This window comes from Phocoena sinus, chromosome 20 (genome assembly GCF_008692025.1).
Source record: "Phocoena sinus isolate mPhoSin1 chromosome 20, mPhoSin1.pri, whole genome shotgun sequence".
In the NCBI taxonomy this organism is placed as follows: Eukaryota; Metazoa; Chordata; class Mammalia; order Artiodactyla; family Phocoenidae; genus Phocoena; species Phocoena sinus.
Window position 1 is genome coordinate 37,988,722 of NC_045782.1, and position 277,198 is coordinate 38,265,919.

Here is a 277,198-nt window from a genome sequence, read left to right on the forward strand (position 1 = left end):
ACACATAGTGACATCCTTCCAAAGAGTACAGTATGAAAAAGGAGAGGGCGGAGAGTAACTTTATATTACAGAAACCAGACAAACACTACCTCAGCCAGGTGATCAAGGTAACATCCACAATGATATAAGGCATGCTGATAGTTTGTACCTTGATACAGTGTGGTGAGTATGGCACTTCACCTCTGTAGTTTTCCACCCATAAACCTGTAGCCCCAGTCTAATAATGAAAAAAGAAAAGCAGAAAAAGTCCAATAGACAGGCATTCTGCAAAGTGTCTGACCAGTTAAGGTCAGGTCAATGTCATAAAAACTAACTGTCAAGGTCATCAAAACTAAGAAATGTCTGAGGAACTGTCACAGCCAAGAGGAACCTAAGGAGACTTGACTAAACGTAATGTGGGATCCTGGAGCAGAAAAAGGCCATTAGGTAAAAGCTAAGGAAATCTGAATCAAGTATGGACTTTATTTAGTAAGGTATCAGTATTGGTTCATTAACTGTGGGAAATGTACAATAACTAATGTAAGATGTTAATAGCAAGGAAATAGGTGGGTGTATGTGAGAACTCTTTGTACTATCTTCACAGTTTTCCTTAAATTTAAAACTATTCTAAAAGAGTGGATGGATACTTTGAACAAATTACTACTCACTTCCTTAGGTGTCTTCTCATAGTATTCAAAGTTGATCACACGCGTTTACAAGGATCAATTACTTATAACTGGGAAGGTAATAAAACACTGTGGATTTATAATGTACTTTGACTAAAACTTCCAGGGAATCAGAGATGATGCCTAAATTTGTCTTCATTATCATCACTTTAAGAAGGGTACAGTTGAGACTAAACCATGAATCTAGACACGGTAACTGACATGGGTGGATCTGACTCACCGAATCACATTTCATGGCTTATGCTATGTAGGTAAAATTAACAGTGACTAAAACTGAAATCACTGACAAAGGTTGCTCCCAGACCATCTGAGATAGCCCAAGTACTGACTCGGCTCAAAGGAAATAAAACTGAAAACTCTTGATCTCAGCCCAAATAGTCATTCTGCACCCTGTCTGAACCTTGGGCTCTCTACCCACCAGCCTACTCAAAACCACAACTGAGGGTGTCCCGCTGCTAAGAAACAGACAACACACAGGGCATTCCGGGCCATCAAATTAGGAGCCAAGAAGGAACCATCAAAGACGCTGGCATGGTCCCCTTGGGAGCTCGCTCATCTTGACTTAGCATCCCTCCCCTCAGGAAAAGCATTTGGGGATCTCGCCTTTCAATTGGGCCCTTTCTTTAAAACAGTCTTACTTCACAACCCTGGACACATCTGCAAGTGGGGTCTCTCAATGCCGTGTGATACTCGAAGTTGAAGATGAAGATTAAACGTTCCTCTAGAGTGTGAAGGCCTGGAGATGCCTTATTGGTGCACTAGCGGTTCTTCATTTTGTGGGTAGAACACAGTTGGGTAAAAATCGGGTGTTAAGAGTTTGAAAAAGACTGTGCACACCGTTTCAGACAGTTCATGAGAAGAAAGGCATAGGAAATTACCACGTGGGGCTCTCTGCTTCCTGTGAAGTGTAAATTTTCACAAGCTTCTCCCTCCTCAGGTCCTCATGTAATCGCATTCCTACCCGCCCTGTCCCACTGGGACCACCATGTTCCTCTCGTCGATCTCTTCAGCCCCTAGACTAAGGAAGTGACCGAAACGCGAAGCCTTACGTTCTTTCTTCTTCTACTCTTTTCTTCTCTCAGGGATTGCCCAGAGAAAACCGAGCCACCGACAGCGCGGGGGAACGGCGCCAGACTCGAGGCGCGAAGCATCAGAACCATCCGCATGACGGCAGCCGCGTGCGCGCGAGGGGGCGGGGCGCTCGCTTCCCGCGCACCTGCCCAAGGCCCTGCCCTCTGCCCGCGCCCCGCCCCCAGCCCCGCCCCCAGCCCCGCCCAGGCGCCCAGCTCGGCCCACGCGCGCAAGGCTCCGGTTCACGCGAGCGTTCTCCTGCGCGTCCGCTCCCGCTGTAGCGTCGGACAGTTAGGGGAGTCGACCCCCGTCGGTTTGCTCCTCTCGGTGGAGGAGAGATGGGGAGGCGTTGCGCTGGGGCTGAGGTAGGAAGGAGCCCGCTCCTCGACGCTAGCCCCTGAGCCGTGATGCGAGCGTGGGTCCTGCTCTCCGCGGTGCTCTGGTACCTCACAGGAGGTGGGGATCCTCCCGCCAGGTCCCCTGGCCTCTCCCATCTTCTCCGTCCTGCCTCCTCCGCCCCGCCCCGCCCCACTCTGAGCCCTGGCTTCTCTTCTACGTAAAAAGTCAGTGGTTTCTTTCCTCCGCAGTTGGATGGCAGCGTAATTCCGAGCGCACTGAGAAAGGCTTCATTTATGGCAAGCCGGGACACCCAGGTAATAAGGACCTCTTCACTCCTAGAGTCTGCCCGAAGAGCCGGGGTTCCGTGGCTCTGCTAAGGTTCTTCCCGAGGAGGGAAATGGAACAAACATGTATTGAACGTATACTGTGTGCTCTGCACTTCCCGTAGGTTGTTGCATCGTTTCATCCTTACAGCGACGCCACTACGCGTCAGTTGAATCACCTTACCTAAAGCTGCATAGCTCGGTAGGAGCTAAGATTCCATTCAGATCTCTTTCTCTGATGCCACCTCACTTCCAGGTGTCCCCGCTGCTTTGCAACATGCGAGGCCCCCTCAGAGGAGTGATTTCCGGGGCTGGAAGTCCCTCTGTTTGGAATGCCCTTATCCCTTCCCTTGTTAACTAGAACTCCTACATATCCTTTACGGCTCAGCTCAAATGTCATTTGTCACTGTGATGAAACTTTCTCACACTCGCCAAGGAAAATTAGTCACAAGGCTCATTTTAGATAACTTTGGGCCGGTTCATAGCATTGGTCTGCTTTGGAATCTCTCCGTGTTTGGCGGCCCTCCCCTTCCCTGCCACCACCAAATTGTAGGACACTGTCTTCTTTATATGTTCAGAGCCTGGCATTCAGTAGGCTTTAAAATTAATATCTTGTGGGACTGTATTTGTTCCAAGCACATTGTTGCTGCTTCCATCAAATCCGAAACAGAATAGGTACTGCAGAAAATCTTCCTTGTCTGTCCCATTTAATTATTGTTCCTAACAGAGGAAATTTATAGTTAAATATCATGTTTGCCTTGCGGATGACAACGATCATCTTTAAAATAGTTTTGCAACCAAAAGATCCTTTTCTGATCTTTAATTTGATTCCACTAACCCTTCAAATTTTTTTTATTCTAGTTAGTTCTGAATGCGTACATCAAGATGTATTATGTACATTTTAGCAACTAAGACGTGGCACAGCCAAAATAAATAAATAAATTGATAAATATTAAAAAAATAAAATGTATTATGTACATTTTTATAAACAACACTATAATATCACAGAAAAAAAAATATCGACTCTGTAGCAGTCTAGAGTTTTAAGATCTATGAGAAGCAGAACGGACTTTAGCATTCCAAATGTTATAATGATATGCTGATTTTTAAAATAGTGAAATCCAGAAAGAACTAATCAAAGTAACTTTGGGAAAAAATGGTAGGAAGTGTGTTTCTTAATTTTGCTATATAATGTAGTTATATATTGTTTTATTTTTGTCACAGTGAAATTATATGTAAAATTACATCACAATAGCCCAATCCTTGTCTGTATGGATTTGAAATGTGCTGAAAAAGAAACAGTGGACCCCACCTACTTATGGGTTGGGCCTAATGAAAAGCCATTAACAGGTAAGTTATTCGATTTTAATATCTTCTTTTCTTAATGATGCAAACATTTTTTAAGAAAAGCGCTGTCATTTATTGGAATGAACAAATTGAAATTTAATTTTAACTACAGATTCACTTACTCCATATTTAGACAATCATATTATATCTTGGTCTGTGCCTTATTTTCTCCTTAGGCAAAAACTGAAGCAGTAATTTTTGTACCTTACTTCCCAAAGCTGTATTAGTTCAGAAGTTCTTATAAAACCTAAAATTTATCCTTGCAACACCTGTTATAGGAGATGAGGTAACTAATAATGTAATTTTTCACGATGTTAGGAGGGTGTCTTATAATATGAGCATTGTTAATTTCTGTCTTATGTGAAGAAATTGCATAGAACTATAAGGCAGTGTGATCTCACTTACAGAATTACTGGCATAAATCAATTGAAATTAGATGCCAAGAAATGAATTAAAGAAAACCAAAATATATTTCAAAAGTGTACTTATCTCATGTGGTTTTCCATTGAGTAATATGACAGAGTTACGATTTTGTTGAATTCTTGAAGTTAAAATAGTCCATTAATTTTTAAATTTTTGTATTTATTTGTAACCCCAAGTTTACTAAATACTGTTTGAATTGTTACATGTTAAATACCAAGCAATTTACTCTTTCTGTTTAGGAAATAATAAAATAAATATAACCAAAACAGGAAAGCTGATGGTGAAAGACTTTCTGGAGCCTTTGTCTGGACTTTACACATGCACTCTTTCTTATAAGACTGTCCAAGCAGAAACCCAAGAAGAAAAGGTAGTAAAGCAGAGATATGACTTTATGATCTTTGGTAAGAATATAGGCACATTTTAACTTAAACATTTAATATGGATCAGAATTAAGTATATGGTTTCTTCATTTAGTGAAAATGAGTCTTATATATAATCATTATGACTTATAGAGTATTTTGGGTGTATTTGACTAGGCAAACTCTTAAACTGACATCAAAATAGTGTGTCCTAAATAATCCTTTTTCAGCCTCCCACTTCCCACTGTAGGTATGCAGGCACAATCTACATTATCACAACTTTGCCAGGTAATTTAAAAACTTATGTTTAATTCCATAAAAGCAAATTAATGATCCTTTTCACTGGACTGTGCTGACAGCAACACTTCTGTAAATTAAGACCCTCACCATCAAAATCTTATTTTTTTCTTGATCCTTTTAACTTACATATATAGCCAGCCCACAGAAACCATACAATCTCTTGTACTGAGTGGGTAATATAGCAGATGAAAATAACCTTTTTCATTAAAGTTATTCGTTTTATATCTTTTTGTGAGGACAAACTGTTAAAACATTTTATTAGAAAAAATAAAATACCCCCAAAAAACCCATTTTATTAGATAAATTAAGTTTCTGTGCTGGTTTGCAAGATTGATGGGATTAACTATTACATGTTATTTGGAAATTAATGCTAGGCACAATTGTTTTATTCTCATCTTTTTTAAAGCCTACCGGGAACCTGACTATTCATATCAGATGGCTGTACGTTTTACCACAAAATCTTGTGTAGGGAAGTATAATGATCTGCTTTTTAGACTGCTGAAGAAAATCTTGGATAATTTAATCTCTGATTTGTCATGCCATATCGTAGAACCATCATATAAATGCCATTTTGTTAAAGTCCCAAAACATGGCCTCATTCCTGAGCTATTTATAGCCTTTCAAGGTAAAAAAAGTTTTAATATTTCTTTAATTTTATGTGTTTAATCTTAATTACAAAATTAATTGCCATATTATTATAGAAAGCTTATAAATAGTAGGCCTTAAATGTTTGTTAAGCACTAAAGTATGTTGTTGGTCTTAACCTGGTTGTGGTTTTAAAAATTAACACATTATTTGCCTTCAACTATGATATATTGTTGCCTGTCTTTTAGAACTTAATATCATTTTATAAATATGGGCTTTAATTATGCAGCTAATATTTAACTTATAACTTCTTATAGAATTTTAAATTGTATTTTTGAGAACTTAACAAAAGGGAGAAACCAAACCAAACCAACCCAGAATTATTACTATTCATTTTAAAGCCTTGTAGTTACCTCCATTAGCCCCCAGATGGAGTGAAATCATAATGTATAAATCATTCAAATTGTGCACCTTTACTTTATTACTAGAATTACATAGATTAAACACATGCACACATGCATACTGAATTCAGCATTTGGAGCTTTATTGGAATGTTTGGAACTTTTTGGAATCTTTCTGTGAAAATGTTATTTTTCCCCCTCCAGTTAATCCTTTTGCACCAGGGTGGAAAGGTAAATGCAATGAGTCTGTTGACTGTCAAGATAACACTAACCATAATATCCTCCAGGTGAGAATTTCAGTGTAAGGGGAAAGTATTTGAATAGTATACAAAGCTATTTAAAAACTGAAATATGAAGTATTATTGATTTTTGGTTTCAGTTTAATAAACTGAGATTGTTGCAATCTTGGCTATTTTAAAATGTTTTGTTGTGGAAGAGTACATCTGGAATGTTATATAGCTCCCCAGGTTAATATTATGTATTTTTCCTATGACAGAAGGATGGATCACTGGTCTTTGTTCGCCAAATGTAACTAAGCAGCAGCTTGAAGAACCACCTTACAATCATGTCAACCTAGGTTAAAACAGTGGTTCTTCCAAAATTGTATCTGTACTGATCAAAATAGTTGCTCTCTCCTCTGCCTCCTTAGAGGCTAAGGACATAGTCTAAAAAATCCTTTCACTCTCCCCCTCTATCCCTGAGCGCATACCCTTAATATTGTGCATGGTTTGTGGGTTATTATTAGTTATTATTTAAGCCCCATGCTCAAAAAATAAAACAAAATTTACACCATTAGCCTGTAATGCTGATTAGAGAAAAGTTTTGGTTTCCATTTTGCTTGGCTTTTTTTTTTTTTAATTTTATTTATTTATTTTTGGTTGTGTTGGGTCCTAATTGCTGCGCGTGGTCTTTCTTTAGTTGCGGTGAGCGGGGGCTACTCTTTGTTGTAGTGTGCGGGCTTATCATTGCGGTGGCTTCTCTTGCTGCGGAGCACAGGCTCTAGGTGCGTGGGCTTCAGTAGTTGGGGCACGCGGGCTCTAGAGCACAGGCTCAGTAGACGTGGCACACGGGCTTAGTTGCTCCGCGGCATGTGGGATCTTCCCAGACCAGGGCTCGAACCCGTGTCCCCTGCATTGGCAGGCGGATTCTTAAGCACTGCGCCACCAGGGAAGCCCCTTGCGTGGCTTTTTGGAATTAGAAATAATGAACTCCCGGTTATCTACATATGGAATAGACATGATGCAAATAATTCAAAACAAGTGCTTTTTAACCTCAATTTAGTTTTTCTTAACTGTTGTGCATAAAAATTGACAATAATCGATAAGGTCAAGGCTAAACTAATTTTAGTATTAACATGCAACTTTTCGGGAATTCATCTGTTGTGTAAAGCAATGGCATGTTTGTATTACGTTTCATTGCCTCTGATACAGGAGGAGAAATTTGGTTCATAGTTTAGTAATTGTACTTCTCTCTGGTGTTTTTAAATCTTAGGCAAGAAATCGAATAGAAGAATTTTTCCGGAGCCAAGCATATATTTTCAACCATAATTTTAATAACACTCTACCAGCTATGCATTTTGTGGACCACAGTTTTCAGATAGTACGAATAGATAGCTGTCATCCAGGCTTTGGAAAAAATGAAGGTCTCCACAGCAATTGCGCTACCTGTTGTGGTAATTATAAAATATAAATATCTAATTATTTAGGTTATATAGTCAGAATTCACTTAGCATAATTCAGTTGAATATTTTTAGTGGTTCTCTTTACCAAAAGAATATGTTTAGTTAAAGGGAAGTAAAAATTCAAAGCCCAAATTTCTAAATATACTTATCTTCATGTATATGAATTCTGCTAATGTAATCTTTTGTATTACAAAATATTTCTGTAGTTTTTTTTTTTTTTTTTTTGGCTGCGTTGGGTCTTCGTTGCTGCGTGCAGGCTTTCTCTAGTTGTGGTGCGTGGGGGCTACTCTTTGTTGCGGTGCGCGGACTTCTCATTGCAGTGGCTTCTCTTGTTGTGGAGCACGGGCTCTAGGTGTGGGCTTCAGTAGTTGTGGTGCATGGGCTCAGTAGTTGTGGCTCGCGGGCTCAGTAGTTGTGGCGCACGGACTTAGTTGCTCCGCAGCATGTGGGATCTTCCCAGACCAGGGCTCGAACCCGTGTCCCCTGTATTGGCAGGTGGATTCTTAACCACTGCGCCACCAAGGAAGCCCTTCTGACTTAAGCTACTATACTATGAAAGAAAACAAAATGGTCCTGCCTAGAAATTGTAAATAGGAACTAGAAAACAAGAAATAGGAACTCATAAATGAAGCAATGCAGAAGACACTGTAAAATGCTGATGCTAAAGGAAAAAGATAAGATTCTAACTCTTTTCTGTCTTTAAGATGATCAGATAACAATGTTTAAAACTTATAAATGGGGAGTTCCCTGGCGGTCCTGTGGTTAGGACTCTGCGCTTTCACTTCCGTGAAATCCTGGGTTCAATCCCTGGTTAGGGAACTAAGATCCTGCAACACGCTCAGTGCAGCCAAGGAAAAAACCTCATAATAATCTTCCACACCTTAACTGGCTGAACATTACTCATAGTATAACATAGATATAGAATGTCAATGGTGTGACATTAATGGCAATTTGTATTATTGGTATAAGATACCTCTAACTGAAATTATAATAATCTACTCCATTGTGTTTTCCTCTGCAGTGGTTTGTGGTCCTGGGACTTTTAGTCCTGATGTTGATGTTACATGTCAGACCTGCGTTTCTATCCAAATCTATGGAGCTAAATCTTGCCCATAAAACTTCAAACAAAAACTGCAACGTGAAGACTAGAGGTGAAAGCATTGTTACTTGCTTGTGGAGGTGGCGAACATAAGATGATTTGTTCACATCCCAGAGTGTCATAGATAGTTCCAGTAAGTAAGATCAGTAAGACCAAAACATTGGAAAACATACCTTTTAGAAACCCTAAAAAGATAGTTGACATGGCATTTCTAAGAAGGCATTTAATATCTCCAGTGTGCAAAGGAAAGTGTAAGTATGAGTGGATGAGTTTTATTGAAATATGTTTTGTTGTTTACAAACAATCTGTTTCCGTGTACCTAAGACTATATTAAGGTAAAGAAAAGTAGCAAAGTATAATATAATAAAAACGTTGTACTTTCCATGTATTATTTTGTTTGATATCACTCTTATATAAAGGCATATATATTACCTTTATAATTAGAACCAAAAAAGTTATTTCTTTTGGTGTCTTTGCTTTCAGTTTGTTTTTAGAATAATAGAATTTATTAGTATAGTTTTAGGTTTACAGAATAATTGAGCAGATATTATACAGGATTCCATATACCCACTCCAGCCCACACCCTCATCCCTCCCCAGTTTCCCCTATTAACATCTTGCATTAGTGTGATGCGTTTGTTACAATTAATGAACCAATGTTGATACATTATTATCAACTATAGTTCATAGTTTATATTAAGTTTCATTCTTTGTGTTCTGCAGTTCTATGGGTTTTGACAACTGCATAATGACATGTGTCCACCCTTAAAGTTTCATACAGAATAGTTTCACCACCCTTAAAATGCCCTATGCTTCACCTATTCATCTCTCTCCCTTACCCCAGAGCCATTGACAACCAGTAATCTTTTTACTGCCTCTATAGTTTTGCCTTTTCCAAAGTGTCATAAACTTGGAATTGTACAGTATGTAGACTTTCCAGACTGGCTTCTTTCACTTACCAATATTCATTTAAGGTTCCTCCATGTCTTTTTGTGACTTAATAGATCATTTTTTATTGCTGAATAATATTCCATCATATGGGTGTGTCAAGGACATCTTGGTTGCTTCCAGTTTTTGGTGATTATGAATAAAGTTGCTATAAATATTTGTGTACAGGTTTTTGTATGGGCCTAAGTTTTCAAGTCAATTGCGTAAATACGAAGGAGCATGTCTGCTGGATTGTATAGTAAAATTATGTTTAGTTTTGTAAGAAATTGCCAAACCGTGTCCCCACTTGGTCTCCCATTTTATATTTCCACCAGCAATGGATGTGTTTCTTCTTGTTCCTCATCCTCACCAGCTTTTGGTATTTTCAGTGTTTTTGATTTTGGCCGTTCTAACAGGTATATAGTGATATTTCATTGTCATTTTAGTTTTAAATCCCCTAATGACATCTGGTCTGAGCATCTTTTCATATGTTATTTGTCATGTGTATATCTACTGTTCAGATCTTTCTCCATTTTTTTTATTGGATTAGTCATTCTTATTGTTGAGTTCTAAGAGTTCTCTGTATATTTTAGATACAAGTTCTTTATCGGATATGTGTTTTGCAAATATTTTCTCCCATTTTGTGGCTTGTCTCTTTATTCTTCTCACAATGTCTTTCACTAAGCAGAAGTTTTTAATTTTAGTAAAATTCAATTTACCAATTTTTTCCCCATGGATCATGCTTTTGGTGTCATACCTAAAAACTCATTACCAAGCCCAAGGTCATCTAGGTTTGCTCCTGTTGTATTCTAGAAATTATATAGTTTCGTGTTCTTTGCATATGGATGGTTCCAGCGCCATTTGTTGAAAAGACTATCCTTCCTCCATTGAATTGCCTTTGCTCCTTTGTCAAAAATCAGTTGACCGGGCTCCCCTGGTGGCGCAGTGGTTGAGAGTCCGCCTGTCGATGCAGGGGACGCAGGTTCGTGCCCCGGTCCAGGAAGATCCCACATGCCGCGGAGCAGCTGGGCCTGTGAGCCATGGCCGCTGAGCCTGTACGTCCGGAGCCTGTGCTCCGCAACAGGAGAGGCCACAACAGTGAGAGGCCCGCGTACCGCAAAAAAAAAAAAAAAAGTCCACATCAAAAAAAAAATCTTAAAAAAAAACAATAAATAAAATAAAATTAATAAATCAAGGGACTTCCCTCATGGTCCAGTGGTAAAGATCCACCTTCCAATGCAGGGGACTCAGGTTCCATCCCTGCTCGGGGAACTAAGATCCCACATGCCGTGGGGCAACTAAGCCCGTGTGCCACAACTACAGAGCCCACGTGCCCTGGAGCCCACACACCACAACTAGATAGAGAAAACCTGCACACCACAACTAGAGAGAAGCCCACACGACACAACGAAAGATCCCGCATGCCTCAAGGAAGATCCTGCATGCCGCAACTAAGACCTGATGCAGGGAATTCCCTGATGGTGCAGTGGTTAAGAATCCGCCTGCTAATGCAGGGGACACGGGTTTGATCCCTGGTCCAGGAAGATCTCACATGCCATGGAGCAACTAAGCCCGCGAGCCACAACTACTGAGCCTGCACGCCACAACTACTGGAGCCCGCACGCTGCAACTGCTGAGCCTGCGTGCCACAACTACTGAAGCCCACGCACCTAGAGCCTGTGCTCTGCGACAAGAGAAGCCATGGCAAGGAGAAGCCTGCACACCACAACGAAGAGTAGCCCCCACTCGCTGCAACTAGAGAAAGCCCACGTGCAGCAACAAAGACCCAACACAGCCAAAAAACAAAATTTTTTTTTTACATCTTTATTGGAGTATAATTGCCTTACAATGGTGTGTTAGTTTCTGCTTTACAACAAAATGAATCAGTTATATATATACATATGTTCCCATATCTCTTCCCTCTTGCGTCTCCCTCCCTCCCACCCTCCCTATCCCACCCCTGCAGGGGGTCACAAAGCACCAAGCTGATCTCCCTGTGCTGTGCGGCTGCTTCCCACTAGCTATCTACCTTATGTCAAAAAACAAATTTTAAAAAATTAAAGGGCTTCCCTGGTGGTGCAGTGGTTGAGAGTACGTCTGCCAATGCAGGGGACACGGGTTCACGCCCTGGTCCGGGAAGATCCCACATGCCGCGGAGCGGCTGGGCCCGTGAGCCATGGCCGCTGGGCCTGCGTGTCCGGAGCCTGTGCTTCGCGGCGGGAGGGGCCACAACAGTGAGAGGCCTGCTTACCGCAAAAAATAAAAAAAAAATTAAAAAATAAAAAAAAGACCCAATGCAACCAAAAAAAGAAAAAAAAACCTTTAAAAAATAAATAAAATTAATAAATCAAGAATAAATATAAGAATATCATGTTTAGTTGTAATAAAAACTAAAACTGTTAATATGGGTGTCTCAAGGAAGTGGGACTAGGTTATAGGGTTCAGGGGTTTGAAAGGAAACTTAATTTGTTTATATTCTTCTGTACTGTTCAAATATGTCCTCACATGCATATATTATGTTTTTAAAGTTTTTATTGAGATAAAAACTCACAGTAAAGTGCGCAGATCTTAAGTGTTTAGCTTAATAAAGGTTTACACATGTAAACGTGGTTACACATCCATGTAACCACTATCCAGATCAAGATATAAAATATGTCCAGTGCCCCAGAAAATTCCCTCATGCCCCTTGCCAGGCAATACTGCACCCACTGAGATAACCACTATTTTTTTTTTCTTTTTTTTTGGCTGCACTGGGTCTTAGTTGTGGCAGGCAGGCTCCTTAGTTGCAGCTCGAGGGCTCCTTAGTTACAGCATGTGGACTCCTTATTTGTGGCATGTGAACTCTTGGCTGCAGCATGCATGTGGGATCTAGTTCCCTGACCAGGGATCAAACCCGGGCCCCCAGCATTGAGAGCACAGAGTCTTAACTACTGTGCCACCAGGGAAGCCCCAGAGATAACCACTATTCTGACATCTACCACCATCATGTAGTTTTGCTTGTTTTTCACTTCATTTACATGGAGTTATATACTGTGTGTTTTTTTAAGACTTTTATTGGTGTATTGAATATAATACACTTACAGTAACATATACTGATCTTAAATGTTAGCTCAGTGAATCTTGATATATTTCCAGCACTCCAGAAGATTCCCTCATGCCCCTTCCCAGTCACTACTGTCCCCACTAAGATAACCACTATTGTGACTTCTACCCCTATTGCTTGCTTTTGCCTGTTCTTGAGCCTCATATAAATGGAATCATACAGTATTGTAGTGGCCACGGAGGGTACCACCCGGATTTTCTTTAGGAGAACCTGCTGTGGGAAGCAGAGTTGACCGAGAACCTCTAGCTTACCCCGCTGCAGATCTGTCTTCTGAGCCCCAGCTCCCCGGGGCTACATCCAGCCACAAGCTGAGTATGAGGTACTGGAGCCTGGCCCTTCTGCCTTGATGGGGGGCCCTCCGGCAGACCACCTTTGCTCAGGTTGGCTTGGCTGAGACCCTCAGACTGTGCTGCCACCTGAGACCCTTCCTACTTAGTCTTTCCCTCCTCCTCTCCATTCCCAAGTTTTAGACCTTCGTTGTGATTTGAAGGTTTGCCATGCCGATTCCTGCTCCCTCCCTTTATTCTTCACGGGCTTTCCCCCTATTAAGTCCCTTGCATATCTGATTCCATTTTGGCACCTACTTCTCGGAAGACCCATGTGTTTTTGTGTTGGCTTCACTTGCTCAGCATTCTGTCTGTGAGAACCATCCATGTTGTTATGTGTAGCAGTAATTTGTTCTCTTTTACTGCATAAGTGTACCTCAGTATATGTATCCATACTAATATTATTGGACATTTGAATCGTTTTCAGCTTGGGGCTCTTATTTTAACGTTTCTGTGCATGCAATCTTATGGTGAAAACGTGCATTCATTTCTCTTGGGTATATGCCAAGGAAGTGGAGTTGCTGAGTCATAGGTATATGTTTAGCTTTAGTAGATACTGGTAAACAGTTTTCCAAAGTGGTGGACCAAGCTACACTCCGACAGCACTTATGAGAGTTCCTGTTGCATATAATATTTTTACAAATTTAAATGTGAAAGTGACTAGTTCAAAAGATAGATACAAAACAAATGTATGCTATATCATTCCTAGTTTAATGTTTAAGTTACCATTTTTAAAACTGCTCCATAGAAAAAATGTTCACATACCCCAAAGTGTTAATGGTGGTTATATTAAAGGGAGAAGGGGGATCACAGGGTGCCTTCACCTTGGACTGAGAAATATCTGAAATGCTTTACAACAAATATATATTTCTTTTGCTTTTAATTACATTGTCTTGAAAAATGTTACATAGAACTAAAAGGCTTATGATGAAAACCAGCAGTCTCCTCCTACACTCCTACGCATCCCTCAGTCCCGTGTCTCCTAGCTTACACTCCTATAATTGCTTCCTTGCTTCCAAAGATGTGTTGAAATCCCTTATCTGCTGCCTAATTCTCTTTATTCTGTGGGTTTCTATCTTTTCCATCGCTTTATTTTCATTTAGTGAGATTTCAAGAGGGAGAGGAAATTAATATGATCAATCTGCCACTTTTAATCATACAATCCAGGCTGATTTTTGGACATTATCATGGTAAATGGGATGTATCAAAAAATAGCGGCTTGTTTTAAAGACATCATTCTGGTGATTGGGAATAGGGATGGTGAGAATGGACTGGGGAGGGGAGCACCCAGAGGCTTGTGGGGAGAATGCTTAAAGAGCTGACAGGAGGGACTTCCCTGGTGGCACAGTGGTTAAGAATCCGCCTGCCAATGCAGGGGACACGGGTTCGAGCCCTGGTCTGGAAAGATCCCACATGCCGCGGAGCAACTAAGCCCGTGCGCCACAACTACTGAGCCTGCGCCCTAGAGCCCGCGAGCCACAACTACTGAGCCCGTGTGCCACAACTACTGAAGCCTGCACGTCTAGAGCCCGTGCTTCGCAACAAGAGAAGCCACCACAGTGAGAAGCTCGTGCACCGCAAAGAAGGGTAGCCCCCGCTCGCACCAACTAAAGAAAGCCCGCGCACAGCAACAAAGACCCAACGTAGCCAAAAATAAATAATAAATAAATAAAGTTATTTTTAAAAAAAGAGCTGACATGGTATTAGGAAGACACAGAGGTAGAATTCTCACCCAGCTGCAGCAGGATGGAGACAACAACGTAGAGGGCACGGAGAGTCCATGCCTCAGGGTCACAGCCCACGTCACGGGGCTGCTCACCCTGGTTCTGCTCCAGGATAGGCTCCACCTGGAAGGAAACCCACCAGACTGTAAAATCTAGAAATAAGGAAATATGCCAGAAATGGCAAATATTTGGCTGCACTCCTCAATCCTGAGCCCATGGCAGACGTAGCAATCCACCACGGCACTCTTGCCTGGAGACCCTCAAACTCGCAACATAGTGACAGGCACTGCTGATCAGTCAAGGTGGGGCCAACTGCCCTCCTGGGACTAACAGTTTTCCAACCCCCTTTCTTGCCCATAGGCAAGCAACAGAGCCTAAAAAGCCCATCCTAAGTTGTCCTGGAAACTATATATCTGGGGAATTGCCACAAACCAGCTGCACAGACAGCTGGCAGAGGACTATGAAGTAGGAAGGGACTCGTCACTGGGACTTCTGGATCCTTGAGAGCACAGGCATTCACTTCCACTAGGACCTGGGCCCTCAGCCCAGGCTGTCTTACCTTGTCCTTCAAAAAGGGCAGGGTCCCCTTAACTAGGGCCTCAGCAACAAGCCGCCCCTCCTCAGACAGCTCAGGGGGCAAAAAGGAGGGTGGCTGGTAGAGAGGCGAGGCACATAGTGGGACGGGGCTTCACTGTCTGGTGAGAGCTGGGACAAGCATCAGAAGTTCCAGAGAGCCCCAAGGAGTGCTAGATGGAGGTTCTTCCAAAGGGCTCCTGCTTTCCTCTTAGCCTGCAGGAGGTCGTAGGGGAAGAGGAGGCTGTCCCTCAATCCCTGGCCTGGGAAAGATGGCCAGTGTCTGAAGTGTGAAGTTCTATGCCTCACAAAATGTAAAAGGCAGCGTATACCCTCTTCCTCCCAAGATTTGATTCCCCACAGGCCCCTCTGCTCAGCATTTCCTCCACACCAGCTTACATCCAAACCCCTCCTCACCCATCAAGTCATCCAAGAAATCCGAAACGGCTTCTGTGTGCTCCTCTATCAAGATCCCAGCAGCGTATATACAATGGAATATTACTCAGCCATAAAAAGGAACGAAATTGGGTCATTTGTAGAGACGTGGATGGACCTAGAGACTGTCATACAGAGTGAAGTAAGTCAGAAAGAGAAAAACAAATATCGTATATTAACGCATAAATGTGGAATCTAGAAAAATGGTACAGATGAACCTGTTTGCAAGGCAGAAATCAAGACACAGACGTAGAGAACAAACATATGGACACCAAGAGGGGAAAGTGGGGGTGGGGGGGTGGGGGGATGAATTGGGAGATCGGGATTGACATGTATACACTAATATGTATAAAGTAGATAACCAATAAGAAACCGCTGTATAAAAAAAATAAAATTCATTGTTTCAAAAAAAAAAAAGATCCCAGCAGCGTTAAAAAGGCTGCATGACAGAACCTGCTGGGCCTTCCATCTGTAGCTCCCCGGAGCGCCGGACCTCAGACACCTAGGACCAGGAGATGGGGGAGATAAGCCCACTCCCATTATAGCAGGTTGTCTCCGCACTGGCTCCTCCCTCTCTCTGCCCCAGTTCTTCCTTGGGCCTCTTACTCTTCGCTCTAGATCCTGCAGCTCTTCATCCTTGCTGAGGCACTTGGTGAAGCAGCTTAGCACCTCTTTTCGCTCCTCAGTCGGATTCTGGAGGACTCGCACCATGTCCTGCATCCTCTCCTTCACGCTTGGGAAATCCTCCAAACTCAAGGACTTCCCAGTAGAGGCAGAAATTAAGAACCCCACCCACCTAGCCTAGCAATCTCCATTACCAAGGCCCCCCAGACGCCATTCTTTATCTATCTTTCTTCTGGAGACCACCTCTCTGTATATTCCCTTCTTCTAGTCTTTCCCTGTTAAAACATCCTTCTTCCCAGAGGCCCACCAGCATTGCCTCCCGCTGACCCCACTTCCACCTCCCCAACTCACCCTCAGTCTTATACCAACCCCCAATTCTTCTCCATCTGCAGGAAATCAAAGCTTATGCTGTCCTTTCCATTCAAAGTGCAAGCTTTGGGCCCCAGCAGGAGTAGTGAGGATTTAGAGGAAGTTAGAGCAGTGGTTCTCAGCCTCGACTGTGCATGAGAATCCCCTGGGGAGTGCCCAGACCCGATGCCCAGACCAGGCCACACCCCCAGATCACTTAAGTCAGAATTTCTAGAGGTGGGACTCAGGTATCACTACTTTTAAAGTTCCCCCCAGGTATTGTCTACAACCCATGAGAGTCACTGTGTTTAGAGGAGACAGATGCACTCTCCAGACTGAAGTTGAAACCTGCTTTGGGCACTGTCCTACCCTTCTCCTCCCAATGAGCTCCACTGCCACTCACACGGACTCAGCTGCCCCACCTGAGCTGCACTTCTTGAGGCCAGAGGGCTCAAGAGTGAGGAGTGCAGCTACCCTGAACACAGCTGGCTTCCATCCTTACCTAACCAAGATGAACCGCCATCTTTCTCTGCAGAGAGGAAGAATAATCTCAGAGAGTCTTCAGGTCACCTCCACCCACCTGTGGACCTTCTTGTCCCAGTGGTGGAAGTTTTCAATTCTGGACTCTGAGCCCTCACTGCCCATGCCAGGGAGCCTGCATCCTCATCGTGTGTAAATGACAAAGCACTGTATTTACAGACCCCTTCCTACACCCTCAGAGACAGCAGGCGTAGGATTACGCCTAGATGATTGAAGGAGAAATGGAAGCCCAGAGAGGGCCGCTCAGCAAGTTTGGATCAGGGCAGGAACTGGAATCTATCCCCTGACTCCTCTGTTATGGCACTTTAGTCTCTTTTGAGCTAGCAAGACCTTGCCAGGACTGAAACTGCAACTTCCAGAAAATTTTTCTTGAATTTTCTGCTCCATCTAGACTTCTCTCTACTCCTTCACAAGGCCTTTTAGGCAGTAACAACCCTTACTGGATTCAGGGAAAGACTCTGAAATTCCAGAGGAAGCCACGCGGTACGTGGGCCTCTCACTGCTGCGGCCTCTCCCACCGCAGAGCACAGGCTCCGGACGCGCAGGCTCAGCGGCCACGGCTCACGGGCCCAGCCGCTCCGCGGCATGTGGGACCTTCCCAGACCAGGGCACGAACCCGTGTCCCCTGCATCGGCAGGCGGACTCTCAACCACTGCGCCACCAGGGAAGCCCCCTAGTTCATTTTAACGTCAGCATAACCGTGGCTCAGGAGGCTGTAGAGCTAGTGAGTGGCAGAGCCAGGACTAGGCCCTGAGACCGTCTGACTCCTAGTCCAGTGCTCCTTTCAGTGCTAGTGCTATTGTGTGAGAACTGGCCAGGCAATTCAAGTGTGCTTCCTAGGCCAGTAACCCTTCAGTAAGGGCTGTGAGCCCAGGATCCAGCACACTGACCTGCACAGAGCAAGTCAAAGTTGGCGGAGCCTGGAAACCCTAGGTCAACATGCAATCCAACCTACTTCTCCAACAGGCAGATTTTTCTCCTGCCCTTACCACAGTTCCCACCTGGGTGCATCCTATTACATTCTTAGCACTAAGAACTCTATAATCCCAGGCCATTTGTTATCCTCTTTGTAAAAATAGTATCCTTGCCCATTCTGGAATGATGAACAGGAGGCCCAGAAGCTCACTCACCTTCTGGAAAGGATTTTTCTTTTCTGCCTGAGAAAACCTAATACCTAAACCAGTTTGTAAAAAGAGAAAGAGAGAAAGACCAGTTATCAAAAAGCTCCGTTCTGGGACTTCCCCGGTGGCACAGTGGTTAAGAATCCACCTGCCAATGCAGGGGACACAGGTTCGTAACACTGGTCTGGGAGGATCCCACCTGCCGCAGAGCAACTAAGCCCCATGCACCACAACTACTGAGCCTGCGCTCTAGAGCCACGAGCCACAACTACTGGGGGCCCCATGCCTAGAGCCTGTGATCTGTAATAAGAAGCTCACGCACCGCAACGAAGAGCAGCCCCCGCTCTCAGCGACTAGAGAGGGCCCGCGTGCAGCAATGAAGACCCAATGCAGCCAAAAATAATTTAAAAAATTAAATTAAAAAATAAAAAATTGTTTTTAAAAAAGAAAGCTCAGTTCTCTTTCTGTAAGGTCCTCTTTCTCCCCAACCTTCCCACCCTGCCCTCCAACAGAAAAAAAAAATACTGGGAGAGAGATGGGAGTTAACACTTCTAGGGAAGAATTAGTGTCATGCTGGGGCAAACCCTGGGTCAGTGGTGTCTGAGCAAGGACCCTTCATCACCCTTCTTCTCATTCCCTGGAACTTCCCCCCACCTTCCAGCTCACCAGGGCCCCTCCAGGCTGACATAGACCCCAGCTGAATCAACCCCCACCCTACTCATGTGTTCAGGCTCCCCCATCCACCCCGCCCCACTAGGCCTTGCTTACCCATAATCTCTGCGTTGGGGAAGACTAGCTGCTTTACTTGATAGCCCAGGACCTTCTCAGGGGTGATGGTCACTTCCGTTTGGTGCTAGGAAAAACGAGCTCAGGTTGATTGATCCGTAAGTGCTTGACATAGTTATCCTGCCTGATCTCCCAAACAATCCTGGGAGGCAGACATTTTTATCCTCATTTTACAGATGAGAGAACCGAGGCTCTGAGAGGGTCAGCAGATGAGCCCGTTTCACAGCCAGTATAGCTGAAATTTGAACCCGCATCTGACCCCAAAACTCATGTTGTTTCCACTTCATTCAACAAATATTTATGGGGAATTCCCTGGCCATCCAGTGGTTAGGACCTGGCGCTTTCACTGCCAGGGGCCCGGGTTCGATCCCTGGTCAGAGAACTAAGATCCTGCAAGCTGCGTGGCGTGGCCAAAAAAAAAAAAAACTTATAGAGGACAAAACATGCCCGTTTTGTTCCAGGCATCGTGGCTCCTTCCCTCCTGCCTCCCGGAAAGCGAGGAAGACAATGAACAAGCAAAAAACACCCGAGTAACTATGAACCGTGGGAAGCGCTATGAAGCAAATGAAGACAGAGCACCACTAGAGAGTAACAGGGGAGAGGCTGAGTGATGCCACACAGACTTTGTTGGGGCAAGAAGAGAAGTCGTAAGAAGGCCAAGGAGCAGGCAAGACTGCTCAGAGAGGTCTAAAGGAAGAGCTGAAGAGTGTGGCGGCTGGAAGGCAGCCCCTGACCTGCAGTGGGTGAGCCGAGCTGGCTCTCCCACAGTCCCCACCTCCCAGGACCCTAACCTCGTGTTCATATCGGGGGCCAAAACATTTCACGGGGTCCCAAAAAATATATTGCTTTTCACTTTTCAGGATTACAGTCTTTGTCGCCTTCAGAGTTTCCATCACTAGATAAAGGTCTTCTCTCATCGCCTGGACTGATTGGAACGTAGGGGGCTCTTTACTCCTCTTCAGCTTTCTGGAGGGAGTAGAGGGGCAATGAGAGGGGCCCCACCTCCCAGGGACATTTCTCCCTCTCCAGCAGCTCGTTTCTATTTGAGATTAAGTGCCTCTGAGGCCGGAAGACCACAGCACCCCCGTCCCAGTTCACTTTACCCACTGTGGGCGGGAACGGGGTGCAAAGTGGGAAGGGAACCCGCTAGCATTTCTGGAAGGTTACAGCGTACCAGCACTGTGAGATACTTCACGCGTCATTTCATTTAACCCTCACCGCCCCGCTATGATGTAGGCAGGATTGCATCCGTTTTTCATATGACGAAATTGAGGCTTAGAGACAGGTCGTGAATGGTCCAAGTTCACACAGCTAATAAGTGTATAACTGGGATACAAACCCCAGTCTGTATGAGTCCAAAGCTTGTGCCCTTCCCATGGCACTGAGATAGGTATCTGCCCAGTCCACAATACCCCCTTCTCTGAGAAGGGGCTCCAGCTCCCTGCACTGGTCTCTGGGGCCTGGTTGAATTGTCTACCCTTGGGGGTCCATGAGGCATCTCTGATTCCACAAAGAAATTCATTTGGTGACTTAAAACAGCCTGATGGAGGACTTCCCTGGTGGTCCAGCAGTTAAGACTCCACGCTCCCAATGCAGGGGGCCCAGGTTCAATCCCTGGTCAGGGAACTAGATCCCGCATGCATGCCGCAACTAGACCCCAAGCGGCCAAATATAAATGTATGTATAAACCTCCCTCCCTCCCTACCTGATGGAACTTCTGGTATTCGCAACCAAAAGACCCCCAAGAAAGTCCTACATCCTTGCCTGAGCAGATCTTCCTCTACCTACCCTCCCCCCCACAACTCTATTTACACATTCCACATAGCTTCACTCTAGAAACAACAGGCTTGCTAGAAAAATTGAGTTCCCTCAGAAAAACTGCAGAAGCCCCCTCCCTAGCAATACCGTGATGGGTAGGGGTAGATCAAAGGACCAGTACAATTTCACTGCAAGGCTTTCAGTTTTTAATTAAAGAGGAAAAACAAAAGGCATCCACCGTGCTCAGGGAGGGCTAGCCCAGGAGAGCGGTGGGGCCCCTTCCCCCGACCCATCCACACTTTCCAACAATTGCAGCTAGGGAAGAAGACACCGATACCGACCACAACATGACTGCTGAGGAGGAAGGCTGGTGATATCCCTCTAAGTCTCTTGGAAGGACCATGCCCTCAGCTATCAGAACTTCTGTGGCACTTGATTGGTGCCACCCTGGTGGGGTGGGCCGGTGGCACTTCCTGTGCAGGAAATGTTCAACGGGGGTGCTTTGATTTCACTGGGCTTCACTTCAGCTCTCTTACCAAGTACTTACCATGTGCTGGGGATAAACAGAGAGGTTAGTAAAGTCAGTCCCTGGTCACAAGTTGTTCTGAGTGCAGTGAGGGGAGGGAACATGGAAACCACGGGCTTGCCGCAAGGCAGAGTGAAACAGGAACAAAACACAGATTTGAGCAGCACAGTATAGGAAAACAGAGGACAGTGGCCTCTTGAAAGCAGCCAGTTTTGGTCCAAGCCCAAGAAATCAATCACCCTGGAGGACAGCAGGGAAGTAAGTGAATTGAGGACCTCAGAAGAAGGGCTCCTGGAGGCTGATCCTGGAAGAATGAGAAGGCTTCCTGAGGGTGGAGAAGAGGAGGGCATGCTTGAGTGAAGGAGTGGGATGGGGAGAGCTGGGAGTAGGGAGTGGGAGGCTGCACCAGCCAGGGGCCCCCCACCTCAGATGCTCTTGGTGCCCAAAATGGGCTTCTCCCTCCCTCCCTCCCCCTTGCTGCCCGCATCCAGCCTCACTTGTTCTTAATGGAATCCAGGAATTTCTGGAGTATCCGGGTCTTTGATAACTCGATGCCCTGCTCCAGGGACCTGGAGAATGTTATTCCCACGTCAAGTGTTTTTTCTTTGGGTAATTTCACTGTCAAACTTCCCTTTGAGTCTACGCTGTCCATAACTTGGGACTTAACCTCTTGACCTGGAAAGAGAAAGGTAAACGTCACACTGAGGCTGACCCCAAAAGATCTCTCTCTAGAAAATCCTCCCTGGTGCATCCCGTCCTGGGCTCCCCTCCACGATCCCCTTCCCTTCTGAGGAATTCTTCCAGCTGTGGCTCTCCAGCCAATGCTGTTCTCACCAGAAGTCATCATGCCTGGAGCCCACTCTGCCACCTTCTTACCAAATGACCTTGGATAAGTCACATCACCTCTGAATCTGTTTCCTCATCTATAGAAGGAGAATTTTTTTTTTTTTTTGGCTACGGCCTGCGGCATGTGGGACCTTAGTTCCCCAACCAGGGATCGAACCCGTGCCCCCTGCAATGGAAGCTCGTTGTCTTAACCACTGGACCACCAGGGAAGTCTCTATAGAAGGAGAAATATTAATAGTACCTACTTCCCGTGCTTGAGGAAATTAATAAACTAATGCAGTTAAGCACTTAACAAAGTGCCTGGCACACATACTAAATGTTCAGTAAATGTGAGCTAGTCCTATATAACTATTTGAGAGGCTGAAATGAGACAAGGAAAAGTAAAGTGAAAGAATTAGGAGGCCCTGACCTTTGGGAAATAAAAGTTAAGCAGAGTTCAGTCTCTGTGTTTGTGTGCACTGTGCAGGTGTGAAGTGAGGCAAGTCTGGAAAGTTGCCCACCCAGGTGGACTCTGCCCAGCCTTGCATAAGGCCTTGCATAAGGCCTTGCATAAGGGCGTGGACTCCAAGTCAGTTGCTGCCCTGGAGCTAGTGGAGCATATGTGGAGATGCTGCCAGGCTGCGTGTCCTTCTCTCAGACCTCCCAGTTCTGAGCCTACAGAGCAGGGAGAACTTCTACTGCTGGATTTGGGGGGCAGGGCCAGATTTACAGAGAAGAAATGCATTTTGAAACTGGTGGAACTATGACAGACCTAGAAATAGTGCCTGAAATCAGTCCTGTGTGTGGGACGCTAATGTCTCAGGGCCCAATTGCTTCTTGAGTAACGTAAAAGTTTGTGGGTACTTTATCAGAGAGAAAGAAAAATCAAACCTTATGCACACAAAGAATACAGTATGGGGGAATTCCCTGGCGGTCCAGTTGTTAGGACTCTAGGCTTCCACTGCAGGGGGCAGGGGTTCAATCCTTGGGTCAGGGAACTAAGATCCTGCAAGCCACACGGTGCAGCAATCAATCAACCAATCAATGAAACAGTATGGAGGAGGAGCAGGGGGAAAGAGTAACTTGACAGTGGAGAAACCTGACAGGCAGTACCTCGGCCAGCTGACCAAGGTCAACATCAACAGTGAGAAGTCATGTTGATAGTACATAACCCTGATAAGATGTGATGGGGACAGCACTTTACCTCTGCAGTCTTCCTCCCCCAAACCCATTACCTAGGTCTATCCATAAGAAAAAAATCAGACAAATTCCAATCAGAGGGGTGTCCTACAATATGCCTGACCACTACTGCTCAAAACTGTCAAGGCGGCTTCCCTGGTGGCGCAGTGGTTGAGAGTCTGCCTGCCGATGCAGGGGACGCGGGTTCGCGCCCCGGTCCGGGAAGATCCCACATGCCGTGGAGCGGCTGGGCCCGTGAGCCATGGCCGCTGAGCCTGCGCGTCCGCAGCCTGTGCTCCACAACGGGAGAGGCCACAACAGTGAGAGGCCTGCGTACCGCAAAAAAAAAAAAAACTGTCAAGGCCATCCAAAACAAGGCAAGTCAAAGAGGAGCCAAAGGAGACGTGACAACTACATGTAACATGATGTCCTGGATGGGATCCTGGAACAGAAAAGGAACACAACATAAAAACCAAGGAAATCTGAATAAAGTATGGACTTTAGTTAATTAAAAACAACAACGATGTACACCATCTACACCATCTAGTTAAAAAAATAATAATCTGTTTGAAAAGGGAGCAGGCCAAGTTGCTGAAAATCAATTTAAATGACCAGTTCATCTGATTCTTAAGGACTTTTTTAGTTTGGTTTCATCTCTCCCTCTGAATTTTTTTATGCAAACAGACAGACTTTCCCTTAAAGCAAGTTAACTGACTTAGTCAAAATTTTTTTTCCATAATTAAACTTGCCCCTGCCCCCTGGGGAGTAAGATGATCATTGCAAAACATTCTAGTCCTGCTTTAAAGTTTTCTTCTGTTTCCAGTGAACTTGTCTTTTTTTTTTTTTTTTTTTTTGAGAATTAGCTTTTAGTAAATTGACTCTTGGCAATTCTCGTTTCAGAGATTTGACTCAGAGTCTTTGAAAAATACTAATCTGAAAATTTCCTAAAGTCCCTTGCTTACTTAAACCCCACTTGTGGAAAAGCCCACCACCTCAGAGTATTCTGTGCACTGCTCTTGGTCACATAACAGCAGTACCAGGCACGTGGCAGGTGCTCTAAAACTATACACTGGTGTCGTTAGAATTCTTTTCCATCTCTTGGTGAGATCCAAATGGGCTTTGGCAGAGATGTCTGAGCTGTAAAACTCCTCACCATGAGGCGTGAGATGCTGCAATAAGTCTCCAAGTGAGGGTTCATCAACACCTATCCTGGGGCTTCTGAAACCCAAGAAACCCCAGGAGTCGCTGAGCTTGGAAGCAGGGGGATGGAACAGACTTCTCTACTAAGGCCTTTGAGCCCTTAAGGGAGTTCTGCTCACCAGCAACTTCCCATTCAGCCATGATCTCCAGGAACAGGAAGGGATAATAATAATAACCGCCACCAGTAGAATGATTGAGGCGAACTTTTATTGAATGCTCCTTCTTGCATGCACTGTGGTAAATGATTTATGTAATTTATCTCTTTTGATTCTTGCAACAGTCTTCTTGAGTTGATAGACGAGGAAACAAACTTAGATAAAACCACTTGTCCAGAGGTCACCCAGCTGGTAAGTGTGGCAGAGCCAGGTTTCGAAGGCAGATGCCCCCAATTCTAAAGCCTGAGTCCTTTCCTAACCACTAAGCTAACTGCCTCCATTTAATTATCCGTTTAAATGATAAACATTATAAACACACAAGAAGACCTCGGCTAATTTAAAAGCGAATTATTTACAAAGGAAAAAAATAGGAAAGACGACTATTAAAGAAGAGTTTCCAATAAAAATAAATTTCCATTTCCCCTATTCCCTTCTCCCCATGCAGCTCTCCCGTACATTTCTTTAATTGAGGTGTATGGACGTGTACATACAAATACCACGGTTCCTTTTTTGACTGGCTGACCTCATTGATAGCAATGGGGTGTTGACAGTGGGGTAGCGTAGGCGTAGACAAAGTCTCTCACCCACCTCATACGGACCTTGGAGCCCAGGAACCAGCTTATCAAACAGCCCTTCACCCTTGTCCATCTCCAGGATGTCCTACAGGGTGAGGTCTCTCTTATATTGGTATCCAAAGAAACGTCTCCTCTCCTTCACCAGATAGAAGCAGTGGAATCTGTCAGCATCAATGAGGCTTCTGACAGCGATCATATCCCCACCAGTGTCCATGTGTTTGACCACAGCTCTTGCGATTTTCTCAAATACCACGAGCATGGTACCTGGACCAACTGGGAAAAGGAAGCCCATTGCAGTTTGGGGGAAGGAAATATTGGTTCAGGTTTTTAAATCTTCTACCTTTGGCAGCTTGGGGTCAAGAAAGATCCAAAAGTTCTAGGCCAACCAGAACGGTTTGCCTTCCCTGTTTCCAGAAGGTGTGGTGGTCACTACACACTAAGGTGGGATGGCCATCACAAATGCTGGATTCTCCTCTGCCCCTTGTGGAAACTTTCTGGAGGAAAGCTGGAGTGGTGATTGCCCAGAAGGAAAGCGAGATCTGTTTTCTGCATCTCCCACAGCAGAGTTGCCCCTTGTTCAGAGGGGCCTGATGGGTGGGAAGGTAGGCTCACCATCCCCAGCCAGACCCTCACCAGTGCTGATGAAGAGGACCCAGGAAGAGATGAGGGGCATGACTGCCAGACCTCACATTACCAACCGCAACAGATGACTCGCTTCGCTCTGACCCCTGGGCCACCCCCACTTTCCTGTTCTGCAAGGCAGTTGGATGGTTGCCCCTACCAACCATTTCCCAGTGAGATGGTCATAAACTGGCCTCAGAAGGAAACAAAAGAGAAAAGGTAGTACTCTACCTTTGTACTCAAGAGTGGCTTGGAGCTAGGTGCTCTGGACAGCCCCCCACCCCCAAGTCCTGTCTCCTCAGTTTCTGGTCAACTTCTGAAGGGTCCCCTTATACTTGGTAAAATAAAATGAATCCCAAAACCCCACCTGGGGCATCTCCCTCCACCCACTCTCCCCTTCACCCTCTCCTGGTCTACTTTTGTCTCCATCTTGCCTGCCCTGCGGGACCCTCCACGGGCCCACCACAGGGCCAGCCTGACACAGCTGCTCCTCCCCCATTTCAGTTCAGCAGCAGCTCTTGTGTCCCCACCACATTGGACCCTTCGGGCTCTCTTTCCTCCAAATCCTTCTTACTCTTTCCCCTTCCATCAATCATTCCGCATCTCCTTCCCTTTCTTCAGGCTCCTCTGTCACCCTCCTGAGGCCAGATCACCCCTCACAGTCTTCCTGGCCACCTTCCCCTAAGTCCCTTCTGGCTAGCCCAGGCACCTACTCACCCATGCTCCCTTCTCTGCCCCTGCCCCCATCATGGTGGCCAACTCTCCACTCACTCCCCACCTAGGAATTCATCTGGTTATATGGAAAGGCTGTGCCCAAGGCCCACAGTCCATCTCAGGGGCCACCCACCTCTTTTTTTGTCCTCAGCTACTCACCAAAAATGGAGGTTGAAAGAGTCCCCTCTGTGTAAGATCTCTGCACGGTTCCTGGCCACTGTGTCTCAGGAAATTATAATACAGGAATTGAAAAAAAAAACAAAAAACCCCAAAAAAACTGGAAAGCTAAGTGCCCCACCTCTCAGGCTTTTAGATAAGCCACATTATAGCTAGGGTGGAGGCAGACAGGCCAAAGGTAAGAAACCAACCCTTCCCTCCTCCTGGACCCAGGGAGCAGGTGGGAGATAGATGACAGACATACACAGATGATAGATATACACAGATGACAGATACACAGATGACAGATATACACAGATGATTGACAGATATACACAGATGACAGATATACAGATGACACTGCACTGAATGTGCTGTAAAGACTCCTCCCTCTCCTGGTCATGTGAGCCTCAGTAAGTCCTATTCCCTCCCACTCATGCTTATGGTGGGGAGAAGGAAGCAGGAAGATTCCTCTGAAGACACAAAGGCCAGGAGGAGATGCAGCCCTCCAAGGCAAGGAAGAGAAGTGAAACAGGGCAGGAATTCAGAGGAAAGGACTGGGCACCCCTTGGGGCTCTGCCTTCTACATGAAGCCATTGCTGAACTGACCTCCTCCCTGGCTGTGTCACAAGCTAAGCCCAGAGGTGTAAGTTCTGTCTGAGGACCAGCCAGGCGAAGTCCCAGAGCAAAATGCTGCTCTCTGGCCGGCTTACTGCCTCTGCCAGTTCCCCGCCAGCCCCTCCAGCTTGCTCTGCTGGAGGCAGCAGGAAAAGCAGAGGTCCCAGGGGCCCTCCCACCATCCAGGCAGAGGGTCAGACTGATGCTCCACACTGGCCCGTCTCCGCCCCCTCCAGGAAGCAGAGGCCAAACTCAGGGGAAATAGGAACACACTGTCCTTTATTTGTGTTTCTCAGAATACTGTACAAAGGGAGTAAAAATCCTATTCACACACTTTGCTTAGAAAGATTTTGAGGTCAAAGTTCCTTATGATACGTGGGGCGGGGGTTGGGGGGACCAGGATGCAGAAAACAGGGCCAGTGACGCCACCACCGCCGCTGCCACCGCTCCCTCAGCGCCCTGGCACCCACACCTTCTCAGAAGTAACACGGACCCCAGTCAGGCTGGGGAGGGGAGAAGGCGGCTCCTTCCCGCCCCTGCAGGTCACTCCCTGCGCCTGCCGCTGTCCCGCTTGAGAGGGACCATGCGGGACTCTGCAGCCCACCAAACCCCTTTGGAGGTGGCCTGATGGCCCCAAAGGTGCATGCCACACGAGAGGCCCCGCCCCAGCACAGTCTGCACAAGGAGGTTACCGGGTGAAGGGCTGCAGAAGGGCCCCACCATTCATCATGTCTGTCCCACGTCCCCGCGGCCCTCACACCACCGCAGAGACGGCCGTCAAACTGGACCTGTGCTTACAATGACGCACAGGCCCCTTCCACCCATCTCCACCCCCTCATGCCAACGCAGGAGCTTCAAACCCATAGCAGCCTCCCTTCCCGTTACCCCCACCACGCTGTGGGTAAGTGACCCTCCAAGACTGCCCCCTTCCCTGACCACTTCCCAAAGAATGAGGTTGGGTCTGTTCCCCCCCACCACCCCACCTCGCATCTTACACGAATCCCCGCTGCTCTGCGGCCCCGTTGTTTTCAGTCTCAATTCACCCTCCCCACCCCTGCCCCCAGCCCCCTCCCCAACTCCACCAGGGCCAGAAGGCTGCAGCCCTGGCCCCCCACCTCTGGGACCAGGCCATGCACACTCAGCCCCGTCCCCCCACATCTCCTTACCCTCCCCACCCGCACCTAGTACCCCGGGGGGCGCTGCACGGGAGCTGTCTGACTTGAATTAGACAATTCTCTACCCAGAGGGACGAGGCACTCTCACACAACTGTTTCGTGTGTGTAAGCACACACTAAGCGTCATCCTAAAGACTCAAGAATTAAAGTGAAACAAACTAGAAGCTGTACCGTTCCCTCTGCCCTGCTCACGGGGGTTAAAGTGCTTTAGCAGGTCAAGGATGCGCAAGCGAGCAGGGGGCTTCCCTGGCCTCTTGTCCCAACCTCATAGGTCTGTGTTCAGCCCAGGAGCCCAGCCCATTCCAGGAGCACCCCCATGAGGCAAAAGGAAAAGATCAAAAGAATCAGGAGGGGTCAGAGCCCCGGAGGGGGGGCCCACCCCAAACTACTTCAAGTCTGCTACTGTGGGAAGTGAGGGGGAAACTAGGGCCCAGAGGCTCAACCCCCAGCTCTGGAGGTACCCGGCGGCTCCTTCTGTCTTCAGCGTCACAGCACAGGCTTCTACCCCTCCCCTGCCATCCCACGCAGGGGAAGGGGCTGCACCCTCAGTACTTATTGATTCCAAAAATCCGGACTCCATGGAGCTGCGGCAGCTTGGGGATGAGCACGCTCATCAAGGACACAGTGTTGAGGATGAAATGGATCTGGTCGTACTTCGTGTAGAAGCTGGTGAGGAAGTACCTGGGTGGGGAAGGTTGGGGGCAGGTATAAGACGCTGTTTGGAAGATGCCTTTCTCCCTCACTCCCTGGTCGGGGGAGGCAGATTCCTGACAGCCAAGGAGTTATGGGAAAGACCCCCCCCCGAACAGAAGTAGGGTGGCAAGATCCGCACAGCTGAAGAAGCCCCTGCTGACCCAGTCCCCTTGCTCTACCCCAAGCCCATGGGCCAAACTCACTGGCAGGAAGAAAGCCCCAACCGAGGAAAGACAGGACCAGGGAGGCAAACCTGAGCCCAGTGTGAGACCCAGGCACACCCCAACCTTCCTTCCTTTGCTCATTCCTATGCCAAGAGCCACAGCTGGCGAGGGGTTTAAGCCTTGCAGGGCCCCAGGGTCCCCCAGGCCTTGGCCTTCCTGCTGGCGTCCCCCTCTCCCTAAGGCACTCACAGCACGATGGGTGTGATGGTCAGGAATTTCCGAGATGCCGTGAACTGGACTCCATAGTCCATCTGCTCCCAGTGGGTTAGCAGCCTCGCCTTGCCCTGGTCTGGGGTCTCAAAGGGGGTCCCCTTCACCGTGTGCAGGAAGATGTACATGCCCTGGAGGGAGGGGCCTTTGTTAGAGGATGCAAAAGGCCAAAGGCCCTCCAGCTCAGCTCCTCCGCCCCAGTCACAGACGTGGGCTCCTGGTGATCTGGAACCCCCTCCGCTGGGCAGGGGGATGCGGGCTGGAGGTCAGGTGGGAGGAGCTGGGAGCCTGGCCAGAAAATAAGGGGACCCACCAGATGAGAGGGCAAGCCTGGCATGAGGAGAACTCCCGGGGAGGTGTCAGCCACAGAACCAGCATGGAGACGCCACCCCTCCAGCCCAGGGCTAGGCTCCCTGTGCCTGCCAGCTGGAAGGGGGCAAGCAGATGAGAAGGAACGAGGCCCCTGCTTGCCCACCGGATACCAGGGAGCAAGCAGGTAGCGAGGGAGCAGAGAGGGGCAAGAGGAAAAGATGCTCTGAGATCCTAACTCGGGAAAGAGGCATTTCTGCCCCAGACTAGGACCTGGGTCCCCTGGACTCTTTAGGGCCCTTAGTTCAGCTCTCCGTGGCCCATCTTCCAGGTCCACAAGTCACCACATCCTAGAAGAGTGGACATATCTGCAGATTTTATTCCAATAAAGAGGAGTGGGGCAGAAAGAAGAGGGTGGGCGTCTGGGCTCTGGTGACACGTGCCGTCAGCACGTCACCCTGACGTCTGGCCCATGTCTGGCGGGCTCCCATCCTCCCCAGCCCCACCAAAGGCAGGCAGCAACAGGTCCTCACCATGTTGTGGATGAGGTTGGTGAGGGTCCAGACGACGGGGACGCTCACAAAGGGAATGCTGAGCAGCACGACGTGGAGGAGCCCGATGGCCAGCACGTAGGAGAGCCAGATGCCGCGGCTGTTCATCACCCGCGTGTTGGGGTTCACCTCGCTGTGTGCTGTTCCCACATTCATCCTGCTGCCCCTCTCCTGCCACTGTTCTGCAAACAAGCAGCACAGGTAAGACAGGTCACACCACTTTCCCTGCCCTCTCACACCCTCCAAATCCTGCAGGGAAGGAGGCTCTGCTGTCCCCAAGAACTCCAAGCAGGTCTACCATTCTGATTCTCAAGCGAGAAGGCCAGAGAAAGTCCATGCAGACTTAACTCTATTCATTTCTCACTGCTGGGCTGGGATAAACGCCAGGCTGCTCCGCACACAGTCCAATCAGGACAGTGCCCTTCCAGGCACTGGGACTGCCTGGGTGGATAGGTCACCAAGAGGCATGGAGCCCCAGAGTAAAGAAACCACTGCCCATCCCGCAATCTCACCCTCCAGAGGGTCCTCTTTCCACGAAGCCCAGGGGAGGGGAGAAGAGGCCTGTGCCCTAAGAATCACTCAGCATAACCCCTGCTGGACTCCGTCTTGCTGAGGGTCTGATATAAGACACCTCCACCCCTGAGCCCCCCGCCCTCCCGTTACAAGGAATAAAAGGAGATGAGAACAGTCAGTAGTGGATAAAATGTTTGGGGGTCATTGCTTCTACCCATCTCCCCTAATTCTCCAATCCTGGGTATGACTGGCAGGGTAGAAAGAGAGGGAAAGGGAAGAAAAGAGAAAACAGACTAGAGACAAACTTTGCCCAGACCTGGAAGCTGCCTTCTTGGTGACACAGAACAACCCATCCAGATGTTTTATCCATTTGGCAGCCACTCAGGCTAACCCTCGTGATGCCACCCATTTTGCTGCCAAACTACCAGGGCCCTTTTCCCCACCAGAGGAGAGGCAAGGATAGAGAACATAGCCAACATCTACAGCTCCCACGGGTGGCTGGAGCCCACATCAACATACCTCTCCCAGGGATACAAAACCACACCTGTGGCCTCTCTCCTACCCCCCCCCCTTTTCTCTCTGCCCACCCATCGTCACCTGGGCCTCCTTTCCCAGCACCTGTTTCCAGGTGTAAGTTAGCACCATGCCTTCCCCTGCCCAGCTCTAAGGGCAGAAGCCCTGCAGCAGGAGGAACCAGGAGGGCTGCCCTTGATGCTCATGAAACAATGCAGCCCAGCTGCATTCCTGGATGCAGGTAAGGAGGGGAACGAGCAGCCCCATGTCCAGAGCTGAGCTGTCCCCAGATCCCTGAGGGCCCTGTGACCAGCAGGAGGTGGGGACAGATGGCACCTTTGTACTGGCTCTCCTCCCTAGCTGAGGGAAGATCCTGCCTGATAAAGACCCTAAGGTCATCACCATGATAACAGCCCCATCTTTCCTGGGGATACAGATGAGGGCATCCTGGAAGTGCCCAGAAGGTCACCTCCCTCACCCTGCTGCAACAAACCCCCTCAGAATCGGTTGCCCTCTATCTCTGGCTAGGATCACAGAGTCTGCAAAGGAGCCGATTCTCAAGAATCAGTTCCCTACTTCCAGGATAATGGGAACAAGTTTCCTCCTTTCAGATGGCTCCAAGCTTAAAGACCTCAGGGGAAATGTGACCCACAACACACTTTCCCAACATACAAACACACGAGATGGCCCAGGGTGCATCCAAAAGTAGCGATGCTCCTGGGGCCCACCAGCTCAACCCATTAGGCTGGATCACTGGACCTAAGAGAAACCCAAGGAACTAGAAAACCAGGAGTGGCTCAGGTGTTTACCTTCCCAGGGCCTTAGGGCTTCAGTTACCCTAACAGAGCTCCTGGGACACCTACTGCACAAAAGCCTCCACCTGGTGGACAGGGTGGTCGGGGAGACTTGGCTAGGAAGTGAGGGCTCTGAAGAACTTCATTACTGACGAAGGAGAGAGAAAGAATTCCCCAAGTTGACCAGAAACTGCTAACCCCTCCCCACTTCTCCCTAACCTAGACCCTCAAGGGTGTAGCAGTAGCTAGACCTCTAGCCCTCCCTAGTGTTTTGTCCAGGAGTGCTAAGAGCCTTGCTGAGTTCCAGATCATCCTACACTCCTTTCTGGCTGTATCAGGGCATCCAACGAAGCCTGATGAGTCTAGGAGGGGCCCAGACCTATGACTTAAATGACACCCTGGGAAGCTTCTTCCTGCCTGAACACTAAGTGCCCTGAGAACAAAACATCTCAGGAGCCCACCCCCCCAAAAGAGGCCCCCCCAAAAAAAGAAAAAAACAGAAGAGGTCAATAAACTAAGAAAAAGACTGGAAGCAAGAAGCACTCTTGAGACTTTTGTGTGACTAAGGGTACATATCACCACCGCTAGTGAAATAACCAACTGCCCCTGGCCCAGAAGGGGAGAAATGGAGACAAGAAGCTGTTGGAGATAGAGTAGGCGCACAGCCGCTGAGCCTGAAAAGTTCTGCTGCCACCGCTGGCAGCTGGCAGGTGGCTGCCTGTGTCAGTCCCTGATGTGGTTTCACAACCTGCCTCAAACCAGAGCCTGCAGCAACTTTGTTCTGTTAACTACTTTCTTGCTGGTAACTCTTTCCTACTAATTCCCTCCCTTCCCCTCTGGCTCCGCATACAAATATCTCTGCCTAGCCAGTCTGTCAGACACCTAAGCCGAGACCACAGTGCCAGCAGCCAGGTGAGCGCTTCCTAATCTCTCCCCCAAGTAAGGGCAGCAAATCTTTCGCCTTCTGGGTTGAGGAGCACAAAGCCTGCAACCTGGACGCCAACGGGGAGTCCCTGGCAGCACGCCACAATACCATTTTCATTCCGCCCAGCCCGCAACCCGCAGGGCCACAGTCGTTCACCTCGCAGCTCCGGCTCTGCCTCCCGGACTCGGGGTGGCGGTGGGAATGGAAAACCGGCGAGTACAGGAGGGAACCCACACTAGCACGGGGAGAGGGTGAAGCGAGGAGGCGGAGTTTTCACTATTGTTGGGGTTTTCTGAGTGGGATTTCAAGCCGAAGTGGGGAGCCTCCGCTCCGTTCCCCAGCCTGGGACCTTGCACTCGGAGCCTGGCCCGGTCCGGAGCCCCACCCCCACCCCCACGCGTTCACCCAGCCCTGGAAGCGAACAAACCTTTATCCCCGAAGCCCAGCCTCTCCCCGCCCCCCACCCCCAGACCGAGCACTCCTCCTCTACGCCCCATCCCGGGCCTCCGCCCGCACTTTCCCCTTTGGGCATCCCTTCGACTGATGCACGCCCCCCCACGCCCCCCGCTCGGCTGACGCACCCCCTCCACCTCCGCTCACCCTGTCCCGGTCCCCTCCAGCCACGGGCGCCTCCCCAGCAGCCCCCACCTCCTTTCCCGTCCCGCCTCTAGCCCCAGGAGGTTCCCGGTTTGGCCACTCCGAAGCCGCCCGTCCGAACTCACCGTGCGCGGCCGGAGCTCGAGGCCCGGGAGGGGTGCCCGGGGGCGAGGGCCGCTGCTGCTCCAGCAGCTGTAATAAGCCGCGGCGGCAGCCACCCCGCTGGCAGCTCCGGCCGAATCAGCGAACCGCGCCGGCCCCCATTACGTCACCGCCCAGCGCCGGCCCGCCCGCCGCCTCCTGGGAGTTGTAGTTTTTTTTTAACCCCTGCTCCAGCCCAGGCCTCGCTGGGGCCGCACGGAGCTTTCAATAGCAAGAGAAACAAAGATCAGATGGTATCGCTTTGGCGCATAGCAATACCTGTTTCGGCGTCTGCGCGCTGCTTGTGGGGTTTACTCTTGCCGGTTTTGCTGGCGAGGAAACTTGGAGTTTTAAGTAGCTTGCCACAACCCCCGGCTGGGTCCCCCCAAGAAATAATGACCTCAAGTCAGAGTTTTTCATCTACACCTCGCTGCCTCTGCCCTGGCCCTCCAGAAATCGACTGGTTCAGCCGGTGCTGGGCCCTCCTGGAAGCGGGTTTTTCACAACGTTGCTTAGGATGAGAGTCTGGAGGGCAGAGAATGCAGTCCACAGCCTGTCTGCTCCTCAGTTACACCTGACCCAGGCTGGCCTGGGCCAGGTCACATCCTCGGCCTCCCCACATTAGAAGTTGGAAGAGGACTTGGGAAGGCGACCTGATGAATAGCCAAGACCCTGAGTCCAGCCCCTGGTCAGCTGTTTGGCTTTGGGTGGGAGGCTCTCGGATCTGCACTCTTCACCTCTGCAGGCTCTAAAGGCAAGGGCACAGATTTTCCTGTCAGGTAGACTTAGCAGGCACTGCTTCACCAGCAGTGTCACCCTGGGCAAATAACTTGTCTTAATCTCCAATTCCATACCTGTGAAAACCTACCTCCGAGGTTGTGGGAATTCAGAAGAATGTATGTATAGCAACTGTTGCGTGGTAGGAAGCTGTTGCTGTAGGAGGTTGAACTAAACGACTCTTGAGGTCTCCTGGGTCACTCCCACTCTCCGTGTCACCAAAAGTGCCTTGTTTGAGGAGTTTCCAATTCCCCGACCCAGGTTCTAAGTCCACTCTATGCACAACAGGGCTGGAATAGCAGCGGGTCAGGTGATGTCATGACACGCCAATCTGACTGGCTGTAAACACACACTGAAGGTGAGAGGACAAAAAGGAGAATGCTGGCCCAGCGAACCTGGGGAGCACTCCTCTGCGACCTCACCCACCCCTCCCCAAGGGAGCTTCCAGGGAACAGCTGTCACAAAGCAGGAGTGGGGCCCCCAGAGGCACCTAGTGGGCACAAAGCAGGTGGGTATCTGAACCACTCAGAGCAGAACAGGCAGCTTCTCGAATATTTCCAGGGCCAGTAGCCCAAGAGCACTCAGCCCAAGACCTAAATGGTCACCCCAGAGTCTGAAAAATTTTTGCTGTGTCTTACAGAAGTTCCTACTGGTAGGGAGAGGCCCCTTTCCTTACAGTCAGCCTTGTGAAGAAATAAGCAAAAACTGAGTTGTCCTTTCCTTAGAAGCCTCCCCGGTATTGAGGCAAAAAAAAAAATCTCTTGGGCTTCCCTGGTGGCGCAATGGTTGAGAGTTTGCCTGCCGATGTAGGGGACACGGGATTGTGCCCCGGTCCGGGAAGATCCCACATGCCACGGAGCAGCTGGGCCTGTGAGCCATGGCCGCTGAGCCTGCGTGTCCAGAGCCTGTGCATCGCAACGGCAGAGGCCACAATAGTGAGGCCCGCGTACAGCGAAAAAAAAAAAAAAAAAGTCTCTTATTTTTCCCAAAGTGAGCCTACTTGTCTCCTTCGACTTTTCTCTGGGATTCTTCCGTCTTCCCCGAAGTTGATCAAGCTCTCTGATCTTTGCCAGTTTCCTCACTCTCTGTGAAGTTCAGTGACCCAGACTGGATCCATGTCTCAAATAAGGGTCTGACTAATGCATAGTCTTAACAGAAAGATTATTGGACATGCCATGCCCTATTAATAGCTCCTGTTATCAAGGGTTTGTTGTTTTTTATTTTTCACAACAGGAATGAACAGAGTACTGACTCACTCTAGGTTTGTGGTAAATTGTAGATCACTTTCTGTTTGATTTAGCCTGAGTCCCTGTCATCATCTTTCTCCTCTAGCTCTCTGCCTTCTTAATTATCATGTCTTCACCAAACATCCTTCAGCCTTGAATAGGCCTAAGTACTTAGAATGAGTGACAGCACTCTTGTGTGGTGCTGGGGATGCATAACCCCTTGGACAAACACTTGGCGATCTGTGCCAAGAGGCTGAACGATTGTTCAGGCCTCAGAGCCATGATTCCATTTCTGGTAGCATATCCTAAGGAAGTACGTACCATGCACTATGCGTGAAGATCTTTAGTCCAACGTTAGTTATAACAATGGAAAACTGAAAGCAGCCCGAATGCCCAAGAAAAAAATAATCGTACTATATCCATTGGGTGACATAGTAGGAAGCCATATAATAAGCAGTATAGGAAAATGTTTGCTAAGTTAGATGAAAAGATCAGGATACAAAATAGCATGAGCTGGGAGTTCCCTGGCGGCCCAGTGTTTAGGACTTGGGGCTGTCACTGCCGTGGGCCCGGGTTCAATCCCTGGTCAGGGAACCAAGATCCCACAAGCCCTGCCCCACAGCACGGCCAAAAAAATATATATGTATATAACCTGAGCATTCTCCAGGGGTGCAGTCAGCAAAACAAACACAATTCCCTCATTAACAAATAAATTGGAAGAAAAAAAGGAAAGGGAGAGACTTACACTTAAAAGAAATTAAGAAATCTGTCAACCAAAAGCCTTATCTGGGTCCTCATTCAAGCAAACCAACTTTTAAAAATATATATATTTTATTAAATTATTGAGGAAATTTGAATACTAACTATTCAAATTGATGATCTTAATGAAATATACATTTTAAGGCATGATATGGTACTGTGGTAATTTTTTCCATAAAAAACCTCGGGCTTCCCTGGTGGCGTAGTGGTTAAGAGTCCGCCTGCCAGTGCAGGGGACACGGGTTTTAGCCCTGGTCCGGGAAGATCCCACATGCCGCAGAGCAACTAAGCCCGTGAGCCACAGCTACTGAGCCCGCGTGCCACACTGCTGAAGCCCCCGTGCTTAGAGCCCGTGCTCCGCAACAAGGGAAGCCACCACGATGAGCAGCCTGCACACCACAACAAAGAGCGGCGCCCGCTCGCCACAACTGGAGAGAGCCTGCGCACAGCAGCAGAGACCCAATGCAGTCAAAAATAAAATAAATACATTAAAAAATAATAATAATAAAATAAATAAATAACCTCCTTATCTTTTGGAGATAAATACTAAAATATGTGTGGATGAAATGATATGATGACTGGATTTGCTTCAAAATCATCCGGGCTGGGGATGGGGGAAGGGAATAAAAGAAACAAGTTGGGCCATGAGGTGATAATTATTGAAACTGGGGGAGGGGAACATGAGATTCTGTTTGAAATTGTCCATAATAAGTTTTTATAAACCTGCATATGCATTAACAATTATGATGAGACAAAATAGAGTAACACTGGTAAGATCCTGGCCCCAGACTGCCAGGGTTCAACTCCCATCTCCTGTAGTTACCACCTGTGTGACCTTAGGCAAGTCACCGAACCTCTCTGTGCTGCAGTTCCTAAAAATGAAGGATGTTGATGATCATGGTGATACCCACCTCATGTTGTTGTGAAGATCAAATGGGTCATTAAGTGTGAAGCATTTAGAACAATTCCTGGCACATAGTGAGTACTCTATATATGTATCAACTTTTGTTAATCCGTTCCACATTTGAGTGATATTTGAGCATCTACTTTACTAGGCTGTGGAAATTCAATAAAATAAAAACAGATCTTGTGTTAGGATGGAGGGTTTGGGGGTGATCTTTTTCATTCTCTAGTTTCAAACTTTGTGTAATGTGAGATTATTCGTTTTAAATTTTTTATGAAAACTGTTTGTGTTTTTAAAACAGAGTGAGTCACCTTTGCAGGCTCTCCCTGTCCTCTGGGAGCTCCTTAGTCTGCTCAAGTAGACGTGTTCCCAGCCTTGGGGTATTTCCATCTGGCAGGGTGGTGTGGCCTCTGCTTGCCACAGATACACTGTGTGGGCCAAGATAGCAAACACGGGCAGGGTAATAAGCTGGGAGTACATTCCTGGGGTGATGGTAGTGGTGGGAAGTGAGGAGGTGGGGCATCAAGAAACAGAGCCCCTTCTTCTGACTCCTGGGGGAATGAATGGCACCCCTCCATTCTTACCACCTCCTACTCCGCTCCAATTCATTCCTGCTACCCTCCGGCTCCCCCCACCTCACCTCCCCACTTCCCGAAGGGGAGGTTTTGAGGTCACACCCAGAGCAAGTGCGACGAAGCAAGGAGCTGTTTATTTCATTGGCAGTTGTTTTTCTTTGGGTGGGGGTACCATGGGCGTGTAGTGGCGGCGGAAGGGAGGGGGCAGTGATGCTGAGCAGACAGAGCACTGAGAGTTACCAAGCTGATGAGAAACAGGAGGAGGTGCCGGGACGGGCAGCATTGCCAGTGGGCACTCCGCTCTCCTCCCCTCGCCCAGCCCTGTGGTTAGCTATTTTGGGCTGCAGAGGGAAAGAGTCAAGCCTGCCAGGGCCTCCAGGGCCAGAGCCAAGGCCAGAGAACCAGAACCTCCCTCTGGGAACCAAGAGCGGCCTGTTCTTTAGGAACCCCTCAATCTGCATATTCTCTGATACAGACAATTGAGATTTTCTCTCATGAAATAAAACCAGTTTAGAAAACTGTAAATATTACAGATCAAAAGGGCAATGGATATAAAAACAGTAGCTTCAGGAAAAGCTCCCCTCACATCCTTCCAATCGCATTTCCACCTTTAGCAGGCCTCACCTCTTTAGAAATTCTGGGCGGTCACTGCCCCAGATCAGCTTCCTCCTCTTCCTAACACAGCTCCTCCTTCAGTGACAATCACAGCCAACATTATGAGCGTTTGCTGTGTTCCAGGCACTGGGCAAAGGCTTTTACGTACATAAGCTCTCTTAATCTTTAAAACGGCCCTGCAAAGTAAGTATTTTTATTGTCTCCACTTTACAAATGAGGAAACTGCCGCACAGTGAGTTTAAATATTTTGCCGAGGGTCACACAAAAAGCAGTGGCATTTCTCCCCAAAGTCAATCCTGGACACAAACACTCCTCCAACCATGAGTCCCTCATGTTTCCACAGGTGCCTCGTAAAGACTTCTCTCCTGGGCTTCCCTGGTGGCGCAGTGGTTGAGAATCTGCCTGCTAATGCGGGGGACACGGGTTCGAGCCCTGGTCTGGGAGGAGCCCACATGCCGCGGAGCAACTGGGCCCATGAGCCGCCACTAGTGAGCCTGCGCGTCTGGAACCTGGGCTCCGCAACAAGAGAGGCCGCGATAGTGAGAGGCCCGTGCACCGCGATGAAGAGTGGCCCCCACTCGCCCCAACTAGAGAAAGCCCTCGCGCAGAATCGAAGACCCAACACAGTCAAAAATTTAAAAAAATAAGTAAATAAATAAATAATATTTTTTTAAAAAGACTTCTCTCCTACACTGAGGGTGCTGTATTCAAGTTACCTGTTACACATCCGCTTCCCCTGGAGGCTGCCTGCTTCATATTTCTTACTCATATTTGCATTTCCTGCATATACTGAGTCCTCAGTGAACATTAGCTGAGGGAGGTAATAAACCCATACATCCCAAACTACAGTCACACCAAGCCCCTAACCATTCTCAGAACACACCTTACCCTTTCTTGCTTGTGTCTCAGCCTACAATGCCTTTGTCCATCTGGTAGACTCCTACTTGTCCCGCAAGGCCACCCCTCACTTGTCACCTTCTCTGTGAAGCCTTCTCCAACTGTCCAAACAGAATCCACTGCTTCTCCTCTAGGCTCCTCTGACGCCTGCAAACACCTCAACTAGGACCCACCCTAGGCTATCAGGGGGCTGTGTTTGTGCTCACATCCATCTTCACCATTGTCTGGGGGCTGTTCTACTTCTCTCGGCATCCCCAATGCCTAAGAAGCCCAGGAGGTGTGTGTTGAACAAATGAGAGAGTACATTAGAGGATGGGAGCAGGAGGTGTATACAGCTTTGTCAGTTTCCACAAGGAACACGAATGGCAGAGGCCTTTGCTGCCCCTCCAGTCCACACTGCCTAGGACACTGGCGTTAGATGGGTCCCTGGCTGACATGATGGGTAAAGTAGCCAGCCCTCCTGCTTTCCTTTTGACACCCCTCTACCCATGCTGGATCTGGGAGCTTCCAACATCAGGCAGATAGGGTCCTAGAAGCCTGCTGAACTTCCTTCCAAGGTCACATCTTTGGGGCATGGAGTTACTCCCCTTGGAGGAAGGAGTTGTGACTCAGTCGCCCCAGGGTGGGGGCCTGAAGGACCTACTTTCTGGGACCCTGAACTTGGGAGCCAGGCCCTGACGGTGCCTCAGCCTCTTCCCTGTCCCACCATCATAGACACATTGAACATCAGGCTGGCAGGGATCTCAGAGGCCATGAGGTCCAGAGAATCGAAGGCCCAAGGGAATTGGGAAGGGATGTGCCCAGTGGCACAAATGTCTGATGATCTTGGGCTCCACCAGGCATAGCTCCTTCAGTCCCACGTTCTGGCGTCCACCCAGGCCCTCATCACCTCCCACCTGGACTGTTGCAGTAACTGGTCTCTCTTCCACCAATACATCCCTCACACAGCCAGCAACGCGATCCAAGTGTCAAAGGTAATTTTAAAAGCCTTCAATCGGGCTTCCCTGGTGGCGCAGAGCCCATGCTCTGCAGCGGGAGAAGCCACCGCAGTGAGAAGCCTGCACGCAGCAACAAAGACCCAATGCAGTCAAAAATAAATAAATAAATTTATTTAAAAAAAATAGCTGTCAATCCATCAGCCATAGAACCAAGTCCTAAATCTTACATGGTGTATAAGGCCACAAGGACCTGGTCCCTTCCCACTCTAACTGCAGCCTTTGACACCACCCCTTCTGCTCTACTGTCTAGGAGAAGCCAAGCCTTCTCACGCTCCCTTGACCCTGCACATACTCTGCTGCTTCATCTGATGAACTGAGCCTTAAAGACCCAGCTCAAATGCTACTCCTTGGTAAAGCCGTCCCTAACATCCTGGAAAAGTTAGTGTATCAGGTAGGAATGCTCTCAGTTAAAAGCAACAGAAAACCCAAGCAAAGGAATTTTTGTGACCCTAGGTTGCCATCAGAATCTCTTAAGGATCTTTAAAAAGTCCCATCACTGTACACATGCCACATCAAATTAATCAGAATCTCTGAGGTGGACCCAGGCATCCGTAATTTTCAAAACCTCCCGTATTCGAATGTGCAGCCAAGTTGAGAAGCACTGAAAGAAGCAGGAGATTGTTTTTCTCACATAGTGAGTCCAGAGGTGGGCAGCTGCCTGTGTCGGTTGAGCAGCCCAGCAATATCCAGGCCAATGTCTCAGTGATACGCTTCACCTTTCCTTTCGGCTTTGCTGCCTCAAGGTCACAAAAGACTGTAGCTGACCCTTCATGTTCAAAGCCTGAAGAAAGCTGTACGGAGAAGGGGAGGGCCCAAACCACCCTCTTTTATGAGCCAATCAAAGACTGTCCTAGAAACCCCTTTAACAGACTTCTGTTTAGACGTCATTGATCACAGTGGACCATGCCCAGCTGCCAAGGTGTCTGGGAAAGTGGACGAGATTTCTGACAAACTGAGAGGACCAATCAATCAGCTCTGTCATGAGGGACGGAGCACATTGCTACTCCCCAAACAGTGTGTGTTATCAAGGAAGGAGCTTGAGAATGGATACTGAAGGGTGGCAGAATACACCACCCCAGGGGCTTCCCTGGCAGTGCAGTGGTTAAGAAGCCGCCTGCCAATGCAGGGGACACGGGTTCGAGCCGTGGTCGGGGAAGATCCCATACCCCGCGGAGCAACTAAACCCGTGCGCTACAACTACTGCAAGCCCACGCACCTAGAGCCCGTGCTCCACAACAAGAGAAGCCACTGCAGTGAGAAGCCCACGCGCAGCAACAAAGAGTAGCCCCCGATCGCCGTAACTAGAGAAAAGCCCACGTGCAGCAATGAAGACCCAACACAGCCAAAAATAAAATAAATTTATAAAAAAAAAATACACCACCTCAAAATATGCCACTTGGGCTTAAGGATTATTTTGAGCAGATGCAAGAAGAGCATTCTAATCTCCCCTTTTCTTCCAGAAAACAGGAGACCAAACCCCCATGTGAAAGATGCCCTCCCCGTATGGGGAGAAAAGAAACATTTTTCAATGGAGAATCAAAGCCAAGAGAATTCTGTACAAACAGGTCTTGTTAAAATAGTTTTTCCCTTCCTTTAAGCTCCCTGTATATTTTAGTCACTTCGCTATAATCACTGCTCTTTATTCAACCTAGTATAAAAGTATTAATGTTTTACCACTTCCCTAGGTCTTCATTTCCTTATGAGGGCTCCCGTGTCATTAATATAAATTTTTTTTAAATGTTTTAATTGAAGTATAGTTGATTTATTTTGGGGGGGGGGTGCCGCGCCACACACCTTGCAGGATCTTAGTTCCCCGACCAGGGATCGAACCCGGGCCCCCCTGCAGTGGAAACACAGAGTCCTAACCACTGGACCGCCAGGGAAGTCCCATTGAAGTCAAGTTGATTTACAGTGTTCCAGGTGCACAGCAAAGTGAATCAGTTACACACACAGTAGGACTTTACAGTAGGACCTTGTTGTTTATCTTTTTTGTATATAGTAATGTATATCTGTTAATCCCAAATCCCCAATTTATCCCTCCCCCTCCAAGACATATAAATGTGTACACTTTTCTACTGTTCACCTATTTTATGATACTTTAATTCCCAAGCCCACCTGAAAAGCCCTAATTGGGTAGAGGTTAAAATGTCGCCCCCCCCTCCCCCGACAACACCAGCAGATTCTGCCACAGTGACTTAACCTCTCTCTGGGCTTCACAGCTCTGGGCTTCACACATTGGTTCTGGCAGACATCACATTAAAGGCACTGTGCAGACGTGTGTCCACACGTCCATGTCTCCCTCTAGACTGGCAGTTCTTTTTTTTTTATTCTTTCAAAATGGCACCACACTGTTTTATTTCAGCCCTCAAACAACATAAAGAGGTAACAACTTCTGATGCCATGCAACTAACAAAAAAATATTTTATTTTTTTATTGGAGTATAATTGCTTTACAATGTTGTGTTAGATTCTGCTGTAGAACAAAGTGAATCAGCTATATATATATCCCCTCCCTCTTGGACCTCCCTCCTCCCATCCCACACCTCTAGGTCATTGCAGAGCACCAAGCTGAGCTCCCTGTGCTATACAGCAGTTTCCCACTAGCTATCTATTTTACACATGGTAGTGTACATATGTCAATGCTACTCCCTCAATTCGTCCCACCCTCACCATCACCCCCTGTGTCCACAAGTCCGTTCTCTACATCTGCATCTCTTTTCCTGCCCCGCAAATAGGTTCATTGGTACCATTTTTCTAGGTTCCACATCTATGCGTTAATAGACGATATTTGTTTTTCTCTTTCTGACTTACTGCACTCTGTATGACAGACTCTAGATTCATCCACATCGCTACAAATGACCCAACTTCGTTCCTTTCTATGGCTGAGTAGTAAGGGAACGAAAAACATATTAACAACAAAAACACAGTCTTTGAAAGGCTGCTCACAGCAGTAGGTTGGCAGCAGTGGCAAGTATTCCTGGCCAATGGCTTCCAACAAGAGGGGTCTGAACGAACCCCCTCATCTCAGCAAAAGAGCTCCCACATTTTCCCTCGATAGTTTACATACTCTGCGTCACGAGTGCCACGCCACTACACTCACCAGACTTTTGGAATTCACATCTTAAAACATGTTGTGTGTAATCGCAACAAAAACTGAAAACAGAAGTGTGGCAGAAAAGTAAACAAATCCAGTGTTTCCAGTAAGGCATCAGGGAATCACTGCTGGCTGCGCCCTTCATTTCACCAGTTTAAAGAAAAGTTTGATTTACATGTCTCAGCAAACCCAGTATTCAGAAGCTTAACCAGTAGCCTCAAGTTAAAAGTTTAAAAGACAGTCCTCCTTTCTTTTGGTAAATGGTCCATATACAACATGAAATCAAGTTCTACTTTATAAAAAAACTGAGTATTTTTAACAGCAAAAATATATATGTTTGTATTTCTCTTTTTAAAAAAGACATTTAATAACAATAACTCAGAGGACAGGATTTAACCCTCAACCCCCCACCCTGCCAAGCTGTCTACATGGCACAGATACTTTAAGGCAAAGGCTCCTGGAGAGGCATGTCCGCCTCGGCGGTGGCCTGGGGACGTGAGGGGAACACACTCCGCTCTTGCAGGGCCACTTTAGAAAGGCTTCTCCCTCATGTTCACCGAGCCGTCCTGTTTCCCAAAGTAGACTCTCTCCGCCATGCTGATGAACAGGCCCGTGTCCACCACACCTGGGATCATTTTGATAGCTGTGTTCCCTTCACTCCACTTGTGGACCCCGTCAAACTTCCAGTCCAGGATAAAATTCCCATTACTGTAAGTGCCCTACATACGAACCTTCAAGTTGCGAACTTTCAAAGATGCGAACGTGCGTTCACGTGTCCAGTCACACAAGCTGGTTCACGTGTCTGGCGCACATTGTCACGTGCGTGCATCCTCTGTGCTTTTGCGTACTTTACTGTACAGCACTGTTGCTATGCAACATGAGGAGCTCACTCACGAAGACCTGGTGGAATTGGAGGCCCAGAGAAAGGACAAAGAGAGACAAGAGGAAGAAGTACCTAAAGAACCGAAGAGAGTCGGGATGCAAGAAATGGCAAGGGGTTTTTTTTTTATTTGAGGAGGCACTGTTAGTTTTGAAGCACGGGACCCTAACGTAGGAAGGTTCACGAAGGTTGCAGCTGCCGTTCAGGATGCAATCCAGTGCTACCATGTCATCTATGATGAGAGAAAAAGAGCTACTACCCAGACATCACTGGATCATTTTTTCAAGAGGGTAGATAGAATTGAATCCAGCAAGGAATCAGAACCTGTGCCATCGACATCAGGCATGAGTGGAATTGCAGCTTGCCCTCCGTCTCCTATTGTTGACGATCCTTCAGCTCTACCGTCTCCCACCTCCTCTCCCTCCTCCAGTCAGTAACTCTCCTTGCCTGTTCACTCGATGCAGCCCCTGTATGCCAGCTGTTGTGCTGTACCGCTGTACTTTTCAAGGTCCTGTACTGTAAGATTAAAAACGTTTTAATTTTTGTGTTTGTTTCTTATGTATTATTTGTATGAAAGTACTATAAACCTATTACAGTACAGTACTATATAGCCGATTGTGTTAACTGGTACCTAGGCTAACTTTGTTGGACTTATGAACAAATTGGACATATGAATGCGTTCTCAGAACGGAACTCATCCATATGAGTTCTGTTCCTATGGATAACAGGGGACTCACTGTTATCCATCACCAAGGGATCTGCCTTGTTGATGGCCATTCGAAGTTCAATCACGCCCCCAAACTTCTGGGTCACAGCTCGGCTCACTGGGACATAGGCCATCGGGATGACCTTGATGGGGGTTCCCCTTGTGCTACTGATTCCCTGAGGTTCTTTGAATCTTTCCTGAAATTGGTGATCACGATGAAGCAACTGGCATTGCCAGCCACAATTTTCTCCTGAGTCAGGCAGCCTCTACTGCCCTTGATGAGATTGAGATCAACATCTACTTCATCAGCACCATCCATGGTGAGGTCAGTCTCTGGGTGTCGGTCCAGGTCACCGAGAGTTCAGCCATACTGCAGGATGAGCTGACGGGCCTGGAAGGAAGTGGGAATACAGACGGGGTTCAGATTCTCTTGTTTCACCCTTCCAGCTATGTACTGCACAGCGTGGACAACAGTAGAACCATTCCCAATTCCCAGCACTTGGTTATTCCTCACGTGGTTCTCCACCGCTGCACGGCCTGCCAGCTTCTCGGCCTCCTCAGCCTTGGACGTGACAGAGGGGGCCAGGCAGATGCTGTTAGTGTCCCCGCCAACAGTACTTGTCTAGACCGGCAGTTCTTAACGTAGGCTGCACGTTAGAAATACCTGGGGAGCTTTTTAAAATGCACCAGGGCCTAGACCCCACCCACAGAGATTTTAACTAAGTTGGTCCAGGTAAACCCAAGCATAACTAATTTCAGAAGCTCCCCCAAGTGATTCTCATGTGCAGACTGGGTGAACCACTGGGTTAACCACAGCCATCTGAGACCCTCAGAACAGGGGCTGAATCTTGAGCACGGTACTACTTATAACATGGGGCTCACAGGAAACCCTCACTGAACGAATGGATGAATGAATGAATGGCAGGGAAGAACTTCTGCTCCGACCTTGTCAACCCCCAGTCTGCACTGTGCACCGTCCTGAGTGTGGTTCCTCCCTCCTCTCTGTTCTCCCTTCTCTACTGAGCACTGCACTGAACCACCCTCAGTGTACCACGTCCATGAGCCAGCTGGACCTTCCTAGGTGAGCAGACTTCCTACTTCTCCAGCAGCTGCTGTGCTGGAAACCCCAGTCCCACCCTTTCCTCGTAGCTGGCCTAGTCGGAGAAGGAGATAACTCACCTCTTGTGCCTTAGTTAAAGCCCCTGCCCAGTGTGACACGAGAGCAGTGGGAGGGGTAGGCTTCCGTGTGCTTCCTCTTCTGCTTTCAGGCCCAATTCCAAAATGGACTCCCAAGTATTTAGTGGCAGAGTCCCTGGCCTAACTAACAAGAAACCACAGACAAAATGTTCACTTCTGCCCAGATGTAAAAAGTGTGTCTTATCTGATTCCTTGGACAAATGGGAGTCTGAGAAGTGACCCTGTTGATGTCACCAGAATGAGTCAGTGGTAAATACATGCCCACAGATAACATCATCTAGTATCCTACCCTCTGATTCTGGCTTCCATCACGCGTCTGAAATTGCTCGTCCAAAGGTCACCTACAGGGCCAGCTTCAGCGGCCTGCGACCTGTGCAGTCCCACAGGGCCTCACGCCCTGCATTCAGAAGGGCCCTGCACCCGGTTTTACGATGTGCTGTTGTTGCTGTCTTGAAATTCTTAACAGTTCTGAATAAAGGAGCCCCACATTTTCATTTTGCACTGGGCCCTCACTTCTGTTGTCGGATCCTGGTCACCCATAGTCTCTTACAAAATCCAGCAAGGTTTTCCTTCTCAGAAAGGTCTCCACAGCGTATGACCTCAGTCTCCTTTGTGCAAATCTCTGTGACACCCAGTTTTCTGTTCCCTTCCCTTACATTAGAAAAGGGTGGTGTGATGGGGTGGCATGGATGCACGTGATGGTAGGGATCAAAAGACCCTGGGGAATAAGTCGTACAAGCCCTCCTTGGCTCCCGGGCCTGAAGGAGAGTTAACAGTACCAACTTGGGAGCTCAAGGCCCCAGCAAACTAAGAGAATCTGAGTCAGCTCCAATCCAGAACAGAAAATCAGCATGAAAACTTGTAGATGACTGTACTGGACTTCAGAAACCTTGAAGAACCCCTTCCAACTCCTTGAGGGGCAGTCTACCAACAGTGCAGAGAACTAACGCAGTGCCCCCTGCCAGGCAAGGAGGTCGGGTACCCTGCGAGGAGCCAGGAGATGAGGTCCTCTGCAGAGAGAGAGACAAGTTTTCCAAGGAAAAGGCTGAGGAAAGTTTGTTCACCATGGGAGACGGTGCACTGTAGGAGGGCAGAAGGGAGGTATGGAGCTGAAGGGAGATGAGTTCAGGAGACAGTGGATGTGAGAGGGGGCCCACCCCAGTTCTGCCCCCCAAGCCTGCCAAGCAGGGATCCCTCTGCTCAGCCAGGCTCTGGGCAGAGGGCAGAGGTTCTAAGAGGCAGAGTTTTAGCCCCGGCTGGGAGAGGAAGGATGGAGGATAGCATGTCAAGGCCTTGGAAGGGGAGCCTGAGGCAGGGAATGGAATTGGGGCCCAGTCTTCCCAAGGCAGAGCTCATCAGGGTCCGGGATCTGCCCTCTCTTGGCATCGCCTGGCCAGGCCATGGCTCAGGTATCCGACACCTGGGGCCTGGAGTCATATGCCAGGAAACCCAACACTCTTGGGCCCCAGCCCCCAACTTCCAGCAGCTACAAGCGAGCGAGCAAGGCTTCTGGAGGAGGAACCGGGTCTCCAGAGCTGAGCAGCAGGGAGGCTACTTCCGGGGAGACGGCAGCGCAGGAGAAGGCTCTCCCACCAACAGGGGTGAGAGGCTGGGAGGAGGAAGGAGAGGACAGGGAGGAAGAGTGGGGCGGAGAGGACAAAGCCGGGACGGGCAGAGGGGCAGACGTTCCAGGAGAAAGGGTGAACGGGTATGGAAGCTGGGGCCTGAATCACCTAGCCTAGCTGGATGCTGCAAAGCCCTGTTGCTGATCGGGCTCTCTGGGGCCTACCTGGCCCATCTGGCAGCCATCCAGGTAGGCTGGCAGGAAAAGCCTGTATTCCAATGAAGGAAATCAATACATGAGCAGAAGCAGACACTGAGAAGCCCCCAGACCCAGAATGACCAGTAGGGCTTTGGACCAAGAGACTTCATAGATTAGCCTTCCAGAATCAAAGAGACCCTAGAAGAGTCTCAGGCCCAGGGGACCCTCTACCCAAAGGGCTCAATAAGGAGTCTTGGACCCCAAAGAAGCAAAAAAGCCACCCAGGCCTGAGAGAGCTCCCAAAGGAGAGGCCTCGGCCCAAAAGGAATCCACAGGGGGACTTCAGGAAGAGAATGCTGGCCGTGGGAATGGAATTCTCTGGATTCATTCTTCATTTACGGGGCTTTTTCTTCCCCAGATCCTACTTCACTCCAGGACTATGCCAATCTGTGGCCATGCTCCCACCAGCTGGTCACCTCCTGTCCCTGCTGCTGGTGATAGGCACAGGGGGGACTGTGCCCAGCCCCCAGCTGGCTCCCCAGGGCTGCTACGTGGCAGAAGAAGCTGGGGAGCGGACATTCCGCTGCAGCCAGGCAGACCTGAGGGCTGTGCCCACCGGCATCCCTAACGACACCCGCAAGCTCTACCTGGATGCCAACCAGCTGGCATCCGTGCCGGCTGGGGCCTTCCAGCACCTGCCTGTCCTGGAGGAGCTGGATCTATCCCATAATGTCCTTGCCCATGTCTCAGGGGCCGCTTTCCAGGGCCTGGCGGGCACGCTGCGCCACCTCGACCTCTCTGCCAACCAGCTGGCCTCGGTGCCCGTGGAGGCCTTTGTGGGGCTGCAGATCCAAGTGAATCTGTCTGCCAACCCGTGGCGCTGCGACTGTGCCCTGCGGGAGGTGCTTCAGCGGGTGAGGCTGGCACCAGGCACTGAGACGGGCATCGTCTGTGGCCCGGGAGCCCGATCAGACCTCGTGGGGCAGGAGTTCCTGCCGCTGGTCGAGGAGGAAGAGCTGTGTGGGACGGGGCGGGGCGGGGCCCGGCACAGCACCGACGTGGCCCTGCTGGTCACCATGGGGGGCTGGCTGGTGCTGGTGGTGGCTTATCTGGCCCAGTACGTGTGGGAGAACCGGGATGGGACCCGACGTCCCCTCAAGCGGGCCCCCGCGCTGCCTGTGCACTCTGAGGACTCCTCTACCCTCAGCACCATGGTCTGATGACCAGGGCTACTCTTCCGACCCTGCACCCCACACGCCTGCTCCTATGCCCTCTCCTCTCCTCCCACCCCTTCTGCCTCCTCTGCAGCCCCTTCCCACCCCCCAATTCCACCTCCTTCCTCCTCTGTCTCCCCGAAACACCTGATCTCTCTCACTCCACCAGCACCATCTTTGGTGCCTGGGAGTTTTGATGCCGACTCTGGGTCTGGGTTATGCTAGACTCAGACTCAGAGCTTCTGAGTCTACAGTTATGGGGGGACCCCAGAACAGAGAACGATGGTAGATGGTCACGTATGCCAACTTGGAGGTAGGAGCAGGCAGCTTGAGAGCGTGGTGGAGGTGATCTCAAAGCCTGCGCTATGGATGTTTGAAATGACTCTGCAAGAATGAGGGGGGTTTTGGGCAGAAGAGGGAGGCCCCAGCTGAAAGATGGTGGACCAAGACGAAGAAGATGTAAAACAACTTCGAATGTCTGAGCAGCGGCAGGACATATCTGGGGGCTGGAGAAGAGGACGCATAGAGGGGCAAGGGGATGGCGGGACCAAGCTGGCAGTGAGGTCAGAAAGGACCCCGTGGGCTCTTCCTCTCTTCTCCCGCAGCCTCTGCCGAAAAGCTCCCCTCCCCGCCCCCTGCCCCATGCTTCTTGCCTCTCTCACGGCCCCAGGCTCTTCTCCCTGTACCTTCTATTGTGACCCCCTGGCTTAGAGTTCCCTGCTTCCTTTTCCAGAGATTCCCTATCTCTCTGCTCTCTCCTTTTTACCCAGAAGGGCTTCCTGAACCATTTCCCTTGGGGGAGAAGAACTTTCTGCGCTGCCTGAGCTGGGGATGGGTCACTAGAGAGCTGGAAGGGAGGTGGGGAGGTTTCCCATCCCCAGAACATCACTGGACAATACAATAAAGCCCCTTTATTAATGCCCCGATCTTTTTCTTATCATTCAGTTTGTTGAACACATGTGGCCCCGCAGTGAAGAGTGGGAGGGTGTTGAGACCTTCTCTGCTACCTCCACCACCCCTTTGGTGCGGGTGCTCCCACTGGGCTGGGTGCCAGCTCCTTTCTCCCATGCTACCTCCCAGCTCCTGACACCAGAGCCTGTCTGCCAGGCATGCCAGGGCCTATGCATTAATGATGATGGAATGGAAGAAGGATGGGGAATGGAAGGGGACATGGAGGGAGGACAACAAGGGAGGAGGGAAGGGGGCCAAAGCCCAGGCATCAGTCTCCAGCCTGCTCGGGGTGCACAGGAAGCAAAGGAAGAGGGAGCCGGTACTCTCTTAACTGTCTGTCCCTTCTCTCAGCAGGAGTCTGAGCAAGGGGTAGGGAGAAACTAGATGTGCCCAACGTTAGTAAAAGAATTCCTGGGCAGAGGGGGAGGGCAGAGACCAGGTTGGCTGAAGGAGGGGGCCATATGAGACATCCCTATCACCAAATAGGCTTTTCAAGGGACCCAAAGGGGCCAACACTCCCGGTCCCTTGCCCACTTTGGGAAAGCTCTTGGAACCCGTAGTAGAAACTGAAGATAAGAACCACTGAACCAGGGTTCCACCCAACTTACGGCAGAGCCTGGGGCAGACTAGGAGGCCACTCAAGGAGTGGCAAAGAGGAATCCAGTCACCTCCCCTCGTCCCTCTGACTTCCCTGTCTCCTTTCCAGCCCTGCCCCCTCCTCTCTCGATCCCTGAGGCTCTTCCCACCACTCCAACGCTGAGCCTCCTCACCTCATCCAGGAAACCTCAACTTGACTCATCTCAGAAGAACATGGGACAGCCCCCCATCTTCTTTTCTCATGGGCCTCCCTCTTCATTTCCAGAGGTGCTCAGGGATGGAGGAAAGAATTTGGATGTGGGAAGTTTCAGGCTGTACCTTTGACCGTCCACCCAGCCACATCCTGGCCTGGGCCTTAGAATCCTGGCCCCATCCCTATCAAACCCTCCGTCACTCCCTCCCCTGCCACTCTCAGAATCTGTCCCACTCTGCTCATCCACCCCCTTCTGGAATCGGGCTGGGACTCATCTCCCTAGGTTCTGGGAAATAGATTGTGGAGACCCACGGGGGTGGGAGAGTGGGGGTCGGGTGGGGCACCGTGTCCCTATCGTTGATGCCCATTCCTGGAGGCTCATTCAACTTCCTGTCATCCTGAGCAGCGGAGATAGCATCTTTAAGGTCTGCAGAGAGTGGGTTCCCCTACCGTCACCCCTAACCCCAATGCTCAGAGGTAAGTTCAGGATGGGAAAGGATCCAGGGAGGGAAGCTTTGCTTGGAGCCCAGATCAGGAGGGGTCCTGGAGCCCTGGATAATAAACGTCCCACCAGTTATCATTATGGCTCCCCTCTGGCTCAAATTTCTTTCCCTCTCTGGAGCTAGGACAGGAGGGAAAGGAGAGGGAGGACAAGTGGGGCAGAATATGGGGGGTCAGGGTAGGGAGGTGGCAGACAGGTGCTTCACCGGCTCTCCTCCCCAGGGAGAGACCTCTTCACCCGAGCCAGTTGGGGTCTCTGAGTCAGAACTTGGTGTGAGGGGGGTGTCCAACGCAGTAACTTCAGCTCAGCCCATCACAGGAGACTGGGCAAAGTGGGGCCCCCACAGCCTCAGAGAAGCTCCTGCTAGGACAACAGTTACTGAACTGTAACTGTTCAGGGTTCCCTACCATCAGCACCCTGACCTCTGGGTTGTGCTTGTCCTCTGGGCAGGCAGGAAGGGGTGGCATAAGTGGTTTCAGCCCCATCCTTATCTCTGCCGGAGACCAGTGATCATAGAACCAGTGTTCCGAGACGCCACGTGGGCCCTGGCAAGGCAGCTGGATGGCCTCGTTTTGGTTGCCTGCTTCTGGACATTCTGCCTGGTACAGAGGAAAGGGGGGTACATTAGGTCAAGACCAACCTCTCCCATCGGGATGTGCTGGAGCCAGGAACAAAGCTGCTTCCCTGGTGGAGCAGTGGGTAAGAATCCGCCTGCCGATGCAGGAGACACGGGTTCAAGCCCTGGTCCAGGAAGATCCCACATGCCGCGGAGCAGCTAAGCCCGTGCGCCACAACTACTGAGCCTGTGCTCTAGAGCCTGTGAGCCACAACTACTGAGCCCGCGTGCTACAATTACTGAAGCCCGTGCGCCTAGAGCCCGTGCTCCGCCACGAGAGAAGCCACTGCAATGAGAAGCCCGCGCACCGCAACGAAGCCCCCGCTCGCCACAACTAGAGAAAGCCCGTGCGCAGCAACGAAGACCCAACACAGCCAAAAAAAAAAACAAAAACAGGCTGCCAGCTACCAAGAGAGCCCAGCTACATGCCTGGTCCAGCTCTGATGCAAGAACCCAGGAAGGCAGATCCCAGCTTGTCATCCATGGGCAGCACCCTGGAGCCGGTGGTCTGCGGGTGGAGGTGGGAGGAGAGGAGAGTCCCTCACTCAGCCCTTCCACCACCAGCTTCTGGAGCAGCAGAGAAAGCAGATGCTGCCCTCAGGGAGCCCCAGTCTGAGGAGGAGAGCTATGACCCTATCTCTCAGGGAACCCCCAGACTAATGGAAGAAATAGGGTCCTTTCTCTTTGGGGAGCTCTGATGCTGGTGAGACCAAGACATCCCCCAGACACAGAGACTGAAGCACGTACAAAGCCTAGTTATCTACTAAAGGAAGTGGAGAGAGAACAAACCGAGTACAAGGGAGCTAAGGGAGGCCGTTAGTGCCCCACCCTTCTTGTCCTGGGCTCCTGTGCAGACATTCCGAGTGCAACCCTGAATGAGGGGTGTCAGTATCAAAACCAGGACAACCCAGGCAGCTTCTTCCAAGTACCTCCCCCATTAGATTATGGGGAGTTCCAACCAGAAACAGTTTCCCCTCGTTTCTCTGGGGTCCTGTTATCAGCAACCTCGGTTGCCTGTAAGGCATGATTTCCCAAACCAGGAAGGCAGAAAACCAAGCAGACAGAGCAAGGCATCTTAGCTGCCAAAGCACATGCCACCAGAAGTCCACTGGCTCGTTCAACAAACATTTATTGAGTTACTACTACATACCAGGTGCTGCAGATTCAAAGATAAGGAAATTGTGGTGCCCATCCTTGGAAGACCTGACAGTTAGTGATGACAGCCCGGGCGACAGAGGTGGGCGCAGGGGCCACGTGAGCCCAGAAGGGGCATCTAAAGCAAAGGTTCAGATACTTTGTTCACAGGAGCACTCACTCAGAACCCATTTATTTTGCCTATGTTTTAAAATCTTATTTTACATAGAGTTCTAATAATTTTAGAACTATGGCTTCCTTGATACAACAGGTTAGAAGCAGTATATTTGAAGTAGGAAAAAAGTTCTCTACAGATAGAATAATAGCAGGGAGTATCAACAGCCTAACAGCAGGGAGAGACCTTACTAAAGGTATTTTTAAGAACTCAAAAAGCAATGCAGTAGGGCCCTGTAATGTCTTCTTTTTTAAATTTTATTTTATTGAAGTAGAGTTGACCTACAATGTTTTGACAGTTTCTGGTGTACAGCAAAGTGATTCAGTTATACATGTATATACATTCTTTTTGGTTTTTTAATATTTATTTATTTGGCTGTGCCGGGTCTTAGTTGCGGCACGTGGGATCTTTTTAGTTGCAGCATGCAGTATCTTTAGTTGTGGCATGCAAACTCTTAGTTGCGGCATGTAGGATCTAGTTCGCTGACCAGGGATCAAAGCCGGGCCCCCTGCAATGGGAGCATGGAGTCTTAGCCACTGGACCACCAAGGAAGTACCTACATTGTTTTCCATATTCTTGGCCATTATGGTTTATCACAGGATATTGAATACAGTTTCCTGTGCTATACTGTAAGACCTTGTTGTTTATCTATTTTATATATAATAGTCTGCATCTGCTAATCCCAAACTCCTGATGCATCTCTCCCCCACCCCTCCTCCTCCTTGGCAACCACAAGTCTGTTCTCTATGTCTGTGAGTCTGTTTTTATTTTGGAGATAAGTTCATTTGTGTCATATTTTAGATTCCACATATAAGTGATATCATATGATATTTGTCTTTCTCTTTCTGACTTAGTACAATAATCTCTAGGTCCATCCATGTTGCTGCAAATGGCATTATTTCATTTCATTCTTTTTTATGGCTGAGTAGTATTCCACGGTATATATGTACCACATCTTCTTTATCCATTCATCTATTGATGGACATTGAGGTTGTTTCCATGTCTTGGCTATTGTAAATAGTGCTGCAATAAACATGGGGGTTCATGTATCTCTTCAAATTACAGTTTTCTTCAGGTATATGCCCAGGAGTGGGATTGCTGGATCATATGGCAACTCTATTTTTAGTTTTTTGATGAACTCCGTACTGTTTTCCATAGTGGCTGCACCAATTTACGTGTAGTGTCTTCTAAATGACCCTGTGTGGACAAATTATCCTCCCCGCCCCTAAGGGGCCTATGGATGTTGGCAAAATGCATACTATTAATCTCACTGACTTTGAGTTACCTGCAAAAAAGGTCAAATCTTGGAGTGTCCACTTTCAGGGACAGGGAGCCCGTGATGCATTTGAGAAAGTTTCCCTCCTATGAGGGCAGAAGTAAATAATGCAGAAAGACTATTGGAAAAATGCTTGTTCTACCAGGGCTGCCTCCTTGTTCCTTCCTCCACGGGACCAAGATCTGCCCTGAGGCTGTGCAGAGCAGCCCAGTCTCTCCCAGAAACGACAGCCCTTTGAATGGGTGAAGATGGCTCTCCAGCACCTGATTCAGCACATCATGGCCCTTCTCTGTTCTTGTCTCTCTGTCCCCGATTAATGTCCCACAATCATCACCACACCCACACACCTGCCTCAGGTCCCTGGAAAATCCAGCTTATCTCCTCCCAGTCACAACACTCATTTCTGCACTTATGACGATTACGCTCTTCCTCCTTCAGAAGTTTTAAAAAAAAAACAAAAGGGCTTCCCTGGTGGCGCAGTGGTTGAGAGTCCGCCTGCCGATGCAGGGGACGCGGGTTCGTGCCCCGGTCCGGGAGGATCCCACGTGCCGCGGAGCGGCTGGGCCCGTGAGCCGTGGCCGCTGAGCCTGCGGGTCCGGAGCCTGTGCTCCACAACGGGAGAGGCCACGACAGTGAGAGGTCCGCGTACCGCAAAACAAACAAACAAACAAACAAAAAACTCAAGTCCCCACACTAAAACTAATGTCTGAAGTCAGCACTCAATTTTCATTCATTTTAGGGGTCGGGGCAATTTATCATGCAGAGTCAAGCCATCAGGGAAGGTTCTCTCAAAGGATGTATGGGAACAAGCACCATGGCATGGTGTCTGTCCTGGAGAACCAAGAAAAGACTCCAAGATCACCAAGACTGCAGTCGTAGGGCTCCTGGTGAATATCTCTGTCACAGTCAGCAGCAAATGTCAAAATTCCATGGACATCCAAAACCTCAGCATTGTGAATGATCTGGAAAACCTAAGAAGGGGTGAGCTGCTGAGTGAGGTGGGGAGGCAGGTTGAGGATGCCAGGGCAGCCAAGGGGGCTGGCACCAAGGGGCATGCCCGCACCCAGAGGGGTTCAGGCTATCAGAGATGGCAGGGGTCTTCACTTTACAAAAAGGCCCAGAGAGGGATGGTGAGTTGTCCAAGGTCACACAGGGAGTCAGGGAAGAAGCAAGACTAGAACCCACAGGTCCCCTGTCCCTCTGAGACACACACACACACACACACACACACACACACACACACACACACGCTTCCTTCCAAGGGAATGGGCTGAGGGAAGGGTAGACCTAGGGGTGCCACTAAGGGAGCTGGACATGGATCGGAAGAGAGCCCCACCCACTCAGAGCCAGCTCCACCCCCGCAGCACAAGAAGCTAAGAAGCTTCAGGAGCATGGGGAAAACCTGTCTGTACATGGTGACCGAGGCTGTGAGATGCTGAGGGAAGCCACCCTGGAGGAGGGGAGCGAGACTGGAGGGGCCATTCCATCCCCCTCCTCACTGCTGCTGGATTCAGAGTTGGGAACCTCCAAGATGCTTTCCATGCCCCACCCCATCCATACACACGCTTGCCCCCACTCCTTCCCTCCCACAGCCCTTGAATCTCCCCTGCATCCTTGCCCATCATTAGGGCATCCTAATGTACCTCTCTCCCGTCCATACCTGCCTCTCATCCATTTCCCCTAATAATGGCGTCTTCATCTTTTATAATACCGCTCTTCTCTTTTCTAAGGATTTTTCCATCTATTATTTCACATGAGATAGGTAGGCTACTTGCTATTGCAATCCCCATCTCACATGTTTAGGAAACTACCTCAGAAAAGTCCATTGGCTCACCAGCTACTCAGTGGGCAATCTGTGAGCAAATCCCAGGCTTTGAGACTCCAGCCGGTGCTTTTCCCTCACAGCTCCAGCCCCTGCCAGAGTTCTCACCTCCCTCTGCCAAGTTCCCCCTCTTCATTTCTCTTCCATCTTCCCCACCACCACCTGCCCCTTGACGACCTGTCTTTCCCCAGGGCTCTCTCAGTCCCAACACCACCATCAGCCTACCCCAAGCAGTAGTCACTGGGTAGAGCAGGGGGGTGCCCTGGATGGAAGCCGGGTGAATGTGAAGGAGAGGAGGGGAGGCAGACAGCCCAGGGTTGGTCCCCCAGTCTCAGGGCTGAAATCTGGGCGGTGGGGGTCTTCCATTCCTCTTTAGGCTCTGTTCCCCAAACCAACTGATGACCCCAGCCCCTGCCTCAGGCCCTTCCAACACTTTCTGTGCAGCTCCCTAAAGCATACACCTCTCACCACTCCTCCCCTCTCGGAGATCACACTATGTGGGTATGTGTGGTGAGGCGAGCTGGCCAGGAAAGGCAAAGAGGAGTAGGGAGTCAGTGACAGCCAGTGCCCCATTTCTGAGCCCTCACAGACATCCTCCCGTTCAAGGACCAGAACCTGAAGCTGTTCCCCTCCAAAGGTGAGAGAAGCTGAAGGACTCTTCTTCCCTCCACATCCCATAATGTGATGGGGGCTGGGGAAGGGGGGACAAAGTCTCAGAAGGCGAGAGGGACACAAAGATCCCCCTTCTCCAGCAAAGGAAAGAAACCGGTCAAGTGAGGAATTCAAGCCCAGAACCCTTTCTCAAAACCCTGGGGTGGTGGTGGGTGGGATGCAGAGGGGTCTCTCAGGATGCAGTGATGACAGGCATCCCAGCCACGGGTTTCCTGGGCCTTTAAGTGCATCCTCCCCCTGCCCCAGGCTCTTCTAGGCAGGATGAGGCTGAACCCACCCGGGGCTGCACCAGCGGTCAGGAGGACGCCTCTTCCTTTAGGGCTCTCAGTCCTCCTTCTTTGGTCACAGTCACCAGTGGAGTTCCTTTCCCCTCTGCAGGGTCCTCAACGTCCATCAGAAAATACTGTAAGGAGCTGAGCTCCCCCGTCACCCTACTCCAGACCCTGCCCCGATCCTCTTTCCCTGGGGAGGGGTACTTGAGGGAGACACAGGACACCAAGCCTCAGAAGGGGGCCTCTGTGCCTGGGGGTGGGGGGACCCTCTGGGTGAAGTTATGTGAAGGCAGACGGAGCAAAGTAGGGTCTTAGTCACCACTGTCCTGTCCTCATAGCTCTGTCTGGGCCTGAGCCGGTCCCCCGGGAGCCCAAGAGGTTTCGGGAGCTACTGGCTTAGGTGGAGGAGGAGCTGCTGGTGCTGAAGGGCCTGACCCGGAACAGCAGACCGCCGGGCTGAGGGAAGGATCGGCGCTGCTGGGCCAGGGGCGGAGGCTGCAGGAGCTGTGGGACACGGCGGGGGCGGGGCTGGGGCTCCTGGGGGCGGGGCCGGGGCTCCTGGGGGCGGGGCCGGGACGGAGTGGGCGAGATTGCGGGAGGCTGGGGGCGGGGTGATGAGGGAGTTCCGGAGCACGCTGGAGTGGTGACTGCAGGACTAAGGGGGCGAGAGGCGGGGCTTAAACGGCTGGCGGGGGTCCCTGGGAGCGGGGCTAAACTGGTGATGGCCAGACTGTCCGCCGCGGGGGCGGGGCCGGATGGTGAAGGCGGGGCTACGGGAGCGAGGGGAGGGGCTTAACATGGCTGGGGGCGAGAGTGGGCGGCCTGGGGCGGGGCTACGGGTTGCAGGGGCCAGATGCAGGTTGGATGGAGCGTGACTGGCCTCCTCCAGGGAGATCTCAGCCAGCACGTCCACTCGAGGGAGGATTCTTTATGCTAAGGGAGAGACTAGGCTCCTGCCCTGAGGGAATCCTCACTCTGAGTGGGGAGACCTGCTCCCTCTCCGTCGGGGAGCTTTCTGTCTCACTAACTGCAAGAGTATCTAGCTGATCACTTCCCATCTCTCTGCCAGGTGGATGGGGCCCTGGATTTTTAACAAGCCAGAGGTTCTGAGAGTCCGAGGGGCGGGCCTGGTTACTCAGTCCTCGAATGACTACAGGAGACTTCTATAGCAAACTCAGTTCCATACTGGCTGGATACATCCTCTGCGTGCTGGAAGTTCTGAGTGATGAGGGTCGGGAGTGGGGATGGGGTCAGTCTCCGTTGTGACTGATGGGCCTACTGGGTTGGGCCCAATTGTACCAAGAAGGATGTGCAACGTAATTTACGAGTCCCATTGCAAAATGAAAAATACAGGGCTCCTTGTTAAAAATTTATTAAGAAATATTCAAGATGACAACAGCAGAGCGCTTAAACCAAGCATGGGACCCAGTGCAACTGCATAGGTTGCATGCCCATCAAGCCAGCTGTGGTACCAGCTACAAAGCAGAGTGTCTCAGGGTCCAAACCCACGTGTCACCTCCGAGGAAAAGGCAAGAAGTGCAAGCCTTTCTACTCCACCCACCCACCCATTTTTCCTAAAAGAAAGGGGAATGTATCCTCTTAGGAATCTTCTCTTATCCTCTCCTGGAGGGAATTGAATCTGCTGCCCCCAACACACACACACACACACACACACACAACACACACACACCAACTACCAGAGCTGCCTTACAATCTGCTGCCCACTAGAGGGAGAGAGTGTGCCCCTGTCCCTCACGTGGTCTCCACTCCTTTACCCTCCGCAGAGCTGAGCAAGGAGCAACAGCAGCTACTAGCCATGTTCATGGAGAAAGTGCTCCTTCCCCAACAGACAGAGCTGATGAGGATCTGAGGGTCACAAGATGGGTGTCAGGGATGACAACTAGGGTAAAATTGAACACTAGAAACGATGTGGGAGCGCATCCAGCTCCACGCCCTCTCTCACTGATGAGCACTCAGGACCAGAGAGCAGAAGATACTTCTCCAGGGCCACACAGCAGGCTCTTGGCAGAGCTCTCTACAGAACTCAGGTTTCCAAATTCTTAACCCATGCCTATTTTTTCCTCTGCTCTAGCACTAATGGGTAGAAGGGGTCAAGGATGGGGGCAGGGGCTGAAATTTAAAATTTTACTGCAGGGACTTCCCTGGTGGTCCAGTGGGTAAGACTCCATGCTCCCATTGCAGGGCACCTGTGTTCCATCCCTGGTTGGGGAACTATATCCCACATGCACGCCACAACTAAGAAGCCCACATGCAGCAACAAAGATCCCACGTGGGGGCTTCCCTGGTGGCGCAGTGGTTGAGAATCTGCCTGCCAGTGCAGGGGACACGGGTTCGAGTCCTGGTCTGGGAAGATCCCACATGCCGCGGAGCGACTGGGCCCGTGAGCCACAACTACTGAGTCTACGCGTCTGGAGCCTGTGCTCCGCAACAAGAGAGGCTGCGACAGTGAGAGGCCCGCGCACCGCAATGAAGAATGGCCCCTGCTCTCTGCAACTGGAGAAAGCCCTCGCACAGAAATGAAGACCCAACACAGCCAAAAATAAATAAATAAATAAATAAAACTAAAACAAAAACAAAAAAAGATCCCACGTGCCACAACTAAGACCTGGCACGGCCTAAATAAATAATTTAAAAATAAAATAAAATTTTACTGCAGACCACCTCTGAAGTTGGTAGCTCCCCAAATGCAAAGCATCTTGTGATGTTTATTCTCTACTGTGCAGGTGGTGATCATCCTGGACCAAGTTTTCCAGGGGGATGCAGTGCTCTTCTGTCTTCACTTCAAGCTACTCAGGGGCTTTTAGGGTGAGGAGCTGAAGGTCACCCAGCCCTAGTCGGACTCTGCAGCCTTGACATACAAGGGGATGGACACCATTATACCCGGGACCCCAATGCCTTGTCACCATTCTGCGCCCTCCATGCCATCCTCGCCGTATTTCAGGTGTAGCCAACAACACCTGGCTTTCCCCAACCAGAACTGGGGAAAACAGAGTGGGGCTTGGCGCAGGCCTGGGGGAGCTGGTGAAATGGAGAGGAGCTTCGACTCCAAGTTCTCCTGGAAGCAGAGCTTCAAAGGCTCCATCTGGGACCCAGTCTCTTCAACAAGGATCTGGGACCTCTGTCCCATCACGAGGGCCTAGCAGTCACAGCTGAGAAGGAAAGCTTCTCTTTCGTCAGCTGTGAGTGGACAGGAGCTCCAGCACCTGGCGCAGCTGCTTCTTCAGCCTAACTAGGGGTAGGGGGCCTGGCAGCAGAGGGCTAGGGGCAGCGAGGGCACCTTGTAGTTTGACCTTGAGTTTGACGTACTTCTTCAGTGATTCAGCATACTTTGAATAAGTGTCACAAGCCACTGACCAGTGTCTGCTCAGCCAGGATTTTGGAGATGTCTTAGGCTCTAAAGCAGATTTGAGAATTTGGGAAGAACATTTTTTTAGGGGATAAGAAAAGAGTCTGGGGGTTTTACTCCATTCAGAAAAGAAGTATAGTTTATTTATGGAAGTATAGCTCACAATCGGCAATCCACACCCCAAAACTTCCAACCTCCCATGAGAGATATAATTTTTTTTTTTGGCCTCGCATGGAGGATCTTAGTTCCCCGACCAGGGATCGAACCCGCTCCCCATGCTGTGGAAGCACAGAATCTTAACTACTGGGCCGCCAGGGAAGTCCCCATGAGAAATATAAAATGCAACGTCCTCACAGCACATTCTTCCTGCTTCTCCACCACTCCAGCCTGTCTTCATCACTAGCTAGTCCACATCCTTTTACTCAGCAAAGGTCTGGGAGTATGTCTGTGCAGGGGGTCCCGTCCCCCAAGTACTCCAGGCTTCCCACACCCTACAAATTGGCTCTGTCTGCTACAGGCACGTTCTTTAAGCTCCTTCCTGCCCTCATAACTCCCAGGGTGTCAGCTTCTTCCCATTCTTGCCAGGATCAGTGCCTTCCACCCTCCTGAACCTTCCTTCCTCTTTGGCCCCTTCCTGAGGAGAAAATTAAGAATAATAAAGAAGGACTTCCCCGGCGGTCCAGTGGTTAAGAACCCACACTTCAAATGCAGGGGGCACAGGTTCGATCCCTGGTCGGGGAACTAGGATAACACATGCCACGCAGCGTGGTCAAAAAATAAAATAAAATAAAATCTACAACAGAAGGAAACCCCATCCCACCCCTCAAAAGAAGAAAAAAAACTGTAAAAAAAAAAAAAAAAGGAGAATAAAAAAGAAAATGGGTAAGTAAATAATGCCCCGTCCCAATGTCTGTGTCTGTCTTCAGGGTATGCAGTGTACTCTGTGGGTCAGGGTCTTAGAGAACAGGTGGCTGGGGCTTCCTCCCCTAAGTCGATTCCCTTGCCTGACCCCCATCTCCTAGCAACCACACACAAATCACGAGATTGGAGCAAAACTCGGGGATGATTATCGCCCATTACCTCCCTTAACTGACCACCAGAGGGAGATACAGAACAAAGCCTGTTGCCTGCATCAGCGCCATGCCCTACCCAGGCTCCTGTTTCAATAAATCACTATTAATTGACCTGAAGAGTACTTACACGTTAATCCAACTTAAATTTCCTCCAACACAATTTGAATTGTGTCCCAGATTCCCCTGAACATAAACAAGGACTCTGAGGAAAAGAAGTCGCTGGACCCTAAAGTGATTCTGTGGCCTGTCCCTAAGGACTTTACTGGAGGTTTTCTTGAGGAGCTGGTGCTGAATGGGGTAGAGGGTGACAAAAAGACAGGATATGCTGGGTGGGAGGAACAGCACTGGGACAAGCCTGGCATGGAGGTTTTTATTCCAAAAGCACAAGACCTTCCAACCTGACTGACCTCACAAGCCCTTATTTCTTCTCTGTGCCTCGAACCCTCAAAGGCTCCTGCTTGGAACACCATCATGCAGTTGGGGGGATGGTGCGAGGGGGTGAAGGTGGGGTGGGAGCAGGACAAGGAGAATAAGGACAGGCCTGGTAGAGTTCAGAGGGAATGAAGGAGGGCAAGAGAAATAAAGGAGCAAGATTTCTAGGTCAGAGGAGAGAAAGCTGGCTTGGTGGGCTTTCTGGGTCCTCAGGAAGAGCAGAAACAGGTGTGACTTTTTTTTTTAATATTTATTTATTTATTCTTGGCTGTGTTGGGTCTTTTTTTTAAATAAATAATTTTTTTTTTTGGCTGCGTTGGGTCTTTGTTGCTGCACGCGGGCTTTCTCTAATTTCAGCGAGCGGGGGCTATTCTTCGTTGCAGTGTGCGGGCTTCTCATTGCGGTGGCTTCTCTTGTTGTGGAGCACGGGCTCTGGGCACGTGGGCTCTAGAGATCAGGCTCAGTAGTTGTGGTGCACGGGCTTAGTTGCTCCGCGGCACGTGGGATCTTCCCGGACCAGGGCTCGAACCCATGTCCGGGCAGACTCTTAACCACTGCGCCATCAGGGAAGCCCCTGTGTCGTGTCTTAGTTGTGGAACACAGGATCTTTTTGTTGCGGCACTCGGGCTCTCTCGTTGAGGCTCGTGAACTCAGTAGTTGTGGCACTCAGGCTTAGTTGCCCTGTGGCATGTGGGATCTTATGTCCCTGACCAGGGATGAAGCCCTCATCCCCTGTGTTGGAAGGCGGATTCTTAACCAGTGGACCACCAGGGAAGTCCCAGGTGTGACTTCTTGAAATCACTATTCTCCAAGTCTTTGGAGGATGAGCTGAACTGGAAACCTTGGCTTGCAGTCAGTGGGAGGAAGACAGACACTAGGAAGAAACTCCCAAAAGTCTAGCTGAGGCAATGGTGGGCTGGGAAGAGGGTGGGGAGTGGAGCCTCCCTCTCTGGAGCTGATTAAAGGATGGGAGACTGCACAGCCCAGGACCACATGCTGGATTGCTGTCGTATCACATCAATGTGCTGAATAAGAGATACAGAGAGGAAGAGATGGGAATCCAGGAAGAACCAGGAAAAGAGAGATGGAAAGGTTATTACACAGACACACATTTCTGCATACATGTGCAATTGTGACAGGAACCGCGTGACTAATGGCAGCCTTCCGCCACGCCCAATCTCCCATCCCACCGCCTAAGGAGAAGGGATGTTTGTTGAGGGTAATGGTTAGAGCTGTCGAAGGAGGAGGTATTAGATAGCTGCACAAGACGAGCCCAGGGTGGATGGGAAGGGAAGTGAACCAAAAGATGGGGGCAGGGACCAGAGGCCCAGCAGGGGCAAAGTCTTGTTTTGTTTCAAGACAGGGGAGAGAGATTTGGGAGCAGCTGTCATACTGAATGAGACTTTGGGGACAGAGGAGGAACAGTCAAGTCTTTAGGACTTTTGCTGTGTGTTATGTGGTCTAATCTCCCCCATTCACCACCAGCCCCTCAAGAAAACCTCCAGTAAAGACCTTGGGACTTCCCTGGCGGTCCAGTTGTTGAGTCCGCGCTTCCAATGCAGGGGGCGTGGTTTTGATCCCCGGTCAGGGAACTAAGATCCCGCATGCTGCGCGGTGTAGTCCTAACTTACTGTTCATAGCCTTCAAGGTCACATTTCATTTTTGATGGGTGATACTGAGGAGACCCTAAAGGTGAGTGTATGAAGCCTCAGTGGTATTCAGGTTATACATACGGATGCGCAGACACATATCCCAACACCACAGGAGCCTTGCTTGTAAATGTCTTGGTTTGTCATCTAGAGATCTGCCATGTGTGTAAAGTCCCCTTTAAAATTCCTTCCAGGCAGGGATTTAAGATAAGAGCAAGACCTTGGTAGGGAGGGATAAATTAGGAGTTTGGGATTAGCAGATACAAACTACTATATATAAAATATATAAACAACAAGGTCTTACTGTATAGCACGGGGAACTATATTCAATATCCTGTAATAAACCATAATGGAAACGAATATGAAAAAGAATATGTACATATATGTATAACTGAATCACTTTGCTGTACACCTGAAACCAACACAACATTGTACTGGGTTGGCCAAAAAGATCATTTGGTTTTTTCTGTAAGATGGCTCTAGTAGTGCTTAGTTGTCTTTAACTTCATTCAAAACAACTTTGTTAGATTGTATTGTGACAGCCGTCATATCAGCGTGCATTTAAAAAAAAATCAAAATTGGTGAATTTTTAGAATTATTTATTTATGGCTGCGTTGGGTCTTCATTGTTGCGCGCGGGCTTTCTCTAGTCGTGGCGAGTGGGGGCTTCTCTTGTAGTGGAGCACGGGCTCTAGGCACCCGGGCTTCAGTAGTTGTGGCACTTGGGCTCAGTAGTTGTGGCTTGCAGGCTCTAGAGCGCAGGTTCAGTAGTTGTGGCGCACGGGCTTAGTTGCTCCGCGGCATGTGGGATCTTCCCAGATCAGGGCTCAAACCTGTGTCCCCTACACTGGCAGGCGGATTCTTAATCACTGCGCCATCAGGGAAGTCCAAAATTGGTGAATTTTTGTGTAGCCATTTTAATATTGAAGATGGAAGAAAAAAAGCAACATTTTCTGAATATTATGCTTTATTATTTCAAGAAAGGTAAAAACGCAACTGAAATGCAAAAACAGATTTGTGCAGTGTATGGAGGAGGTGCTGTGACTGATCGAACGTGTCAAAAGTGGTTTGCGGGGGCTTCCCTGGTGGCGCAGTGGTTGAGAGTCCGCCTGCCGATGCAGGGGACACGGGTTCGTGCCCCGGTCTGGGAAGATCCCACATGCCGTGGAGCGGCTGGGCCCGTGAGCCATGGCCGCTGAGCCTGCGCGTCCGGAGCCTGTGCTCCGCAACGGGAGAGGCCACAACAGTGAGAGACCCGCGTACAGAAAACAAAAAAAAAAACAAACAAAAAAAAAAACGAGAGAGACCCTGGAAGTGGAGATGCTGAGCCCAGAAGGGAAGAGCTCCCTGCTCAGCTCCCTCAGCAAACTCTTAGGGAAGAAAAAGGAGCTAGAAGACCTGGAGCTCATGGAGAGGACCCAAGGGAAGGGTAGGAGATGCAGAAGAAGGAAGGCTTTTGGTGGAGCTGTGTGTGGCTATCTGACGGATCTGGCAGAAGGTGGGCAGTAGCTAGAGGAATCGACAGTGGATGCCTTCCCCAAGGCTGGTCAAGTGTTCCCCAGGCTGCCAGGGTTGCCACTGCTCCCTGTGTCCCTCTGGAGAAGGGCAAACAGTGCAGATTCCCCCGAAGCACCTGCTCCCTCCTCATGGACAGAGGGTAGGCTCCCCCTCCGTTGGAAGGGGGCTGGACCTTTCCTTTCCAGAGTCCAGGGCTCAGACACCAAGGAACCCAGGAGTCCAACACTTTTCAGGGCTTGATACCTTGAAAAAGAAACAAGGAAATGGAGATAGTTAGCACATCTCAAGGGAGTGCTATGTGCCAGGCACTATGCCCTTTAACTGTGTTATCTTAAATAATCACCCAACTTTCCCCACAGCTTGAAGGAGCTCTAGACAAAGGACATGAAGTAACCCTGGAGGCACTCCCAAAAGATGTCCTACTCTCAAAGGAGGCTATGGGTGCTGTCCTCTATTTCCTTGGAGCTCTAACAGGTAAGTGGGGAGTGAGGTCTTCATTTATATACCTATTCAGTGGTAGGAATGAGTCACTAAATGAATTTCCAGATGAATAAATGAATGAATGAATGAGTAAATAAGTAAATGTCAGGCAAATTATACTACAGTTAAGTAGTTTATATCTACCTTTTTAAAAGTTGGTTTCATTCCTAAGGATTCACTTGGTCATCATAGCCTAGTCTTGCTAACAGAGGTTGGGAAATAACCCTAGTTTTATCAGCCATATATTTAAAACTTCTACATATAGCTAAGCTCACCACGTTTATATCGATATCTGTTAGTTTTAATTCGAGGATAACATCTTCTGATCTTGCCCCTGAATTCTCTTCTTCCCTCTGCAAGAAACATTCCGCCACCTTGAAAAACTCTCTGGACCTTCACGTGTAAGCTGAGGTGTTTGTTCCTTCACCAAGCCTGCCCTCAAACACCAAGACCAAAGTAGACCCTCAGCTATGGCTCCCGTAACAGGCTGATTATAATTGCACGTTACTTTGTCTTCTCCACTAGACTGCAAGTTCCTTGAGTGAAGAGAGGATGATTTTTACCTAACACATCCAGCAAAGGTGCCTGGCCTAGAGCAGGTATTCAACCATGGATGAATGTATGAATCAATGGATGCCGACATTCTGGAAATACACCCACTGGGAGCCTGTAGTCCCCTTTGCACCCACACATCTCTTTCTCTGCTTTTCTTCTCCAGAGCTCAGTGAAGCCCAACAGAAGCTGCTGGTACAATCCATGGAGAAAAAGATCTTACCTTTGCAGCTAAAGCTGGTGAGAAAAAATGGCAGATGTTGGGGAGAGTTTGCGAGGGAGTCAGCTAGAACCAGTGGAAAGACACAATTTCGCCTAATGACAGAACCATCCTCCAGGGCCTCTGTCTTATCCCAGGAGCTCATGCCCATTTTCATTTCTCTCCATGTTTCTTCCTGTTTGCTATTTCACAACTAGAGGGAAAAGAGTGCCCTTCTGGGCAACTATCTGGGTTTTTCAACCTGATCCTAGTAGAAGAGACAGAAAACTCTGACTTGGTTTATTCCTAGCCAAGGGATGTGAGCAAGTCTTAATGTCTCTGAGTCTGCCTCAATTCACTCCTCTGTCAAACGGGGCTAAAAACAAATTGCCGCTCATCATTCAGGGTTATTAAAAGGCCCAGACAGAGTCGTCATGTAATGTAACAAAAGGGGTTATAGTAAAAGAACGGTAGCCCTCTTCATGGTTTTTTTGAGTTAGGAAAAAGGAAGAGAGGTTTCTAGTTCTTCCTTTTCATACTACTTTGGTTCCTTCCAGGTGGAGAGCACAATGGAACAGAATTTCCTCCAGGATAAAGAGGGTGTTTTCCCCCTGTAGCCTTAGCTGCTTTCCTCTCTTGGGGAAGAGGAACTGACCCTCACAGAGGCCCTAGTGGGGCTGAGTGGCCTGGAAGTGCAGAGATCGGGCCCCCAGTACACATGGGACGCAGACACCCTTCCCCGCCTCTGTGCCCCGTTACGCTGGCCTCTCCCTCCTGCAGCTACTGACCAAGGCGTCCTAACTTGCCTTTTCCATTGGCTTCCTGCTCTCCTAAGGCCTTCCCTACTTTATTGTGCCCTGTCCTGACATGCAAGGGCATTTGGGAGCCAGCAGGCTGAGGATGATGGAAACCTTAGCTGATTACCCAAGAAAATCAATTTCCACTTGTCCAACTCTGTATGTCCCCCTGCCCCATGGCTCCACAACCCATCTGCTGATGCTTAAGTCCTCTAAAAGTGGAAACACTCAGACTTTTAAAACTATGACCCATTTCAGCAAAACCAAAATTAAACAGTTTCCTAGCCCAACCCTTACCCCTTTAGAACCCCCTATCTAATCAAATATCTGAAGTCCTCTTTTTCTTTATACATTTTAGGTGTTCATCCATTTGTTTCACTGTTCCACTGTGCTAAATATTTAGCAATGATTATAATCTATGGAGTGTGGCTATGGACGTGTTCCGCCCATATGATCCAAAACATAAGACTGAAAATGTTCTCTCAGTTCAGGAAATGCTTTATCCAGTTGTAGATCTTCCAGCGCATCATCTGGGTAAAACCCCTACCGCTTATGATTCCAAAAAATCAAGCTTTACGGGGATTGATGAAAAAAAGATTATTTCACCTTGGGTGAGATGTCTTTTGGAGTTTTTCTTTGAAGAACGTATCCTAAGGAAATTCTTAGTTTGTGCCAGGAAAAAATAAATAAACATTATCATACTATGTATAGATTATATGTACATGAATTCTATCATGTGGTCCTCAGACCACCTGGAAAACGTTCAGAGAAGAACTGTGAGGGTGTGGAATATGGAGTCTAGATTCTAAAGTCAGAAGATGGGACTTCCCTGGTGGTCCAGTGGGTAAGACTCCACGCTCCCAATGCTGGGGTCCCGGGTTCGATCTAAGATCCTGCAGGCTGTGCGGCACGGCCAAAAAAAAATAAAATAAAATTTCTTTAAAAATGCAGATAATAAAAAAAGAAATGCAGATAAGTAAAACTAAATAAATAAACGGTACCCAAGAATTAGACTGATGCAAAACTTTAAAAAGAAAGTGTGATATTATCTTCTCATTTCACCTTTCCTTCTTCTGCCCCCAATTAGCGTGGTTGTCATATGGGTAGGTTTGGCATGCGGAAGGGCTAATACAGACATTCAGTCTCATAAAACTGTTGGGTTCATACCAGCCTCCTCTGCCTAAAGCTGGGTTTTAACATCTTCCACCAATCTCTTTTAAAATAGTTTTATGGGTGGAATAATCTCTGCAAGGTTTTTGGCCCCAGGACTCAGACTCTCCCCATTCTTAGCCACCCCCTACCCAGGCTGCTTCCCTCACTCACCAAGAATTCATGACCCACTGACAAAAGCTTTGCGTTAAGCCATCCTCCCCCATTCCGGGGCATCTTCCAAGGCCTCGCTATTTTGCTCAAGGACATACTGGGTAGTTACCTGCTCACTTGATTGTTTTTCCCTTGTGATGTAAACTTAACAATGAAGTGAGCTAACACCGTAACTATCCAGAAGGGTAACCTCATGAAGATGAACAACAAAACCTGTCGGTTTTCTTCCTTTACCATTCTCATGCCCACCTTCAGTTACAGATATGGTGTTACAAAGAAGAGATTTTCATGAGTTTATTCCAGTGATGATTCAAAAGTCCTGTTATCCTTCTCCCAGTCCTAGGGGGCAGGGGAACAGTTAGGGAGGAATTGGCCAAGGCATTTTTCCCCTAAAACTGGAACACACACTTTTCCATTGAGTGGCTGTTCAGTGCAAGGAGCCATTCGCTGCAATAGTGCAAAAGGAGGAATACAGAGAATACCCTCTCTCTGTATAAATATAAAGGAGAATATAGTCGAAACATATTCTCTGCCCTTTAGGACCTTACAACAGGGCTAGGTTGTCTTGCAGGGTCTGACCTGGTCTAAAACTTAAAACTTCCATTTATGGAAGAGATAAAAGTTCCAAGATAGGAAGGGAGTTTTTGTTTTGTGTCTTAAGAAATTGGAACCTGTATCCTCCTCCTGCAGAATCGCTGGAGGATTCCTTTGAAAGATAAGTGGCCAGGGTTTCAGGTCCAATTTCTTTCCCTTGGAGGATTCTTAGGTGCTCCTTAGGTGTACTATTATTCTGTTCCCCCATTTCACTACAGTGTCTGTCTGGATGCATAAAGGCGCCCCAACGTACTCCCTGAAGCCTCTCTCTTTCCTCCGGCCTCACAATACACAGCAGCCCAGAGCAAAGCTTCCAGCAGACTACATTCTGGCGCTGTTTTTTTACCACCCCTCCCCCTGAATGTGTTAGCCCTGGGCCTCACAGAGTGGACCCCTAAATTTTATTAAACTTAAGTAATCACACACAAATGCACTCTGCCCCCATCCGCACTCCCAGGCTGCAGAGATTTTATGCCTTATTTTCAGCACGAGCTAAACTCGGACAAGGAAGTCTGAATCCCATAAGGTTCTTCCTTGTCTCCAGTTTGGTTTTATTTTAAGTCGTCCAACAACCTAGTTCCACATCCCTTCGGGCGGCGGTTGAAGACCAGCCTCCTGGATATCAAAACGGACCTCTTGCCAGGCGCAAATTGAGCGAGTTTAGGCATGAAACCCGCCCAGCAACTCGTGGCGTCATCACGCCCTACGTTCCGATAGGCCCTACCCACTCCACGCGGGGTGGGGTGCTCTTAGAGTCCGCGGTAACCCAGTTGGAGCCTGAGGTGACCTCTTGTGGACATATACGGAAATGCACTCGAGAGGCGCAAGAAAAAAAATCAACACACAGGAGCAGTCCAAAGCAAGCCCCGCAAACTCATAAAGGCTCCTCCCCGCTCTTTCTGCGAATATCCGCCTCCATCCTGCATCTCGGCGGTTGACTTTTTTCCCCCTTTGATGACTCGGCCATCGGCCAGCCCGGCCTGGCGTTTCCCAGAAGGCCCAGCGCCGGGAAGGGGTTTGCGGGTGCTCCGTCATCGTGCGGCCCGACGCGAGTCCGCGCTCGTGTGCAGGCCCGGCTCGGTTCCTGGTCTCCGGTGCGAGGGTTCACGCGAGGCCCCGGCCTCGGTCCCCGGACTAGGCCGCGACCCCGGGCGCCATGAAGCAGGAGGGCTCGGCGCGGCGCCGCGGCGCGGATAAGGCGAAGCCGCCGCCCGGCGGAGGGGAACAAGAACCACCGCCGCCCCCGGCGCCCCAGGATGTGGAGATGAAAGAGGAGGCGGCGGCGGGTGGCGGATCAACTGGCGAGACCGATGGCAAGGCGGCGGCTGCGGCGGCTGAGCACTCCCAGCGAGAGCTGGACACCGTCACCTTGGAGGGTAAGAGAGCCCGGGCCGGGGACGTGCCATTATCACGGGTGACAGCGCAGCGGTGATTCACTCTCTCCTTGGGATCCCAGCGAAGCCTCTACCACCTTGACTTGAGGGTTTCTTGGGATTACCCCGAAATGCCTGCCCCCACTACCCTGACACTCCCGACCCCAACCCGGATAACTGAACATTTTCTCTAGGCTCAGGACTCCTCCCTTCGCACACACCACCCCCCACCAGGGATTGCATCTAGAAGTAGGTCTCACTGAGCCCACAGACTCTTCTGAGTTTTCTCCTCTGACCTTATTACTCCATTTACATCCCACCGGACTGATTCTAGTGACCCCAGTGCACGATTGATCTCTCTAAAAACCAGTGTCTGTATTTACGTTTGAAGGGGGTCAGAATGACGCCAAATACTAGCCCCTGCATTTTAAGAATGGTTTCTGTTGTCTTAACTACCTTTAGCAAACTTCCCTAAAAGAGCCCTTTCTACCTAGTATCTTGCTTCCTTGTTGCTGTAATTGAGGTGCCCAAACGATCCCATTGCTCTTTTTCTTTTCCTGCAAGCCCTTACTCTTACTCTGTTTCTAAAGAGTTTAAACACATTACACGCTTCAACTTTTTAGGTGTCGGATGTGTGAGTTCCTAATCTTCACCTTCCACCTAAACTATATACCAATACCATTTCTTTTCTCCTAGGTGCCTGTTCCCTGTTTCCTATCATCCTCTTGTTCCTCCAAGTTCATATTTCACTTTTCCTACTTAGAGCATCCTGTCCGCATTTGGAGTGGGTAGAGTGAGAGCTTCCCACTGTGACCCTGGTGCTTATTTCTGGTTCTGGATCAAGTAGGACCGGAGTATTTATCGGGTTTTCTCTGTACTTAACTGCACGAGAAACTAGCTCGAAAACATTGAAATAAGCAAAGTTAGGCTCCTGGGTGGTGATTGGAGGATGTGGTAGTGCTGACTGCATCAGCTTCTACTCTGAAGTTGGATAGCAGGCTCAGTATCTAATAAAGATCATTTTACATGAAATAACAATAGTCAACCAGTGGCAAAGGTGCCATTCAGCATTACCTACTGGGTCTATACATATGTTTCTTATAAACATTTTAATATGAGAGGTCTAAAGTAGGGGGGGAAAAAAAACCCACCATGGTTAACATTATTTCCTATGAATTTTTGAGCTGCTCTCTCATAATTGAGATCAAGTTTATATATACAGTTTGGAACAAGGCATAACTAAATACAGATGATTTTGTGTGCCTTCATGTAACATATCCATAAACAATACATTCAATGTATTCCAGAAACATTTATTGAATAATTGATATGATGGCTAAGAATATACGCTCTGGGATTAGTTTCCTCATCTCTATAAGTGAAAGTAATAGTACCTACTTAATTGGGTTGTTGTGAAGATTAAAATGTTTACAACTGTGCCTAATATGTGATGAAAACATAGTAAAATCCTCCATAAATATTAGCTGTTATTATTATTATATCGTTAATGTGACTCCGGCACCCTATGCTAAAAATACAAAGGTAACTAAGAAACGACCAATTGATTGCATTCCCTTATTTCTGGATATTTAAGTTGTGTCTATTTTTCTCTGTTACAAATAACTTTGCAGCCGTCATCTCTGTGCCCAAGTGTCTGGTCTACCTCTATAACTATTTCTTCATTAGAGATCCCTGAATTGAACGGGTATTTACGTTTGTTTTTAAGGTTTTTGGTAGTTACTGTCCAGAAAAACTGTACTGATATACATTATATGAGCAGAAATGTCTTGCTCACCCCTGTACTCTATATGTTATCATTTTTTAAACACCACTAGAATGGTAATTGAAAAATGTTTTCCCTTGTGATTATTTGAATACTAGTGAAATACACTTTTCACGTCTGTTATTTGTCATTCCTCTTTTTGTATTGTCCATTCATGTTCATTTTTATTTATTGTAATCCTTTATATGAGCTCCTTGTAGAAAAACAATATGAATCTCTGGTCACATGTGTTGCAGATATTTTTCTTTTGTTTACAGTTCTCAGAAGAATTTTAGAAGTCTTTTCCTATTTGACGATACGCTAAATCTCCACATGTTTTTGTTTTTCATTGTTTTTTTCTTTTTTCTGTCACCCTTTACTGCTTCCCCCACCCCAGCTTTATTTTTCTTTGTCTCTTGGTTATGTCTTAAAATCAATGTATGGCATCCATAACTATTGCTCTTAGGGCAAAAGCGGTGATTGGCCACATCCTGCCATTTGTAAGAGGCTCACTAGGACTACTTGGCTGGAGTGGCGGGGGGTGGGGGGAGTAGGAGTTGGAATTAACATTTTTCTCCCCTCGTCCTCCACAGACATCAAGGAGCACGTGAAACAGCTGGAGAAGGCAGTCTCAGGCAAGGAGCCCCGGTTCGTGCTGCGGGCCCTGCGGATGCTACCTTCCACATCACGCCGCCTCAACCACTACGTTCTGTACAAGGCTGTGCATGGCTTTTTCACCTCCAACAGTGCCACTCGAGACTTCTTGCTACCCTTCCTGGAAGAGGTAAGTGAGTCAGGCCAACGTGAAGGGTGCAGGCTTGGCTTGACACACACATTCCACCCTGTGTAACTGTTTTCTGTCCTGGAGACCTGTCTTGTTACCTGCCATAGCAGAGACATGAAGCAAGACAGCCCTTCTTAATACTCATTTGCCCTCTAACAAGGCGACCATCCTTCTGCCCTGTAGAGTCATTCTTCTGAGTCAGGAAGAAGAGCCAGGAATCAGGACCCTTCCAGCCACACTCATTTCCCACCACCCCCAACAGGGGGCCTGTTCCACTGCCTTTTTGCCTCCGAAGCTTCACCATGAAGGATGTATAGAACAGTGGTTAAGGGACTTCCCTGGCGGTCCAGTGGTTAAGATTCCTCGCTTCCACCACTGATTGGGGAACTAAGATCCCACAGATCCCACATGCCACATGGTGCAGCCAAAAAAAAAAAGCAACAAAAAAAGGAACAAAAGAACAGTGGTTAAGAGCACAGGTTTTGGAGGGGGTGTTGAATTTGAATCCAAACTCTACCGTTTGGTATCTGTGGGACTTGGGCAAATGACCTAACCTCCTTGTGCCTCATTTTCTTCATTTGGTAAATGTGATGAACAGATTTGGGGGGGCGAGGAGGAGGGGGAAAGCTCTTAGAACAGGGTGTGGTACAGAGTGCATGTTGATGAAGTTAGTTTGCTGGTGGCAGTGGTCTCCATGCCAGGAGAAACCTCTCCTTTTCCTTTCTGGCTGTAAAACTCCCCTTATCATCCATGATACAGTTCGGATCCTGCCCCTTCTCAAACCTCACTGGCCCTTCAGCCACCTTCATCTCCCTAAAATCCTGTATGCTTACAGTCTGTTTCATAGATGTAAAAACTCAGAAAATCCTTGAGGTGGACAGTGAAGACTTTACTGTCTGGGAAAAAGGAAAAGCGCCCCCTCTCCCAGCCCCACCTGGAATGTTTTTAACCTTTACATCTCTAAAGTAACCCACCATGATCGTCTTTTGATCTATTACACATTATTCCAGTTTTGGTGACTAGATCTGAAGGTAAGTACTATGTATATGTCAATTTCCCCCCAAATTCCTTTGTTCCCACCAAAAAAAAAATTTTTTTTTGTTTCATTATTCTTTTTTTTTTTTTTTTAATTTTGGCAAACCGCACGATTTGCAGGACTCAGTTCCCCAACCAGGGACTGAACCCAGGCCATGGCAGTGAAAGCCCAGAATCCCAACCACTAGACCACCAGGGAACTCCCTGACTCATTATTCTTGATCTCATCTCTAGAATTATATCCCTTTATTAACCCTGCCTGGTAGAATTTGCAGTGGTTCCAAGTATGGTGGTTTAATTTCTACTTAGATTGTAGGCTCTCTGAGGGGTCCTTACATCATCCTTTCTGTCCACATTATATTCTGTAAGGATGTTATACTCCTGTAACCCTTTTCTGTATTTATTGTATTGCCAGCCTCCTTGACTCCCTTCAGAAAGAGACTGTGTCATCTTTATTTCTGTACCCCCAGCACCTAGAAAAATCTTGGCGTGTAGTAGACACTTATTAAATATTTGTTGAAATACATAGTGAGTGCTTAATAAATTCTTGGTTGATTGATCTGACTGAGCTCTTCCACAGTAACTCATGTCCTCTCTAGCCCATGGACACAGAAGCCGATTTGCAGTTCCGTCCCCGAACAGGAAAAGCTGCGTCGGCTCCCCTCCTGCCTGAAGTGGAAGCCTACCTCCAGCTCCTCGTGGTCATCTTCCTGATGAACAGCAAGAGCTACAAAGAGGTAGCCGGGGCCCGTGCAAGTGACGGACGCGCCCCAGGCGGGGTGCGGGCTTAGTGGGGGTGGGTGCCTCTAGTGAAGAAATAGACAATCGCTGGGTTATTAACTGTCCCCCAGGCTCTTCCCCCGTGTGGGAATGCACCCAGCCCCACATCCGGGGAAGACCCCTCAGCTCCTGCTCAGGCTCTGGGAAAGGGCTGGCAGTGGCCACTCTGTACCCGTCTGTGGTGCGATCCCAGTATAGTGGATGCTTTCGAGAAGAGTAGGTCTGGAGACAGAAATACCTGGGTTCAAATCCCGTTTGTACCTTAGGCAAATTAATTTCTCCCAGCTGTGTGTAAAATGAGACAAACTGCCCACCTTACAAGATTATTGTTAGTATTAAATAAAATAATATATTTTAAAAATACTTAGCACAACGATCTGCACGTAGTAAGCATTCACAACGTTTTAATAAACGGTAGCTATTATTATGAAACTGAAAGACTCCATTTTGGATAGCACTCTTCTACCACGCCTTCCAGCCAGGGCCAGTTCCTTTGTCAGGCTTAGCTGCTGTCCCAAGAGCATGCCCCAAAAATGACAGGTCTCCTCAGTCCTCTGTTTTGTTTTTTCCTTGCTCTGCCACTGGTTGGCTTTTGTTTGGTTGGTTTTTAGGAATAATTCACTCCCTTGAAAGTGTACAACTCAGTAGTCTTTGCTATATTCACAAGGTTGTACAACCGCCCTCACTATCTAATTCCACACCAGTTTAATCACTGCCCCCCCCCCCGAAAAGCGCCATACCTATCTGTAGTCACTCCTTGTTCTGCCCTCACCCCCGCCCAGTAATCTATTAATATTTTGTGTCCCATGGATTTTCCTATTCTGGGCGTTTTATCTAAATGGAATTATATGATATGTGCCTTTTGTGTCTGGCTTTTTTTTGTAGCATGATGTTTTCTAAGTTCATCCATGTTGTGGCATATACCTGTACTCTGTTCATTTTTAAGGCTGCGTAAAATTCCATCCTATAGATATACCACATCTTGTTTATCCATTCATTGGGTGATAGGCACGTGGGTTGTCTCCACGTTTTGGTTGTTGTGAATGATGCTGATACGAATGTCCGTGTGCAAGTTTTTACGTGAACGTATGTTTCCAGTTCTCCTGGACGTTTGCCTAGGAGGGGAATTGCTGGCTCCGTGTTTAACAGTTCTCCTGGACGTATGCCTAGGAGGGGAATTGCTGGCTCCGTGTTTAACGTTTTGAAACACTGACGCTTGATTCTCTTTTGGCTGCCTCCCCAGGCACAGAAGATCTCTGATGACCTGATGCAGAAGATCAGCACTCAGAACCGCCGGGCCCTGGACCTTGTGGCTGCAAAGTGTTACTATTACCACGCTCGGGTCTATGAGTTCCTGGACAAGCTGGATGTGGTGCGCAGGTACCGTGGCCAGCGGTCTGGCTCGTGGCCCATGGGGTCAGAGACATGGTCAGGCACTACCACAGAGCTGTGGACTTGCAGGGGGCTGTGGGCTGGTAGATGTAACGTGCCCAGCAGGAAGTGGGGGTAATGGGTGTGCGAGGGTTTGAGAGCGAGGGTTTGAGGGCGAGGCTGAGACTAGATGAGGAAATGGAGACGACCACTGGCCTGTTCAGTCCTGTTTCCCAGGCTCTTCCCTTCACCACACGTCAGGGGAGGACTCATTAGTGGGTCAGAGGTGCAAGCAAGTTCAGGCTGGAAAGCCTTTCGCTCCTCTGCTTGAAACCTGCAGCGGCTCCCCGTTTCTCTCAGGGAAAAGCCAGAGCCCTCATGATGTAAGCTTATAAGGCCCCACGGGGCCTGGCCCCCGTTACTGCCTCCTTGACTTTATTTCCACTGCTCCCCCGACGCTGGCCGCCTCGCTCTATCGCGGGCATGCCAGCGCACTGTTCCCTCGGCCGAGAACGCTCTCCTCCCTGCCTCTTTCAAGCCTCTGCTTAACTGTTACCTTCTCAGCGAGTCCTACGCTGACTGGGCTGTTTAAAGTTGCAGCCCCATCCTCCTCTCCTTCTGCGGTTCCCGTCGTACTTACCCTGCTTCGACGTCACCCCACCACCTTTTGTTGAGCTGCATGGTACGCTTATTCATCGTGATGGCTGTCTGTCTCCCCCCACTAGAATGCAGGTCCCCTGAGCAGAGTTCTGTCCTTCTGTACACCTGGACTAGTGCTTCATTTGTTGAGTATTCAGTGAATAACCAGAAAAGTAGTTTGAGTCACTTTTTTAGGAATTGAGAGAGAATGGAGAGGTCAGAGGCAGCTTGAAGAGTTGTTACGTGAAGGCTTTGACCTCCCGGTTCTTTCCTTCTTGAAGCTTCTTGCACGCTCGGCTCCGGACCGCCACCCTGCGGCATGACGCGGACGGGCAGGCCACACTGCTGAACCTCCTGCTGCGGAACTACCTACACTACAGCTTGTATGACCAGGCCGAGAAGCTGGTGTCCAAGTCTGTGTTCCCCGAGCAGGCCAACAACAATGAGTGGGCAAGGTACCTCTACTATACAGGTGAGCAGGGCCCGGCCCCCAGCCGGAAGGTGTCTCGGGCTCACTCGGGTCAATTTGCTAAGAAAGTGGTGTCCTTGGTGCATAAGAGTGCGCATTTGGCACTCTGGTTTGCGGGGGGCCGGAGTTTGGATCACACCATCCTCTTGATCAGTTCTCTTCTTCTCCACACCCAGGGCGCATCAAAGCCATCCAGCTGGAGTACTCAGAGGCCCGGAGGACGATGACCAATGCCCTTCGCAAGGCCCCTCAGCACACAGCTGTCGGCTTCAAACAGACGGTGAGCGGCAGTTCTCACCCCTTTGACCCCCTTACTTGTCTCATACCATGTTAGTGCCGCTTCCGAATCTGAGGAGCCCAGGAGGTCCTTAATCTTCTTACCCTGAAGGTGGCATCACGTGTCTGTTTGCACGTGGCAGACGCTACCTGCGCCTCTGGCCGTTTCTGTCTCCAGTATTCTCCCCGGTGCGCAGGTTTAGAATATTCCTGATTCCCCAGAACCCCCTGTAGTCGTTCCAGGTGAGGGCCTGGATTGTGTTGATAAACCCCAGGCCCTTTCCTGGTCCCTCACATGCCCCTTCGGGAGCAGTGTTGTCTGTGGCCAGGGAACCCAGAGCTCTCCCTAAGGCTGTCTGACTCAGGTGGAGGTAAACCTTGGCCGTGGCAAAGCTGTCAGTCACCAGGTAGTTTTTTGAGTGCTGACCTTCACGTTGGGCACTATGAGGGATAGAAAAGACGAATAAGAAATGGTACTTGCCCTCGAAGAGATAGATAAAGAACATTGACTCAGAAAGGCTTGATGGCCTGGGTAAAGGCACAGAGACTGGTAGCCAGAATTAGGACCCAGCTTTCCCAGCTACAAACCTCTGCTCTCACATTAACACATCCACCTCCTAGTGCCCTTGAAAGAGAGCGGGGTGAGCACGTGCAGTGATTAGCTCAGTGTGGTGGGAGGTTTGTTTAGTTTCAGTTCAGACGTTCAGAGAACGGCAGGTTCAGTTGTGGTCAAAGTAATCTTAAATAGTTAAATTTGATCTGGGTTTTGAAAGATGGGTAGAATTTTCATAGAAAGGAATGGCTTTTCAGACACATGGGGTACATTGCACAATGAGAGATTGCTTTTACAACGTAGCACACAAAGTCTTCTTCAAAAATTCACTAAAGGGCTTCCCTGGTGGCGCAGTGGTTGAGAGTCCGCCTGCCGATGCAGGGGACACGGGTTCGTGCCCCGGTCTGGGAGGATCCCACATGCCGCGGAGCGGCTGGGCCCGTGAGCCATGGCCGCTGAGCCTGCGCGTCCGGAGCCTGTCCTCCGCAACGGGAGAGGCCACAACAGTGAGAGGCCCGCGTAACGCATAAAAAAAAAAAAAAAAAAAATTCACTAAAAATACAGGTAATTAACATATAGGCTGTGTTGTGCACCAGGGAGAGGTCTCGTGGGGTAAAGCGGTGTTTTCAGACCAGGTTTTACTATGGATGGATAAGGTTTCACAGTTTTCTGTGGTGGAGCCAGGTCGCCGGAAGAAGGAGCAGAGGGCGCTGGAGTACGGTCTTTGACCTGTAGACTGTTGGCCAGGGAGCCAGGAAGGAGGTGGGAGGGTTGCCTGAGAGGGGAAGGGGCAGAGTTGGGGAACTTGCCACCCAGAGAGACTTAAGCAAATAGGCGATGGGCCAAGGCCTTGAACAAGGTAGGAGGAATGGGATAGAGAGCCCACATGGAGAAGCCAGCTTTAAGTAAAAACAGGGAGAGAGAGAATGGGTAAAGAGAGACATCAAATTTAACTTGGAGTCCACAACAGAGCATGTTGAAAGTATCCATCTGTAGAAAATGCACATTCTCGCCTTGGGTGATTGCATTTGCCTTCATGGCTCAGCTGTGACCTCCATGACGCCTCACCAAAGTCCGTTATGAACTGTCTTAATATGCTGGGTTGCTGCCACAAGGCTGGGCGCGGCCTAAACAATAGGAATTTACCTCATCACAGCTTTGGAGGCAAGAAGTCCAAGGTCCGGGTGTCAGCATGGCCGGTTCTTTCCAGGGCTTCTCTTTTGCTTGTAGTTGGCCATCTTCTGACGTCTTCAAATGGTCTCCCCTCTGTGCACGTCTGTATCCTAATCCTTCTTATAAGAACCCCAGTCGTATTGAATTAGGGCCCACTCATATGACCTCATTTTACCTTAATTACCTCTTTAACGGCTCTATCTCCAAATCCAGTCACGTTCTGAGGTACTAGGGGGTTAGGGCTTCAGCATATGAATTTGGGGGTTCACAGTTCAGCCCATAATACAAATTCTGACCCCTTTCATGAAGCCAGACCTGCAAATCCGACTTCCCACCACGCATCTCTGTGTAGAGACTGCCTGACTCCTCACCCTCAGCTTGTCCAGACAGGCCCTTCTGGGCACCCCTCACCAGTCCTTCCTCCTGCCCTCCTGATCCAGACAGGAGCCTCCGGGCCATCTTGGATTCCTCTGCCCACCCCCTTCACCATCGCTGAGTCGTCTGTTGATTTGCCTCCATGGCTTTTGTATTCATCTCCTCTCTGATGTTACCAGTGCCCTTGTTCAAGCCGCTGACCCTGCTGGTCGCCATCCTCCCCTCCACCAGCCCAGCTTCCGCACAGCTGCCTGACTCAGCGGAGCTCCAGGCCCGTCTGCGTGGCCCAGGAAGCTCGCATTTCTCCCCATTGTCTGCCCAGTAGAGTGTTGTAAGTCTTGTGAAGTAGGCAAGCCAGGTATTGTTGTTGTTATGCCCATTTTAGGGAGGTGGAAACCAAAGGCTCAGTTGCTCTGTGTTTCCTAGCTAGCAAGTACAGCCTAGCTAGTTCTGTCTCCAAACTCAGAACTCAGACTGGCATTCAAAACCGCACGTCCCCGGACGGGCCCCCGCTCATCTCTCCAGGTGGCCCCACACACACACCCTCCAGTATGCCGGCCTCTTCACCAGCCTCTTCCCTTGGCTGAAACGTCCTCCCTCCTTTTCTGCTTCATCAGAATCCTTAAGGCATGTGTTAACTTCTGCCGTCGGCATGGCTTTCCCCTCACTCGGGGGGTACGCCGAGGGCCAAGGGACAGGGCAGCCTCGTGGGTGTGGGTGGAGGAGCAAAGGAAGGGTCCTTGCCCAGGGGTGGACACCATCGGCCACCACCCATTTTAACCCCTTACCTCCCTCGTGACAGTTGCTGTCACGTGGTTTAGCTGTCTGTGCTCCTGTCCCTCCTGCTTGGTGGGAGGCTCCGTAACTGCTGGGCATCGTCCCCTCCACCGTAGCCGTCCTTGCATGGTGCTGAATCCACGGGAGCCGCCGTTGAGAAACACCCACAGTGGTATTTGGAGGAGGAGGGGCCCGATTTTCCAGCCAGCCGGCTCACTCGCTGAGGTGCTGCAGGCCCTTCCCTGAGCTTCTGCCTCTACCCAGATGACTAATTTTACACATAGTTCACCTCCCTACCAGCATCTTTGGCTGACTCACATTCCATTGCCTAGGCCTCTCGGCCCTGCTTCCTCACCATTTCTGAGCCATAGAACCTACCCATCTGCCTGTACTTTAGAACTTTGCCATTTCAGGGTGCTGTGCACCGATTGGCCAGATGAAATGCAGCTGAGGGCCTGGTGTGGCCAAAGGGTCAGAAGCTCACAAGGCCTGTCTCCCAAGGCAGAACTTCAATTCCACGCCCGGCACAGCTTGAGGATTTTTTTCCTCTCTGTGGGCCTAGTCCCAGTGCCACGTTCCCTCTTTCCCTGTGTGTCTGACTGAATTGAAGCCCCATTTCATTCTCCTCTCCCACCCGGTGGGGCTCCCTGCCCACTGTGTTCCTGTGTCGCACTCTGCCAGGTGCACAAGCTTCTGATTGTGGTGGAGCTGTTGCTGGGGGAGATCCCGGACCGGCTGCAGTTCCGTCAACCGTCCCTCAAGCGCTCGCTCATGCCTTACTTCCTTCTGACCCAGGGTAAGGGCTGGTCCCCTCCCAGAGCTTGCCGGACCCCTGGCGCCGTGGCCCCTTTTCTGTGCGCACCCTGTGCAGCATCTGATCCACTCCTCTCCCCACTGCAGCTGTCAGGACGGGAAACCTGGCCAAGTTCAACCAGGTCCTGGATCAGTTTGGGGAGAAGTTTCAAGCAGATGGGACCTACACCCTCATCATCCGACTGCGACACAACGTCATCAAGACAGGTGTGGAGCAGCGTCTGAGGGGCCCCTGGCGGAGCAGGACCCGGACTAGGCTTCTCCAGGGGCAGGGGCAACCCTGTGGGCGCCTGGGCGGGTGAAGGGTCTGTGCCCGCCCCATCTTCCCCACCGCTCCTTCCTCTCCCAGGTGTGCGCATGATCAGCCTCTCCTATTCCCGAATCTCCCTGGCGGACATCGCCCAGAAGCTGCAGCTGGATAGCCCAGAGGATGCAGAGTTCATTGTTGCCAAGGTGGGCCTGGCTCAGGGACCGCGGTTGTCACCTTCCTGCCTTACTTCAGAGATGGGGGTGGGAGGAGGTTGACCAAGGAGGGGAATGGGTAAAGCAGTGGCATAGTCTTTTCAGGGAGTGCCCCTCTTGCAGTGAAGCCAGGAAGTTGCCACAGAAAGAGAGAGGGTGTGTGCGTGCAAGTGAGTGTGTGAGAGATCAAGGAGGACAAAGAGATGGGACAAGATGTTCTAGGACTTAGAAGATGGACTTTCTGGTGACTCTTCCTACCTTTGGGGCCTGCAGGCCATCCGGGATGGCGTCATAGAGGCCAGCATCAACCACGAGAAGGGCTACGTCCAGTCCAAGGAGATGATTGACATCTATTCCACCCGTGAGCCCCAGCTAGCCTTCCACCAGCGCATCTCCTTCTGCCTGGATATTCACAACATGTCTGTCAAGGTGCGGAGCCCTGGGCTGCAGAGGCGATGCTTGGCAGCAGCATGCCCCCCTCCACACCCACGGGTTCCTCAGGGAAGACTGGCTTGGTTTGGGGCGCACTTCCCAGATGATCTCTGTAAAATCACTGGGTGTCCAGAAGGGGCAAAGGACTTTGCTTGTGGGACCACAGCACCTTCCCTTTGCTCTTCAGGGGTCTGGTTGCCAGGGAGGATCAGACAGGGATTCAGAGTGCAGTGTTCTGGATTTGGTTCCAAGTTTGAGTCATTTACCTTCTCTGAGCCTGTTTCTCCTGTGAAGCTGATAATGAGGTGTTACCTGCCCTGCCTGCTTCGCAGGGTTGACAGGATTACATGAAATCACTGTCTTGGGGCACTTAGCGAAGTCTGAATTGTGTAAAAGGTAGGGCTGCCATCTCGTTCCACAAAAGGCTCTTAAGCTTTTACCCTGTGTCAGGCGCTGGGTTAGGTGCTGGTACTGTTGGGCTGCCGATTTTTTTCCTGCTCTCTTCCCCCAGGAAACCAGGGATATAGCTTCACTTAAAACCAGGCAAATGCTGTGCTCTGCTAGACAGGAAAGGCCCTTCGTGATCTGGTCCCCGGCGTCCCTGGCCTCCCCCCTACCCAGGACCTCTCCGCCGACCCCTTTCCTCCACCCCAGTTGGCCCCAATGAACTCAGGCCGGGCCTGCTCACACCCTGAGTCCTCTGCCTGCAACGCCTTTCCTCCACTCCCACAGCCCGTCCATTCTTCGTCTTCCTTCTTGCTGCCAGTCCCTCTCCTGGCCCGATCAAGAGGGTTAATCAGTTATACCTCTGGCTTCTTCTAATTCTCCATCTTCAGCACTTATTCTGTGGTGTCGCAGTAATGAATTAGTCTCTATGCCTGGCTCCCCTACTGGACTGAACTAGGGAGTGACCACCTACCCCGCGCGTACCCTGGCGCCTGGCACGCAGGAGTACGACGAGTGGGTGTTACGTTGTTGCCTCCTCTTCACCTTGCTCTCCTCTCTGTTGTGCTTCAGGCCATGAGGTTTCCTCCCAAATCGTACAACAAGGACTTGGAGTCTGCGGAGGTAAGCTGCCTTCTGCTTCGGGTAAGACTGAAAGATCAAACTTCCCTCTAGAAAGGGGAGAGGGGAGCTTTTTGCAAGGGCTGGGGCAACTCCGAAGCTTGGGCAGTCTCTGGCCCTGGGTGGAGACGGAGTGAGAGAGCCCGACCTGTCCTCAGCAGCCTGGCCCTCGCCCCCTCTGTCCCCAGGAGCGGCGGGAGCGGGAGCAGCAGGACTTGGAGTTTGCCAAGGAGATGGCGGAAGACGACGATGACAGCTTTCCTTGAGCTGGGGGGCTGGGGAGGGGTGGGTGAGTGGGGACTGGCTCTTTATCCTTCCCCGTTGGGGGTCCCTGCCCAGGGAACCGGCCCCTTTTCCCACACGCTGCACACAGACTGCATATGTGCAGGGGCTGAGGGGTGCAGGGAGCCAGTCACCCCCACCTCATCCCAGGGCCCCTCCCCAGCCGGTGATGTAGCACACGTGGGCAGGAGGGCGAGCAGGCAGCCTCCCCAGGGCGGGGTCCTGGCTAGCAGTGTGGGCAGCAGGATGGGAGGGACTAGCCCTGTGCTCTCCTCCAGGGAGGAGGGCACTGGAACTGGGACATGTGTTAGGTTGTATGTTTTTTGAAGCTTCAGTTGTGATTTTTAAACAATAAAAAGTTCTCCAGGACCCTTTGTGCATCAGTTAATTACTCTTATTTCACTCTCACATGTGCAGCGTTAACAGGCCCAGATTTTTTTTCTGGCCTGGGAGGGAACGCAGCTAGGAGAGGCAGAAACCCACGAGGCATCGTTCTGATAGCAGAGCTCGCTCAGCAGGAACGAAGAGTACGTGTACGGCAACGCCCCAGGTGCCAACCAGAGAGCATCAATGATGCAAAGGACCCAGTGTGGGGAGCATGACCCGAGGACCCGAAGCAGCTGTAGATGAAGAGGAGGCCGAGGGCTGGGTGGAGAGACTCTGATCTGGGATCAGAGGGCCTGGGTTTACTCTTTCATATCGAACTGGCTCTCAAATAACTGGCAGCTCTCCGAACTTCTCAGGCTCCTTTCCCATATCTACCAGATAAATGATTAGACTCAGTGACCTCCTGGCTCTAAAACTGGGAATCTGGGCTTCCAGTGGATCAAACACAAGGTGCGAGTCTGACCCTCAGGTGAGGTTCACAGAGGAGAGAAGGGTCTCCTGCAAGGCTGCAGCGGGTTGAGAGCAGGGTTCTGCCCGGTGGTCCTTATGGATAGGCTGCTCTCTGAGAGCAGAGCGGGGGTCAGGCGAGAGGGGGCTCCCTGTGGACCTCCAGCTGCATGTGGTGGGAAAATGCACCTGCCAGGGTCTCTGTAAGTCTCCCAGTCGCTGGCAGCGGTGCTCCCCACACTGGGTCCTTCGCATCATTGATGTTCTCTGGTTGGCACCTGGGGCGTTGCCGTACATGTACCCTTCGTTCCTGCCGCGCGAGCTCTGCTACCAGAACGATGCCTTGTGGGTCTCTGCCTCTCCTAGCTGCGTTCCCTCTCCTGTCCAGCTCTCGCTCTGCACCTTGCTGATTGCTACACATCTTCCAGGCATCGTGCCTCGCAGTGATTCAACTCCCTGGCGTCTGAGCCACTCACTGGATAATCAGATTCTCTTAGGAGGTTGTGGCTGTGAAAGCCTTATCCTCCCAACTAGATTGTAACTTCTTAAAGAGCATGAGGCACTTCTGTCCCCCCAGGGCCTTGCCCAGTACCTGGCATACGAGCTGGTTAACGTCTTGTTTGTTAGGAAGGGTACATGATGTGTTCATCACCAACTGCTGATTTTGATAGCCCGAACTTCCATCAAAGGCATGTTTTAGACTGGCCTTGCTTTGGTTTCTGATCCCACCCCAGCCTCGGTGTGATTTGGTATTGCCCACTTCCTTTAAGCTTTTGTGAAACCCAGGTAGTGAAACTTTTTTTTTTTTTTTTTGTCTGCATTGGGTCTTCGTTGCGGCACGAGCTTTCTCTAGTTGTGGCGAGCAGGGGCTACTTTTCGTTGTGGTGCGTGGGCTTCTCGTTGTGGAGCACGGGCTCTAGGTGCGCGGGCTTCAGTAGCTGTGGCACACGGGCTCAATAGTTGTGGCTCGCGGGCTCTAGAGCGCAGGCTCAGTAGTTGCGGCACACGGGCTTAGTTGCTCTGCGGCATGTGGGACCTTCCCGGACCAGGGCTCGAACCCTTGTCCTCTGCATTGGCAGGCGGATTCTAAACCACTGCACCACCAGGGAAGTACCTAGTGAAACTTTTTAAAGTTTGCTTTGTGAAACGGCACTTTTTTTTCCCAAGCTCCCCCCTTGATCTTTGTGGAAGATGTTATTATTCCAGCATCCAAACTTTCCTTTTTTTTTTTTTTTTAAGGATTCAATCTTTTCCCTATTTTACAGGCCAATTCGAAAATCTAATAGGAGATCTTTTAATTAATTTATTTATTTTTGACTGTGTTGGGTCTTCGTTTCTGTGCGAGGGCTTTCTCTATTTGCGGCAAGCGGGGGCCTCTCACTATCGCGGCCTCTCTTGTTGCGGAGCGCAGGCTCAGTAGTTGTGGCTCACGGGCCTAGTTGCTCCACGGCATGTGGGATCTTCCCAGACCAGGACTCGAACCCGTGTCCCCTCCGTTGGCAGGCAGATTCTCAACCACTGCGCCACCAGGGAAGCCCTTAATAGGAGATCTTTAATTCCCTTCCAGGAAGGATGGGGACTAACGGTGAGCACCCCTCCGTGCCCCTTCCAGGCTTGTGAGGACAGGCTTAGGTGGGACTTGAACACTGGCCTACGTGATACCAAGTTCAGGTCACATTCTGTAGGCTGTGCAGCCTTCTCCCAGCCTCAGTCTGTGGCTCTGTTATCTGGTTGGTTGGTTGGTTGGTTTTTGTCCCTACATGGCTGTCCTTCTGGCCCATGACCACTTTACCTGACCTCTAAAATGACTTTCTGACTGTGTGATAATTAGTTGTAATTACTATTATTCCCAATGACAAATCTTAAAGTCAGCACCCAGCCCAAAGTGCCCCATACCCTTTCCTTGTTGGTAATGGATTGGAGAGTCTGTCATCCTGTTACACAGAGTTGGGGTCATTTGTCATGATTTCCTGGTTCTCAACCACCTTGAGTCTATAGACCATTCTTCTGCCTGCTCACGGTCTGGAAGTTTCTTATAATTCATTGCCACTGGCTTAGCTTTCTTTTCCTGGAGAAGTTCAGTGTTATTTTTATACTTGGAGAGTTCACTGTGTTCTCTACCTTCCGGTTTTGTTTTTTAATTAGAAAACTACAGAGAAGTACAAAGAATAACATAAGAAATACCCATGTACTTTCCACCCAATTTTAATAAATACCAACCTTTTGTTATCATGTCAAGCTTTTTCATGCAGATAAAACATGACAGATGTTAAAAGCCCATCTTCCTTCCCCAGGCCTCCTCCCTCCTTCCCTAAAGGCAGCCACTCTGATGAATTCAGTGGGTATCCTTCCAGTTTATGTTTTTATACTTTTACTACAAAATATAGTATTGTCTTGAGTTTTTAAATCTTTGTTAATGATGTGTCACATGAAAGTAAGTTCCTTTCACTCAGTGGGTTTTGAGATCTAATCATGTTTAAACCCGTGCCCAGCACTGTTCTAGGGACTAAGAAAAGAACTGAATGAAACAAACTGCTTTCCTCGTGGGTCTTCTGTTGTGGAAGGGTGGAGAGGCACATGTGGTATGAATGTGCCACAGTTTATTTGTTCATTAATTTATTGGTGGCCATTGGTTTACTGTTACGAACAACACTGCAGAGGACATATCTGTGTGTCCCCTTGTACGTATGTCCTGTGTACTCGTTTGCGAACTTTTCTTAAAGGGCCAGATGGTACGTTTTGGGGCTTGTGTACACAGCCACGTGCTCTTCCACAACTGCTCACTTCTGCCCTTCTCGAAAGGGGCCTTACATAAACGATACGTAAACAACTTATTTATGAACACTGGCTTCTCATGATATTTACCTGTGATAAAATACTCTTTTGGGACTTCCCTGGCAATCTAGTGGTTAAGACCCTGTGCTTCCACTGCAGGGAGCGAGGTCCCTGGTCAGGGACCTAAGGTCTCGCATGCTGCACAATGCAGCCAAAGAAAAAGAATCTTTTGATGTTTTTCCAACCACTTAAAACATGTAAAACCGATTCTTAACTCAGGGTGTACGTATCTTGGCCCACAGGCCAAGTCTGCAACAAAGGCATTACGCTGGAGCCTTCATAAGGACACTCCAAGCCCAGTTCCAGATGAAAACAGGAAGTGTGACTGGAAGCCACTCACCCACTCTGGCCATTGAGAAATAACTGGGAAAGCCTTTAGGAAGCTGGAAGGATGAATAACAGCTAGTGGGGGGTCTCTGGAGCCAGGACCTTTGCCAGATCATTTCAGTCTGGCTCAGCCCGCATGTGTCAGGACTAGTAACCGGGCTTTCTCTCTGCCTGGTCTTTATTCTCTCATGGGTGGGGCTGAGATCTGGATTGAGCCATCATCCAAGAAGTACATACAGCTCTCTGAACAGGAAGATAGTGTAATAGGAATGACGGGGGTCTTGGGAAGGCTGATCACAGATCCTGCCTCGCTCTGCCCCCGACTTGTTCTGTGATCTTGGGCCTTTCGGTTCTCTGAGGCTGTCCCTTGTCTCTAATGGGAATAGTCCACACTTGGTTGATAGGATGAAAGACAGAAGTGTAATGGAAGGTGCCTGGCATATAAGAGGTGTCCAATAACTCCCAGCCAGCATTCGGATTTTCCCTCTATGGCATGGAGGCCAGAACACCTCCCCGGTCAGGCAGTTCACTTGGAAGTAGCCCACCCCATCCTCCAGCACCTCTGGCGGTTAGAAAGCTCTTTCCTTGAGCTGAATGCTGGCTAGCTGGGCTTCCACTCCCTGTCCCACTTCTAGCCCTTGAGACCACGCAACAACCTCTCCTCTTGACCAGACAAAATGGCGTGTTTTCTTCAAATCATGATCGCAAGTCCTTTCACCATTCTGGCCACCCTTGTTAGAAGTAGCATTTTCTGAGCCAAACCTCTGACACACTTGGACTGTAAGTGAAAATTAAAGTTTGGGTCTAGAGCTGGCCTGGTTATGGTTGAGGAAGGCCAAACATTGGTCAAGAGATTCAATGGTGGGCACTTCCCTGGTGGTCCAGTGGTTAAGAATCTGCCTTCCAATGCAGGGGACGGGGGTTTGATCCCTGGTCAGGGAACTAAGATCCTACATGCTGTGGGGCAACTCAGCCCTGTCCCTCTAGAGCCTGCACACTGCACCGAAATACCCTGCATGCCACAAGGAGGATCTCGCGTGCCACAACTAAGACCCGACGCAGCCAAATAAATAAATTTTATATAAATAATGAATGAATGAATGAAAGATTCAATGGTTAAGAGTTTAAGACTGGCACAGTGCAGACCTTGGGTCTGCTAGTTTGGGGCAAGCCAACCTCTCCAAGGTCAGATTCATCTTCTGTAAAAGGGGAAATGGTTCTGATACATTCCTCATGGGCTTATTGAAAACAATGCATTTGCCAATGTACAGGGCATGCTCTGCACAACATCTGGGGCGGGCTGGGTCCTGTGGAGGTTCTTAGTGGGAAGGAGAGGAGGCATGTTTGTGAGAACCTCTGTCATCCCCCCACAGCTCTGTTAAACCCACCCCTCTCCTCCCATGGAGGTGGGCGCAGAACTGGGCTTAATAGGGGCATGGTGGCCAGTTGCCTGGCCTAAGGTGGAGCTGGGGGCCAGGGCTGCCCGGCAGGACCGGGGACCAGAGGCAGGACGTGAATTGATTAGCAGGTGAAGGCCCTGCCAGCTGTGGCCACCAGGGGGCACCCCCGCCCCGGAGATGGCCTGGCCCAGTCAGACACACCCCACTCCTCATCCGAAGAGACTGTTCTGGCCCGTCCTGGGGTAGAACAACGTTCTGTTGGGACAGAACATGACAGTCTTGCGTGCAGTTGGTCAGACTTCCCCAGGCAGGCCCCATGGCCTGTGGAAAACTCTCAGGCCCAAGGCAGAGGTCTGGATTATAACTCTGACTCTGCTACCCATGACCTTGGGCAAGCCTCTTCCCTCACTGGCCCGGTTCACAGGGTTGGAACAGACTCCAAAGTCCCTTCCAGCGCTAAGAGTACGTGGTTCTCGGGTTTGAAGCCGGGTGGTTTCTTTTTTCTCACCCTAGCGCTTCTCCACTCAGGGCAGCACACACATGCCCGCTGGCAGTGAACCTGGCCAGGGAAGCCACCTGTCCCAGACCCTCAACTCCAAAGCACTGCGACACTAGGGGGGAGGGGTAGTGCGGGCGGGGTGGGGGGGGGTGCGGGGAGGAGGAAGGGCAAGGTCAGGTGAACCTGAACCGAGAGCCTCAATGGGTCTTGCTTCATTCGGGACAGACATCCGGTTTCCTCTGGTCTCTGCCAGGATTCCGGGGGCTTAAAGGAATGAGTCATGGGGGGGATTGGGGAGTTCCCAGCTAACCAGTTCGGGACAGGAACCAGGGTGATGCCTCTCAACATGTGCGGTGGGGACAGGAGGCAAGACCCCAATGTTCCTATCTCAGGCCCCTGGCCCCTCAAAGAGGGCACTCAGAGAGGCAGCCTCTGGGAATTGGGGGGGATAGAAATAGGGCAACTGGTTTCTTCCTTCTCAGAATTGGGGGCCTAGGGAGCAGGTGGCTTGAGAATCCCAAGGGAGAGTGGCAAATGGGGCTGACCCAGGAGATGTCTCAGGGGAGAGCGGGAGGGAGGGCCCGTGGCCTAGGCCTGCCTCTTCCCCGGGGTCGACCTGACTCCAGCCTCCCAGGCTTTTATCATTGGCTCAGCTTTGGTTCAGCGGTTCAGTTCAAACACTCTGGGGCAATTCAGACTTGGGTGGGGCTGAGGGGAGGAAGGGAGTTTGAGGGGGGCAAGACGTCAAAGAAGAATCAGAGATTCCACAATTTCACAAAACTTTCGCAAACACTTTTTTTTGTCCCAACCCCCCTGCATTGTCCTGGACACCAAATTTGCATAAATCTTGGGAAGTTATTACTAAGCCTTAGTCGCAGCACCAGGTAATTTCCTCCCAGGCCTCCATGGGCTTGTGTATAAAGGCCCCTGGACCTGGTCCCTGACAGAACCCAGAACCTACAGACCCATCCAGACCCCCGGCTGAACCTGCTGCCCAGAGCCCCATGAAGCTGATGGGTGAGTGTCCGGGCCCCAGGAGGGAAGAGCTGCGGGGCCCGGAGCGGCAGAGGGCAGGGTCCCTGGGCTCACCAGAAAGGTCTGCACGTCTCCTGAGCCCCCGTCTGCTCCCAGCCCTGCAGCTGCTGCTCTGGCACAGTGCGCTCTTGACGGTGCAAGAAGCCACACCCCTCGGCCCTGCCAGCTCCCTGCCCCAGAGCTTCCTGCTTAAGTGCTTAGAGCAAGTGAGGAAAATCCAGGCTGATGGCGCTGAGCTGCAGGAGAGGCTGGTGAGTGAGGGCAGCCTGCGGAGGGACAGGGAGGGGACAGAGATACTGCAGCAGCGGGCAGGGAGGAAAGAAGGTGTGCGGGGCAGAGCTGAGGGGAGAGAGAGAAGCAGAGGGAAGCAAAGGGAACCATGGGGAAGGGACATGGGATGGGAGAGGAGAGACTCAGGGGAAATGGGAGGAAATTAGGAGAGGCAGAGCCCCGGCGGCTGGTGGGGAACTGGGGGAAGAACCTCTAGGGGACAGTGCTGGGAGGAGCTGGCTGGGGGCTTGGACGGAGGAACAGGGCTGAGAAGCCTGGCGGGACGTGGAGGGAGGGGAAGATGTGGATGTGGAGAGATGGGGGCACTCGGGAAGGAGGAGCCGCCCGGCTCTGCCAGTCCCCCTCACTCAGCATCCTTCCCATCCCCAGTGCACCACCCACAAGCTGTGCCACCCCGAGGAGCTGGTGCTGCTTGGGCACTCTCTGGGCATCCCCCAGGCTTCCCTGAGTAGCTGCTCCAGCCAGACCCTGCAGCTGGTGAGTGTCCAGAGGGGAGAAGGGAGATGAGGGGACGGGCGGGAAAGGATGACCTGGAAGGCTCCCCAGTCCTCCAGGCTCCATGCTGGGGCCCTGAGGGGAGCAGCCCAGGCAGCGTCCCCTGACTTTCCTATCCCATCTCCCAGACAGCCTGCCTGAGCCAACTGCACGGCGGCCTCTTCCTCTACCAGGGCCTCCTGCAGGCCCTGGCGGGGATCTCCCCAGAGTTGGCCCCCACCTTGGACATACTGCAGCTGGACGTCACCGACTTTGCCACCAACATCTGGCTGCAGGTGAGTCTCTTCGGGAGCAGCAAGCATTAGGGCCCCGGACCGAGCTGGTCCTCAAAGGTGGTGCTGCCAGCCTGGGGACCCCGGAGTTCTCTAGGGCTGGGGCAGAAACATTCTCGGTGGGCTGGATGTAGGGAGCTACCACCTCATCCCAGGACCCTACCCCATCCCCCCTAGTTGAGGGCACTGGACCTTAAAGAGACCTGGGTTCGGTCCTGGCTCCACCATGAACCCTGGATCGTCTACAGCCCATCAGCCCTTTGCCTTTCCTCCCTGTGCTAACTACCCACTCAGCAGGGCCTGATTGCTGACCTCACCTTCCCCCACAGATGGAAGACCTGGGGGTGGCCCCTGCCGTGCAGCCCACCCAGGGCCCCATGCCGACCTTCACCTCAGCCTTCCAGCGCCGGGCAGGAGGGGTCCTGGTTGCTTCCAAGCTGCAGAGCTTCCTGGAGCTCGCGTACCGTGTCCTGCGCTACCTGGCCGAGCCCTGAGCAAAGCCCTCCCCATCCAGTGTATTTATCTCTATTTAATATTTATGCTTATTTAAACCTAATATTTAAAGACGGGGAAGACAGAAAGGAGCCCCAGACTCCTGGATCCTTCCCTCCACCTCCAAGTTTCATTCTCCCACCTGTAGCAGGGAGAAAAACTCCCGTCTTCCCGTCCCCTGGACTGGGAGGGAGTTGGTAAATACCAAGTATTACTTCCTGTGACTCCTCCTTGCCTGGCTCCGTGGTGGGCTCTGGGGAGAGCCACAGCGAACCCCTACCCTGAGGGTGCCTACCTCGGGGCCCTTGGAATCATCGGGAAGTCTCCCACGTGGGAGATGAGACAGCCCTGTTTAATATTTAAACAGCAGTGTTCCCCAACTGGGTCCTTGCACCCCTGGCTCTGGCCTGACGTGGCTGCTTCCCTCGAGTCCCCTTTGCCTCGGGCACGGAGCCCATCAGAGGCAGCCGAAGCCGGGACGCTTGACCCTGGGGTCCCACGAATTTGCTGGGGAATCGTTTTAAGATTTTTTTCGGGCACGTTTTGACTCCTTGTGTGGGGAGCCCAGGCATCCATCAGCGACGTCTCGTTTTTCTGGACGCGCTACAGACACCATCAGTTTAGTGGCGCCTGCCCCACCCCGCCGGGGTCAGGGTCGGGATTCTGACCCCTTTTCAGGCTGGGCAGTCGTGTCTCTGCCTTGCTGGGTGGGACTGGGAATGTGGGAGGGAAAAGATGAGGGGGCTCGTGTGACGGGGTGTGAGAGGGACGCTCGACTGTTCACCTTCCCCCTCGGCCCGCACTTTCTCATTGTAGCCAAACTTCACGATAATAAAGTGTTTGTCTCCAGTAAATGTCCTTCCTCCTTCTTGAGTCCAGCTGGTGCCTGGCCAGGGGTCGCGGACAGGGAGTTGAATGGAGGGCGAGGCCCGAAGGAGGGGAAGAGGAGGTGCACCCACTGGGTGCAGACACTGGGCCGGGTGCTAGGACACGGCAGTGAACGAGGCAGGCGTGGTCCCTGGCCCCGTGGAGCCACCGCCTAGCAGGGAGGACAGAAGGTAGATGGGTCACCCGTACCGGGGGAGGAGAGAGTAGGGTTGGGAGAGGGGGACTGGGGGGCTCAACAGTCCAGACACAGATGGACACGGGCCCAAAGTGAGGGAGGATTTAACATGTGCACAGGGCTTCAGTTTACCACCTTCCATAAACCTTCACCCACAAAGACAGAATTATGAAGGGCCTTTTACAGATTAGGAAGCTGAGGTCAAGGTGACAGCTTGGGTTGGACCCCACATTCCAGGCTCTGCACTTCTGTCCTTCGTCAAGCACTGCCTCTGATCTGGCGGGGAGCCCGCAGCCTTCCTACCTGTCTCGGGGCTAATGGGCTGAAGAGGCCTGAGCTAACACCTGGGGAGACCGGAGGGGCCGCTTCACAGCACAGATTCAAGAGAAACCTCTCTGTGCTCTCAGGTGAAGACGCACGTGTGCTTCCAGGCTGCCACCACCAGACCAAGGACGTCCAGACGGCCAACCAGTCCCCAGGTCCCCTCCCAAGACTTCCCCATCCTCAGCTCCTGAGTCACTTCCCACTTCCCTTCCCCATCTGGTTCCTTAGAAGCAGGGTCGGGCTGAGTGGGGCTAGAACCCCCAGCTGCACGGCTCAGGGTCCCCGCTCTCCAGTTGGTCCTGAAGAACCGGGGCTTGGAGATGACCAGGCAAAGAAGGGTTAAACAGAGTTCCTGCCTCCATCCCCCCTCATGCCTCAGCCCCTCACCCCTCATACACCCAAGTCCTTACTGGAGAGGAAAGATCCAACTCCGGGCCAGTCAGACTCTGGGTGGGGCTTGGCCGGGCTGGGGAACATCAGAACAGGACACCCTACCCCAGCACCAGCGGGGCCTTTAGCCAAAACCTCTCCCTTTTCAGAGTAAGTCTGACTTTGCGAGGTGGGGGGAAGTGGCAGGCGGGAATGAGGAAGGCAAGCTGCTCCCGCTGCCCTGCCCCGCCCCTACTGAGCGCACTAACAGGAACCCTGAGCCCAGCCCTCCTCTGCGCCCTCCTGCTTCCTCCAGCAGGGCCTGCAGGGGTCCAAGGCGGAGCCAGCCGTTCCCCACCCCCATCGGACACAGGCACCAACAGCACCAACAGGCACAGAGGGATCCACGAGGTCTTTATTTACAAGCCAGCCGAGGTGAACACACCCATGTAAAAAGAGATTTTATATATATATATATACACACACACACACACATATACACACATACCCTGCACCTGTAAAGTTCCCCGGAGGTAAATCCACTCTTGGAAGCAGGAGGCTCGCACAGGGGTCGGGCGGGAGGGCTGCAGTGAGACCGCCCGGAGTCAAGGAACCAGGCTGCTCACACGCACCAGGTGCTGGCAGTGGGAAAGGAAATTATGAAAGAAACTGGGAGCCGTCTTAGAGGTCAGAAGTCAGGAGCAGGGGAAAGATCTGGAAACCGACTGAGGGCAGTTACATCATGTGGATATGAGCAATGATGTCTCATCTTTCCACACGTCCTTTTCTGAGGCGCCCGGGGCTGGGACCCTGCCTGCCAGCCCCTGTGGTCACTCCAAGTCCCTCAGAGGGCGGCAATGGCTTTGGCGGCCACCTGACGGCCCAGGGGCAGGCTGAGGTCCGTGATGGCCAGAACCACCTTGGGGCTGGACATGGCTGACACCTTCACCAGTTCCGATACCTGTCAGACAGACAGACAGTTGCTCAGCAAGGTAATGGTGGGTGTGACGTCCAGGAGGAAGGAGCCCTCCCTCCTGGCTGCCGGACCCCAAGCTCTCCTGCGACGTGCTGACCCGCTCTGAGCTGGAGGGTGGGCCAGCGGCCTGGGGGCACAGCACTCACGGTGGTAAAGGGCATGAACTGCAGGATGCTGCCTCGGCCGCCCTGTTCCAGGCAGTCCACGCAGCCCTCCATGAACCACTGCGCAAACTGCGTGTGGGGGCCGGCGGTCCGAGAGCCCAGGATGGAGGAGATGAGCAGGAACAGGTTGGCTGTGAGGAAAGGGTGGCGGGGGGAAGCAGAACTCCATGAGAAGGGTTTGGGAAGAGGTCAGATTCTGGGAGAAGAAAGAAGTGCTAAGGGTGTCCCCCCAAATGGGGACGTCAAAAAGAGAAAGCACAGGGCTTCCCTGGTGGTGCAGTGGTTGAGAGTCAGCCTGCTGATGCAGGGGACACGGGTTCATGCCCCGGTCCAGGAAGATCCCACATGCCGAGAAGCGGCTGGGCCCGTGAGCCATGGCCGCTGAGCCTGCACGTCCGGAGCCTGTGCTCCGCAACGGGAGACGCCACAGCAGTGAGATGCCCGCGTACCGCAAAAAAAAAAAAAAAAAAAAAAAGAGAAAGCACAAAGGAAAGCTGGGGGCGAGCCATAGAGGGACGCGACGGGGGCCTGGGGGAGACAGGAGAGCTTGCAATCAGGGGGGACGGAGGGCAGAGGGGAGGAGGGTGGGGAGCGGGGCTGGGAGGCCTCACCCAGGACTCGGTTCAGCGGGTCTCTCATGTTAACCGTGTGAAGCTGGGAGGCTGACAGGTTGCTGCTCATGGACCGGTCCGCTGTGGGGCAAGAGAGGGGCACTGAGCCAATGGCCTCCCACGGGAGCCCTCACCTGTCGGGGGTGGAGGGCCCGGCCGGAGAAGATGCTTGGGTCCAGTCACACGGGCCCCAAATACAGGCTTCCCCACAAGCAGGTAAGAGAGAACTACCATCTGGTCACGCCAGGTGCCAATCTGTGGGCTGCATACAGCTGAAACCGCTAATCCTCACGTCTCCATTTTACAGACAAGGAAGCTGAGGCTAAGATTTGCTAAGTAACTAGCCAAAGGTCATGGCATCTTTCCTCTGTTCAAGTGCACAACTGGTCCCCTAGTCCCTAAAAGACCTCAGAGAAACTTCTAGGCTCGGGAGAAATCTCTGGAAACAGGAAAAATTAAACACCACGGAAGAGCCCTTAGCAGGGAGAGGCGATGACATCTAGGGAAGCAGGTGGAGTTGGGGTGCTCTCCACGCAGGAAGAGTGGGGAGCAGTCCCAAGTACCAGCCCAGGCCTGCTCCAGGTCTCGGGGCCTGCTTCAGGGGAAGGAAGGTCAGAGCTGTGAGTCAGTGGCACAGCCTGTGACCAAGGCAGTGAACTCACTGCCGTGAGGAGTGAGGCAGGGTCAACTATGCACCCCGGGCTGGGACGGGATCTGGGCAGAAGAGCTTCAGCCCTTAGGGAGTGATCCACAGCAAGCTGTGGTCGCTCGAGGATAGGAAACATAGCATCTGCAGGGGACGGAATGCGGCAGACTCCTACCACAGCCTCTCTGACCAGCCAGCGAGCTGCACAGCGGCTCTCGGGAGTGAGTTCCCGGGAAAGGAAACAGCCCGCCCGGCCCGTCCACACACTCACTGGGACTCGAAAGGATGTTTGCATCTTCCTCATTGGAGCTCAGCAGTCGCATCAACTTCGAGGGCTGCATGTCATCCAAGGGGAAGAGGCTGATGTAATCCTGGGGGGCAGGAGAGCCACTGTTACCCACAGCTGCATCCCCAAATCTTCCAGGACTGGAGCTCAGTTTGGAGTCAAGCCCCCGTAGGCCGCAGGCAGCATCTCCAGGGGGTCAGCTTCCCTCGCCTCGCCTCTCCCACTACCCTAGGGAGAGACCCTCCCACACAGTCACCCCTGACACAGTGGCCCAGAGGCAGGGACCGTGCCTGGCTGCCTGTGCCGGGAAGGCGCCTCTCACCAGCAGAGGCTCGGTGAACATCTGCTGAGCACGCACCAGGGCGATGAACGGGGGAAGGGCCCCATCCTACCTCGATGTCTTCGCGCTGTCTCTTCTTTTGGCGGGAGGACGCCTGCCCCTTGTGGGAAGAGTAGGAACTCAGGGCACACCAGACGGCCAGCCTGGCAAAGGGGTCCAGGAAAAGGGGGTAAAATCAAAGAGGCCCCAACGCGGTTTCTGTGCCCATGCTGATCAGGCCCCACCCGACAGGGCTTCCCCACAGCCCAGCTTCCTGGGTGGCCCAGGCAGGGTGCCCCACTCCAGGCTGGGGGGACTTAAGGCTCTCCACAAAATCCTACTTGGCGAGAGCGGTGCCAGGGGGGTCCATGAGGCTGTGCCACTTGGAGGAGTCGGTGAGCAGACCAGGCAGGATGTGGCCCAGCAGGACCAGGGTCACTTGCTGCATGTCCAGACAGAAGATGGAGTACAGCAGCTCCACCGCCCGCAGCGTGTGCTCCTTCCGCGTCTCCTTCAACAGCTCCTGGAAGGACGGGGCAGAGGAGGACCGAGGAGCTGAGGGCCCTCAACGTGGGCAGTGACGTCCTGCAACTCCCTTCAGACCCCAGGAGCTCCCGAGGCGAGGACCGGCCTCTGGAGTCCAAGGAATCTTCTCTGCATTCAGTGGGCCTCGCAGAGAAGCCCGGCCGACTGGGCTGGGGGTTGAGAAGCCAGAGGACCAGACCACGCTTGGTCCCGTCAGGCGTTTTCTCAGCTGTCTCCGGCGGTCTGAGGACGCCTGTTCCCCCCAGCCCACCCCCACCCCCGACCCCAGTACCTTAATCAGGTTGTTGCAGAGCCAGTAGACGCCTCCCATGTGCAGCAGGGTGTCAAAGATGTGGATGGAGCGACTGTCCACCCATCCCTTCTCCAGCACCTTAGCAAATATGTCCGTCAGCACCTCCTTGATGGGTCGCTTGGGGGGCAGCAGGTTCCAGTAGGGCATGGTGTCCATGCCCGTGGACGGGAACTTGATCTGTGTGGCCGTCTGCTGCAGCACGTCCGCACACATGTGCTCCAGGATGGAGCTCATGATCACCACCCTGGTGGGGGAAGGGAGGCGGGAGGGCCTGTGGTTCAGGCAGCAGCAGCTTCAATAGCTGGGGTGGGGGCAGGAACGGGCAGGCCCGACTCTTCCCAGGACTTGGGGTACGGAATTAACCCCATTCTATGCTGAGGGAGGAGACAAGGGGAAGTCGCAAACCCCTAGGAGACCTGACCCCACGAGTCCGGCTCCGGCACCAGCCTATGGGGGGCCGGGGCACTTGCCTCCCCCAGGTCATTCTAGCAATACATTCATTCATACTTTCTCTCACTCTCTCTCTCCAACTTCCTCCATCCCCCAGGCCTGGGCCCTGACAATCCTCTGGCATAAATAGATACAATCACTTCCCTCTAGGCTGAGTGCTTGCGGGGGTTCCCCACCCAGCCTTGGCCTCCTCCCAAAGTAGCTGTTACTTCCAGGACAGGGGCCCAAGGACTGCCCCACAAGACTTTTCCCGGCCGTTGGTAGCTGGGCAAATATAAATGTATATCCAGGAATTTTCTCATGAAGAGTCTTCGACAAGAAATGCAGGCCTGGGCCTGAGCGCGAACCGTTCGGGGAACACTGGGCGGCTCTGGGAAAGTCACTATGACTTTCACGGCCACTATTTCCACCTGCATGGTGGAGCCACAGATTTCCCAGACAGGAGTCAGGGTGCTTTGAATGGATTACGTCACAGAAAACAGTCCATGACTTTTGCGGGGAGGACGCTGAGGGAGGGGAGGAATAAAGAGGAGACGGGATTTTACAGATCCTCCCAACCTCATTTCAGCTCAGTGTTTCCACTTCTCTTAAAAGACATCCTGATGGCTACCTTGTGGGTCATCACTCGTAACTCATTGCTTGGTGCTTGCCCACGTTCACAGCAGCACTATTTACAAAAGCCGAGAAGTGAAAGAAACCCACGTGTCCATCAACCAAGGGATGGATAAGCAAAATGTAGTATATACATACGATCCAGCCTTAAAAAGGAAGGAAATTCTGACACGTGCAATGACATGGTTGAACCTTGGGGACATTACACAAAGTGAGATATGCCCGCCACAAAAAGACAAACACTACATGACTCCACTTACACGGGGTACCTAAAGAAATCAAATTCATAGAAACAGAAAGTAGGACGGTGGTTGCCAGGGGCTGGGGGAAGGACAGGAAGGGGTGTTGTTTAACGCGTCCAGGTTCAGATTTACAAGATGAAAAAGTTCTGGATATCTGTTCCACAACAGTGTGAATATACTTAACACACTACTGAACTGTGCCCTTAAAAATGGTTAAGGTGGCAAACTTTATGTTATGTATTTTTCACCACAGTTTTTTTAAAAAGCTTATTGGATGGGCAAATGAACCAACACCACTGAACCCAACACAGCTGAAGTCGCTAGGGAGGTCCTCCAAGTCCCTGAAAAGCCCAGGCAGGAAAATGGCACAGAAGATAGCTGGGCCTGGAGGGGCAGGGTAGGGAGGGGGTGGACAGACCCAAGGCCTATAAGATCTACAGATGGGCTCACAGTTCCCTAAGAGTGACAGAGCTACGATAACCATTCCATTCTGGCAAGCCAGCTCCCCAGGACTCGAGCCCTCTGAGGGCAGGAATCATAGCCATGTGGGGTCTGTAGCTCTGGCGCACACGCAGCGGGTGCTGGATAATAACACTCCCGGCACGGAGACACACACTAAGCGTTGCTGAGTCAGTGAGTGAAGACGTGATTGAGAACGTGAGTGAGTGAGGAAGAGACTGAGCAGGGGAGCGGCATGTCTGGGAAGGTAAGAGAAGAGGAAGAGAGTGGTTTCCGGAGGCGCTGGCTCTCAGGACAGACCTGCAGAGTTCCAGAAGGGAGGGGATGGGCCGCTGACCTCTCGTTGTAGAACTGCAGGGTGTTCTCGCTGTACAGCGGCCCTGCCAGCTGGCGGATCATCTGCAGCGACTTCTCACGCTCGTCCAGCCCCAGCATCCGCACGTGGGCCACAAGCCAGGCCACAGCACACACTGCCAGGCTGCACACCTTCCCCTTGATGTTATCGGTGATTTTCTGGGGGGGGGGGTGGGGGGGGGAAGGGTGACGGGTCCACCCTCTCCCCTTCCCTGGCCACCACCCGCCCCGGCCTCCGTGGGCAGTTCAGCGCGGCAGTGGGATCCAGGGCCATGTTCCACGCCTCTTTTCACCACAGGTCTGATTTTCCCCAAGTTCCCTGCGGGGGACAGAGCACCTAACACTATGTCTGCGAGAAAGATCAAGAGCCACACACAGGCTCCTGGATTAAGGGCCTCTTCGTTCTTACGAAATCCTACAAGCTATCGAAGACTGCCTCTGTGTCTCAGGGAAGAGAGAAGGCCGCTGGAAAGGTGGGGCTACCTGGATGGACTCAAAGGCCAGCACCCCATTCTCCCAGGCATTGAGGATTTCCAAGATGGCCGCCGAAATGTTGAGACAGGCTTCATGCCACTTCATCTGCCTACAAGAGGGTGGGAATGGGAGAAGAATCACCACTGGGGGGCGTGGGATGGGCTGAGGGAGAGGGTCTGGGCCCCACCCGCACTACCACCCTTGGAGTGGGCGCCCAGGCCACTGACACCAGCTTTATCTCCGAGGAATTGTTGAGCAGCGCCACCAGGGACTCCACTTTGGTGGAGTCGGGCCGGAAGCAGGGGTGGTCAGGGTTCAGGATTTTTCCCTCCTCGGGCATGCAGGTCTGCATCCAGGTCTCAAAGAAGAACACCTCTCCTCCCGTGTTTGACTCGGACAGGATCACCTGAGAAAGGAGGGGGTGGGGAGGTGCAGCACGCTGCACCTCTCTTCCTGCCCAGTGGCTTCCCCGCTCCCAGCCTGAAGAACTGGGGACAAATTCGTCTGAGGGGGCAAGACAGGGGGCTATGCTGCCACCTAGTGGTGGGTGTGGAACTGAAGGATTCAGGACATGACAAGGGGGCATCTATTGACTTGGGGCGGGGGCATCTGATTTCTGCAGCCAGGAGAACTAACTGGCTTGGGACGTTGACGGGGGTGGGGTAGGGGTGCGAGGTGGGGAGAGTCATTGGCTGTTACCTTCCCCTTTGTCCCAAGTGCCCCAATCCTGACTGCTCCCCGTCACACTCACCTCTGAGCCATAGGTCTGGGCCACGTGGCACAGCATGAGAAAGGAGATGTCAAAGAGCAAGGCTCGAACTGAGGCCGCCTTGGCTGTGAAGGATGAAAAGGCTGACCCCCAGCCTAGGGCAGGGGCCCAAAGGCCTTGTCTGGGTCGGGAGGGGCTCAGGATCTGCCGCAAGGAAGCTCAGGGACCGAGTGGCTCCTTCAAAGCTCTGAGGCTCAGAACCCTTTTCTTGAGTCTCAGTTGGAACATCATCCCTTCCTTGGAACCAAAGACTCCTGAACCCTCCTTTCCCCCAACACCTGACCAAATCGTAACGGGGCATGGAGAGAGACAAAGGGTGGTTTGGGGAAGAATGCTTTTCCCAGCATGACCCTCTTTCAAGGCTCCCCAAAAGCTTCAGTCGGTCATCCCTAGGGGAGAACACAGCCTCCCCAGGATGAGCAAAAGTGTCCTCTTCCCTCCCCTGTTCTCTCCCTCCACACCCCTCCTTCAGCACCACTGGGCCCGGGGGTGTGTGGAGCTGACTTACTGCTTTCTTCACTGCGGTGTGTCGTGAATTCATTCAAACTGCAGAAGGAATGGAGACAGGTTGCATCAACCAGGGCAAGGGCTGGGCAGCGGCTGGGGTCAGGGGCTCTGCCCACTCAGAGAGGCGGCCACTAGAGTCTGAATTATGGGTTCAACTTAAAAGGAACACCATTGCTACAGAAACAAGAACTCTTTCTATTTTTAAAAGATTTCCAAGGCCTAGAGAATGGCTCGCTGAATGGAACAACATTCTACACATCAAATTCCAGGTCAATCCAAAAAGTCAGCAGAATTTGAGAGTCCCTTATTAATAAGTGGGTATGAACACCATCCCCCCACACCTGCTGTCCAACACCTCGTCACCTTGCCAAACACCTGCACTCCATCCTCAGCTGAAGGGAAAACAGCACTTCAGGTCCAGAGAACGGGCCCTTCCCCCAGGTCTCCAGCTGGGACGCTCTGCCTTGGCATCTCTGGGGAGACTCAGACCCCAGTGCCTCGCCCTTATTCTGCCACCTCCTCCTTTGTTTTTTGCTTTCTTCCTTTTTAATATTTATTTATTTATATTTGGCTGTGCCGGGTCTTAGTCGCGGCACACGGGATCTTCACTGCAGCATGTGGGATCTTTCAGTTGCGGCATGTGAACTTAGTTGTGGCATGTGAACTCTTAGTTGCAGCATGTGGGATCTAGTTCCCTGACAAGGGATCGAACCCGGGCCCCCTGCATTGGGAGCACAGAGTCTTAGCCACTGGGCCACCGGGGAAGTCCCCACCTCCTCCTTCACACATGCCTCCCAGACCCTGGTCAGGGGCTCAGGCTTCCTTACTTGATGAATTTCCGGGCAAAGGACTTAAGCTTCCCAGTGGCCGCAGCAGCAGCCAGCAGCAAGTCCAGGCTCTTCCCAGACAGCATGTGGCCCAGGACCCCCAGCAGCCCCTCCGGGGACTTGGAGTGGTCTGCATCCATTGTCTGGGGACAAGACAGGAAACCAAGTCCTGAAGAACACTGAAGACCCCCCCAGATACAGCCTAGCCACAGTTTCTCTCTCTGCATGTCTCCATTAAACGGGATACCAGGACCTGCCATTTAATCGACATCTGACTCCAATCTGGAAATCCGTTCCTTAAATTCTTTGCTCTCCGATCCATTCCTCTCGACTAAACTGGGACGACGGCGCTGGAGTCAGGATGGGCGAGGTCTCTGCTATGCGATTCAGCGCTGTTTCCACACCCACCACAGCGCCTGGCTGACCAGTGAAGCTCAACAAACACTTGTTTCCAGGGGCGCTTCCCTCACCTTCCCCCTTTCTCTACTTCCAAAGTAACCAGAAGAGAGAGAGGTCCGTGGCCTATTTACTTATCTGGAAGAAGAGGGAAACTGGAAAGAGGGAAGGTATGCCCCTGGTGGCAAGGGAACAGCGCACTCACTTTGAGGATGTTGGTGACGGTGGGCTCCGCGCGGAGGATCAGCCCGGGGTTGGGCTGGATGTTGGCATTTTCATCTGATTTCAGCTGGGGTGCGTGCTCCCGGTCTGCTTTGCTGTGGCCACAAGAGAAGGTAAGGGAACAGAGATGAATTCCTGACACGCTCCTTAGTCCAGGCCCAGGAGCAGAGGCACAGAGAAGGCACGAAGCACATAACCACCACGGGCTCGGGTGATGCCTATGAAAGTGCGTCCAGTATCGCAACTGCTTCAAATCGTCTCTAGTCATTACATCTGTTTTGAAAGTTCATTTAAGACTGAAGGAAGTCTTACAATTTCTACTTGGATCACAAAGGAGGGCAAGAGTTAAAGCCCTAACAGTGCAAAACCCTGGTCTGCAGAAATCAGTGTCTCCTGTCCCTGGTAACCCTAGGTGTGGTTCCCATCACCCACACTCAAACCCTCGACAGGAGGGAAAAGGCACCCAGCAGCCCAGTCTGGACATGAGGCGGGTGGTCAAGGGGCCCTTGGGCCAGCCCGGGAGTTCATACTTACCGCTTGGCCATGAGGTTGTTCGTACTGGCTTCAGACAGAAGCCCCTGCTTGCTACATTCTTGGAGTAGGAAATTTGTACAGTCACAGCTGTGAGGGAAAAAGATGATGGGGGGCCTAGGCATACTGCAGGGATTATGGAGGGCGAGCCATGAGGCCCTGCCCAACATCCTCCCTCCTTTAGGGTGAAGAACATTTAGAGTGCCTGCGGGGAGGCAGAGGGGCTTGGGCACTCAGCAACCATGAGGCTGCTGCCTCCTGCCCCTGCCGAGAGGAGGAACACGGAGCCGGTCCCCAGTGCTGATCTGGCACAAAGAGCAGGGGAAGAGCCGGAACTCCTTCCAGTACAGCGAGGTGAGCAGGGGACCTCATACTTGCAGCGCTGGTCGGCTTTGTCCAGCAAGGGTGTGAGCTTCAGCAGGAACTCAAAAGCAGAACTGACATCCTCGGTAAAGTCCTGCAAAGAGACAGAAACTGCTATCTGGCTTCCAGGTCCTCCGCCCACCCGTGGCCCGTGATGCAGGCTCACAATGACACCCTGTTGGGTACAGCAGCCTACAGGTCGGCCGTGCCCACTGCTGGCTTCCAGCGACTGGACGGGGACAGCATGGGGCATCACTGCTCCCTGCCATCTCGGCCCTGGTCATCCCGGGCACCCTCGCCTCCGGAGCAGCCTGGCTGCCTTCTGTGCGTGGATGCCCGCGGATGCTCGGGGGATACCCCCGCTTCCAGCCCTCCCCAGCACAAGAACACACTACCGCCCAGGTAGGGCCAAGTGACCCTTCCCTTGCCCTTGTTTCTCCAGAGCTGTAACAAGGATTCACCTGTTCCCATGCCAACTCCCCATCTCATTTCTTTAACTTACCTTGTCCCCATGGGAGTATTTCTTCAACTTCACCAAAACCTGTGGAATCTACAGGGTGAGGCAGGGGGAAAAACAGGAAGCTCAATTTCTTCTCTCTTTCACCCAGAACAAAAGGCATCCCTTCCGCCCCCTGCTCTGGGTTGAGACAGGAACACTCCTGCCCTGGAAGTGAAAGCGCTCAAAGAGCCAAATGCAAAAGCTGACGTCTAGCCAAGCGCCCGCTAGCCCTCAGCCCACAGGGCCCAGGAACCCCGGACTTCCATGGCTCAACAAGGAAATGCTCTAAGTGAAAGTGGGCTCCTGGAGCTGCCCCGTGCCAACATGGCTGATGACCAAGCTCCCAGCACCTGTGGGCCAAGACATGGCAGAGGCCTGCCAAGCAGGCTGAACAGCCCTGGGACCTTCAGGGAAAATCAGGGCAACTTGTGCTGGGGGACCTGGCAAGCTGAGCATGAAGTCAGCGGGGAGAAATGCGGGGCAAAGGTCCAGGGTGTCTCCGCTCTTCCTGAGAACCATTCTGAGACTGGCTCTCCATGGCTCCCACGTCCCAGGTACCTTGAGGAAAGTGAAAGCTGTCCACTTGAGCTCCCCCGTGCCCTCAGGAGACTCGATGAGGCCCACGAAGCAGGCTTTCCAGATCTCCAGGACAAAGAGCGGGGTGGGGATATGCTGTGGGAGACCCAAGGGAGAGCATAAGAGGGCACCCACCCCCCTCCCGTCTCCTGACCCCCGGGGGTCAGTGGGTCACAGGAGGGCAGCACAGGCACCTCCCCGACTCTTGTGCAAGAACCAGGGACAGCAGGTGACGTGGCAGAACCATTCCACCTGACAGAACCATGCACGTTCCACCACGAATTAGGAGAAACCCTATTTCTCCCTTGAAAGACCAGAAGAATCCTCCCTCCCGCCCCCGCACAGCCGGCCCGCCCCGGGGACAGAGAAGCAGCCCTGGCCTCCCACCTGCATGCGTTTCACCATCATCAGCTGCTCCACCAGGGGCTGTGTCTCGCCGGTCAGGTTCATGGTGCCCTCAAGCAGGACCACCGCGTGGACTGTGGGGAAGCCAGTCTTGTGCAGCTGCTCAGAGTGCACGGACAGCATGGTGGGGATGCTGAGGGGACACAGAGGGGACAGTGTGCGGGCAGTAAGGGAGAGTCAGGGAGGAGGTGAGAGCAGAGGGGTCAGGGCCAGAGGCCACACCTTCCCCCCATACCCGGGCCTTTCCTCTCTCCCTTCACCGGATCCCCCTGCGGGCAGGTACCTCGTAATGAGCGTGCCACACTGCTCAGCCTGGCTCCGGAGCTGGGGGCTGCTGAGATTGGCCAGGATCTCCCCAAGCTTCAAGAGACAATGCTCGATGGCAGTCCAGGAGGCTGGCAGAGAAAAGAGAATGCAGAGAGTCATGGGGAGCAGAGGGGAGAGAGAGACTGGCCCCAAACTCCTTGACTCGGCACCCCCTGGGCCCGCAAGAACCACGCAGGGAGGCTTCCCCCGAGGATGGCATGGAAGCTAGGGGCCTGAGGGCGGCATGCACTGTTTCCAGAAGGGGGGTGAGCACCAATGATGAAGCCACTAGAAACAATCCCCAGAAGCCCGATTCCTTAGGGGTCGCCCACAGCTGACTTCAGAAACTAGGTACGGCAGAAGACAGGCAGTGACAGAGAGAGGCCCAGGGGGCTTGCAGTCCAGTGGCCAGAACAGGAAGGTGACCACAAATCATTTCGAGTGGGCCAGCTTTGCAAGCGGCCACCGCTCTCCACCGCAGTCAAGCTGGATTCCTAAACAGCCTTCTGTGTTCACCTGCTCCCTGTCTGGGCCTTTGCTCTCGCTGTTCTCCCCTCTGAAAAGGCCCTCCTACTCACCTTCTCCCCTCACACTCTCACTACCCTGCGAGTCTATGTTCAAGCCCCAGCTCCTTTAACAACTTACCCAACTGGTCCAACCCACTGACCTCTTACTCCTAAATGCCTGAACTCATGGTCTATACCACATAGTTTGGCACTTATAAGTCACTTATCCTAGTTACACTTCCAGAGGGTCAAATGATGAATAATGGCACCAACTAGCCCATTAACCTCCATGTAGCATAGGGGAAAAAAAACAAAAAGATAAGACCTGAGATCCAATAAAATTAAGTTAAAAGTTCATTCACTTTTCAGCCAATAAACATTTGTCAAGCGCTCAAAATAGACAAACTGTCAACATAGCCCACTTTTACATAGTGATCATCTTCCTGGACTTTTCATAGCCAATAGCCATATTTTGAGAAGTAATGAATATACCAGTCCTGTAACAAGTTCTTCAACCAGGTCCTAGAGACCTGGGGGTAACCCACCCCAGCATTCTCGTTACTGGAGAACAAGCGATCCTTACGTGGCCCCGAGCCTCATTAGCAAGACCGTGGCCTTCAGGCCCCACGTCCAGAAATACCCATCTTCCCTCCCACCAGGTGATCTGTCTGATCCCGGGCTCTGGAGGGTTCCAACGTTTAGTATCTGCACTTGAGTAGAGAGGCGTATGGCTCAACAGGCCTGGCAGCAGGCAGGCACTGCATTTAAAGGGATGTTTTAGGCAGTACTCAAACACAAAAGTTATTTGCTTTCAGATGAGTAACATGGAGACAAACACAGCGATGGATGGCGTGCTTGTCTTGACCTCTCGTTTTTTCCATGTATATTATGTACTAGCCTTGCTCCCCACTAGCACGTACACTTGTTGAGGGCAGGGACCCTGCCACATGCCCCTTCGGTAGCCCCCCGCCCCCAACCCCAGCACCTGGCACAGTGCTGGGCATACAATAATGCTCAGTAAATACCTGTTGGTTGATTGGCTCGGGTGCCACCCTGCCCAAGTCCCTGGGATGTATGCAATGCTTATGGGGAGAAAAAAAAGGAAGTGGGATGATTTCAGATCCTCCTGGAAAAAAGTGGGATGGCATCCTGCCTCTCCCCTCTCAATTAAAGAACCGGCTATGGAGCAGTGACGGGTGGGGCTCGGGGAACCAGGGGACATACAGGCCTCCTCTAGTTTGGCGATGTGGAGCAGGGCCCGGTTCTTGGTGCTGCTGAGGGTCTTCTCCAGGCGCTGCAGGCACATGGCAAGCTGCTTCTCACCAGCCGCTGGGGTGCCGGCCTCCAGCCCCTCCCGGAGCCGCTCTGCAGAGGCTGCAGTGCAGCGCAGCAGCCAGTGGAGGGCACTGAGAAGGGCCCGGCACAGCCCGATGCACTCCTCTGCTTTGCCGTGACAGCTACCGGGAAAGGATGCAAAATCTGTCTTTGATCCAAAGGCTGAAATCCGACCCACACCCATGTTCCCCAGGGTGCCTGGCACTCCCTTACTAGGGAAGAAAGTTGGGAAGCTTGCAAAGTCCTGGGGAAGACTGCCCTGTTGGCTTTCACTGGATAAGATTTCAAATGAGTTACTCCAAATAGAGAAGAGGCACTTTAGTCCGAAGGCAGTAAGTAGAAAAAGACGTGGATGGGTGGGTGCAGACGAGCAGGTGGGAAGAAGTGTGGGAACCAACAGAGGTGGTCTGAGCCTATATGCCGGGAGCTTCTCCTTTACACTAAGATAATGCTGGAAGGTGGTGAGCTCCTCATCCCTGCCATTACCTCAGTCGGTCACAAAACATGTCCATGATATCCAGCAAAGCCTGGACACACAGGTCCCGGGAAAAGTCATCGAACTGTGGAGAGAACAGTGGCGATGCGACGGGGTGTCCCAGTCACCCCCCAGTCTCAAACATGAGGCAGCTGGCGCATTCAGGAGTCCTGCTCATCTTTCCTCCAACCCCAGGTTTCAGACTCGGCAGCCTTTCAACATTGGAAATCGGCTCCTAATTGCCGGTGCCCACTTCCGAGGATCCCCCTCCCTCTAATGGGAGGCAGCCATGCCAGCCAGAGGCATGCTGTGCCACCTGCCCAGCCACAGAGGCCACTCTATCAGAGCAGTCAAGGAGGTGGGGCCCCATCTGTCACTACCATATCTCTGTCCCCCCATCCCCCATCTAGCTTGTAAGTATCTATGGTCATACCTTACTGATAGCTGTGAGGACGGAGGAGTAGGACACCATCTGGAGGGAAAGAAGAAAGATAAAGTTCAGAAAACTGGTGTCTGAGAGGAACAACACAGTTGAGAGGAACAAAACACAGACACTTAAAGTTGCTCCTAAAATCTCAACCCCTTCAAGAGGCCTTCCACAAGCCCAGAGGCAGTAACACCAGGCACTGTGCCCATCCCTGCTTCCATCAAACTCACTATGATTGACAGCACCAGCATAAACCCACTAAGAAGATGATTTGGGAGTATTCAAAAGGGCCATGTTTCATGTTCACCTGCCACACACTGTCCACCGTATAGTACAAGGTTTGACTGCCGGTGGGCAGAAGAATGGACACGAGTGAGGTCAGTTACTCTACTCCTGCAACTCCTACCAAGGGTGATCTTATCTGGACAAGAACTGGAGACATACGAACTGCTCTTGCAATGAACAGGTAGTAACTCCACTTTGAAGTAGGAAGTGAATTTCAATACATACTCGTTCTCTAGGATACCTCCAGGACACCACCCAAAGCTGAAATCCTTTCTCGGTGCTCCAAGTAATCCCCTTAGACCCATCATTACACAGTGGGTACCTGCTGCCCCCACCAAACTAGGAGCTCCTTGAAGACCAGGGTGCTTAGGGAGGGTGGGAGGGAGACGCAAGAGGGAGGAGATACGGGGATATATGTGTACATATAGCTGATTCACTTTGTTATACAGCAGAAACTAACACAACGTTGTAAAGCAATTATACTCCAATAAAGATGTTAAAAAAAAAAAAGACAAGGGTGATTTTACTCAGTGACCACCATCAACTTGTTGATGTTTGTAGAATGAATAAGTAAAACACACCTTTAGATCAATATTTCTCAAAGTAGCTTCCAAAGCTGCACTGTCCAATAGGGAAGCCACTAGCCACATATGGCTGCTTATGTTTAAATTAAAGTTAAATAACATTAAAAATTCAGTTCCTTAGTCGTAGTAACCACATTTCACGTGCTCAACAGCCACATGGGGCTAGTGGCTGCTGTACTGGACAGCGCAGATACAGAACATTTTTATCACTGTAGAAAGTTCTATTGGGTGATGCTGTTCCAAAGGGTCCTCAAGATGTTAAAAACTTTTACACATGCACACATACACAGAGCTTCTGTGTGATATGAATTTGAGAAACCCTGAAATAAACATATACAGAGAGCTTTTCTTAAGGGTTCTTTTAGTAAAGAGCTTTCTTTACTGTAGGACTGCTCTTACCCATAATAATATACTTGTATACAATGAGACTCTCTAAGATCACTGGAGATGAAGCAAGCAATATTTTTCCAATTTACTTGACCAAGGAATCTCATTTAACTAGTACCTGCAAAACACATTTCGCAAAATGCCATCTGAACAGCAAGATCCCTGAGAACAGAAATAGTGTTAAATTTATATGTTTCCCTAGAACCTAGTCTGGGGCCTACCACATAGTGGGACTGCTTTGGTTTGATGAATTCTAGTAACTAGCATTCTGAAAAAAATTTTACCATAACACAAATTTCTATTAGTAAAACCTATTATCACCATTATAAGATTGGAGATGTAGTTCAAAAGAAATAATCTGTCCTGAATGAAATCAAACCTAACAGAGAGCTTTTAAGTTGTCATATTTTTAAAAAATAATTAAAGCGGGCTTCCCTGGTGGCACAGTGGTTGAGAGTCCACCTGCCGATGCAGGGGACACGGGTTCGTGCCCCAGTCCGGGAAGATCCCACATGCCGCAGAGCGGCTGGGCCCGTGAGCCATGGCCGCTGAGCCTGCGCATCCGGAGCCTGTGCTCCGCAACGGGAGAGGCCACAACAGTGAGAGGCCCGCGTACTGCAAAAAAAAAAAAAAAAAAATTATAGCATGCTGATCAAATATGAATAATACTATAGAAAATAGTTACAACTCTATACTCAAAATCAGTGGCAAAATATACCAAAATAAAAAGCAGAATACAATGCCAGAAACTGTCAGGATAACCACCTGCCTCATAGGTTGTCTTCACTAAAGGAAAAGAAATTTCCAAAGATTTAAGAAGAAAGCTAGGGCTTCCCTGGTGGCGCAGTGGTTAAGAATCCGCCTGTCAATGCAGGGGACATGGGTTCGAGCCCTGGTCTGGGAAGATCCCACATGCCGCGGAGCAACTAAGCCCGTGCACCACAACAACTGAGCCTACGCTCTAGAGCCTGCGAGCCACAACTACTGAAGCCCGCGAGCCGCAACTACTGAAGCCTGTGCACCTAGAGCCCGTGCTCCGCGGCAAGAGAAGCCACTGCAATGAGAAGCCCGTGCACCGCAATGAAGAGTAGCCCCCGCTCGCCGCAACTAGAGAAAGCCCGCGCGCAGCAACACAGACCGGATGCAGCCAAAAATAATAAATAATTTTTTTTAAAAAAAGAAGAAAGCTAAGTCACTCTCAATGACTCAGTATGGCAAATTTTACATGCTTGGCAATGCCTTCCATGTATAATTTCTCCCTCACATGAACAGGCTGCTCTCTGTTCAGACATTTTTTAACCAGTATTCTTGGATAAAGAGGAGCAAAACACACAGAGGACTTAAATACACAATTAGTGTTTAGTGCCACTCTCAGTGGGTCATGCTGTGAAGCACTAGCTGGTGTCTGACAGGGACCAGAAAGTTGGGAGCCTGCCTGGCAGGATGACCATAGCATTCCAGGCGAGTGTTTGTTTATTAATAACTGAAGTCCCCATAGCAAGAGCTTGGAAGTGAACTGAACCTTGTTGGATACCAACCTGAAGGGGGAGCTGGATGTTTCCACTAGAAACTGACCCCAAACTACCACAAGAGAAAGTCCCAATTCTGTATGTTCTAAGGGATGTTGTTAGTTACTATGAATTTATTGTCTCCAAATTCAGAATTGTGTTCAGTGAATTTCTGCTAACAGTATCGATAAAGCCCTCTACTCTAAAGACCTAAAAATACTTTCCACGTGGTGAACTGTTTTTCACAGCAGGACTTATAACTTATCTCAGTCCTACTATATCTATCAACGTAGAAGCTCTGAACTACCACCAGCCCCCGAGGCTGGAGCCCACTGATGCAGCCCAGTGCACCCCTGGCCAGCCCAGGGAGACCCTGCAGCTGCTCTCTAATCCCCCCTCCCTTCTTCATATTCTATGCCTTCAGCTACTCCTAAGGGCCCTCTACACGCACAGCACTGGACCAAAGGGCCTCCTGACTCCGAAGCAAGAATGAATTACTAATTTTGATAGCACTCTACAAGTCACGGAGGTCTTGCACATATATTTATTTCTCACTCACTGGTACTTCAGCCTCTTCCTCTCTCTTGCCTTTGCCACCAGTTTACACATCTCAAGATTCTTCTCTTTTTAAAAGAAACTCCCGCAGACGCTATACTTCCAATTAACCACCATGCTCTCTTCACAGTCATAGGAGTTCTCTACACTCTACCTCCCCACCTTCCATTCACAATGCGACCCACTCCAATCATTTGTCCTTCCCACCACATGAAATCTCTCATTAAGCTCATCAACAAACTTGTTAAACCCCGTGGATACTTCTCAGTTCTGATCTCGCTGACCTCTCAGCAGCATCTCACACCAGGAAACACCTCCTCATCCTTCGGTCCTCTCCTCCGTGGGCTTTTCTTTTTTTTTGGCCACGCCTTGAGGCATGCTGAATCTTAGTTCCCCAACCAGGGATCGAACCCCCGGCCCCTGCATTGGAAGCACGGAGTCTTAACCACTGGACCGCCAGGGAAGTCCCCCCTGGGTTTTTCTTGATACCACACTCCCTTGTTTTCCTTCTCCCCTCACTGGCCCCTTCTTTTCAGACTCCTATGAGGAATTCTTTTCCTATGTGTGTTCCTTAAATGTGACTGGTTCCTTAGAAACATGGTTTGGGTCACTTCCTTGCTCCCTCTGCATGCTCTCTCTGGGTAAATCTCATCCATGCCCATAGCTTCAATTACCACCTGCGGCTGACAACTCCTAAACCGTAGCTCCAGCCCTGACCTCTCCTCCTGAGTCCCAGACATCGATGTTCTACTGCCTACTGAGTGTCTTCTCTTTGACAGCCCACACAGGCGCTTTCCATGAAACAAGGCCAGAATCAAACAAGGCATCTCCACCCCTCATCTGCAATGCTAACAACAGTCCTGCTCTTCTCCCACCATCTCCTTACGATCCCATCAGCCATCCGGATGTCCAAACCAGACACCTAGACACTGGCCTTGACTTCTTCCTCTCCCTCACACCTTTCATCCAGCTAATCACCAAGTCCTCGCAAGGCCACTTCCTAATTTGTTCTTGAATTCACCTTTTTTTTTTCTGCTGCCACTTCTCAAGTTTATGCTAGTATCATCTCTTACCTGAATCACTGCAACAGCCGACATCAGGGGCAAGAAAACAACAGTTCGCAAGCCGAATCCGGCTCATCACCTTTTTCGTAAATAAAGCTGCATCAGGACACAGCCATGTCCACTTACTTCTGTATCGCCTACATGTTATAGGGCTGCTAACAGAGACCATACAGCCTGCTAAGCTGAAAGCATGTACTATCTGGTCCTTTACAGAAAAATTGTCTCCCTGCTTTCTGTCTTACCTCCCTCCAACTCATTCTTCAAACTGCAATCAGAGTGATCTTTCTAAAATTGATCCACAAATCCCCCAAATCCACAAAGTCAAGGAAACCCCAATCAAAATGCAAAAGGCCTTTTTAAGGAACTTAAGTCTAAAATCTGTCTGGAAAAGAAAATGCCTGAAAATAGCCAAGAAAATTTTTGAAAACTAAAACAACTAAGGGAACACTTCCCTAACAACATATCAAACATACTATAAAGGTATAGTAATTAAAACAGTAAAGTACTGGTACAAGAAAAGACAAATATGTCAATGAAATATACTAGAATGTCAAGAAATAGACCCTAGTCTATAAGAGAATTTAAGATATGACAAAGAATGGCCTATTCAATAAAGGCAGTTGAGCCAATTGTCCATCTATTTGGAAAAATAAATAAATTTGGATCTCTTCCTCACACCAGAATAAGTTTTAAACGGATTAAACAAAGTGAAGTGTTGGCAGAAATTAAAGACTATATTCTGATCCTTGGAGCAGGGAAGCCCTTATGCAAGACAAAAGCCATATAGAGGAAAAAATAGTTAAACCTGACAACAAATACATATTTAAAATTCTTGGGAGGGACCTCCCTGGTGGTCCAATGGTCAAGAATCCGCCTTCCGATGCAGGGGACGCAGGTTCAATCCCTGGTTGGGGAACTAAGATCCCAAATACCACGGGGCAACTAAGGCCGTGCGCTCTAGAGCCCGTGAGCCTGAACTAGAGAGAAGTCCACGCCCACAACGAAGATCCTGTGTGCTGCAACTAAGACCCGATGCAGCCAAATAAATAAATATTTTAAAAATTAATAATAAAATAAAATTCTGGGGAATTCCCTGGTAGTCCAGTGGTTAGGACTCCACGCTTTCACTGCCGAGGGCCTGGGTCCAATGCCCGGTTGGGGAACTAAGATCCTGCAAGGCACACTGTGCAGCCAAAATAAATAGAATTCTGCTAAAAAAATAAGATGATAAAGTAAAAAAGTGACAGAAAATTTAAAACATAAAAATCAGACAATGATTACAAGACAGAATATACTAAAAGACTGAAAAATCAGTAAGAATTCTTGGAGTGATGAAAATGTTCTAAATGACTGTGGTGATGGTTGCACAATTCTAGATACACTAAAAACCAGTGAATTGTACACCTTAAGTGGGTAAACTGTACGGTATGTGATTTATATCTCAAATAAAGCTGTTATTAAAACATTTAAGAAAACAAACTAATGACAGAAAAATGGGCAAATGATATTCATAAGTAATTCACACAATATACACAGAGAGCCAATAAACATGAAAAAATATGCTCAATATCACAATCATGGAAATACATCTTATAACATGGTGTCATTTTCTGCCTCTCTAGAAAACAATCTTAAAAGATTCAACCTTGGCAAAGGTGTGGGGAAATACTATCAAGCACTATGGGGCAGGTGTAAACTGATACAATCCTTTTTTTGAGGGCAGTCTGCAGGATCTACTATAATTTAGTATGTGTGCACTCTTCAAATCAGCAATTCCATTTCTAGGTATCTATCCTAGGGAAACAGTCCCAGATATGCAGAGGCAAGTACAAGAATGTTCAGTAAAACATTGACTGTAACAGTAAAGAATTTAAAACAACTTAAATTATACTACATATGGAACACTAGGCAGCAGTAAAAAAGAAAAAGGTAGGGACTTCCCTGGTGGCACAGGGGTTAAGAATCTGCCTGCCAATGCAGGGGACATGGGTTTGATCCCTGGTCCAGGAAGATTCCACATGCCACAGAGCAACTAAGCCCATGTGCCACAACTACTGAGCCTGTGCTCTAGAGCCCGCGCACCACAACTACTGAAGCCTGTGCACCTAGAGCCCGTGCTCCACAACGAGAAGCCACCACAGTTGAGAAGCCCGTGCACCGCAACGAAGAGTAGCCCCACTCGCCACAACTAGAGAAAGCCCGCACACAGCAATGAAGACCCAACGCAGCCAAAACTAAATAAATAAAAAATAAATTTATTAAAAAAAAAGAACAAGGTAGATGAATACGTGCCAACACAGAAAGCAGACTTGATGCCAAGAGGAAAAAGGAAGCATAAGAGCCATGAGCCAGCTGAGGAATACTACTCAGCTACTTTTTTTTTTAAGATTTATTATTTATTTATTTATATTTATTTTTGGCTGCGTCGGGTCTTAGTTGCGGCACACGGGATCCTTGTTGAGGCATGCAAGATCTTTTGCTGCGGGTGTGCGTGCTTCTCTCTAGTTGCGGCGTGCAGGTTTTCTCTTTGGTTGTGGCGCACAGGCTCCAGGGCGCGTGGGCTCTGTAGTAGTTGTGGCATGCAGGTTCCAGAGAGCGTGGACTCTGTAGTTTGCGGCACACAGGCTCTCTAGTTGAGGCATGCGAGCTCAGTAGTTGTGGCATGCGGGCTTAGTTGCCCTGCAGCTTGTGGGATCTTAGTTCCCTGACCAGGGATCAAACCCGTGTCCCCTGCATTGGAAGGTGGATTCTTTACTGCTGGACCACCAGGGAAGTCCCTACTCAGCAATTTAAAAAAAGAATGAAGGGCTTCCCTGGTGGCACAGTGGTTAAGAATCCGCCTACCAATGCAGGGGACAAGGGTTTGAGCCCTGGTCTGGGAAGATCCCACATGCCACGGAGCAACTAAGCCTGTGTGCCACAACTACTGAGCCTGTGCTCTAGAGCCTGCAAGCCACAACTACTGAGCCCACGTGCCACAACTACTGAAGCCCGTGCACCCAGAGCCCATGCTCCACAACAAGAGAGGCCACCACACCACAACCAAGAGTAGTTCCCACTCGCCCCAACTAAAGAAAGCCCACGTGCAGCAACGAAGACCCAATACAGCCAAAAATAAATAAATAAATTAATTAATTAAAAAAAAAAGAATGAACTACTGACATACACAACAACATAAAGCTCAGCAACATTTATGTTAAATAAAAAAAGACAGCATTAAGAGTTTATACTATATGAGTCCATTTCTATGAAATCCAAATATAGGCAATAGTAATCTATGGTGATAGAAAACACTTAGTGGACTAGAGAAGGAAAGATGGACTAGAAAAGGGTACAAGGAAACTTTCTGGGAGAATGGAAACATTCTGTATCTTATTTTGGAAGTTAGTGACATGGGTATACACAATTACTAAAACTCAATGAATTAATCTTAAGAGTTGTACGTTAAATAGTATACATATGTGTATATATATATATATACACACATATATATATATATATATATATATATAAATCCTATCACACTATTCCTCCACTTAAAACCCTTTAAATGATTATTCGTCACCCTAAGATAAAGTCCAAACTCCTTAGCATCACCCACAGGTCACTTATGACCTAACCTCTGTCTTTCTCTCTAAACCATTCTCCTCCTTGAAGTGCTAACCCAGCAGTTATCAAAATATGGTCCAGGAGCCCCTGGGGATCTGTGAGGTCAAAACTGTTCTTAAAATACTAAGATGTCATTTGCCTTTTTTACTCTTTTTTTTTTTTTAAAGCAATGGGATGCTTTGTGTGTGTGTGTTTATAAAACTTTATTTATGTATTTATTTATTTTTGGCTGTGTTGGGTCTTTGTAGCTGTGTTCAGGCTTTCTCTAGTTGCAGCGAGTGGGGGTTACTCTTCATTGAGGTGTGCGGGCTTCTCATTGCAGTGGCTTCTCTTGTTGCGGAGCACGGGCTCTAGGCGCGCGAGCTTCAGTAGTTGTGGCACACAGGCTCAGCAGTTGTGGCTCGCGGGCTCTAGGGCACAGGCTCAGTAGTTGTGGCTCACGGGCTTCGTTGCTCCATGGCATGTGGGATCTTCCTGGACCAGGGCTTGAAGCCGTGTCCTCTGCACTGGCAGGTGGATTCTTAACCACTGTACCACCAGGGAAGCCCCCGTTTTTTACTCTTATTCTCTCACAATTGTACAGTGGAATGTCCCAGAGGCTCCATGACATGTGATGACACTATGTAATTAAATGTGTCAACAATTAGAATATCTATATAACTTAGTAATGGATATTTACCAAATGACCAATTCACAATTTATAAAATCAGGCATGGGTAAAAGATCTATTCAAAGCGCAAGAGACCAATGGATTTTAATGTAACAGAGTATTAAAAGTTCATTGATGTGATTTCACATCACCTATTGAACTTTAGTGTAATGTCAAAGAATATCTACAATTATCTGAAAGGCTTATTAAAATGTTCTTCCCTTTTCAAACTAAATACCTGATGTGTGAGGCCATGTTTCCTTCATATACTTCAGCTGAAACAGCCTACTGCAACAACTGAATGCAGAAGCAGCTATGAGAATTCAGCTGTATTCTATTAAGTCAAAGTTAAAGAGATTTGCAAAAATGTAAAACAATGCCACCTTCCTCACTAATTTTGTTTGTTTGTTTTGTAAAATATGGTTATTTTTCATTAAAATTTTACTTATATTAATATATAATGGGTTTACTTTTTATTATTTTTAAATACATAGTTTTTACATTTCTCAGCTTTCATTTTTAAAGTAGTAAATATGAATAGATATAATACATCTAAACAAAAGCTCTGTAAGAGGCTCAATTTTTAAGAATACAAAATGTCCTGAGACCAAAACTGCTACTCTAGCCATACCACATTATTTTCAGTTCCTAAACATCATGTGATGTTTGTCTCCCAGCCGTTGCATATGCTTTTCTCTCTGCTTTGTACACACTCATCAATCTGCCTGGCTAACTCCCACTCAACACTCACATCTTGGTTTAAACATCACTTCCTACCTGGTTGCTCAGACTGGAGTAGGTATCCCTCCTATGTACTCCCATAGTACTCTGTCCGAGCCTACATAATAGTCCCATCCTGTGACTGACTGCTTATTTACAAGACTGTATTACCCACTATATTCCTTGAGTGCTTGGATTAGACCTTGTTCACAGCTAAATCCCCAGAGCCTATGGCACCGTCTGGCACATACAAGCACCTGTGAATATTTACTGATAGAATAAGTTAATGTAATATTCATCATAACCAATGAAGTATTATTATTTTCACAAGAAAACAGGCTCAGAGAAATGATGTGTTCAAACAAATTCACCTAGAAAGTATGAGCTGACAACTGTATTTCAAGTCTTTTACCTTCAAACCCTCCTTCTCTGGCATAGGTAGAAGAGTTTACCTGGGAACTAATGGCATACTTCAGGTAGGACAGGATGAGAGGATTGGGGGAAGGTCCAATCATGGCCTGCTCCAGTAGTGCTTCTGCAAGGGGAATAACAAAGGAAGACTGAGTGGTTACAACAATTCTGGGTTTAGCCCTCCCATCCTTCCTTCCTACTTCACTTGAGACCTGCTAGGTTGAGAATGTCCCAGGTGGCTCCTTTGGGAAAGAATTTCTTCATGTTGATTGCCCACTGGTAGTCACTCCATCGCTCCTTCCAAGCTTGCAGAATGGCTTGCTTCAGGTTCACCACCTTCATGATTTTACTCTGAGGAGGCGGGGCCAGTGGCGGTCAGCCTTGAGGTGGGAGAAGTCGAGCTAGAGAAGGGGCTAGGGGATTCTGAGGAAAAGAACGGCGGGCGGGGGGAAGGGGTGCAGCACAGAGTTGAATGGAATGGAGAAGATACAGGAAGATTAAAGGGAGGCAGAACTAGAATGAGGAAAAGGAGAAAGGGGCAAAGTAGGGATCCTGTCAGGTTTTTCCCTCCTGAATCAACTTTCTCTAAACTGGAGCACTAAGAAGAGGGTGTCAAACGGGCTTAATACGAAGAATAAATGGGTACCAAGGGGTTAAGCCAGTTCCGGTTGCCTAAATACGCCCTTAGCTCTGGCTGCGTCCCTCAACCACTACCACCCCAAATCCAGATTCCCCCCACCCCCCCGCATTCCCTCCACCTTCCCCAACCCTAAAACTATAATTCCCTCTTTCCTTTTCATCCACCACCTCCCCAAATTTAAGCCTACCGGATAATCCAGTCCTAGATCCTAGGTACCACCATTTTGGCACTTATCAAAGAGCTAATTTTCTATTGGCTGGGAGTAACAAACATGAACCAGTAGGAATGCAGCAAGAGACCGCTCGTGCCACGATGTCTTCTGGGAGTTGTAGTTCCTTGGACTCCGCTAGCGAGGACGCTAAGCAAGGAACCCAAGAGACGAAGCTGGTCAGCTCGCATTGTTTCTCTCCTTTAGGAAAAGACTACTAGGAGCTGAGGCATCCCAAAGACTCGGGGGGCTTAGGGAGAAAGGCTCTCGAAAGGTCTCCCGCTTATCAGGCATCGTCCAGTGATGTCACTATCGCCCGAGCATTTAAATCACTTTCCGACACCCTTCCATTACCCGTAGTTAGTAGGCACACCAAAGGTGTGGCATACGTTCAGCAATAGGTTTTCTCTTTCCTGGCCTCCTTTTGTTCTCCTAAACCCCTGGATCTACCTGAGTTCTTCTCATTTCCACACCTGTATTCCAGAAGTGACACTGAGTCTCTGTCAGTTGTACACACCTCACCCACTACTTCACCCCCAAATCTGGAAGTCCTCTCAGTATCTCTTGGCCCAGAATACTGCTTGACTACAGGGAGACGTAAGGAGGAAACTGAGGTTTAGGATATAGAAAATAAGGAAAGTTTGAGAAACTGTTACAGTCAAGAGGACCTAAGGAGACACAATGACTAAATGTAACTTGGTATCCTGAATGTGATCCTGAAACAGAAGAACATTAGGTGAAAACTAAGCAATCTGAATAAAGCATGGACTTTCGTTAATAAAAATGTATCAATATTGGTTCATTAATTGTAACATGAACCATACTAATAAGGCGGGGGGTTGGGTGTGGGGTACATAAGGACCCTCTACTATCTTCAAATTTTTTCCTATAAATCTAAAACTATTCTTTAAAGAAATGTTTATTAAAACCAATATAATGTCTCGCTTTATCCTATGGAACCATATCGTAGATAATTATGTCCAGTGTTTGGGGTATTAGCCCTTCTTCCTCCCCTCCCTGCAGTGAGAAGCCAAAAGCAAATGCTACCCACCTCTGACTCCAACATCTGGGCCTCATCTGAGCTTCCCTATACACAGGCCTCATCCCTGTCCTGTCCCGTGGACAGGTCATCGCTAACATTTACAACCAGAACAACATGGAAGCCTCCAGCCAGTGTCCTGCTACCCCTATTTTCAGCCCCCCATCCCATACTGTAAGGAGCCTCATATCCCCATCCATGAGTCCAAGCTCCATCCATATCTCCCAATAACCATTCTTTGGTCATACTTTCAGTGGCAAAATCAGTTCTCAGAGGGATGACTCTGGAAGAGCAGTCCACTAAGGCCCTGGAAGCAAACATGAGGCCCTCAGGGCAGAGAATCAGAGGATCCTGGGTATCTGGAGCATAGTCGAAACAGGGAGACAAGAACTCCTGTTCTGAAGAGGAGAGTGTACCTGGAGGAGAGCCAGATCACATCCCTCTAAGGTCATGACTGCCTATGGCCTTCCTCCATCCCCATAGCCCACCCACAACCCCTTCCATTCTGCTCCCTTTAGTGCCTGCCCAAGCGACACCACGGGGAAACTATGTTTATACAAAACAGCTGCCAAATATGTGTAGCCAAAGCTTCCAAAGCAGGAAGGAGGGAGAACCCAGACTCCTCACACTTAACCTCCAAACTCCCCCCCACCCCACACACACACATATACTGGAGACAGCCACAGACCCTTTTTCTCAGCAGTCCCTCACATATCTGGCTCCCCTTCTTCTCCCAGGCCCCTCACTCTACCTTTGCCTCTTCCCTCCTCTCATCTCTTTGCTGTTACTGCAGCTTAGGGCTCCCCACCTTGACCCATCCCTGGATCCTGCAGCTCCTTTCCCATCCCTCAGAGCCCAAACTGCCCTCTTGGAGAAAAACTGTCAACTTTGTTACTGCTCCTGACTTAGTAGGTATTTGGTCCAGTCCACATGGGAGTGGAGAATGTTTGGGCCCTGAGGATAGTGATAGCCTGAACTCAAATCATCCCCTTCTGGGCTTCCCTGGTGGCACAGTGGTTGAGAGTCTGCCTGCCGATGCAGGGGACACGGGTTCATGCCCCGGTCCGGGAGGATCCCACATGCCGCGGAGCGGCTGGGCCCGTGAGCCATGGCCGCTGAGCCTGCGCGTCCGGAGCCTGTGCTCCGCAACGGGAGAGGCCACAACAGTGAGAGGCCCGCGTACCGCAAAAAAAAAAAAAAAAAAAATCATCCCCTTCTTTCAGGAAGCTGGCAGATCTCTGGGGGGCGCCTCCTCCCCACTTTACAGTGGCAGGGAGGTGGCTTCTGTGGTGAGACAGTCTGCCTTCCCTATCCCCCACCTGTCACCAGCAGCCCTTTCTCTTGGCTTGGTAGGATTTCCCCAAGGACTGGACTCCTAAGGGTGTAAAAGGACTCCCTTATTATTTTTTTTATTATTATTTTTTTTTTAGCCATGCCGCATGGCTTGTGGGATCTTAGTTCCCCAACTAGGGATTGAACCTGGGCCCTTGGCAGTGAAAGCGTGGAGTCCTAACCACTGGACCACCAGGGAATTCCCTAAAAGGGCTTCCTTAGTTCTGGGCAAGGGCTATTTCCAATTTCTCTACTTTGGCCTGACTCTCTAGTCTGTCAATTTCAGAGACAGCCTTTCTGTACACCACTGCTTCCCTTCAGACCAGAATAGCTTCCTAGGACTCACAAGCTCTTGGCTTGCCCTCCACAAGGACAGGACTCCATGATAATACTCCCGTGGATGAGAGCAGAGATGCCAACATCCCCTTTGTGTGTAGAAGGAAACCCACCCCACACACAGCCCCTCTTACATATTCCACTTTCCTTGGCTATCCTTTCCTTCTCCCTCAGCACTGATACAGACTGGGCTCCCACTTCTGCTGTCTTAGCCCTGAGCCCCAAGCTCTTCATCTTGTTGCCTGGTCTGGCTGGGGAAGGAGTCTGGCTGGAGAAGAGGGGCAGATAGGAGCCAGCCAGGCAGAGTGACATGGCGACACTGGGGCAGTAGCAGAAAAGGAACTAGGTCAGAGTGAGGACTCGGGGTGGGGTAAGAGGCTGTGAGGAATTGGGGTTTTGGTAACCAAGGACATGGAAACATTCCTCACCTAGGCTGTAAAGAAGTATAAGGAAAAGTGGCAAGTCTAGACCCAGAAACACTGAAATACTTGGTAAGCACAAAGGGTTTCATCTTCCCTTCTCTCTATAGGGTAACTGACTCGTTTCCCCTCCTCTAACTGGAACATTTTCCTTTGGATGCTTGCCTGGGTCCCCCCACTAAGGGGAGTTAATTGGCAGCAGGTGGGTGGGAAAGAAAGAGAGTTGTTCCCACACACTCATACACAGCTGGCTCCAAACCAGTTCCCTCCCCCCACCAGTCCCCACCTCAGAATCCCTGCTCTCTGTCTATCTGGGGAAGAGGAAGATGGGGGAGAAGGCTACGAGGTAGTTCCAGGGACAGCTCCTGGATGCCCACAGTTCCATCTCTGTCTTCCCACTGCCCCCAGGAAAGGTCCAGAAAGAGACAAGCCAGGACAGTGAAAGGCAGAATTTGAACCAATCCTTGGAGTTGTTTCCTCCCTAACACCCTGAAGGATGCCTTCCCTCTCCACACCCTCCAGCGCGGAGAAAAGAGTGCTGTGATCCTGAATCCTGGACAGGCCAGCTGCTCCTTCCTCCGGGCCCTGAGAGCCACTCTGTACTCTTGGCCTCCACATCAACCTGTCCCATCTCTCCTTTAACTGAAGGGGGAGGGCTGCAGTATGGTAGGTAAAGGAGACTGCCCCATACCCCTCCCCTCCTCTCTCCTCCTGGCAAAGCAGGACGAAGGGGATCCACACGGCAGAGAAACCAGAAGCTGGGCACGTTTAGGGGATCCAATACCTGGCATGTATTAAATGTTCAAAAAAAGTGTCAAATGAATGAATAAAAGTAGGAGAAACTCTGAAAGACAACCTGGAGAAGGTGTCAACTTGGTTTTCCATTTCCATCCTCAGATACCAAACGCAAGGCTCAGCCAGGCCCGAGTCCCTTCGCTGATCCTTTTTTGTGACCCATAACCAGGGCACGTGATGGGACAAATGTGGTCGATAGGGGGGCATTAAGTGGCCACTTTACTCTTAGCAGGACAATTGTTTGCTAATTTCCCAGTCTCTCATCTCTGCCAGCCACTTAATCCCCAATTCCCATAAACTGACCCCCCTTTCTTTCCTCCATGTCCACCATCTTTTCTTGATTAAAAAATTGGCAAGAGGGAGAAATACCTGGGTTTTAAGTTCTCTTAGTTGGTGATACCTCAGCTTCCTCTGCTTTCCAGAGTCTTTCCAGAACTCCCCAATAAGTGGGGCTGTGTCTGCAGAGTCAAGGGGTGTCTGCTGGACACCTCATCACTTGCTGACATCACCCAGAGCCCAGGAGGTCAAGATGAGATGGGGAGAGGAATTACTGAGGCCCAGGCCACTGCGCTAGTTCCAGGACAGGCTGGCAGAGGGCTTGTCCCCTGTTCCCCCAAACTGTTTGGGGCTTCTTGGCAGGGGTGGAGAATGCTCTGTGGGGTCTTGGCTTCCAGGCTTTTGGGGAAGCTATTCAGAAAGCAATCTGGATCCCCTGGCTTCTAGGGGTGGGACCCTTGAGAAATCTTGGGGTGCTTCCTAGCAACAGTCTGGGAGGGAGAGAAGGAAAGGGAAGGAAGAGAGGGAGGGGCCTGGGCATAGCTGTTCCAATGGGAGCCCAGAGAACAGGCTGTTCTTGCTGCCTCCTTGGCAACCAAAGTCTAAGAGGGAGGGGGCCGTCAGATGTATCCCCTTGCGGGGTCTCTATCCATCCTCACTCATGCCCCACCATTCTGTTCTCCCCTTGGACTCAGCGCTGAAGCAGGGGTGGCAGGGATGGTAGGAGCATCCCGGTAGAGGTTTCATGGCAAGGAGGGAACATGAGTTGGGGATGAAATGACCATGAGGCAAGCTATAAGCTTCAAGAAATGGGGGTAGGCAGGGTGAGTGCGGTGGGAACGGGAGTGATGCAACACAGGGCCAGGGGCTATAAGCACAGACTTGGGCTGGATCCTGGCATCTGGCAAGATGCCTGCTTTGGAGGCAGTATGCCCTTCACTTTGTCCTTGCCCAGGTCTGTTACCAGCCCACATCTGGAGCCAAGGAAAGGGAGAGAGGTAAGGAGAAGATAAGAATGGTGAACTTTCATCTTTGAATTCAAGGTGCTCACTCTGGCCCTGGGGAAAAGAGATGGATCAGGAGACACTTCATTTTCTATGGCTCTGGGTCTAGGATTTCAAAAAGTCTCCCTCATCCAATAACTTTAGGGCCTTTCATCAAAAAGATGTGGTGGAAAAAAAAAAAAAAAAAAAAAAAAGATGTGGTGGGGGGCTTCCCTGATGGCGCAGTGGTTGAGAGTCTGCCTGCCGACGCAGGGGACACGGGTTCGTGCCCCGGTCCGGGAAGATCCCACATGCCGCGGAGCGGCTGCGCCCGTGAGCCATGGCCGCTGAGCCTGCGCGTCGGGAGCCTGTGCTCCACAATGGGAGAGGCCATAACAGTGGGAGGCCCGCATACCACAAAAAAAAAAAAAAAAAAAAGATGTGGTGGGGAAGCCAGAATGGAGGGGAGACAAAAACCATAGCACTTTCACCTTCTCGCTCTGGACTCCATCCAGATTGCTGCTAGACCTCTCCACTGCCTCCTGCTTCTGGCTGATGGATGCAGAGGACACAGCACCTCATCTCATAAATGTATCTTATGTACTGAGATTGTGTACTGCCTAACTCCTTGGGCAGCCCACTCCCAGGGGACTATCTCCATACATGGTACAGCCTGCACCCTAAGTACTGCACACCGCAGCCCTGCCCTGCGCCCCCCCCATCAGCCAAACCCGATCACTGAGGAGGTGGCATTGATTGGCAGACAGCCACCCTCACTGCACCTCCCCCTGCATGCTGCCCTGACCCTGCGTGATCAGCTTCCTGCCCCATATTGCAGCTGTTGCATGTCCACCGTGAGCCCAGGCTGAACCCACAGGTTCATTTACTGCATGCTGACACTGCACACCCAATTCCCCACTGCAGGCTCCCTTCCCCCACTGCAAACCCCTAATCACCACCACTCCACTCTGCATCCCATGCATTTCTCCTCCCCTTGATTCCAGGGGGTCCAAGAGAGTCACTCTCCCCTCTCCCATGCATTGCAAACCCCAATACCCCCTAAAAGAAGTGGCTCCAACAGAGCTGAGGTTGCAGGTGGCTGAGACTAAGAAGACCAAGGGCAGCCCAATTCAGATAGGCTGTTGGTCAGAACCCCACATTTGACAAGTGATTCAGTACAAACTGGGCAACTGGTAGAACAGCTCCCCTTAACACACACACACATACACACACACACACACACACCCCTCTCCAAGAGCAGACAGTGGAGACAGGGCCCCGCCCTGGGAGCCGTGGGAAGGCTATGGCCCCCACTGGTAAAAACTGAGCTAATGACAGCAGGTGAACCGGAGGGGTGGGGGAGGGTGCTGGGGTAATTAGGGCTCTGCCTGGCGCTGGGAGATCCTGAGATGAAAGGATCTGGCGTCACTGGGTTGGTTTTATGTCCATGAATGCAGGTGTGTGTGTGTGTGTGTGTGTGTGCATGAGGCTGGCATGATGGAGACCTCTCCTTTGGGGAAGGGGATCCATTTTTACACAGCCCACCCTCCTCCTTAGACTGGCCCTGTACATTTGGATTGGGGGGGGGCAAACATGGGAGGAAAAACCACCTCTGTGAAGCTGAGAGTTGATGGGGTAGGGCAAGCCTTACCCCCTCCCCAGCTCAGCAAGAGGACCAGATTGTTGAGGAAATGACTGGTGACAGTGAATAGAAAAAGCCTATACTGGAGGAGGGTGACATTTGAAAGAGGAGGCAGTGGATCAGGTAATGATGTTAGAAATGAGCCTGCAAGGGAGGTAATGGGGAAGCATACCTCCAAAAGGATTAAAAACACAGGATGACTGAAGTTAAAAGGACCTCAGGGGTAACCGTGCACAATCCTCAAATTTTAAGGTTGAGGAAGCTCTGCCACCTAGAGCGGTGGTGATTTGTTCAAGGTCACACAGTGAGTTACTGGCAGAGAAGGGACCCGAACTCAAAACAAACTCTAAACCTCCTGGGGTTTGGTATTTAGACTTTCCCCCCGACTTCTAAGGTGCAGGCGGCTCGCCGATAAGCCCTTCTCCATCCCCGTGGTGCATCTCCCCCAACCCTGCAATTCTTCCAGCAAGGGAAGGCTATTTTCTAAATGACATCTCTTCCAAAATATGTCACCAAGTACCACTCCCGCCGGAGACGCCTGGAGTGGGGCGGGCAAGTGCGGGCGGGGCGGGGGCAGAGGCGGCCGAGGGGCGGCTGGCCGGGGTCCCGGGGCGCGGCGGGGGGGCGGGGGGCGGGGGGCGGGAGGCGGGGGCCGGCGGCGGCGGCGGCGTCTAGGCGGCCTGCAGGGAGCAGCCGAGAGCCGGCCGGGCGCGCAGAGCCCGAGCCCCAGCCAGAGTGGGGCGGGGGAGGGAGGAGCTAAGAGCGGCCGCCGCCTCTGCCGGAGGAGCCGCGGGGCCGCCACACTCGCCCCCCGCCCCCCCGCGCTCACTCGCACTCACACCCGGGCGCAGGAGGCGGGCGGCCCGGGCCCCACCGGCCCCCCATGGACGCCCCCGGCACGGGGCGCTGAGACCCCCGCGTCGCTGCCCAGCCCGGTCCAGCGCGCCACGCCGAGGTAAGGGGGAGGGAGCGAGGGGGCATTAATATGCAAATGCATCGCGATTGATTATGCAAAGCCGCGGGGCTCTCTGGCCAGCTCCCAGGTGGGCTGGGGGCGCCCGAGGGGTACCCGCTGCCAGCCTCAGCTTTCCCGGACGCCCCGGTGACCCTGTCACTGGCCGGGAGCTTGCAACTTACGCCCTGGGGAAGAGAGGCGTTGCTGGGAGGTCGGTGGGCCCCGGGGTTCGCCGGCGGAGATGGCGTCCGGGCCTCCCCCTCGAGGGCCCGCCCGGCCTCTGTCCGGCCCGTCCGCTGCGCATTCCCGGGCCCGGCCCCGCTGCCGGCCGCCGGAGCTCCCCCGCCCGCCGCGCCGCGGTTTGTTTACGGTGCGCCGGAGGCCTGCCCCCCCAGCTCCCACCCCTAGCCTCCCAGGCCGAGGCCGAGTGGCCTTTGCAAAGCTGCCTCCAGCTGCGGAGGGCGGTAGGAGTGGGGTGGGGGGTGGGCTTGCACTGGCCCCGGGAGGAGGAAGTCCCCCCCCTTCACCCGCCTCCCCAATTGAACATGGCTCTCTGGTTGCAACACTCCTAATTGCAAAAACGCGACTGGTTGGGGGGGTGTGTGTTCGGGGCGGGGGGGGGGGGGTGTATCTGAGGGTTCCTAGATGATTAAGGGAGTTGCAAGCTAGGGCGGTTAGGGAAGAGAGGGAGGAATGGACCCGTGTTGTGTGTGCCACCCGTTTCCCTCCCCTTGCAACGTGTCTCTGGTGCCCCTTCTCTGCCTGGGGCCTTCCCTAGTCCAGTGTGAAGGAAAAAGCCTGCGGGGTGGGGGATGATAGGGGCAATGGAGAGAGCCACGCGTTTCCAGGGGTGGAGGTTGCAGAAGGAAAGTCAGTGAGATGGGAGCCCACCTCTCAGTGCTGGCTCTGGCCCCAGGAGGAGGAAGGGATGAAGGGGGCTGTTGTCCAAGATGAGGGGGGAAGCAAACGTGACATGCAGACACACAGATGTGCCCACATAGACAGCCACATGCACACCCAGGGACACCCAGGCGGATTCAAGGACAGGAGCTGCTGGACACACCCACATGGGGACAAGGGAAGAGGCTGGCAGCCACTGCACAGGGGAGCTCAGAGGGGTGAGACACACCCACAGGAGACCAAGAGCAGGGAGACCAACCCATGCACATACCCATGCACAGGGTCACATGGAGATGCTGTCACACACAGCAAGGAGGAGTCGCTGTCACCCACACAGAAAAAGTCACTATCGCACGCTTGCATGAACACAGAGCAATTGCACACAGCCGTACATTACAAAAGACCCTGTCACTCACAGGCACACACGTGCTCGCGTGAGCCCAGTCACACAGGCATCATCTCCTTGCCGTATCAGTCGCTGTCACTCAAACGCAAATGCATTTACACATCAACACACGGATACACAACTTAGCAACAAGTATTTTCCTGGACTCTTACTGTGGCTCTCTGAGGTTCTGTATACCACAAAACCCCTGCTCCCATAATGGTGTAAGGCATGCATTCACGATAACATTTTCTGCCTCTTTCGCTTGTCTTCCCCCCCGCCCTCCCCCAGATGGTGAGCTCCTTGAGACCTGGGAGAATCTCTGGAATTGCTCTGGATCCCACCCAGAGCCTAGCATAGGAAGTGCTCTGTAAATACTCGTTAATTGATTGACTGTGGGAACTCCGGACACAGGTACACTCATTTGCACACAGTCCCAGGGCCTCAGGTGCAGAAGGCACTTACAAGGCTCAGGCCCACACAGTCACAGGTCTACAACTCTGGATGCGCACGGTGTAGCTGTGCAGTCAGGCACACCCCTAGATGGACATACAGTCATAGACTTTTCCCCTCAAGCTTCCTCCTGTCTTCTTTTTTGAAGTTCTTTTTTTTTTGAGGGACAGAGATATTAGAGCAAAGAGAGTAGGGGGTAGGGGAGTTCTAGAGGGCCGAGTCATGGACCTGAAGCAGTGCTCAGTGACTTCAGGGGCTGAGGTGATCCTGGCTGCTGGGGGGAGGGGGGTCTTGGGGAAGCCTGGCTCCTAGGAAGCAGCCTCTATGCCCACCCCAAAAGCAAATAAGGAACCTAGCCGCCCCTGCTGGGGTTGTTTGAGCCATTCCTGGGGATGCTCGTGGGCCCCCAGCTGAGTTCCTGCCTCCCACCGTGAGTCTGGCCCCTTTACCCACCTCTGCCCTCCTGTCTAAACTTGGAAGCCTGCCGTAGGAGGCAGTATGTTGGTGAGTGTCTGGGTGAGTGATGTGTATTTTTGACTTGGAATTTCGCTCCAACGCTCTGTCTCCGCTGTGTCTCCTCCCTCCTCGCTTCTCTGCTAGTCTGTAACTCTCACCTGTCCCTGACCCCGTCGACCCCTGTTCTGATCTCCGTTTCTGCCGCAGCCTCCTTGCTCAGAGCTGGGAACTGGTGGTGAGGTTCTTCATTCTTCTCCAGTTGTTCATACTCAAACCCCGCCCCTCGGCCCGCCTGCCCTGCCTCTGGGGTCAGCGGGAGGTTGGGGTGGGGGGCAGGGGGCTCAGCTGGCTGCTCAGGACATCCTGCGCTTCCTCAGTACTGCAGCTGCGGCCAGCGAGTTTGGGGGGCTGGGAGTGGGGGGGAGAAGGAAAGGGGGTCGGCCACTGCCCATGCTGATCTCTCAGGCTGGCAGGCTCAGCCAGGGGACACCAGCTGGGTGGAAGGCCTGGGTGTGCAGGCCATGGCTAGCTAGCTCCCAAATAGGCCGGTGAGGGGGCTCCCTCCACACTGACCTGCTGGAAAATAATTGCCCCCAGGGGCAGTGGCAGGAGTTGGCAGGACCCGGCTGAGCTGGGTCTTTGGCAGGACTCACAGTGGCCTTTCTCCACACCCCTGGCAGCTGAGACCTACCTCAGAGATGCCCAACAGCTGTGTCTGCTTTGCCCAGCCTCAGAGCCTGGTTCTGAGGGTACAGCTGCCCAGACTTCGTGAGGCCCTCTCCCATGCGCTGGCCCTCCAGCCCAGAGTGGCAAGTCTTCCAGAGAGGGAGTTTGAGCAGGGGACATCTACCATTTCTGGCCATGCTCCCCTCTAGCTGTGGCCCAGACCATGGATGAGGAGGCACTGGTAGGGATTCTACCATAGAGAATCCATGGCTGCTACTGAAAGGGAAACTGAGGCTGGGTCACAGGGAACACATAGCTGGATGAAAGAACAAGATATTGTTCCTCTAGCAGGTGATATGCTGTAATGGTTAAAAGCAGGGATATATATATATATATATACATATATATATTGGAACTAGATTGCCTGGGTTTGAATCCCAGCCCTGCCACTTGTGCATTGTATACTCCTGGGCAAGCGATTTAACCTCTCACTTGCCTTGTCTGTGAATTGAGGATCATAATACCTACCTCATTCAGCTTTTTGAGGATTAGAGGAGTCAGAATACATAAAATGCTTTAACAAGCGCCTGGCGCATAACAAGCGCTGTATGTGTTAGCTGTTACAACAAGGAAGTCTGTAGGTCACTTCTTGGAGAAGCTCGGTGGAGAATTGGATCTCCTAGACATCACAGGAATGGGATGGGGATGGGGCGTGGTAGGGATAGTGGGTCCCTAATCGCCAGCCTCCTCAGCCTCCACGTCCCCTCTCCCTCCCGCATGAGTTTGTGCAGCCTGGAGCCCCTCTGCCTTGCCCTCCTCTGATCACCTTTTAGCTGCTTCTTAAAAGGAGCTCTTGACATCTCAGCCTGGACACACCTCTCCAGTTAGGGGCAAATGCATGAATGTGTGGGCATCACTGCATCTCTGGTTAGGACAAGTCTGAGCACTGGGAACGGGGGAGAGAAAACACAAGGAAAGCAGGCTCTCTCCATACCCCCGCTCCTTTCTTATGAGTAGAGAGTACGGCACCCTTCCTCTCTCCTGGGGACCCAGCATCTCAGCTGCCTGCCATTGATCAATCAACCAGGACCCAGCCCGGGCTGACAGACTCCCCAGCCCTGCATGGAGGGGGCATTAGTGTGGAGGACGGTGGCAGTGAATAAGGAGGGTGTTAGGCGTGGCACCTCGAGATCCAGGGTCTGTCCTGGGTTGCCACCTTTCCTCTGCGTCTGGTGATAAGACTCCTCTCTCCCCCCAAATCCCTTTTACGCAGCTCCCCCAGGACAGTGGTGGGGATATGCCTTGTGGTGGGCCACTGGGGAGCCTCTGGAGTAGGGAGCTCATCTCAACCCTGGTTCTCATGGCTCTAAAGGTGCTTGGGGGACTTTTGTGCCTCTTGGGGAGGGAGGCGAGCGTGACCATGGCGGGAAGAGCGCAGGCTGAGAGTTGGAGTCTGGGTTTTCACCATTTGCCAGTTTCTGACGCTGGGCCTAGGTTTTCATAATCTGGAGACAATGATGCCCACCTCACGCAGAGTGAGGGTAAATAACATAACGTGGGGTGACACCTGTGGTCAGTCGGTATTGCATCCTGGCACTGGCACGGCAAACAACGCCTGTGGATTCTCCTCTCTTCCCAAGGCCTGGAACGCTCCAGGGTGCGGATACACACGCTGCTTGGAACCAGAGACAGTTCTCCGTCTCTCACAGAGGCATCTGGGGCTGCTGGAGGGAGGGGAGCATATGGTGTCGCCTGCCTTCCTGGCAGGCCAGGGCTGGGGCACCAAAGGGGACCTCCCGCTTGCATGCCATTGTGTGAGGTGGTCCAGAGGGAGGGGTCAGAAGTTCTCCGGGTAGACAAGGGGAGCAAGATGGAACTTATTGGTGCCCAGAAAATGCTATCCTTGGTCCCCTGCTTTGGAGGTGGGCACCCAGCGCTGGGGACTGGGGTTAAAGGTTAGGGCCAAAGGCACAGCCACACCTCCAGCAGTAGCAGAGCAACGTGATTGGCCCCAGCTCCCAGCCCTCTTCCTCCTCTCTTACTCTTGTAAGGAAGAGATGAGCTCTTGGCTCCTAGAGCCTTAGCTGCCTGTTTCATTTTCTCTTTTACCCAGGCGCGTGGGGCGTGGGCGAGGGAAGGGGAACGGGACCTGAGGCTTTGGTGGCTATCAGCGTCTTTGTACACATCAGTGAGTGGGTGTGTTGTGCGTGCAATCCATGTATGCGTGTTTTGGGCATGTGTGGGCTGGGGAGGGCTCTGAATATCTGCTGGAATGGGGTACCCAGAGCCCGAGGCTCTGCGCATGCGGGGTGAGTGTGTGTGTCTGCACGTGTCCGTGTGTGTGCGGGAGACTCAGCTGCATTTACTTGCTCGCTCTCGCCTGCTCTCCCTCCCTCGTATGCGCTCCCCTCCCTCCCTTCTCCCTCTCTCCCTCTCTCCCTCTCTGCCTCTCTCCCTCTCTCCCTCTCTGCCTCTCTCCCTCTCTGCCTCTCTCCCTCTCTCCCTCTCTCCCTCTCTCCCTCTCTCCCTCTCTCCCTCTCTCCCTCTCTCCCTCTCTCCCTCCCTCCCTTCTCCCTCCCTCCCTTCTCCCTCTCTCCCTCTCTCCCTCCCTCCTCCCTCCTCCCTCCCTCCCTCCCTCTCTCTCTCTCTCTCTCTCTCTCTCTCTCTCTCTCTCTCTCTCTCACACACACACACACACACACACACACACACACACACACACAATTTTCAATCTCTCTCTCTCCCCATTCCCTCCCTCCCTCTCCTGGCTTCTCTCTCCCCGCTTCTCTCTTCGTCCCTCTCTCCCGCCTCCCCTCCTCGGCCAGTTCTGCTTGGGTGGGGGCTATCTCCCGCCTCTCTGGGGTGCCTGGGAGAACATCCCTGCTTTTCTTTTCCCGTCCACCATTCCCTTCCCTCCTGGGTGTGCTCCCCAGGGCTTGCAGACTCCTTTCTGCAGCCTCCTCCTTGGAAGAGGGGAGTGGGGAAGGGAGGACCCCAAGCCCTGTGCCCCTGATGCCATCTGCACTGAGCGCCTTGGCCCTGTGACATTCATGCCTCCGGCCTTCAGCTGCCCCACCTCCCAGCTCCGATTACCCGCTGGCTGCTGGGGGGAGGGCAGGGAGAGTATGCCCAGCTTGTGGGTGCTCCTAACTCTGCCTTCTTGGCTCTTTGGATCTCCCCCTCCATTTCTGGGGGGAACTGGGGCAGGGGGCACGAAGTTCTGTGGGTTGACAGGGAAGGGGCTGAGCTCTTGAGCATGGATGTGGGCACAACCATCGTCAGTAGGCGTGGGGGGGATGGAGGTGAGCCCTAGACTTGGGCGCCCACCTTAATGCCTGACTGGAGCTGGCCTGGGGTGGGAGGAGGGACAGGAGAGCAGCAGGTGGGTGAGGTTATGGTGGGGCTGGGCGGGAAGCACAGTCTTTGATGTTAATACTGGACATCTGGCCCAAGTCAAGGCTACTGTTTATGTCTTTCTGTCTGTGACCTGCAGGGGGGAATTTCCTGTTATATTCTTTTGGAGGAGAGGATCCTTCTGTTTAAGTAACCCATCTCCCCCTTATATTATATCCCCCAACCCCATCTCCCATTCCCTAGCCTCCAAGGCCCCACAGTGGCTAGGAGATCAGACTTAAGGGTCACTGCCCTTAAGCTCCAGAATGCCATCTCATGGGGGCCCAGCGAGAGCCCACCAAAGAGTGCTGCCTCAGCCCCTGCCCACCCACGCCCCCCCCCGCCCGCCACGCTTGCCAAGCTGGTGCCTCTGTCTGTGTACTCCACTGCCATGTCACACCTGCCAAATAGTACCTCCCTTCCCGCCTTCACGCCTCCTCTCTCTGCTGGCACTAGGATAACAGCGGGGTGGGTGGGGCAGTCCCCTTCAGTCCATACCTGAGAATAGAACGGGGGGGGGGGGGGGGGGGGGGGCGGATCTGGGAGAGGAGGAAGAGGTCCCAGCCCTGAGAGGCATCTACTCCTCAACCTGCGTGCCTGTGTTGCTGCCACAGCCTCCACCGTCTCCAGACTCCCGGGGCTGTTGTGTTTGTGGCTGTCCATGGGAGCCCACGCTGGCACAGGCGGCAGTGTCTGCACACAGATGCCTGTGTTTGCCTGTGCCTGCCCGTGTGTGTGTGTTTGGGCTACAGTGGCCACCTGGCCACCCTTCTTGGCCCCCATGGTGTGGAGTCAGGGCGTCAGTGCCAGATAATTGGGAGTGGGGGAGAAGTACCTCCCCCCACCCTAGCAGCAGGCAAAGGGGAAGGGGAGAGGGAGGTGTGAATCTCCCCACAGCACTATTAATAGCCCACATGCCAGGCCACCAAGAACCAGCTGTCACCGTGGAAACCATTTCTCTTCTCCCCTCCCCCCAGCCTCCATGAGGTGGGACTTAGGCGGGGCATGAAGCACCCCCCACCCATCTTTCTTTGTTACCTTTCTGCCTTTGTCTCCCCTTCCCTTCTCTGTCCTCTTTTCTCCCTCACCCTCCTCTCTCCACTCCCATCTCCTTGCTGCCTTTCTTCCTCTCCCTTGGCTTCATTGTCATCCCTGCCTCTGCCCCCACCCCTGCCCATCTCTTTGTTCTTGCCTCTCCTCATCCTTCTCCCCCTCTTCCCCCATCGTCCCTTTCACCCCTCTGCTTCTTCTCTTTCTCCCATTTTCTCAGCCCCCCTCTCTCTATGTGAGTCTTTCCCTCTGTGGTTGGCAAGGAGGAGGGCTGGGCTTTCCGTAGAGCATTAAGGACAAAGTTCATGGGCCCTGACAGGTGGGGCCAAAGCCAAGAGCAGACACTCAGGAGAGTGGTGGGTACAGAACTGGGGGCTGGATTCTGGGGCAGAGAGTCCCCTCTGGCAGCCCTAGGAGTCCTTCCGGGGAGTCCCTTGGGTCCACAGGACTGCGGAGTGGGACAGTCCAGCAGCAGGAACATGGCATGGTGCCCATGGATGCCGCATTGGCCTCTTGTCTCAGTCCCCCCATTGCAGAAGCACTTAAGCTTAATGAAATGCTTCCCCGTCCGCAGGCACCTTGCCCACACTGCCACCAGGCATCTCTTATCTGACAAAGAGGGAGTGGGTGGCCAGGCCAGCCAACAGGTGGGCCTTGCCTGCCGGCTGTCCGGCCTAGTCTCAGAGCCCCATAGCTCCAGCCCTCTGCCTCTTGGGGGGATGCTGATCCTCTTCCTCTGCAGGGGATGTGCCAGGCTGGCACTGGGGGAATTGAGGAGGACTCCAGGAGGAGGGGAGAGAGGCTGCCCTTCAGCATGGGTATCTCTGCCCCGCCCCCCTGCCCCACTGACTTTTTTCTGCCCACAGCTAACACAGGCTCATGTGCTATGTGCCTCCCCGCATGCTGGGCCCTCTGCCTGCCCTGTCGCCTCAGAGGCCCAGGTATGTCCCCAGAGAGATGACAAGGACTCCCCAGGGGTTCCAGCCTCCTGCTAGGTGCCAGGCAAGGGTGCCCTAAGCAGTGAGGGCAGGACCTTGCTTCCCTGCCCACTACCAGGGGCTCAGTGGAGCCTGGGTGGCATCAGGCACCGTTCGGCTCAGCATAGAGGTGAGGCAGAGTGGGGGCCTCCTCCCTCCACCCCCTGTAGCAGGCACGTGCAAGCCCTTGGCAGTGCCCAGCCACATTTGGAGTTAAGGCCAGGCTGGGTCGGGGGAAGGGAAAATAAACATGGTGGCTTAGGTTGGCACTGCCCCAGGTGTGCCCTGTAGCAACTGGCGGTAGCAGAAGTCAGGGCGAGGGGTCTTCCAGAGCTGTGGCCTGGGGCAGGAGCTGCCCATGCCATGCACTGCCACTAGTGCTCCCTGCCTGGTCTGGCCCGTAGCCGCTGATACCCATTCCCACACACCCCGGTTCCCTTCACCTGCCTCCAGGGCCTGCTCGCAGGGCTGCCCCTCTCTCAGCATGCCCACTCCTGTGCCTGCCTCCTCCCCTCCCCGGGGGCACTCGGGCCTCAGGCTGGCGAGTGGATTTTTCCAGCTTCTGTAAACAAGTGGTGGCAGTATGCCAGGTGGGCAGGAGACGGGCGGGGGCAGCACCGCAGCCAGGGTGTGCCAAGCACCGAGGCACAGTCTTGGGGGGAGGGGGAGACAGGGAGACACCCAGACCCAGAGAGAGAGAGAGAGAGAGAGAGAGACATTCAGATGCAGACAGACAGACCAAAGGAAGCTTCACTGGGCACAGATAGAAGTGGAAACAGAGGCGACAGAAAATAGCCCTCTATTGTCCAGCCCAAGGCCCACGCCTGCCTCGGCCCCCAGCTCCTCACTGCTCTGGATGAGAGCAGCAGGCCCCTATGCCCAGGCTCTGGGCATCCCCACCCACTCCTTCTCCCCCCATCTCCACCCCTTAGGGCTGGCTACGCCATTATAAATTTATAACAGGAATTTCTCCGCAAGCCAAGAAAAACTTGACCTACTTTCTTGACGGCTCCCTGGGCTAAGGCTCCCTGCTCGCACCCCTCCATCCCATGTCTCCTGTCCAGCCCCCAGTGCCCAGCTCTGGTCTGCAGGGGCATCGAAAGCAGAGTAGGCCACCCTTCTGTACTGCTGCCCTGCTCCCCAGGATGGGGACTTGTCTGAGTGCAGAGGCCCTGTCCCATGGTCCAGCCGGGTCCTACCCTGCCCAATGGCCTGACTTATCTCTCCTTTCCCCTCCCACCCTGGCTCCTTATCAGTTCCTAGGGGTGGGGCCAGGGGGGCCCAGGGGCAACAACTCTGGTGCAGCAGCCACTCGATGGAGGCTGTGTGCGGAGAGCCCCACCTTTTGTCCCCTCTCACGTGCCCACACCTGCCTTTTGTGTGCAGACACGGAGCCTCGGGTCTGCAGGCTGGGGTCAGCGGAGCAGCATGGGGGGAATGGTTGGCCCAGGTTGGCACTGCCCTGGACCCCAGGTAGCAGGACAAGACAAGCATTGGAGGCAGGCTGCTCACTAGCTGTGCCAACTCGAGTGAACGGTCGGGCTTTCTGAGGCTTTATTTCCTCACCTGTGCAGCTCTGATACCAGAGGGCCTATATTCTCTATTCCATTAACGCGGGTTAGTTTCCTTTCCCCTCCTCTTGCCATCCTGGTGGGTGGCAGCTCAGCTAAACCAACTGGGAAGTCTGGTCCTCAGACTGGGAAGTGTGATTCGGGACCTTGTATGGGAAGCTCCTTGGGGGGCCGCGATTGGGGAGTCGTAACTGAGCCAGCAGCCGGGGAGGTCGTCTCCCTACTATTTGCAGTGTCCCTCTCCGTGAAGGCACCCATGTGGGCATTCAGGATCCCTGCATGCAGCCCCCACAAACCACACTTCCTTCACCAGTACCCCCCATGCCTGGGCTGAAGCAGCTCATCTCTGGTGGCCTCTTGCCCTGTAATACTGATGAGTTTTAGGGAAACTGGGGGGTGGTAACAATAGCTGATGTTTAACAGACACATATTAAGGGCCAGACACTTGACTGAATGTGAGGACTGAGACGAGGTACATGGGTGACCTCATTCTTTCCCTCCATCCCTTTCCATGTCTGGGGAGCAGGATGTGGATCTCCAGTCTTGCCTGCTGTCTGTTAATCTGAAGCGTTGTCCTGGTGCCTGCCCTCCATGACTACCACCATCTCGTTACGAGCCCCCAAATGTTGGCACCAAAGGAATCCTATTCACCTAGCCCCACCATGGCGCCACCTCATCCCTGCCTCTTTCCTCTCTCTGCAGGGACCTCCGGACAGGACAAGATTCCGAAGCTACTCCCCCAGCCCAGGACCCCCCCACAGACCCGGCTTCCCCCACAACCCCACTATCTGCCACTCCCTGGCCCCTCTCACCGCCCGCCCCCCTTGGGGCGCAGGGCATGGTGTGAAAGGCCAAGTGCTGAGGCGGGCACCATGGGTGCTGGGCCCTAGGGCCTGGGTGGCGGGGGGTGGGCGGCCTGTGGGCGTGCCGGGGGGGCCAGTGTGCCCACCCCAGTCTCTTGGCGTGCTGGAGGGCATCCTGGATGGAATTAAAGTGAATGGAACAGAAGCCAAGCAAGGTGGAGTGTGGGTCAGACCCAGAGGAGAACAGGTAATGGGTCTGGCAACTAGGTCGTGCCAACTCCTAGGCAACAGGAAGGGTCACCTGGCTGGGCCCGAGAGAGTGGAGCTTGGGCCTTTTAAGCACCTCTGGGGGGATGGGCATGAGGCCAACAAGCCTGCTGCCTACCTTTGCCCAGGAGATGAGGTCATGTTCCCATGCGGCAGGGAATTAGGCACCTCAATGGAAAGATGCCCATTTTGAAAGGGGGAGGTGATGCAGAGCCGAGTAATTACAGGCAGCAGGCACGTGGCCCCTCCCTTGACAGTGCTGGGAGTCTCAAATGCCCCCCAGTGTCCCCTCAGCCACCCTCACCTGAGCATGTGGAATCCAAGCCTTGCCATTCCCCTCCTCTCCCTACCAGGTTGTTCACTTCTGACCACCAGCGTGTTGTCCAGAAGCCATGGTGCATGTGACATGACATTTCAGGGCACATGCACCAGTAGCTGGTGGTCACAGCTCACGCTTATATTTGGAACCTATTGGGAGCCTCACAAGCTCTTCCTTGTTCATGGGCAAGGGCGGGCATTGCCATGGGGCTCCTCCCAGGAAGTGAAAGTGAATGCCAGCTATGAAGGTTTTGCTCCCACGTGGAGGAGGCATCAGCCCTGCACACGCAACTAGGGATGGGTTACCTACTATCTGCATTGTGCTTCAGGAGCCCAGAGGGTCTCTGCCTCTCCCATCAGCTCCAAGTGGCACAGAGCTCAGTCTCAGTTGGCGTGGTGCCCTGGGAGCTGGGTACAGCCTGTGCCTATGGCCAGGGAGAGGGTGGGGGAGGGGGTGCTCTGGGGAGTAGTGTGGCCGTTGCCTAGGAGACCAGATCCTGAGCCAGGAGGCCGGAGGCCTGGCCCAGCAAAGCCCTGGGGCCCAAGACTGGGTCCCTGGAGGGGTAGAGGAAGTGGATGGGGCTGGCAGCGGGGTAGGGCAATGGGGGTATCCCCCCAACCCAATCCCCACCCCAGGGGGCTCTGAAAAAGATTTAGCCTGTCATTGCGTAGCTCTCACTTACAGCCTCTGTACCTCCCTGCCCAGACTTCTGTGGATCTGGGAAAGTCTGCTGCTAACTCTGAGAAAGGCGGGAATGCCAGTTCCTGGTCCCCCAGGACTGCAGCCCCTCCCCTGTCTGCCTCCCCTCCCCCATGTCCCTGCGCCACCTTGTGGCTGTCCCTGGGACTGCACCCAGAGGCTGTGAGTCTAGTTAATTGCTGAAGACTGCCAGCTCGACTGGGGCCTAGGTGGCCGGGGAGTTCCCCCCGCCCCCACCCCTCCAGAGGCAGGAGGGAGATCCGACCCTCGGACTGTTGTAGACATCAGACAGGGGTAATCCCCAGGGCGTGTGGAACACAGAGTTGTCTGTGGCTGTGACCCTGGCCAAGGTCACTGTGTCAGTGTGTTGGGAGCCGCATCAGGCCCCAGGCGGGTGGAGGGAGGGGGGAGGACCCTGCAACATGCCACACACAGGGTGGGTGTGGGAGGTTATACAATCCGTGCATACATGTAGAAAGCTTATGTAACCTGTGTGTGCCGAGGTTATGTAACATGTATGTGGAGAGGCTGGCAACATATGTGTGCAGTGGCTGAGGGTTGCTAATACCTTACTTGGAGGGGCCCAGCGTCCTTGTCCTGGCTCTGACTCCAGCCACAGTGTCACCAGGCACAAGTGGGGCCTAGGTTTGCTGCTCTGTTAAAGGGAGGCCATGGACTGGGTGGCTCTGGGAGTCCCATCCTTTTCTCATATTCTTGGGTCTAGGTTCTAGTGGTCCTCTGTGGTTATTTAATTTACTTTTATTTTAATTTTTGCCTGTGTTGGGTCTTCCTTGCTGCGCGCGGGCTTTCTCTAGTCGTGGCGAGCGGGGGCTACTCTTCGTTGCTGTGCGTGGACTTCTCATTGCGGTGGCTTCTCTTGTTGCAGAGCACGGGCTCTAGGTGCGCGGGCTTCAGTAGTTGTAGCACGCGGGCTCAGTAGTTGCGGCATGTGGGCTCCGCAGCTGTGGCAGACACGCGGGCTTCCGTAGTTGTGGCTCGCGGGCTGTAGAGCGCAGGCTCAGCAGTTGTGGCGCACGGGCTTAGTTGCTCCGCGGCATGTGGGATCTTCCCGGACCAGGGCTCGAACCCATGTCCCCTGCGCTGGCAGGCAGACTCCTAACCACTGCGCCACCAGGGAAGCCCCACTGTGGTTATTTAGCGTGTGTGCATGACCTGGAAATCAAGTCACATGTTCACTGGGGGGAGGGGCATGGTATTATTAGGTGCCCGTCTAGAGGGTTGTGTAACACGTGGGCATATCCTAGAGGTCATATAACACATTTGAGAAAGCCTTGAAAGTTGCATAGATATAGATGGTAGAGCCTGCTGCTTGTTTACCGTGCCTGGGTTTATACTGAAGGCAGCGTAGTTATTCGTGTGTGCTGGTCTTACGTTGCACACATTTGTGTGTATTCTAAAGGTTATATAGCTTTAAGCATGTCCTGAAGATTCTTTCTGCATATGTGTCATGTACTGAAGGCTGTCTTATAGATTATGGGCGTGCTCGTGTGTGTGTGTGTGTGTGTGTGTGTGTATGTTGGGGCCCTAGAACATGCTTGTGCCCCAGCCAAGCCCTTTATCTCTCTCCCCAAAGCTTCCAGATAGCTGGACCCTTCTCAGTTTTGTCAGTTGACCTGGGGATGGGAGGTAGGATGAGGACACAAGAAGGAGGGAGTCAGGCGTGGGGGATGACTTCAGCCTATGGGATGAGAAGGGGGGCTGCCCAAGGACTGCTCTCTGATTCGGCCCACTTTGCCCCCATCCAGTGCCAGGTCACCAGATGGAAAGCGAAAAAGAAAGAACGGCCAATGTTCCCTGAAAACCAGCATGTCAGGTGAGCCTGGTTGCGTGTGCCCTTCCTTCCCACCCTCAACCCGACAGAACCAGGCCGGGACAATTCCAGGGCCTGGGCCTATACCAGCGGTTCCTGTGTCCCACGGGGAGAGCCTCCTGGAGAGCGTGGGATGGACTTGTCTGGGGTGAGAGGGATGATGCGGGGCACGCTCCAGCCTTTGAGGATGGATTAGGTCAGGAAGGGCCTCTTCCCTTCCCCCATAACTCCCTTGCCCGAGGTCCCCAAGTTGAGCTGCTCTGACATTTGCTTCTCCTTCTCCCATATCCCCTGCCCCTGGCATGCAGCAAGAGAAAAGCCCTGAATGGGGCAGTCAGAAGAACTGGATTCTCCATATTCTTAGAGAAGGGGATGGACAAGGTGACCTCTGATGTGTCTCCAGGATTATACCTGGAGACAGAGAACCCTTCAGGGAGGTTGGGCTAGGGGATGGGCCAGGAAGGAAAAGCTGGGGGATGGAGAAAGTGTAGGAGCCTCTCTGCTGGGGACCCAAGCCATGCCTGCCTGCCTGCCTCCCTTCCTCCCTCCCAGGGTATATCCCTAGTTACCTGGACAAAGACGAGCAGTGTGTCGTGTGTGGGGACAAGGCAACCGGTTATCACTACCGCTGCATCACTTGTGAGGGCTGCAAGGTATGGACCAGCCAGCTCCTGCCCCTCCCCCACCACCTGAGCGCCACCCTCCCCCCCTGCCATCACATTCCCTTTAAGTCCCTCAGCACCTGGCACAACAGACAGCTCTATAAACATGTAAGCTAAAGCCCACCTGTTATATCCTCATTCCTCTTCTCTTATTCATTCATTCATTCATTTGTTCATTCATAATCCCTGCTCTGCCACTCATAGGTAAGATGCCTGATCTCTCTGAGCCTCAGTCTCTTCATCTATAAAATGGGGATAAACATACTACCTGCTTCATAGAGTTGCTAGAAGAATAAAATGAGATAACGCACATAGAGTACTTAAAACAGTGCCAAGTACAAAAGAAGCACTCAATAAATGTCTGCTTTCATCCATCCATTCAGTGTATTAAGTGTGAGATGTGCAGTATATGTGCTTCCCTCAAGTTGCTCACAGCCTACCAGAGAAAGACTGACGTCAGTTAAACAGCATCAGTGTTTCTCAAAATGTAGTTCCTGGACCACCTGCAGTACTTGTTAAGTGCAGATCCCAAGGCCTCATCCCAACCCTACTCAATCAGAATGTTTTGTGGTGGAATCTGCCTTGGATTGCTTCCACTGCACCTGAAAGGGTGAGAACCAGTGCTGGGGGGCATGGCGGAGGCCAGAGAAGAGGATGGCAGAGTCTCCCTGGGCAGAGCGGGTCTATGACTTGGAGAGGCTTAATTAGATCTCACTTTGGACATTTCAGCCTACATGGTTTTCCCAGGATCATCACTTCCTGACAATGTAAGACCTTTCAAGAAACAGAAAGCTTTAAGAATGTGTCAAGGCTTCAAGTTCCTCTCTTTCCTGGTGTCAATCAGACCAGGACCACCAGGGATATAGAGTCCCCTAGCAGTGTTCCTGCAAGCAATGCCAGCAGTGTAACATAGAACAAGGAACCTCACCCTCAAGGACATCTGAGTCCCAGCGGGGCATCCCGAAAGGACAGAGATGCCTTCTCACTCCTAGAGAGCCTGATGTTGCAGGTCTAGCGTGAGGCCCAAGAGTCTGTATTTTTGATGGCTACCCAAGGTGATTTTAATTGCACCCCAAAATCTGAGAGCTCAGACCTTGTGTCTTATACCTCAGGTCCAGTTCTGAGTCTCTGCTGCCCATTTAGACGTATGACTTTGAGCAAAGTGCTTAATCTCTCCAAGCTGCAGTTTCTTAGTTGGCAAAATGGAGATAATAACAGTTCCTACCTCACGGGGTTGACATGAGCGTTAAATGTGATGATACAGGAAAGAAAAGGCTTATAAGTGCCCGACACATAGTAAGTATGCAACAGACATTAGCTCTTCATATTATCACTGCCATCTTGAGTCTTGAGGTTTTTCCTTTAAAGCAAAGACTAAACTCTGTATATAAAATTGAAAATATTCTCTTCATGCTAGTAGAGTTCATACCCAATGCCTTTTCTTAACTTTTTGACCCCCCGCCCCCCATTTCATGAATTCCACCTGCATGGGCAACAGGCAGCATGTATGAGAATGGTTTTGGGGCCAGTGTTGTTTTTAGAGTCGTTTAACAAGATGGAAAATCAGGTATTAATTGGTGTCCAAAGCGGCTATTCCTTCAGGCCTCTAAGCACCTCACACCATCCCAGGCTCAAATCTCCTAACTGCGGTCACCATCCTTAACTCTGCCACCACCACTACCCATGTTCCCCGGCCCCTAGGCAGCTGGGGGGCTGAGGATGTGTATTTCTAAGTCCTGGCAGAACCCAGTGATGCTGGGCTTGCTGCATCGGGAGGATGCCAGGTTCCCTCACTAGTTCCCCAGCCCACCGCCCCCCCCCCGCCAACCCCAGAGAACTGCACGGTTGATTCAGGAAGGGAGGGTTGTGATCACAACATGCTAAGTCTCCCTGCCTTCCCCCAACTCCAGGGCTTCTTTCGCCGCACAATCCAGAAGAACCTCCACCCCACCTACTCGTGCAAATATGACAGCTGTTGTGTCATTGACAAGATCACCCGCAATCAGTGCCAGCTGTGCCGCTTCAAGAAGTGCATCGCTGTGGGCATGGCCATGGACTGTAAGGGGATGGGTGGGGGAAGCGGGCCAGGCAGCTGTGGGGGGGGGGGGTGCGTTCAGACACGGCAGCTCCCTTCCAGGTACCCACAGAGCAGAGGGACAGTCTGGGTCAGGCTGGTGGCAGAATGAATGTTCAGAATCTTGGTCCCTGCTGCCCTCATCCCTGAAGAAAAGGAAACAGGATCCCTCTCTGGGCTCTGGACATGGGCCCCAGTGCCTGCCTGCCTTTCCCCACTCCAGGGCCTTAGAGTTGTTGGGTAGAAATAAGTCCTGAGTAACCCCCCCCAAGAGCACAGTGTCTCTGACTACTAGAGAAGGCACCCCACTTCTGGGTGAGAGAGGGCATTTTTCATTAGCTAGGGATTGGATGGCACAGTCTTCTAGTAACCACTGTCACCATAACCCTTTAGATCAGAACATGGTCTTCCTCTGGGTCAGCCCGGATTGGAGTTGATGTGGTCTCAGTGATCATTCAGGATCCAGGTTGTGCCACCCGACTGCTAGGTGTTTGGGAAGTCACTTAGCCTCTCTTGGCCTACTGGGAAGCATAGTTTCTGAGTGGGTTACGGAGTGTGCCATGCAAAGGGCATCGTATCTGTCTGTTGTTGACAGTGGTTCTAGATGATTCGAAGCGGGTGGCCAAACGCAAGCTGATTGAGCAGAACCGGGAGCGGCGGCGGAAGGAGGAGATGATCCGATCACTGCAGCAGCGACCAGAGCCCACTCCCGAAGAGTGGGACCTGATCCACGTTGCCACGGAGGCCCATCGCAGCACAAATGCCCAGGGCAGCCATTGGAAACAGAGGCGGAAATTCCTGGTAAGGAGAGAGGGAGCACAGGGGAGCGGCAGCCAGGTAGCCAGGAGAGGAGAGTGAACTCAGAGTCTTGCCTCCTCTAGAAAGCCGCCTTAGTCTAGTCTGACCCAAGGCTGATAGTCTCCACAACTTGACACTGCTGATTCGCACGCCTGTGTATGTGTCACCGCTATCAGGGTCCTGCCTTTTCCATCTGACTGGGAGCTCCATGAGGGCAGGGCCTTGCCCTCCTCATCGAATTTCCAGTGAACGGAGGTGAGCTCTCCTCTTTTTCCCGCCCACAGTGACTGGGAGGAAGGGTGAGGACACAGTCATGTAACAGTATCTTGGGGTACCTCTTGGTTGCTGGGCATTGTTTTAGGCCCCGGCAAAACTGAGTGCCAAGAAAATGGCCAGCTTGGGAGGAGATGGATAGTTGGTTGTGTATGGTGGGGAGGGCAGAAAACTCCTGGTGGAGTGTGTCCGCGTGTGGAACAGTACGCTGTTAGGAGCATTGACTCTGCTACCAAGCACGTGTGTGCGTAACTTGTCGGGGATCAGACTGCCCGGGTTCAAATCCTGGTTCTACCACTTACTAGCCACATGACCTTGGGCTTATTACTTAGCTGCAGTCTGTCTCAGTTTCCTCATCTGTGAAATGATGACAAGTATAACATCAACTAATGGTGATAAGTCGTGGTGAGGATTAGATGAGATAGTATGTGTAAAACACGCGGCTTAATGCCTAGTTACATGTTAAATATTCAGTAAATCTAGCTTCTATTGTTATGACATTACCTCTACTGCTATTATGATCCTTGTGATTATTAGCCAACTTGGAGCTCTGATGCTGGTGTATTCTCTGCCCCAAGATGGGAGAAGCCTTAGACCTGGGTTGGGACACAGCTGTCCCCAGGTGCTAGTGGCCCCGCCTCCCCAAGCTGCCTTGGAGCTCCCCCTGGTGGGCAGGGAGCCTCTGTGAGAAGTTGAAAGGGGTCTGCAGCCCCAGCTGACCCCCATCTCTCCCTCTAGCCGGATGACATTGGCCAGTCACCCATCGTCTCCATGCCGGACGGAGACAAGGTGGACCTTGAGGCCTTCAGCGAGTTTACCAAGATCATCACCCCGGCCATCACCCGCGTGGTGGACTTTGCCAAAAAACTGCCCATGTTCTCTGAGGTGAGTGGCAGATGGGAGGAGAGACACGGTGCCACGCTGGAGGGAGACCTCGGGCTGCTCCCCAGGTCACCCAGTCCCAGCTCGTGCTTATCTGAAGCTCTCTGGATGGGGAGCAATTCCTGTAGGTCAACACACCCAACACACACGCACGCACACACGCGCGCACACACACACACACGCACAGGGTGAGCTGATCCCTAAAGAACCAGCAGGCTCCACGGGCCCAGCCTCCCCAGCCCGTCCCTTCCTGTCTCCCCTGAAGTCTACGCAGCCATCCTGACTCTGGAAGTTCTCCTTACTTTAAAGAGCACTAACTCTGGGAACAGGCTGCCCTACTGGCTTGTGACCTTGGCCACGTGGCCTAACTCCCTATACCTCCCTTTGCTCATCTGCGGTGGGCATGGAGGTACTGACGGGACCTAACTCAGAGGCACAGTTGGGAGAGTTAATGAAACAGGGCAGATCCATCGCTCATTGCAAGGGAGCTGTTCAGAGCACACGTTCCTGGCCCGTGGTGGCCTTGCGGCTCCCAGGGGGCCCCCCGCGGGGGATGCTTACGGGGAGGGGCCTGCTGAGTGTCCCTGTGGTTCTGCAGCTGCCTTGCGAAGACCAGATCATCCTCCTGAAGGGGTGCTGCATGGAGATCATGTCCCTGCGGGCGGCTGTCCGCTATGACCCCGAGAGCGACACCCTGACACTGAGCGGGGAGATGGCTGTCAAGCGGGAGCAGCTCAAGAATGGCGGCCTGGGTGTCGTCTCCGATGCCATCTTTGAACTGGGCAAGTCACTGTCTGCCTTTAACTTGGATGACACGGAAGTGGCTCTGCTACAGGCTGTGCTGCTAATGTCAACAGGTACCGAGGCCTGGCTGGGAGGGCTCGGGAGCTCCCAGGGGCCCAGAGTTCGGATGGGCCCTGGGCCTGTCACGCTCCTTCTTTAACCCCGTGGTCTCTCTGCTCCACAAAGCTACCTCTCTGTCCCCTGCTCTTTCACCCACCCCCACTCCGTTCTGATATCCAGGCCCATCTCTTACCTCCCAGTCCCTCCTCTACTCCTATCCTGGCTTCATTCGTTCTCTCTGCCCCCACCTGCTCTCTGTCTCCCCCAGACCCCTTTGTTCCCCATCCCCAACTCTGTTCACCTTCTCTCCCCCATCCCTCCTCTGTCCTCAGTCCCCCTTTCTTGCCCCTAACTCCCTCTGTATTGCTCTCCCCACCCCATCTCTCTGTCCGCTAGTCCTGCCCTGTCTCCAGGTCTCCTCTCTTTCCAGGCCTACCTCTTGCCCTCTGTCCTCTTTACCTTCCCCTCCACCCCCCGGTCCCCTCCCTCTGCCCTGCGGTTGCCCCTCCACTTGCCCAGAACGTGTTTTTCTTCCCTCTCCCCCAGCCTCTCCGCCTCTGCCCCCCCTCCGCCCGCTCACCCGCCTGCCCCTCCTTCCCCGCAGACCGCTCGGGCCTGCTGTGCGTGGACAAGATTGAGAAGAGTCAGGAGGCGTACCTGCTGGCGTTCGAGCACTACGTCAACCACCGCAAACACAACATTCCGCACTTCTGGCCCAAGCTGCTGATGAAGGTGACTGACCTGCGCATGATCGGGGCCTGCCACGCCAGCCGCTTCCTCCACATGAAAGTCGAGTGCCCCACCGAACTCTTCCCCCCACTCTTCCTCGAGGTCTTTGAGGATCAGGAAGTCTAAAGCCTCAGGCGGCCAGAGGGTGTGCGGAGCGGGTGGGGAGGAGCCTGGGGAGAAGGGGCAGAGCTGGGGGCTGAGGGAGACCCCCACACCTCTTCTCTCCTCCCTCTTATCCTCGGATAGATTCAGCTCCCCACACACACACACACACACACACACCCACCCCGCATTGCCCCGTCCCTCCTCAGAACCTCCAGCCCTGGGGCAGGGCAAACAAATGAACTTGCTATGAAAAGGACAGTGTGGGAGGCGGGGGGCGGGGGGCAGGGGGGACCGTGTCCTGCAGTTCCCAGGACCCCATCCTCCGAGAAGGTAGGAGAAGGGAGGGAGAGCTAAGAGGGGACAAGCCATCTTGACCGTAGGGGATGGAGGGATGGGGGAAGATGCCCTCAACTCACCCCCTACACACATGCAAGAGAGAGTCCCCCGCCCAGTCTCTTGGCCTAGGTTCCCTCTCCAGGCTAAGGGCCTCTCTGCTTCCCCAGATGCCTGGGTGCAAAGAAAGGCTTGGCTTGGCCCCTCCCCTGGAGGTTAAAAATTACAGTCATTCTAACTGCACTTTGGAAACGAGGCACGGAGAGAAGATAAATGAAGAAGTACTAGACAGAAGAAAAAAAAGAGAAAAAAGAGAGAGCGAGCGATTGATAGAGAGATGATATTAAGTTATTAACTGAGGCTGGCCAGAGGGGAGGACCCCCCCCACCCCCAAGCACTTTGAGAGCTGCCCCTCCTCCCCCCAAATCAGAGAGAACTGCCCCCCGCACCAGGTCCCCAGGGGGTAGGGCTGCCGATCAGAGCTGTGAGTTAATACAACAGGGTCCTGGCCACCCCCCCTTGCCTTGCCCCTCCCTCTGTGCCCCTTTGGCACCCCCGCGCCAGTACTCCCTCTGCTCTCTGCCACTCGTGCCCGCTGAGTTCCATCTACCTCTCACGCTGGATGCCAACTGGCCCCTCACCAGCCTGCCCTGCTGCCCGCACAGCTCCCCTTTCAAGTGCCCAGCCCCAGGGGCCTCTCCCTGTGTCCCCCACCAGCTCCTTCCGCATCGTGGCACCCACACAGGAAAAACTGTGGCTCAAGGTCCCGCCCTCCTCACATCCTGCAGTATTAGCTACGATCCAGATGCTGCTGCCCTGGGGGGTGGGGGGGGTGTGCGTGAGCTTCTCTGAGAGCCTGCACCCCCTTAGGCCCCTGTTTCCGTCTGTCTGCTGGGCTCTCTCTAACCCCTGCCCTCCTCCTTTCCACTCCCACTCGATGCACTATCCCAGACTCTGGGCAGGCAGGCACCGGAATGGGGGTGCTTAGAGAAATGGCACTTAGTCGAAGCCCCGGGGGAGGGGGTGGTTGGTGCTCCTCCTTTTTTCTTTGAAGCTCTTTAGGCCAGCCGCCCCTGTGCCCCTGGAACCCCTTTCCCCTCTTCTTTTCTCTAATTCAGGGACTTTGGCTTGAGCCACCTCCCACCCTCCTGGTGAGGAGTGCTCTGTTGGTCTGCACTTGGGTGAGCTGCCCTTCTCCTCCCTTTGGCTATGGCCCACTCCGCAGGGGAGAGAGGGAGGGAGGAGGTAGCCCTCTGAGGGTGGGGGGAGGGGAGGGTGGGGGAGGGACGGAGCAGACCAGAGGGCCCTGGGCTCAGGGCTGCATGTCGGCAGGGATGGATGGGTGGACACAGATGCCCCCGGAAGCCATGGGGAATGGGGCAGGGGGCGGGGGGAGGGGTGCCAGGGCTTCCTGCGCTTTGCACTATTGGGGCAAAAATGTCTTAAGCAGTGGGGAACCTGCCACCCCACCCTGACCCTCAGCCTGCCACAGCCCCCTTCACACACACACACACACACACACACACACACACACACACACACACACACACACGGGAAGGCAATGCTATGATGCCCATCGGGGCATGTCCTTCCCCCACTGTTCAGGTGTTCCGACAGGGCTGGAGGGCCTAGAAGAGCATCTGCTATCACCTGTGCATGTGCCTGCCCAGCCTCCCTTGGGCTCGTGGGCTGCCCGTGCTGTCCTTGTCCGTCTCTACCCTCTCTCTCTCCTGGGGTACTGATTCCTGTATTACTCCAGTCCCATGGATAAGCCCTCTTGTACCTTCCTCCCACCCCCTGGGGGCCCAGTGGAATTCCTGACCTGTCTGCAGTCTCTCTATCCCTCCATCCCCACGTCCACCCCTCCGTTCCCATTCTCAGCCATGCCCATGGTGGAGAAAAGGCCTTCAAGAGGCCTGGCCTCTTACAGGCACTTGGGAATCCCCCCCTCCCCCTCCCATCATATGAGCGGTGATCCCCCACTCCTCCCCGTAACCCCCGACCCCTCCGCCCACTCTCAGTGACGTGGGGTGTATGTGTGCGTTTTCTCTGTGTGAATGTGTGAGCAAGTACACGTGGTGGGGGAGGAGCCGGGGGGACTCAGGAGCGCCACGCACCTGCTCTAGAGAGGCAGCTGTCCCAGTCCCTGCTTTGGAAGTGAGGGACAGGGCCCTCTCCTGGGGGCCATTGGTGCTAATGAGGGGGATGGCCTTGACGTGGGTGCTCAGCATGCCTCCCCCAGTACTGGCCCGGGGCACTAGGGCAGGCAGAGTGGGGCAGCAGGTGCAGCGTCGGTGGGAGGAGGGTGCCAGGCCAGGACAAGGGGGTGCCAGAGCCATGACCACTACCCCACCCCCACCACCCGCCTCTCCATCTCAGTATTCCCCCTCCCATCACTCATAACACACATACCTCATCCAGCCTCCTCCCTGCTCAGACTTGGGGAGGGTGGGGGTGGAGGAGCCCCTACCCCTTCCCCTGGTGGCGGGTCTACAGGGCTGGGAGAGGGCAGGGCGTGTGACACGGACACCGTCCATAAGGGGGACAGTAATTCCTGCCCTGGGAGCTCCTGGGTGGGAGGAGGGGGACACTTCCTTGCAGGCGCTACTGAATGTATGAGAAGCTGGTGCTGGGGTGGGGGGAGGGGGGGCTGTGGCCAGAAACAGGGAAGGAGGTAGGTCCCTTCCCCAGGGAGGGGTGGGGCCAGTAGGGGTGACTTGGGGGCTCCTACTCCTGCCCCACATTGACAATCAGTATGTCTGTTTTGTGCGATTTTTCACCCCGTTGTGTTCTGGGTCAGGATTTTAAAGAAAGATATTTTTATGGTAATTGTTGCTCGTCTATTTTACTATATATTTATGTAATAAATATATGATGAAAATAATCCCCTTGGGCACCCCCCCCCCTTAGACTTGTGTGCTGTTTCCCTGTATCCTCCCATCTGCTGGCCAGAGGACCCACCCCACAAACTGACCAGGTGGAGAGGTGTGCCCCCAGCCTTGGCCACGTTTCCGCCCCGCCCCCCAGAACGAGCACACACCACAGCAGCCAGCTCAGCCGTGAACTACTGGATTTGAGACAGGAATAGAACAAATCGGGGGGCTAGAGAGTAAGAGGGGGCAGAGAGTGGTTTAAATAGGGGAGGCAGGGGAGGTTCAGTGATGGGGGAGGGAGGCAGGTATTTACAAGAAGGCTCGGGGGGCCGGAGGCTCATCTTGGAATATTTTATAACAATATAAATAAGATTCTGGTTTGCTTTTCCTTTTCGTCTCGTAAAGGAGAGAGAAGTGCAGAGTTCGATTCTGTACAAGGGGGCAGCGGCAGAAGGCCGGCCGGGCGGGTCACTGGGCGTCCACCCGGAAGGACAGCAGCTTCTCGGAATGCATGTTGTTCAGGGTCCGCAGGTCCGGCAGCTTGAGCAGCAGCTTGGTGAAGCGGGAAGTCTCCGAGGGCCGGTTCTTCAGCACCAGAGCCCGAAGAGCCCGCAGCAGCGTCTCCTGGAGCTGCTCCACCGAAGCGGAATTCTCCATGCCCGAGCGGTCTGTGGGGAAGACGACGGCAGTGAGGCAGGCTCCCTGAGCTCCTCTGACGAGGAGGACCCGGAGGCCTGCGAGGACGCGGCGGCGGCCATGCAGCCTCTCCCCGAAGCCCCTCAGAGGGCCGATGGGGAAGGAGGAGGAGGGGGAACATGACTCCCTCTCCTAGGCCTCTGACCCAAGAGCAGGAGGTGCCTGCGACCTCGGAGCCCAGGCTCAGCAGGGCTGGCCCCCTCCCACCCCGCCAGGCCGCTCTCCTTCCCTGAACAGGCCAATCACGCCCAGGCTCCCTTGCTTTTTGTTCTGTAGTTCCCTCTGCCTGGGATGCCCTTCCCCCTCTCTCTGCCTGGCAGTATCTTTACTTGTCCTTTGAGGCCCCACTCAAGTGTCACCTCCTTCCCCAGCTCCCCAGGCAGAAATAGTTGTGTGTGCTTCCAGAGCCCTTGGTTCATGCTTCTACTGTGACACTTATCTCACTGTTTTATAATTAGTCGGGCATGAGTCTGTCTCCTGAGCTAGACTGTGTCTGAATCATGTCTGTATCCCCAGTGCCCGGGTGCAGGGCCTGGCCTAGAGTAGGTACTCCATAAAAGGTGTGTTGAATCGAACTGCGTCCGCCTCCTCCCGGGGTCAGGCTCAGGCGAGAGCCTGACCTACCTGCAGAGACGAGCACCACCGCGGTGAAGAGGCCCAGCTCCTCCTCGGTAAGCGCCAGGGAGTTGAGCTTCTCGCTGAAATCGAACATGGCATTGAGCAGGTCTCCCATGCCCATAGCGCCGAGCTCCTGCAGGCTGTAGGTGGTACGGCTCAGAAACATCACTGTCTGGTCCTTCACGTTGAACAGCGACGCAAAGCGCACCATCAGCACCTAAAGCGGGGACAGTCATCCTGGGTGGAGTGGGAGGAGCAATTGCCAAGTTGCCCCTAAAGTTTTTTTTTGTTTTTTCTTTTTTGTTTTTTTGCGGTACGCGGGCCTCTCACTGTTGTGGCCTCTCCCGTCGCGGAGCACAGGCTCCAGACGCGCAGGCTCAGCGGCCGTGGCTCACGGGCCCAGCCGCTCCGCGGCATGTGGGATCTTCCCGGACCGGGGCACGAACCCATGTCCCCTGCATCGGCAGGCGGACTCTCAACCACTGCGCCACCAGGGAAGCCCTCCCCTAAAGTTTTGTGAAAGGGTTACTGGTGCTGCCTTAGATTTCTCAGTCAAGACTGGGGCTAGTTTCTGAGTAAGCAATGAGGGGCGTGCGGTGCCAGGTGTTAGGATGGGGAACATCCCACTGGCTTTGGAATCCAGCCTGAATCTGGGTCTCAACCTTGTCGCTCCCTGTGACCTTGGGCAAGGCACTTCACCAAAGTGAATGTGCTCATGCCTAGAACGGGAATAGCGCTGTACCCTAAAGTGTTATTTTAGGGTAATAGGATGTAATTAGACCCCAGCTGAGATGACAGAAGTCCCAGCCATCCATAGGCAGGACTGGGAGGGATTCTGCCCCTTCCTTCATCCGTCAAGAGTAAGGTTTCAGAGCCCCTGCCCACCCCAGACACCCTTTCTGCTGGATCCTTCCCAAGGTCAAGAGCAGAGAGCACAAAGGGTCACTCACCTCAAAGGTGCCAGCCTTAAGCAGGGTGACCTGGTCGTGCTGAGAAAGGTCACGGAAGCCAGGGATGTGCTTGGCAAACTCTACCACCTCCCTCACAGCGGGCGTGAAGCTCATGGAGAAATCCTCCCAGATCTCCTGCACAGTTCGCCCACTGCGTCCGTGCGGGTACATGTTCATGGGACATGCCTGGAAGAGGAAAGAATTTGGGGAGGGGAGCATCAGTCAGGCTGCCTCAGATAGGCTGCCCCAGCAGTGCTGGGCCCCAGATTCTGCTTGGGTTAGAGTTGTGGCGTTGGAGGATGGGTCTTTCAGGTAAAGTAGCAATCAGGTGCCAGTTGGAGATCAGGGATTCCCAGGCAGAGCCCTTCCTGCAGGGCTGAGCATCCTCCCTGCACCTAGCCTTCAGGCACACCCAGCGGCCCTGTGCTCAATCCAGTCTCCCCAGTCCCCTGCCCACTTCACCCCCAGTGCCCTCACCAGCAGAACGTTCTTGGAGTTGCCCTGCCGCAGACTGTTGGCAGGTGCTTCGCCTTCTGGGGCTGGGTACACGTGGGTGGGGCACAGATGGTGCCCATTGCTGTTTGGCTGGTGGCAGCTGTGATGGGCAGGGCCAGGGGGCCAGGTGGGAGGGTAAGAGGAGGGAGCCTGGCGTAAACTGTTCAGGGCCTCATTATGACGCTGGGCGGCCATGATGTTGTTGTCATTGGGGGCAGGCGGGCAGCCCTGACTTTCCCAGTGATGTGGGGTGGTGGCTGGAGGGTTGCCCGAGGCATGGTTGGCATTTAAGTTGCCAGGTGAGGTGCCCAGCTTGTCATGGGCGTAGGTGAAGATCTCTCGGTGGGCCCGGGCTACCTGGGATATTACATCCTCCACTGTGGGCTCAGGACTTGGGGATCGGGGAGGCGTCAGCTGCTGTGGGAACTGGGAGAAGCCCACCAAGGGTGAGGGGGCAGGGGCTGGGGGTGGTGAGGGGCCCATGGGGCTTGGGGTGGGGTGCTGGGTGGGCGGGGTCTCCAGCGGGCACTGGCTGCTTAGCTGGTTGTTGGCCAGGTTCATGGCACTCTGCATCTCAGCCAGCATCCGCTGCTTCTCTCGTTTGGGGATGCGCCCAAAACGCACAGCTGTGACAGGATGAGAGCAGTGTCAGGAAGTTCTAATACACACTCACGTGCTTCTCTTCCTTCCTCCTGAAAGGGCAAGCCCCTTAGAGCTTGGGGTTCCACATAAAACCCACAAGGCCACACCCATCGAGGGGGTTTTCCAAGTAGGCGTTACGGTAAGAGGTGACCAGAGAGACTAATGGGGAAGATGTGTGTGTTTACCTGAGACCCGATGAAATGTGGGCATCCCCTATGCAAATGAGATGCCTAGTACTGGGCCTTCGTAAGGGAGGGATTAATTCAGAAACCTCCGAGGGGAAGAAAGGGGGAGGGAGAGGGGAGCTCGTGGGCACGGCGCTGCCTCACCATCCCGAGACATGCCCACGGAGAGGCACTTCTTGAAGCGGCACTGCTGGCAGCGGTTCCGATTGATGCGGACGATGGAGCAGTTCTCGTTTTTCAGACACCTTTTGTACTGGATGTTCTGCTGGATGCTCCGACGGAAAAAGCCCTGTGGAGCCGGGGCAGCTAGTGAGCATCTCCGTCTAGGCCGGGCCTATGTGTCCTGTGGGAGAGGGTCACCTGCCCTTACCCCCACCCTGCCTCACCTTGCAGCCCTCACAGGCATGCACGCCATAGTGGAAGCCAGAGGCCACGTCCCCACACACCTTACACAGTAGCACCATGCCATTCAGCTCTGTGGGAAGAGAGGGGCAGTGGGTGAACAGGGCAGGTTTCTGAGTGGCCAGAGAGCTGGAGGTTTTCTGAGCTGGAGATTGGGCGGGGGTGGGGGGGGTGGGAAACTGAGGAGGAGCTTCAGTATCTAGGGGGCACCCGAATGAGCAGACAGGGCTGACAGCAGTTGGTGCAACTCTAGGAGAAATCCCTGAGGCCAGCGTAGGTCCTGGGAATAACTGTGTCACATGAATGTCAACTCCCCACCTCAGCCTGGACACCTTCCCTTGCCCCCAGATCGGCTGGAAATTTACTCACTGGTGATGTTGCTGGTGCTCTTGCTGGGGGACACTCGGTTGCTGTCTTCCAGGGCCACCTGTAGACCCCTGGGGGGGCTCCCGTTATAGAAGGAGGAGGATGACGACAACGAGGAAGATGAAGGGGAACCATCGTCACCCAAGCTGGGTGGAGTGCTCCCAAAGGAGCGAGCTGGGTCCTGGGTGAGGGAGCCAGTGGGTGATGGTGGGAAGTAGGTGGGACAGCCTTGGGTCAGGGACTGGAAGCTGCCATTCGAGCTGTCACTGTAGAGGGACTCGGGGCTGGTGCGGTTTGGGGAGGAGCCGCTGGAGCCGATGTAGGTGATGACGCCACCTGGCAGGAGAACCCAAGGGAAAGGCGTGTCAACCGCCATATATCTTTGGTCCTAGGTCAGCACTCTGCCCATCTCTCACCTGCCTCCCAAAACACTATTGGATACTCAGAAGTTAACCACGTGAAACACCTAATCCTGGAGTCCCCAGAAGAGCCACAATAAGCAACTCCCCAACACATACCAGACATGGCCAACCAACCACTGCAACTCTTGGCAGGTACACTCAGCTTCTGCCTGGCGTGTGAGTTACCTCTCTAGAGGCATGACCTCTGTGATGCTCTGCGAGTATCTCACATATGCACCAACCCCCCCCCACCCCCGCCCTGGATGCCTTCCTTTAGAATATCAACCGCAGCTAATGACTTAATTGTCAGCAGCTGACCTCGGGATAGGATGAGCAGCTGAAAACCATTCATAATGCCCAGGCTTCAAAAAAAAAAGAACAAAAACCAGCTGCTGATTTTAATATCAAGACCATTCCAGTGATGAGACCATGGAGGGGCAGCTAGCCAACAGTGAGGAGAGTGGGGGTCTTACAAGAGCAAAACAATCACATTCCCTCAAAACTGGAAGATGTATTCTCCAAAGGTACTGTTCCCCTGGCCTCCAAGATCAAGAGTCAGAGTGGACTCTATCCCTGAACCCAGGAAGGGCTTAACAGTATGAGTTGCAGGAGTTGGAAGTGAAGGACAAACTGTCCAGCCTAAGGCTTTGGAATTCCCCCTTCTAGATCTCTCTGCCTGGTGACAATGACCTTGGCTCTCTGGCCATTCAGGGACTTTGGCCCTCTAGTTATATTGCCAACCAGGTGGCTGTGTTCCCATTGCATTAGCAGGAGAAGAAGGTGACCTGCCTGCCACACCTTTGCCAAGTACCTCGCATGGCCTGCCATGGATGGGGTGGGAGGAGGGAGGATCCCAGGACACGTGTGAGCTGACACAGGGCATGCCACCGTGTCTACAGAGGCACATGTCTTGCTCACCCACTGACACACACTAAGCTGGGCAGAGCAACCCTAAAATAGCTCAAGGTTGGTCAGGGTGAACCGAGTTCCCTGTAAAATAATTGCACAATAGATCAGCTCCTACAGTTTCAGGGCTGAGGTGGGGGAATGGGATATTTATTTGGTGGTAAATGAACCTGACCCAGTTCAGCCATCCCCCAAAGAGAAGTAAGACTCATCCGAAGAGACTTCCACCTGGAAGTGTGGGGCACACTCAAAAGAGTCTAGTTTTAGATCTGGATCTATCACCACCAACTTGATTTGTGACCCAGAGGAAATCAACTCCCCTCTCTGGGTCCCAGTTTTCCTTTCTGTGGAGAAAAAAAAAAAAAAAAGATGAAAGAGACTTAATATCCTTTCAGCTATGTTTCTGGGATGTAGTTGTTCTGCGGGAAGCCCTTAGGAGACAAACTGCTCCTTGTTTGGTGGGAGTAGGCGTAAGACAGTGTTTGCAGGACTAAGAAACGAGATGCTTGGGGAACAGAAAGAATTTGTAACGTGGAGAAGCTGAGTCTAAAGGCAGTACGGTGAGGCAGGTGCAAAGAGAATAAAGAGGAAAAGAGTGAGGAGAAGGGTGGCTAGATGTGAGGTCCCCTTGAGGAGTGTAAACATGAGGCCACGAGAGGTCAGGGATGGCTCTGTCTTACTCTGCATCGGTTATGGGGAAGGAGGAGGGGGCCGGGCAGGAGGACAGGAAAAGGAGGCAGGCGGGGGCGGTGAGTCAGCCCAGCTTCACCCAGATCTCGGCGGGGCGGGGCGGGAGCCGGGCCCTCAGCCGGCCTCACGTCCCGGCTCCACGTGTGCCTCTTGCACGTGGCTCCCCAACGAGGAACCCCAGAACCCGAAGTTCCGCCCTCTCCGCTTCCCGTCAATCGGGAGCAGCAGCCCCGCCCCCAGCCCCGCCCCTCCTCGGCGTCCGGGGTCCCAGTCTAGGGCTGGGTCCCTCACGCCAGCTGGGTCAGGACTACTAAGGGGAGGAGAGAAGGGTACACGCGTTGCCGGGGCAACGGGGGGCGGAGCTCATTATGTAATGGGGCCGGGAGGCAACCGCCAATGGGGTGGCGGCGACGGCTTCTGCAGAATGAAAACAAACGCAGCACGTGGGCCCGGCTCCGCAGCCATGTGAGCGCTCCGGGCTGCTGGGGCGCTCTGGGTGTCCTTCCTGGGGCAGAGCACCACTCGTGGGGCTCCTCAAGTGCCGCTCCCTACTGAGGATTCACCAGTGAGATCCGACCCATCCCCCCAGCCCCTCCTGCCTGGAACCCAGGTCGCCCCACTGCTTCTCGAGTTCCCTCGAGCCTGCAGGAACTAAGGGAAGAGGAAGATGGGAAGGAGGGGGTCCTCCTTCCGAGAAGTCCAGGCATGCCACAGCTGCAGGGGGTGGACAGATGGGGGCGTTTCGGGGCACTGCTCCAAAACTCCCAGTTCTTGTAAACTGTTCATCTCACCACACGTACCCGCTCTCCATTTCCTCCTTCCCCGCGATCCGAGTCCTTCAGGCTAAAGAGAGGGGCTCTGAGGGGTGATGGTGGGGTGCCTCCGGGCGCATTCCCAGGCCGAACAACCCACTCCGGAAATCCCAGCCTACGGCCCCCAATCACGCTAGCAAATCCCCAGGCCGAGGGAGTCTCCAGTCCCTTACAAAGTTCCTTACAAAGGCGTACGTAGATGGAGGAGAGGAGACAGTGACAGAGAAAGAATGATGGTAGCAAAGGAATCTTAGTACCTGTGTTGTTGTTGGAGTCCAGGGTCGTCATGTCTTCACCAGCTGACAGCGGTCATTCAAACTGGACCTTGACACAAACTGGAGATTACAATTGCCGCTGTCGCCCCCTGGGAACTGACCGAGAACGGGGAGTGGACCCCGCGGCTCACGATAAGGATCCTAGGCACCCTGCAGCAAGGTCTTGGGGTGGCCGACTGCAGCCCTGCAGAAGGGTAGGACGCTGAGGCAACGGAGGTCGGCTTTGCATGGGAAAAGCAAGAGAGTGAGGGGGAAGGGGGCGGAGGGAATCAGCCTGCAGTAGTTCTGGCTAGAAGGTAGCAAGGAGGGTCGGGTCTCTGCAGTGCCCGGGGTGCCACTGCCTGAAGGCTCCGCAGCGCTGCAGGGTAGGGAATCTGGAGCTCCCGGTGCAAAAGTCCCAGAGGGAGAGAGGTTGCAGTCAGGAAGTAAGTACGTGATGGGAGAAACGGGGCACCCAGGCGCAAAGAAGCGAGACGTGTGCCCTGCTACGTTCCCTCGGCAGCAGTATTTCACTCTGCCAATCTCAACGGCCTTTTGCCCCAGCCTTTTTCTCTGGGACAGAGGGCTCTGCGCAGGCGCCAGCAACCCAGGGTTCCCGGGCCGCACGCGGCACTGGAGCAGGTACCATGTGATCCCAGGGAGCGCCTCGTGCCCCAGTGACACACTTTTCCAGCAGCAGGCACGTTGAGTTCCGTGCGCCTGCGTAAAGCCAAGGCTGTCGGGATATGTAGTCCATTGGCAAAGTGGGCGGACTGCGTATATTTCCCCGTTTCTGCCTCGCAAAAGCTCTTGCTGGAACCGGGGAGGAGCTGAGAGCCTTGTGGGGTGGAGTGCGCTGAGAGTCAGGGTGGCGTGTTTGGAAAGCCTGTATGGCAGAGGCATGTGAATTCCTGGGGAGCGGCTGGCAAGCTTGGCCGCTCCCTGGGAGATCAAAGCTAACAGCCCCTTTCTGCAAACCTTGCAAACGTGAGGGCTTCACGTGATTGCAGGACTGACTTCGCCTTGAAGTTACTGGTGACACGAGAGAGATGACAAGTAGGAATATCCCCTCGGTCAGGAGCTTAAGCTGAACTTCTGCTGCAGAGCCAAGTCCTGAGATGGAAAGGAAATGTGGCCCCTGTTCCATTCTACTCCCCTAGGGAAACGAGTTGCCATGGTGCGGGGGGCGTGGTGAGGATGTCCCTGGGGATTCCCTGTTTGCGTGTATGACACCACCCCACCCACTGAAGGTGACTTCGGGGTGAGTCATTTCCCTTTGTCTAGGAAATAAAAAGGACAAGGGAGGAGAACTTTGTGGTGAAAGTGCTTTGAAGTCCTAAAGGGGCCAGAGGTGAGGCAGGGCTTGGGGGCAGAGTGACAGCCCCCTCCCCACCCTCAGTGCTTCAGGGTAGCGTGGATTCCACGGAAGGGAACACAAAGACCATCTTAACCCTCCCTCCTTTACTGACGAGGAAAATGAGTCTTAGAAGAAGTGATTGGCCCAAGGTCAGGCATCCATGGCTAGTTTCATTTGACCACCATCAAGGAGGTGGGCAGACATGGAAGTGAAACGCTGAATAGGGGTTAGAAACAGCCCGCATCTCCCTTCAGAGGAGCAACTCTGCCCCATTGGCGAAAAAGCGTCTCCAGTCAAGGTCTATCCTGTTTTGGGGTTTTGGCCTCGCCGTGTGGCTTGTGGGATTCCCCAACCAGGGATTGAACCCGGGCCTTCAGCAGTGAGAGCTGGGAGTCCTAACCACTGGGATGCCAGGTATTTCCCGAGGTCTATCCTGTTTGAGGACTTGGCTTGCGGGGAGAGCTGCGAGCCTCTTCTTGAAGCAGCCAAGTGAACCTGGGCCACCTGCTGCTTCCTGCTAGTCCCTCCTCAGTCCCACTGCTCCTAGGGAGGGTGTTTTTTTTTGTCTTTTTTTTTTCCCACACAGGAAGCCCTTCTCCACTTGTTCACAGATAGGTCCTGGGACAGCATTGATGGATGCCTGGAAACAGCTACCGAAAAAGTAAAGAAAAGGAGGCGTGTGGACACCAAGGAAGGAGTAAGCTGGGTGGTGAGGAAGTAAGCAGAGAGGACTGTGAAGATGACTGAAGGGGAGGCGGCTGGGCAGCTGGCCTGACCACTCGCTGGCCCTCTGACTCCCAGGGGAAGACAGATGGGCTCCCTAGAACGGCCTGGGCTTTAGCTTTGTTCCCTTGCCCCCAAGAACAGTGGGAGAGAGAGGGCAGTGGGCTCTTCCCTGGCCTGCCCTGGCCCCTTGGCCCAGAGCTGGGAAGCTGCAGCAGAGGGTGGGAGGACCTGGGAGGGGCTAGGACAGACAAGGAAAGAGGCTTTTCAGGAAAACTTGGTTCTGAACTCAGCCTCCACCCCCTCTCCCTCCTCCTGCTGGGCTCTGGAGGGAAAACTGGGAGGTGAGCTGTCATGTCCGGCACTGCATGCTCTCTGCGCCCTTCCTGAGTCTCCATCAGAGCCAGGGCCAGGGCCAGAGCCCAGGGACCTGCCAGGGCTAGACTCAAAATCAGGGACCTTGGTATGACGGCTAGCTCCCCACCAGCCCAGCACCCCCGTCAGCACACTCCCTTTCGTTGCCCTGTTAGGCAGCTACAGTTCTGCTTGCTGTTGCAGTCACCCTGCCCACCCCTTGTTCTACTTGCTGGTGTTTATCCCTGTTCGGGGAGGGCAGGGGTCAAGACTCCCTCCCTGAGTTTACAGCCAGTGAGAGGGAGGAGGAAGCAGAGGCAGCCAGAGCTGAAATGCAGTCAGCCTGACTCTTGGCAAGAAGCTGGGTTGTTTTGCAGTCTGTGTGAGGTACGAAGGCGGAGGCTGGGAGGGAGGAGGCAAAGGAGGGGGGTTGCTTCTGCGCCCTCCTTCCTCTGCACTTCTTATAGGGCCCCTCCTTTGCTCCCTGACAAAGAAGTAACTTTGGGATCTTCCTTCTACAACTGGAGAGAAGGATACAGAATAATGACGAGGCAGGACTCTCCCTTGGCTCCAGAAGCTTCTGTCTATCCATCCTGCTCCTCTCTCTGTCAACAGCTGCTGGGAGAAGGACAGAGACTATGGGACTAAGAGCCACCAAATGGAGGGAGAAAAGGCTGGGTTGTCTGGCCTTTGGGGACCCGGAATAGAATCTAGCTTTGGCCTCTCTATGACCTCAACCTTGACCTAAGACAACAGGTGTATCTCAACACGGCCTCCCACCCCTCCTGCCAGCTGGACATTCCAGTTCACTTCTATACACACACACACACACACACACACACACACCTGTGCGTGCTCACGTACCATATCTCCCATAGCGAAATTCAGCCCAAGAACAACTTGGACCCTTAATAAACAGTGCCCAGATAGAACCATGGGGAATGGATGCATATCCAAGACCCAGCACAGCAAAGCACACCTGGCTCCATGTGGCCCACACTTCTGCTCAGATTCCTCAGAGTCTGGGATTCTAGACTGACCTCACCATTTAGGGGCAGGGTGGAATCCCGTGTCTGTGTATATGTTTCCAACTATGTGTTAACTTCTCTTGAATTTCTTTGGTCTGGGGAGGACAGCAGAGATAGGGTAGAGGAAGAGAGGAGAGTGAGAGCTCCAAGCTCTGGCCAGAGTGTGATCCTAGGATTATGAACGAGAGACTGCATGTGTGAGTGTGTGAGTGTGAATGGCAAGAATGTGTGTGGATGTGTGTGTTTGATCCAAGACCTATTTTCCTCATCGGTAGGATGCTCTGGGTAACAAGGCAACACCCTGTGCAAATCCTGGGTGGCCTAAATCTTGGGCTGACTGCTTGACTGACTGACTGACCGGGCTGGGTCCTTGCTGGAAACCAGGTCAGCCTTCAGTAGGAAGGAAGTGCCTTCCTTCCCCGCTCCTTTCTCACGGAACGAACCACTGCCCCAGGAAAATAACCTGCCTGCCCAGGTGATGCAAACCCAGGACAGAAACCCAGGCAATGGGTTTGCCTGGGAATGCCCCAGACCCAGGCAGCAAGCCCTGGGCCTGGGAGAGACTCATTCCCAGCCCTCCTAGATCCTTTTTCTGTTCTCTGAAAGACCAGCCAGCTTTCCCTAACCCACCAAAAGCTTTGATGTCTTGGGGAGAATTTCAGGAGAATTAAGTAGGAAGGGTTAAAGTCCGAATTAATTTTTTCTCTGGGGGTGATAGAAAAAGGGAGGGTGAGGTATGCTCCAAGCCTGGGTTCCATGGATGTGTTTTGTCTCAGATTCTATCTTTACCTCACTACTCCTTTTTCCAAGGAAAGGAAGTAATAAATATGTATTAAGTACCAACTTTATGCCAGGTACCGGGCTAAGTGCGTTACACACATCATTTCATTGAACGTCCACGACAGCCCTATGCTGTAGGTCTCATTCTTAGTTTATTTATTTTTTAAATTTATTTATTTATTTTTGGCTGCGTTGGGTCTTTGTTGCTGCACGCGGGTTTTCTCTAATTGCGGCGAGCGGGGGCTACTCTTCGTTGCAGTGCGCGGGCTTCTCATTGTGGCGGCTTCTCTTGTTGCGGAGCACGAGCTCTAGGCGCGCGGGCTTCAGTAGTTGTGGCTTGCGGGCTCTAGAGTGCAGGCTCAGTAGTTGTGGCGCACAGGCTTAGTTGCTCCGCGGCATGTGGGATCTTCCCGGGCCAGGGCTCGAACCCGTGTCCCCTGCATTGGCGGGCGGATTCTTAATCACTTGTGCCACCAGGAAAATCCTCATTCTTAATTTAGGGATGGGGAATCTGAGACTTAGAAACATTTATTAACTTGCCCAGGACGCTCCAGAGACAAGGCAACTTGTCTTGAAGCTGTATTTGAAGTGAAGCGCTTAAGATTGAGAAGGTGTCACATTAAAGAATGGTGGAGTTAATGGACACTTATGGAGGAGCTAAAGCTCCCCCAGCTGTCTCTTGGAACTACTACTATCAATGGCACAATGAAGATGGCGATGTTGGGAATTCAACCCCAGGCCTGAGGGTAAAACTCTTCCCACTAGCAAGACTGCCCTTCCTTGAGAGAATGATTACTCTGGGTGGAATGTCTGAGCTGCAAGCTCATCCTGGTGTTTCCTAAGCAACGATGGTGCTGGAAATGAGGTGTGTCACCAAGAAGGGGAAGCCCGAAGTACCCCTTGCTCCTGTCTCCACAAGTACCTTAGTTTCCCAGAACCTCTAACTCCACCCTCATTTCTTCTTCCCTTAAACTCCTCCCTCTCTCACTCCTACATTCCCCTCCTCTGGTTAGGTAGAAGGGGGCCAGATTAGGGTGCAAACAAACACACAAAAAAAACGAACTTCCACATACATTGCTACAGAAGTGAGTAACTTAAGCAGGCATACGAATTCTCTTCTCTGACCCCATGACTCTGGGATATGCAGCTGGTGATAAAGGGAGAGGGACACATAGGTCTGGGCCCCTTAAAGGGCCATGGTGTAGGGCTTCCCTGGTGGCGCAGTGGTTGAGAGTCTGCCTGCTGACGCAGGGGACACGGGTTCGTGCCCCGGTCCAGGAAGATCCCACATGCTGCAGAGCGGCTGGGCCCATGAGCCGTGGCCAGTGAGCCTGTGCGTCTGGAGCCTGTGCTCTGCAACGGGAGAGGCCACAACAGTGAGAGGCCCGCGTACCACCAAAAAAAAAAAAAAAAAAAAAAAACAAAACTAAAACAAATAAAGGGCCATGGTGTATCAGGAGTGGATTGACTGGGGAAAAAAAATGGAAATTCCCTGGCGGTCCAGTGGTTAGGACTTGGCGCTTTCACTGCCAGGGCCCTGGTCGGGGAAGTAAGATCCCACAAGCTGCGCGGTGCAGCCAAAAAAAAAAAAAAAGGATTGGTTGCATGGTGTGGTCTCTATCTTGCTGGAAGGCACCCTCGGTGGGGCCACATGAATGGGGGTTGCGTGGATGCCCCCCTCCCGTGGGAGCCTTGTGCATGCAGACCCTTTGGTGAGAACCATATCTACATGTACCCCTTGGTAGGAACCAATCAATATGGGCCCATTGCCAGTAATGACCTGTTACATACTTGCTTACCTTTATAATTCATTTAGTCGATTGACTTTTCCAGTGAACCAAAGTTCTCCTTCCTTGTTAACACTTCAAATACAAGTTTCAATTAAAAATAAAAAAGAATGGATTGGTTAAATGAGAGTACGGAAGACCACCAAGAACAGACACAAGTTGTATAAAAAGCCATAAGGAGGGACTTCCCTGGTGGCGCAGTGGTTAAGAATCCGCCTGCCAATGCAGGGGACACGGGTTCGAGCCCTGGTCCAGGAAGATCCCACATGCCGCGGATCAACTAAACCCGTGTGCCACAACTACTGAGCCTGTGCTCTAGAGCCCGCGCGCCTAGACCCCGTGCTCCGCAACAAGAGAAGCCACCGCAATGAGAAGCACGCACACCACAACGAAGTCCAGCCCCCGCTCTCTGCAACTAGAGAAAGCCAGCATGCAGCAACGAAGACCCAATGCAGCCAAAAATAAATAATAAAGTAAATTTATAAAAAAAAAAAAAAAGCCATAAGGAAACAACATCCTTCTTCCCCATTTACCTGCTTGAGAGATGAGCATTTTTGAAAACAGCCCTCTGAAAGCCACCCACCATCCTGGGTCAGTGCTTCTTCAGCAGATGCTTTGGGGAATCCTCCTTTGGGTTCCCCTCTCTGAGCCCAGGATCCCAGCAAAATTACAGGATCAAGGAGGTGACATGGACTGCCCTTGGCAGGAGAAAACTAAGCCCCAGAGTGCCCACTTTCTGGCACGGGGTTCCTCCTCCCGGATTGGGGGGCAGTGACATCCAGCACATGCTATGGCAAGGCCATCCTGTCCAACCTTTGCTTTGCTGCTGCTGGAGCCCACGGGTGGTGTCACCTTCCAGGTCCCTGCACCTGCCCCTTGGCTGTCCTTGAGCCTCTGTAGGACTAAGATGCAGGGGAATGTATGGGGAGTGGTGAGGCTGGCATACCTGTGTGCCTGTCCCCATCGCCATCCCTTACCCCAAGCTCCATCTCAAACCCCCTCTGTGTCCAACATCTCCTCATTCCTTGGGCCTCTGCAGATCTCCATGCAGCTGCCTGGGGAGGCCGGAGGCTCATGACAGTCCTCGTGAGCAGGACGGACCTTGGAGGAGCTGCGGCCTGGGCAGGCATTAGGGGCTGTGTGTAGCTTCTGGGAGGCTTACATAAACACTGGCTGGGATGCGGAGGGAAAGAGGGATGCAACGGGTTGCCCAGGAAAAAAGCAACCCCGCCCCCCGCCAGCTCAGTCTGAGTGGAAAGGAGGAACAAGGCTGATTTTTCCCACCTCCCGTCCCTCTCCCCTGGTCTGCAGCTGTTAGTTGGGCTGGAAAGACTGCAGTATGTTGGGGGAGGGGAGCAGGGGAAGGAGAAAGGGAGGATGCGACTTCACAAATTTGGGATCCCTCCTCCTTTTCTAAATTGGGGGTGGGGGTGGGGAGAAGCAATTTGCCAGAGATTTTCAATGCCGCGGGAAGGAGCTTTGGCTCATTAGAATGCGCAGTTTGCACCCTGAAAAAAAAATCTGTACTGGTTGCAAAAATGCAGACGCGTGTAGGGGCCCAGTGGAGAATTAAAAAAAAAAAAAAAAGCGCTAGCTCTGCAATGCAGGATCTGCGAAGTTTTGGTGCGGTGAGGAAATGTGGGTCGTGCTCCTTTCATTTGCTTGTTCCTGCTAACCTACTGTCCGCCTGACTCCAGCACAGTCTCACATCCCAGCAAGAGGCACTGCTGCTCAGAAACAGGGTCACGGGTGGGGGGCCGGAGCAGAGGGCTGGAAGCAGGGATCTGGGGTTAGAGTGCTGACAGAGGTCTCTAAGGGGCTGGGAGGGCCAGATGGATGAGAGGGGACACTTCCATGAGGGATGGAGGCTGAGCTTGTCTCTCGCGTCACAAGGAAGAGTTTGTTCTCCAGCTGGACAGAGTTTGTGTTCTTCCAGATCTCACCCCCCATCCCCACCCCATCCCTCAGCTCTTCCCTATCCCCAGTTGGCAGAGGGATTTTGCCCTTCCTGTCCACTAACCCCACAGACCACTCACTGCTGCAGAAAGAATCCTTGCTTCCAGTCCCTGACCCCACAAATCCCTGAACACTCCTGGTTCTAATTCTGGACTGGGCACTCACTGCATCTCTGTGCAGCATCCTCCTTCCTAGAAAGAGGGGACCAGGCGGCCCGATTTGGGGAGCCCAGGCTGCAGGGAAACCAAGTCTTGGCTCTGGGCTGCCATTAGCACATCAGCTGGAGGACTGGGGCTGGCATTCTGTGCTCTTGGCTTGGGGAGGTCCTTTGTTCATTTGGGGCTTAGGGCTCTGGGTTGTGTAAATGCCAAGGGGCTGCCTGGGAGGAGAATATGCCTGGGGAAACCATGTTCCTTTCCTGGGTGTTTCCTCTCCTGGTGGCTTGGGAGAGACAGAGGAGACAGAAGCAGAATAAAGAGCCAGGAGACAGGGGGAAGGGAGCCCAGTGCCCTTTCACTCCTTCCCCATCTTTCCTCCTGTTTCTCCAGCCGGTGGAGGACAGGGCCGAGTGTGTGTGTCTGTGCCGACTCGAGGCTCACGCGGGCTGCTGGGGTCACATGGCCCGGGCATGTGCAGCCTGCTCCATTTCTACCACAACAACTCGCTCATAAACAGCCCGGCTGCTGCGGCGGTGGCGGTGCAGACATGTGCAAGCGAGGGGGTGGGGCACGTGGCCCTGCCCGAGCCAAGGGAAGGCGCTCGCTCAGCAAGGCCTCTCCCCTCCCCATGCTGGCGCTGCCTCGCCACAGGAAATTCCTAGTGCTCTGTTGCTGCTGCAAAACATGTTTTGGGAAGTGACTTTAAAAAAGGATGGAGTCGATGGACTATTTAAAAAGAGAACGTCTAATCAATCGGAGACCGACTTCTGCTCACCCTTGCCGTATCTTTCTGGGATCCCTGTAGGTGTTGGCGTGGAGGACTGAGCAGGAGTCACGTGTTCCCAATTCTCACCTGTTCCTTCCTCCTAAACTATATGACATTGGGACGAACCAGGTCCCCATGGTGAGCACTGGGGTGAGGGGCTGTGGTTCCCTAAGACAGTGATTCTCAGGATTAGTGGAGGGGTCAGCATCACCCAGGCACCTGTTAGAAATGCAAATTTTCAGGCTCCATCCCGGCCCATTGAATGAGAAACTCTGGCGGTAGAGCCCGGCGATCTGAGTTTCACCCAGCTCTGCCGGTGATTCTGATGCAGGAGAACCACTGCTCTGGGTCTCTGTTCCCTAGCAATCAGTCCTGTAGGAGAATCTAGCCCAGGATCTGGAGAGGGTCTACCTTCTCCTTTTGTGCTTTTTCATCTCAAAGTTTAGCCAGAGAGCATAAGCGGATTCAGTTTGACTCGGTGTAAAAAGCATTTATTGAGTGCCTACTGTGTGCAGGGATTCTGGGAATGAGAGCAAACGAGTAGTAGGAGGATAAGTAGCTGAGACGCAAAAGGGGAGGGTCAGGGTTTGAGGGGAAGAATGAGGGGAAGAGAATGCTAAGACTGATTATTTATCCTTTCTCCATCTTCCCTACTTTTCTTCCTGTCCTGAGACTCCTGCAGAACAATTGATTGTGGTTTAAATTGTTTTGAGTCTAGAGGTAGAAATTGGTCCCTTGTCTATTTTTCCTGGCCATGAGGACCCCAAGCTCATTACAGCCATAGGTCCTTGACACCCCATGCAAAACCAAGACAGTATGGGCACCATGCATGTACACAAAAACACACACTCCTTGGGATCTTGGCGGGTAGGGAGAGCCAAGAAAAGAAATGAGGCCCCAGAGGGTTGGAAGTACCCTGGGCAAAATGAGTTTAACAGATAACAAGCAGGAAGAGTCTTTCAATGGGGCGGGTGGGGACAACCCTGGCCTACTCTAGCTTCCTGAGACACAGAAACTGTGACCAGAGGAAGCAGAGGGTCTCTGAGGCAAGTCACAAAGGCTCCAGAGAATGAAATCTAAGCCTTGAAAGCAAGGCGACTGGAGAATGGGGGATGGACAGTAGATCAGAAGGGTTCCCTTACACAGGCAAAGAGAGCAAGGGTGGGGCATGGGAGGCAAAGCCAGGGAGGGGGCCATGCTCAGCCCCTCTCCTCTCCCTTTTCCTCCTCCATCACATGCAGCCTCTTAGGAGCAGAGCTCCCATCACTGTCTCAGGTGCGACCAGTTGACTCCTGGCCTCTCCATGCTTCATTTTTTGAGGAATGCTTTCCTCTGTTACAGAGCGCTTTCTCTCACTTCTCTGCAAGGTTTCCTCTCTGTGCCTGAAAGGCTCTGCGCTCAAGGAGCAAACAGCCCCGCAGGCTCAGCTGCAGTGACCTACATCGGCTCTCCTCTAGGCCCTGGGTGTAGGGGGCTGAGATTTCAAGATAGGAACTTGGGAATCTGGCACAGGTCTACAGATGATGACTTCAGGTAGACAGTCTGCAAAATCTGCACCGAGGGACCGCGAGGCAGGGGATGCCACAGGACTGAGTTCTCACTTTGTCACTTGTGGACAATATCAGAAGATTCTCCAACCCCCTCAATGCAAAAACATTTCTGAGCAGTGACCCCTTGGAGAGGAGGCAGAGGCCTCTGACAGGCCTGGTCTCTATTCATTAGATTTGGGAGTAGTTTCTACCTGTTCCCCATTCTCGCTGAACCCATCCCAGTCGGCTGGGTGGAAAGATTTCCTTGGCCTTGATGTAGACCAGCAAGTTCAGATTTCAGCTGATTTATTTCAGGAACATGGAGAGTGAGCAGAGGTAGTCAGATATGCAGAAATTCACTCCCAAGCTTTACTACAGAGAGACGTACTTCCTTAGACCCAGTGGTCTTGAGGAGGATCCAGAAGGAGCCCCAGGGCCAAATGACCGCTTACAAAACCCTTACCTTCAGGACCTGGCAGCTGAACCACTCCTTCCAGCTACATGCCTTCTGCAACAGGGAAGGCAGGTTCTGTAATAGGTTTTTTCCGCCTCTCTCACTATAAACCAGTGTTTAGGATGCCCACCGTCTCCATATTGTGGATGTTTTGCCCTGGCAAGGAAATCCTATTGTGGGGGTAGGAAATTAGGTGATGGTGACAGAGAATGATAGATGAGCCTTTTGCTTGGGGCCGGGGGGCGGGGTGGGGGGGGGAGGGCGGAGGGAGAGAGAGACACGGAGAGAGCGCGCGAAAGCAGGCTATGCAGGATTGGGTGGCTCTCCTGTCCAAAGGGCTTCCCCTTGGCCAAGCCCCACCCCAAAGCCCAGGAAGTCCAGAGCTTGGCACCCAGCCAGGGTGAGAGCATTCCTCAGGACTCTGACAGGCTGTGGGGGATGGCGGTGGTGTTCCTACCACAAGGATGGGGGAGGGGAAGGAAACGCGCAGGGGAGGAAATGACCTCGGAGGGTAAGAGGTGGGGAACTAGTCCCAGTCCCACGAGAGAAGGGCTGAGGCTGGATGTCTTCCCAATGGCCATGCGAAGGGTCTGCAGCTTCAGAGCAAATGTCCCCTAAGTCACCTCTCTGCTCAGGGTCACCACTGACGTCCCAAACTGTCCTCTGAAGGCTCTCTCTCTCTCTCCCCGCCCCCTCCCCCTTCCCCGTCCCCATCCCCATCCCCGTCCCCGTCCCTAACTCTGGGACTGTGGTTGAGCTCGGGAGCCCCCGAGTGGCGAGAATCTAGAACTGCAGCTGGGCTGGGGGAGGAGCCCATCGGGTCTCCCTCTGTCTCTCCACCAGGGCCCCTCCCTTTTCCTCCACTAGACCCAGGACTCTGGAAATAGCACCTGGTAATGAGAGCGCTGACAGATGCTGAGTTATAGGAGAGCAAGTGTCCCTAGTCCTTAACGTTCTAGCTTGATTGCTTTGGAGCTGTTTCCCTTGAAAATAGGTGCCTTAGGACTCCTCCCATTCCCTTTGACACATCTCTCTTTAACATGCCCCTGGGTGGTGTGCTTCTTGGCTACAATGGAAGTCCCCTTGTTTGTGCCCCAAGATTTGTAGTTCTTGGGCTATCTACTATTCATGACCTCTGTGACTTTGGAGGGACAAATGGCACCCAACTATTCTGATTTTAAATTTACCCTTCCCTACCCTTCCTTCTCTGATCACTACCTGATGTACAACCCTTTCTCCTAGTCAGCCTCCAACCACATAACTTCCGTCACCCCAATTTCCTACCGCATCTCTCAACACCACATCTCATGTGGGGAAAGGGAGTGGGGCGGAAAATGGACAAAGACCCGGTCAGAATTTGTCCCAACGAAAACAGTTCCTCTGTTTAGCTTCACTTAACCTATTTTCTAGCTTTTCCTCTTTAGTCCCCTTGCTCTGCATCAAGCCTTCCCGCTGGACTAATTTTTGCTGTCCTGCCCTCTCCCCCTTCCTTCATCATGATCTCCCAGGGCTCTTCCCATCCAGGACAAATGTTCCCAACGTTGAGAGAGGAGTATTCTCCATTCTGGAAGTAATTTGCAGCTTGAGGAAACTGAGCCCAGAGAGGAAGAACTGTTTCCAGTGTCGTTGGGGAAGAGGAGGTGACGGAGGAGGCAAGAAGCAGAACGCTCACCCTAGGAGAGGCCACGTTCCCATCATCCCGCCCGTAACTGAAGAACTCGGGTGGTATTTGGGGATCTCAGAGAGCTCTGCCAGCATCATGAAGAAGTCTAGGGGAAATGGAGTAGAGGTAACCAACTTTGCAGCTAGGGATTAAAACTCTACCCAACTCCACCTCCAAAGCAGTTTTCTTTTTTTTTCTAATTAATTAATTTATTTATTTTTGGGTGTGTTGGGTCTTCGTTGCTGCGCGGGGGCTTTCTCTAGTTGGGGTGAGCGGGGGCTACTCTTTGTTGCAGTGCGCGGGCTTCTCACCGCGGTGGCTTCTCTTTTTGCAGAGCACGGGCTCTAGGCACACGGGCTTCAGTAGTTGTGGCACGCAGGCTCACGCAGGCTCAGTGGTTGTGGCGCATGGGCTTAGTTGCTCTGCGGCATGTGGGATCTTCCTGGACCAGGGCTCAAACCCGTGTCCCCTGCATTGGCAGGCGGATTCTTAACCACTGAGCCACCAGGGAAGCCCCCAAAGCAGTTTCTTAAAATGATATCCTTCCTCTTGAATTTGCCTCATCTTTTTTTTTTTTTTTCTGCAAAACAGCATGTTTATGAAAACTCATTTGATCCATTTGGTGACGACCCTTGAAATAGATTTACTAATTAAGACAACCAACACTCTTTTACTTTTATTTGCATTTAATTTTTGCAGCATTTATTCCCGGGCCATAAGTTTTTGTTTCTTCAGTTTCTTCTGGGCAACCTCCTCGTCCGGTTTAGGAGCAATCTGTTCTTTTCCAGTAAGGATCATCTCAATGTGGCAGGGAGAGCTCATGTATGGGTCGATCTGACCATGAGCTCTGTAAGTCCTGCGCCGCGTCTTGGGGGCTTTGTTCGCCTGGATATGCTCAATGACCAGGGAATCTACATCTAAGCCCTTAAGTTCAGCATTACTCTCTGCATTTTTGAGTTACGTGCAGTAAAAATTCAGCACTCTTTTTGGGCTACAGACCCTGCGTCCAGCCCCACTGTTTGGCCTGGTCACACCTACCAACTCCAACATTGTAACGACGGAATGGCACACGTTGCTTCTTTAAAGTGACATCCTTCAGATACTTGGTGGCTTTTCGGATATGCATACCCTTAATGGCCTGGGCAGTTTCACGAGTGTTCTTAAAGCGAACACGAAGATTTGAACCTCTTGACTTGCATGATTTTGTGGAGTTTTCTGGGTCAAGTGAATAGCGAACCATTTTTAGAGGTCACCTCAGGCCGCTTACCGGAAAAGCTGCCTCATCTTTTAATTGTATGATCCTTAAAGTTATTAACCAGGGAGTTATGGTTTTGAAATCATTTTAAGCAGAGGCAGTCACGTTCCCCTATTGTACTCCAGTCCTCAGTCAACTTTCCTCTTCTCCCCAGGCTGCTGCTCCACATTCACCCTGAAGGGGGCACTTTTGTTCAGTCGTTAGTTGGTGCCAGCGAAAAAGGACCCCAAGAAGGAAATATAACAATTGGTCACGTGTTGGGGGTGGGGTCCTCGCAGAGCTTGCTGGGCCAGGGAAGGGAGGTCCACGTGGAGTGGGCGGAACTCGCTGAAAGTTTTGGCGGGGCTGGCAAAACGAGAAAAATAGCCGAATTTGAGTTGTAATTTTATTAAAAAAAAAAAAAAAAAAGAAAGGCAGCAGGGAGGGTGTGTCCTGCGGAGAGGCCCCCGCGGAGGGGAGAAGGGGAGCGGCAAACGAGCATCCTGCTCGCGGAGGCCTGGAACGCAGGGCAGGGTTTTTGCCAGAAAGCTCTGAGCCGGGGCAGGGCTTCAGAGCCGGAAACCTTTGTGGCTCCATGCTGGTTCCCCATCCCCCATCCTCCCAAAAAAGGGAAAGGTGGCCTCTCCACCCGTGGTCTCATTTCAGTGCCATGTGGAGCTGGGTTAATGCCAGCCACGCAACCCGTCTTCATTTACCTTTCCAAGAGCCTCAGGAAGCCGCCAAGATGAGTACTCTGTCTCCGGGAAGAAGCCAAAACAAGTCTCTTTTTACTATACCTAGTTCGGCCCCACTCTTAGTAGGAAAACACAGCTTCATACGGTCTTAAAGATGATCTATTTCAATTTTCTTTTTGGTCTGGGGAAACCAAGACCCAGACTGTTAAAAGGGCTTGCTACATGCTCTTTCCACACTATAGGCATTCCCTTCAAAGAATGTAGGTCATAGAAACGGAATTCTGTCATTCCAAAAAGTCTTAGAGGAATGGTGAAAGTGTTGCTCCAGCCATACACTTAGCCAGAGGGCAAATGGGAATGGTCATTATCCCATTAGGGATGAAACAGAGATTTGTTTAGGGACTTGATTTATGGGTCCTATGGTTTTCCTAAGGCTCCTCAGCCAGTAGGTCCACTTTCTCCCTCTTGTCCTTTACTCTTTGATATCTCACGTCCTTATATATGTCCTAGTTCAGGGATTATCACAGTTTAGAACCTAATGGTTTGGCAGCAAGAATTCTCTTCCCTTTTTAGAGAGCTTCTCTTCCCAGGTTTCAGTTTCCTGGTGGTCTATCCACCTCATCCTGTGAATTGAGATCAAGAAGATCAGACCTCAAATCCAAAATTCCAGCCTTTTCGCTTTGGGAGAGAAAAGCATGTTTACTTAGTCTGGAGCAGTGAAATCCTAGACTTTGGATTTCAGAGCTGTAAAGTTTTCAGGAAAAAAAATTGTGGGGGACTGATGTAAGCTTTTTATTTTGCCAAGTAAGGACATTAAAAAACTACCCACCACCGATTGCTGTGTACTATCACTATCATTTCACGAAAGTACATTTTAACATACACAAAATAGGAAGTATGTGATCTCTGAGTAAATGACAGTATTCAGCCACCCTGCATAAATTTACATGAGTGCATTTATTTGTAGACTTTTAAATGATGGCCATTCTGACTGGTGTGAGGTGGTACCTCATTGTAGTTTGATTTGCATTTCTCTAATAATTAAGCTAAGTTTGTGTGTGTGTGTGTGTGTGTGTTGTTATTTATTTATTTTTGGCCACACCCAGAGGCATGAGGGATCTTAGTTCCCTGACCAGGGATTGAATCCTTCTCCCTCTGCATTGGAAGCATGGAGTCTTAACCATTGGACCGCCAGGGAAGTCCCACTAAGTATTTTTAAATAGTTGAAAATCTAAAATAATATTTCATGAAACATGAAAACATATGAAATTTAAACTTCAGTGTTCCTAAATAAAATTTTATAAAATGGTGGGAATGTAATCGCTGGTTGCAGCCTCACCCCAGAGCCTTTGCTTTCAAACAATGAGTCTGCCACCTGTCATTCCCTCTAAATCCCCGTACCACTGGTACCTTAGATTAACCACTCATCATCAGCCACCACTCATTCATTTACACATTGTCTTTTGTGCTACGGTGGCAGAGTTGAATAGTGCAAGAGACTCCACAGCTGTCAAAGCCTGAAATACTTACTATGTGGCTCTTGAAGAATAGGTCCTGGTATAGACTCCAAAGCAGTGTTTTTCAAATTTGAGGTGCATCAGAATCACCTGGAGGGCTTGTTAAAACACAAGACTGCTTGAGTCCCACTGCAGAGTTTCTGATTCATTAGGTCTAGAGTGGGGCCTGAGAATTTGCATTTCTAACAAGTTCCATCAGCTGATGCTGATGATGCCAGTCCAGGACCACACTTTGTCTAGTGAGGAAGAAAACATATGCAATTTGTTCATGGAACTGCCATCTGCCTGACCTTAGAAATCTTGACCACAAAGTCCTCCTTCTCCCTCACCCCCTCCTCACACTTTCTATCGATCAAGAAATTCTGCAAATTACTAATCATGTGATAACTATACTCTCAAGCCTGAGATTAACGATTCATCATCTCTCACCTGGACTAACAGCCTGCAAGCTGGCCTCCTGCCTTCCGTGCAAAGGTATATTGAAGTTAGCTTTCAAACACAAATCTGATCATTCCACACTTTGGTGGAAATCCTTCGATGTTTCACCTTGGCTGATAAATTAGTTGTCCCTCAGTATCCGAGGGAGATTGGTTCCAAGACCCTGCTCAGGATACCAAAATCCTCGAATGCTCAAGTCCCTTATATAAAATGGCGTATATTTGCATATAGCTGATGCACATCCTCTAAATCATCTCTAGGTTACTTACAGTAACTAACACAATGTAAATGCTATGTAAATCATTGTCGGGCTTGCGGCAAATTCAAGTTTTCCTTCTTGGAACTTTCTGGAATTTTTTTTCCTGAATATTTTCTTTTTTTTTTAACGGTCAGCTTTTTAAATTAAATTTATTTACTTATTTATTTTTGGCTGCGTTGGGTTTTCGTTGCTGCGTGCAGGCTTTCTCTAGTTGCAGCAAGCAGGGGCTACTCTTTGTTGCAGTGTGCAGTCTCATTGCGGTGGCTTCTCTTGTGGCAGAGCATGGGCTCTAGGCGCACGGGCTTCAGTAGTTGTGGCACACGGGCTCAGTAGTTGTGGCTCGTGGGCTTAGTTGCTCCCCGGCGTGTGGGATCTTCCCAGACCAGGGCTCGAACCTGTGTCCCCTGCATTGGCGGGCAGACTCTTAACCGCCGCGCCACCAGGGAAGTCCCTTTCTAAATATTTTCAATTTGCAGTTGGTTGCATCTGCAGATGTGGAACCTGTGCATATGGAGGGTCGGCTGTATCTATTTCTTTTTTTTTTTTTTTTTTTTTTTTTTTGCGGTACGCGGGCCTCTCACTGTTGTGGTCTCTCCTGTTGCGGAGCACAGGCTCCGGATGCGCAGGCTCAGTGGCCATGGCTCATGGGCTCAGCCGCTCTGCGGCATGTGGGATCTTCCTGGACTGGGGCACGAACCCGTGTCCCCTGCATCGGCAGGTGGACTCTCAACCACTGCGCCACCAGGGAAGCCCTGTATCCATTTCTTAACTGGGCCTTCAGACCTTAACAATCTGGTCTTAACACACCTTGCTTGCTTTACCCCCTGTACTCCCCAGTATCCAAGCTAAAGTCCAGCCAACTTCTCCTATTTACTCCAACACATCCTTTTATCCCATGCCTAGGCAATGTTCTCACCTCTGTCTGAAATGTCCTCCTATGGCCTCAAACTTTAAGACCCACTTCAGTTGTCACTTCCTCAATTCCCTCCAGATAATATGTTCTATCTTCTCTGTGCTTCTAGACAACTTTATTCTTCCCTAGGTTTCACTAATTTTTACACTCTATTAATGTTACAAGACTGTCACTCTCAACCAAGCTAAAGGTCAAGGGTACATGCTTTCTCTTAATATAAACAGCTCATTTACTCATTCAATGAATATTTATTAACTGCCTACTTTGTGCCAGGTATGGTTCTAGGGGCTAAGGATACAGCAGTGAACAAAACACAAAGCTCACATTCTAGTGTGAGAGGACAATAAACAAGGTCAATTACATCTTAGATGGTAATAAGTATATGAAAAATATAAAGCAGGAAAGGCAAGGGAGGGTATTTGGAAGAGGTTGTGTGTTTACACAGGGTAGCCAGAGAGGAAGGCATGATGAATAGATGATATTTAGCAAAGAGCTGAAGGAGATGAGAGAGGAAGGTATGTGACTCTCTGAAGAAAGAGTGACCCAGGTGGAGGGAACAGCAAGTGAAAGGACCTGAGCAGACACATGTTGGGTGTGTTTGAAGGACAGCAAAGAGGCAAGTGTGGCAGGAGGGGGGTGAGTAAGGGGGAGAGTAGTAGGAGCCAAAGTCAGAGAGCAGTCCCGGGGACCAGATCCTGCAAGCCACAATGATGATTTTGTTTTTACTTCAAGTAAGATGGTAGGTAAGTCATGAGAGGGTTCTGAGCAGAGAAAGAACATGCTCTGCCTCATATCTTATCAGAATCACGATGGCTGCTGTGTTGAGAACAGACTTAAGTGGGGGAAGGCAAAGCTTGAAACTGAGGGACTAATTACAAGGTTACTGCAATAAGTGAAATACGATTATGGCACAGATTATGACTCAAGGTGCAAGTTGTGGAGATGCTGCAAAGGTGTGTGATTCTGGATATATATATATTGAAGGGCAATGGGATTGAAGACTGATTGGATGTGGAGTGAGAGAGAAAGAGAGGAAGGCTGTAGAAGAAGCAGGATTTGGGTGAGGGAAATTCAGGAGTGTGATTTTAGATGTACATTTGAAATGCCTGTTACACATCCAAGTGGATATGTCTCCTAGGCAGCTGAATATATGATTTTGGAGTGAGAGGATGATCCCAGAAGAAGATATAAATTTAGGAGTTGCCAGCGTAGAGATGGTATTGAAAGTCTCGACACTGAAAAAGATCACCACTATTCTATATGCCTCCTGCCACACACCTCCTTCACTGGTATCCCTAACTCCAGTACTCCCCTTGCAGATCTGAGGCCACACAGTCTGGTAGAAGAGGGCTGGGGCTCCCTTGGCTTAGCATATTCGCACCCATTTATTTAAAATTTCCAGTGCCCTGTGTTTTGGGGAGGTTTTCACATTAGACCAAAAATGTTAACTCATCTCCATCTTCATATAGACTGGAAAAAAAAAAAAAATCCCACCTCAACACAAAACAATCAATTAAAACTACTTAAAAGTTTTTCCAGGAGAAATTCTGTGAGGACTTGTTGGCTAAAGTTGCCTTTAAGTTAAGACAGACAGACAGACACACAAAATGAACACTGAAGAGAGAGGACAAAGTGCTCAGCATAGGAGAATACCCTAAAGTATTCCTATTCCCGGTAAAGGTAAAGGTCCCTTCCGAGACCTCCTTTGCCTCAATCCTTCATGAACCCCCAGAAGATGCTAGAAGTGACTTAAGAAGGCTGGGGAGATGGCCGTTGGGAAAGAACTGTCGGTAGTTGGCAATACTTCATTCCAGGGAGGTGGTGGCAACAACTCCCTAGACAGCAGACATCATGGATTTTCCTCCCTCGGGGAACCAGAGGTCCCCTCCGTTTCTGGCCTGGATCCCTTAGAGACAAAGAACTTCATTCTCTCCCATACCAGTGTGGGGCTGCTGGGGAGTGCTGGGGGTGGAGGGTTAGAATTCTATGCCCAGGAAACACCCATAGGCTCAAACAGGAGCCTGCATCCTGACTGGTCCAGGACGCGTGCGGGGCCGCTGGGCCCCTCCGGCGAGGGCCAGGCCGGTTGCCAAGGTGCCCGGGGAAGGGGTAATCCAGCGCAGGCCGGGTACGTGGACCGCTCGGTACACTTCCACGGAGGGCGCATCTGCCTCCCGAAGACCCCTTCCTTCCTCTCAACTCCATTCTCTCACGCTCCTCTCTCCCGAGGAGCCTCCGCATTCGCCTTCTACCCGTCCTGGCCCCAGCCCTTTCTTCACTCCTCCTGACCCTCCCCCGGCTCGCCCCTCCCCCGGCAGCCCACCTTCACCCCGCCGCTCCGCGGGCTCCTCGGTCCTCGCCCCTCATCCCCGGCCTCCCCTCGCCGGCCCCCCGCGCCCGGGGCCCCCGTGGCCCCTTGCCCGCCTTCCTCGAGGTGGCGGCGGCCCCTTTCACAATAGCGCGGCCCGCCTCCCTCCTCTCAGCTCCCGGTTCGCTCCCGCCCGCTTCCCTCCCGGCGCATGCGCCCTCCGGTCGTCGGCGGCTGCGGTTGTGGCGGCTCCGAGCGGCTCCGTTTTTTTTAAAGGGAAACGCTGAGGCGCCGGGGGTGACTGTGGGGGAGGGGGACCCCGAGCCCGGAGACCCGCGGGGGAGGCGACAGACCCCCCTCCCGGAGTAGGAGGGCTTTGGGCGGACCCATCCCTCCCACCCCCTCCTGAGGAGGAGGGGGGGGAAAATGGAGGCTCGGGGCGGCTGAGGCGAGCTCCGGGGCGGGGGGCCGGGGCGGGGAAGGGGGTGTGTGGGGTGGGGAGACGAGGCGGGCCCGGCCGGGCCAGGGGGGGGCCGAAGCGAGCTCCGGGGATGAGCTCGGGGGCGGCTGGGTGCGAGCTCCTGCCTCTGAGGCGAAGGCGGCGGCGGCGGCAGCAGAGGCGGCGGCGAGGCCCCCATGGGCCGGCGGCGGGCCTCAGCCGCGGCCTCCACTTCTCCGCACGCCGGCGGGATGGCGCCCGGGCCCCGGAGGAGCCGCGCTAGCCAAGGCCTGCTGCCGCGCTGCTGAGGCGAGCCCGCCAAACTCCCCTCCCCCTCCTCCGTCCTCGACCCCCCGCACCTCACCCCTTCCCCACCCCCTCCTCCGTTTCGGTCCCCGGCGCTGCTCCGGACCACTATGACCATGAGATCCGCAGTGTTCAAGGCGGCCGCGGCCCCTGCCGGCGGCAACCCTGAGCAGCGACTGGACTACGAGCGAGCTGCGGCGCTGGGCGGGCCCGAGGACGAGCCCGGGGCGGCCGAAGCCCACTTCCTCCCCCGGCACCGTAAGCTCAAGGAGCCGGGGCCTCCGCTGGCCTCCTCCCAGGGCGGGAGCCCTGCGCCCTCCCCGGCCGGCTGCGGCGGCAAGGGCCGGGGCTTGTTACTCCCGGCCGGGGCGGCCCCCGGGCAGCAGGAAGAGAGCTGGGGCGGCTCGGTGCCCTTGCCCTGTCCGCCCCCGGCCACCAAACAAGCTGGCATTGGGGGGGAGCCAGCGGCGGCCGGAGCCGGCTGCAGTCCCCGACCCAAGTATCAGGCGGTGCTGCCCATTCAGACGGGCTCTCTCGTGGCGGCGGCCAAAGAGCCTACGCCCTGGGCTGGGGACAAGGGTGGGGCGGCTCCCCCAGGTGCCACCGCCTCGGACCCGGCGGGACCCCCACCACTACCTCTGCCCGGGCCGCCACCCCTCGCGCCCACCGCCGCCGCCGGGACCCTGGCGGCCAGCGAGGGCCGATGGAAGAGTACGAGGAAGAGCCCTCTCGGGGGTGGCGGCGGCTCGGGAGCCTCCAGTCAGGCCGCCTGCCTCAAACAGATCCTTCTGCTGCAATTGGACCTCATCGAACAGCAGCAGCAGCAGCTGCAGGCCAAGGAGAAGGAGATCGAGGAGCTGAAGTCAGAGAGAGACACGGTACGGGAGGGGTTAATCTGCGTTCGGGACGAGGAGCGAGTTGTGCGCATGCTCGGGGGAAGGGGGCTGTAGGAGGTTAAGGTATCCCTGGGTTAGGGGTAAGGAGGTTGGCCACCGGCGTAGGAGTCTTCTTAGTTAACGGGTCCTTGGGAGCCAGGCCCACAGACACGTTGGGTTGGAGGGAGGGGTTAAAGGGCAACCTCCCAGGGGGAGGGGGAGGGGAAGTTTCAGGTGCCAAAGGGTTAATTTAAAATGACAGCCCCAGACGTGTGGGAAAGACGTTTAGAGTGGGAAAAGACCTGATTTGTGAGGGGTTGAAAAATGAAAAGGTGGGATACATATGTGGTGGCTTTATGGAAGGGGTTAACTTAAAGAGCTTTGCGTTATAAATGTATTCTGGAGGAGAGGGCCATAGCAGCTGTTGCTCTAAGCACTGCTGTAGCATCTTTAGACACAGTAGTAGGCCTTTTAATTGGCAGAGGGGTCGAGGTGATTCACAGTGGAACCCTATTACAGCTTTTTAAAATGATATTAAGAGAATCATCACCTTTGATTTCAGACAGTTTTTCATAGGAATCTGAGTTATAAAACATGACCTGCTAACCAGCTCCCTTGTATGAGCATGGTGTTTAGAGGCTGGAAGGTTTTTAAGGCATCAGGGGAAATTAAGCTTATTAAATGTATTAAGTAGACCAAAATTTTTTCCCCTATATTAGAATCTTAAGGTAGTAGAGAAGTCATTTATTATTTCTTTGTACTTCTGAGGAGCACGACTATATAGGGTTATTTTTACTGCAGCAGTAGTTAAGGGCACCTTATGTGTTAAAACATATTCCTCCAGATATCAGGAAAGCTGTGGTGGTGGGATATTACCGTGCTAGCCTACCTTACAGCTGCCTAAAAATAAACATGGTTTCTACAATTGTTGTGTTCAGGCTGCAGCAGTCTCTCTCTCTCCCTCCCTCTCCCTCTCCCTCTCCCTCTCCCTCTCCCTCTCCCTCTCCCTCTCTCTCTCTCTCTCTCTTTCTCTCTCTCTCTCTCTCTCTCTCTCTCTCTCTCTCCCCCTCTCCCCCCCCCCCCTGGCGTTGTGTGCGCCAAGGGCTGAGCAGGAGAGCAGAGGGCTGTTCATTTTGTTTGCTTTCCAAATGAATCTCTCCAGGCAGCGACTGTTTTATTGGAGAATGCATTCTGCAAGGTGGAATGGGAGCTGGGGCCGGTCTCATTAAAATATCTCATGGTGTTGATTTGTGGAAGTTACTCAACATGGAGGTGGCACTGCTCAGCTACTGTACTGCAGTCTAGGGGTGTGATGGTACTGTAATTACAACACATCGTGTCCTTATTTGGGGGGGGGAGGCGGGAAGAGAACGACCAGTGAAGGAGAAGAAATCAAGGAAATGTCACCCATAAACCGTGTTTAAGTAATGTTAAGGCTGTGAATCAAAACAGAAGATGAAATGAGAATGTGGCTGACAGGGGGGGCTCTCTGCTGATTGTGGAGGTTTCTGTTCAGTACCTCAGGTAATGGCCCCTTTGCAGACTTTCCTAGGCAGGAAAAGCGGGGTGAGTTAAGGATAGAGTGTCAGTCTGAACTTGGCATTCATTGCCTCTGTTGTGTATTGCAGTCTTAGCGATGCTTAAGCTTGTTTCTCTTATTCCAGTTGTTGTTTGGCCTCTCATGAAATCTGTGCAGCTAAGTGGATGTAATGAAGTCAACATTAATATCACAGTCTAACCCAAATAAAATTCTTATTATAGGGTGTAAGTAGCACATTTGGCATCTTTTCTCAGAACATTTTAATGTGAACTTTTCAATGATAATAGACTTCCATTTTCTGTTTGATTATGTGGTCCTCCCTTTAACTAGAATTAAAAGACTTTGTTTTCAATATTCAGACAAATAGGTATAATTTTTTTGTTATCTCAAATGCAAAGCAATATGTATATTTGATGATTGATGGGATTTATGGGTACTGGTTCTTTTATAATTCTTCCAAATTGAGTGTTCATTATTTAGGTGGCACCTCCCCACCCCCACCCCACCCGCCTTCAAATAACACTGCAATCCCTAGTGGCACTGTGATTGTGTGAGCTTTTAATTCCTTCTCAATGTACTGTCTGGACTTTGTCCTTGTGTATAGTGTTTTAGAGTGGAAGTAGAGAGGATAGTGTTTGGAGAACCTTAGGGCCTCCTAAAAGAACATTAAGGTTAATTCTGGAAACTCCCAAACTGACTTGGAGCCACATGGTTAGCAGTAGCAGAGACCATGCCATTTAAAAGGCATGTTGTGGCCCCTCCCAGTGAAGAGGATTTTCTTTCAGAAGAATGAAGTACAAATTCCCCCATGCCCCTCCCCAACTAGTTTAGCCCCTAAAATCAAGCAGTGTACCTTGTCTTCTCTATTGTGTTTAAGAAAATCTATTCAGATTAATGTCTGCCTGTTAAAAATAAGTTGAATTGCTATGGTTCATGGAAAGAGGCAGAAGACCATACTGATTCGCAAATAGGGCTAAGCACCTGTGTTTAATTTTTTTGTTTTTTAAGTCTGCATTTTGCCATTCTCTCTTTTAGCTCCTTGCTCGGATTGAACGTATGGAAAGGCGGATGCAGCTGGTAAAGAAGGATAACGAGAAGGAAAGGCACAAGCTGTTTCAGGGCTATGAAACTGAAGAGAGAGAGGAAACGGAGATATCCGAGAAAATTAAACTGGAGTGCCAGCCGGAGCTTTCCGAGACATCCCAGACTCTGCCTCCCAAGCCTTTCTCCTGTGGGCGGAGTGGAAAGGGACACAAAAGGTGTGCTGATAACTTTGTTACACTGTCTGGACATGAGGTCACCTGTTTCCAGTGACTGAGAGTAAGGGATTAGGACTTATGAATTTGTTTTAATAGAACTATATCTTGAATCATGAGGTCTTCTGTGCTGAGAAACTGTCTTGAAACATTCTTGCACAGACTATGTACGTCTGTTAGGAACATTTTGGTCACCGTAGTAACTACAGAATGCAGAGTACATCATAAAGAGAATGGGCAACAAATGTGACAGCTGAGTTTCTTAAAGAAAACTATAGCCCTTCATTTCAAGTTAGGAAGTGTTAAATTCCTTCATTGCATCAGGCACTGGTAGACATTAAAATGTAAGCTCTAAGTGTCCTTGGACTCAAAGAGATTAGTCTAGCTATAAGGATGGCATAAGTTTTGAAAACTCAGAATTCAACTGCAATAAAATATGCAGATAGACAACAGCGATACAAACTATTCAGAGATTAAAGATGATTGTGCGTTAAAATAGTGAAACTTTAAGGAGGAGATGGATCTTGAAAAAGAAGTATAGAATTTAGATTGGTAAAAAGGAGAGGAGATGGCATTCTAGAAGTGTGTGTGTGTGTGTGTGTGTGTGTGTGTGTGTGTGTGTGTAGACTGGTGGGAGAAAGAGAGCCAGAAGATAGCAAGAAAAAAGAAACAGATTGTAATTAACGTGTAGGTTTGGAGGGGTAGAATAAGAGACTGGTCTCTGGTTGACGGAATGAAACAGGCCACAAAGTAGAGGCCTCTAATGTTAGCTAAAGGGTCTTTTTTTTTTTTTTTTTTTTTTTTTTTTTTTGCAGTACGCGGGCCTCTCACTGTTGTGGCCTCTCCCGTTGCGGGGCACAGGCTCCGGACGCGCAGGCTCAGCGGCCATGGCTCACGGGCCCAGCCGCTTCGCGGCATGTGGGATCTTCCCAGACCGGGGCACGAACCCGTGTCCCCTGCATCGGCAGGCAGACTCTCAACCACTGCGCCACCAGGGAAGCCCCAGCTAAAAGATCTTGAATAGAATAGGGACCTTTTTAGATTTAGTAGGCAGTAGGATACTAGTAGAGGTTCTTAAGCATGGAAACTCACTTGTTCAACAAACATTTACTAAGGGCCTGTTATATATACTGTTAAGCGTGAGCCTGTTCCTGCGCGTGACAGCCAAATGAACACAGACATTTAGATACTTGAATACTGGTTATTTTGAAGCAAGCTAGTTCTCTTGCCCCAAAATGTAATCAAATTAGATTTTATTCAAGAGTCAGTAAATTCTATAATGTTTTCTTCCCTATCTAATAGGAAATCCCCATTTGGAAGTACAGAAAGAAAGATTCCTGTTAAAAAGCTGGCTCCTGAATTTTCAAAAGTCAAAACAAAAACTCCTAAGCACTCTCCTGTTAAAGAGGAACCCTGTGGTTCCTTATCTGAAACTGTTTGTAAACGTGAATTGAGGAGCCAGGAAACTCCAGAAAAGCCCCGGTCTTCAGTGGACACCCCGCCAAGACTCTCGACTCCCCAGAAGGGACCCAGCACCCATCCCAAGGAGAAAGCCTTCTCAAGTGAGATAGAAGATTTGCCGTACCTTTCCACCACAGAAATGTATTTGTGTCGTTGGCACCAGCCTCCCCCATCACCGTTACCATTACGGGAATCCTCTCCAAAGAAGGAGGAGACTGTAGCAAGTAAGGCATAGAGAACACTTGCTCTTATACCCTAGTGGTGGCGGTCAAGCTAACAAGTGTGAAAATGCCTTTGGCATTTTTAAAAAAGTGCAATCAATAAAGCAGAGTTCTGTCAAGAATGAGTAAGTTAACAGCCAGAGACAGACACTGTGCAGGCATTGCAAATAGGTGGAATTACAGCAAAATGTGCTCAATGTATTTGCCTGCTTACAACACTGGGAGATGTGTTTGCCAGTAAGTTGCTCATCACAAGAGCACCAGACTTGGGGGTGTAATCTCCGGCAACTTGCATGCCCTCTGAAAGAAGGGTTTTCTGTGCTGTGAAATGCATAGAACTTACACTTTGCCATGCACGACTGTTCCTGCAATTGATATTGTGTGAAACCTGGGAGGGTGGTCTTTGGGTGTTCTCAGGGGCCAATGGTAATTTTTGGGTTGGGGAGCCAGTTTGGGGTGGGGAATTTCACCTGGGCCTCCGCTCTTTAACTATATAAACATTTATCTGTATCTCTATGTCCCGGTCTGGGGGGCAGGAGGAATCTGCCAAAGACCAACAGTCTTACTTTATCTTACGATACTTCACAAAGGTTCTAAATGTGAAGAGTTTACTTGGATTGCAGTAGCCCATTGGTTGTTCATATATTTAAATAAAATGGTCTACAAACTATTTTTCAAACAATAAGGACTATCTTGGGATATCTGAGCTGCTTGGGATGGGTGTGGGGTATGGGACCTTGGTCTTCATTCCCTTTTTTTTCTTCATGGCTTCCACACAGAGATGCTCCCCTATCTCCTACATCAACCAGTAACTGGAATGTGCCTTCAATCGTGTAATGTTAGTCTGTGACAGTCACAGCGGGTGCTCCGGGGTGACGGTGGGGAAGCCTTGGATAGAGTCACAGCCCTGAGTTTCTGATGCTGTGTCTTGCCCTAGTAGGGATGGGGATGGGAATCCATTCCAGTAAGACAAGAGCATTCTCCAGGCTTTGTTTGGCTGTTCTGGTGACAAAATTAAGTGGGGAAGATAGATTACTCTTCTTAATTATCTAAAATTCATTAGGCCTTACACTTGAGTACATGCGATAGACCAGGACCCTGATCTAGGCTCAGGTTTTTTGTTGGTTCAGTTAGTTGAACAGGTTCATCCTTAATGGTTAACCTTCTTGCTGCCATGGCAATGCTGTGTAACAAGAGAAACCGTGAAGCAATTTCCCATCCGGGATTGGGAAATGGCTTAGTCCGGAGCTGTTCTGTGTGACTGGCTATTTTTGAAAACCCTTTCTGCCCTAGTACAGAAAATTCCAAACACCTCTAATATTGTGGGCCTAGCAGTACAGAAAGAGTCTGATTGGGGGGAATCCCAGTCCTTTGAGGACCCTGAGTTGTGAATAAACGTGTGAATCCTTATTCTTGACGCCCCTATCTCAAGAGGAAGTCTCAATGGCTTGTTCTAAGGAAGCCAAAGTCTTTGTGCATGTTGTTCAGGCTGGACCAGCAAGGTAGTTTGTTTGGAGGGAGGAGGGAGCTGTTTAAGAAGACTACATATGTAAGTTTTGAGAACACTGATCTTTTATTTGAAAAATAGGGTCAACTTTTACTCACCTGCCATGTTCTGAGTTTAAGGTTTGATATCCTTGGCCATCAACTGTTGCAGGGAAACCACCCTAAATAATGAAGAAAAGAAGTCGTCTCAGTGTAAAAAAAAAAGTGGTGGGCTTATTTTCTTTTCTTTTGTCTGTTGTTCCCTCTTCCCCTCCCCCAGAGAGAAATTCTCAAAAGAACAACTCAAAAAACCAAAATGGCTTCCTAGTGAGAACTTCAGTGATGATCCTTTCCTCCATTTTGGGTATGGGCTTTTTTTCTTTTTACACTGAGGTGATTCTTCTTTCCTGCATTATTTAGGGTGTCTGATGCCATCAAGTGTTGCAGGAGAAACTTCAGTCTTGGCTGGTGAGTAGAATAGGAATTGTGCTGGCTGGGCCTGGGGTGGGGGTTGGTGGGATGGTGGATGGTTGGGAGCTGCATTCCCCATCAGTTGGATGGGGGAGAGTGAGATTCCTTGGTGTATGATTACACTATAGACTTCAAAATGACTACAAATTTCAGTTGTTTTTCAGGAACTGCAATAGCATCCATTATGTGAATTGTCAGGTATTGGTTTAGGGTTTTTTGTGATCCTGTGTTTGGCAGACTGCAATGGCATTTTAGGTTCTTTTAATACCGTAGCAAGGACACTGAATATGGCTTCAGGTGAGGCCATAGAATGGATTCCTATCACTTGGTAACTTTGTCTTATCTGGGAGAGATCTCTTGTCCTAGTGAATAGCAGGTTGTGTGACCTTGGATTTAAGGGTGGTTCCACCCCTCCTCCCTTTCTTTCTCTCTTTCTTTTTTCTTTCCAGTTCCTTCTTGGAGGGACCACTCAGTAGAGCCTCTAAGGGACCCAAATCCTTCAGACCTTTTGGAGGTAGGTACCTAAGACCTGTCAGTAGAAGGGAGTGAGAGACAGAAATGGGGCTGTTACTTGAATCTGTCATTGTAACTGTATGGATGGGTTAAATAGAACTTTGAAGCAAGAAGGTAACTTGAGAGATTATCTAGTCCAACTCCTTTGTTGTATAGATGAGAAAACTGAGGTCCAGAGTGGCTAAGTGATTTATTAAAAAATAAATAACTAGGGAATGTTCAAAACAAAGCTAGATGTCATGCTAAGTAGAAAAGTTAGCGTGTACCACTCAGCAACAGAACTATATATTCCAACCTCATTTGACTCTTAGAAGTTTGATACTTACTTTAAACTCAGACTCTTATAAAGTATAGAGGTAGGGAGGGTTTGTGGCAGTCTCGAGGGTTGTTTCAGTTTGATGTGACTTTCATCTTGGAAAATTATACAAATGATTTTGGAATATGGAGATTCTACAGGGTAGGGGTGGGGAAAGGAGTATGTGTTTTGTTGATTTTGTTACCAGGAAGTTCCTATGATATCCATAGAACTCACAGACTCAGGTGGGACCTGAAGGTGAAAGATTTTACATTCCTGGAAGCTGGAAATGAGAATACATGTGTCACACGGTGATAAGTAGCTTATCAGCTGCTATTCTTTACACAGAACCTGGATGACAGTGTGTTTTCGAAGCGGCATGCAAAACTGGAGCTGGATGAGAAGAGAAGGAAAAGGTGAGGCTGGAGATGTCCATTCTGGAGACAACTGAGCCCTATAGGACCCTAACCTCTCTTATCTATGCTGAGGGGAGCCCTGGAGCTCTTAATACTTTTCAATTACTCAATTGGTTGAGTATCAGAGTGTGAAGTGGTTGTTGTTATACACGTTTGGCCTCTTTTTCTTCTGGGGAACACCAACACATGATCTAGACTGCCAGACCTATACAGCTCTTCCCTAACCAAGCAGGCGGTTCTCTTTACCCCCCTCCCCCTCCCCACCCCCCATCCCCCATCTAGAAGACTCAGCAGAGATCTCCCTAGCATCTGGATTGTGTGAGTTGCCTTTATAGAGCTGGTTTTCAGTAATGTTGGGTTTGTTTGTTTTGTTTGTCTGGTTTGTTTTTCCCAGATGGGATATTCAGAGGATCAGGGAACAAAGAATTTTACAGCGACTGCAGCTCAGAATGTATAAAAAGAAAGGAATTCAGGAATCTGAGCCCGAGGTTACCTCATTTTTCCCTGAGCCAGATGATGGTAAGTTTTGTTTATCTAAAAGAGTACAGGGCTCCAGGATACAACTTGCTCTGAATGAATGCGGTATTTTGGAACAGGTATAGTTGCTAGACATTTTCCATCTGTGTCACTAACAAGGTCCCGTTTGGCTTTCTTCCGTAGTTGAAAGTTTGATGATTACCCCCTTCTTGCCTGTTGTAGCATTTGGACGACCATTACCAAAACTAACTCCACAGTAAGTATAAAGTTTTTTTCCCCTCCTCTCTCAGGTAGTTTGTGCTTCACCTCCCTTCCAGACTTCATGAAAGCCTAGATATAAGGTGGAATAGCTGGCTTAGGGATAGCCATGGCTCTTTGACAGAAGTGAGGCTGCCTGGGCCACTAGTTTTTGCAGTGATAAGATTCCCAAGCCAGGAATTAGGAGGATTGCTTTTTGAATTAGGAATAGATTATTCAGTCACTTTAATAGCACACCATTGCTCTGGCTTTGAGGCAGGCAAGACACTCTAAACCTGGGACTTGGGAGTCAGGGCTAGGAGTGGTAAAGGGCATAGTGTCTTTTTCTGAGTTAGTCTCATGTCCATACTGAGTTTCTTCTAGTCTTGCAGGTTGATTTCCGTATCCTTTTTTGCCAGGAATTTTGAGCTGCCCTGGTTGGATGAGCGTAGCCGATGCAGGTTGGAGATCCAGAAGAAGCAAACACCTCATCGGACATGTAGGAAATAGCTGTGCTGGCAAGAACCTTCTGTCTTCAGATAGTTGTAGCATGCCATTCCCAGAGAGTGGCAGAGACCTGTATATGTGACCGATGTCCTCATGTATGTTATCATTCGCTGGTAATGCCCTTCCATACTCCCCTGATCTTGGTTTTGTTTTCATCACTCTGATTTCACAAATACTCTTTCACTGGGCTAATTGTGAATTATGGAGGGTGATTGGGATTTCTTTTCCCTTTTTGGGGAAATGAACTCTCAAGCTAAATCTGTAGGATGGCAGATTTGGAAGCTTCAGGGGTCTGCTTCTCTACATTTGCCTATGTTAAAAGGGTGAAAGGGCTCTCTTCATTAGACTTTTGGAAGATGAAGCAACCCCTGCCTTTAGAGCTGTGCCTGCATGGCACTCTTCTTGCCCTGGTATACCCTTCCTTATAGTGTGAGTATAGTGGTTTTTACCCCAAAACAAAACAAAACTAAAAACCTCACCATGAGCTTAAGGACCAGATGAGGAATAACAAGTGACGTGATAAAGCAAGTCATCTTCACAGGGTAGAAAAGAGGTTGGAGTTGGTAGATAAATATCTGAAAAGACAGTTCTCTTAAAACTATCCTGTGATATAGCCACGTGGGAGGGGATGTTTGGCTGTGATTATTTTCTTAGTTAATGGGTAACTGAATTTCTTCCCCCACCCCTCAAAGAATAAAATCTTCTGAAAAGAGAATGAGGATGGTAAGTTTGGGACCAGTTATGGCTCTAAACAAAAGCCGTTGGTGTTTGGGGATGGCATGCCAGATCCTGTATAGATGTCTTTGTGTCACATCACTTCTCCAGTATTCCTTAGTTGGGTTTTATCCTTTTAGCTGAGCTCTTGGTGGTGGGATAGAGATTTAGGGAGGGTGGGGGTGTGTGTGGAAATATGTGCTTCCTTTGGCTGGCAAATGTCTACATCTTGAAACAAACAGATGTACCTAATGAGCTTCTCCGTTCATTTTGTAAAAATAGATTTGTATGTGTACCATCTTAGTTCCCCCCTCCCACCCACCTCCCACCCCACCCCCATTTTGTTAAAAGAATTTCAGGACAGCACTCCAGGCCACTTTGGTCTCAGTGTAAGATCCCTGTAACTATCTGGAAGGAAAATAGAGCCAAGACCTCTGGTCTTAAATATATAGGAATTGCCTTTCTTTAGTCTTCAGGACTATTGTATGAAAACAAGTAGGGGTCTAATCTCCTAGAAGGTAGGGGCTTTTATCCTTGAAGAGAATATGTCCCCAGATTATTAGCACTTTTAGAGGAGAAGCCAAGGTATGTAGGATGTGTGGCCGGCCCATCAGTGGAGCATGAGAGAATGGGATACCATTGTGGGAAGGGAAGAAAAAAGTTCCTCAGGGGCCTCCCACTGCTAAAGCTTTTTGTGAGATGTTGATCTGTGCTCCCTGAGTTTGACTCTTAAAGGAATTACTCTGGCAGCACATGTAGTATTCCTGGATGACCTTGCTGCTCTTATTTCTCCTGTGTGTGTGTGTGTGTGTGTGTGTGTGTGTGGCTATGGGTTTTCATTTGTAACTCGATCTGCTTAGGAGAGTGGGCTCTCCACAAGGGAACCTGCTGTGAACTTCACTGCAGCAAGAATGTAGAGAGAAATAGGACTTATTCCACTAGGGGCTCTCATCTCACACCTTAAGGAGAGGAAGGAGATTTCTAGAAAAACTGGGCCAGATTTTCTTTGTTCTCCATCATTTTAATATGGCAAGCTGTTTGGCTTTCCTACTCTGACCTATGTTATGTTCCTTTATAATGTGCCCAAGAAGAAAAAGACCAGTCAGTGTCTCTTTTATTCCTTGATTCCTCTCAGTTTCTTCTTGATTTTCAGCATTTGTCAGACTCCTAATTTGGGTATGCATTAGCAAACTTAGCCTTTATGTTTGTGCCTATCCAGCAGACTCCCCAGATTTTGAACTTGAGTTAGACTAAGAGGAATCCATGGGTGCTATCTGGCCAGTCTTAAGTGGATTCTATTTCCTTGGTTCTCCCTCTACCTAGGACCTCTTATTTTATTGTCCCCTCTTCTAGATCAATTCTCCTTTGATTTGCATATGTTGAAGTTTTGTTGAGAAGGAGGTTGGAGAGTAGATTAGCAAAGTTCCAAGAGCAAAATTACAGTGTGTTGAAGTGTGGGGGGAAATTAGCCTTATTTTTTCCCTACATGGGATACAACACTGAAATTCAATCTTCAACTGAAGGACCTGCAGTTCTCCTAAAACACAGTTCTTTGTTTCTTTCCTTAACAAAGTTTAAGCTAGTGTTAATAAATTAAAAAGAGAAATTGCTTGTCTGTCCACTTCAGCTTTGTTTTATGCCCGTTTCATATTGTTGTCTGTGTTGTAATTCATACTTTTGATACCATTTCTGATGTGTAAAATTGGTTGTCTTGTAAATATCTTATAAAGAGTTCAATTGTAAATAAACTATTGTGGCTGTTAATTTTGAACTTCTGCTTCAATTTATTAGATTTATTGGGAAGCATTAAACAATTCTGCTTGTATATTTTAAAAGACTAGAAAAAGAAATTCATTTTCACAAAATAGAAAAACACCATTTTCCCTTTTATATGAGATATTAACTTCCATTTGTGTATGAACACAATGTATGTTTCATCCCTCTTTGTCCTGTGTTCTTCCTTACACATAATTGGCAACTTTAAAAACAAGAGATGATAGGATACTTGGTGCCTGGTGTCTAAATTAGTAAAACCTCAGTTGGAAAGACCTTAGAGGTTATCTAGTCTGACTCCAATACATGATTTCCCTTTGACAACATTCCAGACAAATGAAGTCCAGCTTCTCCTTTAACACTTTGTTTTCTCTTATACATTTTTTTCTAAATGTTAGAAAATTCTTCCTCGTTGACAAAATCTAACTTCTTGTAACTCGAGCCCACTGGTTCTTGCTTTGCCTTCCAGGGTGATGAAAAAATATCAACTCCTCCTTTCCTCATAGTCCCTCAAATAGTTAAAGTTTGCTGTGGCAATCCCAATCTTCATGGTTAACATTCAGAGATTTTACAATTGTTCCTCAAAAGAAAGGATCTTGAATGTTTCAGTTCTCTGGATGAGTGAACGACTTGCTCGTGTCCATTTAAAAATTGAATCCAGGGGCTTCCCTGGTGGTGCAGTGGTTAAGAATCCACCTGCCAACGCAGGGGACTCAGGTTTGAGCCCTGGTCCGGGAAGATCCCACATGCTGCGGAGCAACTAAGCCCCGTGCGCCACAGCTACTGAGCCTGCGCCCTAGAGCTGGCGAGCCACAACTACTGAGCCCGCGCACCTAGAGCCCGTGCTCCACAAACAAGAGAAACCACCGCAATGAGAGGCCCGCAAACCGCAATGAAGAGTAGCCCCCGCTCGCCGCAACTAGAGAAAGCCCACGCGCAGCAACAAAGACCCAACGCAGCCAAAAATAAATAAATAAATTTATAAAAAAAAAAAAATTGAATCCAGACCAAACAACTGAAAGGCAAAGTGGCAGACTATCACTTTCCTTATTTAGACACTAAACTTGGCAGCTTTACTATATCAATTTACTTTGAGATAGATAGGATCCTCTGGGTCTTTTTTTTTTTTTCTGTCTGTTAACACTTATTAGATCACACATCCTCCATTTTGAACTCAGGCAGTTGGTTTCTGGAGCTGTATTTACAAGTTGACACATTTGACCACTTGTTTAACCAGCTGAGATCTGTTTGGATCCTGATTATATCTCTGAAGGCATTCAGAATACCTTCTGGTTTCATATTGTCTATAAATTTGATAAACATCAGTATCCTTAACCATAGCATTTGTAAAAGCATTACACCGGACAGAATCCTGTGCTATGATAGTGACCTTTCTCTGGTGTGTATTATTAAAATGTGTACTCCCGTAGGTGCACTGATAGCTTACGCTTCTTATATGTTTTTATTATGGCACAAAACAAATATACCGATATTTTTCATTGCTGAAAAATGTGTTGCCAAAATCTCAGCATTCCCTCATCTACCCGTCTGGCGTGCCCTTAACAAGAAGGAAATCATGTCAGGATATTGAACCAAATGCCCATTCCTATGATTATCTTTTTTAAAATCGGTTCTAAAATCTTGGTAAGATTACCATCATACCAGCCTGCGCTTTGGGAGAGGTGATGGCTGGGGTGGGAAGACACTTGAAGAGGGAAGAGTAAATGAGAATGCAAGGGAAAACACTGTAGTGCTGCAACACTAAATCCTCGGGCTTCACTACGGACAACTGGTTTCTCCTCCGCCCTTTAGCTTAAAATGGGCTGGTGTAACAAATCTGATGCAGCACAACGGCTTCAGGGGTTTCCCTTGATTTGTGATTTTACCAAGCAAACGAATTCAGTCAAACGATCTGCTTCAAACGTAGGCAGAAACGAAAAAGAAAATCATGAAACAACTCCAATGCCGCAGTGAAGCTGTGACAGGTCAACGATATCCACTCGGAAAGCCCAAGATGGCCGGGCGTGGAGCCGAAGGAGGCTGCCCTAGTGCAACTCCCCCCTTGCCCGGTGCCCTACCGGGGGAAGTCAGGGGCCGCGTCACGCCCCCTCACGTCACCGACTTACGCAATCCCGCTCGCCGGCAAACTTGTCGCAGCGCGCCAGCTCCGCCCCCAGCCCCTCCCTCTGAAGAGCCGGGCGAGCCTCGCCGCAAGTGAAGCATGCTGGGACCAGGTCTCGAGCTTCCCGGCAGCCCCTGCGACGGGCGGGGTACGTCAGGAGCTGGCCGGCGGCGGCTGTTCTCCGTAAGATGGCGGACCGGCGGCGGCAGCGCGCTTCGCAGGACACCGAGGACGAAGAATCTGGTGCTTCCGGCTCAGACAGCGGCGGTTCCCCGGCGCGGGGCGGCGGGAGCTGTAGTGGTAGCGCTGGAGGCGGCGGCAGTGGCTCTCTCCTTTCCCAGCGCGGAGGCCGAGCCGGGGCCCTTCATCTGCGGCGGTTGGAGAGCGGGGGCGCCAAGAGCGCTGAGGAGTCGGAGTGTGTGAGTGCGCGCGGGCGGGGCGGGCCGGCGGGCGGGCGGGCGGGCGGGGCGGGCCGGGGGGCGGGCGGGGTGTAGGTGAAGATGGGAGGCTGGGAGTTGACGGTAGATGCTGAGGCGTAACGTGTTCGAGAAGAGAGCTATCCCAGTGCGGTTTGCCTCCGGAGCCCCAAGCGGGGAGGAGCGGTTTGTGGGGGGAGGGCAGAGCTTCTGCGGATGGGTAGTGGATGTTTATTCAGAAATTGGGACTGGAGGTGAATAGACGGGACCTCCCGCGGATGCTGCTTGTTAAAGATGTACCTTTCCTCGTGCCCCTTTCCAACCATTTTGTGTTCAGTTTTCAGCTCTCACCCTCTGGAAATCACAGAACTAACCCATGTCTTTTCCTTTCTTTTAGGAGAGTGAAGATGGCATCGAGGGCGATGGTGAGTAGCATCCTGACAGTTGTTTGCCCATAAACTCAGGTCAGCTGTTTCCAGCAATTGACAGACTGTAAGGATTTGGGGGAGGGTGCCGCAAAGTGGCTCTTTGTAGCATAGAGCTTAAAAGCGTACGTTTTAGCAGTATGATCTTGGGAAAGTCAAAGTCACTCTTTGAACCTGTTTTCAGTCTGGATATGGGGACTGTAATTTTATCTCCCTCATAGGTTGAAGTCAGAATTAAATTAGAACTTTAGCTTGATCCACAACAGGCAGTCAGGAGATGTAATTATAATAACTTGTGTTGAAATTTTTTTCTTTCCATGTTTCTGTTTCCTTTCAGCTGTTCTCTCGGATTATGAAAGTGCAGAAGACTCAGAAGTGAGTGTGATAGTTTCTTTCTCCTATGGTGTAGGTTGGAAAGTGTATTTTAAAAACTGCACACACCTGTGGTTCAAAAGTACCATCACCTACTTGTTACTCCTCTTGTGCGTTCTTCATTTGTGCTTCTGAAAACTATTATAAAGGGTCTTGTTCAGTTATATAGGGAGGGAAGCTTGGTGTGAGCCTCTTCAGGCCACATGTGTTATACTGTTAATAGCTGGCTTTTCACCCTATCTAAAGGAAATAAGGTTCTAAATGAGAGAATGAGAACATTCTGAAGCCCTTTACAGGTTGTTTGACACTCCATTTCATGATGCCTAGGTAGTGAAGCCAGCCAGTTGGATATTTTTTCTGAGTATATCTGAAGACCTTAAAAGGGTAGGATTCTGAGTGGTTTGTGTCAGAAGCATTTCTCAGTTTATGGATAAGGTTTTCTGTCTTTAGCAGAAAGCTTCCCTAAGCCAAACGTTTGTGAACTTACTTGTTTTGATTGGATAAACTACTAGAGACGCTATCAGAATGGCTATTTGTTTACTGGAGTTGTTGAACAGAGCCCTGAGATACAAGGAGGAATTGGATTGTGGATCAAAGGTTTATTCTATAAATTTTATAGAACTGTTGCTACATATTAGACTTTCCATTAAGCCCTGGAGATGCAACAGATACAACAAAGTTCCTATCTTTAGGAATCTTACAACTTAATAAGGAAGTCAGACAAACATTGAGGCAATCGTAGGACTTGGTGACAACTGCTAGGGGATAGGGTTAAGTAGGGTGTTAATGGCCGGGTACTGAATCCATCCATCTTAGGCAGTCAGAGGAGAATGAATTGGAGTTAGCCAGGCAAGCCATGTTCTAGACAGAGGGAACAACCGCTACAAAAGCCCAGAGACGGGAGAGAAGATTAAATATTTGGAAACTTGAAAGTAGTTTGGTGTGGCTGGAACATTGTCGGGACAGGATGGATACAAGAAATAAGGGCATATTAGTGAGTAGGGGCCAGATCATGCAGGGATTACTTGTTCCTTCTGTTTATTAAGTGCCTGCTCAGAGCCAGGAGCTGTGCTAGGCACTGGAATAAAAGACAGGCATGGTTCTGCCCTCATGGAACTTAGCAGTACATTCCAGGTCAGAGGGGGAAAATATAGACAGTTAACTAAGTAATTACAATAATGTTTGGTAAATGCCATGTTATTGGAAGCATATGGTGCTTTGGGAGCACATAGCAGGGACAACTAACTGGGTTTAGGGTGTTTGGAAATGTTTACAGGAGCGAATGTTCAAATAGAGACCTGGAGGGTGAGTAGGAGTTAGCCAGGTAGAATTTTCTAAGCAGAGGGAACAGTGTGGAAAGAAGGTCTAGAAGGGATGGACTCCATGGTGAGTTGGAGGATATGAAAGGTTTAGTATGACTGGTGGTAAGGATGAATCTCAGTCCAAATTTTAAAGTACTTTATAAGCCAGGTTGAAAACTATTTGGATTTTATTCTAAGGAAGTAAAAAAGTGTACCAGGGTTTTAAACAAGAGTGTGATACAGGTTATGAATTAGACTTAAATTTTAAAGCAGTGTTTGTCAGATCCAGGGAACACCTACATGAAAAAATCCTACTGAAACAATCTTGCAGAGGGAGGGAAGACTCAGACATTTGTATGTTAACAAGATCCCAGGCTGAGGCACAGTAATATTTTAGAATTATTATTTTTGTAACCGTTATTTTGTGTGCAGTGGGGAGAGTTGATCTGAAGGGAGCAAGATTAGAGACAGCAAAGCTAGTTAAGAAAGCTACTGTGGAAGTCTAGGAAAGTAGTAAGTGTGGCATGGAGTGGAGTGGTGGCAGTGAAAATAGAAGTGGACAGCACTGACAGTTATTTAGGCTATGGAATTGACAGAATGTGGTGATTGATGAGATGATTTATTTTCTTTGAAGTCAATGGTAAAGTTATCTGCAAAGAGTAAAAAGGAGATAAGAGGTTTTGGAGTGAGGAATGTTTGCAGTAGTCACTAGAGAACAGAAACATCAGAAAGACTGCCAGGCAGTATGGAGTGTTCAGTGAGGTTTGGTGCTTGTGACTTTATAGGAGTTTACCATTCTGTGTATAAATGAGTTTGGATGTTACTCTTAACAGCAAAGAAAGAAAGGCTGTTGGAGGCTTAAGTGTGGAGGATGCATTGTGGATGAGGCAAGACTGGAGACAGAGCTGTTAAAAGGTTATTAGGATAGTCCAAGGAGCATGATGGTGCCCTAACGAAGGGACATGGCAGTGGCACTAGCAAGACATAGATTTGAGAGATATTTCGGTGATACTAACAGAACTTCTTGACTGATTGAATGTGGAGCCTGAATTAAGGAGGAGTCAAAGGGATGCCCAGGTTGATGAATGGTGTTATTCACTAAGAAACGGACCACAGTGGGAGGAGATTTCAGGAAGGACAGTGTTGGGTTAAGTTTTGAGATTGAGGAACATGTGGGACTTTGATGTGGCAATATCTAGTATATATTGTCTGAAATTTAAGAGAGAGGTGTAGTTCTGTTCTGTCTGATAGGGTAGTCACCAGCCAAATGGGGCTATTTAAATTAATTAAACTGAAAAGTTCAGCTCCTCAGTTGCAGTAGCTACATTTTAAGTACTCAGTAGCCACATGTGCATAAATAAAAACATTTCCATCATCCCAGAAAGATCTGTTGGACAGCACTTGTCTAGATTAGAGAAGTAGACTTGGTATCTTGCCTTTCATTGTAATCTGTTACTTGCTTGAATTTCTTGTTGATTACTAACTGTATATACCTAGATGCTACACTTTAGTCTTGCCTATTTTTTAAATCTTGATCTATCTCTTAGTCTGCAGTTTAGTTTTTCATCCCTTTCTTTTCTTTACAGTGTGTCCATTGAAAAGATTTTGATGGTCACTCATTCATAGTACAACTCAGCATGCTCCCTCTGTCCTTTGTATTTCTTGCAAATTGTCTTTCCATGATATCCTTGGAAAAATACCAGTGTGACCCAGAGCTTTTATCTTGCACCGGACTGACTGGTGAACACCTGATTTTCTTTCCCTTATAAGTCACTTGCTATTTTTGTCTAGATATTCCCAGTCTATTTTCTTTAAGGTCCAATAAATTTATTAGAATTTGTCCTGGAGTTGGTCATTCTGGATCAGTGTTCATAGGTATGAGATGTGCTCTACAGTATGTCATGGAACTTCTATCCCAATATTCTTTTCCTGTCTTCAGTGTTTGACCCTTCTTCTGTAATCCTTTATATCTGTTTCTTCATTTTCTGTTGATTTTTAAATATTTTCTTCCTTTTCACTTTTAATTTCTCATAAAGCATTATTGTTGTGTTTGTGTTGTTTGTGTTCCTTCTAGTTTTAGACTTTGTATTTGAAATGAATTTTTTTTTTCATTTCTAATATCTCCCTTTGAATGAATGAGTTCTTTCATTTCATTTTTGGATTTTTCTAATTCTGACTGATGTTCTTTCATGCCTTATATAATATTAATGTCTTTTTTGCTCATTTTGAAATAGAAGTTACAATTTTGATATGATATGCATGTCTTTTGGGCATGCTTTCATTGTAGGAATGCTATTCTACGTTCTTTTTTTTTCTCATAGCAAGTTTATGTGGGACTTGATCTCTGTATTTTTCCTTTGTTGATTTTAAAAATTAGTTTTCCTGATCTTTTCGAAGGAAGTACAGCTCAGAGTAACTTCTTCTAACTTCATAGAGCTCCCTCTTCAGTTGTTTTTCTGTAGTGTTAAAAAATATATATATGATGGCTTGCTTTCTGAGATTTTCTGCTTTTGTTCCCTTCTCTAACTTGTTTTGGACCTTCTCTTTCCTTCATTCCTTTTATCCCTCTTCTGCTGAGTTTGATTCCCTTCTCAACAGTTTTATCTTCAGTGTGTTACTCTCCTAGAGGGGAGCCCTGGCAGCCAGATTGGTTTTAAGATTTCAGAAGGGTTACACTGCTCTAACCCTTTCAGACCTTCTTACTGCAGGACCCTTAAACACACATTCTATTGGAGACAGTAAAACCCCTTCTGGTTTCAACTGTTATTCTCAGTTTTGCTTTCTATTGACTAGTTCAGGGTTCTTCTGTTTTCAGGTCCATTTAGTGCTCTCTGCTTTTTCCAGCACTGATACCAATCTGATGCATGTCTTCTGGCTGTTGATGCTTTGCTCTTATGTGCTTATATTTTGGGTCCTGGGGGATAGCTTGTAACCTAGTTTTGTTGTAAATGTTATCCAGAGGGTTTTGATCTTGCTCCCATTTCATGTGGAGATTTGAAGAGATCAAAAACTATGCTGCTGCCATTTTCACAGAATCTTCCAAGAAAATTTTTTAAAGAAATTAGCCTATGAAGGGGAGGCTAGAGAGCTGGTAGCTGGAAAGAAGGCTGTAACGTCAAGAGAGGGTTTGGTGTTGTTTTTTAAGTTGGAGAATAAAGTATGGCTAAAGGTTGAAGAAATCAGTAGAAAGGGAGAGAAAAGGGAGGGGATAGGTAATGCGTGTATTGGTGTCCTTGACTGAGTACATGAGAAGAAATAGGAAACAGACAACAACAATAGGAAACATCTTCCATTGTAATTATAGAGAAGTGGGAAGCAAAGGTATATGGGGAGGAAGCTGGTGCGCCCTTTGTTTTGTTTTCCTTGTGAAGTAGAAGGAAAAACGTAAAGAACGGTTGTTGGTGGAAGGGCAGTGTAGGAATTGTGAGACTAAAGGAAGTTTGAGTAGTTGAGGTTGGAGGTGGCACTGGTGGGTGAAGTTGTATGTTTTTTTTTTTTTTTTTAACTCCCTTTAGTGATGATCAGAAGTCTGGTTGTAAGCTTAGAAAAAGATAGTTGATCCAGTCTTGGGTACATGGGAGTAGGGGACTTGAGGGAATTACTAGTAGTGATAGAAATGAAAGGGTCACAGAGTTGAGAGAGGAAAGTGAATGTGGGAAAGGACTGATCGGTAGGGAAAAGGTAGAAATGTCAAGGGAGTGGATGACGTAAGAAATTGGAGACTAGAGAGTAAAGGAGTAACTGGGGAAGAACAGGAATAACAGGCGGGTTTTCGTTTTTTTTTTTTTAACAGCTTTATTGAAATATAATTTATGTGCCATTCAACTTACCCCTTTCAAGTGTACAGTTCTATTGTTTTTAGTATATACAGGTATGCGTGACCATTACCACAGTCAGTTTCAGAACATTTTCATCACTTCAAAAGGAAATTCTGGGGACTTCCCTAGTGGTGCAGTGGTTAAGAATCCGTCTACCAATGCAGGGGACATGGGTTTGATCCCTGGTCCGGGAAGATCCCACATGCCACGGAACAGCTAAGCCCGTGTGCCACAACTACTGAGCCTGCGCTCTAGAGCCCGCGAGCCACAACTACTGAGCCTGCGTGCCTCAACTACTGAAGCCCATGCACCTAGAGCCTGTGCTGACCAAGAGAAGCCACCACAATGAGAAGCCTGCACACTGCAATGAAGAGTAGCCCCTGCTCGCCACAAACAGAGAAAGCCCGCGTGCAGCAACAAAGACCCAACGCAGCCAAAAAATAAATTAATTTTAAAAATATATATATGGTCCACATCAAAAAAATCTTTAAAAAAAAAAAAGAAATTCTGTACCCTTTAGCTGTCACTTGCCCCCCACAGTTGCTCCATCCTTATTCGCTCCAGCCCTAAGCAACCACAAATCTACTTTCTGTGTCTAGAGATCTCCCTATTCTGGCCTTCTATATGAATGGAATCATGTATTATATGGCAACATAATATAATATACTGGCTTCTTTCACTTAGCATAATGTTTCCAAGGTTTTCATCCAAGCTGTTAGTTGCGGCATGCAGGGTCTCCGTTGAGGCATGTGGGATTTTTCTTTGCAGTGTGCGGGCTTCTCTCTAGTTGTGGTGTGCAGATTCTCTCTCTAGTTGTGGCATGTGGGCTCCGTAGTTTGTGGCACACAGGCACTCTTGTTGAGGCGCGTGAGCTCAGTAGTTGTGGCGCGCCGGCTTAGTTGCCCTGTGGTATGTGGGATCTTAGTTCCCTGACCAGGGATCAAACCCATGTCCCCTGCATTAGAAGGCAGATTTTTTACCACTGGACCACCAGGGAAGTCCCCTGTACTTCATTTCTTTTTATGGCTGAATAATACTACGTTGTATGCATACACCACATTTTGTTTATCCATTCATCCATTGATGGACACTTGAGTTTCTGTTTTTTTGTTATTATGAATAATGCTGCTGTAAACATTAGTGTACAAGTTTTTGTGTGGTTGTATGTTTGCATTTCTCTTGGTTATGTACCTAGGAGTGGAGTTGCTGAGTCATGTGGTAACTGTTTAATTGTTTGAGGAATTGTCAAACTGTTTTCCAGAGCAGCTGCACCATTTTACATTCTCAGCAGCAGTGTATGGGAATTCCAGTTTCTCCACATTCTCAACAGCACTTATTATTGTCTTGATTTTTTGATTCCAGCCATCCTAGTAGGTATGAAACGGTATCTCATTTTGATTTGTATTTCCCTGATGAGTAATGATGTTGAGCATTTTTTCTTGTGTTTATTGGCTATTCGTGTATCTTCCTAGAAGAAGTGGCTATTCAGATACCTTGTCCTTTTTTTAATTGGGTGTTTTTTTTATCATTGAGTTGTAAGAGTTCTTTATATATTCTAGATATAAGTTTCTTATCAGATATATGATTTACAAATACTTTTTCCCATTCTGTGTGTTGTCTTTTCACTTTCTTGATGGTGTAAGGTTTCAGTGTTGATGAAGTCCAATGTATCTGTTTTTTCTTTTGTTGCTTGTGTGTTTGGTGTCATATCAAAGAAGCTTTTGCTGAACCCATGCCAAATGCAAAGTCATGTTTTCTTCTTCTAAGAATTTTATAGTTTTGGCTCTTATATTTTAGGTCTTTGATCCATTTTGAATTAATTTTTGTATAAGGGGTGAGGTAAGAGTCTAACTTCATTCTTTTCCATGTGGCTTTTTTTTTTTAAATAAATTTATTTATATATATATATATTTTTGGCTGCGTTGGGTCTTTGTTGCTGCACGCGGGCCTAGTTGCGGCGAGTGCAGGCTGCTCTTTGTTGCGGTGCGCGGGCTTCTCATTGTGGTGGCTTCTCTTGTTGCGGAGCACGGGCTCTAGGCGCACGGGCTTCAGTAGTTGTTGCTCGTGGGCTCAGTGGTTGTGGCTCGTGGGCTCTAGAGTGCAGGCTCAGTAGTTGTGGCACACGGGCTTAGTTGCTCCAGGGCATGTGGGATCTTCCCGGACCAGGGCTCGAACCCCTGCCCCCTGCATTGGCAGGCAGATGCTTAACCACTGCGCCACCAAGGAAGTCCCCCATGTGGCAGTTTTGATCAAAGTCTGAGGTGTTTAAATTTAAGATTTTTAAAAGTAGATCAGGTTTACTTAAAAAAAAAAGAAAATGTATATAGCAGTTCCAGGTAAGACTGAAGTGTGTACGTGGAAGTGGATGACCAAAGTGGAGGTGAAAACTGAGCTCCTTGCCATTGTCTTCAAATTAATGACAAGGTGGACCCAGGCAGAGGCATAGAGGTACAGGTTTCCCCCTTGGTCTGATAGAGCATCCCTGTGAGCTGAAATGGCTTAAAGCAAAGAAGCAGTTACCTTAGGACACATCTTGCCAAGGGATGCACAGAGTAAATCGACATAAAGCACGGATGCTCACAGACACAGTTCAAAGCTGTGGTAGCTTGATGCTGAGAGGCTGAGTGTAGTTCCCAGGGCAGGAGCTTGGTGGTGCCACTATTTCTGCTTGGGGTGTGGAGCTGCCAGTATGACAGCTCACTGCAAAACAAAACACTGAGTACAATTTTCACTTTTGCCTTTCTTCTTAAAACAAAAATTATCTTCAAGTTTCTTTCAGTTTGTGAAAACAAGTGCTACTGTAGGTCTTTCATAAAAGTGAAGTGGTGTAATCCGAACTTTTGAGAAGCAGGGTATAGCTAGGTGATAGGAGCCTCAGAGAAACAGCAGTTTAAAATGAGGTGGAGTTGGGATTAGCACATACTAACTGGTATATATAGAATGGATAAACAACAAGATCTTACTGTGTAGCACAGGGAACTATATTCAGGATCCTGTGATAAACCACAATGGAAAAGGATAGGAAAAAGAATGTTTATATATGTATAACTGAGTCACTTTGCTGTGCAGCAGTAATTAGCACATTATAATTCAACTATTCTTCAATAAGTAATAAATTAAAAATAATAAAAATTAAAAAAATTTAAAATGAGGCAGAGGAGTAGATCTGGAAGAGACGTTGAGAATGAGGAAGGTACCAGGTCGACCTCTTACTCTGAAATATGTGGGGAATGGAAACATGAGCTAAAACCTTTGCATGAGAATTCTGCCAGGGAAGCAGTTGCTTCAGTAGAGAGCTAGGCTTTAGGGTTGGGAAGGGTGTTCACTGAATGGGACAGTCAAAAGTAGGGGAAAGGGTTTTGATGTCAGCCCATAGCTGAAGAAGCTTGACTCTAGGGTAGCACCTTGGCTTCCATTACACCAGACTTTGATGCTAATTTGGAGTCTCCTCAGCGCTGTGCTATTTGTATCTTTCTGTCCTGCCCTGGAAACAAAATTAGTTTCTCATTTGAAATAAAAGAGTTGCCTCATTTGACATTCCACCACAGACTAAGAGGGGATAGAGCGTAAAACAAAGTTCTCTCATTAATCATGCTGATACTATTTTAAGGTGTTTGAATTCAGTCAGTGTTGGGGCGGGGGTGGGGGGAGTAGTGAATTAAGGTCACATACACACCAAGGAAGACATTTTTTTTTTAAAGATGAAATCTTTATTATTTTTTTAATATTTATTTATTTGCTGCGCCAGGTCTTAGTTGTGGCATGTGGGATCTAGTTCCCTGACCAGGACTCGAACCTGGGCCCCCTGCATTGGGAATGTGGAGTCTTAGCCACTAGACCACCAGGGAGGTCCCCCAAGCAAGATTCTTGCAATTTCTGCTACAGAACCTGCAGGGAACATAGGACCAAGGAAAGAACTGAATGATTACCACCCACCTATTCCCAACTCAAGAGGAGAGAAAACTTCTTGTGATTGAGGAGAAATGGGAAGAATCAAGGGTACTTGGTTGTTAAAAAGCTGTAGGTAAAGGTGTGGTTCTCATAGTGTGGGTGTGGTCAAGCAGTCTCCCTGAACTCTGTGGTTTCATAGCAGTGTCACCTTCCTGGGACTCCTAACCCAAAACACTTAGAGGCCGAAATGCCCTGATGCTGAGCAGGGAATAAAGGGGAAGGGGAATTAACTGACTTGTCTGGGCCAGTCAGCAATCTTAGCCCTATTTGAAAAAAGGTCAAAAACTTAGAACTTAAGAGCTTCTTGTTTCATCAGGAGTCTCAGTGAGTATCTTTGATCAGATTCCTGAGGCCATCCTGGACCTGGAGTCAGGAGAGGGTCTGGTACAGATTGAGTGTCAGACCCAGTAGGAGAATAAGAGACCAGTGTACATGAATATACCAGGGGGGCAGAGGTATATTGATACCCTTACATGTTAACCCAGCAGTGGGGACTAAACTACCTTCCCTTGAATCCATTTCTTTGTGTCCTCATAGGTCTCTAAACCTACCTCCCCTGGCCTATAGCCCTGCCTCCTTAGGTCCAAATCTTGGAATGACAAGGATATGAGAGTAACTTTAGTCTAAAGCCAGCCCCCTTAGCAGGAGCCTTAGCTGCTCCCTTTACCTACCTAGAATTAGCTACACCTCTATCGCCTAACCCTTTCTAGTGGCCCCTATTTAAAGGATGGCCTAAGGGACCCTTCTTTGTATGGGCAGACCTAACACTTCTATGTCACAAGCAGGATTATCCAGTTGTTTTTTTGGTTGGTTGTTTTTTGCAGTATGCGGGCCTCTCACTGTTGCGGCCTCTCCCAGCCACGTGGCTCAGCGGCCATGGCTCATGGGCCCAGCCGCTCCGCGGCATGTGGGATCTTCCCGGACCGGGGCACGAACCCGTGTCCCCTGCATCGGCAGGCGGACTCTCAACCACTGCGCCACCAGGGAAGCCCCTGTTTGTTTGTTTGTTTTTTTAATTGAAGTATAATTGATTGGATTATCCAATCTTGCTGTGCTAAGAGAGGGAAGAAAGTGGAGAGGAGAGAGAGCATTTGGGCTTTAATTTTTTTCATTTCTCAGGTGCAGTGATTGTACAAGTCCTTCTAATGTTTTCCAAGTCGTAATTTTATAATTTTATTCTGGACAGAGTTTTTGGCTAAGGGGCTCTCACGCTACAGAAAATTTAGTATTTATATCACAGACATAAAAAATGTAAGCCACTATTTCCCAACTTGAGAGTAATAGTGCCTTGGGAAATCATGGAGTTATTGTAAAGGGTTGCAAATTCACTAGCTGTGTTCTCATTATCTGTAGACCAAATCGACATCTCCCACCTTTATGTACTACTATTATTGAATATATATATGAATTAATAAAATATAAATGTATTTAAAAGTATTATTGAATGTATAGCAGTTGTTTGTCATTACATGTTTTCTCAATTTGTGGATACTATACTAAGCTATTGTCTCATGGGGATCCATGAAAATTTTAGATCCTAAAAAGGGGTTCATATAATCTAAAAGGTTGGGAATCTCTGTTCTAAGCCATTTTGAGATGAGAGAATTAACAGCTTGAGTTAGAGTGTAGTTATTAGGCACTGCATGTTTAAAGAGACGATTCATTGAGAGGGAGAGAAATTATCAACAAAGATATAGCTCCTTCTGTATGCTAGACACTTAAAGCCTCCCATCCATATCCCCTGGGCTTCTTCCCCAGAGGCTGCCACTGTTTTTGGTTTTTGGGTTTTTTTTCTCCCAGTTTTATTAAGGTATAATTGACATATAGCACTGTGTAAGTTGAAGGTGTACAGCATGATTTGACATCATGAATGATTATCACAGTAAGCTTAGTGAATGAAAGAGGCTGCTGCTGTTAACAGACCCTTGCATTTCTTCCTGGAAAACTTACAGGAATCTATATAAACATATATATATTTTTGGCCACACTGCACGGCTTGTGGGATCTCAGTTCCCTGACCAGGGATTGAACCCAGGCCCTTGGCAGTGAAAGCATGAGCATGGAGTCCTAACCACTGGACCGCCGGGGAATTCCCTGTATATATATATTTTTAATGTGCTTTTAATTTTTTTAACAATGTTTCTGTCCTCTAGAAATTTTAGTAAGAATATTGATGTGTTTGCTTTTAATTCGTTAGAAAATGTTTTCCTAAAGAATGGAAAATTTTTTTTAAAAATGGAAAATTTTAAAATACACCATTCAGATCTTATCTCCACAGCTGACAGGGAAACTTTTTTCAGGGTGATGAAGGGGAGTACAGTGAAGAGGAAAACTCCAAAGTGGAGCTGAAATCAGAAGCCAATGATGCTGCTAATTCTTCAGCAAAAGACGAGAAGGGGGAAGAAAAGCCTGATACCAAAGGCACTGTGACTGGAGAGAGGCAAAGTGGGGATGGACAGGTTAGTACCCACCAAAGGCCTCCGTTTGGGTTCTGGAATAGGAGGTCTTAACTTTGGAGTGAGTAAGGAGTCCTTTATCTGTCCGATAGGAGAGCACAGAGCCTGTGGAGAACAAAGTTGGTAAAAATGGCCCTAAGCATTTGGATGATGATGAAGATCGGAAGAACCCAGCATACATACCCCGGAAAGGGCTCTTTTTTGAGCATGATCTTCGAGGGCAGACTCAGGAGGAGGAAGTCAGGTAACAGCCACTTGCCACTGCTCTGTAGTATGTTAGTATGTATTTAGTGCTTACTATTGAAATATATGCCAGGCACTTTGCTGAGTATTTTACTTGTATTATCTCATTTACCGTTCACAACATTTTAAGGTAAGTACTGTGATTGTACAAGAGGGATCCTCTTGTACAAATGAGGAAAGTAAGGCTTAGAATATTTAGTAACTCTTGGTGGAGGAGCTGGGATCCAGAGCCACACATCCACTGCCTTCTTTAATCTGAGGCTCAAAACCTCTGGGATTTGAAATACTTGCATATGTGGCCTTATAGGAGAGAGATGTTTCCAGAGTGCTGAGTAGTTTGAAGTGAAGTCTCTCCTCATTTCCATTCCTGTTACATTTGAGCCCAGCAGGCCCTGAGGTGCTGTGATTCACTCTTGCTTTTGGAAGGCCTGTTTTGTATGGCCTGTCGGGAAAAATGGAGAGAATACCCGAGTTCCTACTGTTTCCCTGCCCAACGCTGTTTATTTCATGAACATCTTTTTTTTTTTTTTTTTTTGCGGTATGCGGGCCTGTCACTGTTGTGGCCTCTCCCGTTGCGGAGCACAGGGTCCGGACGCGCAGGCTCAGCGGCCATGGCTCACGGGCCCAGCCGCTCCGCGGCATGTGGGATCTTCCCGGACAGGGGCACGAACCCGTGTCCCCTGCATCGGCAGGCAGACTCTCAACCACTGTGCCGCCAGGGAAGCCCCATGAACATCTTTACTTGGCAGAATCTGCCAACCTAAGACACGTTTCCCTGGTTTCAACCAGACCCAAGGGACGTCAACGAAAGCTGTGGAAGGATGAGGGTCGCTGGGAGCATGACAAGTTTCGGGAAGATGAACAGGCTCCAAAGTCCCGACAGGAGCTCATTGCTCTTTATGGCTATGATATCCGCTCAGCTCACAATCCTGATGACATCAAACCCCGAAGAATTCGGAAACCCAGGTGAGGAAATTTTGGAGCCCACACTATTGATATTTACAGGAGAAAAGCTCTGCTTTTTTTTTTTTTTCTTTTTTTTTTTCGCGGTACGTGGGCCTCTCACTGTTGTGGCCTCTCCCATTGCGGAGCACACGCTCCGGAAGCGCAGGCTCAGCGGCCATGGCTCACGGGCCCAGCCGTTTCACGGCATGTGGGATCTTCCCGGACTGGGGCACGAACTTGTGTCCCCTGCATCGGCAGGCGGACTCTCAACCACTGTGCCACCAGGGAAGCCCAGATCTCTGCTTTTTAAAACGCTATTCTGGGGGCTTCCCTGGTGGCGCAGTGGTTAAGAATCTGCCTGCCAGTGCAGGGGACACGGGTTCGCAGCCCTGGTCTGGGAAGATCCCACATGCTGTGGAGCAACTGGGCCCGTGAGCCACAGTTACTGAGCCTGCGCGTCTGGAGCCTGTGCTCTGCAACAAGAGAGACCGCGATAGTGAGAGGCCTGCGCACCGCGATGAAGAGTGGCCCCCACTTGCCACAACTAGAGAAAGCCCTCGCACAGAAACGAAGACCCAACACAGCCATAAATAAAGCAAACTGTCAACAAGTAAACATAAATAAACACTATTATAAAAAAAAAAAAAAAACATGCTATTCTGGCCCATAATTGGGTGAGGAATATCGGAAGTCTCCCTGACCCTCAGTTTATGTCTCTAGTGGTCCCTTTTGTTATTTCTCTGTTCCATTTGTTCAGGTTTGGGAGTCCTCCACAAAGAGATCCAAACTGGATTGGGGAGCGGCCAAATAAGTCCCATCGCCACCAGGGTCCTGGGGGCACCTTACCACCAAGGACATTTATCAACAGGAATGCTGTAGGTACTGGCCGCATGTCTGCTGCCAGGAATTACTCTCGATCTGGAGGCTTCAAGGAAGGTTGTGCTGGTTTTAGGCCTGTGGAAGCTGGCGGGCAGCATGCTGGCAGGTCTGGTGAGACTGTTAAACACGAGACCAGTTACCGGTCACGGCGCCTGGAGCAGACTCCAGTAAGGGATCCATCTCCAGAAGCAGATGCTCAAGTGCTTGGCAGTCCTGAGAAGGAAGAGGCAGCCCCAGAGATACCAAATCCTGCTCCTGACACTGCACCACCAGCTCCTGACAGACCTATTGAGAAGAAATCCTATTCCCGGGCAAGAAGAACCAGGGTCAAAGCTGGAGATGCAGTCAAGGTTGCAGAGGAGGTGCCCCCTCCACCTGAAGGGCTGACCCCAGCACCTCCAGTCCCAGAAACTACGCCTCCTCCGCCTGCTAAGACTGGGAACTGGGAGGCTCCAGTGGATTCTACTACAGGTGGACTTGAACAAGATGTGGCACAACTAAATATAACAGAACAGAATTGGAGCCCAGGGCAGCCTTCATTCCTGCAACCACGTGAGCTTCGGGGTAGGTACCTTAGGGATAGTGACTCGCTTTTTCCCCTTTGTATCATTGGACTTAGGCGCATGGGACTTACGTCTCTCAGGGATGTGGTGTCTGACAGTATCTTCATTAACTGCAAGAAACAGATGGATTCATAGGTATATTCATTCAGAAACCTCAGAGCAGTTTTATCTACTGCACAAGACTACCCCACTGCTTTGCTGACTATTAACTGTTCAGTCATCAATACTGAGCTCCTGAGTACAGAATCCGTTACCAGTCGCTGTAGAAAAAGTGGAAGAAGGCAGTGTTCTTATTATTTGAACTAATGGTTAAATGTTTCAAGGCAGAAACTGCATTTGAATTTGGATGAGTATCTCCTAATCTTTTTGAAAGGAAAGCCTCTAATTTCCTCAGTCTTCTAGAGCCAGGCTGCCCAGTAGAACTTTCTGTACTGATGGTGCTTTTGAATACTTGTAATATGGCTAGAGTGACTGAGAAACTGAAGTTTTAATTAATTGAAATTTAAATAACCACATGTGGCTAGTGGATATCCTGTTGGACAACATAGTGCTAGTGACTAGGACCTATCTACCACCCCTCTCCCCAATCCTATTTTTCTTCCTCCAGTCAGATAGATTAGAGGATCTTTTCCTTAGTTTCTGAAATCTAAATCGAACTCAAAGATTGGAAATCCTCATTTGGACTGGCAATTTCTGCATTCTTATCTGGTGTGCGTAATTTTTGAACACCGAAAACCAGGGTAGCCTAAACTGGACCTGGAGTTGATCTTTGGATAGAGGAGTACACTCTCCTACCAATGCCTTATTACCATTGGAAGACAGTCTCTAGAACATTCCCTTTTGTCCTGAGTCATCTTCTGCCAGAGGGGAATCTCTTCCTATACTTCTAGCCCAGACCTCTGTGGCCAGGAATAATCAGGTAGATTTAGAACATCCTCCCCTCTCTAGTTGTTGCTCAGAGACTTCAGGGCTGAGATTTATCAAGATGTTTGATAATGTAATATGCTAATTATAACCTCCCAGGGATTCTGTTCAGGGAAATACTTGATGGGAAAATTTTGAACTTGCATTTTCTGAATTGCATTACTGAAGTAATTTTTTTTTCATGTTCAGAGGTTTTATTGCTGTATTAAGGTGGCAGGCAATGGGGGCAAATTTCCAAATGCTGGAGTTGACAGGAAGCAGAGATAGTTTAAAAGGAATTTTGTTAGTTTAAAGGAAGAAAGCCATTCCCCATGTTGGGATTCTTCAGCCTGTCACTTTCTTGATGGTATCTTGAGTCCCGTTCACATCTGTCTGCTCTGCAGCAGTGACTTTTTTGGTGTATTACAGGTATGCCCAACCACATACACATGGGAGCAGGACCTCCACCTCAGTTTAACCGGATGGAAGAAATGGTACAGAAGGGGGAAAGGGGCACATGTAGGGGGTTGCATGTCACAGCTCATTCACTGTTTAAACTAAGTCAGTTTTCGCATGTTTCCCTTTTAATTTGGGTCTCCCGAAATGTAGGGTACAGGGTTTGGGTTTAGATCTTGATGCTTTTTCATTGGTTTTTCAATTCTTTTTGCAAATACTTTTTTTTAACACTGCCATGTACCAAGTAAGTGTTTTGCAGTACCTAAAGGAGGGTGGGACATGATACGAGAGTCAGCCTTTTGGAAGTCTTCTTGCTCAGACCTCTTTCTTTATTTCAGGGTGTCCAGGGTGGGCGAGCCAAACGCTATTCATCTCAACGGCAAAGACCTGTGCCGGAGCCGCCTGCCCCTCCTGTGCACATCAGTATCATGGAGGGACATTACTATGATCCATGTGAGTTTATTTTTATTGTTGGAGTATCTTTCTTGGCAGGGTGAAGTGAACTAAGAGACCAGCCTCCTGCCTCCTGAATTTCCCTTCTGACCTCTCCTTGTGGTTAACACATTCTCTGGTTGCTCTTTTCTTCACATGGAAATGAGAACATCTTTTCAAAGGGCTTGGGGGTCAAGGAGACTTGTCCATGTGATGTGAAGAGTGAGGGTTTATGAGAGTCCCAATGTGATATCTTACAGTGCAGTTCCAGGGACCAATCTATACCCATGGTGACAGCCCTGCCCCACTGCCTCCTCAGGGCATGATTGTGCAGCCAGAAATGCACCTTCCCCACCCAGGTAAGCTTTGCGCCTCTGCTTGTATGCTTCCAGTACGTGAGGATATGTGTTGGGGGCTTCACAAACCCCATCCTCTTGAGCTCTGTGCTGCTTGCTAATGAAGCTGGCCACTTCGGCTGCTTGGGCAACAAACTCCTCTTGGGTCCATCCTGAGGACTTCCATCCTGAGCAGTTTGTGGTGAGCAGTTCAGCCAGGCCATCCCATGGAAATGGTGTTACCTTTTATTTCAGTTTTTGTTTTCTTATTGTCCAGGTTTACATCCCCACCAGACACCGGCACCTCTGCCCAATCCAGGCCTCTATCCCCCACCAGTGTCCATGGCTCCAGGACAGCCACCACCTCAGCAGTTGCTTGCTCCTACCTACTTTTCTGCTCCAGGCGTCATGAACTTTGGTAATCCCAGTTACCCTTATGCTCCAGGGGCACTGCCTCCCCCCCCACCGCCTCATCTATATCCTAACACACAGGTGAGATGGCTAATGAGATTTTCCTAAGTACACATCCTTTAAATCAGACAGGAATATAGTATGAGGAGAATGCTCAAGGAATTGGAGAGAACATTTCAATGCCACTGATTTGCATGTGGTGTCAGGACGCCTCTTGGTGGTCAGGAGCTAGAAATGCAGCTTATGTGATGCCCATCATCTGTTTATTCTCTTCCGTTTCTTCAGTGGTGTTTCATTCAAGTATTTTAGTATGTCTTAGGTGCGCATGTCTGCTGTTTATTCAGCTGCATAATGAAGTTGTATTCTACTTACGAGCCCTACCACTCCCTGTACTGTTTAACTCCCAGAAGGTTGACACCATGTGGTATCTGGAGTGTCACCACTGAGCTCAGTTTCTTCCATTTGTCAGCTGATGGTAGGAATTAGAGAAAGCTGGGTAGTACTTTGAAGAAGTAAGAACCCTATTAGGACATATTAAGGCAGAAATGAATAATTATTTTAAAGGGGGGCAGCTTAGAGATTTAAAAAATTATAAATTCCTCAATGCTCTTATTTTTGTGCCTGAATAATGTTTCCTGTTTATCATAGTTTGGATGAATTAATTCCTTTTTCTTCTCCTTGCTTATTGGGGTCCCAGGCCCCATCGCAGGTATATGGAGGAGTGACCTACTATAACCCCGCCCAGCAGCAGGTGCAGCCAAAGCCCTCCCCACCCCGGAGGACTCCCCAGCCAGTCACCATCAAGCCCCCACCACCTGAGGTATGAGAGCTCCTAGGGAAGGAGCTCTAAACAAGGGATGTTTAGGGCACATCCGACCTCAGTGGGCTTTCCTTTTCTTCAGATTTCCCTCCTTTTCTGGGTGTGTTTCTATGGAAAATGGTCTTTTTTTTTTTTTTTTTTTTTTTTTTTTTTTTTTTTTTTAATAATAATGACCTGATAACAAATTCCAACTTTATTTCAGGTTGTAAGCAGGGGTTCCAGTTAATATGAATTTCTGAATATTTTAAATCTAACATCGTATAAAAAGTAAGTGTACAACTTACTATGACTCAGAACATTCTTAAAACTAATGCTTACTTGCTTAACAGTCACCTAATTAGTGCTCCAAGTTGTAATCATGGGATATCTCAGGGGGAGGCTTAGAGGAGTCCCAGAATTTGCCAGTTTCTTTGTTTTATGAATGCACTGAGCAGGGTTGAGTAAAAACCACTGTTAATTTGGTAGCATTTTATTTGGGAAGCTGGAAGGAAAAAATGCAGGAGGGCATTCCTTATTAAGGAAAAGGGAAATCTAAATTTGAGGTGTTACAGCAGAGCTAATTCTAAAGGTCGTGGAGGAGAAAGACCATGGGGGTTTTGTTGTTTTGTTTTGTTTTAGGGATATTACTTTAATATACATTATTTAGAAATGTGGCTTTTTGGAAATAGCTTATAAATATCCAAAAGGTCCACTAACACTTTGGTGGTTCTTCCCTTTTTCTTACCCCTGTCAGGACAGCAGAGGTGAGAACCCAGGATAGAAAACAACTGGCTGTCTACTACCAGGAGGGCTTCGAAGATATAGGATGGCTCCTACCAGCAAGCAGCTGAATGGGGGGAACCCCTGCCTGCCTCTGAGGATAGGCTCTGTTGGAGAAAGGGAGAAGCAAGTGGACTTCCTCCCGTTTTCAGTCTTTCTTTGAGTTGGCTGTGCTCAGAGGAGCAGAGATCCAGACAGCCCAGGCTTCTGAGTCTACATCTAGGAGCCCACATCTTTTGCTCTTCTTCACTTTCTCCTGGGAAATTCAAGCATCTGCTGCTCCCAGGGAAGCTCCATCCTGTTTTGTTTTCTAAGATGTTCGTTTTTAAAGCCTGGCTTGCTATTCTTAAATTAATATTCCTTTAACACCCCCCCCCCCCCGCCCCCTTCTCTCTCTCTGCCTTTAAATGAAACAAGTTCATTCTCTGGTTTGCTAGCTTCTCTGGGTTCCCTTTTGGCTCTTCCCTGCATCCCAGATAATTGAGACCTTACCAGCCAGTCTTCCCCCACCAAGTCTACAAAGAGCTGGCCTTTCATTTTTGGTTGGCCTTTGTTATTGTATACTTGGACTCTCTTAACTCTTCTAACTCTATGGAAACATAGCTGTCTGCACAGAGTGTCCCATTGTGGAGAAGATCTCAAAGTGTGTGGTAGGAGTCCTTCTTCTTGACTTCGATTTTTAGAATTCTGGGCCTTCATCAGTCTCTGTACTCTGGTAGACTTCACTTCTCTACTAAGGGCAAAGTCTCAACAGTGGAGAGAGATGGCAAACTAGATGCTTTAGTGAGAAAGGGAGGGTGGAGTGAGACCCTTTGCACCTTAGGGGTTTGTATTCACACAGTCCTCAGGGCTCAGTCTTTGAGGTAAGTGGAATTAGAGGGCTCTGCTTTTCTTTACATCCTTTCTACCACACCCCTTCCAGTTGCTATGGACCAATGCATCTCTCTAGAGGCAGATATTACCCAGCCAGCGGTCTTCCCTGTCCTTTGCAATTGCTCTTCTCCGTGTCTTTCCTGCTACAAGTGTTTTAGATGTTACTACCTTGTTTTCCCTAAGTTTTATTACTCCTGTCCTTGCAGACAGAGGGTACCACACCTGGGCCTAAAGCCTAAGGACGCCAGTCACTTTTCAGGGCAAGGGCTCCTCCCTCCTTTCCTTCTTATCTACGGCGCTGAACCACTCCCCTGCTGCCTCTTTGGAAGAGATTCCTGTTACTGCAGCACTTGTGACTGCCAGGGGTAACTTGGCCATTGTCCCTGTCCTTCTACAGAACCTGAGGGAGAAGGTGGCAGCTGTGTCTCTCCCCAAGTAATGTCACTAATTCTGTTCCTTCTCTTCAGCAGCTGGCTTAACCACTCTGAGTCACAGGGGTGGGAGGGGAAAGAGGCACTCAAGCTGTAACCCCCAAGGAGGAAACAACTAAGAGATTGTTCCAGGAGTGGCTGATGGTTGTGCCTTTTGTAGGCTGTTCCCTTTGCCTTAAACCTGAAGATGTCTCCTCAAGCCAGTGGGCCACATGCCCAGATTCCCAGACCTTAAGACACTGTGACAGTTGTCTCTGTTGGTCCACTGTGTTTTGTTGCAAGAGTTTCTCCATGTGTATTGTTCTTGTTTGTTACTGTTTTAAAGGGTGCACATATGTGATTGGCATTGTGACTTGGAGAAAATAAAATTTAGACATGTAAACTTGGCTCCTTTGCCAGTGTTTTGCATAAGTCTTGATTTGGGAGGGAGGGAAGGGGACCCCCTGATTCCCTAGAGTCGCAGTCCCAGCTTGAGCCAACTCAGAATTGTGAAATGGAAGCCCAGAGAGGTGAAGACCCGCCCCATGAGGCCACAGATGACTGTACTCCCTATTAATTTTCTTAACCCCATTGCCGCATAGACACCAGGATATGCAGTCTCTTAGATTGGAAGTGCAAGGGACAGAAAATCTAGTGAGATGTTGCTTACCTACGTGAACAGCTAGTAACCCTCATGCCTGCCTTTGTGCTTGGCAAGTAAGTTTCCCAGGGTGATGCCCCACATATCAATACAACTGTACCAGGTCTTGGATGAGGGGAAGGTGCAAATAGCTAGCTGTCCTCTTGAAAAGGAAAACTTCCGCTGGCACTGAAGTATCAAGGACCACAGTGTAAGAGAGAGGCTCCTATCAGTACAAGTAAAGAAGAGGGGCAATTGAAAGACCAGCTCTGGCTCACACTCCCAGTTACCTAGGCCACTTGGTAGCTAGCTTTGAGTTGACTATTTCCTCCTGCAGATCCTCCAGATCCTGGGTGGTGTGGAAGTTTACTACAAAGGCTATCCCTGGTGTGGGGAAGCAGTTGAGTTCAGTGTGGAGCTGGCAGCATCTGTCCTTGGGTCCCACAAGTCTTTGTACACTGGGGGCATGGGCATCATGGTGCATCTTAAAATGACAGTTGGGACTCCCTTCTATACCCTTTGGTGCTGCTGCCACAGCCAGAGAACCATTGACTCTTCTGACCCTCAGCCCTAATTCCTCTGATTCATGTCAGTTTACTTACCTTCTCCCCTGCAGAGTGATGGGTAACTATGGGCCTGATCTCTTGGGGTCATCCAAAGGATGCCAGCCAGCCTTGGGGGTGCGTTGCTGGCAGGAGGAATGAGTATGATATTTCCCCCTCACCCCTGCCTCTTGATTCTCCAGTCCTGCAGTTAGATCCCATTGCTCTCTCTGTTGCCCTGGTAACCAGCTCAGCAAGAAGAAACTCAAGCTCAGCAAAGCCCCCAGGTTCTCTGCCCTCCCGGCCTGCCTCTCAGTGGGCAGAAAGAAGGCGAGTGTTAAGGGGCAGTCGGATCAGCCTTAGGTAGCCCTGCCCTATCCCCTTCCAGAAGTCCATGGGCTGGGCTCTCAACAGTTTTTTGCCTCCGTCTCCTCACAGGTGTTAATCATACCACCCTCTCTCCCTCTATTTCTTCATGGAGTGTAGATGCCCTGCCAACAATCCTCCCCGCAAGGTCGGCGCACAGGCCTTATGGGAGACTCAGAAGAGCCAAGGACTTAGAACCCCCGAGTTGTCTCCCAGCATCTGCAGCCCACTTAGGTTGGGTTGTCCCTCTAGGGCAGTGATTTTCAACCCTGGCTATATGAATCACTTGGGGATCTTTTAAAAAATACCATAAACCTTGGCCCTACCTCAGAGATCTGATTTAATTGATTTGAGGTGTGGCCTGGGGAACAGTATTTTTGAAAAGTTCCCTGGATTACAGTGTGCAATTGATGTGAGAACCACTGCTGTTCTAGGAGGACCATAACTGGATGCTGGTTTTCCTCTCTGATTCAAGGTCTTGAACTTAGTCTATGCCTGACATCCTTGAGTAGTTGGAGTGTGCTGAGGTCCTGTTTCCCCACACTCCGGTTTCCAGAAGTCTCTTTGACCCTTTTATTTGCAGCCCCTACACCCTCCACACTGCCCAATTCTTCCCCCTTCCTAGCCGACAATCCCAGATCCTGCCCAGAGAGGACGTTACCAAGGCAACCAGTTTAATCTGGTAACTGTGGCATGTGCTGGGAGTGGAGCCCTTCCCTCTTCTTACTTGGTTCATAAAATGCCTGGGGAGCTCCAAGCCACTCCAGCCAGTTTCCCCTCTTAACCCCAGGGATATTAGGGTATCCAATAAAGTGGGTCCAGGAAACTGATACTTTGATATTTATTCTAGCTTCTTAGCCAAAATTGTGCTCTCTTTTTCTTTTTACTGTTTTTGCAAATCCACAAACAGATGGGTGTGCAAAGCTTTATTTCTGTGAACACATGCTCCTGTACACGTAGGACCAGATAAGCACACACAGTGACACATGTGTAATACACACCCTATTCAGTTCTACCACCACTCCCAGCCTTTAGCATTCCTGTCCCTGCCTGGTCCGTGCACGGTAAACAGAGGTGGGGCATTGTCCAAGGAGCCTCGACCCGTCTGTTGCTTGGTGCCACTCTCCCACCTTGTTACCTTAACCTTGATGTGCTTATACTGTGCGTGTCTCTATACACCCCTCCTCCTGGGACAGTGTACCCTTAGGGACAGAATGATCTGGGCATAGGATCAGGATTAAGGATTATTTGGAGTGCAAATTCGGTCCCACTTTCCCCACTCCATGATTATGTCACCTCTGGAGGGGCTCTCTATGCCTGATGGTGTTGGTTGGCAGTTCTAGAGCTTGTCACCCATCCCCAGGGCTCTGCTTCCTCCTGCTGCCAGTAGGCTCAGGTGCCCTTGTGCCCCTGGTCTCCTCCTCCACCTGCCTACTGTCTCTTCTCTTCACCCTAATTAGACCTGCCACAACCTGCTGCTCCCTACCTGGCTCCTACCTGCCTGCCAGCACCTGCCTCCCACAGGCCAGGACCTCACCACCTATGGTGCCCTACCAGAAAGGGCAGATGGGTACCGCCCCCAGTTCCAATGCCAATGCACCGGAGGCCTTCCCATCCCTTCTTACAGAAGCAAGATAAAGACCACATATTCCAGTGAGTATGGCAACAGAGCACACAATCGAGATCGAGAGTGATGGACACCCAATCAGCAATTTTTGTAGGCCTCACCTGAATACAGGTAGGTGAGTCAAGGTTCAGCCTGGCTCTTTGCAATGATACCAAGAGTCCTCGTAAGCCTCGAGCCAGGAACCCCCTCTCCATTGGTAAATTACTCCCTCGCCCTTGTCCTTAATGTCTGCGTCTGCTCTGAACCCAATGCCGGTCAGCCCCTACTGTTTCCCTCGCGGTCAGCCCCAAGTTGAAGCCTGGCGCGGCCCAGGGGGCGGGTCCATTTAGGGGAAGGGAGGGGACTGGGCGGGGACTGGAGGAGGGGGCGCGGTCTCAGTTCTGCCACCTTCCTCCGGGCCGGGAGCGCAGCCGCCGCCGCCGCCGCCGCCGCCGTCGCCGCCGCGTCCTCTCAGCCTTGCGCTCCGCCCGCTGGCTCTGCCGCCGCAGCCCGGCCCAGGAGCGCAGAGCCTTGGGCACCGGCCCCGCAGCCTAACCACCCTTCGGGCCGCGTGCGCTGCAGCCGGCATGGGGGGCCACTAAGAGCGGGCACTCCTTCCCTCTGGCACCTCCCCCGGTCCCTTGCCACTGGACTCCGGCCAGCGCACCTCGGGCACCTCTGGCCCCCAGTCCGGCGCCTGGCACGGCCCTCCGCTGTGACCCTCCAGATCTGAGCACCGTGTCCCCACCCCCCCGCCTGTACCTGGGACACCTGGGTCCCCCGGCGGCCCCGAGCAAAGGGGCGGGGGGGGGCATGAAGCCGCTGGAGAAATTTCTGAAGAAGCAGACGTCGCAGCTGGCGGGGCGAACGGTGGCGGGAGGTCCCGGCGGGGGTCCGGGGAGCTGCGGCGGGCCTGGAGGGGGTGGGGGACCTGGCGGGGGCGGCGGTCTAGCCGGGGGACCGCGGCCGCTGCAGCGGCGTCAGAGCGTGTCTCGTCTGCTGCTCCCAGCTTTCCTCCGGGAGCCCCTCGCCGAGCCGGGTCTGGAGCCGCCCCCAGAGGAGGACGGTGGAGAGCCGGCGGGGGTCGCGGAGGATCTCGGCAGCGGGGGGCCCTGTTGGCTGCAGCTGGAGGAGGTGCCGGGGCCCGGGCCTCTCGGGGGAGGGGGTCCCCTGCGCTCCCCTTCCTCATACTCCTCAGACGAGCTGTCCCCGGGCGAGCCTCTGACTTCCCCACCCTGGGCCCCCCTGGGCGCCCCCGAGCGGCCGGAGCATCTTCTGAACCGGGTTCTGGAGCGGCTGGCCGGAGGGGCCACCAGGGACAGCGCCGCCTCAGGTAAGGGGTGGCTGGCTCATCCATCCCGGAGTAGGGGGTTGCCACCTGGTGGTTCCTCTTCCTTTGCCCTTGGACGGTGGGTGGGGGTTGCCCTATGCCGAGCCTCGGCGTGGGGGAGGGGGGGAGGGTTGAGTGGTCAGCTGGGGGCCTATGGGAGGAACAGACCTTTCTGCAGCAGAGAAGTGGCAGTGCCACCTTCCTCCCTGTAGCAGCCTCACCCATGGCTGCAGAAGAAGCTGAACCCCTTCCTCTCCTTAAGCCACCCTTCCTCTCACCTGGACATTTCATCTAGACCCTCATGGGTCCCTGATGCTGACTACCTCCTTCTGTGGCCCAAAATTAAGGCCTGACACACTAAGATGGAAGCTGCCCAGACCAGTCAGTGCAGCCCCCTAGAGGTGGCCAAGCCCCACAAGACCTTCCAGGAGTCCCCGATTCCGTTTAGAAGACCCAGAGCAGAGGGCTGGCCCACTCAGTGGGGCAGTGCCAGACAGGCACACGGCCCAAGCTGCCTTTTGGCCTCCGGCAAAGGGATGCATTGTCCTTAGCAGCTTGGGGGGAGGGAGGTATTCTAGTTGGGGGCCGACTCAGAAGATATTTGTTGGGGGAGAGGCAGCTGGGCAGACATCAGGGCCCTGCAGCATCCCGGGAGGTCTGAACCTCTCCGACTCCCACCCTTCCGGTGGCAGGCCTCAGCACATGGCCTCTTTAAAAAATAACCGCACCCTGAGAGGCTTATTCCCTGAATGATGATGTTATTTTGCCACTCCCCACCAGCACCCGTACTAAGGGGATTCTGAGGAAACTGAGGCCTCAGATTGCTGGTTAGTGGCTGAGGTAGAAGACCGGAGGGTCTTTAGGGCTAGCTCTCGGCATTTCACTAAGCCCAGCAGGGTCTGAGTATTGGGAGCCCTGGTTGAGGGCCTAAAGATGGGGTTTCATGCTTTGCTCCCAGACCTTTGCAGGGAGTCCTAACCCAGGTGTGTGGAATGGGGCTCCACTCCCCTAGATTTTTCTCAACACCCAGGTACTCTCCTTGGCTCAGGTTGTAGTTGCCCTGGGGAGCTGACACCTTTTGCATTTAATTAGAAAAATATCAGACACACACAGCTCTCTTAACCATAACTTCCCGCCTACACCACACACCCTATGTCTCTATGACACATTCCCTGGGGAGGCTGTACATTGGACCAGAGCCTGCCTTGGAAGAGACAGACGCCAAACTGTAGCCCCCATAGCAGCATCTCCCCCACTCTGCCCCCACGTTCCTCTTCCTTTGCTCTGTTTAGCTCTCCTGTGAGATAAAGAGTAGAGGAAAGATTTTGGGCATCCCTATTCCTCGTCCCCATACCTGGAGCTGAGGGTCAGGGCTGGGGGGCTCAGACTCACTTTAAAAACTTGGCAGAGAGGTAAAGGGAGAAACTGTCTTTCCCCTTCCGCAGGGGCAGGGGCCTGGTGCCACGGGCGCTGCTCAGTCTTCCCTGGGGAAGGACTTTTGAACTGACTGGACTGGCAGGCTGGATCCCCAGAGTAACTGCTTTGGGGAACCCCAAACCAGTCCCAGAGTGAATGGGAATCAGCTTAACCTGCCACTCTGATATTCTCCAATATAACCAATGTTCTCAAGCCATCTCGGTTCCCTCCCAGGGCATGTGAGGGGAGGGGACTTACAGAAGGTACCCCAAACTAACCAAAGGCTCCCAAACGTCTAAGCAGCCCCACCTGCCCACTGTACTCTGACGCTCTGCTGGCCTCAGGCATGGTGAGAAAAGAACAAAGACTCAGGAGTCTGGGTTCTTACTCCAGCTCCAGGCAAGTCCCTCCCACAGCTCTGGGCCTCAGTTTCTCATTTGTGAAATGAAGTAGTTGAAGTAGAGGATCTGGTGTTGATTCTCCTGCTCCACCTTCATGGCTGGAATTGGAGGCCAGGGGACAGTGACCCGGGGGCCATCAGAAGCCTTGGTTTTGCCCTGGGGCAGTACCTGGGGACCTGGCCCTAACCTGTCCTGGTGAGGACACCTGGCTCCCTCCCCGAACCCTGCCTGTCTGTGTGTGCCAGGCTGCCCTGCCCCACCCCAGGTCTGGCTGCAAGTCAGGGCGACCTTGTACCTGGCTGACGGGCTGAGCCAGGCTCAGATGGGGGTGTGGAGGGGGAAAGGGTGGTGCGAGGAACCACTCCCCTCCACCCTTCCATCATTAACTCTTCCATCCCTGGGCGTCAGGAGGACACAGGCTTTCTATTTAAAGGCTTTGGGATCAAAGAGATGGCAGTCGCTCCCTCTCCCTTTGAATGGGGCTGGTTCTCACCTGCCTAGTTGGAACTCAAATTTGTTAGGTAGGGAGTGAAGAGGGGTGGAGGGACACACACACACACACACACACACACACACACACACACACACACACACACGTTGACCCTAACCTCTGTGCTTAAAAGTTCTCTTTGTCTAGAGACACTTCTGGGGGCTACCTCTTCCTCTTTTTTTCAGGCAGATCTCAAGCTTGGTGTATTAACTGACCAGCTTCCCACACACATTGGAGAGAAGTGGGCGTGGCCATGCAAGCGCGCCCCCTCCTTCTCTCCAGCCGCCTTGGCAGCTGCCAACCCCACCCCCACAGCGGCTGCCCAGAACCTTCACGTGTGTGTGTGCGCGCATGTGTGTGCAGAGCGTGACTGGGCAGGTGGCTGGGGCTCCAGCCTGGCTAAAGAGAATTTGCCCTCGGAGGCAAGAGACGGGGTGGTGAGTGTCAAATTGGGTCCTGGAAGTGCCCTCCCGACATCAGTGGTGGCAATCGCTCTCTACAGATATCCTGCTGGATGACATCGTCCTCACGCATTCTCTCTTCCTTCCCACGGAGAAGTTTCTGCAGGAGCTACACCAGTAATATCCTTTTGGGGAACTTGCAAAAGGGGAGGTCGGGAGGGAGCCACCCCCCTCACCCCACATGTGATGTGAGGGTCTAAGCTCTTCCCTAGAAAACACACCTGGGTTTCAATTCCAGGTTTTTCACTCACCAGCTGTGTGACCTTGAGCAGCTCACCTAACCTCCTGAGGCCTCAGTTTCCTCTTCTGTAAAACGGGGGTAAATAGCACCTGCCCTGCCTCTCTGTGGGGCTGCTGTGGAGACCATTCTGACAGCAGATGTGGGAGTGCTCTGGAGACTGCAGAGCCCTGTATAGATGTAAGGGGTTATTACTCTATTAAGAGTGCCTCTCTCCCTACTGAATTATTGCTCTAAACATCTGGTTGCCCAGTGAGTTGTTACAGGGTCTGATGTAAACATCAGGTCGTGGCTGTGCTTCAGCAGGGTCTACTAGAGACAAGCCACCGGCTGGGCTATTCACAGGGCTTCTCACCAGGTTATTCTAGGACCTAATTATAAACGTCAGGCCAGTGAGTAGAATATCATAGGCTCTCTTAGAAACACCAGGCCTTACACTGAAGTATTGTCAGGCTTGTGGCTAGCACCATTGGCCTTTATCAGCCTGCTGTAAGCTCCAGGCTGTGGGCTGATCAGGGGGTGGGTGGGTCCAGGCAGGGTAGCTTCTAGTGAATTTTCTCAGGTGAAATTCAAACAGGCAGGGGCAGGAGCTGGATGTGGTCAAGTGGGTGCCATCCCTACCTACTCTGGCAAACACCTGGGCTGGGGCGTGAGGTGGTCTTGGTTCCAAGGGCCCTTGGAGCCCCTTTCTCCATAGCCCCAAACCTAGAGAATTTTTAGGGGTAGCCTTGCCTCCCATAGCCTCCCATACCCCTTCCCGGTGTCCTCAGGTCTGCCTGCCCAGGGCTTTTTCTTAACTTAGGGGTCAGCTTTGTTTGGGCAGGAGGCATGGAGGGCCCCGAGGGGCTTGGCCGGAAGCAGGCCTGTCTAGCCATGCTCCTTCATTTCTTGGACACCTACCAAGGGCTGCTGCAGGAGGAAGAGGGGGCTGGCCGCATCATCAAGGTGGGCCTGGGATGAGAAGGTGGGTGAGCAGGCTGTTTGCTCTGGAAGGGGGCCCCTTTGAAGGAACCATACTTCTCAAGCTGGGTACCTGGAAGGAAATGATGCCAGTGAGCCTTAGCATGTACGGTTCTTCTGTGCTCGCAGGCATGGAGACCCTGCCCCGCCCTCGCAGAGGGTGATGCTTGAGACCCCTGCCCTCACCTTCTCTCTTCTCATCTCTGCAGGATCTGTACCTGCTGATTATGAAGGATGAGTCCCTTTACCAGGACCTGCGAGAGGACACACTGAGGCTGCACCAGCTTGTGGAAACAGTGGAGCTAAAGTGAGGGGAATAGGCTGGGGGAGGGGACAGGAAAGAAATCCCCCTTGTTCCTCTATTACAGGGCTGGGTGCCTGTGGCCTTTGGGCTCCAAGATGCTTTTATTTTCATTCCCTTTCTCTTACTGGAGAGTAGCACAAAGCACTGTCTCCAGTCATTTTTGGGGTCCATTCTCCCATCCATTTATTTGTCAGTCCAATGGTGTACTGATAAATATTGAACGATCAGCACTTCAGGAAAAAGAGCCCTGGTTTATAGCTTTTGCTGATTCCCGTGGTGTAAATTCTCTCACTGTGGTTGATTCCAAGCTACCAGTATGACATTACTGAATGTGAAGTTGGGAAGAGATGTGCAGTAGCACCATATAAATCCAACAGACGTAACTTAACCTGAAGAGCATAGATAAGAGTAAAAGGTAGTGAAACAATTAGGAAACTACTTTTTGGGTAATAATTTGGCTGTAAGTTTATAAAACATATATATATATATGTTTATATATAATTATATATTTTATATATATGTAAGTTTGCATATATATGTATAATTAATTTTTGAATGGCTATGTTTAAAAACCAGTTGGCAGAGCTCCCCAAAATGTAACAATCTGCTTTCATGAACCAATGTGAGCTGGCTTCAGGACACTACCGCGTCCATCCCTCCATCTTTTCAGCCCTTTCAGTTTCTCCCTGCTCCATCCCACCATCATAACCCTCATTTAGGCGTCATTATCTCTCACCTGGATTATCGCCACAGCCTCCCATCCAGGGCTTCAGCTTGTGGTTTTGTGTCTTTCTTATGCTGACCCCAGAGAGATCTTTCAAACTTGACAACATTGTACTTCTGTTCCAAGAATATCCACGGCCCCCCACTGCCTACAAGATAAAGTTGCAACATCCGAGACTCTCTCTTTCTGCCTCTGGTCATTCTTCCCATCTCATCTCCCACATCCCCCTTCACCCGTGACACTCCCTATACACCCCACCATTCCACGAACACCTTTGTGTTCCCAACTTCCTGCTGTCACTTATGTGGTTCACCCCAGCGTGCCCTCCTCCCACCCCCTTCTCTTCCTGTTGTCCTTCAAGGTCCAGGTCAAATGCCATCCTCCCAGTGAAGGCATCTTTCAGCAGTAGCTGTCCCTCCCCCATGCCAACGTAACTCTTCTCGTACCTTTATTATATCACCTAACACCTCCTGCCTCGTGTTAGATGTAGCTGTATGCACGTCTCCCTCCCTCCCAGACTGTGAAGTTCTTTTTTTTTTTTTAATTTATTTTATTTTTGGCTGCGTTGTGTTTTCGTTGCTGCGTGCGGGCTTTCTCTAGTTGCAGTGAGCGGGGGCTGCTCTTCATTGCGGTGCGCGGGCCTCTCATTGCAGTGGCTTCTCTTGTTGCAGAGTGTAAGCTCTAGGCGCGCGGGCTTCAGTAGTTGTGGCACACAGGCTCAGTAGTTGAGGCTCGTAGGCTCTAGAGCGCAGCCTCAGTAGTTGTGGAGCGCAGGCTTAGCTGCTCTGCGGCATGTGAGATCTTCCCGGACCAGGGCTTGAACCGTGTCCCCTGCACTGGCAGGCGGATTCTTAACCACCGCACCACTGGGCAAGTCCCCCAGACTGTGAAGTTCTTGTTGGCAAAATTCAGCAGACAGCTGATGACCTACACCTACCATGTGCCAGGCAGTGTGCTAGACCTGTAGGATGAAAATAAAATTCAGTCAGCTCTCAATCTTGTAAAAGAGATAAGACATGAACATAAACAAATATTAGCCCAATGTCCTATAGCTATTAAGACAAAATGGTGACCTCTCCTGGTGGGTGGGATGGATAGAGAAGAATTCACGGAAGAGGTGGCATTTGATTTGGGTCATTCAGTCAGTTGTCCCATGCTGGCCATTGTCCTCTCTTCTTACCCCCTTCACCACTCTCTGAACCTGATGCCGGGGCATCCTTGACCAGTTCTGATATCCCTGATTGATGTTGCCTGCCTTGCATGTAGTATGCCTGGCAGGGCTTCCTGATGCCCAGCTGTGTCCACAGCAGGATCCCGGACGAGAGCCAGCTGCCCAGCAAGCAGGTGAAGCCACTCTTCCGCCACTTCCGTCGGATAGACTCCTGTCTGCAGACCCGCGTGGCCTTCCGGGGTTCCGATGAGAGTGAGTGCGGACCGTAGGAGGGGCAGGGATTCCTTAGTGGCTCCGGGGGCTCTGGATCTCGGGCACCCTCTGCGGAGTCTCCCTGTGTCATAGAACCAGTCCTTTTCACAGCATATTTTTCAGAGGCCAACCAATTTCAGGCTGGGGTGGGGTGGGGAACAGAGGTGCCCAGGGGGGAACTGTGCTGATGCTGCCGTTCTGCCCACTGGTTAAAAGCCACCTCCCGGTCTCTATCCAGTCTTCTGCCGGGTCTATATGCCTGACCATTCCTACGTGACCATACGCAGCCGCCTCTCAGCATCTGTGCAGGACATTCTGGGCTCTGTGACGGAGAAATTGCAGTACTCAGAGGAGCCTGCGGGGCGTGAGGATTCCCTCATCCTGGTAGCTGTGGCCTCCTCAGGAGGTGAGGGTCAGAAGGAGCTGGGCTGGGGACGGGGTGGGGGTGGGGCGGGGGGGCACAAGAAAAGAAACTCACAAGCCCAGTGCCTTGGGGCAGGAGTAAAGACTGAATTCCAGGCCCTGGCTGCTACTCCAAGTGCGGTCCTGGGACCAGACACATGAGCGTCACCTGGGAGCTTGCTAAAAATGCAGTATCTCAGACCCCACTCCAGACCTGCAGAATCAGAATGTGCATTTTAACAAGATCCCCGGGAGATTCTTTTTTTTTTTTTTTTTTTTTTTTTTTTTAATTTTATTTATTTATTTTGGCTGCATTGGGTCTTAGTTGCAGCATGTGGGATCTTTCATTGCAGAGCATGGGCTCCAGGGCACCTGGTCTCTGTAGTTGTGGCGCGCAGGTTCCAGAGTGCATGGGCTCTGTAGTTTGCGGCACGCAGGCTCTCTCGTTGAGGTGCACAAGCTCAGTAGTTGTGGCGTGTGGGCTTAGTTGCCCCGCCACATGTGGGATCTCAGTTCCCCAACCAGGGATCGAACCCGCGTCCCCTGCATTGGAAGGCAGATTCTTTACCACTGGACCACCAGGGAAGTCCCCCCGGGAGATTCTTATGCACATTAAAGTTGGGGAGCAGTGGTCCAGGACACTTGCATGCTGCTCTGGGTGCTTTGCCTCTTACATTGGAATCTTGTCCTTTAACTTCCACGAGCATCTAAGGATGCTACGTTTTTGAGGCCAAAGGCACAGGGTGGCCCTCCAATCCCGGTAGGAAGGCAAAAACCCTGCAGTGTAGTCATAGCCTTATTTTCCTCTGATTCAGAAAAAAAAATTCCTGCTTTCCCAGTGTCACAGGGATGATAGAGTAAGAGAAGAGCTATAAAGAAGGTTGGGAGCCAAAAGGAGGTTATAAATGCAAGAGAACTCATTTTTTGAAAAATGTCAGATAAATATGGCATAAACTGGTGATGATATGAGTCCTGTTAGTCTAGAACATGTCTGGGCGGGATTAGGAGTTTCTGGAGGGGACGGCGGTGGTGGCTGGGGTGTGTGAGGGTACAGGGGCCAGTGCTGAGGCAGGGCAGCTCGTTCTCCTGCAGAGAAGGTCCTTCTCCAGCCGACCGAAGACTGTGTCTTCACCACGCTGGGCATCAACAGTCACCTGTTTGCCTGTACCCGAGACAGCTATGAGGCCCTGGTAAGAACTCCTTCACAAGCCTCGGCTGAGAGGGAAGGCTGAGAGGGGCCGGGAGCAGAAATTCAGAAGCCCAGCCCATGTCCCTGCCTGCCACCAGGTGCCCCTCCCCGAGGAGATCCAGGTCTCCCCTGGAGACACAGAGATCCACCGAGGGGAGCCTGAGGACGTCGCCAACCACCTTACTGCCTTCCACTGGGAGTTGTTCCGCTGTGTGCATGAGGTGGGGATTGAGGCTGGAGCTGGGCTGGGGGCCTGGAGGGAGGCAGCGTCTGGGCTGAAAGTTCTGGTTAGGACGCTCCCTTGCAGCATGCCCTGGGGCAGTGTGCCACCAGAACCTCTCTAAGCCTTTGTTCCCTTTATCTTAAAAAAAAAAAAAAAGCAAAGAGAGAGGAAACACCTCGCCTTACCCGCCCCCCTCCCTGGGTGGTTCAGGATCCAATCGCTGCTTACACAGAACCTGACCCACGGTTAGAATTCGTAAAATATTCACTATTAAAGAAAATAAGGCGAGGACAATAATGTCGATCAGATGGTTCAAGCGCCTGGCACCGGGTAAGTGTTCAGTAGATGGTAGAGCATTATTAATGTTGGTTGTCTTTTCTCCCCCCTCTCTGTTGCATCCTGTCCTGTCCCGGTTTTCTTCTATTTTCCACCCCTCCCGCCCCCGTCCTCCTGCCTTACCCTGCTCACCGCCTCGCACTGCCCTCTTCCCACCCGCACTCCCCACGCCCTGGCGGCCCCTCCTGCCACCGCGGGTGCAGCTGGAGTTCGTGGACTACGTGTTCCACGGGGAGCGCGGCCGCCGGGAAACGGCCAACCTGGAGCTGCTACTGCAGCGCTGCAGCGAGGTCACGCACTGGGTGGCCACCGAGGTGCTGCTCTGCGAGGCCCCGGGCAAGCGCGCGCAGCTGCTCAAGAAGTTCATCAAGATCGCGGCCATGTGAGTGCGGCGGCCGCGGAGGGGGAGGCCATGGCCAGCCGCCCCCCCCGCTGACCCCGCCTCCCGCCCCCGCAGCTGCAAGCAGAACCAGGACCTGCTGTCCTTCTACGCCGTGGTCATGGGGCTGGACAACGCCGCGGTCAGCCGCCTGAGGCTCACCTGGGAGGTGATGAGACCTCTTCCCTTTCCTCTCCTCCCACCTGTGCTGGCCCACCTCGGGGGTCTTGGCCTCCACCCTCAGCCTTGACATCTCGGGCTCACCCCAAAGCGGCCTCCCGGGACCGCTGCTCGCCTCTGGGGAGCTTTTGTGCCGATTGGAAGGAGGCGCCCTCTTCTGGCAAATACAGCCCCGGGGCACACCGCAGGGCTGAGGGACCCGGTCCCAGGGCAGATTAGTAGAGGCGGATTCCCCTGGGGGTGGGGGTGGGGGTGGGGTGGGAGGGGGCAGTCCCGGCCAGGTCGCAGCCTTAGCTCTTGGCTTTCAGACAGCACCCAGTGAGGCCTTGTACGTGGCAGGTGCATCTGCAGAGGCCTCCATTTCCCCAGAATAACTCATTCCTCTGGGCCGCTTCAAGCTCCCCACACCTAGCCCAGGGCTGGTTCTACTTCCCCGCCGGCCAGCTTCCCAGCCCCCTGGGAGACAGGCCCTTTCCCCCTCTAACACCTGGGGATTAGTCAGGAGATCCCGTGAAACCCAAGGAGCTCCAGACTCTGACATCTCCTCTTCCTTCAAACTGCAGAAGCTGCCAGGGAAATTCAAGAACTTGTTCCGCAAATTTGAGAACCTGACAGTGAGTGGGTTTGGCTCTATGATCTGCCCCTGGACTGGCACCCCAGAGAATTTCTGTGCCCATAAACCTTTTACCTCAAGCTTCCCTTTCAAGGTTTTTAGTGCCTGGGTCCCCCCACCCCTGCCCGCCCTTGCCCACCACGCTGGGAGGGAAGATGGGAGGACTGCTGCTTTGTTATCCCTGGAGGAGAGGGGAGAGCAGTTGAGCCCCAAGCAAGACACCCAAACACACCCCTATCTGATTGGAGATATTTCTAGGGCAGGGGCTGAGGGAGGGAGTGGGGGATGACTTTGGGGTACACTGGGCCTGTCTGTCCCTTTATCCCTCTTCTGTGGGATGCTAGGACCCCTGCAGGAACCACAAAAGCTACCGAGAAGTGATCTCCAAGATGAAACCCCCTGTGATTCCTTTCGTGCCTCTGATCCTCAAAGGTGAGAGTCACTTCCAAGCTACGTTCTTCTCTCCACGCTCTCCATGCCCCATTCTGACCCTCCGTCCCCTCTGAACTCAGCTCTGTGTGTTCAGCTCTCTCTGAACCCACCTAGAGAGGAGTGCCCCACAGATTGAGTGTGGTCGGGGGGAGGGGAAGGGCCCTTTGGACCTCCTCTCTTACCCATTTGCTTCTCTCCCCATCCCTAGACCTGACTTTCCTGCACGAGGGGAGTAAGACCCTTGTAGATGGTTTGGTGAACATTGAGAAGCTGGTGAGTGGCACTGCCAACCTCACTCCCATTGAGTGGGGGAGGGCTGGCATCCTCGTCCTCTCCTGGCATCCCCCCTAAAGGTGCCAGCCTTCCTCATGGCGCCCAGCTTGCCTGACAGACTCCTGTCTCCCTGGGGGTGTCACTGTGACAACCTGCCCACGGGTGGCAAAACTGACAGGCAGCTCAGGGTGGGGGGGCAACTCTGCCTCCCCCTCACCTGGCACCCTATTGTACCCCTTCTTTGGTCCTTTAGAGACCCTCCAGAGCTGGGGACTGGAGGGAGTTAAACCAAGAGAGTTGGAGATTGGAGGAGGGAGAGCATTAGAAGGGGGGGCATCTTTCTGTGCCCTTTTCAGGACTCATTCCTTGTCATCTCCCAGCATTCAGTGGCTGAAAAAGTGAGGACCGTCCGCAAATACCGGAGCCGGCCCCTTTGTGAGTAACCCACGGCGTTTTGAGAGCGTTGCAGGTAGAGCTTTGACTGAGCAGGGGGGGTTCCTGGGAGAAGTCCCCACTTAAATGTTTATTTCCTTAAATGTGTCATTTCTCCATTCTCTCCTTGGCCTGCCCGGGGGGCCCTCCTGCCTAACATCTGTCCCAATCCACACCCTTCTCCTCTGGCTGGTATGTGTGTAGGGGAAGAAGGGTGGCCAGCACCCTGACTGCCTCCCTGTCTTCACACCCCCAGGCCTTGAAATGGAGGCCTCCCCGCATCACCTGCAGACCAAGGCCTACGTGCGCCAGTTCCAGGTCATCGACAACCAGAACCTCCTTTTCGAGCTCTCCTACAAGCTGGAGGCCAATAGTCAGTGAGAACGGAGCTTCTGGCTGGCCCTTCACCAGGGTCCTTGGGCGCCTGGCACTCAAGCACTTTGCACGACGTCCCAACCCACGTCTGACCTCTGTCCCCGGGAGCAGGAAAGAGTTGGGTGGACTTAGCCCTGGACTCACAAGCCTGTTCGTCCTGCTGAAGTCCTCTCCGCCTTGCTCCTTCAAGCCCAAACCACACTCTGCTGGTGCCCGCCCTCCCAGGGAAAGTGGGCAGAGAGCTCCTTCCCCAGCCCCTCCCATAGAGGTCTGTTCCAGAGATGCAGTTCCCAGCCTCCTCTTCCCAAGCAGGCAGGAAAGCTGCCCCCTTCCCATCTCGCAGAGCAGAGTTACGGGAGGGATTGGCGTCCTTCCTCTCCACCGCCTGCCAGGCTTCTCCATGGTCACGCTGGGACCCCTAGATGGACCCCCGAATATTATATTTACCTTGTGTCCGTGTGGGTGTGTGCGTGCGTGTGTGTGTGGGTATGTGCGCCCCCTTTGAAGGAGCAGGAGTGCATCTGGTAGTTGAGGGAGGGTGTTGTGTGTGCCGGGGAGGGGGTCCTTCTGTTTGGTGCTACCCTTGTCTACTCTGCCGCTGGGACGGTGTGGGGTGCTTTCGCCGCCCCACCACTCCCTGCCCAGCTCCTCTGATGCCCTGTATGTCCAGGCTTGTGGGTGAAGCTGCTCGGGAGGGCAAGGAGAAGCAGCAGACTGGAGGGTTACCCATCAGCCCTTAGGATTTCCCCCCTCAGGCCTCCCACAGGTCCCTGGGTGGGCTCCCATGCGAGGGTAAAAGATGCTCAGGGAAACACTGGCCTAAGCTGCCTATTGGACCCTCCGTCTGCATTGCAGTGGGGTGAGGTGTGGCAGGGTCGGTGGGGTTGGGGGTGCCCGCTGTCCATACTCCTGCTGTTCGGGTGTCTCACTGCTAAGCAGGGAGTTGTCACCTCCCTTCTGGCTCTTCTGTGGGATACCAACACATGGTCTCATCCTCCTCCCTGTCTTGACTCCCCCTTGGTCCTTCCCATCAGAGCTGGGGTGGGGTGGACCCCTGTACCTGGGGCAGGCAGCCCCCCAACGTGGGGAACGAAACGGCAGAGACTGGAAAGGCAAAACTGGGCTCTGGCGATGCCTTTATTACCTGTCTGTCTCCCCTCTGTCTCCCATCACGGGCCTCCAGGGCTGAGGGGTGCAGGGCTCCCGGCAGCTACGGTGTGAGGTTTCCTGGTGCAGCCTCACCCTCCTTTCTGGCACCACCTCTTTCCCTTCCGAAGAGGCAGCAGCCAAAGCAGCTGCCGTTCCTATTCTGAGAGTGTATATATTTTTTACCAAAAGCTCGGGAGTTGTAAATTTATTTTTTAAAACTCAAAGAGGGAAAGAGCCTTGTATCATATGTAAACAGTGTATCATAGGTTATGTTGTACAGTCCCTTTTATACAGCGGTCTGTCTTGCTCCTGCCCCCCCCAAAAAATGTCTATAGACTCCCCACCCCCAGCACATTCACAGGCGCTGTGTCCCACCCCCTCCATCCCTCACAGACAGGGACCTCTGTCTATCTACTCCTCCCTGCTACTGCTGATGTGCCCTTCTCTCCCTGCAGCCGCCCTTCCTCCTGACCCCTCTCAGCAGCCTTGTCACTCCAGCTCTCATCATCTTCCCCAAACCCTAGGGCCCGCTGGTCCAGTCTCTGCTGCTGCCCACCCCTAGCCTTGACGCCTGCCCTGCTGCTGCCCAGGGGCCTCCCGGATGCCTTCCTGTGCCCCACAGCTTTTCCAGAGTGAAACGTGTGTACTGTACAGGCTCGGTTGTCATTGCAGAAACCTCCTGGTGGAGTAAAAGCTGATAAAATTCTGAATCAACCCGCCTGCTGTTCTCCATTCTGTTTCTTTGAGCCTGGGGAAGGAAAGGCCGAGGGAGGGGAGAGGGAACCACCTCTTGGGGCTCTGGGCTACCTCAACCAGGCTGTTCCGGAGTGACTGAAAATGTGGGTGAGAGGAAAAGGCGCTAACCTTGGGAGAAATGCCACCTAGTGCCTGGGACTTGCAAGAGTGAACGTTTTCATTCTTCCACGTTCCAGGTGCCATGGATATGTGATCGCGTTTAATTCTAACACTGTGAGGTGGAAGCTGGAAGCTGGGCAGTCCCAGCATAATGTCCAAGTTACACGGCGAGCGAGGGGGCAGAACGGGGCCCCTAACCCAGATGTGTCCGCTATAGACAGCATGCACGTTCTCTAGCCCAGGGGTCCCCAACCCCCAGGCGGCGACCCGGTAGTGGTCCGTGGCCTGTTAGGAACCGGGCCGCACAGCAGGAGGTGAGCGGCGGGTGAGCAAGCGAAGCTTCATCTGCCTCTCCCCATTGCTCGCATTACCGCCTAAACCATCCCCCCCCCGCCGCCATCCGTGGAAAAATTGTCTTCCACGAAACCGATCCCGGGTGCCAAATAGGTTGGGGACCGCTGCTCTAGCCACTACCCAGACAGCATGCACTCTGCACACAACCAGTACCTACCAGTTATACTAAGATGTGGAGAATCTAGAGCCTCGTGTTAGGCTCTAATGAGAGCCTGAGCTCCAGGAGACATCGTATACTCAAACAGCTACACGTGAGCCCTTGACCTTCCCTCATCCTGCATCAGTTATTCCCTCAGTCTTCTGCATCTCAGAAAATGGTCCTCTCGGGCTTCCCTGGTGGCGCAGTGATTGCGAGTCCGCCTGCCGATGAGGGGGACGCGGGTTCGTTTCCCTGTCCGGGAGGATCCCGCATCCCGCATTCCGCGGAGCGGCTGGGCCCATGGGCCATGGCCACTGAGCCTGCGCGTCCGGAGCCTGTGCTCCGCAACGGGAGACGCCACAACAGTGAGAGGCCCGCGTACCAAAAAAAAAAAAAAAAGGTCCTCTTATCCACCCAAGTTTTCCAGGCAAAACTCTAAGACTCACCCTCGATGCCTCTTTCCCTCATCCCTCACTCATCTCATCGGCCCGGCCCGGCGGTTACAACTCCAGAACACAACCTGATCAGTCCACTTCTCTACGATTTCTCTATTACCACCCAGTCCAGACACTTTGACGTCTTCCCTGGACGACTGCACTAGCCTCCTACCTGGGCTCTCGGCTTCCTCTCTCCAACCTGCTCTTAACCCCACCAGTTGGGTCTCCACACTGCAGCCAGGGTGCTCTTTTACAAACCTGAATCAGATAATGTATGGCTAAACTTAAAGAGCAGCGATACCAGGTGTCAGTAAGAATGCGGAGCAATTGGCACTTCTATACATTGCTGGCGGGAGTCTAAATTGGTACAACCAGTTTGGAAAACTCTTTGGTCGTATCTACTAAAACTAAATGTACACCGTACCTGTGACCTAGCATTTCCATTCCTAGGTGTATATTCATGATAAAGAAGTTAGAAAAAACCCAAGTATCCTTCAACAGGTGAATAGACAAATCACTTGTAGTATATTCTTATAATGGAATATTACATAGCAATAAAAGGAACAAATGACTACTACCTGTGTAAATGAATCTCATAGACATAATATTGAGTAAGCAAAGCCAGACATATAAACTACACACTATATAATTCTGTTTAGAGAAGTTAAAAAACAGGCAAAATTATGGAGATTGGAGTGAAAATAGTGGTTACTCATGAGGTGGGAGAGAGTATTGAAGGGGTGTGAAGAAGCCCTGTGTGGTGATAATAATGTTCTGTGTCAGGGACTTCCCTGGTGGTCCAGTGGTTAAGAATTCGCCTTCCAATGCAGGGGATGAGGTTTCGATCCCTGGTGAGGGAACTAAGATCCCACATATGCTGCGGGGCAACTGAGCCCTCGTGCCACAACTAGAGAGCCCACGTGCCGCAACTAAGACCCGACGCAGCCAAATAAATAAATTAATTTTAAAAATATGCCCGGGGGAATTCCCTGGTTTAAAAAAAAGTTCTGTATCTTTTTTTTTCATTGAAGTATAGTTGATTTACAATGTTGTGTTTAGTTTCAGGTGTACAGCAAAGTGATTCAGTTATGTATATACACATACATATATACATATATGTATATGTACATATATGTATGTGTATATATATATATATTCTTTTCCATTATAGGTTATTAAAGATATTGAATATAGTTCCTTGTGCTATACCGTAGGTCCTCGTTTATCTATTTTATATATAGTAGTGTATATCTGTTAATCCCAAACTCCTACTTTATTTCTCCCCCACTTTCCCCCTTGGTAGCCATAAGTTTGTTTTCTATGTCTGTGAGTCTATTTTTGTTTTGTAAATAAGTTGCTTTGTAACATTTTTTTTAGATTCCACATATAAGTGATATCATATGATATTTGTCTTTCTCTGTCTAACTTACTTCACTTAGTATGATAATCTCAGGTCCATCCATGTTGCTGCAAATGGCAATATTTCATTCTTTTTTATGGCTGAGTAATATTCCACTGTATATATGGACCACATCTTCTTTATCCATTCATCTGTTGATGGACATTTAGGTTGCTTCTATGTCTTGGCTACTGTGAATAGTGCTGCTATGAACATAATGTTCTGTATCTTGACCTGGATGTGGTTACACGTGTGTGTGTGTCTGTGTGTGTGTGTGTGTGTGTCCATTGAGATTCATACATTTCACTGTAATGTTACAGTTTAACTAAAACAGTTCCGATTATTATAACGCTCCTCTGTTTTTGATAACACTTAGGTGAAAAATCAAAATGCTCTCTCTCTGACCTCACCTCCTCTCCCTTCTCTCACTCATCCCACTCCAGCCACGTTGACTGCCTTACTGCTCCTAAAACACATAACTCTCATTCTTGTCTCAGGGATTTTACCTTTGCTCTTCCCTGAGCCTTTCCTGACTATTCTGATCCCACCCCCGCACCCCCCCCACTCTCTCTCCCCTAATCCTCCTGTGTTTTCTTCAAGGCTCTCATCGCTACCTGACATCATCTACTCTTCTTTGTGTATTTGCTCCTCCAGCCCCCAGAATGTTAGCTCCATGTGTTTCTCTTGTTCACTCTTCAGAATCTAGAACAGTACTTGGCACCAAGAAGACACTCGATACATATTTGCTGAATGAGTAAATTAGGTTGTTTGAAATAGGAGCTGTAAGAAGGGGACAAGACACAGGATGATAAATGCTCTAGGAGTTAAGCCAAGGAGACTCACTACTCGTCTGGGGATAGGGGGGTGAGGGACAATAAGAGAAAACTCCTTGGGGGACTTCCCTGGCGGTCCAGTGGTTAAGACTCCGTGCTTCCAGGGACTTCCCTGGTTGTGCAGTGGTTAAGAATCCGCCAGCCAATGCAGGGGACATGGGTTCGAGCCCTGGTCCTGGAAGATCCCACACGCCGCAGAGCAACAAAGCCCGTGCGCCACAACTACTGAGCCTGCACTCTAAAGCCCGTGAGCCACAATTACTGAAGCCCGCGTGCCTAGAGCCCGTGCTCCACAACAAGAGAAGCCATCACAATGAGAAGTCCACGCACCGCAACAAAGAGTAACCCCTGCTCACCACAACTAGAGAAAGCCCGTGCACAGCAATGAAGACCCAATGCAACCAAAATAAAAAAAAAGACTCCATGCTTCCAATGCAGGGGGTGTGGGTTCAATCCCTGGTCTGGGCACTAAGATCCCACATACTGTGGGGTGTGGCCAAAAAGTACACACACACACACACACACACACACACACACACACAAAACAGAGAGAGAATACTTCTTGGAAGAGATGACCCAGTCCTTGAAGCAGGCAAAGGGTTTGATGGGCAAAGTGTGGACATGGGAGCATTGCTCAGCACTGAGAGCTGCCCCTCATGACACGAGGTGGTCAGAGAGCCCTGTGGGCTGTATGGGGAGAGGGTGAGCTTACTTAATAATGTTTCACCTCCTAGGCTGGCTTAGCAGTGAAAAAAAGGTGGAAATAATTTAGCGTGTAATAAATAAGATGTAATAAGATGCTCTCTGGATCTGGTGCACAGTGAAGAATTTAAGCAGTGCCCTTTGCATCCACTAGGTGTCGCCACCAAGATTACGTCTCACCACGCTTGGGAATAGGGAGGAGGCCTGGGACGGGGAGAGCGGGGTAGAATCTTGAATCTCTCAGAGGGTCTATCTCCAGGCATGAGAAAATTGACCAGAATAACCCATATCTTTAATTCTCTGCCTTTCTACTGGCTCTTTCCCAATAAGCGTTTAAACCCCTCTCAACTCTCCATTTTTACAAATTCTTTTTTGTGTGTGTGGGATCTCAGTTGCCTGACCAGGGATTGGACTCAGGCCACGACAGTGAAAGCCCGGAACCCTAACCACTAGGCAACCAGGGAACTCCCTACAAATGCTTTCCTTCACCTGACATACACGCTCTAGCTTCTGTACCCCCTCCCTTCCAGTTCTAGGCCAAACTTCCTGAAAGGGTTGTCTCTACCTCCTCATGTCCCATTCATTCCTTTTTTACTTTGCCTTGTTCCCCCAACTTTTCATCATGAAAGATTTCAAACACAGAAAAGTTGAAAGATTAGTACAATGAATACTTAGATCTTTTTAGACTCTATGATTAACATTTTGCTAAATTTGCTTTTGTTCTCTCTGTACACACACACTCACACACACACGCACACACACACATTTTTCTTTTGCCAACCTACTTGAAAGTAAGTTGCAAACGTTAATATCATTTCATTCCTAAAAGCCTCAGCAGAAATCTCCTAAGAATAAGGACGTTCCCTTACATGTCTACCACACCATTATCACACCTAAGAAAATCAACAGTTGTTCCATGATATCTGCTAATATTCAGTCTATATTCAATTTTCCCAGGTTGTCTCAAAAAAATCTTTAAGAAAACTTTTAAAAATCCGGATCTCGGCTTCCCTGGTGGCGCAGTGGTTGAGAGTCCGTCTGCCAATGCAGGGGACGCGGGTTCGTGCCCCGGTCCGGGAGGATCCCGCATGCCGCGGAGCGGCTGGGCCCGTGAGCCATGGCCGCTGAGCCTGCGCGTCCGGAGCCTGTGCTCCGCAACGGGAGAGGTCACAGCAGTGAGAGGCCCGCGTACAGAAAAAAAAAAAAAAAAAAAATCCGGATCTAATCAAGGTCCATGCGTTGCGTTCGGCTGTTATTTCTCTTTAGCATCTTAATCTAGAACAGCTTCTTTTCTTTCCGATGACATTGACTTCTCAAAGTCTAGGACAGATGTCTTGTAAATTCTTGACTTGTCTGATTGTTTCCCCATGCTCTTGTTTACTTGCATCCCCGTCCCCTCTATAGAGTATAAGCTATTAGTTCTGTCTAGAGAGAAGTGTCCAATACAAATATAATGTGAGCCATATCTGTAATTAAAATTTTTCTAGTAGTCACATTAAAGAAGTAAGAAGAGGGCTTCCCTGGCGGCGCAGTGGTTGACAGTCCGCCTGCCGATGCAGGGGACACGGGTTCGTGACCCGGTCCGGGAAGATCCCACATGCCGCGGAGCGGCTGCGCCCGTGAACCATGGCCGCTGAGCCTGCGCGTCCGGAGCCTGTGCTCTGCAACGGGAGAAGCCACGACAGTGAGAGGCCCACGTACCGCAAAAAAAAAAAAAAGAAGTAAGAAGAAACAAGTAAGTTAATTTAATACTTTAACTCAATATATCCAAAATAATATCATTTCAACATGTAATCAATATAAAAATATTGAGACATTTTACATTCTTTTTTTTGTATTAAGTCACTGAAATCTGGTATGCATGTTATACCCACAGCATATGTCAATTCAGACTAATCACTTTTTTTTTTTTTTTTTGCGGTATGCGGGCCTCTCACTGTTGCGGCTTCTCCTGTTGCGGGGCACAGGGTCCGGACGCGCAGGCTCAGCGGCCACGGCTCACGGGCCCAGCTGCTCCGCGACATGTGGGATCTTCCCGGATCAGGGCACGAACCCGTGTCCCCTGCATCGGCAGGCGGACTCTCAATCACTGCGCCACCAGGGAAGCCCTTTTTTAAAATTTATTTTTTATTGAAGTAAAGTTGGTTTACAATGTTGTGTTAATTTCTGCTGTGCAGCAAAGTAACTCAGTTATACACATATATATGTTCTTTTTTAAAAATAAATTTATATATTTATTTTCTTTTTTGGCTGCGTTGGGTCTTCGTTGCTGTGTGCGGGCTCTCTCCAGTTTCAGTGAGCGGGGGTTACTCTTCGTTGTGGTGCGCGGGCTTCTCATTGCGGTGGCTTCTCTTGTTGCAGAGCACGGGCTCTAGGCGCGCGGGCTTTAGTAGTTGTGGCACGTGGGCTCAGTAGTTGTGATACACGGGCTTAGTAGCTCCGTGGCATGTGGGATCTTCCTGGACCAGGGCTCGAACCCGTGTCCCCTGCATTGGCAGGCTGACTCTTAACCACTACGCCACCAGGGAAGCCCTACGTTCTTTTCTTACATTCTTTTCCATTCTGATTTATCCCAGGAGAGTTAATATAGTTCCCTGTGCTATACAGTAGGACCTTGTTGCTTATCTATTCTCTATACAATAGTTTGCACCTACTAACCCCAAACTCCCGGTCCGTCCCTCCCCCACCTCCAACCCCCTTGGCAACCACAAGTCTGTTCTTTCTTTATGTCTCTGCAGAATAATGACATTTTAATTGATCAATAGCTACAAGTGACTAATGGCTCCCAGCTTGGACCGTATAGCTCTAGTAGTTTTCCAGAGCTTAAATATTCTAGGGAAGAATACTTTATAGGTGCTGCTGTTAATAGCATTATGCCAGGAGGCGAACAGTGTCAGGCTGGCCCATATTAGTGGTGGCTGAGTTTGACTCTGTGGTTAAGGAGGCACTGCCAGATTTCTCCATTAAAAAGACACTTTGTTTTTTCTCTTTGCAAAGACGCTTTGTTTTTTCTCTTTGCAGTTACTATGCGGTGATTTTTGCATCTGGCAAATATCCTGTGTATCCTAACCATTCACTCTTGTTAAAAAGTTATTTTTAAATGAGTTGTGTAATATTTCAATCATACAAAAAGTTTAAAGACTAATATAATGAACACCCATGTCTCCACCACTCAGCTTAAATGAAATCTTACCTTACAGCTGAGGCTCCTAGTACCTGCCCCCAGTCACAGGCTCTTCCTTTCTCCCCAGAGGCCACCACTTTCCTGAGTGTGGTATCATTTCCATGAGTTTCTGTAAACTTTCATTACATATGTATATATCTCAAAACAATATAGTGTTTTGCATTCAGGGGGAGTAGCAGTTTTACTGAGATATAATTTGCAACCACTATTTAAAGTGTATAGTCTGGGACTTCCCTTGTGGCACAGTGGTTAAGAATCTGCCTGCCAATGCAGGCGACACAAGTTCGAGCCTTGGTCCGGGAAGATCCCACATGTCTCGGAACAATTAAGCCCGTGTGCCACAACTACTGAGCCTGCGAGCCACAACTACTGAAGCCCGTGCGCCTAAAACCCGTGCTCTGCAACAAGAGAAGCCACCGCAATGAGAAGCCCGCACACTGCAACGAAGAGTAGCCCCCACTCACTGAAACTAGAGCGAGCCTGCAGACAGCAACGAATGTGACATAGTGAATATACTATGACTCATGAATGCTTTCCAAGTGTGTACACGGTTCAGGTGCATTCCATTTAGTCTTTTCTCCACTTTGCAGATGGGGAGCCTGAGGCTGGGAGAGGTTGAGTACCTTGCCCAAAGTCTCACCCTATTCAGTAGCGGGGAGAACTAAGACTCTAGGCCTTGGGCTCTCCCGACAGCACTGCCTCCAAAGTCTTTGTGCCCAGTCATACCCAGCGGCCACTCAGTGCAGGCATCCATCATCTCTCACTTAGATGTCCACAACACTTTTGCCTTTAACCTGGCCCCCTCTAATCCATCCTCTATGCTGCAGTCAGTCAGAGGGATCTTTCTAGAAGGCAAAGTGGGTCATGGCAGTTCTCGGCTCAAACTTTCTAGTGGTTTCCCTCTTGCCCTAGAGATAAAAATCTAACTTTTCATGAGAAATAAAAAAGTCCTTCACAAATTGGCCCCTGGCAACTTGACAGTGTAGCATGGGGCAGCGGTTCTTCATGGATGCATGTTGGAAATTCGTGGTAGCTTTTTTTGTTTTTTGCCCCACTGCAAGGCTTGTGGGATCTTATTTCCCTGACCAGGGATCGAACCTGGGCCCTCAGCAGTGAGAGCATGGAGTCCTAACCATTGGACCGTCAGGGAATTCCCTGTGGTTTTTTTTTGTTTATCCCAATGATAAGTTCGTGCTACTGGCATTTGGTAGGCAGGAGTTAGGGATGCTATATTTTGGCAATGGAAGGGACCATTCTGCACAACCAAGAATTATCCACATGACTTTCACTGTCTTACTGAACATTCTGTGTGAAAAATCTATTATCATCTGAGCCTAGAATCTATCTCTATTAACCCTACATCCAAGGGAGGAGGGGACAGGTTTATTTCTGGTTCACCCTAACCATGAGGATGTAGTCCTTTGGGGTCCCATCTTTATGAAGGAGAATGTCCTGTTAAACTCCCCTGTTGAGGAGGTCCTGGGGTGTTTTCTTTTCCCACAAGACCTGGAAAAAGCTCAAATCCATCTAGTTAGGCAAGTGTCCTCAGAGCAAAAGCCTGCTTCAGTGTTCCACTTGTCTCTCTTTATGTCCCCTGCCTTCACTTACTTTGTTTGCCCTGAAAATTCCTCAATTTTCCATTAAAGCATTTAAGAGTTGGGGACCTGATGAAAGCACTTTATCACGTGCTTTCCTATTCATCACCTCATTTGGGCCTTCCAACAACCCTATGAAACAGTTGGGACAGGCACTATTATGTAGACCCATTTTACAGATAGGGTAGCTGCGGCCCAAAGGCACGCAGTAAGTAGTGAGAACTAAGTCCCAATTCTATCCCCTTACTTCGGATTCAGCGTAAATAAGGATGATGGAGAGACCCAAAGGACATTGTGAAGATATAAGACAATGGGGTTGACTGCAACGGAAAAGCATTTTTGTGGGTGGACTAGGGAGGGATCCTTACTCAGCTGGGACCGAGTTAACAGCAGCCCCACCAGGGAGGGCACAGGATTCCCTTCCCTGATCCAGGCAGCTGGAAGTCCGCAGCACCAACCCCCAGCTCTGGAAACTGAGGAAGCCCAGGCCCGGTAAAGAGGAGACGGATGTTCACAGGTGTTCGAGTCAGGCAGCTAAGATGACATTAAGGATAACTTGTTAACAAGGCCTGCCTCTGTTCCCGTGACAACCAGAGCTTGACTACTGAGCCCTTGCAAGGTTGACTGGGGCGGGTTCTTCGTTAACTCGAAATTAGGAAAGGATATTTATGGGGTGTGTGCGCGCAAAAAAGATGAAAAAGATATTCAAAAAGATGTTCAGCTCAGTGATTCTTCTCCACCTCCGCAACATGTTAGAATCACTTTCGCAATTTTAAAAGTTCCGATGCCTAGCCATACACAAGACCAATTAAATCAGAATCTCTGGGGATGGAACTCAGGTATCACTATTTAGTCAAGTCTTACCAGGTGATTCTAATCGCAGCCAAAGTTGCGATCCCAGCTTTTAGCTGCTAAACCAAATTCCTGCGACCTTCTCCAGATGGCGGCCACCCGCCCACTTCCGCCTTTACGTGCCCTGGCAGGGGGCGGGCTTTCCAGGGGCGCATGCGTGTAGCTTCTCTTCGCGCTCTGCTCCCTCCTCCTTTTCCCCCTCCTCCATTTTGTTCGCGGACGCTGGGGACGGTGGGAGCAGATCCATTTCCGGGTTGGCAAAAGGGGCGGCGGCGGCGAGAAAGGGAGCTTGCCGGGGGGCGAGCAGGACGAGACGGAGCCGGAGCGGAGGTGGCGGAGGATTCGCTCCCGTAGCCGCTGTGCCCAGGTCGGGAAGAGGCCGGGGAGGGTGGGTCCGTCGCTGAAATGACCTGAGGACCTGAATGGGAGGGAGAGCCGGGGGAGGGGCGATTGGGCGGGGCTTGAAGAGAGAGGGGGACTTTGGAGGAGGGGCCTGTGGGAGAGAGGGGTCCTGGGGGCGGGACCTGAGGGGAGGGCGAGTGGGGGCTGGGCCTGAAGAACCTGGAGAAGAGGGGGCGTGGGGAATCTAAGTAGGGAGGAGTGGTCGGGAATTGGTGTGGGGCGAGCGCCGACTGTGAAAAGGTGAGGAAGGTTATTGAGAGACGGGAAATAAGGGATCCTGAAGGGTTGGGTAAGGTGAGTAAGACGGCGACTCAGGGTGAGGAACGAGGTAACCGTGCGCAAAAAGGGAGATGGGGAGGGAGGACCTGTTGGGAACAGGTAATTAACAGGATGCTCCGGGTGAGGAGGTCGCCGTGACATTTTGGGAGTTGATGAGTGAAAACCAATGGTTGAAGGGATAACTGAGGAAATTGATTACTCTAGAGGGAATCTGGAGAACATTAGTTGAGAAGGAATCAGATTTGAGTTAAAGGTTGGATTGAGAAACGTTGGGGTTCGCATGGGAGCAACCTGCAATTGAAGGTTCAGGTTGGAGTGATGTGAAGTCTAGTTCTGGGCACCTCCAGGATCCACCTCCCTTTTCATCGTGTTGTTTTTGCCCTATGTTTGTTTCTGAATGACTTATGGTATGTTTTGGGTGACTTTTTTTCTCCTTTTACAAACCAGAACAGAACCTCAGGGAACAAGGACTCCTAAGGATTTACCAAGTAACTTTGAGGCAAATCATTAAACTGTCTCATTTTTTTCTCTTGGAAATGTAGGTTTGATCCCTTTCTGCTTCTAAAAGATTGTGTTAACCAAATGGGATCTTTAAAGTGGTTGCAAAGAAGTGATCCCTGAAAATTGGATTGAGATATTGATATTTAGAAGACATGTCTTTCCCAGTTTCTTCCTCTCAGCCTTGCACATTTTTTTTTTTATGCCAGGGAAGAGTTGGTTTTGATTTGATACATGTCCAATTTTTAAACTTTTCTCAGTGTCAACTTTTAGTAGCCAAAAATTTCATATTGTTGTGTTACATTGTATTGGCTGCCATCAAGACCGAGATGGGGAAGTTAGAATTGGGAATAAATAAGGTTAGTTGATGGAGAATGTGGAAGAATGCAGTATTTTATTTCTGTTTTATTGTCTTTGAGAATTCACTGGAAAATAGTGTTGTAGACAGTTGAGCCTTTTGCTTTGGTCCAGTCACTTTGGCCCTTTTTGCCAGTTGTTGGGGAAGCAGTGTGTTTGTGGACAATTTTAGCTTCTTTATTCTTAATCCTTTAGCATCTTGACTGTTCTAGCGTTTTCTTTGGGCATAATACTCTATAAACACTTTGCCCTTAGGTGAATTTGTTTAGCTTAGAAGTGTTCCTGAAGGTCTTGGCATTTCTGAAGTCTGATGTGGATTTGCTTAAGAAGGGGCAGATTCTAACTCACACTTGATATCAGAGTAGTGTTTACCTTAGTTGGTACTGATTAGTTAGGTGATGTCAGCACAAAGGTGAAATGCAGAGGAAAGTGGAAGGTGTTGAGAACTGTAAGTTTTCTGGTTTTACTGATGGCTTTTAAGAAGGGAAAGCACAAGTCCTATTTCTTTTGAAGAGAAAATTGTCGGATGTTCTTTCTTGACTTCTTGGGCTCTTTGATTGGGAGAGTAACCTGGTGGACTTGAACCTGTGTTCTTATTGTTTTGAAGTAATTTTGAAAACCGTGGGCCTGCTGATTCAGGCTGTTTCAGCAACCCAGCCCCAGGGAGAACTGCAGGTATGAAGTGTATACAGGTGGTCCCTGACTTACCATGGTTCCATTAAAGATTTTTCAACTTCATAATGGTGTGTGAGTGATATGCATTCAGTGGAAGCTGTACTTCTAATTTTTAATTTTGATCTTTCCCTGATTTGGCACCATACTCTCTTGTGATGCTGGGCAGAGGCAGACAGCCGCAGCTCCCAGTCAGCCACACCAGCTGATACACTTACAACCTTTCTGTGCCCATACAACCATTCTGTCTTTCGCTTTCAGTACAGTATTCAGTAAATGACGTGAGATATTCAACACTTTATTATAAAATAGGCTTTGTGTTAGATGATTTTGCCCTACTCTAGGCTAATGTAAGTGTTCTGAGCGCGTTTAAGGTAGGCTAGGCTAAGCTATGACGTTCAGTAGGTTAGGCGTATTAAATGTCTTTTCGAATTAACAGTATTTTCAACTTACAATAGGTTTATCAGGATGTAACCCATCTGTACACTTATTTGGGGGTAAAAACGTGCTTAATATTTTGCTGTCATTTCAACCTACAGTGTGTCTTTTTGGTTTGTTTTTAAGGTATTGAAATAAGTTGTGGAGGCTCAGAGCTCTGGGCAGACTTTTGGTATAGCCTGCTTCTTTCACATAATGGTTTTCCATTTTTCCTATCCTGTCATGTGTTTCCATTGCTCTACTGGAGCCAGTCCGAAGTGGAAAATGGCAAATTGCACATTTTTTTCCTCCTTTTCAGTCTCTGGTGGACATCTTGTCTGTGTCACAGTTTGATACCACCAAATTGAAAGGATTTTTGACTGCTTCAAATGGGGAGGGTGGACAGAAGCTGAGCTGGGTTTGCTGGGCCAGAGAATGGACTCTGTCAAAGCAAAGAATAGTTGCAGAAACACAAACCAGGACCTTGAAGCTGTGACTAACATTTTGGCAACATGCTTCCCTTTGCCAAATAACTTCTTTTCTTCCTGAGTGTGATTGTTGATCTCCTTCTCAAAGTAGGCTCTTGTTGCTACTGTTCTTTACACAGCTCCCGAGCAGAAGTTGGCAGAGTTCCGGTTGACTGTCTCTGGAGGGATGTGGCCCGGATTAGAGTGGATGGGGTGTTTCATGTCAGAGTGAGGTTCATTGGCAGATCCTGAGAGCTGCTCTGCAAGGAAATGGAGGCGGTACTCTTTACTGAATGTTCTTACATGCCTTTATGTTTCTCCTAAATTCAAATCTGTTGCTTATTCATCTGGTGATTAAATGCAGAATCATTGCCTTTGCCTAGCTTTGAAAGTCCAAGGCATTGAGGAAGAGAGAAAGAGTGTTTCCCACTCTTTTTTTTTTTTTTTTTTTCTGGTGGTACGTGGGCCTTTCACTGCCGTGGCCTCTCCCACTGCGGAGCACAGGCTCTGGACGCGGAAGCTCGGCGGCCATGGCTCACTGACCCAGCTGCTCCGCGGCATGTAGGATCTTCCCGGACCGGGGCACGAACCCGTGTCCCCTGCATCAGCAGGCGGACTCTCAACCACTGCACCACCAGGGAAGCCCCCCACTCTTTTTTTCGCCCCACTCTCACTCCCAAGCCTTTGAGCCTGGGGAGCCACAGGCTAAACTCACAGGCACTTCTTGGTATTATTATCGAGGGGTATTTTAAAATGCTGAATAGAACTTTATTGAGAAAAACAATGTTAGTAGGGAAAGAAGGTGATACATTTGCTAATGTCTGTGTCAGTCTTAGATCTCTTAATATTTTGGCTTACCATGCCTGTGGAGGCAAATAGGTTATCAAATAGGGGAGCCAGGAATTGGCTTCTAACTTGCCATTTAGGCTTGGCAAAATTACAGCAATTTAGTATGACTACACTGAAAACTTTATTTATTTATTTTTTGAAGATGTTGGGGGTAGGAGTTTATTAATTTATTTATTTTTGCTCTGTTGGGTCTTCGTTTCTGTGCGAGGGCTCTCTCCAGTTGTGGCAAGTGGGGGCCACTCTTCATTGCGGTGCACGGGCCTCTCACTATCGCGGCCCCTCTTGTTGCGGAGCACAGGCTCCAGATGTGCAGGCTTAGCGGCCATGGCTCACGGGCCCAGTTGCTCCGCGGCATGTGGGATCCTTCCAGACCAGGGCTCGAACCCCTGTCCCCTGCATTAGCAGGCAGATTCTCAACCACTGCGCCACCAGAGAAGCCCTACACTAAGTACTTAATGCTACTTAGTAAATGTCCTTTTCAGTGTGTTCTACTTAGTGAATACCCCCTTTTTAAAAAATATTTATTTATTTATTTGGTTTTTCCGGGTCTTAGTTGCTGCATGTGGGCTCCTTAGTTGTGGCATGCGAACTATTAGTTGCTCCACGGCATGTGGGATCTAGTTCCCTGGCCAGGGATCGAACTCGGGCCCCCTGTATTGGGAGCGCGGAGTCTTAGCCACTGCGCCACCAGGGAAGTCCCTACCCTTTTGTTTTTCAGGGGATAATTATTTGAAGATAACTGTGTCTCCATTAGGTCTTGGAGTGGATTATGAAGATCATTTCTTGCAGTGTGTGACAGTGGCCCTTGTAACATTGGAGATAACCCCAACACAAATCCTCTTCTTGGTGGCCTTGGATTCGCCTTTCTCTTGCCATCGTTAGTCCAGAGTATTCTGTTCCTGATATGCAGGTTCAGATCCAAAGGTTTTGACTCTGGTCCAGGGCTTTGATTGTGGCAACAAATATGATTATTGGAGTTGTGTTCAGCCTACTCTCAGGTCTTTCTTTCCTGAAGAGTGTCTTGGAAATTTGGCACATCTGTATATCCAAGGAACGTGTGTAGATGTCCTCCCCATTTTAATTATTGGTTTTCAAAAAATTTTTAGTTTCTTAAACTTCATGGATTCATATTAAGCTCCATTTAGACTGAGGCCCCTGAGTGAAAGTAATTTGTTTTTAGTTGGTATTTATGATAATTCTTCAGTACAAATTCATCAACCGGCTTTCTGTGCTTATAGAAATGCTGAATCCAATAATCCCTTTTTTTTTCCTCCCAATAATCCCTCTGACTGTGAAACATTCTCCATAAGTCCAGATTGGAACAACTGGTTGTTTAAAAAAGAAAAAAAGGCATTTTCTAAAGTGGTACAGTCTACTATGGGACACGCTGTCTAAGATTTGTAGATAGTGAGTTTTCCTTCTTTCCCCTTCTACCTTCCCTGTGCTCAGATGTAGGCAGGGTGTTTGTCATCAAATATCCAGGTATGAGATTAATTTAAACTCTAGCTATCACTGTCTTATAAGGACAGGACTGTCTTTAACAAATATTATTTAAAAAAAATACTTTATTTATTTATTTGGCTGCGCCAGGTCTTCGTTGCAGCACACGGGATCTTCGTTGCTGCGTGTGGGCTCTTTAGTTGCGGCATTCGAACTGTTGGTTGCGGCATGCATGTTGGATCTAGTTCCCTGACCAGGGATTGAACCTGGGTCCCCTGCATTAGGAGCGTGGAGTCTTAGCCACTGGACCACCAAGGAAGTCCTGACAAATATCATTCTTTTAAATAGATAATACACTCACGTGGCCCAGAATTTGAAAGGTAAAAAAAAAGGTTTACAGTCAATAGTCTGCCCTCCACCCTTGTCTACTCTTCATTCCAGTTCGTCTCTCCAGAGTCAGCTAATATTATCAGTTTCTTGAGATCCTTTGCAGAGATAACTGTGTACATGTAAAGCAAATACATACATTTCTTGCTTTTTTTTTTTTTTTTTGCGGTACTCGGGCCTCTCACTGTTGTGGCCACTCCGGTGGCTGAGCACAGGCTCCGGACGCGCAGGCTCACCGGCCATGGTTCACGGGCCCAGCCGCTCCGCGGCATGTGGGATCTTCCCGGACCGGGGCACGAACCCGTGTCCCCTGCATCGGCAGGCGGACTCTCAACCACTGCGCCACCAGGGAAGCCCTTCTTGCATTTTTTTAAACGAGTGTAGCACAGTGCTAATTCTGTCTGCAGTTTGTAAGAAACTTATTTTGACCATCATTCCGCATGAGCAGTAGAGAGAGTGGGCACCTACCCTATACTGGTAGATATTTAATGTTTCCAGTCTTTTGCTGTTACAAACTATGCTCCGGTGAATAACTATATATATTTGGTCCTTTGCATGTGTGACTGTATCTGTAGGGTAAATTATAAGTAGAATTGCTGAAGCTGCTTTTTTGGGGCCCTGTCATTCACTTATGTGACAATTTTTGAGCTCCTGCTGTGTGCCAAGCACTGTGGTAGGTGCTGGAGATACAGCAGTGAACAAAACTGACTCAGAGCTTGCACTCATGCGATTATGGTCTAATGGGGGAAACATCCATTAAACAAATAATTAATTACTCTTGCTATAAGTGCTGTGGAGAGAGCTAATGAGAAGCCTAACCCTGGTTCATTGGGAAGGCAGGCACTCAGGGAAGGTCCCTGAGGAATTGACTTCTAAGGCTGAAACCTAAAGGATGAGGGGAGGAAATGGCATAGATGAAGGTCCTGAGGAGGGAAAGAGCTTGGCTATTTTGAAGAATTGAAGGAAGTTCCAGTGTGTCTGGAGCTTAGGGAGTGAGAAGCAGAGAGATAGGAGGCAAGGCTTCAGAGAGTGTGAGCTCTCCAAAGATAAAGATAAATGGCATAGTAAATTTTGAGCTCAGCCTTTACAATAGACATTTTTTCCTGCCACTTCTTTCCACATGTAGTAGTTGACCAGTGTTGATGCTGAAACCATCAATATCATAAAGGAGTATGATGCCTGTATGGTGGAACGTGTTTTCTAAAAACTTTCCTGGGTAAAGTCTATTCTTTTAATCTTGATTTCTTTTAGGTCCTGCAAATTAAACTTGTGTGGCTGGATTAGGACTTAAAGTTTTGGGCTCTTGAGAACTGGTTTGGAGATTGTTGGGGAGCAGTTTTTATATGGGGGATGATGAGATTGTTAGTTTGCCAGACCTGCTTATTTAGGAAACAGAAAACCTCTTCAGTTCTGGAGACTATTGACTGTTTTTTTTTTGTAAGCCTCATGGGGCTGGAGAGAGAACACAGATGTTCTTATTGTGAACTACTGAATATAATTTGTCATACCCATCATCTAGGCCATATGTCTTAACATAATGCCTACGACTTATTGGACATGCAAATGAATTAGTAGCTCAAGGGCCATTATAACTGAATATATGAAAACATTTTTATCTGCTGTATATTTTATATTGACGTTTGTTCAGGAATCACAGTACTCTTCCCCAAAGCCCAGGTGGTCCTGTTTGATTTAGTACCTTTCTTGTGTGATTGGATCAGCTTGCCCTGTTTTCATAGCTCAAAGTAGACTCTTGGTTTAGCAGATCATCACTAGTGATCAAGGAATGAAAATGTGCAAGTTTTTCTAGCATTTGAGCAAGGAGCATATGTGTATCTGATGGCTTAAGGATGTTAGAGTGAGAGAAAGAGACTCTTCAATGAAAGTCATAGCTTTGTTATAAGATTATCTGTGGTGAGTTGGGACTTAATATATTATCTTTGAAATGAGGCATGACACTTCTCTCCATGTGGAGTCTGGATCAACATTTTATGGAGCATCTGCTTAAATTTTCTTTCAGGCCTTTTAAAAAAAATATTAAGTTATTTTTGGCTGCGTTGGGTCTTCGTTGCTGCATGCGGGCTTTCTCTAGTTGTGGCGAGCGGGGGCTACTCTGTTGTGTGCGGGCTTCTCATTGTGGTGGCTTCTCTTGTTGCGGAGCACAGGCTCTAGGCACGCGGGCCTCAGTAGTTGTGGCACGTGGGCTCAGTAGTTGTGGCTCGCGGGCTCTAGAGCACAGGCTCAGTAGTTGTGGTGCACGGGCTTAGTTGCTCCACGGCATGTGGGATCTTCCCAGACCAGGGCTTGAACCCTTGTCCCCTGAATTGGCAGGCAGACTCCCAACCACTGCGCCACCAGGGAAGCCCAGGCCTTTTCTTAATGGAGACTGTCATCACTGATTTTCCTTACTTCTGACTGTTCTGTGTCTAAGCTTTCTACTTTTATATTTGGGGTGTGCAAATGAAGGAAGGCACACAGAAGTCGAGGGCTAGTACTATGAGATGGCCAACCTAGAGTGAGAAGAGCTGTTTTTTGTCATCAGTGACTAGGTTTCAGCCTACCTGGTAACAGTCTTTTAATCTCATTAACAGTTTCTTAGAACTTCTAAAGATATTTTGACAACAGATGGTTATTTTTGTTTTTCAATTAGTTGCATTAAATTGAGGAGAAGACCTTTTAAAAAGGGGGCTAAGGTAATTGATTTTAAGATTTATCCCTCTATTTTTGTGCTTACCTTTGCAGTTAAATTTTGGTCACGAATTCTCATAGTGGCCTGGAAGTTCCTCCCATATTTGACCTGTGGTGCAGTGAGCTCTGGGGTGGTGAACATTGTTTGGTTACACCCAGGCTGTGCCAGAGATTCAGGTTGCATTAGGCAGCCTGCTTCCATTACAGTGAGTGAGACACGGGTTATTTTGGTTTGTTTGGGATTTTCTACTCTCTTTAACTGCATTGGTAACAGATCCAGTACTGACCTCATTTTTTTGAAATTTTGGTCCGTCTGAAGCTTGGTTTTGCTTATACGGCATTAGATTTTTTTTGATTTTTAGTAATTAAATTTAAAAAATAGAGTAAGAATACATCGTTTAAAGAGTCAAATAGTACTATAAGTCTTACAATTTAAAAAGCTGCTCCATTTCTCCTTATTTGTCCTCAATCTGAATACTTCTGGTATTTTTTTCCTGATGTATATTACCTTCGTGTTTCTACATAGTATACTCACACTGTTATGTCTTGGTTTTTCAATTCTTAGATATTATCTATTGAATTTCTACTGTGGACACTGAATTTTGCATTCTTACGTTGCTTTTCACGCTCAACCCTTCCTGCTATCTGCCTAATAGAGATATATCACAATCTTGATTAAATCAATATTTTGTATTATATATCAGGATTCAAATAGAAAAACCAACCATTCTTGAGATTTCACAGATTACCAAATCACTGGAAGGCCAGGGGAGCATAGGTCAGGGAAAGCCACTTGTGCGGATTGTAAGAAACTGCAACCATTAATAATCTTGGCTGCCTTAAACACCAAAGCAGGCAATTTACAGAATATTGAAAACTGCTGCAAACCACATGTCTGTCATCTGTTGGAGGCCACACACCTGCTCATTGCTCCTGGAAGGTCAGTAGTAGCATCTACCTTCCTTCCATCTTCCAGATCTTGAGTGAATGAGTTGTGTTGGTGGAATTTAAACCACAGCCTCGTTGACAGGGGATTCTAGGAAAAGTAGTTCCCAGACCTCCAGCCTCCCTCCTCTCCCATGAGTCCAGAAGGGAGTAGAGGTGAGTGTTATCAAAAGAAGGAAAAAAAAAAAGCATCCAGTATATTGACTGTGTACTATATTTCCTTCTTCATACTTTTTTCCCCTAAGTATAATAATTGCCTTTTTTCTTTTGTTGTTTTTTTTTTGGCTTGATTTTCTGAGTGTCAATCATTAATTCATCCCTAAACTCGGATGAAAGTTTCTCTTTTCAGTACACTCGAACACATTAGTGGAGTCTCTTCCAGAGGCTTTATGAAAAAGCGTCTATAGGAGGGGGTGCATTTTTTGAGGTCTTGCATGTCTGAATCATCTCTTTTCTACCCTCACGCTGGTTGGTAGTGTGATTAGATATAAAATATCATGTTGGGGATCATATTTCTTTGGAAATTTTAAGCCTTTGTCGTTTTCTAACTTTCAAAAATCATATTGTGAAGTTTGATGCTATTCCGATTCTAGATTCTTTGTGTGGGATCTGTTTTTCCTCTGAGAGATTTTAGGGTCTTGTCTTTACCTGCACCCCCTGGAAGACACTGCAGTGGAAGTGCAGAGTCTTAATCACTGGATTGCCAGGGAAGTCCCATTTAGCGTCTTGTCTTTATCCCTGGTATTCTGAAATGCAGTGATGTGCGTTGGGATGGTTATTGGAATTCATCATGCTTGGGAATTCCCTGGTGGTCCAGTGGTTAGAACTCCACACTTCCACTGCTGGGGGCCCAGGTTTGATCCCTGGCCAGGGAACTAAGATCCCACGAGCCTGGTGGTGCGGCCAAAAAAAAAAAAAATCATCATGGCTGACCTTCAGTGGGCGTTTTCAGTCTGCAACTTATTTCCATCTGTCTTGGGAAGTTTTCTTGTATTAACATCTTTTATAATGTATTCTCTCTCTGATAATTATTTCTCTCTTCTCTCTTTCTGGGAACCCCTTTTGGGGAATCCAGATGGTGAAACTCCTAGAATGGCCCTGTAATTTTTTTTCCCTTGTGAATTTTTTTTTTCTCATTCAATTTTCAGATAACCTTAGTTTTTTCTTCCAACTCTTCTATTGTATTTTTAATATTTGCTATCAATTTTTTTTTTGCTATCAATTTAAAACAAATTTATTTATTTATTGACTGCGTTGGGTCTTTGTTGCTGTATGCGGGCTTTCTCTCGTTGCGGTGGCGAGTGGGGGCTTCTCTTGGCTGTGGTGTGTGGGCTTCTCATTGTGATGGCTTCTCTTGTTGTGAAGCATGGGCTCTAGGTGCACGGGCTTCAGTAGTTGTAGCACGCGGGCTCAGTACTTGTGGCTTGCAGGCTTAGTAGTTGTGGCATGTGGGCTTAGTTGGTCCACAACATGTGGGATCTTCCCGGACCAGGACTCAAACCCGTGTCCCTTGCATTGGCAGGTGGATTCTTAACCACTGCACCACCAGGGAAGTCCTTGCTATCAGTTTTTTTAATTTCAGGAAATTTTTTTGGAATTTTATATATAAATATTTTTGCATGTTGTCAGGAATTGTGTTTTGTTTGCTTTGATTCCTGTCTTTTATGTTAGAGGTTTTCTTGAAATGTCTGATAATTCTTGGCTATGTCTGTTCATTTTTAAGGATGAGGCACTAAAAAGCTGAGTGTGGAGCCCTGGCTCATCAAGTGGTGGGCACCATTTTAGGGTGAATTGGCACTGGTCACTTTCCTCAGAGAGGGCTGCTCCAGTCTTCTGCCTGGAGAATATAAGCCCAGCAGCAGGTGTTTTTGGAGCCAAATGGGAGAAGAGAGCTGGGGATGGGGGAAGAGGTCTCATTGTTGAGTACAAGTTAGACTTTCACTTGATCCCTCTGTTTTCATTATGGCTCTGCTGCCCTTAGCTATGACTGGTCCCTTGGTTCAAGAGGCCCTCTGGTTCAACTTCTCTCATCTTCTGCCAGGCATCATGGGGGAGGGGGCAGAGAGGATGGAAGAATCTTATTTCTTATACAGACTTTCAACCAATTCTGTTTTAGCCCCTCCTACACTCCTTTATCCAGAGGTATTAGGTGCCTCCAATTTCTGAGCCTTTTCTGAGATTCTGTGGTAGGAACCTGCTTGCTTCTTACTGCTGCGAGCATTTAGCTTTTTCCTTTCTGTGAAGTTATTTATCACTAGTGCATCTGCTTTCCAGCTTCCAAAATTTTGTTGACGTCTCTCTTTATGTTGTTGTCTCCTTTCCCGTTTTTTTTCTTTTTTGAAGTTTATGCCTTAAAAAATCCCTTTGCTGTAATTTTGATGGTGTTTATGTGTGATAAATGTACGGACATATTCATGTTTAACCAACGTATTCATCACCTTTTCCTTACTGAAACCCATTCAGATAGCAGTTGATTGCTAATGCTCCTTTAGAACCCTGTGTTCCAGACTTCCCTAACACCAAGAATACTTAAGGTGCTCATTGAAAATACAGATTCCCAGATCTCTCTCCTGCAAGATTTCTGATTTTAGTAGGTCTGGATTAGGGCCCAGCAATCTTTTTTGTGCTTGATTTTTAAACAGATGCCCTACGATGTGTCTTACCTTCAGACAAGTTTGGAAGCTCTGTTTTAGAAGGATCTTCTAAACCATTTATTGCTATCCTAAGTTGCTTTTGTATTCCGACTACGTTTTAGTCTGTCTAGCTTTGGTCTGGATTTCTAAATTAGAATGTGTGTCCTTCATCTGATTAACTCCTCTCTTCTGTAGTTAAATGCTGGCTAATGGTAATAACTTTGGCCTTGTATGACTCCATTTTTTTAGCCAACATTTGTGAACCCACTGGTTCCTGGGATGTGTGGGTGGGGAGGAAATATTAGTTATGAATATTGAGCTACTCTGCATCATTTCACTGTCCAAATCCAGGAATCTATTTTTTTGTATTTGAAATGGAAAATTGACGCGCAGGCCCAGCAGCCATGGCTCACGGGCCCAGCTGCTCCACGGCACACGGGGGATCCTCCCGGACCAAGGCATGAACCCGTGTCCCCTGCACCGGCAGGTGGACTCTCAACCACTGCGCCACCAGGGAAGCCCTGAAGTTTGTTTTTAACTTTGACAATATGAGAGGGCACATTCTCTTCTTTTTGTGTTGTAGATCCCTAGGCCTTAGAAGGAAAAACAGTTGTTATCTTTTATTGTTGGTATGTAAAACACCTGGAGATGAGGTGTTTGCTGCTGCTCCTTGGTTGCTGTGAGTCGCTTGGCGATCAGGAGCTAAATAGTACCTGTCTTAGCTATGTTGTAGAGGCCAAGTGTAGTACCCTAGTCCTCAGGTGTTGGAAGTCTTGCTGTTATTAGCTAAAATGCAGCCTGAGGAAGCCATGTCGGCTCTGGCATAGATTTACATTCTAAGATGAACAGCTCTATCAAAACAGCTCTAGTAGAATTTTACAGGTTTCATTGAAACAGTTTTGCTGAATGAAGTCACAAAAACAGTGCTAAATCTAAAGTGTTATTGTCTCGGGAGTTCCCTGGTGGCTTAGTGGTTAGGATTCCAGGCTTTCACTGCCACGGCCTGGGTTCAGTCCGTGCTCGGGGAACTGAGATCTTGCAAGCCGCACAGCCAAAAAATAAGAATAAAGTGTTATTGTCTCATTGACTATGAATCACTGGCTATGTTTTGAAGCACTACAGCACTTTGAACTATTACTGATTTACTGCAGTTGACTATTTTCTACATATGTTCCCCCACCTTCCCGATACTTCAGTGCTTTCAGGATAGTAGGATTTTCTCTTTGCTTTGAGGGGTGTGTGTGGTAGGGGCTGGGGATGTTTGGTGAGGTCATTCCCTGATCTCTGTTGAGGACGATTTTCAGCTATTACGTTTACAGTTGCGCTTGCATTAGTTATCTCCAGCCGTCTTTTTACTGAAGCAACTTTTCACAGATGTGGTTATTTTATTGCACACGAGAGTAGACTTCTCATTGATTTGAGATCATTTTAGATGAGAGGACTTGGCTGCTGGGTTGCTCTGTAACTGGGAATCATAACCTGTGGTACCTCATATTTACCACATCAAGTCGTCTATGAATATGTAGGATTCTCAGTTTAAATTATCATGGTGTGCGTGTTAATTTTTTTAAAAATTAGTTTACTTATTATTTATTTTTGGTTGCGTTGGGTCTTTGTTGCTGCGCGTGGGCTTTCTCTGCTTGCGGCGAGTGGGGGCCACTCTGTTGCGGTGCGCGGGCTTCTCATTGCGGTGGCTTCTCTTGTTGTGGAGCACGGGCTCTAGGCGCGCAGGCTTCAGTAGTTGTGGCACGTGCGCTCTAGAGCGCAGGCTCAGTAGTTGTGGCTCACAGGTCCAGTTGCTCTGCAACATGTGGGATCTTCCCGGACCAGGGCTCGAACCCGTGTCCCCTGCATTGGCAGGCGGATTCTTAACCACTGCGCCACCAGGGAAGTCCCTTTGTGATTTTTTAAAAAATTACTTGTTGGATCAATCAGATTTGCTGCAGAGTTGAATTTCCATGATGGAATATGCGTGCAGTTGGAAAAGTGATTTTTTTCCCTTCATGGAGTAACCTTGGAATTTTAATTAATTCCATTTCTACATATGATAGAAATCTGTTTCACCAGGTTTGACTGAATTGAATTTCAAGGGGGAGGGAGCACCTTTTCCATTGAGAGACGAGGGCTGTAGATTATTTTCAGACTATATAAAGCTTTTTTGGGCGGGGAGGGTGGTAAAATATGAATAACAAGAATGTTACTCTAGTCTGTTTCCTTGTATTTTAGAGAAACCAAAAGTGCTTTAGTGGAAACTCTCTGCTGTATTCTGTTCTAGAACACGTGGAGGCGTGTTCATAGTTCAGTGTTGACATCAGTTCCTCCGTAATTATAGGAACCTGTTTGGCTCCTGCTGTTCGTTAGTCTCCTGCAGTGGCATGTGAATGCTCGTAGGCAGTAGCTCCTGGCTGTTCTCCCATGTGGGGTTCTGTGACTTAGGAACTGGATGCCATTATGCCACTGTGGTAGTGAGCCCCTCCTTCCCCATACTGTACTGCTTTTCAGGAGCAAGGTTGAAGGGCAGGTGGACAGGTAAGCAGACTGCCATCAGGGGACTTTTAACCCTGGAAGGCTTTCAGTTAGTACCTAGGTCACTAGCTGTACTCAAGCCAACGAGAGATGAGGTGTACAGTCTGTGAGATTAGTAAACGAGATAACTGATGGAACTTGTTTACTTTGGGTGTGAAGCTGTTGGTTTGTTTAGACTTCTTTGGTATAATAGGCATATTGGATGGAGAAGGATACTACTTTTGGATTTGGAGGATGGCCTATATAGAGGCCTTAGATTTCATCTCCTCTCACTCTTCACCTCACCCTGTTTAGTTACTCTGGCTTTTTCACTAGTTCTCTAACACATCAAGCTCATTACTATCTCAGGCGGTTTTCCCTTTGATGTTTGTGAATTCTTTTTGGAATGCTCTTTCCCCAGATGTTTCTAGGGCTTGGCTGTTCATGGAGAGACTTCTTTGGAGAGCCAGTCCCCAGCCCCCACCCCTCTCCTCATCTAAAAGAACACTATACCCTACTCCTGCACTCTCCCTTTATGATTCTCTTTTTTTCATTCTTTTTGTCAGTAATGGAAATGTTGAGACTGTATTTGTTTCCTTGTTTATCTTTTCCTCTAGAATATAGGCCCCAAGATTGTAAAAATTTGTCTAGTTCAGCCTCTAGAACAGGGTTTATCAACCTCAGCATTATTGACATTTTTGGACGGGAAAATTCTTTGTTGTGGGAGGTTGCCCTGTGCACTATAGAGTGTTTAGCAGCATCCTTGTTTTCTATCTCCTAGATGCCAGTAGCACCTCCTAGTCATGACAGTCAGAATGTCTCCAGACATTGCCAACTGTCTCCTGGGGGACAAAATCACCCCGCTTGGTAACCATTGTTATAGAACAATGCTTTGGCACCTAGTGGGTGCTCAATAAATGTTTATCATATGATAGATGGATTAATGAATGAATAAACTCAGCAAGTTAAGCAAGTTAAGATTTTTTGGAACACTGAACTACACATGTGTATATAGCCTTGTGTTTCTTCCTTACCTCTTTGCTTGTCTTTTCCATTTCTGGCACGTTGATCCATCCTTCACTGCTTTTTTCCCTCAACTCAGGCTTGCTTGCTCTTTCAGACAATGCTACTTTTAAATTTGGTTCGGTTCAACAAGTGACAGATGAGCCCCTACTCTGTGCTGTAAAATAATAGGAAAGAACTATAGAAGGATACGGTGCTGTCTGTGCTTAAGAGCTCATTGGGTAAAATGGACACAGATACACGAAATGTTCCTCTAAAGTTTCTTAGTTCAGGGTAATGTCTAAACTGGTACCAGGGCCATTATAGGGTTATTTAAGGAATAGTTGTTAAATGAAATGCTTATCAGAATGGGGTGATTGCTGTTGAATTTGGAATCCAGTTTGAACAAAAACCTACCCATTCAGGAAATTCCTTGGTGGTCCAGTGGTTAGGACTCTGCACTCTCACTGCCAAGGGCCTGGCTTTGATCCCTGGTCAGGGAACTAAGATCCTGCATGCCGCACAGTGTGGCCGAAAAAACCTCCCTAATCATTTTCTACTTATTTTCATTGTTGCAGTTACCCTTGGTTTCTTGCTGTTGATTCTGTCAGTAACATGGTTGAGAAATATGCAAAGTGGGCTTGCTCATTTTGCACTTGTTTGATGGGAATGTTTCTAGGGTTGGTTATTTTATTGGATGGTCTTGACAGCTGATTCATCAATGGTTCTTTTTTTTAATATCCGTAAAACCTTTTTTTAAAAAAATATTTATTTACTTATTTATATTTATTTTGGCTGCGCCGGGTCTTAGCTGCAGCACATGGGACCTTCGTTGCGGCATGTGGACTTCTTTAGTTGTGGCATTCGGACTTCTGAGTTGCGGCATGCGGACTCCTAGTTGCGGCATGCATATGGGATCTAGTTCCCTGACCAGGGATTGAACCCAGGCCCCTTGGATTGGGAGCTTAGAGTCTTACCCACTGGACCACCAGGGAAGTCCCATCAGTGAGTTTTTAACGTCCTTGCTTGGAAAATCTTGCCACCTCTATCTACCTGGTATGAAAATACACCAGACAAAAACCCCATTGTCTGTTATGTGACTTTTCTTTGTTCTAGAGCAACTGATTTTTCTCTTTCTGCTGAATATTTATGTTCCATCTCTCATACTGTTAGAGAGGTGTTTTGTTTGTTTGTTTGTTTTGAACTATGGGATCAGAAGAATTGCATTGGGGGAACATTTGGAACCTTTTCCTCTTGAAGACACAACTGTCTTCTCTTTAGATTATCTGGAGACAGAGTAGACAGAGCTAAATGGTCTTTCAGTGAGAATCTTGAAATGTCTCTTTTAGCTGTCTCTCTGTTCCTTTATATTACAAAGTAGTTTAATAGGATATTAAAGAATTGAACATGTATTTAACAAAGGAGAGATAATTTTCTTGTTGACATCCCCAATTCCTATCCATATGACCGAGTCTTGTAAGGTAGAACTAAGGCCCTTGAGACTTTGCTGAGGGAGACAGCCTACTTAAAAATGTTCAAGGTCAGGTGTTTTTTTTGTTTTTTTTTTTCCCCTGTGGGATTTTGTTGGGTACTTTGGTACAAAAACTGTAATTTACTCTGTAATCAAAGCTGAGATCAAAGGAGAGTGCTGTTACCTGAGGTCACTCAGCATGAAAGTGGATGTCGTTAAGATTTAGATTTAAAATAAAAATTTTTTTCTTTGTAAAAATAACTTGGTATTGAAACCTGAGTTTTATAACAGCAGAATACCATTTGAGTAAAGCCCTCAAATTGTAGTGGTAACTGGAATACCTCTTAGATCTTTTAAAATATATGATAAAAAGCAACAACTAAATTGGATTCTTCATTTATCAAATGTAAAAGGAAGTAGTTTCTGTCTTTGTCCTCAGGAGGTTTCCTGCTCCTAAAGTGTACGAATATTTGGAAATTGAATAGAAAAATAGGTTTTGTCTTCTGAGGAATAGAAGAAAGCACTTTTTAAAAGTGCATTGCTTGAGTTTTATGGAGACTTACCTCTGAATTCTGTGATAAATTTGATATTAAGAAGACTTGAAATAATGCTCTCTGATCTTTATTTCAGAGAAACTGACTCCTGAGGATGTGAAAAGCTATCATGGTTTTTAAGTGGAAAGGCTTAAGAAGGGAATGAGAATTTTTCTGAAAATCAGGGACTCTGAAGAACACAGATGGTGAGGTTTGTAGTTCTAATTTAATAGATCAGAAAGGAAAGACTTAATTCCGTGATGAACCCTCTTTTTTCCTTTTTTTAATTTAATCTCAGGTTTAACTTCAGGAATGTTAGATTCTTTTTTTAAAAAATAAATTTATTTTATTTATTTTTATTTTTGGCTGTGTTGGGTCTTCGTTACTGTGCATGGGCTTCTAGTTGCGGCGATCGGGGGCTACTCTTCATTGCAGTGCGCGGGCTTCTCATTGTGGTGGCTTCTCTTGTTGCAGAGTATGGGCTCTAGGTGCGTGGGCTTCAGTAGTTGTGGCACATGGGCTCAGTAGTTGTGGCTCGCGGGCTCTAGAACGCAGGCTCAGTAGTTGTGGCGCACGGGCTTTGTTGCTCTGCGGCATGTGGGATCTTCCCGGACCAGGGCTTGAACCCGTGTCCCCTGAATTGGCAGGTGGATTCTTAACTACTGTGCCACCAAGGAAGCCCACTTCATTTGTTCTCAACTGAAAGCAGTTCTCGAAGCAGACCCTCTGCATTGGGTTAGTGCTTGTAGTGTCGATCCTGAATTGGTTTCAATAAAGCTTCTTTAGGGAATCTTCAGGGCAAGGAAAGTTGTGTTAATTTAAATTTATATAAATTGGGCTTCCCTGGTGGCGCAGTGGTTGAGAGTCCGCCTACCAGTGCAGGGGAACGCGGGTTCGTGCCCCAGTCCGGGAAGATCCCACATGCCGCGGAGCGGCTGGGCCCATGAGCCATGGCCACTGGGCCTGCGCGTCCAGAGCCTGTGCTCTGCAATGGGAGAGGCCACAACAGTGAGAGTCCCGCGTACCGCAAAAAAAAAAAAGTTATATAAATTGGTTTGCTCTTGGAAAATATAGAGATCTGTTTGTATTCCATCCCTAAGATAGGAATTTGGAGTGGGTTAAGTTTTCATTTAGGAAAAATAGTAGAAAATTGCTAAACCCAACCAACTTGCAGTGGAGATTTTTTTCATGGTGATTGGTGAAATAGAAAGGGATCAGGAGACCTGAGTTTGAGTCCTAACTCTGCAGTTTACTCCTGAGTGATCTGGGGGGTTGCGCTTAGCTCAGTCAGTCTGCCTCTTTCCCTAGTGTGCATACATGTAACCCCACTCCTCGAGCTTCAGAGTCCTCACCTGTAAAATGGGAGTGATAATACCCTACTGTAGTGGTATCATTGTATGCTCAGTGTCCCTGGTAGGAGGGTGTCATGCCTGCAGTCTTGTGGAGACAGAAGAAAAGTTGAAAGCCACTGCTGTAGTCAGCCATGTGCTGGTAGTGATTTTTTTTTTTTTTTTTTTTTTTTTTTTTGGCCATGCTGCATGGCTTGCAGGATCTCAGTTCCTGATCAGGGATTGAAGCCGGGCCACAGCAGTGAAAGCCCAGAATATCCTAATCACTAGGACACCAGGGAACTCCCAAAAGTGATTTTTTTTTTTTTTCTTTTTCTTTGTGGTACGCGGGCCTCCTCACTGTTGTGGCCTCTCCCGTTGCGGAGCACAGGCTCCGGACGCGCAGGCCCAGCAGCCATGGCTCACGGGTCAGCTGCTCCGCGGCATGTGGGATCTTCCCGGACCGGGGCATGAACCCGTGTCCCCTGCATCGGCAGGCGGACTCTCAACCACTGCGCCACCAGGGAAGCCCCTGAGCCTGTTTTAAGAAGGCATCTTTAACTGCATAATGTATTAGTGGCCTTCTGCAGTGGGTGACTTTAAAAAAAGATTTGCCTTGCTAGTGAACTACTGCTTTGCCTAATAAATGACTCTAACTGTCAGACTTAAGTTTGTCCCTTTAGGTCATTTCTTACTCCGTAGCATGTAGATTGGATCAACTGTGGATCTGGAAAGAACTAGGGACTTGTCTGAATCTCTTTTCCGGGTCATTCTGGGAGACCATTTCAACTGTGGCAATGGCCAAAGTAGGTAGAACTGGAAACCCAGAAAAGGTGGGAACTGAGGTGACTGGAATTAGTTGAAAATGTTTGTTTCTGAATAAACTACTGTTTTCCTTATTCTTGGGCTGCTAGCTTTATGACTGCTATGGGGACTTGAGTGGAATGGTCATAGTGAACCCAGAAAATTTAATAGAAGAAAGGTTTTTTCTTCTTCTCCACGTGTTTCTTTCACTTTAACACCCCCCATGCCCCGAGATAGATGTTCTGCTTATGAGGATTTACTATTTTGATCAATTTTTCAAGCCTAGTATGTTAGATTCCTGGCAAAGAAAGACCAGACTTAATTTTGAAACCAGAAATGAGAAGGCATTTCCCTTAGAGGGGAGTCAGCTGCTCGTTCCTTGAAGTGAGTTCAGACATCATTCCCTGCGGGAACCACTTAGCCAAAGTACTGTCCAGTTCTTTGTGATTGGAGCAAAAAGCTCTGTTGGGCAGCCAGCCTAGAGTGGCATTCCACTGTAAGGAGTTGGGATTTTGAAGATGTTAACAGTCATGTTTTTGATCAAATTTACTACCTACAAAGGTTCTTGGTTTTATAGAACCTTTGGAATATTTGCCCTTTTATCATCCTCAGGGCATTGAGAGAAGTGTTTAAGTGGTTACTTCTTTATTCACGGAGAGATTTTGATCACCCATGTAAAGAGTTTAGAACCAAACCTCTGCAATTATTTGGCTTTGACTTTTGAGGGTTCAAGAAGTAGGATTTCCTTGGGGTGACTTTTGGGAGGTATTGTTCTTGAGTTTTAGTTTTATCTTTGCCCCCTACTTCAATGTCTTATGAAGACTAAAGTTCCCTGGCTTTAGTCTCATTTGTGAAATGAGGATCACTTACAGACTGTAATAAGGAGACAGCTGTATACTTTTTGAGTGTTAAATATTAAGCCACTGATAACTGGATAAATTCTCATGTGGTATTTACGCTCTTATCAGATTCCAGTGATGTGACTATACCAGGGGTCAGTAAACTGTGGCCCATGAGTCAGATCTGGTTCATGGTCTGTTTTGTATGGCCCAATGACTAAGAATGGTTTTTACAACTTTCCTTAATAAGTTTATTTATTTATTTTTATTTTATTTATTTATTTTTGGCTGCATTGGGTCTTTGTTACTGCACATGGGCTTACTCTAGTCGTGGTGAGCAGGAGTTGCTCTTTGTTGCAGTGTGCGGGCTTCTCATTGCGGTGGCTTTGTTGTGGAGTTTGGGCTGTAGGCACACTGGCTTCTGTAGTTGTGGTGCACGGGCTTCAGTAGTTGTGGCACATGGGCTCAGTAGTTGTGGCTTGCGGGCTCTAGAGCACAGGCTCAGTAGTTGTGGTGCACGGGCTTTGTTGCTCCGTGGCATGTGGGATCTTCCTGGACCAGGGATCGAACCCGTGTCCCCTGCATTGGCAGGGCGAATTCTTAACCACTGCGCCACCAGGGAAGTCCCAGTTTTTACTTTTTTTTTTTTTTTTTTGCAGTATGCGGGCCTCTCACTGTTGTGGCCTCTCCCGTTGCGGAGCACAGGCTCCGGACGCACAGGCTCAGCGGCCATGGCTCACGGACCCAGCCGCTCCGCGGCATGTGGGATCTTCCTGGACCGGGGCACGAACCCGTATCCCCTGCATCGGCAGGCGGACTCTCAACCACCGTACCACCAGGGAAGCCCCGCGGTTTTTACATTTTTTTAAATGTAAAATTCAAGAGAATGAGAACACAAGCTACAGAGTAAGAGAAAATATTTGCAAAAGATACATCTGATAAAGGACTGTTATCTAAAATGTACAAAGAACTCTTAAAACTCAACAATGAGAAAACAAACAACCCGATTAAAAAGTGGGCAAAAGACCTGAACACGCACCTCACCAAAGAAGATACATAGGGACATCCCTGGTGGTCCAGTGGTTAAGACTCTGTGCTCCCAATGCAGAGGGCTCGGGTTTGATCCCTGTTCGGGGAATTAAGATCCCACGTGCCGCAACTAAGCCTGTGTGCCTCAGTGCAGCCAAAATAAATAAATTAATTAACTTCAAAAAAAGAAGATATATAGATGGCAAGTCAGCATATGAAGATATTCCAACATCATATGTCATTTAGGAATTGCAAATTAAAACAGCAGGATACTGCTACACACATTGGAATGACCGAAATCCAGAAGGCTGGTGAGGATGTGGAGCAATAGGAACTCTCATTCATTGCTGGTGAGAATGTGAATTGGTACAGCCATTGCGGAAGGTATTTTGGCAGTTTATTACAGAACATACTCTTACCATATGATCCATCAGTCATGCTCCTTGATGTTTTACCCAAATGAGTCAAAAACTTATGTCCTCACAAAAACCTGCACAAGGATGTTTATATCAGCGTTATTCACAATTGCTAAAACTTGGAAGCATCCCAGATGTCCTTCAGGAGGTGAATGGGTAAACAAACTGTGGTACATCCAGACAGTGGAATGTTATTCAGTGCTAAAAAGAAATGAGCTATCAAGCCATGAAAAGACATGCAGGAAACTTAAATGCATATTACCAAGTGAAAGAAGCCAATCAGAAAGGGGTACTGTATGATTCCAACTATACAGCATTCTGGAAAAGGCAAAACTATGAAGACATTAAAAAGCTCAGTGGTTGGGCTTCCCTGGTGGCACAGTGGTTGAGAGTCCGCCTTCCGATGCAGGGGACACGGGTTCGTGCACTGGTCCGGGAAGATCCCACATGCCACCGAGTGGCTGGGTCCGTGAGCCATGGCCGCTGAGCCTGCACGTCTGGAGCTTGTGCTCCGCAACGGGAGAGGCCACAACAGTGAGAGGCCCGTGTACCCCCCCCCCAAAAAAAACCCAACAAACTCAGTGGTTGCCAGGGGTTCAGGGGTGGGGGGCAGGGAGAGATGAACAGATACAGCATAAGAGATTTTTAGGACAGTGAAACGATTCTATATGATACGACATTGGTGGAGAGTTGTCATTATACATTTGTCCAAACCCATGGAACGTACAACACCAAGAGTGAACCCTAATGTAAACTATGGATTTCGGGTGATAACGAGGTGTCAGTGTAGGTTCATCAATTGTGACAAATGTATCACTGCAGGGTATAGATAGTGGGGGACTCTGTGTGTGTGGTGGGGGACAGGGGTTTTAGGGGAACTCTGTACTTGCTGCTCAGTTTTGTTGTGAACGTAAAACTACTCTAAGAAATAAAGTTTATCAATTTAAAAGGTTGTCAAAACAAAACAGAAGGATAATGTGCGACAGAGACCATATGTGGTTTACAAAGCCTAAAGTATTTTTTTATCTGGCCTTTTACAGAAAAGATTTCCCGAGCCCTGGACTAGATCACAGTGTGACTAGGAGATGAGTGCCTAGTTTCTCTCTGGTGTCATGCTCAGTCCTCTGGTTCTCCTGGTACTCAGTGTGTCTCATGGCAAAGTTGTTCTCATGAATTTATTTCTGTTTCACTTGCAGGTATATGAGTGACCTAAAGCTGCAGATTAAAAAGGAAAGAGAGCAGTGCCAACTGCAAACAGGGCAAGGATGCCAATTCCTCCTCCCCCTCCACCACCCCCTGGTCCTCCTCCACCTCCCACTTCTAATCAGGTAGGTAGTCCATCCACCTGGCTATCTCAAGACCTGAATGGATACTTAGGGCTTCCTGGTATGAGACATAGTGTACTCAAAGACATGGGGTGTAGGAAGATGGAGAATAAATAAGTAAAGTCTGTCTTCCTCAATTCGTTCTGATTCCTGAGAAGTCCTCTTAGGACCATAATGGCTTGTCTTGGTTTTTTTATCCTGGTTCAGTCTAAATGGAGATTTGGGCAGGTGGCAACAGAGTAGGAACTAGTGTGTCTTCCCTAAAACTATTGTAGTATAAAGGTCAATGTGTCCTTTTTCTGCATCTTTGAGAAAAGGGATGGCAATTCCTAGTTGTTGTTTCTTGCTGCCATTTCATTTCCTTCTCTTCTCCTCCAAATCAGTTCACTTTAAAGTCAAGTCCATCAGGTCTAAATGCCCCCATGCCCCATATCAAGAAAGAAAGGAGTTAATGGAATTAGGAAGAAGACTAAAGGTTCAGTAATGGGAAGAAAAAAAAACAATGTGGCTTCTGAACCAAGGACACAGCCACTTTTACTATATCTGAGTTGTGATACCTGGAGTCACATGAGAAAGAAGGAAGGAACCTGGGTGCTTCATCTCGTGTGTGTGTGTGTGTGTGTGTGTGTGTGTGTGTGTGTGTGTGTGTGTGTTGAGTGTGTTGGGTGTTTAACAGATGAGAAATTGTGCCCTGAAAGAGGAAAGGTGACTTAACCTAGCTAATTTGTTTCAGAACTAGGACAACAGTTCAGGTCTGCCAACTTCTGGGTTTTTTCCTGTAATTTTTGGGGTGTGGTGGGAGCTGAGGCTGGAGGTGTAGGTGGGGGGTTTGGAGTTTTCTCTTGGTCATGATGGGGAGATGCTGAAGTCTCTTCAGCAGCAGGAGGAACCTGCTTGGGTTTATATTAGGAAAGTTACTCTTCACAGTGTGGACGGTAGGTTGGGAGTTGAGACTACAGACAGAGAGGTTGAGACTGGAGACAGAAGCCTGTGGCAATTGAAAATGAGAGTCTGGACTAAAGCAGTGAGGATGGAGAGTGGAGACAAGAGACAATGACAAAGTAAAATCTTAAGAGTCTGATGACAGATGGAAGAGTGAAGAAGAGGAAGGAGATTTGAATGACTCTAGTTGGGGGATTGATTTTTTAATTTTTATTTATTTATTTATTTTTTGTGGTACGCGGGCCTCTCACTGTCGTGGCCTCTCCCGTTGCGGAGCACAGGCTCCGGACGCGCAGGCTCAGTGGCCATGGCTCACGGGCCTAGCCGCTCCGGGGCATGTGGGATCTTCCCGGACCGGGGCACGAACCCGTATCCCCTGTGTCGGCAGGTGGACTCTTAACCACTGTGCCACCAGGGAAGCCCTGGGGGATTGATTGAATGCTGGTGCTATTTACAAGAGAAACAGGTTTGTGGAGGAGGATATGAGCTCAATTTTGGACATGCTTAGTAATATTTTTCTCTTTACAAAAGTAGTATGTTCAAGAAATTTATGAACTGTGGTTAAGCAAAAAGGAGCAGTTACCCATAATCCAACCATTCATAACAGTTTTGTGTCTAGCCTTCCCCTCCCTCCTTCTTCCTTTTGTATCTGTCTACCTTTTTAAAAATTATTTATTTATTTATTTATGGCTGCATTGGGTCTTTGTTGCTGCACACGGGCTTTCTCTAGTTGCAGTGAGCGGGGGCTACTTTTTTTTTTTTTTTTTTTTTTTTTTTTTTTGCGGTACGCGGGCCTCTCACCGCCGTGGCCTCTCTCGCTGTGGAGCACAGGCTCCGGACGCGCAGGCTCAGCGGCCATGGCTCACGGGCCCAGCCGCTCCGCGGCACGTGGGATCCTCCCGGACCGGGGCACGAACCCGCGTCCCCTGCATCGGCAGGCGGACTCCCAACCACCGCGCCACCAGGGAAGCCCGGGGGCTACTCTTTGTTGCGGTGCGCAGGCTTCTCATTTTGGTGGCTTCTCTTGTTGTGGAGCATGGGCTCTAGGCACGTGGGCTTCAGTAACTGTGGCGCGTGGGCTCAGTAGTTGTGGTTTGCGGGCTCTAGAATGCAGTCTCAGTAGTGTGGTGCACGGGCTTAGTTGCTCCGCAGCATGTGGGATCTTCCCAGACCAGGACTCGAACCCGTGACCCCTGCATTGGCAGGCGGGTTCCTGACCACTGCGCCACCAGGGAAGCCCATCTACCTTTTTTTTAAAAAAAGGCTGTGCTTTATATACATACTGATTTCTGATTGGCTCTTCTTCCTCATTAATACATCATGAATGGCTTGCCATGTCATTAAATGTTTAGTGATATCATTAAAAAATTCTTTACTAAAAATCCAGAAAAAACTAGAGAACACCAATAAACATAGAAAATGTTAATCTATAATTAACCTTTGTTAACATTTTGTATGTTTATTGTAGGAAAACTAGAAAATACAGATAAACATAAATAATTATTACCCCAGATTAACTTTTGCTAGTATCAGTGTATATCCTTCTAGAAATTTTCTGTATGTGTGTCCCTTTTTATTCTTCACAATATAAGCTAGCTGCTACTTATTGAACTCTTACTATACCCCAGGCACTGTGCTAAGCTCTTAAAAAGTGTTATCATTTAATTCTCAAAACTACCCTATGAGATAGGTCCTGTTATGACTCCTGTAGAAAACTGGAATCATGCTATATGTATTGTTCTATAATATTTTTTGCTTGATTGTGTCAGATATTTATTTCCATGAAAAGATGCTTACTTCTACATCCTTTAAGAGCTTAACTGGCATCCCACTGTATGATTATACCATTGTTGTTCTTTTCGGTTGAACTTTTAGATTACTTCCGCTTTATGCTATTATAAACTGTTTTTTGCTATTATTATCGTCTTTGTGCACGTCTCCAATTATTTTCTTAAAGTTAATTTCTGGAAGTAGAATTCTTGTGCTGGACTTTTACAAGGTGTTTGATACATAAATTACTTTCTAGAAAAATCATACCAATCTATTCTACCACAGGTAGCAGAAAAGAGTACCTGTTTTCCTGGATCCTTAAGATCACCATGGGGCAGCTTTTTATTCTACACATTGTTTTGAGCATCTTCAGTGTGCCAGGCACTGTACAGGCAGTGGTCCCTGCCTTCACAAAGCTAGCAGTCTCTTTGTAATTTTAACCTTTACCAGTATCATAGGTAGATAGTGATAGTTTTGCACTACATTTTTTTTTATTATAGTTGTTTTTTTTCCATATTTGTTGGCTCTTTTGACTTCTTTTATGCAGTGTTGTTCATATCTTTTGCTTATTATCCTACTGATTCCTAAGTCATCTTTATATGTTAATGCTCTATAGATTTGGGCCACTACCTTTGTTTCTATCATATGTTAACATTTGTCACTGGCAATTTTTCTTCCAGTGTGTCATCTGCTTATTATATTCCTAAGTAAATAATTTGAAATAAGCAAATCTGTCGATCTTTTCCTGTATTTTGATTGTCTTGATTAGAAAGTCCTTCCCATTACCTATATTTTTGCATATAGTACTTCTGTGGTTTTATTTTTTTACACTTAAATTCTATAATTCAGCTAGAATTTATTTGAGAGTAAAGTGCTAAGGTAGGTATTTAACTTTATTATTTTTTTCTAAAAATTAACCACTTGTCGGACTTCCCTGGGGGTCCAGTGGTTAAGACTCCACGCTTCCGCTGCAGGGGGTGTGTGTGCGATCCCTGGTTGGGGAACTAAGATCCTACATGCCGCTTGGCATGGCCAAAAAAATTAACCACTTGTTATTAACACCTTGTATTTAATAATCTATCCTTTCTGCACTGAAGAAATATACTTTTATTATTTCTATATAGACCTGGGCCTGCTTTATGGACTTCCTGTTTTGTTCCATTTATCTAGCTGTCTGTCCCTATGCTCCTGTTGTTGTTGGTCATAGGAGTATTTCAGGATTTAAACAAGATAATGAAAGTAATGTGCTTATTATTAGCACAATGCCTGGGATATAGTGGGGGCTCAATAAACGTTTGCCTTGGTGGTGATGATACAAATAAAGTGTCCGGCACACAAGCCTAGCACACAGGTGCTCAGTAAGTATTGGTGTAGGCCTCCTGTCAGAAGCTTCTAAACAGGAGGAAGACCTATATCCTTCACAGAAGGTACAGCATGAGAGAAAGCTCTAAGGAGGAGGATAATGGACATTGATACTGTCGTTTGGCACATGTATCTTATTAGGTTAGACAGGCATCTCGTGGAATCCAGTTTGGCTTAAGGCATTTATCCCGAGCTTCTGATAAAGGGGATATCGAGGGTGAACTTATGTTTCCCTCTTCCTTCAGGCCAACACTGAGCTGCCCAAGCTGAGTAGAGATGAGCAGCGGGGTCGAGGTGCTCTCTTACAGGACATCTGCAAAGGGACCCGGCTGAAGAAGGTGACCAACGTTAATGATCGCAGCGCTCCCCTCCTCGAGAGTGAGTCTAAGCTTCATCTCCTAATGAACCACCGGGATCCCAGGATTGACTCGGGGACTAGGCTTGGCTGTCATTTTTATTGTTGGGTCGTGAGTGGGAGAGTTTTGTTTTGGCATGTTCTTTGGCTGTCTTCTCATCTGTTCATTTGAATACCTTAGAAATTGCTTTTTGACCTTTGAGAAGCATTCTCGGGGTCTTAAGCCTCCCATCTCCTACTATAACTAGTGCTTGTTAGGGCATATCCTTGGCTTTTCTCTGACAAGACCACCACAGTCCTAAAAACCTGTAAGCTGAAGCCAACGATGATTTTATAATTGCTACAAGTGTTCATTCTGAAAGGCCTCTGGGGGTTTTCTCACAACTGGGTCCCTGAGCCATTAAGCCCCCTCGCCATCTGGGACTTGGAGAGGAAAGCCTAGAGAACTCTGTTGAACAGGTCTTCATCCTGGTTACCACTCTGCCCTAAATAAAGGAAGATTGGCTCCTCGTTCCTTTTGTTTTCTCTCTTTCATCACAGCACAGAGTTTCATCCCCACACCTACATGAAGCTGTGGAGCAGAGAAGCCCAGCTTTCTATTTCAGTGGAAAGGCAAAAGCAATATCGGTTTGTTTGCAAATTAAAGCCCAGGTAGAGGAGGGGTTTCTCCTCAGGATTGACTTGGTCACCAGCCTCAGAGCATATGAAATGAAAATCCTAATGGTGTGCTTTCCAGAACCCAAAGGAAGCAGTGGTGGTTATGGCTCTGGAGCAGCTGCCCTGCAGCCCAAGGGAGGTCTCTTCCAAGGAGGAGTGCCCAAGCTCCGCCCTGTGGGAGCCAAGGACGGTTCAGGTATGTGATAAGTACTTTCTTAGGATATTTCCCAAGCGCGTTCGTTTCTCACTGGTCCCAGGTGGGCCCTCTGGGGTTGAGGAGTGTGGTAGAGATGGGAAGAAGGAGTGGGGGCAGGGCAGGGGTTATAAAGTGGAATAAAGCAGAAGCCCAGGGTAAATAAGAATGCATTCAACTTGCATCAGTAGTGTTTGTTAATGGGCCCTGAGCCTGAAACCAGGTTAAAACCCAGAATCATACAGGTATTTGCCCTGCTGCCATGCAGGTTGCACTAAGGAGGCGGGGTGACGTGGAGATACCCAGCAACATAGGTCCAGCTCTGTTGACCCAGTGCTGTCTGGTGTATTTGTAGAGAACCTAGCTGGCAAGCCAGCCCTACAAGTCCCCAGTTCTCGAGCTGCTGCCCCAAGGCCTCCGGGGTCTACAGCCAGCGGGCGCCCTCAGGATGATACAGACAGCAACCGAGCCTCACTCCCAGAACTGCCCCGGACGCAGAGACCCTCGCTACCGGACCTCTCTCGGCCTAATACCACCAGCAATACGGGCATGAAGCACAGCTCCTCCGCCCCTCCTCCGCCTCCCCCGGGGCGGCGTGCCAACGCCCCCCCTACGCCTCTGCCTGTGCACGGCAGCAAAGCCGCAGCCTACAACAGAGAGAAGCCCCTGCCACCCACACCTGGACAGAGGCTTCACCTTGGTCGAGAGGGACCTCCCGCTCCACCCCCAGTCAAGCCGCCTCCTTCCCCTGTGAATGTCAGAACAGGACCAGGTGGCCAGTCTCCAGCTCCTCCGCCTCCGCCTTACCGCCAGCCTCCTGGGGTCCCCAATGGACCCTCCAGTCCCACTAATGAGTCAGCCCCTGAGCTGCCACAGAGACACAATTCTTTGCATAGGAAGACACCAGGGCCTGTCAGAGGCCTAGCGCCTCCTCCACCCACCTCAGCCTCCCCTTCTTTACAGAGTAATAGGCCACCTCCCCCAGCCCGAGACCCTCCCAGTCGGGGAGCAGGTAAGTGCCTGGAAGCACCTGATTTTTCCTACCATACTGAGATTGAGTTTATCCTTCCTCTTCACCCTTTTCCCCAAAGCTCTCCTTCAGTGATTGAAGTGAATACTCATTCAACAGGTTTATTGAGTGCCTCTTTACGTGTCAGACTCTGTTGTTAGGAAAACAGCAGTAAATAAAAAAGACAAAAAATCCTGTTCTCCTGGACAGTTAACAAATTAATTAGAAAAAAAAAAAAATATATATATATATATAAATACATAGTATATAGATGCTTTAGAAAAATACAAAGCAGAGAAAGGGAATGGGATATACTGGAGTGGGGATGAGGTAGTATTTTAAATTATAGGAGTGAGGGTAGAGGTGGGGTCAGGGAAGGCCTTACTGATAAAGTGACAGTGTGGCAAATACCTGAAGGAAGTGAGGGAGTACGCTGCGCAGGCATTGAGGGCAGCAAATGCAAAGACCCTGAGACTGGGGACAGCAAGGAGACCATTGTGGCAAGACCAGGATGTGTGAGGGGGAGAGCGGCAGGATGTGGAGGTCAGAAAGCCAGATACCACGGGAGGACACTGGAGGACTTTGTGAAAACTTTGGGTTTTACTCTGTGTGAGATGGGGAGCCACTGGTGCGGCACGGGGGCTTGGAGCACAGAAGTAGCTTTGATTTACCTTTTGGAAAGGCAACTGGCTCTGTTGTTGAGAACCCACCGCAGGAGGGCAAAGGGACCAAAGGAGACCACTTAGGGGGCTAGTGCAATAATCTGAGTAGATGGATAGGATCACAGCAGGTTTGGGGGAAGGTGGGTGTTCAGTTTTGGATGTCAAGTTTGAGGTGCCTGTTAGACATCCAAGAGGAAATAACCAATTGTCGATTGACTCTCAGACTCTGAAGTTCAGGGGAGTGGTCTGGGCTAGAGAGAGAAACTTGAAGGATATTGAGAACCACATGCTGGGGTGAGATCACCTGGGGCGTGAGTATAGAGAAGAGGAGAGGTCCGAGACCTGAGGCCTTCCTACGTTGACAGGTGAGAGTGATAAGAGTACTAAGCAGAGAAAACTGAGAAAGAGCCTCTAGTGAGGAAGAAAGGAGGAATGCCAAGAGAGTAATGGAGAAAGTCCAGGATAGAGTGAGTGAGCAGCTGTGGCCTGTGCTGCAGGTGGGTCAGGTAAGTTGAACACTGAGAATGACATTGGTCTCAGCAACGTGGGAGTCATTTTGGGGACCCCCAAACTACCCTTCTAAGTAGTTTTAGTGGAGTGCTGGAGGGAGCGTGAGGGTGAAAGTCTAATTGGGGTGGGTTCAAGCATGCCGGAATAGGAGAGGACTTGATGAAGATAGCAATAGAGAAACTCTAGGGAGTTTGCTGTAAAGGGGAGTGGGGGGTACAGGTATGTGGAATGGTTGCTGGAGGAGGATGAGAGATTGAGGGTTGGTTCCCCCTCGCCCCACCCCACCCAAGACGGGAGATATTTCAACATCTGTTTGTGCGCTGATGGAATGATCCAGTAGAGAGGAGGAAATTGCCTGGATAGTGTCCTTGGGGAGGCAAGAAGGAATGGAACCTGATCCACAGGTCAAGGGCTGGCCTTAGAGAAGAGCACAGTTCTTTGTGGTAACAGGAGGGAAGGCAGAGCATATAGGCAAACAAGCAAGTAGGTAGGTGGGTGTAGTGGTAGGAGCATGTGGAAAGTTTCTTCTAAAACTTTTTAAAAATAAATATATTTATTTATGGCTGCATTGGGTCTTCATTGCTGCGCGCGGGCTTTTCTCTAGTTGCATGGAGCGGGGTCTGCTGTTCCTTGTGGTGTGCGGGCTTCTCATTGCAGTGGCTCCTCTTGTTGCGGAGCACGGGCTCTAGGCACGTGGGCTTCAGTAGTTGTGGCACACAGGCTCAGTAGTTGTGGCTCGCAGGCTCTAGAGCGCAGGCTCAGTAGTTGTGGCGCATGGGCTTAGTTGCTTCGCAGCATGTGGAATCTTCCCAGCCTGGGGCTTGAACTCGTGTCCCCTGCATTGGCAAGCAGATTCTTAACCACTGTGCCACCAGGGAAGCCCTTTTTTTTTCTTTTGCTTCTGTATTCTGGGTGAAATTGAAAGCAAGAACATATGCTGTGAATGAGGGTAAGGAAATAGAGGGAGATTTGAGGAGAGAGGAAAGAGGGCACAAAATGGCCATCTGGGCATGCAGGAGAATGAGTGGAGGAGAGAAGTGTGCTAGGATGACCAGCATCACGGAAGCCCCGCTCGAGCTTAGGGGCCACACATTTCAAGTGAGATTCATCAGTGCGGTGTGTGTTCAGCTGTGCTTCTGCAGGTACTGAGTTGGAGCAGAGTTGTATTTAACCAGGTTAGCGGTTTTTAGGCATGTGCGACTGTAATGGAGAGCAGGGCAAGGGAGTTAAGGGTGTGTGTAAGGGAGTGCTTGTAACAAGGGACCATGGTCCTGAACTGGGTAAGGAGGGGATTAAGGAACCTTCAAAAAGGTGGGAGAGGTTGTGTCATCTTACAAAATAGCCTGACTGAAAGTAGAGAGGGAACGAGACCATGCTGGGGCCTTCTCAGACCTAGGAATTTTGGCTCCTGTATTCTCTTGTTTCATTGGGCTTTGAGCCGCAGCCTCCACAAATGGCTTTTGAACTTTGATTTTAAACAGTCCCTGCAGGTATAGATGAGATCATCGATTAAGCAGGTGTGTCATCAGGAAGTATGTATTAAAGGCCCATTAACTGGTACTGCTGCTTGATTAGGTACAGAGACGTGTATTCTAGGAGCTGGCAGTAGCATCAGGCGGTCACACAGGAGCCTGGTACATGGCCGACCCTGTATCTCCCTGGCTTCAGCCATAAGGATATAGTCCTTACGTGACCTTTGACTCTACAAAGTTTAGGTTAAAAAGAAAAATTTTTTTTAACTTAGGGATTTTTTTAAATGCCCCTTTATCTGAGCAGAGCCCATATCTTTCTGAAGCCAACCAGGAATAGAAGCAGAGAAAAATGTAATTTCTGTGGGTTGAACTGAGTTGTTTTAAATGTCTGCAGACTTCTTGCTTCCCACTTCTCAGTTCTTTTTTTGTGATTTCTTTAGAAAAATGTGAAGTTATGAGCCTTGTTCTTCTGTCTACTAGCCATCACCAACTTCGAGGCCTGACATAGGCCTCAGCCTGCTTTCTGTATCAGTAAGCAGGGCAGCAGTTCTCAAGAGTGACACTCTGAAAAAAAATTGAGATATTTTAGTCAGAGATCGTTCGAGTACTGGCTCCACTTGTTTTGTGACATTGGGCAGATCACTCTGATTCTCTGAGTTTGTTTCCTCATCTGTAAAACGGTGTTCACAGTACTTTTCAGAGATGGTTATAAATAAAAGGATGTGTAAAAGTGCTTTATAGACTGTGGTGTGCTGACGAATATAGTGGTTTTATGCAAAGGACTTCTAGGCAGTTTTCATGGACTTATCTCTATTAATAAGCCATATGGTGTGATAACATGGGATAATTTACTTTTGTTTCTTTATGAATTATTTACATTTGAATGAGTATGTAGTCTTTTACCCTCCCCGGGGTGCTCAGAGACCAAAAAGTCCCTTATTGTCCATAGCATTTGTTTTCTGAATTTTTCCTTTGCAGAGTAAAACACTATTTTAAAAAATATGTATTTATTTATTTATTTATTTTATTTTGGCTGTGCCGGGTCTTAGTTGCGGCATGAGGGATCTAGTTCCTTGACCAGAGATCAAACCCAGTCCCCCTGCATTGGGAGCACGGAGTCTTAACCACTGGACCACCAGGGAAGTCCCTAAAACACTATTTTTTTAAGGGAATTTTTTCTTTTTAAAAGAATCGAGAATGGAGTGGGAGGTTAGATTTAGCAGATGTAAGTGATTATATATAGAATGAATAAACAACAAGGTCCTACTGTATAGCACAGTGAACTATATTCAATATCTTATGATAAACCATAATGGAAAACAATATAAAAAAAGAATATAACTGAATCACTTTGCTATATAGCAGAAAGTAGCACAACACTGTAAATCAACTATACTTCAGTTAAAATAAAAATAACATCATGCTTTCTTTAATACGGGTTTATCTTGGATTACAAAAGTCAGTCTTCCTATCCTAGGGTTTCTTTTGCACGCTGCTTGTTTCTTGGGGTCCTCGGGTTCCGGCTCTGTCACTTGAAAGTCTTGAAACTGGATGTGACAAAGAGCTCAGAAACTTCTTAGAGATGGCAGAGTCTGGTCAGGGTGACCGGCCCTGAGGGAGGGTGCTGAGGGAGCCAAGCAGGTAGCTCTTGGTCCTGCTCCGTTTTGCCCATCCAGGTTGGCCCTCATCACTGCCTCCTGCTCAGAGCCTAGCTGGTGTCCTTTTGAGCCTGACCGACCATCTACTTTACTCTCCCTGACCCTGCCCTCGCAGTAGATGCAGACTCTCAGGGCCCTGAGAAATCTGAGTCTTAGGAAAATACTTTGAGGATGACCTGAAAGAGCTTCGGTTTGGGCAGATTTGGAATGAAAACAGGGTTCAGAGATCTGCTGGGAGGAGTTAAGGAGATTTCTCTTTAATTACGGCCTCTAATGGCCCCGTCCATACTTGTACAGACTTTGGAGAGTGAGGGAGAGTTGACATTCTGAGTGTGTTTTATGGGAAGCTAAAACTAACATTTACTGGGCCTACAGTGCCCAGACTTCTTGTCTATAAGCATCATCCCCAGGGTCTGCCCTGGTAGTCCCCAGCGGTTAGGACTCCACGCTCCCAGTGCAGGGGGCTCAGATTCTATCCCTGGTCAGGGAAATAGATTCCCTCATGGCACAACTAAGAGTCTGCATGCCACAACTATAAGATCCCACACACCACAACGAAGATGCCTCATGCTGCAACTAAAGACCCGGTGTAGCCAAATAAATATTAAAAAAACCCAAGAACAATAACAAAATCATGCCATTACTGTTTCATTCTTAACTATGGTTACTCTATAGAATTCTGACAGTAATTCAGGAAGGATGATATACACTCTTATTACTAAGACAGTGTTGTCTGTTAAGCCAAGTAGTCTCCATGTACTGTTTGGTGACATTGGCCCAGGTACCAAAAGACACATTTCCATCTCACTGGGTTGTACATTTGTTCGGGAGATATTTAATACTTGAGGTTGTTGTGAAAAGCATTGTGTAGCAATTTTTCTTACTATGGAAGAGCAGACGTATGCTGGGTCTGTTAGATCTGTGACCTTAGACAAATAGCTTGAGTCCCAGTTTCCTCATTTATGAAATGGGGATAATGCCTATACTTGTGCAGGAGTGGCTACAAGAATTTTTAAAGATTTTAATACATATAAAGTGCCCAGGACAGTGCCTGGAACATGATGGGTATCAAATAAATGGTAGTTACTATTATTGTTAGTGCCAAAGCATAGAAATAATCTAACTTAAACACATTCGAACCTATTCCAGTGATGTCCAGCATGCTTTTTATTTATTTATGGCTGCATTGGGTCTCATTGCTGCACGCAGGATTTCTCTTAGTTGCGGCGAGCAGCGGCTACTCTTCGTTGCGGTGCACGGGCTTTCTTATTGCAGTGGCTTCTCTTGTTGCGGAGCACAGGCTCTAGGCACGCGGGCTCCATAGTTGTGGCTCGCGGGCTCTTAGATGCGCAGGCTCATAGTTGTGGCACCCGGGCTTAGTTGCTCCGCGGCATGTGGGATCTCTCCCTGGACCAGGGCTCGAACCCGTGTCCCCTGCATTGGCAGGCAGATTCTTAACCACTGCAACCAGCAGGAAGTCCCCCCAACATGCTTTTTGACCTTACCCTTATGCTTGGTGGCAAATTTTGTCTTTTAAGGGTGAATTTGATTTTCGAAAATGGCCAAAAATCAGAGTCAGACGTAGGTATGAATTTTTTTGTTGGTGGTGCAACCTCAGAAATGAGAAGTGACCATCATATGATAATATTTATGGATCTGTCTGACAACCTGGGTTTGGAGGCAATTCCAAAAGAGGTGTTCCCTATTTTTTTTGAGCAATGAGCCTATCGTTGGAAATATATAACTTCTGCAGATGAAATTATTATAGATAATTTGAAAATCACTCATTTTAGTCTGTACTACTAAGTGTTAGAATAAGTGACATAGCCTGTAAATGCTGTGGGAGAGCAAAGGAGGGAATCAGATTAGTGTGGATTGCTTTGGAAAGCCTTGAGAAGGTGGGACTTTGAGTTGAACCTTAAAGAAAAGTAGGATTGATAGTAAGGGATGAGGGGTGGTATTTCTGAGTATTGTGGGTGAGTCACAAGAGTAAGCATATGTAATTTGGTTTATTAGCACGTATTGATTGAAGACCTAC

At 49.9% G+C, this 277,198-nt stretch overlaps 14 protein-coding genes, 1 non-coding gene and 1 pseudogene across 36 annotated transcripts; 10 read left to right on the forward strand and 6 right to left on the reverse strand.

Annotated features, from left to right (window-relative positions):
• The first annotated feature begins 1,999 nt into the window (after positions 1–1,999).
• On the forward strand, positions 2,000–9,567 carry ZPBP2 (zona pellucida binding protein 2). Of its 3 annotated transcripts, XM_032618093.1 has the most exons (8): positions 2,000–2,192; positions 2,324–2,389; positions 3,623–3,748; positions 4,408–4,569; positions 5,234–5,452; positions 6,018–6,100; positions 7,305–7,485; positions 8,516–8,981. In XM_032618093.1, exons 1-8 carry the CDS (start codon positions 2,144–2,146, stop codon positions 8,608–8,610), a joined length of 981 nt encoding a protein of 326 aa, XP_032473984.1. In that variant the 5' UTR covers positions 2,000–2,143; the 3' UTR covers positions 8,611–8,981. The 3 variants fall into 3 exon arrangements, 2 of the variants coding, with proteins under 2 accessions (XP_032473984.1, XP_032473985.1); XR_004347729.1 differs by lacking the exons at positions 5,234–5,452; positions 6,018–6,100 and having other exon boundaries at positions 8,516–9,567; XM_032618094.1 differs by lacking the exons at positions 5,234–5,452; positions 8,516–8,981 and having other exon boundaries at positions 4,408–4,535; positions 7,305–7,353.
• Positions 9,568–14,651: 5,084 nt separating this feature from the next.
• On the reverse strand, positions 14,652–25,640 carry GSDMB (gasdermin B). The gene is given in 10 exon segments (XM_032617479.1): positions 14,652–14,795; positions 15,232–15,304; positions 15,665–15,746; positions 16,134–16,182; positions 16,287–16,449; positions 17,160–17,181; positions 19,082–19,166; positions 19,891–20,065; positions 21,881–22,058; positions 25,342–25,640. Coding segments are annotated over 10 exon segments (1,239 nt in total). The 5' UTR covers positions 25,610–25,640.
• Positions 25,641–27,678: 2,038 nt separating this feature from the next.
• On the reverse strand, positions 27,679–35,073 carry ORMDL3 (ORMDL sphingolipid biosynthesis regulator 3). 3 transcript variants are annotated; one of them, XM_032617841.1, is made up of 4 exons: positions 34,940–35,073; positions 30,571–30,770; positions 29,708–29,859; positions 27,679–29,282 (listed from the first exon to the last, which is right to left on the reverse strand). In XM_032617841.1, the coding sequence occupies exons 2-4, from the start codon at positions 30,742–30,744 to the stop codon at positions 29,147–29,149; spliced, it is 462 nt and encodes a 153-aa protein (XP_032473732.1). In that variant the 5' UTR covers positions 30,745–30,770; positions 34,940–35,073; the 3' UTR covers positions 27,679–29,146. The 3 variants fall into 3 exon arrangements, with proteins under 3 accessions (XP_032473732.1, XP_032473731.1, XP_032473733.1); XM_032617840.1 differs by lacking the exon at positions 34,940–35,073 and adding an exon at positions 34,056–34,182; XM_032617842.1 differs by lacking the exon at positions 34,940–35,073 and adding an exon at positions 34,056–34,155 and having other exon boundaries at positions 30,571–30,765.
• A 9,372-nt stretch (positions 35,074–44,445) lies between these two features.
• LOC116746182 lies at positions 44,446–47,238 on the reverse strand (annotated as a pseudogene).
• A 3-nt stretch (positions 47,239–47,241) lies between these two features.
• On the forward strand, positions 47,242–49,680 carry LRRC3C (leucine rich repeat containing 3C). Its single transcript, XM_032615098.1, has 2 exons — positions 47,242–47,312; positions 48,879–49,680. Exons 1-2 carry the CDS (start codon positions 47,293–47,295, stop codon positions 49,678–49,680), a joined length of 822 nt encoding a protein of 273 aa, XP_032470989.1. The 5' UTR covers positions 47,242–47,292.
• Positions 49,681–50,109: 429 nt separating this feature from the next.
• Positions 50,110–67,954, forward strand: GSDMA (gasdermin A). The gene is given in 6 exon segments (XM_032617480.1): positions 50,110–50,237; positions 65,706–65,810; positions 66,278–66,396; positions 67,121–67,194; positions 67,711–67,905; positions 67,907–67,954. Coding segments are annotated over 6 exon segments (669 nt in total).
• A 2,839-nt stretch (positions 67,955–70,793) lies between these two features.
• Positions 70,794–84,657, forward strand: PSMD3 (proteasome 26S subunit, non-ATPase 3). 2 transcript variants are annotated; one of them, XM_032616590.1, is made up of 12 exons: positions 70,794–71,243; positions 73,596–73,786; positions 75,421–75,558; positions 76,845–76,981; positions 77,893–78,083; positions 78,257–78,360; positions 81,916–82,030; positions 82,135–82,254; positions 82,397–82,500; positions 82,783–82,938; positions 83,959–84,030; positions 84,195–84,657. In XM_032616590.1, exons 1-12 carry the CDS (start codon positions 71,024–71,026, stop codon positions 84,270–84,272), a joined length of 1,626 nt encoding a protein of 541 aa, XP_032472481.1. In that variant the 5' UTR covers positions 70,794–71,023; the 3' UTR covers positions 84,273–84,657. The 2 variants fall into 2 exon arrangements, with proteins under 2 accessions (XP_032472481.1, XP_032472482.1); XM_032616591.1 differs by having other exon boundaries at positions 70,802–71,243; positions 83,959–84,009.
• Positions 84,658–90,355: 5,698 nt separating this feature from the next.
• CSF3 (colony stimulating factor 3) lies at positions 90,356–93,607 on the forward strand. 2 transcript variants are annotated; one of them, XM_032616593.1, is made up of 5 exons: positions 90,356–91,200; positions 91,315–91,469; positions 91,879–91,986; positions 92,133–92,279; positions 92,606–93,607. In XM_032616593.1, exons 1-5 carry the CDS (start codon positions 91,188–91,190, stop codon positions 92,768–92,770), a joined length of 588 nt encoding a protein of 195 aa, XP_032472484.1. In that variant the 5' UTR covers positions 90,356–91,187; the 3' UTR covers positions 92,771–93,607. The 2 variants fall into 2 exon arrangements, with proteins under 2 accessions (XP_032472484.1, XP_032472483.1); XM_032616592.1 differs by having other exon boundaries at positions 90,356–91,469.
• A 1,310-nt stretch (positions 93,608–94,917) lies between these two features.
• On the reverse strand, positions 94,918–127,863 carry MED24 (mediator complex subunit 24). 10 transcript variants are annotated; one of them, XM_032615587.1, is made up of 27 exons: positions 127,679–127,863; positions 119,699–120,435; positions 119,084–119,251; positions 118,913–118,995; positions 109,106–109,144; positions 108,684–108,757; positions 108,087–108,319; positions 106,334–106,445; positions 106,033–106,183; positions 105,628–105,741; positions 105,073–105,120; positions 104,582–104,664; positions 104,211–104,297; positions 103,660–103,771; positions 103,059–103,201; positions 102,233–102,270; positions 101,707–101,819; positions 101,183–101,361; positions 100,965–101,064; positions 100,465–100,640; positions 98,344–98,608; positions 97,868–98,049; positions 97,600–97,690; positions 97,193–97,292; positions 96,276–96,356; positions 95,647–95,795; positions 94,918–95,485 (listed from the first exon to the last, which is right to left on the reverse strand). In XM_032615587.1, exons 3-27 carry the CDS (start codon positions 119,211–119,213, stop codon positions 95,369–95,371), a joined length of 3,000 nt encoding a protein of 999 aa, XP_032471478.1. In that variant the 5' UTR covers positions 119,214–119,251; positions 119,699–120,435; positions 127,679–127,863; the 3' UTR covers positions 94,918–95,368. The 10 variants fall into 10 exon arrangements, with proteins under 10 accessions (XP_032471478.1, XP_032471476.1, XP_032471474.1 ...); XM_032615585.1 differs by having other exon boundaries at positions 119,084–119,294; XM_032615583.1 differs by having other exon boundaries at positions 119,084–119,384.
• Positions 101,868–101,971, reverse strand: LOC116746515. Its single transcript, XR_004347771.1, has one exon. It is a non-coding gene; the product is annotated as a small nucleolar RNA SNORD124 (small nucleolar RNA).
• On the forward strand, positions 127,316–150,849 carry THRA (thyroid hormone receptor alpha). The gene is made up of 9 exons (XM_032615594.1): positions 127,316–127,496; positions 138,050–138,397; positions 141,202–141,269; positions 141,819–141,919; positions 143,839–143,986; positions 144,598–144,803; positions 145,812–145,958; positions 146,554–146,812; positions 147,403–150,849. The coding sequence occupies exons 2-9, from the start codon at positions 138,345–138,347 to the stop codon at positions 147,651–147,653; spliced, it is 1,233 nt and encodes a 410-aa protein (XP_032471485.1). The 5' UTR covers positions 127,316–127,496; positions 138,050–138,344; the 3' UTR covers positions 147,654–150,849.
• Positions 150,850–151,018: 169 nt separating this feature from the next.
• On the reverse strand, positions 151,019–158,821 carry NR1D1 (nuclear receptor subfamily 1 group D member 1). Its single transcript, XM_032615593.1, has 8 exons — positions 158,259–158,821; positions 155,196–155,528; positions 154,811–154,899; positions 154,569–154,713; positions 153,580–154,223; positions 153,103–153,288; positions 152,159–152,369; positions 151,019–151,506 (listed from the first exon to the last, which is right to left on the reverse strand). Exons 1-8 carry the CDS (start codon positions 158,287–158,289, stop codon positions 151,307–151,309), a joined length of 1,839 nt encoding a protein of 612 aa, XP_032471484.1. The 5' UTR covers positions 158,290–158,821; the 3' UTR covers positions 151,019–151,306.
• A 19,569-nt stretch (positions 158,822–178,390) lies between these two features.
• On the forward strand, positions 178,391–191,151 carry MSL1 (MSL complex subunit 1). 4 transcript variants are annotated; one of them, XM_032616655.1, is made up of 9 exons: positions 178,391–179,797; positions 182,370–182,593; positions 183,893–184,275; positions 186,178–186,225; positions 186,678–186,742; positions 187,385–187,452; positions 187,847–187,971; positions 188,113–188,185; positions 188,586–191,151. In XM_032616655.1, the coding sequence occupies exons 1-9, from the start codon at positions 179,030–179,032 to the stop codon at positions 188,674–188,676; spliced, it is 1,845 nt and encodes a 614-aa protein (XP_032472546.1). In that variant the 5' UTR covers positions 178,391–179,029; the 3' UTR covers positions 188,677–191,151. The 4 variants fall into 4 exon arrangements, with proteins under 4 accessions (XP_032472546.1, XP_032472547.1, XP_032472549.1 ...); XM_032616658.1 differs by lacking the exon at positions 178,391–179,797 and adding an exon at positions 181,192–181,318; XM_032616657.1 differs by lacking the exon at positions 178,391–179,797 and adding an exon at positions 181,465–181,558.
• Positions 191,152–192,125: 974 nt separating this feature from the next.
• Positions 192,126–214,458, forward strand: CASC3 (CASC3 exon junction complex subunit). 4 transcript variants are annotated; one of them, XM_032616463.1, is made up of 14 exons: positions 192,135–193,701; positions 194,096–194,123; positions 194,461–194,498; positions 205,866–206,024; positions 206,114–206,265; positions 207,054–207,230; positions 207,967–208,652; positions 209,984–210,048; positions 210,349–210,463; positions 210,703–210,801; positions 211,055–211,269; positions 211,886–212,008; positions 212,211–212,274; positions 212,742–214,458. In XM_032616463.1, exons 1-13 carry the CDS (start codon positions 193,471–193,473, stop codon positions 212,232–212,234), a joined length of 2,112 nt encoding a protein of 703 aa, XP_032472354.1. In that variant the 5' UTR covers positions 192,135–193,470; the 3' UTR covers positions 212,235–212,274; positions 212,742–214,458. The 4 variants fall into 4 exon arrangements, 3 of the variants coding, with proteins under 3 accessions (XP_032472355.1, XP_032472354.1, XP_032472356.1); XM_032616465.1 differs by lacking the exon at positions 192,135–193,701 and adding an exon at positions 193,782–193,846 and having other exon boundaries at positions 212,211–212,275; XM_032616464.1 differs by lacking the exon at positions 207,054–207,230 and having other exon boundaries at positions 192,126–193,701; positions 212,211–212,275.
• Positions 214,459–218,017: 3,559 nt separating this feature from the next.
• RAPGEFL1 (Rap guanine nucleotide exchange factor like 1) lies at positions 218,018–229,791 on the forward strand. Its single transcript, XM_032617062.1, has 15 exons — positions 218,018–218,537; positions 221,344–221,422; positions 222,350–222,485; positions 222,710–222,807; positions 224,839–224,951; positions 225,190–225,357; positions 226,446–226,543; positions 226,641–226,763; positions 227,305–227,483; positions 227,559–227,649; positions 228,224–228,274; positions 228,618–228,705; positions 228,914–228,978; positions 229,359–229,413; positions 229,667–229,791. Exons 1-15 carry the CDS (start codon positions 218,018–218,020, stop codon positions 229,789–229,791), a joined length of 1,989 nt encoding a protein of 662 aa, XP_032472953.1.
• A 39,103-nt stretch (positions 229,792–268,894) lies between these two features.
• WIPF2 (WAS/WASL interacting protein family member 2) lies at positions 268,895–271,169 on the forward strand. The gene is made up of 3 exons (XM_032616108.1): positions 268,895–269,022; positions 269,540–269,852; positions 270,205–271,169. The coding sequence occupies exons 1-3, from the start codon at positions 268,996–268,998 to the stop codon at positions 271,017–271,019; spliced, it is 1,155 nt and encodes a 384-aa protein (XP_032471999.1). The 5' UTR covers positions 268,895–268,995; the 3' UTR covers positions 271,020–271,169.
• Positions 271,170–277,198: the final 6,029 nt, after the last annotated feature.

Bases quoted from the DNA above. Each gene is read 5' to 3' on its own strand.
- ZPBP2 (XM_032618093.1), top strand. From the start codon at position 2,144: ATGCGAGCGTGGGTCCTGCTCTCCGCGGTGCTCTGGTACCTCACAGGA. The intron at 2,390-3,622 runs GTAATAAGGACC...TTTTTGTCACAG, and splicing joins TGGCAAGCCGGGACACCCAG to TGAAATTATATGTAAAATTA. The intron at 3,749-4,407 runs GTAAGTTATTCG...CTTTCTGTTTAG, and splicing joins TAATGAAAAGCCATTAACAG to GAAATAATAAAATAAATATA.
- ORMDL3 (XM_032617841.1), bottom strand. From the start codon at position 30,744: ATGAATGTGGGAACAGCACACAGCGAGGTGAACCCCAACACGCGGGTG. The intron at 29,860-30,570 runs GTGAGGACCTGT...CCCTCCCTCCAG, and splicing joins CCAACCTCATCCACAACATG to GGCATGTACATCTTCCTGCA. The intron at 29,283-29,707 runs GTGAGTGCCTTA...TTCCCCACCCAG, and splicing joins ACCATCACACCCATCGTGCT to GTACTTCCTCACCAGCTTCT.
- LRRC3C (XM_032615098.1), top strand. From the start codon at position 47,293: ATGACCTCAGTCTCCTTTGT. The intron at 47,313-48,878 runs GCAAATCTCTGT...TTTCTTCCCCAG, and splicing joins ATGACCTCAGTCTCCTTTGT to ATCCTACTTCACTCCAGGAC.
- PSMD3 (XM_032616590.1), top strand. From the start codon at position 71,024: ATGAAGCAGGAGGGCTCGGCGCGGCGCCGCGGCGCGGATAAGGCGAAG. The intron at 82,031-82,134 runs GTAAGGGCTGGT...TCCCCACTGCAG, and splicing joins TTACTTCCTTCTGACCCAGG to CTGTCAGGACGGGAAACCTG. The intron at 82,939-83,958 runs GTGCGGAGCCCT...GTTGTGCTTCAG, and splicing joins TTCACAACATGTCTGTCAAG to GCCATGAGGTTTCCTCCCAA.
- CSF3 (XM_032616592.1), top strand. From the start codon at position 91,188: ATGAAGCTGATGGGTGAGTGTCCGGGCCCCAGGAGGGAAGAGCTGCGG. The intron at 91,470-91,878 runs GTGAGTGAGGGC...TCCCATCCCCAG, and splicing joins CTGAGCTGCAGGAGAGGCTG to TGCACCACCCACAAGCTGTG. The intron at 92,280-92,605 runs GTGAGTCTCTTC...CTTCCCCCACAG, and splicing joins CCACCAACATCTGGCTGCAG to ATGGAAGACCTGGGGGTGGC.
- MED24 (XM_032615587.1), bottom strand. From the start codon at position 119,213: ATGAAGGTGGTGAACCTGAAGCAAGCCATTCTGCAAGCTTGGAAGGAG. The intron at 95,796-96,275 runs GTGAGGCCTCCC...CTTTCCTCACAG, and splicing joins CCCGCTGAACCGAGTCCTGG to CCAACCTGTTCCTGCTCATC. The intron at 95,486-95,646 runs GTGAGTGCTGTG...TCTGTCTGACAG, and splicing joins AGTTCATGCCCTTTACCACC to GTATCGGAACTGGTGAAGGT.
- THRA (XM_032615594.1), top strand. From the start codon at position 138,345: ATGGAACAGAAGCCAAGCAAGGTGGAGTGTGGGTCAGACCCAGAGGAG. The intron at 138,398-141,201 runs GTAATGGGTCTG...GCCCCCATCCAG, and splicing joins TCAGACCCAGAGGAGAACAG to TGCCAGGTCACCAGATGGAA. The intron at 144,804-145,811 runs GTAAGGAGAGAG...CTCTCCCTCTAG, and splicing joins AACAGAGGCGGAAATTCCTG to CCGGATGACATTGGCCAGTC.
- NR1D1 (XM_032615593.1), bottom strand. From the start codon at position 158,289: ATGACGACCCTGGACTCCAACAACAACACAG. The intron at 154,224-154,568 runs GTGAGGCAGCGC...ATCCTGTCACAG, and splicing joins CGTGGGCATGTCTCGGGATG to CTGTGCGTTTTGGGCGCATC. The intron at 153,289-153,579 runs GTGAGGGCACTG...TTCCTCTTCCAG, and splicing joins ACTCCAAGAACGTTCTGCTG to GCATGTCCCATGAACATGTA.
- MSL1 (XM_032616655.1), top strand. From the start codon at position 179,030: ATGACCATGAGATCCGCAGTGTTCAAGGCGGCCGCGGCCCCTGCCGGC. The intron at 184,276-186,177 runs GTAAGGCATAGA...TGCATTATTTAG, and splicing joins GAAGGAGGAGACTGTAGCAA to GGTGTCTGATGCCATCAAGT. The intron at 188,186-188,585 runs GTAAGTATAAAG...CTTTTTTGCCAG, and splicing joins TTACCAAAACTAACTCCACA to GAATTTTGAGCTGCCCTGGT.
- CASC3 (XM_032616463.1), top strand. From the start codon at position 193,471: ATGGCGGACCGGCGGCGGCAGCGCGCTTCGCAGGACACCGAGGACGAA. The intron at 194,499-205,865 runs GTGAGTGTGATA...AACTTTTTTCAG, and splicing joins AAAGTGCAGAAGACTCAGAA to GGTGATGAAGGGGAGTACAG. The intron at 211,270-211,885 runs GTGAGATGGCTA...TTGGGGTCCCAG, and splicing joins ATCTATATCCTAACACACAG to GCCCCATCGCAGGTATATGG.
- RAPGEFL1 (XM_032617062.1), top strand. From the start codon at position 218,018: ATGAAGCCGCTGGAGAAATTTCTGAAGAAGCAGACGTCGCAGCTGGCG. The intron at 225,358-226,445 runs GTGAGGGTCAGA...GTTCTCCTGCAG, and splicing joins AGCTGTGGCCTCCTCAGGAG to AGAAGGTCCTTCTCCAGCCG. The intron at 227,650-228,223 runs GTGATGAGACCT...TTCAAACTGCAG, and splicing joins GCCTGAGGCTCACCTGGGAG to AAGCTGCCAGGGAAATTCAA.
- WIPF2 (XM_032616108.1), top strand. From the start codon at position 268,996: ATGATCGCAGCGCTCCCCTCCTCGAGA. The intron at 269,023-269,539 runs GTGAGTCTAAGC...CTTTCATCACAG, and splicing joins CAGCGCTCCCCTCCTCGAGA to CACAGAGTTTCATCCCCACA. The intron at 269,853-270,204 runs GTATGTGATAAG...GTGTATTTGTAG, and splicing joins GGGAGCCAAGGACGGTTCAG to AGAACCTAGCTGGCAAGCCA.